The 288358-nt window shown below is 43.6% G+C and overlaps 1 protein-coding gene across 1 annotated transcript; it reads left to right on the top strand.

The window, feature by feature from the left end:
• The first annotated feature begins 105564 nt into the window (after positions 1-105564).
• On the top strand, positions 105565-249538 carry FAM135B (family with sequence similarity 135 member B). Its single transcript, XM_082257944.1, has 20 exons — positions 105565-105662; positions 108151-108230; positions 126462-126601; positions 131316-131386; positions 134366-134539; positions 140506-140632; positions 142353-142506; positions 153045-153094; positions 192908-193063; positions 194873-194946; positions 197607-197761; positions 202527-204336; positions 214500-214660; positions 225237-225328; positions 230398-230495; positions 236575-236726; positions 239690-239800; positions 243246-243359; positions 248493-249407; positions 249518-249538. The coding sequence occupies exons 1-19, from the start codon at positions 105586-105588 to the stop codon at positions 248696-248698; spliced, it is 4002 nt and encodes a 1333-aa protein (XP_082114070.1). The 5' UTR covers positions 105565-105585; the 3' UTR covers positions 248699-249407; positions 249518-249538.
• Positions 249539-288358: the final 38820 nt, after the last annotated feature.

Below are 288358 nucleotides of genomic sequence, written 5' to 3'. Positions count from 1 at the left end.
GATTGTGTTGAGCGCACTATACCTTTTTATACATTCTAATTTTATAAAATGCACCCTATATCTAATATTATTTGCATGTAAATATTTTGCACTGTTTAAAGCCGGCAGGTAAAGCTTTAGGGCTTTTCTTTTTAAATACGTTTATTAGTTCGCTTTATGACCTATTGGAAAAAGCCATCTTTTTTACAGGCCTCAATAACTCAAGATAAAATCCACATACACAAGTGAATGTCTCATCCTTTGTTTGACAGCTCAGTAGAACTAGTTTTGAAACTAACCAACAGAGGTGGGGACAAGCAATGTTTAATGTGCTGTTTCTTTAGCTAGCCCCTATTGCTCAGATAACTCTTTGTCATTGGGAGTCCTAGTCATCGTGATACTTTTTACATTTATGCCTGTAAGTTGCCCTACCTCTACAAATATCTATTGTATATATGTATTGTATATAACCTCATTGTTATTGTATCGTGTTTAGCATACCGCCCAACTTTTTGAAATGGGAATGAGGGACACTTATTAGTAAAAGTATGTAGGCATAGGACACACCTCCTGCCCCGCCCCCTTAAAGGAGAATTATACAAAAAATGGTTAGTTAGCCACTTAAGTCCCGGAGGATTTGGCTGCTCAATGACCAGGCCCTATTTTGGGATTCGGCACTGCGTGACTTTAACGGACAATTGTGCGGTCGTGCGACACTGTACCCAAATTAAATTGACGTCCTTTTTTCCCACAAACAGAGCTTTCTTTTGGTGGTATTTGATCCCCTGTGCAATTTTTATTTTTTGCGCTATAAACAAAAAAAGAGCGACAATTTTGAAAAAATAACAACATTTTTCAAATTTTTTTTATATGAAATTCTCAAAAAAAAATGTAAAAATCTAAATTTTTTTTAATTTTTGGCCAATTTGTTTTCTGCTACGTATTTTTGGTAAAAAAAATCCCAATAAGCGTATTTTGATTGGTTTGCGCAAAAGTAATTGCGTTTACTAACTACGGAAAAGATTTATGTCATTTTTATTGTTTTTTTTTTTTTAACTAGTAATGGCGGCGATCTGCGATTTTTTTTTTTTTTTGCGGGACTGTGACATTGCGGTGGACAGATCGGACCCCTGACTAACATTTTTTGACACTTTTGGGGTTACCAGTGACATTACTACAGTAATCAGTGCTATACATATGCACTGTTACTGTAAAAATGACACTGGCAGGGAAGGGGTTAACTTTACTGGTGATCAAGGGGTTAAGTGTGTCCCTAGGGGTGTGATTCTAACTGTCAGGGGGGCGTGGCTTGTGAAGTAATCACAGAGACATACGATCCTACATAGCAGGATCGCATAGCCTCTGTGCTTACATCAGGGAGAATGACAGACGGCTGTGGTTATATCAGCCGTCTGTCTTTCTCCCTCTCCTGCAGGAGATCGCAAGTGGCCGGCGGACATCGGAGCCACCGGTCACTCACACGCTGGCTAGGCAGGAAACGAGCGGGGGCAGGAGCGTGGCGGCGCACGCTCCCCCCTACAGGCTTGTGGGCGAGCGACGTAGGTCTACGTTGCTTTGCCCAGGAGAGGCTGACTGCCGCAGTAAATAGTCGTGCGGCAGTTGGCATTTTTACAAATTGCAGCAATATAGAAATTGTATGAAAGGTTTAGCACTGGGAAACACTTTTTGTAAAGCTAAAAAAAATGCATTTTATATACAACTATATTGATCAGACCAAAATGAGGGACAAATGAGGTGGAAAGAGGGACAGAGGGACTTTGTACCAAATCAGGGACAGTTGGGAGTTATGTGTTTAGTGGTTATGGACATCGGGCCTCGGCCTCTCTCTCTCCGGTACGTCAATGCTTCTTCCTATAGAGTTAATGTTGAATACAAAGTAGTACATCACCCCTGACAACACTTCATTCTATAAGAGGATCTGCAAGAACTGAGAGCGCAGAATTGTATTGGGTGATTCCCAGAGTGAACATATTTCACAGACCACATAATGAGTGTGACATATGAGGTCAGTAATAACGTCTATTAAAGGGACACTGCTGTCAAATAGGAAGAGAGAAAATGTGCTTTTCAAGCATTCGCGCATTCACATTACTACACAACACATTGATCCATTCCCACCGGTCCCTATCCCCTGAGTAATTACAGTAAGGGCCCTTTCACACGGGCGCTCCGTATATCATCCTATTTTTTTGCGGATGATATACGGACATAATGTATGTCAATGGCATTGCGGATGTCAGCGGATGACATCCGATTTTCGTCCTTTCAGTTCTGTTTCGTTTTTTGGAACGGAACAGAACCCTATTTTTCTTCCGTTTAAAAAACGGAAAGGATGCAAAATCGGATGTCAGCGGTGTCATCCGCAATCACATAGACTTACATTATGTCCATATATCATCCGCAAACGGATGGGATGATATGCGGACATACTGAGCGGATGACACAAGTGTCATCCGCTCCGTGAAAAAAAAAAAAGTGCCGGAGCGGATCGCAATACGGTTCGCTCCATATGAAAGAGCCCTAAGGAGGGTGGAAGTCAGGTGTAAATGTGTATTATACTTGCAGTGTTGGCCACCCCATAATAATATTAACGTTACCAATAAAAACAATATACAGTTTTATTTGTCAAAACATGGAAGAAATCAGTGACAGACAATGTAAAATGTTTGTTCATACAAAAATGTATCTCAAAAAAAAAAAAAAAAAAAATGATATCATGTAAATGATTGCATAAATATTAATAAAATAATAGTTATAATAATAAAGTTTACATTACAAAAACAAAACATAAAAATGGGTAAATGTACACAGTATAGACAACCTTGTAGCTAAATTCCACTATAGGATAGATAGATAGATAGATAGATAGATAGATAGATAGATAGATAGATAGATAGATAGATAGATAGATAGATAGATAGATAGATAGATAGATAGATAGATAGATAGATAGATAGATAGATAGATAGATAGATAGATAGATAGATAGATAGATAGATAGGGGATGATGGGAGGGATTGTATCAGTGGCAGAGGGATGGTGGGGGGATGGGATGGAGGGATGGGTTGGTGGTAGAGGGATGGGATCAGTGGCAAAAGGATGGTGGGGGGATGAGATCAGTGGCAGAGGGATGGTGAGGGCGATGGGATGGAGGGATGGGATCAGGGGAAGAGGGATGGTGGGGGGGTTGGGATGGAGGGATGGGATCAGGGGCAAAGGGACGGTGGGGGGATGGGATGGTGGTAGAGGGATGAGATCAGTGGCAGAGGGATGGTGAGGGCGATGGGATGGAGGGATGGGATCAGGGGCAAAGGGATGGTGAGGGTGATAGGATGGAGGGATGGGATCAGGGGCAGAGGGATGGTGGGGGGGGGTTGGGATGGAGGGATGGGATTAGGGGCAGAGGGATGGTGGGGGGATGGGATGGTGGTAGAGGGATGAGAACCGTGGCAGAGGGATGGTGAGGGTGTTGGGATGGAGGGATGGGATCAGGGGCAAAAGGATGGTGAGGGTGATAGGATGGAGGGATGGGATCAGGGGCAGAGGGATGGTGAGGGTGATGGGATGGAGGGATGGGATCAGGGGCAGAGGGATGGTGGGGGGATGGGATGGCGGTGGAGTAGGGTTGCTGCCTCATCACTTTAAACCAGGACACATATTCATTACACAGGTTCTGAGGCTAATATAATGCAAATAAGGCACTAAGTGAGTTTGAATTTCCACCAGCCACAGAACCTGTGTAATTAATGTGTGTCCTGGTTTAAAGGGATAAGGTGGCAACCCTATGGTGGAGGGATGGGATCAGGGGCGGAGAGATGGCGGGGGGGGGGGGTGGGATGGTGATAGCAGGATAGGATCAGTGGTAGAAGGATGGTGGTAGAGGGATGGGATCAGTGGCAGAGATATGGTGAAGGGGGAGGGGGTGGTTACACTGGCACTTACCTGTTCTCAGTGTCACAGTGTCAGTCGATTCCCTTCCTTTCTCAGCGCTCTCAGCCTGGATTCACAGTGCCTCCAGTAGCAGCTCTCCCGACATGGGGGCTCTGTCTTCACATTGGCTCGTGCAGGGGAGATCTCCTCCTCCTTCACTCTACTGGCTTATCAGCTGACTTTCTCCTTCACCCAACATTGATCTGTTTGGAGGAATGGGTGGAATGCTGTGCCAGTAGCAGTGAGTGCTCACTCAGGCACAGTGAGTGTATAATGTCCCAACTGACACGATGCCTGCAATTGGCGGTGGCGGCGGGTGGCCCCCACAGTGAACAACTATGTCTACGACATATTGCCCCGATCACAGCCTAGAAGCAGTGGTAGCGGGCAGTTGGCAGCGGTCGGCGGGCCCCCCCCCCACAGTGACGGAACCACATTGACACCCCCCCCCCCCCCAATTGCAACTGCTGCAACCCTGGTAGTTTTGCCAATGTGTTCTCTGATTAAATACGGTGGAGAGGCAGGGTGCACAATTATCTTGTCCAATCAGAGGGCATGTTGTATTCATTGAGAAAATTGAAAGTGTTTTCTGAATGGCGCCTGTGCTGAGCAGATGACCTCCTGTGTTCACAATGCTTGCAAATGCTGGCCAGGATTTCCAAAGTTCTAAGGAACAATGCTGGGTGTGTCCTCTGACCAAAAGGATCATTACGCTACAACCTTTGAAGTGTCTAGTGCTATGTTTTACTGGCAGCTACCTGACAGCTAAAGAATGATAAGACCAAGATTATTTGTTTGTTTCCGACCAAGATCGATCCTTTCAGCCTGCCTAGACCTCTGTTTGGATCTGACCACGCTCTTGATTGCTCCTGTCCTGTACGCTTGCTTGGACCCGACTACTCTATTGCCTGCTGTTTTAAGCCCTGCCTGGACCTAACTACTTTCTCCCCTGCAGCCCTCTGGACAGTCTCCACACCATAGTCTCTCTGTTGCAGCTACAACCTTGGTGTGGTGAGTGACCTGGCGTTAGGGTTCCTGGCCCATCTCTACCAAGAGGAGCTCTGGTGAAAACCAACCGCCACTCATAAGTACCATTTGAAGTCCTGGAAGGGATTCTGCAAGTACCACTGGCAGTCCCAGTGGGGGTTCTGCAACTACCATTAGATGTCCTGCCAGGAATTCTACAAGTACCACTAAAAATCCAGATGGGGATTCTATGAGTACCATTGAAAGTCCTCGCAGGGATTCTACGAGTACCATTGGAAGCCCTTTCAGGGATTCTCTGAGTACCATTGTAAGTTCTGGCAGGGATTGTACAAGTACCATTGGAATTCCTGGCAGGGAGTGTACAAGTACCATTGGAATTCCTGGCAGGGAGTGTACAAGTACCATTGGAAGTCCTGGCAGAGATTCTAGTATGATTGGCAGTCCTAGTGGAGATTCTGCAAGTACCATTAGAAGTTATGCTAGGATTATGTGACTACCATTGGAAGTCCTAGCAGGGATTCTATATCTTGTGCATGCTTCTCCATAATTTGCACCTGTGGACTGCTCTCCTCGATATCATCTTCATAATCCATATTTGATAGCGCTGCACTTTTTGTTATATATTTGTTATTGGGACTTTTGGTTTATTGGTCCTTTAGTGCATAGCAGCTTTCTATTATTATTTTACACAGTTGAGCAGAATTTTTATTTATTATTATTGCACAGGTGTGCCTTAGGCTGGCCACAATAAAAGGCCGCTCTAAAATGTGCAGTTTTATCACACAGCACAATGCCACAGATGTCCCAAGTTTTGAGGGAGCGTGCAATTGGCATGCTGACTGCAGGAATGTCCACCAGAGCTGTTGCCGTGAATTGAATGTTCATTTCTCTACCATAAGCCGTCTCCAAAGGTGTTTCAGAGAATTTGGCAGTACATCCAACCGGCTTCCCAACCGCAGACCCCGTGTAACCACACCAGCCCAGGACCTCCACATCCAGCATCTTCACCTCCAAGATGGTCTGATACCAGCCACCCGGACAGCTGCTGCAACAATCGGTTTGCATAACCAAAGAATTTCTGCACAAACTGTCAGAAACCGTCTCAGGGAAGCTCATCGGCATGCTCATCGTCCTCATCGGGGTCTCAATCTGACTGCAGTTTGTTGTCGTAACCGACTTGAGTGGGCAAATGCTCACATTCGATGGCATCTAGCACTTTGGAGAGGTGTTCTCTTCATGAATGAATCCCGGTTTTCTTAGATCTTTGAGTTCAGCTCATGAAAAACAGGGGGCAAAAACAAGTGTTGCGTTTCTAATTTTGTTCAGTATATATCTATTGAAGACTTGCTAGCCCATGCACCCTTCTTCCCCTCCCTCTACCTCCCCCACAACTGTTCTTTGCATCTCCATACAAAGTCAATATATTCCAACCAATCCTTATTGTCAGTCAAATTTTCTTCTACTAAACTTTTCAGTTGTTTTATCTCTTCCTTCGAAAACGTAATATCAATTATTGTGAAAAAAATAAATAAAAAAACAATGCAGGGAGCTCCGACATTAGGTGCATTATAGTGTATGGAGATCAGCATTGTTCCCCAATACAAGTCACATTTAAAGTTCTTTTTTTTAATCATTGAAAGAGTTGAAAAGAATTTGCAATCAAATTAAAGGGCTTATAGCTTTGCAAATTAGAATTTCGTTAAACATATAATCATATTGGATTCATCAGTCAATCAGACTTCGTTTGTTACAGTCATGTCCCCGATACATCTGTTGTCACTCGCTCGCTGTCGGTTTGGAAGAACAAAGTCTCATTTATAATGGGTTGCCTGGCAACCAGGCATTAGGGGTGCTTGAGGGCTGATGCAGTGTCACAACACAGTTTAAAATAATTTATTTAGAATGATCTAAAAGCAACGACGAAATACCAAGACACCAGCTTCGGCGGCTGCAGGAGGGCGTACAAGCGACACCCCCGATGTTGAATATAAAGCACCTATTTCCATGGCTTTCTGTATAACATAAATCTATGAAAAAGGGAGCAGATTCACTTGCCATTTGTATTTATGTCCATCCAGTCCTGAGGTTTACACAGCTCTGCCACAGTCCAGACCTGATTTTTCTCTGCTGCCATTCAGTAACACTTACAGGTCTTGTCTTTCCCCAAGCCTGTGATTGGACAGTGAAGGGAGAATCAGAAGACTGATGAGCTCATCTCTCTGTCACTCTGTCACTATAGGTACCATTGGAAGTCTTGGTAGGGATTTTATGAGTACCATTGGAAGTTCTTGTAGGGATTCTATAAGTACCATTGGAAGTTCTGGTAGGGATTCTTTGAGTACCATTGGAAGTTCTGGTAGGGATTCTTTGAGTACCATTGGAAGTTCTGGTGGGGATTCTATGAGTAATAATGGAAGTTTTGGTGGGGATTCTATGAGTACTATGGGAAGTGATGTTAGGGATTCTATGAGTACCACTGGAAGATCTGGTAGGGATTCTATGAGTACCATTGGAAGTTCTGGTAGGGATTCTATGAGTACCATTGGAAGTTCTGGTAAGGATTCTATGAGTACCATTGGAAGTTCTGGTAGGGATTCTATGAGTACCATTGGAAGTTCTGGTGGGGATTCTATGAGTACCATTGGAAGTTCTGGTAGGGATTCTATGAGTACCATTGGAAGTTCTGGTAAGGATTCTATGAGTACCATTGGAAGTTCTGGTAAGGATTCTATGAGTACCATTGGAAGCTCCGGTAGGAATTATATAATTACCACTGGACGTTCTGGTAGGGATTCTATGAGTACCACTGGAAGTTCTGGTAGGGATTCTATGAGTACCATTGTCAGTTCAGACAGAGATTCTATAAGTACCATTGGCAGTCCTAATGGGGATTCTGCAAGCACTATTAGAAGTCCTGCTGGGATTCTGTGAGTAGCATTGGGCTTCCTAGCAGGGATTCTATGCGTACAATTGGAAGTCCTGGCAGAGATTCTATGAGTACTCTTGGAAGTCCTGGCAGGGATTCTATGAGTACTCTTGGAAGTCCTGGCAGGGATTCTATGAGTACTCTTGGAAGTCCTGGCAGGAGTTCTACAAGTACCACTGGAAATCCAAGTGGGGATTCTGTCTGCCATTGGAAGTCCTGGCAGAGATTCTATGGGTACCATTGAAAGTTCTAGCAGGGATTCTGAAAGTCCTGGTGAGTCACCAGCTTCGGCGACTGCAGGAGGGCGCATGAGCGACATTCCCTTAGACACACTCCTAAACCTTGTGGACAGTCTTTCCAGAAGAGTTGAAGCTGTTTTATCTGCAAAGGGTGGGCCAACTCAATATTGAAACCTACGGACTAAGACCAGGATGCCATTAAAGTTAATGTGCGTGTAAATGCAGGCGTCCCAATACTTTTGGTAAAATAGTGTACATGAGTCACTCCACTTTTGAAAAAAAACATTCCCCTCTGGGTGATCTCTGTACATTACAAGGATTTTAACAAACTTTGTTGCAGATTCCAACCTTTTGTTATTCTGAAGAAATCATTGTTTGTTCCTCTGTGCTAAGTGGGTCTAATGGGAGTGGTTTCATAATTATCTATCAGCTGTGGCAGTTGCAGAGCACTAATGGGGAAAGCTGCTGGGCCTGCATCCCTTTAGACGTGTTCCTATTGGGATCTTCTCACCAAAAATGACATTTTTGCTGCAGGGGATGCCAGAAATCTGACTTGTATGTTAGTGCAGACTTCTGGGAAAATTGGTGAGCCAATCACACAAGCAGGAAATTATGTTTCTGGGGGTGTGGTCAGTATACATTCTGTGTACAGAACAGCTCCAGGCGGCCATAATAAATTTTCAGAAAATGACAACAGCTGCAGACTGAAAAGGAAAGGTGATTTTTAATAACATTCAATTACAATATGATTTGTGTTGCGTTTGTATACGCTATATTGTTTTTTCTTTATTTGCTGTTTTTTTTCCCCCCATAAATGTGGAGTTACTTTTTAAGACTGGCCATCGATTATACAATTTCCTGGTACAATTGTTCTTCCATTATGGCCAGCTTTACACCTGCCGAATACAACATGCTGCTTAATTTTTGCCCTGAGTGGCTCCATGCCCTGGTTAAGGCGGACAATAAAAGTGCAGCTCACTTGCCTGGTTTTACTGCCCCAAAGCCACACCCATTACACAGTTGTCACCAGCACTAGTGTCCCTATAAAAAGCTTTTCCCCTCCAAACCTGTTTGAGAGAGCATTCAAAATGTAGTTTTCTCCCTACCTAACCACAGACCACACCAGCTCCAGCTCGCACAACACACCATACCCCCCCCCCCCCCCCATGTGCACCAGCTCACTCACCCTGTGCTGCCCCTGGACTGACATGTGGAGGAGGCAGCGGTTGCTTCCCCCTTTAGTCTCATCGCTCAGTGTCCCCCTTCGTTGGTCGGGCTTCCCCTGTGTCTCCTCCCTCCTCCTTCGCCAATAGGATGGCTTCTCCTTTCAGCCAATCGGGAAACGGGTCTCGGGTTCAGGAGGAGAATCCGTGTGACAATAACGAATATTCATTTGCTATTGTCACACAACTGGTTGAGCTCAAGGCGCAGTGTTCTGCGCCCCGAGTCCACCCTTATTTGAAGCCTATTAGAGCCTCTGGGTCTAATCACGTGCTTCAAAAAAAAAAAAAAAAAATCCCCCATTGGAATCCATGCGTCCGGCGCCCCGCATGTAGATTACGGGGCCGGATGCATGGATAGGGGGGGGGTGGTCCGTCCGTGGTCATCCGTACACATGTCATATCGTTATTAAAAATGACCTTTCCTTTTCAAAATGCAACTTTCTATAAAATACAATATGGCAACCTGGAGGTGTTCTTTACACAGATGGTGTACATAACGCCCCCCCAGAAATGTAATTTCCACCTTCAGTGGCATCTTAAGGGCATTAAAGGGCCCCGGGCAATGCAGTGCACTGGGGCTCCACCTACACAATCACCCACGAGAATAAAAATGCAAATTATGGATAAGGCGATATTTATTGGTACAGCAGTGCCAGGCTAATGACAGCTTCCAAGTTCTGGGTGGGGTCCGGTGAAAACACACACAGACAGGAGTCAGACTAGATTTTCCTGTGTGTGCCTGTTCCCGTGGAGGTGGGCAGGCATTCCTGCAGTTGTGGGTCCCCCCTCTACGGCCCCAGTGGGGTGACAGCAGCAAAGGGCCGACAGGCGCTTGCCACCTCCTAAGTTTGGCAGCAGGATGCACACAGGAATCGGGACTAATGATTGGCTGGGGCTGGGTTGCTGGACAGGTGGGCCCCCGGGCAACTGCCCAACATGCCCATTCCATAAGATGGCTCTGTCCTGCTTGTGTGATTGGCTTACTGATTTTGCCAGAAGTCTACACTTAGTGCCGGTTCACACATATGCGATGATAGCCATCGCATGTGATTCAGAGCGCACTGCTCTGCAAATCATATGCAATGTCTGTGCATTGCGAATTCAGCCATACAGATTGTATGGCTGAATTTGCATTGCATTCAGACCAAAGTCGCACAGGACCCTTTTTTTTGGTCCGCACGAGATTCAGATCGTATGAGTGTTCACAACTATGCGATCCGATTCATGTCCGAACTGACAGTTGGCACTGCGATATGCCAACTGATCTGGGGGTGTCGTTAACCTTGTATTGACACCCCCCAGCGATTTGCATATGGCAGTGTGAACTGCCTGCAAGTTGAGTGCGATGCGGGAACCCGCAGTGGATTCACAGGGTTCCCACATCGCATCTGTGTAAACCGGCAAAACAAGTCAGATTTTGGGCATCCCCTGCAGCAAAAAAAAAAAAAAAGATTTAGGATGAGATACTTCCAAAGGGAAATCATGCTTTAAGGAATGCAGACCCTGCAACTTTCCCCATTAGAACCCTGCAATTACAGCAGCTGATTGATAACTATGAAATCACTCCCATATAGATTCACTTTGCACATGGACACAGAGAAACAAGCAGCTATTTCTTCAGAATAACAAAATGTAGGAATCCGCAACAAAGTTTGTAAAATCCCTGCAATGTACATAGATCACCTAGAGGGGAGGGGAGGGTAAAAAACCGTGGGCCTTTACAACCACTTTAAAATGCAGCACAGAGTGTAAAGCTCAATTCAGGGTACAAATGAGGACAGTGTGTTGGTCTACGCGTTTCGCAGAGTGTCCCACTTCATCAGGAGCTTTGAAAGCCTCAAATATATCCATCTAGTCCAATGGCAATATGCACTGTATGGCTGTGCTCTATGGATGCAATCCAGGAATAGGGGTGAGATATTGAGTCCCAACCGGCTTGTGGGGGGACCCTCAAGCTGCTAAAGACCTCCCCTTCCAGCCCTAAACCATCCAGAAATAGGGGAATAACGTACTGACCCAGGCTCTGTATAGTACCATCTCTACACATGTATGTGATCTCTCCACCCAGAGTAACAAGGCTGCCCATATCTTGCGGGGTTTTGGTACTCAATAGAATTGCAGCCCTCCCCAAGATGGCGACCCAAAGTCCATAGCAGGAGACAATTAGTCTTCAATGGGCAATCTAAAGAAATGGCACAGTGCTACCTTTAGTATGGAGGATATACTGCAGCCTCCACCGGCTTACAGGCTGACAACACTAAGGTCCTTGCCTCACAATAGAATTGCAGCCCTCCCCAAGATGGCAACCTGGAGTCCATAGCAGGAGACAATTAGTCTTCAATGGGTAATCTAAAGAAATGGCACAGTGCTACCTTTAGTATGGAGGATATACTGCAGCCTCCACCGGCTTACAGGCTGACAACACTAAGGTCCTTGCCTCGCAATAGAATTGCAGCCCTCCCCAAGATGGCGACCTGGAGTTCATAGCAGGAGACAATTAGTCTTCAATGGGCAATCTAAAGAAATGGCACAGTGCTACCTTTAGTATGGAGGATATACTGCAGCCTCCACCTGCCTACAGGCTAACAACACTAAGGTCCTTGCCTTGCAATACAGTAGAATTGCAGCCCTCCCCAAGATGGCGACCCGGAGTCCATAGCAGGAGACAATTAGTCTATAATGGGCTGTCTAAAGAAATGGCACAGTGCTACCTTTAGTATGGAGGATATACTGCAGCCTCCACCTGCCTACAAGCTGACAACACTAAGGTCATTGCCTCGCAGAAAGCAGTAGTGTTGTCAGTCTGCTGTGTGCTTCCTCAATTGGTCAATTACCAATGGCCATTGGTGGTTAGGATAAGTAGAAAGAAAAGAACCTAACATGAGTTCTAATCCTTCAACATTTTACATAGATTAAACAGAAACGACACAGCACAACTTCTAAAATATAACTAGCAAGCCACCCCAGGCATTGAACAATGGATATTTTTGCTGTGGCAAAGTCTAAGAATAAGTCTTTGATTCCCAGTTTTCATTTTTAGACTTCTAAAAATGATCTTGGCGGTTTCTGGTGCAGGAACCTTAATAATGATTTTATATAGAACGGTGATAGAATCTAGGACACAAGTGATGTTTAGACGTAGAGTGTGGGAATCGATATGCCGAAGCAATGGTTGACAACAGGGCTGTGATTGTAATCTGAAATGCAAAATATTTGAAAGCTTGCTGCTTTACAAGGAAACCATAGCCATTAATGCAATTTTCTACTCCAAGGGTGGCGGGACAAAGCATATAAAGCTTAAACTCTAAATAAGGCTAAACGTGTTTCACGATTTGTAAGAGGATAATTGCAAAGATCAACTGCAGTGTTTTGGTAAATGTCACCCCATAGAGCACTCTACTAGGAACATATTTAAGAATACCTGTAACATGGAAGCCATGCCCAAAACAAAAATGCATGAAAAGGGCAAAGAAAGACCCATCACCAGTCTTGCCTGTATTCTCCCTGTAGCTGATCTGTCACCATTACTGGCTTACCTTGCCTTGTTCTGCTTTGTATTCCAGAACAAAAGAGGCGCTGGGAACTTCTAGACTTGCTTGTTGGCAATCTGGATTAGCTGGTGGTTCCCGCCAAATAGCCAGGGGTTCTACTTAGCTTTTTTTTAGATAGAGTATATACATACCTGCTCTTGGAAGGTTACTTCATTTTGTGTCTTGCTTACTTCAGGTCTGAGACCTACTTCTGTCTAGGGATTATCAAACTTTTGAAAAGTTTGGTTCGACCAGAACACCCGAATTTCCGAAAGTTTGGTTCGGATTCCAGAACCCCATTGAAATCAATTGGACCCGAACTTCGGGAATAAAAAAAAACACAATTTTGAAGCCCTAAAACCTAATAAAGGCCCCTAAAAAGTGCCTAGAGTTCTGGGCCATGCCCCAGGGACTATGAATCAGGCAAAAAAAAAGTTCTTAAAAATTGTCGCTTTTGATAGAGAGCCAATTATTGAAAAAATTATTGAAAAAAAAAAATAAGATTTCTTTGGATTTAGTGTCTGTTGGGTCTAAAAAGTATACCTGTGAAGATTCAGCTCTGTAGCATGTCCAGAACCAGAAAAAAAAAAAAAAAAAATTTCTTAGAATTTCAGTAGCGCAGGGATGGTGTTACCCTCCTTTCATAAAGTGCAAATAAATGCTCTACATAAACAAAGACTTTTGAAGGACTCTGTTCTTGCTTAGTGGGATGTTTTGGATTATTTATGCAATTTATGCACTTTATAAAAGGAGGGTAACACCATCCCTGCGCTACTGAAATTCTAAGAAAGATAATCTGTTTTTTTTGTGATGAATTTTAATTTATGTATAGTTGTCACTGAGGTTTTATCAGAGTCAGGTCACCCTAAACTACGGTCACCCTGACATGGCAGAGTGGGGTCACCCTGGCATGGCAGAGTCAGGTCACCCTAAACTACGGTCACCCTGACATGACAGAGTGGGGTCACCCTGGCATGGCAGAGTCAGGTCACCCTAAACTCTGGTCACCCTGACATGGCAGAGTGGGGTCACCATGTGCTTCCTGTAAGGGGTGTGGTATTTTGCACAATAGCTGACTAGCAAGCACGTATACCTGCTGTAGATATATCAGCAGTGCAACGTGCTCACTAGACGGAACCCTGACACTTAAAAGTATCCCTACAAAAACGAGATTATTGAATCTAACTATAGTGGTATATAGTACCCTAACTACACTGCATATCTCTTTCCTTACACTAAAAGAACAGCTCCATACAGCAGAAGATAATTGCAAAATGACACTGGAGCTTTACAAGCAGCAGGAGAAACACAAATGCTACACAAATGCTTCCATTCTCTTCAAAAGCCTCTGTATTACAGTGCTAGAGGTTAGGTGGGGCTGTGTTATATACTGGGGGCGTATTCACTCCTGATTGGCCTCTGGACCCCGTAGTAACTCCAATCACGTTCCTAGCAGACTCCTGCCCCCTCATTGGCTTTTACTGATGTTTCTGGGCCAATCACGGGCTTTTAAAGCCCAGTTCCTGTCCCATTGCATTTTGGGCGGTTCTGGTGACCGAATTTCGAACTTTTAGTGCCGGTACACACTGATGCGGCTGCATGTCGGAGTGCACTGCTCCTTCATTACATGCGATCGGCTGTGCGGTGCGAGTTTAGCCATACACTTTGTATTCTAAATTCGCACCGCACCCGCAGCAAAGACGCACAGGACCCTTTTTTCCAGCTGCATCAGGATCGGATCGCACAGCGGTTCACACTTGTGCGATCCGATCCTGTGCGAACTGCAAGATCGCACTGCGATATGCGATCAAACTGGGGTTGTCGTTAAGATTGCATTGACACCCCCAGCGTATCGCATATGTCAGTGTGAACTGCCGGGGGTGCGTTTGCGATGCGGGAACAGGCTGCGAATTCGCAGCCTTCCCGCATCGCATAAGTGTGAACCGAGCCTTAACGCAAAAAGTTCGGAATTCGGCCGAATTTCGAACACCCAATGTTCGGGTCGAACCGATGGTCGACCTGAACCGTTCGATCATCCCTACTCCTGTCACAGTACTCACAGTTTTCCACCAGCAAGGGCTGGCCCAAGACATTGTGCTGCCTGGGATTAACAATGAAATGCTGCCCCCACCCCCCAAAAAAAAATCACGCCCCCCAAAAGGCCCCCACATCCATTATTTTATATAAATATAACATTTTGAAAATATTATATATACTTTTTTGTTCCTCCTTAACTCACCACCGCACGGGTCCATCAAACACCCACTGTCTGTCCTCAGTCCTCCTCTCACTCCTGTGTCTGCGTGCCCACCGCCCTAGAAGATCCAGCCTGCCCTGCTTGAGATGGTGTGCGCTGATGTCTGACGTCATTGCGCACACCTCAATCATGTGAGGGACGTTCCCCAGAGAAGATGCTCCACCTCCTCATACTCATCATTTTGCACTACGGCAGCAGTATGAGATGTGGAAATGCCACCCATAAAACACTGCAAACTGATGACACACAAAACTGCTGGGAAAAAATCTTGGGAGTCAATTTGCTGCCCCCCTCCAAGTGCTGCCTGGGTCCAATGGACCCAGTGGGACCCATGGTAGGGTCGGCCCTGCCACCGGCACTAGGTCCACCTTCCTAAATAAAGAATGTCCATGCAGAGTGCTGCTTCAATGATATACTGTAGATCTTCAAAGACAATACTTGTCACACAGCTTTCCAACTTCACATCTTCATCAATACAGTGTAGAACACTTCAGTGCCACAAACTCAAATTCCTAATGTCCAGCCAGCTTTCCAAATGCTCTTCCACAAGTACACCAGCAGTCCTCACATGGAGTCTTCTTCTTAGACAACTAACCTGGCTGCAAACCTTCCTGTAAGTCAGGGGTAGACAAGTCCCATTCACCTTGTGCCAAGGGCTCCACCCACACCCGAATATAAATGGCCCCATAGTCCACCCAATGCCCTCATCAGCAGAGTGGGCTCTCTAAAAGCATGCAAGCAGGAACGGAATGGGGATGCCTTCGGAACTGAAGCAATAGTCCCTCCGCACCGACCAGCACATGATCATCAGAAATGGGCACAGATAGTGGAAAAAATACACCCCCATAAGCTAGTAGGAGAAACTGAGCAGGAGTGTGTAATTCAGATTTTTTTTTTTTATTTAATTCTGCACTGACTGTCTTTGAAATTGGCCAGGCCCCTCTTCAAATCTCACAGATTTGGTTTGTGGACAGTTTTCTTAGTCCGGGGACTGCCCCTGGAAACTGGGGACGTCTGGTCCCCCTACCCTGGGGAGCTGTTCCTTGATGACACACCCCAAGATAGCTGCTCCTTGATGACACACCTTGAGAGAGCTGTTCTTTGATGACACACCCCCAAGGGAGCCATTCCTGGATTACACACCCCTAGGGAGCTGTTCTTTGATGACACACCCTTAGGGATCTGTTTCTTCATGACACACCCCTAGGGATCCGTTCTTTGATGACACACCCTTAGGGATCTGTTTCTTCATGACACACCCCTAGGGATCCATTCTTTGATGGCACACCCCTAGGGATCCGTTCTTTGATGGCACACCCCTAGGGATCCATTCTTTGATGGCACACCCTTAGGGATCTGTTTCTTCATGACACACCCCTAGGGATCCATTCTTTGATGGCACACCCCTAGGGATCCGTTCTTTGATGGCACACCCCTAGGGATCCATTCTTTGATGGCACACCCCTAGGGATCCGTTCTTTGATGACACACCCCTAGGGATCTGTTTCTTCATGACACACCCCTAGGGATCCGTTCTTTGATGACACACCCTTAGGGATCTGTTTCTTCATGACACACCCCTAGGGATCCATTCTTTGATGGCACACCCCTAGGGATCCGTTCTTTGATGGCACACCCCTAGGGATCCATTCTTTGATGGCACACCCCTAGGGATCCGTTCTTTGATGACACACCCCTAGGGATCTGTTTCTTCATGACACACCCCTAGGGATCCGTTCTTTGATGACAAACCCCTAGGGATCCGTTCTTTGATGACACACCCCTAGGGATCCGTTCTGTGATGGCACACCCCTAGGCATCCGTTCTTTGATGGCACACCCCTAGGGATCTGTTCTTTGATGGCACACCCCTAGGGATCCGTTCTTTGATGACACACCCCTAGGGATCCATTCTTTGATGGCACACCCCTAGGGATCTGTTCTTTGATGGCACACCCCTAGGGAGCCATTCTTTGATGACATGACCCTAGGGAGCCAATCGTTTAAGACACACTGCAAGAGAGCTGCTCCTTGATGAAACTCCCCTAGGGAGCTGTTCTTTGATAACACACCCCAGAAAGCTCTTCCTTGATGACACAACCCTAGAGAGCTGGTTCATGATGACACAACCCCAGGTAGCTGTTCCTTGACACTCTGGGATCACAGGAATCCTGTTGAATGATGCTGGGACCATTCATCCTGGAAGATCACTAGTCCTGGATCTCAGGATGGTGATTCGGTTGGGGACTTTCCCAGAGAACAAATAATGCCCCATACACACGTGCAGATTATCTGAAGACTTTTGTCTGCAGACTTACCAAAACCATATAATATGAGGTCAAACCTAAACACTTTCAATTTGTATGCAATCCGGCAGGCCCTTGCACTACATAGAAAAGGTAAGTCTGCAGACAAAAGTCTGCAGATAATCTGCACGTGTGTACGGGGCATTAGTCTTGAAAATGATGAATCCTCTTTGAAAACAATTTTCTACTGTTGTAAAATACAGACGGGTGGATGTCCAACAAACAATAACGGTGCGAATCGCACAGAAAATTCTTTAAAAATCGTCACTATTACTTTGAAATTTGTTGTGGTAATGAAGATTAAAATGCATGTTTTTAAAGTTTATGTCCGGACAGATCCAAAACCTGTGTCTGTTTTTTCTCTGCTATCCAGGGCTATGTTGGATAGACTTCTCCTCACTATCTCTTATGGTTTAACCAGACTGGAAGTGAGGGAAATTTGGCAGCAAGGACACATACAGGGGTTCAAATCTTTCCTCATGTTTCCTCGTTATTTGGGCTTTGGTCTCATTAAGGTGGACAATTTAAATGCAGTGCTGGAGTACCTAAAGTGACACTAAAGTCTCGTTTTTTTATTTTTCAAAAATAAAAAATAACAAACATGTCCTACTTACCTGCTCTGTGAAGTGGTTTTGCACAGAGCAGCCCAGATCCTCCTTTTCTCTGGCCCCTCCCCGGCACTCCTGGCTCTTCCCTGCTGCCGAGTGCCCCCACAACTATCAGCTTGCTATGGGGACACCCGAGCTGAGCTGCAGCTCTGTGTGTCCATTCAGTCATTGAGCCACTGCCTGGCCCATACACCCTCTTATCTGGTGCCCCAATGCTGCCTCAGCCAATCAGGAGGGAGAGTCCCATGCAGCCGAGTCTCTCGTGCAACATCACTGGATCGGGCTGGGCTCAGGTAAGTGTTAGGGGGGCTGGGGGGTAGTCTGCTGCACACAGAAAGTTTTTTTATCTTAATGCATAAAATGCATTAAAGTGGATGTAAACCCTCACATATACCCAGTGAAGTGAACAGCCTCTGATGATACACAGAGATGAAACAATTCTCCCTACATAAGTTTTACTTGTATATGTATAAGAAATTGCTCTCAATGGCGACCCTAGTATCGGTGCCATATCCCAAATGTATGCAAATGCAGAGAAAGGGGGTTCCCCTATAGTGGGACTTTTCAGGCACTCTAGTAAGTGTGCAATAATTATTGCACACTTACTAGAGTGCCTGAAAAGTCCCACTATAGGGGAACCCCCTTTCTCTGCTTTTACTTGTATATGTGCTGTCTTCAGCTTTTGTTTCTGTTTAGAAAGTGCATGTCCTGTTAGAATTTTCTCTTCCTGATTCACCTGTGGGAGGGAAGTTTGGTCATACACTGTGAGACAGCTGATTGGAGGAAAGGCACCCACCCCCTCTTCACATGAAGAAAACATGATGAAACACGAAGAGCTGTGCTGTGAATAGACCAGCTGTCTACTAAGCTATTTATTGCACTCATCCCCACACAAAATTCAGCCTGGCTTTATCCCAGTTGACTGAAAACTTGTCAGAAGTTAGCAAGTTGATAACAGAAGAAGGGAGCGGGACTTAGGGCTTTGAAGAGAGTTAAGAAAACATTACAGATAGTTGTGCCCAGGTCAGATTTCAAGAATCAGGTTTACATCCACTTCGAGATAAAAAAACCTTCTGCCTTTACAACCATTTCAAGGGTTCTAACCCATGCAGGGGGAGGGGTTCCAGTTGGAAAGGGGTAAACTGACTTCCAGTTTACCCAAGAATCCCTTACATTGGATCTGAAAGTTGGAAGCTCATAGAGATTATGGGTGGGAAAGAGCCTCTAATGCCTCGTACACACGCAACGATTGTTGGCCGTGAATTTTTGGCCAACGTCCGATCGGCCGATTTTCGGCTTGTTAGTATGATGCTTCCGACAACCGACTCCGACTTTTCAGCCGAACAAAATCTGGTGTGCAGGCTATAAAATTTTTGTTGGCCGTCAACAGAACGGCCGATTTTCCGTCAGTCAGTACAGATTTCGGCAGACAAAAATCTGATGAGCAAGACTGGGCATGCTCAGAGAGGAAAAAACACACGGAAAGTAAACCAGCACATGACATCACTTCTGACGTTGGTTTTTGTTGGCCGAGAAAATTTGTGTGCAGTCTAGAGCACATTTCAACCAACACAACAACACTGGAAAAAAGTCGACCGATCGGTCGGCCGATAATCGTTGCATGTGTACGAGGCATTACTCTGATTACAAGGACCTATTTCCTGAAATGATTAACCCACCTCCAAGGGAGGCTTTAAAAAGAAGAGTAAACAACCAGCAGGTGTCTGTGAGAAGTAGTGTGAGACAGGACTCACTTGGAGGACGTAACCCTGTTAAAGGACAGGCCTTACAGGCGGTGATCCAAAAGTTTGATTTTTGTACCCGAAGTTTGGACTGTTTTGTTTCCTGTCTGGTTGAAGAAAGCTGTTTTGTTTGTTTTGGGAACAATAAAGATGACTTTACTTTTACAAATGGCTGGCTGATGTCCCCAGGCTCTCCATATTACAGTGCCCTTTTGTACTGTGATTCATTTTCCTGGTCTTTCATCACGACAAAACTAGCAACCATCTGTCATTGACTTTGGTGTAACCCACTGATGCCTGCTATGGGCGCAGATTAAACCTCCCAAAGCACAAGGAGCTCATTTATTGCCCAAACTTAACCTCCTAGGCGGTAATCTCGAGCGTGACTCGGGCTTGGTTTTTCATATCAGGAGCGGTAACCCCGAGTCACGCTCGGGGTGGATTGCAGAGAGCGCAGCGGTGTTCTTTTACCTTATCCTGGCGATCCAGCGATGATCTCTCATTGCTGAGATCGCCAGCCGAGAGTCCCGCCGCTCCTCCGTCCCTCCGTCGGTCTGATCACTTCCTAGTTCCGTTCCCTGCAGCAGCAATGCTGCATGGGAGCGGAACTAGGGAGGGAAATTAAAAAAAAAAAAAAAAAAACGTTGCACAAAACACAAAACACATTTTGTATTATATATATATATATATATATATATGCATATATATATATGCATATATGCATATATATGTATATATATATGCATATATATATGCATATACATAAATGCATATATATATATATATATATATATATATATGCATATATATATATATATATACCGGTATATATATATATATATATATATATATATATATATATATATATATATATATATATATATATGCACGCACACATATATATATATATATATATATATATATATATATATATATAAAATTATATTATTGATTCAATTATAATTCATGCGTTATATATTATATATATATATATATATATATATATATATATATATATATATATACACATATATCTATAATATATAATGCATGAATTATAATCTAATCAATAATATAATTTTATTATATATATTATATATTCTATAATAAAATTATATTATTGATTCGATTATAATTCACGTGTTTGTGTTTCAAATTTATCACATCTGGGATGTCTACTAGAGTCTTGTTTTGGTCAGGTTTAAGTCAGTAATTACTAAGAATTGTAGGCCTATAATACATAACGCCAAATTTCCATGAAAACAATTGTACCGCTTTTGGTATGTAATTCCTGACATAATCATACCGCCAGGGAGGTTAATAGGTTAGAGCAATAAATTAGCTCCTTGTGCTGCTACTCCTTTGTCTCTTGAGCTTTCATACCTAGCTGGAGTTGATCCGGCCACATCTGGAGTATGTTGTCCAGTTCTGGGCACCGGTCCTCAGGAAGGATGTGCTGGAACTGGAAAGAGTCCAGGGAAGGGCAACAAAAATAATTAGGGGAATGGAGGACATCAGCTATGAGGAAAGACTACGAGCACTGAACCTATTCTCTCTGGAGAAGAGACGATTGAGGGGGGATATGATATCCATGTACAAATACTGTACTGGCAACCCTAGCATAAGAAACAAACTATTCAGAGAAAGGGAATACAATAAGACACGTGGCCACTCACTAAAACTAGAGGAAAGGCGGTTTAATCTTAAAGTACGTAGGGGGTTCTTCACAGTAAGAGCGGGAAGGATGTGGAATGCTCTTCCACAAGCAGACGTATCAGCAGGGAGCATGGATAGTTTCAAAAAACTATTAGATGGACACCTTAAAGACCACAACATACAGGGGGTATACAATGTACAACATACAGGGGTATACAATGTACAACATACAGGGGTATACAATGTACAACATACAGGGGTATACAATGTACAACATACAGGGGTATACAATGTACAACATACAGGGGTATACAATGTACGGTTAACAGCAAACACACACACACATCATAGGTTGAACTGGATGGACGGATGTCTTTTTTCAACCTCACTAACTATGTAACTTTGTAGCTAGTGGTGAAAAGAAAAAGGTGGTGGGTTGGGATCTCAATGACATTCACTGTAATTGACATCTCGCTAGCATCTGGCCTGCCTTCTGTGACCAAGGCCTGATCACCTCCGTGATGCTGCTGAAAGGCCTTACATATTCGTGGTCCATCAGAGGATCCTCCGGTGGCTCCAGTGGGTCAAACCAAACCTAGGTGTTCTAATCCTCCCCACTCTATCTAGCACTTAGGTGTGAATACAGGCGAAGGGTTTTGGCTTTAAATATTTCATGAGTATAAATTTAGCCTGACTGGTTGTAAATAGGGATGCATGCTGAATAATATGGAGTCGGCATTACAAAAGATGGTAACTGGCATGTTAAAGCCCAATGGAAGGCCAGCGACATGCTCTCATTTGCCTTTGGTAAGCTTGTCTCCTACAGACTTTTATTGCCCAGACAATTATCTCTAAACAAGAATATGTTGTTCTGACTTATTCAATCGCTTCCTCAAGTGTAATTCTGTTTTCGGAAGTATATTTAATTGCGCCTCGTCTTTTATTAAAAGACACAACTAGATGGAAGGAAAAGTCATTTCTATCTGCATTGTCTTAGATGGGAAGACTGGCGACTGTAGATAATTAGGCTGAAAGTCAGTAAAATCGTTCTGCGCTTTGATTCGGTGACAAGTGTTTGAAAACATGCTGTATTCCCGGTGGAAGCATGCTGTGCCGCACATGAAATTCTTTTTCCCTTACCATGCATGCTATGTCAATTTTTCCTTTTGCAGCCCCTCAAAGCAGTGGGTGGTACATCCTTGGGGCTTTTTCACTAGGCTTGATTTATTGTGCTATGGCCATGAAGGGGTTGGCACATAATATGTTCCTCCGTAACTATTCTATCAAAAGCAACAGCACAACTCCCCTACCCTCCCCTCATACAAGATGCTAGGTGTAATCCTGGATTCTGACCTGTCCCTTCAACCCAACATACAGTCACTGTCCAAGTCTTGCCACTGTTATCACTGTAACATTTACAAAATATGCCCCTTCTTAACCAATGAAACACCAAGCTAGTAAATCACCGTTTTGTTATCTATTGCCTTGACTCAGTGCTGTATTTTGGCCTAGGTCAACAAGGCCCAGGCCTAGGGCGGCACTTTGCAGGGGGGCAGCTAAATAGCAGTTGCAACATCTTTACACAGCAAGCGGGCAGCTGGCCGGCCCTGGAAACTAGCTAGAACTGAGAGCCTGCAAGGGACTGCCACTGTGCCACTCTGTCCTAAGCAGCAGCGGGTGCAGCATCCCTGGTGCTTCCCAGAGTCTGCACTCCTTCTCAAACCTCCTCTCCGCTCCCAGCTGGGACATCAACAGGCTGACCGAGGGCCCAAAAGACGAGGACGGGTGGGAGGTAGGTGCATCACACACACCTACCCACAGACAGGAGGGAACAAGATGGAATACAGGCAAGACTAGGGGGTCTCCCACCCCCCTCTCTCTCTCTGCCCCTCACTCTCTCTGCCCCCCTCTCTCTCTCTCTCACCCCCCCTCTCTCTCTCTCTCACCCCCTCCATCACCCATCCCCCTCTCTCTCTCCCACCCCCTCTCACCCACACACTTGTCTCTCTCTCACCCCCCCCCTCCTGTCATGATATCTCAGTGGTTCTTGCTGGGACTTGTAGTCCTTCAATTTTGGAGGGCGTCACATCCGTTAAACAGGAAGGGATTGGCAAATTTAAGTAGGGGGGGGGGCGTCCAATTTTAGTCTTGCCTAGGGCAGTACAAAACCAAAATACACCACTGCCTTGACTATTGCAATCTCCCCCATCATTGCCCCACCTCTACATAGGCATTTCCCCTTCAGTCTACCGTGGATGTTGCTGCCAGGCTCATCCAACTTACCAAAAGTTCATTGTTTGCCATCCCTCTTTGTCAATCCCTCCGTTGGCTTCTGCTTGCTCAACAAATAAAATTCTAAATTCTGCAACTCTGCCCCCAACTATATCACCAACCTCTAAACAAAATATACCCAAATGTGTCCCCTTTGCTCCTTCAAAGACATCCTGCTCTCTAGCTCCCTTCTCACATCCTCCATTGATCACCTCCAGAACCTCTCCAGAGCCTTTCCCATCCTCTGGAACTACTCTGTTCGGCTTTGCATGACTTGCCCTTTCCATTATATTGTAGGCTCTCATAAGCAGGGCCCTCATAACCTTCTTTTTTCAAATTGTACGGCCTCCCTTTATGTTGTAAAGTGCTGTGCAAACTGTTGACTCTACATTCACCGACCACTTTATTAGGTACACCTTGCTAGTACCAGGTTGGACCCCCTATTGCCTTCAGAACTGCCCTAATTCTTCCTGGCATAGATTCAACAAGGTGTTGGAAACATTACTCAAAAAATTTGGTCCATATTGACTCGATAGCATCACGCAGTTGCTACAGATTTGTATATGAATCCTATATTATAATCACTGCTGTATTTTGGCCTAGGCCGAAAAGGCCTATGCCTAGGGCGGCACTTTGCGGGGGGCGGCAAAAAAGCCGCCCCCCGCATGATAAAAAAAAAAACCTGATCCATTCTGTGAGTCTGCTTGTCTGCTCCTGCCACCTCTTTTACATACACAGTCCCAGGCTTTCAGCAGTAAAGGGGCGTACATACTTGCTATGGAGGGATGGACTGGCACCCCCATAGAGCGGCCAGCGACTGGCCAGATCGGCTGCACTTCATTCAGTGGGTGGGGGCGGAGCCTGTAGCTCCGCCCACCCTCCTCCGCACGGCATGTAAGGGATACTAACTTCTTCACGGGGCAGGTCTTTGTATGTCGAGGAGGAGGAGAGAGAGGAGGATAAGGAAACCCCCAGGCCAGGACATCCGACAGCAGGTATGAATCCCGATTTTAGGTTATCACTGCTATGGCTACAAATAATAATTCCATTTAAACTTTGCAGTACATGAACTTTCACTGCATATGAACTGTTAAATGAGTTTGCATTGGTTTCAGCGTGTGCAACCTTCTCCATGCATGCTGAAACCAATGGAAATGCATTTAACATTAAGTTCACATGCAGTGAAAGTTCATGTACTGCAAACTGCTACAAACTTTAACCAATTCTGGACCGGAAGATTTTCCCCCTTAGTGAGCGGGCCATTTTTTGTAATTCAGGACTGCCTTACTTTAACTGACATTTGTTCGGTCGTGCGACTCTGTGCCCTAAAAAAATGTATGTCCTTTTTTTCCCACAAATAGAGCTTTCTTTTGGCGGTATTTGATCACCTCTGTGATTTATATTTATTGCGCTATAAACAAAAAAAGAGCAACAATTTTTTTTCGCATTCTGCTATATCACATTCCCCCCCAAAAAAAATTAAAAATCAAACTTTCTCATCCTTTTAGGCCAATCTGTATTCTGCTACATATTTTTGGTAAAAAAAATCCCAATAAGCGTATTTTGATTGGTTTGCACAAAACATATCGTGTCTACAAACTAGGAGAAAGATTTATGTCATTTTTATTTATTTAATTTTTTTTTTACTAGTATTGGTGGCGATCTGCGATTTTTGGCCGGACTGCGACATTGCGGTGGACAGATCGGACCCCTAACTGGCATTTTGACACTTTTGGGGGGACCAGTGACATTACTACAGTAATCAGTGCTAAAAATATGCACTGTCACTGTAATAATGACACTGGCAGGGAAGGGGTTAACACAGTGGGTGATCAAAGGGTGATCAAAGGGTTAAGTGTCAGCCTAGGGGGTGTTTTTCTAACTGTATGGGGGATGGGACTTGTGAAATGACCACAGAGAACTGTGATCCTAAGTAGGAGGATCACAGACGCTCTGTGATCATTTCAGAAAGAAGAACGGTCAGCTGTGTAGTGAAGGCAGGAACGCGTGCTTACCCCCAACAGCGCTCCCACTTTACACTTTACTTTACATTGTTGCAAAGTGTCATCTCTTCAGTGTTGTCACACGAAAAGATAGAATAAAATATTTACAAAAATGTGAGGGGTGTACTCACTTTTGTGAGATACTGTGTGTAGTGTTTACTTATCTCTCTCCAAAGTCCTGAGTCCAGTGTCTTTCTGCTGCTTATTTCCTCTGTTATTAGCATGATAACTTCTGACAAGTTCTCCGACACAGGAGATAAAAGCAGCTAGAAATTTGTATCAGGGAGATAGATTAGCAGAGATCTGGTCTATTCACAGCACAGCTCTGCATGTTTCTTCCTTCCTCTGCCTATGTGGAGGGGGGGGGGGGGGTGGTGCCTTCCCTCCAATAAACTGTCACACCGTATATGTCAAGACTCCACACCCAGTGCTGGAACAGGAAGAAAAAATTCACAATGTTCACTTTCTAAACAGTTTAGAAAGCTTAAGACAGCAGATATACAAATAAAACTTATGTAGGGAGATTTGTTTCATCTCAGTGTATCATCTGAGGCTGTTCACCTCACTGGGTATATGTGAGGGTTTACTGTACATCCACTTTAAGGGATTATTGCAGCAAATTGGAACATATTTTAGAATGTTTGTTTTTTCTTCGCCTTCCTTTGGATCAATTATAGCTATAGGGTTCTGTATATGGAGGTTTTCGCTTTATTTATTATTTTATTTTTTTTCTATTGGTTGAACCCAATGGATTTTTTTCAACCTAACTACCAAAAGAAAAAATCTGGGGAGTCAGAGGGCACTTTATAAGGAATGCTATAGGGTTCCATTATAAAAAGCCCCATTCCTTCGTGAGTCAATAAACGGAGAAGAATCTGGGTGAGCCAATGATAGAGAAGGATCTGGGTGAGTAAATGGCGAAGAAGAATTTGAGTGAGCCAAGGATGCAGAGGAATCTGGGTGAGTCAATGATGGAAAAGAATCTGGGTGAGTGAATAAAAGGAGAATCATAGAGAAGGATCCGGTGAGTTAATAATTAGAAGGATCTGGTGAGTTAATGATAAGGATCTGGTGAGTTAATGATGAGAAGGATCTTGGTGTCCTAGTGGGTCATATACTTCATAAGGGAACTGTTGGGCCCATTTTTGTGGTTATTTGTATATGACCGGTGGCTTTGCAAACCTAGATATTATTATGTAAAAGTAGCAGTGACATCATCACTGTGCTATACACAGCCTGTGCAGAGAGCAGAGCAGTTAGGGGGACTCATCAGACCCTATCCACTAAAGGCTGCCTGCAGAAAACCACAGGAGGGCTCAGAGACAGTCATCCTGCATGAGGAGAAAGAATAGTAGGGACCAGTGCCGAGACAAGGTCATCCAGCGCCCAGGGTACAGATACCTTCCCCTTAGGGTTAGGGTCAGGGCGCCCCTTTCCCTGCAATAAGTTTTTGCGCCCAGGGCAGCCTCTCCTCCTGCCCACCCCTTGTCCCGGCCCTGGCAGAGACCCCTCTTTATTGCAGGAAGCTCCTACATAGATGCAAAGTTTCACACTGGATTATTGCACATATCTGGAAGAAACACATAAAGCACACTGAGATTCAAGTATAGAATAAAGTCAAGAATACTCATGACTTTGGTATTTAGACAATATTTACAGGGATCTGGGTGAGTCAATGATGGAAAAGAATCTGGGCGAGTCGATAAAAGGAGAAGAAGTTGGGTGGGCCAATCATAGAGAAGGATCTGGTGAGTTAATAATTAGAAGGATCTGGTGAGTTAATGATGAGAAGGATCTTGGTGTCCTGGTGGGTCATATACTTCATAAGGGAACTGTTGGGCCCATTTGTGTGGTTATTTGTATATGACAGGAGACGGTTCAAGACTTTAGCCATAGTAGAGGATACTAATAGAGACTGCAGACCTGAAGCATGGGTGGTTGGAAGAAATATTACAGGAGATAGAAACTTCAGACAGTCTACATGAGATTGCCAGAGATCACTGTCGTTATACACTTTACAAATTAATTAATTCTTCTAATAATTACTGTTTGGGTCTGCAAAGGACCACACAGCAGGCACCAAAGAGCCACATGTGGCCCTTGAGCCTCAGATTGGGCACCAGGGGTGAAGAGGATACTTTGTACGTTAATCATTTTTAGGGAAAATTAAATTTCTCACGTGGCACCATGATCCCCTCTCTGAATCCTCCCAGCGCCAGTCTCCCCAACGCGGAAACCATACGCATTATGCTCAGCTTGTATACAGGCAGTTGAACAATCAAAGCCATGGTAATACTTTGTGTTACCAGCTGCGGCATTCAGTCTGCTTCTTCCGAGAGAGCCATCAACCTTGCTGTAACATTGTTTTGCCATTATGTGGATTAAGCAGGCAGAGCCTTGCTCGAGAGAAGATTTATCGTGGCTGCCGTGCGTCTCCGCAAGCGTTTACCCTTGTTTGAATTAGACTCTTAACATGTACCTCCCCAAATTTCATTACCACCTTAATTGATTCTGTAATTGCTTTTCAGAGAATTGGAGGAGACTGGCTTCAGTAATTTCATTAGGGCGACGCCGCCTGAAAAGGAACGTGGATGTCATTGTCACACAATTCATATTCAACATAAGCAAGAATAATAAGGAGGACAGTGTGTACTTTCCGTCCCTGGGTTCATGGCAGGCTGGAGGAAAGGGAGCTGTTTTCTGTGAAGCGTAGCAAAGCGAGTAGCTAGACGGGCAGACAATTCCTGACCCGGTGGGCATGCATTTTAAAGCAGAATCCAATAAGCAAATCTTGTCTAAATACCAAAGTCATGAGTATTCTTGACTTTATTCTATACTTGAATCTCAGTGTGCTTTATGTGTTTCTTCCAGATATGTGCAGTAATCCAGTGTGAAACTTTGCATCTATGTAGGAGCTTCCTGCAATAAAGAGGGGTCTTTGCCAGGGGGGCAGGAGGGACGGCTGCCCTGGGCGCAATAATTTATTGCAGGGATAGGGGCGCTCTGACCCTAACCCTCAGGGAAAGGCAGGGCAAAGTTTGCCATCTGTACCCTGGGTGATGAATGACCTGGTCCCTACTATTCTTTCTCCTCATGCAGGATGACTGTCTCTGAGCCCTCCTGTGGTTTTCTGCAGGCAGTCTTTAGTGGATAGGGTCTGATGAGTCCCCCCTACTGCTCTGCTCTCGGCACAGTCTGTGTATAGCACAATGATGATATCGCTGCTACATTTTCATAATAATATCTAGGTTTTGCAAAGCCACTTGGTGCACAGTGATCAGCCATAACATTATGCCCACCAACCTAATATTGAGTAGGTCCCCCTTTTGCAGCCAAAGCAGCGGGGCATGGTCTCCACTAGACAAAGCATCTCACTGTCTCCGCCGGCTTGCCTTCTTCTCATAAATGCCTCCTGATGCCATTTCTCTAGACAAGTGATGCACACACAGCCAGCCATGCACATGATGTCAAAGAAAAGGTGATTCATCACAACAGGCCACATTCTTCCATTGCTCCGTGGTCCATTTCTGATGCTCACGTGCCAATTGCAGGTGCTTTTGGCAGTGGACACGGGTCAGCATGGACACCCTGATCGTTCTGCGGCTATGCTATCCCATATACAACAAACAAATTGGATTAGACTATACAGGCCAGGCTTCGCTCCCCATGTGCATCAATGAGCCATAGCCACCACAACCCTGTCACCGGTTTTCCTTAACAAACAAAGAACTGGGGGGCACACCCTGAACATGCATTTCTAAAGTTGGTGCAGCTATGAACCAAGCAACATGCATATTTACAGAGAATAGCGCACACATGCAAAAGAAATGACTATCAACTATAAAGGCAATCAATAAATAAAAATGGGGATTTGGTCCCACCATATGGCCATATCGTGCTCAAGCCCACTACTGCGTCAAAGTACCCCATTATCAGTGGGTCCTACACTATCCATAAAATGAAGGATGAATCCAGCCTCTCTCCCAGTAAGGAGTCAGTATCTCCAATGGTTTAGAGGCTGGATTCATCCTTCATTTTATGGATAGTGTAGGACCCACTGACAATGGGGTACTTTGACGTAGTGATTGGCTTGAGCACGATATGGCCATATGGTGGGACCAAATCCCCATTTTTATTTATTGATTGCCTTTATAGTTGATAGTCATTTCTTTTGCATGTGTGCGCTATTCACCGGTTTTCCTTCCACGGACCACTTTTGGTTGGTCCTGATCTCTGCAGACCGGGGACATCCCACAAGAGCTGCAGCTTTGGAATTGCTCTGACCCAGTTGTCCAGCCATTACACTTTGGTCCTCGTCTAAGTCCCTGAAATCCTTACATTGTCCCATTTTATCTACATGACTGCATGACATACATATCCATACATGACCACATATGTATTACTGGCAGGATCGTCAGGTGAAAATAAATTCAAATTAGCCTTTAAAAAAAGAAAAAAAAATGTAGCCGCTACATCTAGGGATGGGTAATATATATATATATATATATATATATATATATATATATATATATATATATATATATATATACACAATATATTACCAAAATATTGGCACACCTGCCTTTACACACACATGAACTTTAACCGGTTGCCGACTGCACACAGTATATGTATATTTACTGCGGCAGTCAGCCCCGGCCAGGCAGAGTGACGTAGACCTACGTCACTCGCCTGTCACTGGGATTGGAGCCAATAGCGGGCGAGCGTGCGCCCGCTGAGGCGCGCGCCCGCTGAGGCTCGTTCAGGTAGGAGTGCGGGCGTGTGACCGGCGATGTCCGCCGGTCACACTGCGATCGTCGGTACAGCGGGAGAAAGGCGGACGGCTTATGTAAACAAGCTGCCTGTCATTCTCCCCTGTGTAAAAATGAAGATCAGACGGTTCTACTATGTAGGACCGTTGATCTTTGTTTTTACACCAATAGCCATGCCCCAATACAGTTAGAATCACGCCCCTAGGACACACTTAACCCCTCCCTGTCCATTACAGTTAACCCCTTCCCTGCCAGTGTCATTTTTGCAGTAACAGTGCATATATATAGCACTGATTACTGCAGTAATGTCACTGGTAGCCCCAAGTGTCAAAAATGTCAGTCAAGGGTCCGATCTGTCCGCCGCAATGTCGCAGTACCGCAAAAAAATCGCAGATCGCTGCCATTACTCGTTAAAAAAAAAAAACTCCAAAAATTACAAAAATCTTTCCCTTTGTTAGTAATTACATTTTTTTGGGGGGGGGGGGAATTTCATATAAAAAAAAGTGAAAAATATTGTTATTTTTGCAAAATTTACGCTCTTTTTTTGTTTATAGCGCATGATCAAAAAATCTCACAGGTGATCAAATACCACCAAAAGAAAGCTCTGTTTGTGGGAAAAAAAGGACGTGAAATTCATTACAGTTTAGGTACAGTATCGCACGACCGCGCAATTGTCCGTTAAAGTCATGCAGTAAAAAAATCGCAAAAAACCCCCTGGTCAGGAAGGGGGTAAAATCTTCCGGGGCTTAAGTGGTTAAAGCGTAGTTCCACCCATTTTTTGAAGTTCCAATCACTCCCATGCCCACCTCAAATGCTGTAATAAATGGCAATTCTTTTTTTATTTTCTTATTTGTACATACCTTATATACCTTTTCTTCTGCAGCAGTTCCGGCTGCCACTGCCTAGGCGATTACGTCACCGGGCGATTTGCAAGGGCTCCTCGGATAGCAGCGTCGGGTATCCCAGGAGTCCTTGCGAATCGCCTAGTGACAAAATCTTGCGTTATTTCAGGACCGGTATTCACGCGAACGGGAGGATCGGGATGTCATGATTGACAGGTTGCTATAGAAATGGGGCGGGAACTTCGGCCGATTCCACCATTGTTATGGCAACCTGTCGGGAAGACAGAGAGCTGCTCAGTGTGCAGGAGCAAGATCTGGAGGTGCATGCTGGGTAGCCAGCTGCACCGAATCCCGGAAATCAAGAAAAGAGGGCTTCAGATGCCCACAGATGGCATGGAACCTGCCTGCTTCCCGAGATCTGGTTAGTCTTTTAAATATTTTAACACAAAGTACAGGGACTACACATAGGACATCTTTTAAATGTTGCTAAATATGTATAAAAAAGTACAGAGGAGTGTTTAAAAAAAGAAAGTATTTGGGGAGGACTGGAACTCTGCTTTAATGGCATCCCAGTCTTAGTCCGTAGGGTTCAGTATTGAGTTGGCCCACCCTTTGCAGCTAGGATTGTGTCTACAGATTAAGGCTAGGATGCCATTAAGGTTCATGTGTTTATAATGCATCTCAATACTTTTGGTAATATAGGCTGTATCTATAAATATACTGTGTGTGTGTGTGTGTGTATGTATATATATATATATAATATGTACACACAGTAATATTTAAATTTTATTTTTAACCTTGGGTTTATAATTATTTTTTAAATTTATTTTATCTGTTGAACCATTGTTCTATATGTATATACTGAGCTGCCCAGGGACTTTAGCTTGTTGTCTTGAAATTTGGCTTTCCTATAATCTAATTCTTATCAGTTCTATTTTTACCGGCACTGCTGCTCTATTGATTATGTTGTGCTGTCTGAGAACTATTTATAGTACCTGGTAGATCTAAGGTTTGGTGACCCATAGAACAGATATATATGGATACACAGCTGTGTATCAGCCTTCACTTTCCATTAGAGCTGATGGGAGTTCTAGCAGATTTTGAACTCATCTGAGCAAAGTGTTGATAATCCTAGTCTTAGAAGAAAAGCAAGGTGCACAGGCTGTCTCTCGAAAAACCGTCATCCACTGACAGTTTGCAGTTGTTGCAATAGCAATCAATTAATCAATCTGTTTATAAATCAAGTAGATGTATACTGCTTAGCATACACCGATCAGCCACCTAATATTGAGTAGGTCCCCCTTCTGCCACCAAAATAACCCTTATCCCTCGAAGCATAAACTCCACTAGACCTCTGAAGGTATGCTCTGGTATTGGGCACCAAGCCGCTGGTAGCAGATCCTGAAAGTCCTGTAAGTAGCAAGGTTAGGCCTTCATAGATTGGAATTAGTTTTCCAGCAAAAGGGGGTTCCCCTATGGTGGGACTTTTCAGGCACTCTAGTGAAAATACAATAGTATAGTATAATACAAAATTAATTTTATTGAAAAGATAAGTTCATACATATAAAAGCATGGCAAGCAGTTATGAAAATACAAAAGTTGCAGACAACGTGAGTACTGTAGAAGCAGGGACCCAACGCGTTTCGAAGTGTAATACTTCTTCCTCAGGGGTACTCTTTAGCTTACAGTGTCTCTATTAACTGCGTTTGTATGACAAATATCTTGCTTGCACAATAATAAAAGCAACCGAACTGTGGAGGTCCATGTGATAGGTTCAGATAATGGTATAAATAGTTGTAATAGTCCAATGATTCGGACAAAGTGTGGGAAGACTACCAGCAAAGCCCATTGGGTAGCTGAAGTCCAAAAAAGGGAGCCCTTGGACTGAGATAAGCAGCTTCAAAGATTCACGACCACAGCTCACAAAGATCAGTTGCATACCTTTGGGATGTGGCACCATCATCAGGGTCGCCATTGAGAGCAACCTCTAATTTTTCCAGCACATTATTATTATTATTATTATTATACAAAATTTATATAGCACCAACAGCGCTTTACAACGTGAGGGCAGACAATACAGTTACAATACAATTCAATACAAGAGGAATCAGAGGGCCCTGCTCGTTAGATCTTACAGTCTAGAAGCTCAATTGGACTGAGATCTGAAGAATTTGGAAGGAAATCAACCCCTAAAGCTCGTTGTTGTGTTCTCCAAACCATTTTTGCAGTGTGGCAGAGTGCCTTATCCACTGCCATCAGGAAATACGATTTCCATGAAGGGGTGTATTTGGTTACAAACAATATTTAGGTAGGTGGTACGTGTCAACGTAATATCCACATGCATGGCAGAACCCAAGGTTTCCCAGCAGAACATTGGCCAAAGCATCACACTGCCTCTCCAGCTCGCCTTTGTCCTATACTGCATCCTTGTGCCATCTCTTCCCCAGGAAAGTGAGGTGCACTCACCCGGCCATGTACATGATGTAAAATAAAACATGATCCATCCGACCAGTCTACCTTCTTCCACTGCTCTGTGGTCCAGTTCTGATGCTCACATGCCCATTGTAGGAGCTTTTGGCTGTGGACACGGGTCAGCATGGGCACCCTGATCAGTCTGAGGCTACACCATACACAACAAACTGAAAGCGGAGTTCCGGCCATGAAAAAAAATGTTCACTAAAAATACCCCCGGGACAGTCAGGGCTAGTACATTCCACAATGGATAGCCTCTGATCTGTCCCAGTTCGCACTTACCTGCAAGAAGAAATACTCACCTTTAAAATTTCTTCTCCAGCGTTGCCATCTCAGGTGTGGGCAGCTGAAGCCAGCGCGTCCTCTTCTGCGTCCTCTTCCGTGTCCTCTTCTCCCAGAATGCGCCTGCACCAGCCCCGCTCGTCACTTCTGGTGCGGCGCCGCATTCCTCCACAGCTTCTGGGCATGCCCAGAAGATGTTTAACAGGGAATGCGGTGCCACACCGGAAGTGACGAGCGGGGCCGGTGCCGGCGCATTGATTCCTGGGAGCGATGACGTTCAGCTCCCAGGAATCATTGCAATCCGGAAGTGACGGCGCGGGCCGTCGAGGGAGGAAGTAGAAGAAAGGTGAGTATATTTTTCTACAATAACAAGGTAAGTAAAAAAAAAAAAAATCGTAACTATCCATTTCCTTTTCAGGTGCCGAAAAGCAAGCGGATGGGCACAAAATCGATTATGTCGATTTTGTGGCCGGAACTCCGCTTTAAATGCAAATTTTTTGTGCTTTCACTACATCGACTTCAGAAATAACATGTTGACTTTCTGCCTAATACAGTGTATATCCCATCAACTTTCAGGTGGTAATATATTGGGATAATCATTGTTATTCACTTTACTTATCATTATCAGTGGAGATAAAGTTATGGCGGATCAGTGTTTATTCTTTTTTACTATGTGATTGCCTGTGTTGTAAATATATCTGCATTGGAGAAAACATTACACACACAGCTGAATAAGCAATGGAATTACCCCACTGCCCCATTGCAGTCCATGCTGGACTTTTTTATCTTTAGGTCAGCATGGGCAAAGCTAGTGCTGGGCTTTCATACTAAAAACCGTAGCATTCTCTACAAACCCGTTTTCATATTGTATCCTAGAAGCATACTGTTTTTTTTTAATTTTTTTTATGTTATTTTTTTATATGCAAGGATTTTAACCACGTGACCTCTGGAAGATTTACCTCCTCCACACCCTCATGACCAGGCTATTTTTGGCGATACAGCACTGCGTTACTTTAACTGACAATTGCACATTGCACATTGTTGTGTGACATAGTACCCAAATAAAATATAAATGTCTTTTTTTTTTTTTTTTTTTTTTTTTTACACAAATAGAGCTTTTTTTGGTGGTATTTGATCAACGCTGTTTTTTGTTTGCTTTTTTTTGCGCTATAAACAAAAAAAAAAAAAAAAAAGACAACTTTGAAATAAAAAAAAAAAAAAAAAAACAACATTTTTCACTTTCTGCTATGAAACATATCCACTAAAAAAAAAAAAAAATAGAATTTCTTCAAAAATGTAGGCCACTATGTATTCTGCTACATGTTTTTGGTAAAACAAAAATCCCAAAAGGTGTATATTGATTGGTGTACAAACTATGGGATATATTTGTGGAATTTGTATTTATTTATTTTTTTTGTACTAGTAATGGCGGTGATCAGCGACTTATAGCGGGATTGCCATCATTTTTATTCACATAAGGATTTACTATTTTCAGCACTGGTCACTTTATATGAATTTTGAAACACTGTTCTAAGGATGTAATATCCATTGTCTTTTTTCTAAGCACATAAGGATTTATCATTTGCAGCGCTGGTCACTTTATAGTATCTCACAAAAGTGAGTACACCCCTCACATTTTTGCAAATATTTTATTATATCTTTTCATGTGACAACACTGAAGAAATGACACTGCTACAATGTAAAGTAGTGAGTGTACAGCTTGTATAACAGTGTACATTTGCTGTCCCCTCAAAATAACTCAACACACAGCCATTAATGTCTAAACCGCTGGCAACAAAAGTGAGTACACCCATTAGTGAAAATGTCCAAATTGGGCCCAGTTAGCCATTTTCCCTCCCCGGGGTCATGTGACTTGTTAGTGTTACAAGGTCTCGGGTATGAATGAGGAGCAGGTGTATTAAATTTGGTGTTATCGCTCTCACTCCCTCATACTGGTCACTGGAAGTTCAACATGGCACCTCATGGCAAAGAACTCTCAGAGGATCTAAAAAAAAAAAAAATGTTGCTCTACATAAAGATGGCATAGGCTATAAGAAGTTTGCCAAGACCCTGAAACTGAGCTGCAGCATGGTGGCCAAGACCATTCAGCGGTTTAACAGGACAGGCTCCACTCAGAACAGGCCTCGCCATGGTCGACCAAAGAATTTGAGTGCACATGCTCAGCATCATATCCAGAGGTTGGTTAACAATGAGACGACTTCCAAAACAGGAATGGCTTTACAGGTATAAGCCAATAACTTTTTTTTCCCCTACTCATCTTTTCTGACTGTTTTTCACTAGTTTGAATTTGGATAGGGTCGGTGTCGGTGGCATGAGGTGATACCTGGACCCTATAGAGATTGCACAGCAAGTCCAACTCCTCCAGGATGGCGCATCAATACGTGCCATTGCCAGAAGGTTTGCTGTGTCTCCCAGCACAGTCTCAAAAGCATGGAGGAGAATCCAGGAGACAGGCAGTTACTCCAGGAGAGCTGGACTGGGCTGTAGAAGGTCCTTAACCCATCAGTAGGACCGGTATCTGCTCCTTTGTGCAAAGAGGAACAGGATGAGCACTGCCAGAGCCCTACAAAATGACCTCCAGCAGGCCACTGGTGTGAAATGTCTCTGACCAATCACAAACAGACTTCAACAGAATACTCCCTTGAATTGAACAAATCTGATTACCTTGACCTTAACCACGGTCCAATATCCTGATCTCCTGACACAACTACGCCGCTCTAAACATATCCCCCGAAAGCTGTCGGTGCCGGACACTGACAGGTCCCAAAGCATTCTAACATGAATGAAACTTTAGCTCCACTCCTGATGTTTGAAAATAATCGTATCACCATAACCAGAAGACAGATCAATAAAAACGTAATAGGAAACTCTTGCCACTGTTGGGCAATGGTTCAGTTTCTATATGTGTTCTCTACTCTTTTCAAATGAATACTTATTTTTGCACACAAATGTTATCTAATTTCGCTCTATACTATACATTTCTTTTGGATTCTGTATATCCGCATTTATCCAATAAAGATTTATTTGGAAAAAAAAGACTTCATGAGGGTGGCCTGAGGGCCCGACGTCCTCTAAAGGTCTGGAGAAGCCGAGGAGAACGTTATGCTTTCTCTAACATCCTTCAGCATGACCTGTTTGGTGGTGGGTCAGTGATAGTCTGGGGAGGCGTATCAATGGAGGGGCACACAGATCTCTACCCTGACTGCCATTAGGTATCAGGATGAAATCCTTGGACCCATTGTCAGACCCTACACTGGTGTAGTGAGTCCTTGGTTCCTCCTGGTGCATGACAATGCCCGGCCTCATGTGATGAGAGTAGGCAGCCAGTTCCTGGAGGATGAAGGAATTGATACCACTGAATGGCCCCCACACTCGCCTGACTTAAATCCAATAGAAAACCTCTGGGACATTATGTTTCGGTCCATCCGACACTGCCAGGTTGCACCTCTGTTCAGAGGCTCAGTGATGCCCTAGTCCAGATCTGAGAGGAAATACCCCAGGACACCATCCCTTGTCTCATTAGGAGCATGCCCTGATGTTGTCAGGCATGCATACAAGCACATGGAGGCCATACATAGTTACATAGTTACATAGTAGGTGAGGTTGAATAAAGACAATAGTCCATCTAGTTCAACCTGTGTAGGTGTGTGTGGCTGTAATCATCTCACATACCCCTGAATGTTCTGATCCTTGAGATGTAAGTCTAAGAGTCTTTTGAAAGCCACCATACTACCCGCAGAAACCACCTCTTGTGGTAGAGAATTCCACAATCTTGTTGCCCTAACAGTAAAGAACCCCCCGCGTTGCCTGAGGTTAAAACGCTTCTCCTCTAATCGCATTGTATGCCCTCGAGTCCTCATGCAATCCCTTCGAATGAACAGCTTTTTTTCTAAGCTGGGATCCCCATTAAGATATTTATAAATTGCTATCATGTCCCCCCTCAGACGTCTCTTCTCCAGGGAGAATAAATCGAGCGATTGTAGACGCTCTTCATAGTCAAGGTCCTCCAATCCCCTAATTAGTTTAGTTGCCCTTCTCTGGACTCTCTCCAGCTCCAACACATCCCTCCTGAGGACTGGCGACCAGAACTGGACAGAATACTCCAGATGCGGTCGGACCAGAGTTTTATAAAGTGGAAGGATTATAGTCTTATCTCTGGAATGCATGCCTTTCTTTATGCTTGCTAATATTCTGCCGGCTTTGGCAGCTGCCGCTTGACATTGCATGCTGTTGCCTAATCTATCATCAACCAAGACTCCCAGATCCTTCTCCATTTTTGATTCCCCCAAGGGCTCCCCTCCTAACGTGTATTGTGTTTTTATGTTTTTAGTCCCCAAGTGCAAAACCTTACACTTCTCCACGTTAAACCTCATTTGCCATGTCGTTGCCCACTCTGTAATTTTGTCCAGGTCATTCTGTAGGATATCTGCTTCGTGTTGTGAAGTTATTGCCCTGCCCAATTTTGTGTCATCTGCAAAAACTGATATATAACTACTGATCCCGACCTCAATGTTGTTTATGAATAAATTGAACAAGGTTGGTCCCAAGACTGAGCCTTGGGGGACCCCGCTTACTACCTCAGACCAGTCTGAGAATGCGCTGTTTATTACTACCCTTTGGACATGCCTTTTAAGCCAGTTCCGTATCCAAGAGCAAACCCTGCTATCGATACCTGCAAACCTTATTTTATAAATTAAGCGCTTGTGGGGAACTGTATCAAACGCCTTAGCGAAATCCAAGTACACCACATCCACTTGTCTCCCCCTATCTAGCTCACAGCTCACCTCCTCGTAGAATATTAATAGATTGGTTTGACAAGAACGCCCATTTGTAAACCCGTGCTGATTACTGCTGATGATGTTGTTGTCTTTAGCAAACTCTACGATATAGTCCCTTATCATCCCCTCCAGAAGTTTACATACTACTGATGTCAAACTGACAGGCCTGTAATTTCCCGGGATATGCCTCTGGCCCTTTTTGAATATTGGAATCACGTTAGCTTTCTTCCAATCCCCTGGTACATCTCCTGTCCTAATACTGTCAGCAAAGATCAGGAACAGTGGTCTCGATATAACTTTACTTAGTTCCTTGAGTACTCTCGGATGTACGCCATCCGGTCCTGGTGATTTGTTTGTGTTAAGTTTATCCAGCCTTTCCCTGATTTCCCCCTCTGTTAGCCATAGTGGCAAGTCCTGTGTATTACTACTAACCATACAGTCATGGTCAGTGTACCCCTCCGATTCCTGTGTAAAGACTGACGAGAAAAAAGCATTCAGCACGGTTGCTTTTTCAGTGTCCTCTGTAACCATCCTCCCATCATTGTTAATTATGTGTGCAATATGCTCTGCCTTAGTTTTTTTGGTGTTGATATATTTAAAGAATTTCTTTGGGTTTTTTTTACTATCCTCCGCTATTTGTCTCTCAAAGTTGATTTTAGCCATCTTGATTTCTTGTTTACTTTTCTTATTTGCCTCCTTGTATTGCTCGAAAGCCGATACAGTGCCCTCTGATTTATACTTCTTGAAGGCCAATTTTTTTTCCCCTAATAAGTTTTTTAACGCTACGGTTTAGCCAGCCAGGTTTGGCTTTGTCTCTTCTAAATTTATTTCCCATAGGAATGCACTGCAAGATGCCTTTGCCTAATATGTTCCTAAAGCATTCCCATTTTTCCTCTGTGGTCAGGGATCCCAGGGTTTGGTCCCAGTTTACCCTTTCCATCAATGAGTACAATTTTGGAAAGTTTGCCCTTCTGAAGTTTAGGGTTCTTATGTTCCCCACTTGCCTTGTTATATTGTTATTTACACTAAATGTGATCATCCTGTGATCGCTAGAGCCCAGGTTGTCCTGGACTCCTACCTCCAAGATTAGGTCTGGGTCATTAGTGATCAATAGATCCAGGACTGCGTTTTCTCTAGTTGGAGAGTCCACCAACTGTGACATGTAGTTATCCAGTAAGGTTTCCGTGAATAGACGGGCCTTCTGTGAGTGTGCAGTCCCCTCTTCCCAGTCAATGTCGGGATAATTGAAGTCCCCCAATATGATGACTGATCCCAATTTTGCCACTTTACCCATTAGTGCTAAAAATTCCAGCTCTACCTCCTCCCCTTGGTTAGGTTACTATATCATAGTAAACCCCCACAATTACTTTTCCCTTTTCTCCTTCCCTATGGAGTTCAACCCACACAGATTCTAAATCCATGCTCATCCCATCCGTAATGTCACTCCTTTCTATCACCTTTATATTGTACAAACTATTGTTTGAGTTGTTGCAATGAAATTTCAGCAAAATGGACTAGCCTGCTGCATCATTGTCTTTAAATTCAGCCCTCTGTAGGTTGATAATTTTCATTTCCCTCAAACGATGTGGCATATCAGTATATATATCCAGCATGAGATTTTTCCCCATTGAGATCTAAAGTGTTTTCAAAGTGTTCCTTTCATTTTTTTGAGCAGTGTATATTTTTTTAAAGCAGATGCCTTTAAGAATAAAATGCTAGTGCCAATTTTTTTTTTACAGCACTCAATATTAGCACAGCAGTTTATGAAGCACAACATTTCAGTAAAAAGATGAGGTTGTACCAAGTCTATACATTGTAGATATCCAGCTTGTCAAACCTTAACATATTTGTGAAACCTTACCTTGAAAACAAACCATTCAGTTTAATATAGAAGTGCAAGGCAAAACATTTGTGTGTGTGGGGGGGTTCAACTTTTTGGGGTGGGGGGGGGGGGTTATGTGCTTAGGTGTAACTTTTTCACTAAACGTTATTTTTCAATACATAAGGGGCAAAGCGTCCCTTATGTGATTTTTTTTTTTTTGCTGAAAGGTCATTTAGAACCATGATGTCTCATCTGCCCTCTGTTGAAGCTAATGGAGCACAGATCTTGTGGGTTAGTGACAGCCAGACCTAGAAGGAACATTTTACATGTTGCTTCTGGGTTCTTGGTAGGTTTACCGATCTCCTTTTCCTCTACACAGTGGCCCCTGCCATGACAGGCCTGGGTCCGCAGAGCTTGTAAAGCCACCCAATTGCTTCCATCTGACAGCCAACAGGTGGCTTGCTAAATTTGAACACATTCCTGGCAGCTGTAGAAGCCAGGAGTGTGCATAAAACACCAGCAAAAAAGGTTGAAGGTGGTTTACCTCTTCACGCCAGCCGCACACATATATGTGGCCCTGCGTAAACCACTTACCGTGCTGGCCGGCGGTTACTGGAAAGCTCCCAATGCATGCTAGCGATCAGGAGCTTTCCGGTCATGTGACTGCTGTGACAGCCAATCACAGGGGTCATATGACCCGACTGCCCACCTCCGTCTCTCGCCTTTTAAAACCCTTAAAGAGCCAGGAGGCGCTTGGCAGGAAGGGATTAAAGGTGATGGAAAATCTTCCATTGAGGACACTATTAACCATAAAATTCTGTTCGGTGGAAACACGCTTAGGAGAGATTTCCTCCTATTTCCTGTTGGGCTTAAAGGAAGGGATGTCTTCCCAGCAGGACAGAGGCACCAAAAATGTACTTGATAAGGGACTAACCCCTCCCTAATCTAAAAAAAAAAAAAACTTGTTGCTTTTATTCACTTTACAAAATTGGACGTGCCCTTCTTACAAGACTAGCAGCCTGGCCTTCATGCTGACTTGGTTTCCTCATTATGACTTTTCTTCAATTCTTTTGGGACATAAAAGTATGGAAGCCCCCAACACAGCCAGATAACTAGAATTTTAATTTCATTGGAAGGCCAGCGATGGCAACCACAATTAACTAATTAATTCTACTATGGCATGATTTAAAAAAACGTGGTCACCATTGGTTGACATGGCATCTGTAGTCTTGGTCAAGCAAGTGGGAGGCATAGAGATTAGCAGAGATTAGCAGAGGATTTGGGTCCAAGCATGACCAGAACCAAACTACTGACCTGTGAGGGTTATTGCTGGACCATGGCAACCACAATCAACTCTACTATGGCATGATTTAAAAACGTGTGGTCACCATTGGTTGACATGTTGACATGGCATCTGTAGTCTTGGTCAAGCAAGTGGGAGGCATAGAGATTAGCAGAGATTAGCAGAGGATTTGGGTCCAAGCATGACCAGAACCAAACTACTGACCTGTGAGGGTTATTGCTGGACCATGGCAACCACAATCAACTCTACTATGGCATGATTTAAAAACGTGTGGTCACCATTGGTTGACATGGCATCTGTAGTCTTGGTCAATTTAGTGGGAGGCATAGAGATTAGCAGAGATTAGCAGAGGGTTTGGGTCCAAGCATGACCAGAACCAAACTACTGACCTGTGAGGGTTATTGCTTGACCATGGCAACCACAATCAACTCTACTATGGCATAATTTAAAAACACATGGTCACCATTGGTTGACATGGCATCTGTAGTATTGGTCAAGCAAGTGGGAGGCATAGAGATTAGCAGAGGGTTTGGGTCCAAGCATGACCAGAACCAAACTACTGACCTGTGAGGGTTATTTCTGGACCATGGCAACCACAATCAACTCTACTATGGCATGATTTAAAAACGTGTGGTCACCATTGGTTGACATGGCATCTGTAGTCTTGGTCAAGCAAGTGGGAGGCATAGAGATTAGCAGAGATTAGCAGAGGATTTGGGTCCAAGCATGACCAGAACCAAACTACTGACCTGTGAGGGTTATTGCTGGACCATGGCAACCACAATCAACTCTACTATGGCATGATTTAAAAACGTGTGGTCACCATTGGTTGACATGCCATCTGTAGTCTTGGTCGAGCAAGTGGGAGGCATAGAGATTAGCAGAGGGTTTGGGTCCAAGCATGACCAGAACCAAACTACTGACCTGTGAGTGTTATTGCTGGACCATGAGCACTTGAAGAGTATACCAGCCAGATAAACAGTTGTCTCTAAAAACAGGCCTAGCTACCTATCAACTGAGCATGTGCTGCAGTTTACCTGGCTACATAGGTAGAATACTTTGGAAAAATAACAACTGCATCCCTTCTGACTCCATGATGTTGATTCCTAATGTACATATGAATTTATACAACCGCCAGCCGCCGCTATCCCATCTCATTATCGTCACTCCGCCAGTGATGCCAGGAAAGCTGTTAAATTGACATTAGAGCTCAGTCAGCTTTCTGCTTAGGGCTTCAGCTGTGCTCACTCAGTGGAAGAAACATTTGCATTACTGTGGATTACATAAGTTAGAGCTTGCTGACTGTGCAAATCGTGGTGAAACTCGTTCAGAAAATCATTGTGCCGTATGTAAAAGGTAACTCTAGCGATCATTGTTTCATTAACAAGTAAACTTTCAAGAATTGAAAGACTCTTGAATTGTGCAACAGTGCCAAGCCTTTCAGGGCCAAAATATTTCCACCAGTACTGTATATACACCGTATGGCTAAACATTTGTGGACACCTTACAATCACACCCACTTCATACAGCCAAAAGTAATTGGATGCCCCTCCAAATGGTTCAGTTTAGGGTTTTCTAGGGATGGTCAGCCAGGGTCCCACAGCACTATGGAGTGATTTTTTGGTTTCCCTTAGGTCACAGATGCCAAACACAAGGCCCGCGGGCCGAATGCGGCCCCCCAGGCCATTTCATGTGGCCCTCGCACCTCTCCTGCAGCTGCGGCACCCCCCTTGTCTCTGCCCTCACCTTGTCTCAGTAGTCGGCAGCAGAGGACAGAACTCCTTTGCCAGATCCTGTGCTTCTCTGTGCTGCTGTAGAAAGGCTTGTCTTTGCCCACCCCCTTCTCAGCAGTCTGCAGCAGAGAGGAGGGCAGAACTCCTCCTACAGATCCTGCACCTCTCTATGCAGCCACAACACCACCTTGTCTTTGCCTCCCCTGGTCTCAGCATTCAGCAGACTCTGTCAGCTGACTCCAGCCCTCCTCTGGTCCTCCTCAAGACCTTGCAATTTCTTCTTCCCAGATCCACCTGCATCTTCTTCCTGGCAGTAGCACCAGGTAAGGGTGTGCATTGTGATGTAAGGAAGGGTGGGTGACTTTTGACTTATGATGGTGGGGGGCTCTTGACATTTCATGTTAGAGGGCGTGGGGTGCTCTGGACATCTAATCTTACAGATATAACCGGCCCTTTGAGGGCAACCATAATGTTGATGTGGCCCGCGATGAAATTCAGTTTGACACCCCTGCCTTAGGTGCTTCAAGCAAGATGCCAAGTTTGCCCCAGATCAAAGATGGATGGGAGATCTCGGCATTTCAGGGGGGAAACTATGTGATATGTGGGACTCCAATGTTATGGGGAGACTTTGTCATGGGGGTCCTCTGATGTTGTGGGGGCTTTCATGTAAAGGATGGACTTTGATGTAATTGGGAGCTTTCGTGTAGATTGATGTAATTGGGGGCCTCTGACTCTGGGATTGGGGGGGGAACTCTGTGGTGATTGATGATTGGCCTCTGATGTATGGAGGGGACTTTATTGTGATGGGGGGGGGGACCTCTACTGTGATGGGGGTATCTCTAACGTGAAGGCAATTTCATCAATATGGTTGTGCATGTCTTCCCAGGCTCAGGATTCTCATGCATAACATTTCGTTTTTTTACATAAACTGGGTAGCCTTGATATTTTGCATACTTTTTTTAGGGTGCCGCAACTAAAATAATGGCTTGGAAAAACTGTTGTAGACAAAGCTTCTACAGTATTTAGGATCGCAGGTCTCTGTGTTGATTTCACAAGCCCATCGCCCCACAGTTAGAAAACACCCCCAAGGCATTCACTTAACCCTTTGCTCGCCCCTGAGTTAACCCCTTCCCTGCCAGTGTCATTATTACAGTAACAGTGCATATTTGTAACACAGATTACTGTAGTAATGTCACTGGTCCCCCCCCCCAAAAATGTCAGTTAGGTGTCCGATCTGTCTGCCGCAATGTTGCAGTCATGCTAAAAAATGCTGATCGCCGCCATTACTAGTAAAAAAAATTTTATATCAATTTTTCCCCTAGTTTGTAGACACAATCATTTTTGCGTAAACCAATTAAAATACTCTTATTGGGATTTTTTTTAACAAAAATATGTAGCAGAATACAAATTGGCCTAAAATTATGAAAAAAAAAATGATTTTTTACATTTTTTTTTTATAGGGAACATTATATAGCAGAAAGTGAAAAATATAGGTTTTTTTTTTTTTTTTTTCAGAATTGCTGCTTTTTTTTGTTTATAGCACAAAAAATAAATATCGCAGAGGTGATCAAATACCACCAAAAGAAAGCTCTATTTGTGGGAAAAAAAGGACGTCAAATTTTTTGGAGTACAGCGTCGCACGACGGCGCAATTGTCAGTTAAAATAACGCAGTGCCGAATTGCAAAAAAATTACCTTGTCATTAAGGGGTTAAAGCCTTCCAGAGCTGAAGTGGTTAAAGAACATAAATTAGGTATATAAATATTAAACATTATAACATTCATAAATGTATCCTATTTATATATGTATAATATGTATACAAAATATAATTTCTATAGCATTTATAATTTATAAACAGACTCCTCAAGTCAATTTAAAACTTATATGCTTCACTTATATTCTAGGTCCACCCTGTCCACAGGGTGACAACACAGGGTGATAGTCATAATATCATATTTTAAGTACAAGATATAAAAAACTGAAATAACATATACAGTCTCTCACAAAAGTAAGTGCACCCCTCACATTTTTGTAAATATTTTATTACATCTTTTCATGTGACAACACTGAAGAAATAACACTTTGATACAATGTAAAGTAGTACAACGGGAAACACTGGGGAAACACAGGACTTTTAGTGTCCATTGACACTACCGCGACTTGTCAGGCGACTTGTCAGCCTGACAAGTCGCAGTCCATGCAGTGCTACAGGACCCGTTCTAATAGGAGCAACACAAGTCGCTCCGACTTAGAAAAAGGGTCCTGTACTACTTTGGGGCGACCTCGGAGCGACTTGCATAGACATTCATTATATGAAGTCCGTGCAAGTCGCGCCGAAGTCGCGGTGCACGCGACTTCACAGGTCACCCCCGAAGGCGTACCGCTTCAGTGTGAACCGGCACTAACAGTGTTGACCCCCTCCAGTAAAACTCACAATAAAGATTATGTCATAAAAAAGTAACTTTATTCAGTGTAAACAGTAAACACATATAGTAAAAAAGATGTTACATACATAGTTACATAGTAGGTGGGGTTGAATAAAGACAATAGTCCATCCAGTTCAACCTGTGTAGGTGTGTGTGGCCGTAATCATCTCACATACCCCTGAATGTTCTCATCCTTGAGATGTAAGTCTAAGAGTCTTTTGGAAGCCACCATACTTCCCGTAGAAACCACCTCTTGTGGTAGAGAATTCCACAATCTTGTAGCCCTAACAGTAAAGAACCCCCCACTTTGCCTGAGGTTAAAACGCTTCTCCTCTAATCGCATTGTATGCCCTCAAGTCCTCATGCAATCCCTTCGACTGAATAGCTTTTTTTCTAAGCTGAGATTCCGTCATAGAATATATCACATAGGGGGGCGTGGCTGCCAGCGCGGAAGATGGCTGCTTGTTGAGTCAGCTCCGCACGGCCACCCAGGACAAACGCCGCTACTAGGGCCCACAAAGCTCCTACACACCCCGGACATGATCCGTGACCTGCGGGGAACCATCCGCCATGGCTAGGCGCAAGAAGGATACCGGACAGTCCGGTAAAATGACGGGATATCTCATCTCCCAAGCCTCCGGGCTCCGCCAAAATGGCGGCGGGACCACGAGCGGAGGGCAGCGCGGGAAGCCGAGCCCGACGCAGATCCCCAAGCTTCCACAGCTCCAGACTACCCCACCTCAGCGCCGCATGATTGCAAACCCGGATAGCGGACAATCTTCGGGCTCACCTTCGCCACCTTCTCCGTCATCCCGGAGCCCAGCAAAGCACAGACAGCGCAGGGACTCTCCTCCTCCAGCGCTGCACGATTCAGGTATGGAACTTACTTTTAACAATCAGGCCTCAGCGGCCTTCAGTCCCACTCCTGGAGACTCCTTTGCAGCCTGCCCTTCGGGGGGGAACCCTATCTCAGAATCCTCAATGAAGAACATGCTGTACTCCCTGCGAGCATCTATGCAGGCTGACATGCAGCAGCAAACCAGGCAGATAACTAAAGAAATCTCCTCTCTGGGCTCCAGGATAGATTTAGTGGAAAGAACTGTTAATACCCATGCTGAATCCATCAATATGGTTATAGACAGGACGAACTCTCAATCCGAGGAAATCGCATGGCTGAAAAATAAGGTCGCCGATCTAGAAGATCGGAGTCGGCGCAACAATATAAAGCTGAGAGGTGTTCCAGAATCGGTACCCCCCACACAACTTCTGCAATATGCGACGGAGCTGTTTAAAACTCTGGTCCCCACTATCCCGGACTCAGAACTTTTAATAGACAGGATTCACCGTCTACCCAAACCCTCCTTTCTAACGCATGATGTTCCCAGGGATGTTCTCATGAGGGTGCATTTTTTCCATGCTAAAGATCGCATCATGCTTGCCTCCAGACAGAACAATCGGCTACCGGATCCATATAGCGCTGTACAACTCTTGCCGGACCTGTCCAAGCACACACTGCAGGCTAGGCGCAACCTATCCACGATCACTAAGGCTCTGCGCAACCACCAGGTACAACACAAGTGGCGATACCCTGCGACCCTTCTGGTCACCCATGAAGGTTCATCTGTGGCTATTAGATCCCTGGAAGAAGGGATTTCAGCGCTCCGCAGATGGAACATACTGCCGGCGGATCAGGCTTTGCCACCCTTCTCTCCACCTTTACGCCCATTGGAAGCTGAATGGCAAGTAGCATCGCGCAAGAGATCCTCCAGGTCTCCGTCAGTGCATTCCAGCCCCAACGCACACTGAAGACCCACGTTTTTGTCCTAGGCCACGGATAGCACCTCTATCTGGCCTCCTGTTATTTCTCTAGCGGTTGGTTCCGCTCTCGGACTGCCGAGACAGTCCATTTCTTATGCTTTTTGTTTTCTTTTGCCCTCATACCTATTCCTCCTTCCCCTGCTACCTCCTCCCTGGACAGTAAGGATGATTCGCAACTGATGCATTTTTGTTCTGTTTTGTACGCCCAAAGGTCAGCTCTAAGGATCCCTATGTCTACCCATGACCATTAAGGTGATATCCATCAACGCGAACGGTCTCAATCACCCCGCAAAAAGACGCTCTCTGTGGAAGGAGGCTACCTCACGGAAAGCTGATATATTAGCTGTACAGGAAACACACTTTCAGGTTGACAATCAACCTCGCTGTACCCACAAGAACTTTCCACTGATCCTGTTTGCCTCCTGTAACGACAAGAAGCGGGGTGTGATGCTGGCGTTTAGAGACACTTTGGCGGTCACAATCCACAAGACTGTACTGGATCCTGACGGCAGGTTCATCTTCACCACCTGTGATATAAATGGCATGCCAATGACTCTGTGTGTACTCTACGCACCAAACTCGCACCAACTTCGGTTCCTGAAGAGAGTTCTCCCGCAAGTATATGATGTTAAATATGGTCATTTATTGTTGTGTGGGGACTTCAACGCTGTCGTCGACCCTGGGTTGGACACCTCGGCGTCCCCCCGGGATTGACGGCAGTCCTTGGGGCCCCTTCTTCATAAAGAGAAGCTGTACGATGTTTGGCGATGTCAACATGCAGCGGAAAGGGACTATTCCTTTTTCTCTCCTAGACACAATTCCTATTCCAGGATAGATTTGTTCTGTGTAGACTTATTTTTGCTGAATAGGGCGACTTCCTCTGAGATTGCTGACATCACCTGGTCCGACCATGCGGTGGTGGAATTGACCATAGAGGAATCCGCCAAATTCTCCCCGACACGTATCTGGAGATGTGACTCCCGGGTCTTGCAGGACGACGGGTGTCGTAATAGACTCGACAAGGAGATACATGAGTTCCTTGCCATTAACGAACCCTCTGTCTCCGACCCGTGGGTGCTGTGGGGTGCACTCAAGGCCTTCATTAGAGGGGTGTGCATCCAGCAGCAGTCGCGGCTTCGGAGGCAGAGGAGGGACAAGGTATCATCCCTAACGACTGACATTCACAATCTGGAAATGACTAACAAAGCACGACCGAACGATGCGGACTCGATGGCTTTGATTAAGCTGAGACAGGACCTTAGACTCCTACTCCTAGAACAGTCAGACAAACATCTCCAATACCTTAAACAACAACATTATTTTCAAGCTAACAAAGCGGGGAAATATATGGCCAATCAGGTTAAACACAAACAGGCTAAGTCAAGGATTGCACATCTGCTGCAACCCTCGACCAAATCGAAAATCACACACCCGCAGGCCATAGCCGACGAATTTGCCAACTTTTACGGCGCGCTGTATAACTTACAGAACGACCCTAGCGAACACCAACCGACAGCTGCGGATATTGACCAATTCCTCGCGGCCGTGTCCCTGCCATCTCTCACTACTGACCAACTGGAATCGTTGAATTCACCGATTCTACTGTCTGAGGTCCAAACCAGCATCTCCTCCTTGCCCAAGGGTAAATCACCAGGGCCGGATGGATTCTCAAATGAATTCTTCCAGCTCACGTCCCACCTCACGAGCCCCACTTTAGTTGCAGTGTTTAACAAGGCCATGGAGGTGTCTTCACTCCCACCTGACATACTAGGGGCCCACATTGTCACGCTACCCAAACCAGGGAAAGAACCTAACACCCCTGCTAACTTTCGCCCCATCTCCTTGCTTAATTCCGATGCCAAAATATACGCCCGTATACTCGCCAAACGCTTGCAAGCTATATTGCCGTCCCTGATACATAAAGACCAGATGGGATTCACGGCTGGTAGACAGACGTCGGACGCGACTAGAAGGGTCCTAGGAATCATGCATCTAGCTCATACATCCAAAACCCCGTCAGTGCTACTCACTTTGGACGCCGAAAAGGCATTTGATAGGGTCCACTGGGGGTACATGCGAGCCACGTTGTTGAAATTTGGCTTTCGGGGCCCAATACTGTCAGCTATTACAGCGCTGTATTCTTCCCCAACGGCTCGGGTATACACTGCTGGCACTCTGTCCAAACAGTTCCATATATCGAATGGTACCCGTCAGGGATGTCCTCTCTCTCCATCGATTTTTAACTTAGTCATTGAGCCCCTGGCGGAGACCATTCGATCCAACCCCTGTATAATGGGCTTCTCCCTCCCTTCCTATCATCATAAGATAAACCTTTTTGCGGACGATATTATCTTAATGCTTACCCAACCGCACACGTCCCTCCCAGCAGCTTACGATACACTTCAGGCATATAGTAAGGTATCGTACTACAAATTAAATGCATCCAAGTCCACGGTCCTCAACATGGGGGTCCCCTCCGCCTCCCAGATATCCCTCGCGAGTAATATTCCCATTCCATGGTCCTCGGATAAAATACACTACTTGGGTATAGATCTCCCAGCAAACCCTGCCAAATTGCTCTCAACAAATATGTCCAGAATACAGGCAAAGATCAATGCCGACATATCTCGCATGCGCCCCCTGTGGTTCTCATGGAGCGGCAGGGTGGCGGCGTATAAAATGTTTATCTTGCCACAACTGCTGTATTTGTTCAGAGCTCTCCCTATCCATTTCCCTATGACGCACCTCCTCAAACTATCTAGGACTTTGACGACCTACGTGTGGGAGGGTAAACACCCACGCTGTGCTTTCGCGACTCTAGTTCGGAAGAAACAATTTGGGGGGGCATCGATCCCAGACATACCGACGTACTATTGGGCCACTGTCTTGGCTCAGCTGCGACATTGGCTAAACTCTGCCGAACACCCGATTTGGGTGGACCTGGAGAGAGACATTGCACCCATTTCGGACCTCAAAGCGCTGCTTTTGAGTGATAAATGGAAGGCTTGGGACCTACGCTTACTGCCTCCTACTATGCAAGCCTCGCTGAGGGTGTGGCGTCGCTCTCCAGTCCCGCTCAATGAAAGAGACATTCTGTCCGAAACCTTATTACCGATTTCTATTCTCCGATTGCATATACCTGATCTCCCCACACGCTTACTGACTAGTTGGGGCCTTAGGTCACTTAACTCCTTCTATGATAACGGCACTTTGCTCTCAACTCCCGACCTCATTCGCAAGTATGCACTCCCACACAACTCCTTTTACCAAGTGCTCAGGGTAACGCACTTCCTACTATCTCACCCACTATGCAAAATAACCGTGGACGGGAAATTATGGGACGCACTCACAGACACGTCGGGACATTCCCCTAGACTGTCAACCTACTACAATATATTGCTGGACAATGTGACGTTTCACAAGACCACACACATGTTCAGATGGGACAGGGACCTGAATGCGACTTTCTCTATTATTGACTGGAAGGCAGCTCTCCAGGCGACTCACAAATATTCACACTGTGCCACCCATTGGGAAACGGCTCTCAAGATAACGAATCGGTGGTACTACACCCCCTTCCGACTGGCAGGCTTCTCCCCAAAATATTCCCAACTATGCTGGAGGGAGTGCTCCCAGGTGGGCACTCTGCTTCACATACTATGGTCGTGCCCCTCCCTACGCAGTTTTTGGAACCAAGTGTTCTCTTACATATCTTCTCACACGGGCTGCCTGACCTCACCGTCCCCAGCTATGGCCTTATTACATCTAGGTATAGATAAAATCCCTGTCATGTATAGACCTTGGGTGACCCATGTTCTTCTGGCGGCCAGGACGGTAGTCCTACGTAAATGGAGAACACCCGATGCCCCGAACCTGTCAGAGGTGGTTTCATTATTAAAAACGAACTATCAATTTGAAAAGGCTATCGCCATCAACCAATTGAAGTTGCAATCCTTCAACTCACAGTGGAACTTCTGGGCAACAACATTGTAGACCAGTTCTAATGTACTGACATTATTGTTCTTTACTGCATCCTTACTCCACTTACCTCACCTAACCTGTACCTTTCCCTCCCTCCTCTACCCCTCCTCCTCCCCAACCCATGGGACAGGCACTGTTCGGCTTGTACTGTTATGTTTCGTTAAGCCTGTACCATGTCACTATGTTACTGTATTTGTACGGTTGTTCATTTGCAATGTATGCATTTAATTTTCAATAAAAATCATTTACACAAAAAAAAAAAAAAAAAAAAAAAAAAAGAATATATCACATAAAAACAAGTCCAAGAGGTTTTGTAATATTGCACATCAAAATGAGTAACTCATGTTGAACACCACTCTCAAAATAAAGGGGTACCTCCCCTACAGTTCTACCATATGGCACAATGTAACCAGACTGTAAAGAGGACAGGAAACCTCTCCCGATGCGTTTCACCTTTCGGCTTCTTCAGGGGTATTTATAAAGAGGGTGGGTTACTACAAAAAAACAGAAAGAAAATAAACTAATACAAAATGTGTTTATAAATTAATTCCTATGTAATAAACACTGTATTACACATTGAAAATCATTTCAACTTACAACATTGGATTGCAACCTTAGAGGGAGTTATAGGTACTAATTTCCATTCGGTCAGGTGATCTTTCTAAGACCGAGTAGCCAAGGTGAGGTTTATAGTGCCCGAGAAAAAGAGGGGGGGGGGGATCCAGCCAGGCATCCAACCACGGCAAGAGGAGGAGAGGAAATAAAAAAAGTCCAGCCTTCACATAGACAGCCTCGTTTCAAAGGTGCTGGTCAATGGAGATAATAAAGGAGGGGAAGCGGTTAGTATGCCCACCACTTCCAAGATGTACAATACCACCAAACAGGACAGGCCCTTAGCAAACATACCTTATCTCCCCAATATAGGGGAGAAAGAGAGGAGTCAAAGTACGATTGTCTATGATCCCAGGGAAAGCTGTAAGCGATCCAATACAAAATACCTAATAAAACAGACAGAGATGGATATAAATATCCACTCCTTAATACAAGCAAAACACTCCAACTTCCACAATATACAAGTATCCAAACATGTGTTACCTCCTTGTACTGCACAAGGGCCCCAGGCACCGCATCCATAGGCCTCCTAAACGTGTACCTTTAGCTACTCTCTCTAAGCTCAGTCTTCTTATGCAGGGTAATTGGGCATGGAGTTCACCAGAACATCACAGGTTGCCACTGGAGTCCTCTTCCACTCCTCCATGATGACATCACAGATCTGGTGGATGTTAGAGGACTTGCGCTCCCCCACCTTCCGTTTGAGGATGCTCCACAGATGCTTAATAGGGTTTAGTTCTGGAGACATGCTTGGCCAGTCCATCATCTTTACCTTCAGCTTCTTTAGCAAAGCAGTGGTCGTCTTGGAGGTGTGTTTGGGGTCGTTATCATGTTGAAATACTGCCCTACGGCCCAGTCTCCGAAGGGGGGGGGGGGGTCATGCTTTGCTTCAGTATGTCACAGTACATGTTGGCATTCATGGTTCCCTCAATGAACTGTATGCCTCATATGCCTCAGACCATGACACTCCCACCACCATGCTTGACTGTAGGCAAGACACCCTCGTCTTTGTACTCCTCACCTGGTTGCCGCCACACACACTTGACACCATCTGAACCAAATATGTTTATCTTGGTCTCATCAGACCACAGGACAGGGTTCCAGTAATCCTTGTCCTTAATCTGCTTGTCTTCAGCAAACTGTTTGCGGGCTTTCTTATGCATCATCTTTAGAAGAGGCTTCTGGGACGACAGCCATGCAAACCAATTTGATGCAGTGTGTGGTGTATGGTCTGAGCACTGACAGGCTGACCCCCCACACCTTCAACCTCTGCAGCAATGCTGGCAGCACTCATACATCTATTTCCCAAAGACAACCTCTGGATATGACGCTGAGCACGTGCACTCAACTCCTTTGGTCGACCATGGCGAGGCCTGTTCTGAGTGGAACCTGTCCTGTTAAAGCGCTGTATGGTCTTGGCCACCGTGCTGCAACTCAGTTTCAGGGTCTTGGCAATCTTCTTATAGCCTAGGCCATCTTTATGTAGAGAAACAATTTTTTTTTCAGATCCTCAGAGACTTCTTTGTGGGGTGCCATGTTGAGTTTTCATGGACCAGTATGAGAGAGTGAGAGCGATAACACCAAATTTAACACACCTGCTCCCCATTCAGACCTTGCAACACTAACGAGTCACATGACACCAGAGAGGAGAAAAATGGCTAAATGGGATCAATTTGGACATTTTCACTTGGGGTGTACTCACTTTTGTTGCCAGCGCTTTAGACATTAATAGCTGTGTTTTGAGTTATTTTGAGGGGACAGTAAATTTACACTGTTATACAAGCTGTACACTCACTACTTTACATTGTAGCAAAGTGACATTTCTTCAGTGTTGTCACATGAAATAATATATTAAAATATTTACAAAAATGTGAGAGATGTATTCGCTTTTGTGAAATACTGTATAAGACCGCATTCACACTGAAGCGGCACGACTTCGGGGGCGACCTGTGAAGTTGCGTGCAGCGCGACTTGCACGGACTTCACAGAATGAATGTCTATGCAAGTCGCTCCAGGTCGCCCCGAAGTAGTACAGGAACCTTTTTCTAAGTCGGAGCGACTTGTGTCGCTCCTATTAGAACGGTTCCCGTACCACACAAAGGACCGCGACTTGTCAGGCTGACAAGTCGCCTGACAAGTCGTATTAGTGTGAATGGAGACTTAATATTAAACCTTATAATATTTATATATTTATCCTATTTAAGTTAATGATGTATTTATATTATTTATCAAAATATTACATTTATATATTAGAGACTCCTCAGTGCCCGTTCACATATGAACATTGAAGTCTATGGCGGTCGCCTCCTGGTCGCCCCAAAGAAGCTCCGGACCCTTTTTCTAAGTCGGAGCGACTTGTGTCGCTCCCATTAGAACGGCAGCTTCCCTATGGGAGGCGACCTATGGCGACCTGTGAGGCGACCAGGTCGCCTCACAGGTCGCCTCAGTGTGAACCGGGACTAAAAGTCAATTTAAAGCTTATATGTTTTACTTATATTCCAGGACTACCCTGTCCACAGGGTGACAACGCTGCTGTGCAATTTAATAAATAAGTATATATTTAAAATATAATATTTATAGTAGAAGTTATAAAGAATATAAATGACGTATATAAATATTAAACAATAAAATATTAATATATGTATCCTATGTAAATTAATTTTGTATTTAAAATATTTATCAAAATATTATATTTATAAATTAGAAAGAGATTACTCAAAGTCAATTTAATACTATTTGTCCTTCTAAGAATACCCTGTCCACAGGATGACAGCACTGCTGTGCAATTTCCTGAACAGGGTTATCTCCCTTCTACAGTGGAAAAATAATGGATTTACCAGCAGGATCAATCGGTAAAAAAGTACAAAATATAGGACCCTGATGGGTTTGGACCCTGCTAGCTCCTTATACTGAACATTGATTAACGATGATTTGGACCCCCTACTTCTGCACTGTCCTTAATTGTAGATGGCGAGTCTCCCTCCCCTACCCAAGGGATGAGTCTGGGAGAACCCACGTTGAGGAGGACCACTGATGGATATTTATGCTCTGATCCTTGATCATGCACTCTATAATATGCAGTATCATTGACTAGGAAGCATGAGTATGCATGGCATGGAGGCTGAGGAGGCAACCCCACCTTCATCCATACTCTTCCCTCTTAACTGTTCTTCTTCTTCTGTCTCTTCTTCTGTGTGTAGCACTGCCCTTGTAGGGGGTCATTGAAAATAGATTTCCCTGGGTCTCCCTCTGATTATCCTGCAGCCAGTTGCTTGGGTATTTTCTCTCAACCAGGTACCCATTCATCCACTTGTTATCCAATGACCAGTCTAGGGGTTTTGTTTTTGTTGTGTTTATTGGTAGAACTTGGATAGGAGAAGGAATTAGTTAAATACTCCAACTTTAACTATGTACAGATGAGGACAACTCTGACTTGGCTTCACTTGGTTGAACTGAAAAGGGGACCCTCTGCTTAACCATACTGCATTTCTATGGGAAGAAAAAGTCCTTTGCTTACTCTGGCAGAGGACTCAATGAACAATGAATCTTCAGGACACTAACCGGTATCCTCTTTAGCTTGCACCCGTCCACTGACTTTACTAGCTTGAAGGTAAGGCCCTTACAGAAAAGGCCCCTAGACATAGATTGGTACTCCAGGAACAGGTCCTTCCAGGTATATCCCCCTCTCAGTCAGCTCTGCAGGACATCTGGGTTTCAGCTTCTGTAACTCTGGCCCTCAGGTTAACCACCTGAGGTCGCATGGCAGCTTGTAGAGAGGACCCCGATCTCCAGCCGAAGACCCCGTGCACATGTGCTCTCTTGGTGTGTGTGTGTGTATATATATATATATATATATATATATATAAAGTCATCCAGCATGCCTTGAAGCACCTTCCTCTGCCAATAGCCTGGCTATATCTAGTACCCATGCTCCCATTTGTCAGGTTTCCTTCCACTGTCCAATATGCCCCGTGCAATTGGACCAGTGTGAAATAGGCAGACAACATGAGCAGCATCTGATCACACTGAGCAGACACTATCAATGGATCTCTGATCCCTATTAGGCAAAGGGTACCTAAATTTGCCTGACAGCCTCCCTGTTAGGCAGAAAAACCCAAAACGATGTACTCTCTAGCACCTACCTAGGAGGGTGCTACATGTGCTACCCCCTTTATCCTCTCTACCCCCCAGGCAACCCTCTACCACGCCTCCTTCCCCTATCCCATCATCTTGCGACATTAGGTCTTACCCTTTTGAACACCCTTCATAACAGAAGGATGACCCATTTAGTACTCAACCCCTATCTAGCCACTCAAATAGTCAATCATAATCACTTCGCCCCCCACCCATTTTTCCTTACTTCAGAAATGAGTCTCCAGTCTCCAACCTACTGCTGTTTATAATGAGTTCTATCTAGGTAGGCTTCGTCCTACAGATATTATTATAGGTTCCTTTTGGACATTAGGACCGACTGCTGTATAGATGTATAATTCTGCCTAACTTGACTTTGATGTATTTGTAACTTGCTACTCATTTTTTCTCGATGTACTATTCGCAGTGGCGGCTGGTGCTCAAAAATTTGGGGGGGGGGGGCGCAAAAAGAAAAATGTAATAGGTATTGCTTCGCGGCAAAAAACGCGGTAAAAAAATTGCGTGACTTTGAGGTCATGGTACAGGCATGGCACAGGTGATGGTATAGGCATGGCACATGTGATGGTATAGGCATGGCACAGGTGATGGTACAGGCATGGCACATGTGATGGTATAGGCATGGCACAGGTGATGGTACAGGCATGGCACAGGTATGGCACAGGTGATGGTATAGGCATGGCACAGGTGATGGTATAGGCATGGCACAGGTGATGGTATAGGTATGGCACAGGTGATGGTATAGGTATGGCACAGGTGATGGTATAGGCATGGCACAGGTGAGGTCACAGGTCAGCTTCAATCACTTACCTGCTCTCCTCCTGGGCTACCTGCGAGACGTCCACGGCGCTGCTCCTCTCCTCGAGTCCTCTTCTTCTGACGGCGGTGGGATTCCGGGAACCGTCCACATCGCTGCTTGTCTCGTCCTCTTCAGTCTTCTTTGACGGCGGCGGGCTCTCTGGGTCTTCCGATCGGTCTGGCGGGAAGGAGATCGGGCGGTGACGATGCGTGACTGACGCAAGCACCGGCACCGCCCCCATTGCGACGTTAGCAGGGTCAGCAATCGGATGTCCTGGATGATGATTGGTCCAGGCTGGAGACTGGACCAATCACAGCCAGGATATCACGAAAGTGGGGGTGTCCTAGCGCTATGACCTACGCCCAGGTTACGCCCCAGAAGGCAGCCAATCGGCGCCTCTGCTGGGTCGTAAACTCCCCCCCCCCCCCCCATAGCCAGCACATAGGCCGGCGAACGGGATTTTTTTTTTTTAACTTTATTGTTCTTTTTGTAATCTTTTTTTTTCTTTCCTTTTTTTAGGGGGGCGGCGCCCTGGCGCCCCCTATGCACAGGCCGCCACTGACTATTCGCATGTTAACCACTACTGGAGCGGAAGATTTTCCCCCTTAAAGACCAGGCCATTTTTTTGCGATTCAGCACTGCGTTACTTTAACGGACAATTGTACTGTCGTGCGACGCTGTACCCAAATAAAATTGATGTTCTTTTTTTCCACAAACAGAGCTTTCTTTTGTTGGTATTTGATCACCTGTGCGATTTTTATTTTTTGCGCTATAAACAAAACAAGAGCAACAATTCTGAAAAAAAAAAAAAACAATATTTTTCACATTCTGCTATATGACATTCTCCAAAAATTTAAAAATCAATTTTTTTCTATCATTTTAGGCCAATTTGTTTCCTGTTACATATTTTTGGTAAAAACAAAATCAAAATAAGCGTATTTTGATTGGTTTGCACAAAAGTTATATCGTCTACAAACTACGGGAAAGATTTATGTCATTTTTATTGTTTGTTTGTTTTTTTTTTTTTTACTAGTAATGGCGATTTTTAGCGGGACTGTGACATTGCGGCGAACAGATCGAACCCCTAACTGACATTTTTGACACTTTTAGGGGGACCAGTGACATTACTACCATAATCGGTGCTAAAAATATGCACTGTTACTGTACTAATGACACTGGCAAGGAAGGGGTTAACATTGTGGGTAATCAAGGGGTTAAATGTGAGCCTAGGGGAGTGATTCTAACTGTGGGGGGCGTGGCTTGTGAAATGACCATAGAGGCATGTGATCCTATATAGAAGGATCACAGGAGCTCTGTGATCATTCCAGAGAGAAGAACGGTCAGCTGTGTTTACAACAGCCGACCGTCCTTCTCTCACAGCGGAGAGCGATCGTGGGTGTCAGGCAGCAATTGGAGCTTGCCCCCTAGCTGCATGTGCACGACCGACGTAAGTCTACGTCGGTTCGCGCAGGAGGGCTGCACTGCCGCAGTAAAAAGGCAGCGGGCGGTCGGGAAGCGGTTAATATTGTCAATTACTCTATTATTTTCAATGAAATATTGCTGAAAAAAAAAAAAAGTACAAAGGGGACCCCAAAAACGTGTCTTCTCCAAAAAAGGGGCCACCCAGTTCCCATAGGTGAAAATATTTAGCATGGTTCTTTGTGTGGTTCTGCGGCTCAGGCCACTTAGAGGTAGGCGTTGTTAGACATACGCTACAATATAAAAGTTGATAAGCTGAGATACTCCGCTTTTTCTTGTACCCCCCTAAGACAATAAAGAAAGCAGAGAGATGATTTATGAAAGACATGATCACCGAACGGGGAATATAAATGCACAAAACGATTCTGTACCACGCTCTGTATAGGAAAAGTAATTAATTTCTTTTTTGCTACAGATCTCAAGATTAATGATGTTTATCAGGAAAGAAATTCCCTGGGAAAAAAAGAAACAAAGAGATTTGATATGTTCGGGATGCTTAGTAACCAGGTGGAGGTGACAATTAAATAATGGAAATTGAAGACTAATAGAGAAAAGTCCCAGCGGCTCCCCACATCCATATATAATCAGCAGCTACAAACAGCCACACACACCAGTCAGATGTTCTGCAGATACGAAGATTAGGGAGGAGGTGTCAGGGTTAACCACTTTACCACCGGAGGATTTTGCTGTCTTCCGTCCAGGCCACTTTTTTTGCGATTCGGCGCTGTGCGACTTTAACTGACAATTGCGCGGTCGTGCGACGCCGTACCCAAACTAAATTTACGTCCTTTTTTTCCCACAAACAGACCTTTCTTTTGGTGGTATTTGATCACCTGTGCGATTTTTTACTTTTTGCGCTATAAACAAAAAAAGAGCGTTTATTTTGAAAAAATAACAATATTTTTCACATTTTTTTATATGAAATTCCCCCCAAAAAAATGTAAAAATCTAATTTTTTTTTAAATTTTTGGCCAATTTGTTTTCTGCTACCTATGTTTAGTAAAAAAAATCGCAATAAGCGTATTTTGATTGCTTTGCACAAAAGTTATTGCGTTTACTAACTAAGGGAAAGATTTCTGTCATTTTTGGTGTTTTTTTTTTAACGCGTAATGGCGGTGATCTGCGATTTTTTTTGCGGGACTGCGACATTGCGGCGGACAGATCGGACCCTTGACTGACATTTTTGACACTTTTGGGGGTACCAGTGACATTACTGCAGTAATCAGTGCTATATATATGCACTGTTACTGTAAAAATGACACTGGCAGGGAAGGGGTTAATTTTATTGGAGAGGGAGGGGTTAATGTATGCCTGGTGCTTACTGACGTGTGTGGGGGGAGGTGACTGAGTGACACAGGGACAGATCGCAGGTTCAGCTATGCTGAACACTGCAATCTGTCACTCCCTGTCACTTAGGAGATCCGCCCGCTCTGTTTACACACAGCGGGCGGATCTCCAGACTCGATCCCCGACGATCGGGGCAGAGCAACGGCAATCGCTGCTGCTCCTCCGCTGGCCCGACTCCCGCTGTGAATGAACACAGCGGGAGCGAGCCTCCGGCGGCGCGCGAGCGCCACCCACAAGGGGCGGAGTCCAGCGACGTAGGTCTACGTCGCTGGAGGGGATCGCGGCACTTTGCCGCAGTAGCCTCCATGTGAGCGGAGGTAAAGTGGTTAAAGATAGGAATGAGGCTCGAGTTTTCATGTGCCCCACTTCACAGGTAGGTTTAAGGCATTCTCCGAGCATGTTATTTAACCATTTCTGGACCGGAAGGTTTTACCCTCTTAATGACCAGGCCAATTTTTGCGTTAATTTAATGAACAATTGCACGGTCGCGCGGCGCTGTAAAATACAATTTTCTCCCCCCCCCCCCCCCCCACAAATAGAGCTTTCTTTTGGTGGTATTTGATCACACGTGCGATTTTTAGTTTTTTTGCGCCTTAAACAAAACAAGCAACAACTCTGAAAAAAACAATATTTTTCACTTTCTGCTATATAACATTCCCAATAAAAAAAAATCAAAAACATTTTTTTTTTTTATCATTTTAGGCCAATTTGTATTCTGCTACATATTTTTGGTAGAAAAAAAAATCGCAACAAACAGAGCTTTCTTTTGGTGGTATTTGATCACCTGTGCGATTTTTATTTTTTGTGCTATAAACAAAAAAAAAAAACAGAAAATTCTGAAAAAAAAAAAAAAACTATATTTTTTCACATTCTGTTATATAAAATCCCCCCCCCCCCCCAAAAAAAAAACAAAATGTAAAAATCACACTTTTTTCATCTTTTTAGGCTAATTTGTATTCTGCTACATATTTTTGGAAAAAAAAATATCGCAACAAACTTTCTTTTGGTGGTATTTGATCACACGTGCAAGTTTTATTTTTTTGCGCTATAAACAAAAAAAGAGCGACAGTTCTGAATAGATAAAAAATATTTTTCACGTTCTGTTATATAACATTCCCAATAAAAAAAAAATTAAAAATTTAAATTTTTTTCATCATTTTAGGCCAATTTGTGTTCTGCTACATATTTTTGGTAAAAAGAAATTGCAACAAACAGAGCTTTCTTTTGGTAGTATTTGATCACCTGTGCGATTTTTTTATTTTTTGCGCTATAAACAAAAAAAGCGACAATTCTGAAAAAAAAAAGAAAAACAATATTTTTCACTTTCTGCTATATAACATTCCCAATAAAAAAATCAAAAATGTTTTTTTTTTTTTTATCATTTTAGGCCAATTTGTATTATGCTACATATTTTTGGTAGAAAAAAAATATCGCAACAAACAGAGCTTTCTTTTGGTGGTATTTGATCACCTGTGCGATTTTTATTTTTTGTGCTATAAACAAAACAAAAAAACAGACAATTCTGAAAAAAAAAAAAACAATATTTTTTCACATTCTGTTATATAAAATTCCCCCCCCCAAAAAAAAACAAAATGTAAAAATCACACTTTTTTCATCTTTTTAGGCTAATTTGTATTCTGCTACATATTTTTGGTAAAAAAAAATATAGCAACAAACAGAGCTTTCTTTTGGTGGTATTTGATCACACGTGCAAGTTTTATTTTTTTGCGCTATAAACAAAAAAAGAGCGACAGTTCTGAATAAATAAAAAATATTTTTCACGTTCTGTTATATAACATTCCCAATAAAAAAAAAAAATTAAAAATTTAAATTTTTTTCATCATTTTAGGCCAATTTATGTTCTGCTACATATTTTTGGTAAAAAGAAATCACAACAAATAGAGCTTTCTTTTGGTGGTATTTGATCACATGTGCAATTTTTTATTTTTTGCGCTATAAACAAAAAAAAAAAAAACAACAATTCTGAAAAAAAAAAACAATATTTTTTCACATTCTGTTATATAACATTCCCCCCCCTCCCCCCCCCCCAAAAAAACAAAATGTAAAAATCACATTTTTTTCATCTTTTTAGGCCAATTTGTATTCTGCTACATATTTTTGGTAAAAAGAAATCGCAACAAATAGAGCTTTCTTTTGGTGGTATTTAATCACCTGTGCGATTTTTTTATTTTTTGCGCTATAAACAAAAAAAGCAACAATTCTGAAAAAAAAAGAAAAACAATATTTTTCACTTTCTGCTATATAACATTCCCAATAAAAAAATGTAAAAATTTAAATTTTTTTCATCATTGTAGCCCAATTTGTATTCTGCTACAAATTTTTGGTGCAAAAAAAAAATACCAATAAGCGTATTTTGATTGGTTTGCACAAAAGTTATTGTGTCTACAAACTAGAGGAAAGATTTAGGTCATTTTTAATAATTTTTTCTTTTTTTTACTAGTAATGGCGGCGATCAGCGATTTTTAGCGGGACTGCGACCTTGCGGCGGACAGATCGGACCCCTAACTGACTTTTTTGACACTTTTGGGGAGACCAGTGACATTACTACAGTAATCAGTGCTAAAAAATATGCTCTGTTACTGTAATAATGACACTGGCAGGGAAGGGGTTAACTCGGGGGGCGAGCAAAGGGGTAAAGTGTATGCCTAGGGGGGTGTTTTCTAACTGTGGGGGGATGGGCTTGTGGAATCAACACAGAGACCTGTAATTCTAAATAGGAGCTCTGTGCTGATTCCTGAGAGAACAATGGTCCCTGATTTGGATCAAAGTCCCTCTGTCCCTCTTTCCTCCTCATTTGTCCCTCATTTTAGTCTGATCTATATAGTTGTATATAAAATGCACTATTTATCTTTAAAAATGTGTTTCCCAGTGCTAAACTTTTCATACAATTTCTAAATTGCTGCATTTGTAAATTTCAAAAGCCAATATAAAGAAATAGTAGTGGTAAAAAAAAGCACTCGTTGGTGTAGCTAATCTTTTTTTTTTTTTTTTGTATAGTTCTCCTTTAATAGGGCGTGTCAGTGGGTGTGTCCTATGCCTACATACTTTTGCTTATAGGCATCCCTCATTCCCTTTTAAAAACGTTGGGAGGTAGGGTTACTGTAATAATGACACTGGCAGGGAAGGGGTTAACTCAGGGGCAATGAAAGGGCTAAGTGTATGCCTAGGGGTGTTTTCTAACTGGGAGGGGGATGGGCTTGTGGAATCAACACAGAGACCTGTGATCCTAAATAGGATGAACACAGGAGCTCTGTGCTGATTCTTGAGAGAACAACGGTCTGCTGTGTTTACATTAGACAGCCGTTCTTCTCTCCACGGGGGCGATCGCGCGGGGGGGGGGGCGGCGGTAATCGGGGCCCGCCGGCCCCGGGAATCAGCTTTCCCCGCTGGCTAATGGGGGCACGAGCGCGCGCCCCCAGGAGCGCTCCCGCAAACCGCTGTACAGGTACGGCAGTTCGCGCAGCTGAGCCAGCCTACCACAGTATATCTGCGGCGGGCGGTCGCCAATTGGTTAACCCTTTCTCTGCCAGAGCCGTTTTTGCAATTGCACATATGTTAAAAAAAATAATTTTGGGCCTAAAGATTACATAACCCCCCCAAAACATTACATATTCTCTGAAAGCAGGCACCCTAAAGATTAAAATAGTTGTAGTTTTACATTTTATTCTTTATTTTTTATCTCACCCGATATTACCGCAAAGTTCTAGGAAACGCAAAATTTCAGTAAGAAAATACACGAAAGTTAACTTTTGGAGCACACAAACCCAATAAATGACCCAAACTTTGTTTTAAAACCACCTCCCTACCGGCCCATAGTACATATACGTCCTGAGTTTAAAGCTAAATACCGGTGTTATGGCAGCAGATAGCTGCCATAACCCTGGTATTTTTTTAAACTGCAGGCGATCGGCTTTCCGATAAGGGTGGTCCCAGCGGCGGATTCGCCGCGAGATCACCCTCCGGGATGGCGGAAGGGGTGCCCCCCCTCCCGCCGCGTCCCGGTCCTTTACCCGCTTACCGGACCCGCCGGCAGCGGGGAAAACGATCCGGTCCCGGATCCTCACAGACAGGATGTCGAGTGAGGGCAAGCTTGCCCTCACTCGACTCTATTGTCTTGGAGGACCGGAGCGACGGCAAACGTCGTTGCCGAGCAACCGGCTTAAAGGTCCCCTTTTTTTTTTGTCATTTTTTTTTTTTTTTTCCTTTCTATTTTTATTAGTGTACTTGTGAGATCTGAAGACTTTTTGACCCCAGATCTCACAAAAAAGAGGGCCTGTCGTGCCTATTTCTATTACAAGTAATGTTTACATTCCTATAATAAATCATTTATTTTTTTTTTAAAAAACGGTGTAAAAATAAAAAATAATAAATAAAATAAATAGCAACAAAAAAAAAAAAATTAAAGCGCCCTGTCCCCATTAGCTCGCGCGCAGAAGCGAACGCACACGGAAACCCCGCCCACATATGTAAACGGTGTTCAAATCACACATGTGAGGTATCGCCGCGATCGTTAGAGCGAGAGCAATAATTTTAGCCCTAGACCTCCTCTGTAACTCTAAGATGGCAACCTGTAGACATTTTTAAAATGTCGCCTATGGGGATTTTTAAGTACCAAAGTTCGTCGCCATTCCATGAGCGTGCGCAATTTTGAAGCATGACATGTTAGGTATCTATTTACTCGGCGTAACATTATCTTTCACATTATGGAAAAAAATTGGGCTAACTTTACTGGATTCTTATTTTTTAATTAAAAAAAGTGAATTTTTTCCAAAACAATTGCGTTTGGAAGACCACTGCGCAAATACGGTGTGATAAAAAATATTACAATAATCTCCATTTTATTCTCTAGGGTCTCTGCTAAAAAAAAAATATATAATGTTTGGGGGTTCTAAGTAGTTTTCTAGCAAAAACAACTAATTTTAGCTTATAAACACCAAATGTCAAAAATAGGCCTAATAGGCAAGTGGTTAAATATAAAAGATGAGGTTGCACTGAGTAAATAGATACCCAACAAGTCAAACCCTAAATTTGCGTGCACCCCTGAAATGGCCACAAACTCTATGACCCTATATTTTCTATAAGCAACACTTTAACCAGTTCTGGGCCGGGCCTATTTCTGACACTTGTTGTTTACAAGCTAAAATCTGTTTTTTTTTTTTGCTAGAAAACTACTTAGAACCCCCACACATTATATATTTTTTTTTAGCAGAGACCCTAGAGCAGTGATGGTGAACCTTGGCACCCCAGATGTTGGGGAACTAGATTTCCCATGATGCTCAACTACACTGCAGAGTGCATGAGCATCATGGGAAATGTAGTTCCAAAACATCTGGGGTGCCAAGGTTCACCATCACCGTCCTAGAGAAAAAAGTGTAGATTGTTGCAATATTTTTTTATCACACCGTATTTGTGCAGCGGTCTTCCAAACGCAATTCTTTATGGAAAAAAAAATCACTTTTTTTAAATTAAAAAATAAGAAAACAGTAAAGTTAGCCCAATTTTTTTCTATAATGTGAAAGATAATGTTATGCCGAGTAAAGAGATACCCAACATGTCATGCTTCAAAAAGGCTCATTGAATGGCTACAAACTTTGGTACTTTAAAATCCCCATAGGCGACACTTTAAAAATTCCTACAGGTTACCAGCTTAGAGTTACAGAGGAAGTCTAGGGCGCAAATTATTGCTCTTGCTCCAACGATCGTAGCGATACCTCACACGTGTGGTTTGAACACCGTTTACGTACAGCTGCAAGAAAAAGTATGTGAACCCTTGGATTTAATAACTGGTTGAACCTCCTTTGGCAGCAATAACTTCAACCAAACGTTTCCTGTAGTTGCAGATCAGACGTGCACAACGGTCAGGAGTAATTCTTCACCATTCCTCTTTACAGAACGGTTTCAGTTCAGCAATATTCTTGGGATGTCTGGTGTGAATCGCTTTCTTGAGGTCATGCCACAGCATTTCAATCGGGTTGAGGTCAGGACTCTGACTGGGCCACTTCAGAAGGCGTATTTTCTTCTGTTTAAGCCATTCTGTTGTTGATTTACTTCTATGCTTTGGGTCATTGTCCTGTTGCAACACCCATCTTCTGTTGAGCTTCAGCTGGTAGACAGATGGCCTTAAATTCTCCTGCAAAATGTCTTGATAAACTTGGGAATTCATTTTTCCTTTGATGATAGCAACCCGTCCAGGCCCTGATGCAGCAAAGCAGCCCCAAACCATGATGCCCCCACCACCATACTTCACAGTTGGGATGAGGTTTTGATGTTGGTGTGCTGTGCTTCTTTTTCGCCACACATAGTGTTGTGTGTTTCTTCCAAACCACTCAACTTTGGTTTCATCTGTCCACAGAATATTTTGCCAGTACTGCTGTGGAACATCCAGGCGCTCTTGTGCAAACTGTAAACGTGCAGCAATGTTTTGTTTGGACAGCAGTGGCTTCTTCTGTGGTATCCTCCCATGAAATCAATTCTTGTTTAGTGTTTTACGTATTGTAGATTCGCTAACAGGGATGTTAGCATTTGCCAGTGACTTTTGTAAGTCTTTAGCTGACACTCTAGGATTCTTCTTCACCTCATTGAGCGAGCAGTCTGTGCTGTGCTCTTGCAGTCATCTCTACAGGGCGGCCACTCCTAGGGAGAATAGCAGCAGTGCTGAACTTTCTCCATTTATAGACAATTTGTCTTACCGGGGACTGATGAACAGCAAGGCTTTTGGAGATACTTTTATAACCCTTTCCAGCTTTATGCAAGTCAACAATTATTTAATCGTAGGTCTTCTGAGAGCTCTTTTGTGCGAGGCGTCATTCACATCAGGTAATGCTTCTTGTGAAAAGCAAACCCAGAACTGGTGTGTGTTTTTTATAGGGCAGGGCAGCTGTAACCAACACCTCCAATCTCATCTCATTGATTGGACTCCAGTTGGCTGACATCTCACTCCAATTAGCTCTTGGAGATGTCATTAGTCTAGGGGTTCACATACTTTTTCCACCTGCACTGTGAATGTTTACATGGTGTGTTCAATAAAAACATGGCAACATTTCATTCTTTGTGTGTTATTAGTTTAAGCCGACTGTGATTGTCTATTGTTGTGACTTATACACCGTACACACGTTCCCGATAATCATACGATAAAAATCGCTTTCGACCTGATCGCACGATAATCTGATCGTTAGTACACAGCTTTCGACAGCCGATCACGACAGTTCATCCAACAAAATCCGAAGGGACAAACAGGAAAACTTCTGTCGTACGACAGCCTCGCGAACGACAATCGTTTCATCAGTACAGTATGTGTCCGCTAAAATCGATCGACAAAGGCCGCGCATCATCAGAAACACTAAAATAGCACGGAAAAAGCCTGGCTGCCATTGTTTTTGTTTTGCACTATCTGATACAAAGCTAAGCAACCAGGAAGCTTTTCCCGAATCGTACGAGAAAAATCATACGTTTAGTACGCATTGTTGAATTTGATGTTAGTATCATGCAACAAAATGCAAACGATAAGTCGTCCGATTATCTGAACGTGTGTACGGGGCATTAGATGATGATCAGATCACATTTTACGACCATTTTGTGCAGAAATCCATATCATTCAAAGGGTTCACATACTTTTTCTTGCAGCTGTATGTGGGCGGGACTTGCGAATGTGTTCGCTTCTGCACGCGAGCTAACGGGGATAGGGTGCTTTAATTTATTTTTCCTATTTATTTTACTTATTATTTTTTTTATTTTTAAACAGTTTTTAAAAAAAAAAAAAAAAAAAAATTGATCATTTTTATTCCTATTACAAGGAATGTAATCATCCCTTGTACTAGAAATAGGCATGACAGATCCTCTTTATTGTGAGATCTGCGTTCAAAGAGACCTCACACGTACACTAAAAAAAAAAAAAAAAATTGCTAAAAAAAAAAATTGACTCTTTAACCACTTAAGCCCCAGTGGATTTGGCTGCTGCGTGACTAACGGACAATTCCCACAAACAGAGCTTTCTTTTGGTGGTATTCAATGCGATTTTTACTTTTTGTGCTATAAACAAAAAAAGAGCGAAAATTGAAAAAAAATAACAACATTTTTTACATTTCTTTTATATGAAATTCTCAAAAAAAAAAAAAAAAAACAGTGAAAATCAAATTTTTTTGACATTTTAGGCTAATTTGTTTTCTGCTACATATTTATAAAAAATCGCAATAAGTGTATTTTGATTGGTTTGCGCAAAAGTATTGCGTTTACTAACTACGGGAAAAAACTACGTTTTTTTTTTTTTTTTTGCGGGACTGTGACATTGCGTCAGATAGATCGGCCCCCTGACTGACATTTTTGACACTTTTGGTGGGACCAGTGACATTACTACAGTAATAAGTGCTAAAAATATGCACTGTTACTGTCAAAAGGACACTGGCAGGGAAGGGGTTAACTTTATTGGTGATCAAGGGGTTGAATGTGTCCCTAGGGGGGTGATTCTTACTGTCAGGGGGCGTGGCTTGTTAAATCATCACAGAGACATGCGATCCTATATAGCAGGATCACATAGCCTCAGTGATGATCTAAGGGAGAATGACAGACGGATGTGTTTACATCAGCCGTCTGTTTTTCTCCCTCTGCTGTGGGAGATCGCGAGTGGCTGGCGGCCATCGGAGCCGCCGGTCACATGCGCTAGCTCCCCAGGGAATGAGCGGGGGTGGGAGCGCGCCAGCGGTGGGGCGCGCTCACCCCCTACAGGCGGCTGAGCGAGCGACGTACGGATACGTCACTTTTCCCTGCAGCGGCAGAGGCCGCAGTATATGTGTGGTGGGCGGGGGTAAAGTGGTTAAAGTTGCAGCAACTTCAAAGTAGTTCATGCACTACTTTGGTCCAACTTTCATGCAACTCAAGGGCCGTAGACTTCAATGTTAACCCTCAGAAGTTGCATGAAAGTCGTACCTGAATGTTATACTGTACAGTGCAACTTGTGTGCAACAGGTGTCCATTAAAACTGGTCAAACCCAAAGTTGTATCCAGGTTGCACCCATCCAAAGTTGCATTAAAGTTGCACTCCAAAGTCGGCGCAACTTTGGAGTCGTAAAAATGTGACCCGGTTCACACTACTCCGGCTTGTCAGGCAACTTGGTCGCCTGACAAGTAGCGCTCCATTCTGTGCAATTCTGTGACTTAAGTCACTCCGTCTTAGAAAAAGCTTCCTGCAATACTTCTCGGCGAAGTCGGAGCGACTTGCATTGACTTTTATTATGAGAAGTTGTTTGCAAGCCGCAAGGAAGTCGTGCTGCACGGGTGAATTCAAATTCGGGGCGACTTGAGTCGCCCTGGTGTGAACCGACTCTGTGAGTGGGACCTTATTGGGATTTTGTTTACCATAGACATGTAGCAGAATACATTTTGGCCAAAATTTATAAAGAAATTCGATTTTTTCTTGGATATGTTTAATAGAAGAAAGTAAAAATATTGTTTTTTTAAATGTTGGTCTTTTTTCATTTACATAATAACAAAAAACAAAAACAAAAAAAAAAAATGGTGACCAAATACCACCAAAATAAATCTGTATTTGTGTGAAAAAAATGATATAAATTTAATTTGTATCCAGTGTTGCATGACTGCGCAATCACCAGTTAAAGTAGCGCAGTGCTGAAACCTTCAGGAACTAAGGTGATTAAAGTACTTGTAACGCTTAAACATTTTTTACCTTAATGCAGGGGTATCAAACTCAATTTAATCGAGGGCCGCATCAGCAATATGATTGCCCTCAAAAGGGCCAGTTGTGTCTGTAAGGCTAGATGTCCAGAGCATCCCCTACCTTTACATAAGATGTCAGGAGTCTCACCACCATCAGAAGTGGAGTCCCCACCCTCCCTTACATTACAGTGCACCACCCCTACTTTTTGCTGCTGCTGGGAAGAAGCTGGAGACCTTTCTGGAAATCAGAAAGCACAGGGTCTGGAGATCTCCTGCAGCTGCAGAAGAGGTGCAAGTGCCACATAAAATGGCCAGAAGGGCCGAATTCGGCCCACGGGCCTTGTGTTTGACACATGTGCCTTAATGCATTCCTTGCAATAAAGTAAAAATTTTTTAGATATCAGCATCTTCCCCTCCCCCTTTTACTTACCTGAGCCCTCATTCGATCCAGCTCTGTACACGTCTGCAGCTCTTCTCTCTCCGCACTTCCGCTTCTCGCTGGCTTTGCTGGGGCACCGGGAGCCATTGGCTCCCAGTGCTATCAATCAAAGCCAGTGACGAGGGGGTAGGGGGCCGGGGTCAAGGATCAGAAATGAGCACGAATGAGTACCCCCATGGGAATCGGCTTCCCATGGGGGCAATGAACAGAAAGATGGAGCCAGGAGCGCTAGCGGGGGATCCGAGAAGGGGAGGTTTGGGCTTCTTTGTGCAATTTCTATTGCAGAGAGCAGGAAAGTATAAACATGTTTCTTATTTTTATTTATTTATTATTTTTTTATCATTATTTTTTTTATTTTATTTTTTTTATTATTATTATTTTTTTTTTTTTTTACCTTTACAATCTGTATATAACTATAGAAAATTCCTGACTAAAGGCAAAACTTTCTTTTTTTTCGTTTTGGACAGAATATAGAGGGTTTAGAGCCCCTGTCAATTTTTATTGCTGTCTGTGCCCCCGTTAAGGAGATTCTGCCTCTCTATTTGTTCTGTTTACCATTATCATTGAAAGTGAAAGTAAAAGTAAACCTCAAATTTTGGGTTGTCCCAAAGAAATAGAGGGGGATCTTCCAATGGGGACATTAGTTCTGGTGACCTGGGAGTTCCCAAGAAATTTTCCTAATTTGCTGAGATTTTCTCTCACTTCCTGTTTGGCTTTGGGACAGAAAATGAAGAGAAATCTCCACAATGAGACAGAGATGTAAGAAAAAAAAATCTGACAGGGGTTATAACTAGTATTCGACCAATATCGTTTTTTTAACGCCAATACCAATATTATGGTTATCGGATATCGGTATCGGCCGATATTGGCGGATATTTTCAGACATTAAACATTTTTTTTTTTTTTTAATGTCTACAGGTACTGTGGTGGAGAAATCTGAGGGTCTAAAAGACCCCAAACCCCTCCTCTGCACTTAAAAGCATTCAAAACGCTAAGTTTGGCTGTTTTGAATGCTGTAAGTTTTTTTAATTTGGCGCCGTTAGTACCTGGAAGTGATGTCATGTCATGACATCACTTCCGGGTACTCGGTGGCGCCGAATTAAAAAAAATGGAGACCCGGTCAGATGGCGGCGGTGCAGGTAGGACGGGAGACCCGGACGAGCCGCAGAAGGCGGCGGGAGGGGGGGGGACGTCCACTCGCGCTCCTTGCAATGACAGCCGAGCGGCTTCTCAGCCGCATCGGTTGTCATTACAAGACAGCCGAACGTCAGCTATGGACGCCGGTACCGGGGTGATTCCTCTAGCTGCAGGCATCACTCCGGTACAAGCACTTTCCCAAAATATCGGCGACATCGGTAAATCCAAAGGCCGATTACGATTATATCGGGGAAAGTGCATATCGGGCCTCAATATATCGGCTTTGCCGATAATCGGTGGATCTCTAGTTATAACCTTCCCTTGTTCTATCAAAAATGAAAAAAATAAAAGTTTACTATTATTTATTATTTGTAGCCGTCCCTCATAACTGAGGTCCTCCAGCCCCCTTATTACCATCGCTGCCCTTCTCTGGACTCTCTCCTTCCAACACATCCCTCCTTAGGACTGTTGACCAGAACTGGATGGCAAACTCAAGATGGGACTAAACCAGAGTTTTATCTCTTCTGTAAATCCCCTTTTTAATGCATGCTAACATGCTGCTGGCTATGCTTGCTGCAGCTTGGAATTGCATGCTATTGATGAGTCCAACATCTATGAGGACCCCCAGGTCCTGTTTCCATCTATAATTCCCTCAAAGGTTCTCCCCCTAGCGAGTAACTTGCGTTCTGATTTTCAACCCTCAAGTGCATTAGAACAAGAAAGCAGAGCAGATGATCAGAAATCCCCTCTCTTATCTCTTATTTCATTTGTGTTTGAGTTGGCACAGCGTTTATCGGACGTGGGCAGCCATAAAAACATCAAAGGTCTGCCAACAAACACACTGCAGAGTAACGATATGGGGCAAGTCCACCATTCTGCTTCTGCTTAGCCACCTGCAGTATAAACATATAAAGTACAGTATAAACATTAACCACTTAAGCCCTGGAAGATTTTACCCCCTTCCTGACCAGGGCCTATTTTGTGATTCGGCACTGCATGACTTTAACTGACAATTGCGCGGTCGCGCGACGCTGTACCTAAACGAATTTGACGTCCTTTTTTTCCCACAAACAGAGCTTTCTTTTGGTGGTATTTGATCACCTGTGCGATTTTTTGATCATGCGCTATAAACAAATAAAGAGCGTAAATTTTGCAATAATAACAATATTTTTCACATTTTTTTATATGAAATTCCCCCCCCAAAAAAATGTAAAAATCTAAATTTTTTAACATTTTTTGGCCAATTTGTTTTATGCTACATATGTTTGGTAAAAAAAATCGCAAAAAGCGTATTTTGATTGGTTTGCGCAAAAGTTATCGCGTTTACTAACAAAGGGAAAGATTTTTGTTGTTTTTTTTTTTTAACGCGTAATGGCGGCGATCTGCGATTTTTTTTGCGGGACTGCGACATTACGGCAGACAGATCGGAGCCCTGACTGACATTTTTGACACTTTTGGGGTTACCAGTGACATTACTACAGTAATCAGTGCTATAAATATGCACTGTTACTGTAAAATTACACTGGCAGTGAAGGGGTTAACTTTTTTTGAGCGGGAGGGGTTATGTGTGTCCCTAGGGGCGTGATTCTAACTGTGATTGGCTGTGGCTTGAGGTGTAGGAACAGAGATTAACGGTCCTACATAGTAGAACCGTATGATCACCATTCCTACACAGGGGAGAATGACAGGCGGCTGTGTTTACATCAGCCGCCTGCCTTTCTCCCTCTCCACCCGACGATCGCGAGTGACCGGCGGACGATCGGGTCCGCCGGTCACACGCGCGGGTTCGGGGGGTCCGTGACCGCGCGGGAGCGGGAGGGCGCCTCTGGCGATGCGCGCTCGCTCCCGAGACCCTCACAGGCTAGCGACGTAGTACTACGTCGCTAGCCTGTGAGGGGCTGACCGCCGCAGTAAATAGTTGTGCGGCGATCGGCAAGCGGTTAATACAGAGAGTAGCAGAGCTCATAATTTATTATATATATATATATATATATATATATATATATATATATATATATATATATATATATATATATATTATAATTCAAATAATAATAATATATTATAATATATAATTTTTTTATATAAATGAAAAAATGGAAGGGCTTTCCATGTAATATTCCTATTCTGGTGACAGCCACAATTTTGGGGTACAGACAGCAATTAAAACCTAAAATAATTCTAAATCCTCAGCCCTTCATTGAAAGCTCGAAAAAAAATAAAGTGCCTTAGATATACTTACATTTTTAGTTTTGACTCAAACATTCTAAATAGCGGGCCTATAATCTTATGTTGACATAAAAACATACATCCTACCTGGAGCTCATAGCTCAAATCTAGAGAACAATGAAGATTTACCCCTATAGTGGGTCCTCCTATAGGGAATCGAGTGTGGATCTCCCAAGTGACAGGCAGGGTCAGATTGCAGGATTCAGCATAGCTGAACCCTGGATCTGTCCCTGTGTCACTCAGTCCCCTCCCCCCACACACTTCAGTAAGCACCAGGCGTACATTAACCCCTTGATCACCAATAAAAATTAACCCCTTCCCTGCCAGTGTCATTTTTACAGTAACAGTGCATATGTATAGCACTGATTACTGTAGTAATGTCCCTGGTCCCCCCAAAATTGTCAAAAATGTCAGTCAAGGGTCCGATCTGTCCGCCACAATGTCGCAGTCCCGCAAAAAAAATCGCAGATCGCCGCCATTACTCGTTAAAAAAAAAAAAACACCAAAAACGACAGAAATCTTTCCCTTAGTTAGTAAACGCAATTTTGCGCAAACCAATCAAAATACGCTTATTGCGATTTTTTTTTTTACCAAAAATATGTAGCAGAAAACAAATTGGCCTAAAATGATAAAACATTTTGATTTTTACACGTTGCATGACCGCGCAATTGTCAGTTAAAGTCGCACAGTGCCGAATCGCAAAAAGTGGCCCAGATATAAGACAGCAAAATCCTCCAGTGGTAAAGTGGTTAATAAGTTCATTTTTTCGAGTATTCAATTCAAAAAGTGAAACTCATATTTTATATAGATGCGTTACACACAGAGCGAAAGATTTCAAGCATTTCTTTCTTTTAATTTTGATGATTAGGGCTTACAGCGAGTGAAAACCCAAAATTCAGCATCTCAGAAAATTAGAATATTACATAAGACTGATAAAAAAAAAGGAATTTTAATACAGAAATGTTGGCTTTCTGAAAAGTCTGTCCATGTACAGTATAGAATGCACTCAGTACTTGGTCGGGGCTCCTTTTGCATGAATTACTGCATCAATGCGGCGTGGCATGGAGGCGATCAGCCTGTGACACTGCTAAGCTGTTATGGAAGCTCAGGTTGCTTTGATAGCGGCCTTCAGCTCGTCTGCATTGTTGGGTCTGGTGTCTCTTATCTTCCTCTTGACAATACCCAACAGATTCTCTATGGGCTTTAGGTCAGGTCAGTTTGCTGGCCAATCAAGCACAGTGATCCCATGATCATGTGACCAGGTATTGGTAGATTTGGCAGTGTGGGGAGGTGCCAAGTCCTGCTAGAAAATGAAATCAGCATCTCCATAAAGTTGGTCAGCAGAGGGAAGCATGAAGAGCTCTAGAATTTCCTGGTAGAGGGCTGTGCTGACTTTGGACCTGATAAAACACAGAGGACCAACACCAGCAGATGACTTGGCTCCCCAAATCATCATATACTGTGGACTGGGAAATTTTATAAACATCCAAATAAACCATTCACCACAACTCTTTTGCTGTCTTTTACGAGTGGATGTCATGTGACGTGTCGCCGAGTGCGGAAACAGGCAGAAACATTAGATCTTGTTTTTACTATGATATGTGCAATGCTCATATGCAACTTCATGTGATCAATTTTCATTGGCGCCTCCCATACCCTCGATGAAGGAGATTGTTACTCTCTGAAACGCGTTGGGTGGAGGAAATCCCTGTTCCATCAATAATCCCACAGTTGGTGCATCACTAGTTCATTGCACACATTTTTATGTGATGTAAAATGTTCCTATGTATCTTGTGTTGATCTTGTATTTGTCAAACTTTTTTGCTAATTTTTTAACCAAAATGTCCAATAAAACATATCGTTTTTAACATATACATATACAATTGTTTTTCACTTGTGCCTTCAAAGTCCCAACATAACTGAACCAGAACTTGCAGCAGACTTGCAGAATGTTTGCAAAGACAGTTGATTTAAAGTCATGCAATGCAGACTTGCTTCAGTCGTGCAACAAACCTGTGAAGCCTGGCAAGCCTAGCAATAGCTTAGCAAGCCATTTTCAAACTTGCAGCTTAATTGCTTGCTATCAGGGTTTTTGTACGATTTTCTTATCATGGCTTTATAGAAGGGGAAGGCATGGTTGAAGTCCACCCAAGGTGACCACCTAAGCTCCCCCTATAGATACAGTCAGGGTTTTTTTTTCCCTCAGAGAATGGGTGCAGGAATTCCCCTCTCCCAAGTCACCCTTTGTCTCCACCCGCTACCCACCTCCAAGCACCATCCCTTGTCTCCACCCCTACCCACCTCCAAGCCCTCCAAGCACCGTCCCATGCTCCCACCCCCTACCCACCTCCAAGCACTGTCCCTTGTCTCCACCCGCTACCCACCTCCAAGCACCGTCCCTTGTCTCCACCCCTACCCACCTCCACGCCCTCCAACCACCATCCCTTGACCCCACCCACTACCCACCTCCAAGCACCGTCCCTTGTCTCCACCCCTACCCTCCTCCAAGCACCGTCCCTTGTGTCCACCCCCTACCCACCTCCAAGCATCGTCCTTTGTCTCCACCCCCTACCCACCTCCAAGCACCGTCCTTTGTCTCCACCCCCTACCCACCTACAAGCAGCATCCCTCTTCTCCACCCCCTACCCACGTCAAAGCACTGTCTCCTGTCTCCACCCCCTACACACCTCCAAGCACCGTCCCTTGTCTGCACCCTCTACCCACCTCCAAGCACCGTCCCTTGTCTCCACCCTCTACCCACCTCCAAGCACCGTCCTTTGTCTCCACCCTCTACCCACCTCCAAGCACCGTCCCTTGTCTCCACCCACTACCCACCTCCAAGCACCGTCCCTTGTCTCCACCCCCTACCCACCTCCAAGCAGCATCCCTCTTCTCCACCCCCTACCCACCTCCAAGTACCGTTCCAACCCCCTACCCACCTCCAAGCACCTTCTCTCTTCTCCACCCCCTACCCACCTCCAGGCAGCATCCCTCTTCTCCACCCCCTACCCACGTCAAAGTACCGTCTCTTGTCTCCACTCACTACCACCTCCAAGCACCGTCCCTTGTCTCCACCCCCTACCCACCTCCAAGCAGCATCCCTCTTCTCCATCCCCTACCCACATCCAAGCACCGTCTCTTGTCTCCACCCACTACCCACCTCCAAGCACCGTCCTTTGTCTCCACCCTCTACCCACCTCCAAGCACCGTCCCTTGTCTCCACCCTCTACCCACCTCCAAGCACAGTCCCTTGTCTCCACCCCCTACCCACCTACAAGCAGCATCCCTCTTCTCCACCGCCTACCCACCTCCAAGCACCGTCCCTTGTTCCAACCCCCTACCCACCTCCCAGTACCACCTCTTTTAGAGACAACAGAACCAAGTATCATTTTGTGGTGCTAAGTAATCTGTATGGAATTTTATAATTATAATGAGAAAAACAGTAAAATGGATCCCACACAGCCAGCAACAATAGCCTCTCAAAGCAAAAACTGATTCCCCCGCAATTATGGACACCCCCAACAATTAGGGATGATCGAACTTTTCAAAAGTTTGGTTCAGCCAGAACATCCGAACTTCCCGAAAGTTCGGCCCGGATTTCAGAACCCCATTGAAATCAATGGGACCCGAACTTCGGTAATCAAAAAGCACCATTTTGAAGCCCTAAAACCCAATAATTTCCCCTAAAAAGTGCCTAGGGTTCTGGGTCACCCCTATACAGAAGTTCAGATGTTTTGCCTGCCTCCAAAGAAAATTGTCATTTTTGATAGAGCCAATTATTGAAAAAATTAAAAAAAATTGTATCTGGGGGGTCTAAAAAGTGTACCTGTGAAGTTTCAGCTCTGTAGCATGTCCAGAACCATAAAAAAAAGATTGTTTGTATTAGGTCACTTATAGAACAGGGATATGGCTTCACTATTTTCACACCTTGCCGGTTTAGTAGCAGGTGTTTTTTTGGGCATTTTTTGGGGTCTTTGGAGGCAGGCAAAACATCTGAACTTCTGTATACAGGTATATATACACACATACTTATATGTATATATACACCTAGACATATATAGGTGTGATAGTAGCAGAAATATATGCTTGTGCTAATGAAATAATTAACACTAATATGGCTCTGCTCCTATAACACCTATATATGTGTAAGTGTAAAATACATATAAGTATGTGTGTATATATACCACTATACACAAGTTCAGATGTTTTGCCTGTCTCCAAAAACCCCAAAAAAATGCCTGCAACAACACACCTGGGCTTTTATTTTCTTTTTTGGCGCTAGCATTTTTTTGGGCATTTTTTTGGGTTCTTTGGAGGCAGGCAAAACATCTGAACTTCTGTATAGGGGTATATATATACACACACACACTTATATGTATTTTACACATACACATATATAGGTGTGATAGGAGCGTAACTATATTGGTGTTAATTATTTCATTAGCGCAAGTAGTGTTTTCTGCTCCTTTCACACCTATATATGTGCAGGTGTATATATACATACATGGGTGTGTATATATACCCCCTATACACATGTTCAGATGTCATGCCTGTCTCCAAACATGTCCTCAAAAAATCCCTATACACGCCTGCAGCCAAAAAGCAGGCTGACAGGAGAGAAGCCATATTAGTGCACCGAATGTGACTTGAGAGAAACTATCTTTTCTCTATAGTGGTCACCCTGATAAGGAAGGGTTTTGTCACCCTGCAATAGCAGTCAGTGTCAGTTCACCCTACACTACACTATGGTCCCCTGACACTTAACACTTTCCCTACAGAAACTACATTTTTGCATCTAACTAAAGTGTAAAAGAGCACCCTAACTACACTAGATATCCCTTTCCTCACACTAATAAATGCTAAATGACACTTTTAAAGTAAAATTAACAGAACTGCTTCCACTCTCTTCCATGTCCCTGTATTACAACGCTAGGAATTTGGTGGGGCTATCTTATATACTGGGGGGCGTATTCACTAATGATTGGCCTAGGGACCCCCTAGTCACTCCAATCACATTCATAGCATTCTCCTGCCCCCTCAATTGGCTTTTACTAATGGTTCTGGTCCAATCACGGGCTTTTAAAGCCCATTTCCTGAAGCATTGCATTTTGGTCGGTTCTGGTTGCCGAATTCCGAACTTTTTCAGCAAAAAGTTCTAAATTCGGCCGAACCTCGAACAGTCAATGTTCGGGTCGAACCGATGGTCGACCCGAACCGTTCGATCATCCCTACCAACAATAATAGATATCCCTCAGCAACAATAGACCCACCTCAGAAACAAGAGACCCCACCAGCAACAGTGGATCTCCCAGCAGCCAGCATTAATCGACCCTCCAGCAGCCAGTCACAATAGACTCATCCTCATCGGTAAATGGCTGTCAGCAACAATTGACCGCTAGAAACGTAAGACCCCCCCCCCAACAACAGAGACCCCTCCCTCAACAGTAGATCCGTAGATCCCTCCCAGCAACATTTTAGCAAGTAGCAATATAAGACGGGAGGGGGGGTCTTAGGGTGCTAGTGGGTCAATTGTTGCTGGGGGGGGTGCGCCAGCAACAATAGACTCCCCCATAGCAACAGAAGATCCTCCAGCAGCTGGAATCATTGGACCCTTTAGAACACCCCACTATCCCCTGCCACTGCATATATTCAGTGCTGGAGGTACGGGAACTGTGTTCCTCCATGTTCCCGCTGAAAAAAAGCCCTGTATACAATATATTAGGTGAGTGTTGGACCACAGGTGAAATAAATTAAATGGAAGCCGTGAAAAAAGAAAACAAATGCAGCCACTACAATATATTATACTTAAAAAAGAACATTTTTATGACTTCATTTGGTTCAGTCAGACAGGATTGGAAATGTGCAGAAATTTTAGCTTTGGATGGAAACAGATTTGGAAAAAAAATCTGTCACCTTCTCGATGGAGTGGGAAATTTGTTGTTGTTAACCAGTTCTGGACGGGAAGGATTTGCCCCCTTAATGACCAGGTCATTTTTTGGGATTCGGCACTGCGTTACTTTAACGAAAAATTCCGCGGTCGTGTGACACTGATCCCAAACAAAAGTGTTGTCCTTTTTTCTCTCAAACAGAGCTTTCTTTTGGTGGTATTTGATCACCTGTGCGTTTTTTATTGTTTGCGCTATAAACAAAAAAAGAGCGACATTTCTGAAAAAAAAAAAAAAACAATTTTTCCTATTATGCTATATAACATTCCCCCCCCCCCCCCCCAAAAAAAAATTAAAAATTTAAATGTTTTCATCCTTTTAGGCCAATTTGTATTCTGCTACATATTTTTGTTAAAAAAAAAAAAATCGCAATAAGCGTCTTTTAAAGGGTTTGCGCAAAAGTTATCGCGTCCACAAAATAGAAAGATTTATGTCATTTTTTTTTTTTTGCTAGTAATGGCAGTGATCTGCGATTTTTAGCGGGACTGCGACATTGCGGCGGACAGATCGGACCCCTAACTGACATTTTTGGGGGGACCAGTGACATTACTGCAGTAATCAGTGCTAAAAATATGCACTGTTACTGTAATAATTACACTGGAAGGGAAGGGGTTAAAACTGGGTGATCAAGGGGTTAAATGTGAGCCTAGGCCAGTGATGGCGAATATTGGCACCCCAGATGTTTTGGAACTACATTTCCCATGATGCTAGTAATGGCGGCGATCTGCAATTTTTAGCCGGACTGCGACATTGCGGCGAACAGATTGGACCCCTAACTGACATTTTTGACACTTTTGGGGGGACCAGTGACATTACTACAGTAATCAGTTCTTTTTTAAAAAAAACTTTTTATTGGGTTTTGCAATGAAAATAAGTACAATAACAGAAAGGGGTTTTGTAAAATACAGTAATCAGTTCTAAAAATATACACTGTTACTGTAATAATGACACTGGCAGGGAAGGGGTTAACTCAGCGGTGATCAAAGGGTTAAATGTGAGCCTAGGGGAGTGATTCTAACTGTGTGGGGGATGGGCTTGTAATATCAACTCAGAGACCTGTGATCCTAAATAGAGGGATCACAGGCGCTCTCTATTGATTCCTGAGAGTTTACAACAGCAGACCGCCGTTCTCTCTTCACGGGGAGTGATTGGATTGCGTGTGCTTGGTGGCAATCGCGGCCGCTGGCCCTGTGGATCGGCTTCCCCACTTCCTAATGGGGGTGGGTGCATTTTAACAAGTAATGGAGGTGATCTGCGATCTTTAGTGGGACCCAATAAGCGTATTTTGATTGGTTTGCGCGAAAGTTATCGCGTCTACAACCTAGGGGAAAGATTTATGTCATTTTTATTTTATTTATTTATTTTTTTTACTAGTAATGGCGACAATCTGCTATTTTTAGCGGGATTGCGACATTGCGGCGGACAGATCGGACCCCTAACTGACATTTTTGACACTTTTGGGTGGACCAGTGACATTAATACAGTAATCAGTGCTAAACATATGAACTGTTACTGTAATAATGACACTGGCAGGGAAGGGGTTAACCTAGGGGTGATCAAAGGGTTAAGTGTGAGCCTAGGCCAGTGATGGCGAACGTTGGCACCCCAGATGTGTTGGAACTACGTTTCCCATGATGCTAATAATGGCGGCGATCTGCAATTTTTAGCGGGACTGTGACATTGAGGCAGACAGATCGGACCCCTAACTGACATTTTGACACTTTTGGGGGGACCAATGACATTACTACAGTAATCAGTGCTAAAAATATGTACTGTTACTGTAATAATGACAGTGGCAGGGAAGGGGTTAACTGTATAGGTGATCAAGGGGCTAAATGTGACCCTAGGGGAGGGATTCTAACTGTAGGGGGGTGTGGCTTGTGAAATGACCATAGAGACATGTGATTCTATATAGAAGAATCACAGGCGCTCTGTGATCATTCCAGAGAGAAGAACGGTCGGCTGTGTTTACAATAGCTGACCGTTCTTCTCTCTCAGCGGGGGAGCGATCGTGGGTGCCTGGCGGCAATCCCGGCCACCGGTCCTGTGCATCGGCATCCCTGCTGGCTAGTGGGAGCGTGAGCGCGCCGGTGGCGGCGCACGCTCGCCCCCCAGCACTATGACTACGTCAGTTTGCACAGGAGAGGCTGCCTGCTGCAGTAACGGTCTTAATGTGGTTAATATACATAAATAAATATGTTGTTTGTGCAGACAGAAGTGTATAACACACAGTATATACAAGTATAAATGTTCCTGGAAATTCCCGTAAGCATCGCCAAATCTCTACGTATAATGAACCAGTTTTATATGTCTCAGTCCTATGGGAGTCAGGCTGTATTAATTAAAATGCTAATAAATGTTAAATCTCCATTCTATTCTGGTTCTCCCTGGAGGAGACGAGCATAGCAAAACGTTCTTACAATTCTATGCCCCGTGCTTTGCTTTCCGTTGGTGCGAAGCAGGGAAACGGTGACTTAAAGAGAACTGATAACGTATTCATTTATTAGGACTGCAAAACCCTAAATAACAAGAAAAGCCGGCACACGAATGCTTCCTTTTGATGCGATTTATTCCAGCATGACAGCATTATAGAACATGGCAAAATGTTAACGCGTTTCGGCCGTAGCCTTACTCAAAGCATCAACCTTAACCACTTAAGCCCCGGAAGATTTTACCCCCATTCCGACCAGGGGGTATTTTGCGATTCGGCACTGCGTGAATTTAACGGACAATTGCGCGGTCGTGCGATGCTGTACCTAAACGAATTTGGCATCCTTTTTTTTCCCACAAACAGAGCTTTCTTTTGGTGGTATTTGATCACCTGTGCGATTTTTTGATCACGCGCTATAAACAAAAAAAGAGCGTCAATTTTGCAAAAATAGCAATATTTTTCACATTTTTCCCCCCCAAAAAAATGTAAAAATCTAAATTTTTTAACATTTTCGGCCAATTTGTTTTATGCTACCTATGTTTGGTAAAAAAAATCGCAAAAAGCGTATTTTGATTGGTTTGCGCAAAAGTTATCGCGTTTACTAACAAAGTTTTTTTTGTTAGTTTTTTTTTTAACGCGTAATGGCGGCGATCTGCGATTTTTTTTGCGGTACTGCGACATTGCGGCGGACAGATCGGACCCTTGTATTGTACCCTTGGCATTTGATGCGGTTTTTAGATTTTGCATTATAAACAAAAAAGAGCGACAGTTTTGAAAAAACAATATTTTTTACTTTCTGCTATAAAACATTCCCAATAAAAAATGTGAAAATCTATTTTTTTCATCATTTTAGGCCAATTTGTATTCTGCTACAGATTTTTGGTAAAAAAAAAAAAATCCCAAAAAGTGTATTTTAATTGGTTTGCGTAAAAGTTATAGCGTTTACAAACTGCGGGATAGATTTTTGGACTTTTTATTTATTTATTTGTTTTTTATTACTAATGGTGGCGATCAGCGATTTTTAGCAAGATTGGGACATTGGGGCAGACAAATCTGACACCATGTGACACGTTTGGGGACCAGTGACACCAATACAGTGATCAGTGCTAAATAATAATCTGCAAAAAAAGACCTGAGAAGAGGAGAATCCGGGCTGCTCTGCGCAAAACCAACTTGCACAGAGGAGGTAAGCATAACATGTTTCTTATTTTTTTTAAAAAAACTATACAATCACTTTAACCACTTTACCACCGGAGGATTTTGCTGTCTTACGTCTGGGCCACTTTTTGCGATTCGGCGCTGTGCGACTTTAACTGACAATTGCGCGGCCGTGCGACGCTGTACCCAAACGAAATTTACGTCCTTTTTTTCCCACAAACAGAGCTTTCTTTTGGTGGTATTTGATCACCTGTGCAATTTTTACTTTTTGCGCTATAAACAAAAAAAGAGCGTTTATTTTGAAAAAATAACAATATTTTTCACATTTTTTTATATGAAATTCCCCCCCAAAAAATGTAAAAATCAAAATTGTTTTAAATTTTTGGCCAATTTGTTTTCCTGCTACCTATGTTTGGTAAAAAAAATCACAATAAGCGTATTTTGATTGGTTTGCGCAAAAGTTATTGCGTTTACTAACTAAGGGATAGATTTTTGTCATTTTTGGTGTTTTTTTTTTTTTAACGAGTAATGGCGGCGATCTGCGATTTTTTTTGCGGGACTGCGACATTGCGGCGGACAGATCGGACCCTTGACTGACATTTTTGACACTTTTGGTGGTACCAGTGACATTTCTACAGTAATCAGTGCTATATATATGCACTGTTACTGTAAAAATGACACTGGCAGGGAAGGGGTTAATTTTATTGGAGAGGGAGGGGTTAATGTATGCCTGGTGCTTACTGACGTGTGTGGGGGGAGGTGACTGAGTGACACAGGGACAGATCGCATGTTCAGCTATGCTGAACCCTGCAATCTGTCACTGTTTGTCACTTAGGAGATCCACCCGCTCTGTTTACACAAGCGGGCGGATCTCCAAACTCGATTCCCCAATGATCGGGGAAGAGCAGCGGCGATCTCCGCCGCTCCTCCCCTGGCCCGACTCCCGCTGTGACTGAAAACAGCAGGAGCGAGCCTCCGGCGCCGTGCGAGCGCCGCCTACAAGGGGAGGAGTCCAGCGACGTAGGTCTACGTCCTGATCTCTCCCCCCATCCCATGAGGCAGTGGTGATGGGGGGGATAGGGATGACATCGGTAGCGGTGGTGATGGGGATAGGGATGACATCATTGGCAGTGGACATTGTCATTCCTATCCCCACCACCACTGCCACTGATGTTATTCCTATCCTTACCACCACTGCCACTGATGTCACCCCTATCCTCATCATTCCCACTGATATCATCCCTATCCTCAACACCGTCACTAATGTTATCCCTATCCCCACCACTGATGTTATCGCTATCCCCACCACCACCGCCACTGATGTCATCCCTATCTCCATTACCGCCACTGATGTCATCCCTATCTCCACCACTGCCACTGATGTCACCCCTATCCGCACCACCACTGCCACTGATGTCACCCCTATCCCCCACCACCACTGATGTCACCCCTATACCCACCACCACTGCCACTGATGCCATCCCAATTCCCACTGCTACTGATGTCATCCCTATCCCCACCACCACTGCTACTGATGTCATCCCTATCCCCACTACCACCACCACTACTGATGTCATCCCTATCCCACCACTACTGATGTCATCCCTATCCCACCACCACCACTACTGATGTCATCCCTATCCCCACTACCACCACCACTACTGATGTCATCCCTATCCCACCACCACCGCTACTGATGTCATCCCTATCCCCACTACCACCACCACTACTGATGTCATCCCTATCCCACCACCACCACTACTGATGTCATCCCTATCCCCACTACCACCACCACTACTGATGTCATCCCTATCCCCACTACCACCACCACTACTGATGTCATCCCTATCCCCACTACCACCACTCCTACTGATGTCATCCATATACCACCACCACCATACGAAACTACATACATATTTTGGGGGCGTCTGTCAACAAAAACCTTGATTTTACTACACGTGTAATATATGACCCTGCACACTGGAATGAGAGCAATAATTATAGGATCATTATTCATGGTAACTCTGAACTGATGACATTTATGATCTTTAATAGCTTTGCCTATAGAAAATATAGGGTACTGAAATGTGTTGCTATTTTCGTGCATTCATAGTCTTAAGGTTTGATATGTTGGGTATTTATTTACTTGACACAAACTCATCTTTTATATTTTACCCAAAAATTGGGTAATATATTTTGAATGTACCCTAAAATTACCTGTTATCTCTTAGACTGGGTTCACACCAAATGCGGACTGCATCTAAATAGCAACCCGTCCATGCAAACAGATTGCGGAGTGTATGTTAGGTTAACGACACCCCGCAATCAGTTTTCAAAACGCAGTGCAATTTGCAGAATCGGATAGCATGGGTGTGCAGGCTAAATATAACTAAAAAACATAGAGAAACCGGTAGTTGTTCATCATTGGTCATTTTGTTTAAAAAAAAAAATGGGCTGCTCAGCCTAAAATGCCCGGGCCTATTTTTTGTCCCAGTCCGGGCCTGATACCTGAGGATATGAAATTGCCCTTAAAGTGGAGTTCCGGCCTATTTTGCAAATTTAGTGATTCCTGGAGTGCTCGCTATGCTGATCAACAGTTGGGCATTTTCAATTTTTTTTGGGGGTCCCTTACCTTATTTTCAGGGCATTTCTGATTGTACTTTCTCCTTCTTCCCCCTCTGTGGCCACGGCCACCGACATCACTTCCACCTTTGCATTGCATCCTGGGAGCTGTTTGTCATCACTCCCAGGAGGCTGGAATCAGGAAGAACTCCCAGAACACTCCCTGGAATCAGGAAGAAGGACACAACAGATTACACTGCGGCTTCAGATGCCCACATCCAAGATGGCCGCGCCCAGACAGTGTTTTTAAAAGTAAGATTTTGACTAAAATCCAATACTGTACACCTTGTAAGTATGAGAATAGCGGTTCTGTACAGGGCAATGGATTAGTATTATAGGAGTATTTTTAGTTAAAGAAGGTATTTGAGGCCGGAACTCCGCTTTAATACTCACTTCCTTCTACAAGACCCATCTCCGCCCAAAAGTAGAAAAAAAAAAGTTTTAGGTGAAGTTCCGCTTTGGCAACTGAAATATTATATAACACTTTTTGGGTTAATAACCGCGAGGAGTTTCCACCACACCCTTAAGTACACAAAATATTAATTACCGGGTAAAACACAGAACAACGCAAAAATAGATAGGACTTTAGGTGGTTGGTCTCTCAAAAAACACACAAAAAAACATGTTTTATAAAATCAATGACTTTAGTCCATAAACATTTGAAAATAGGGTAAATATATATAAATATATAGGGTAAATATATATATATCTATATATATATAGATATATATATATATATAATCACCTGATATTTGCAGTCATTGAGCATAATCCCCACAAATATATTTAGACATTGACATTGACTACCCAACACATATAAAATGACACCGAATATAACACTATATCAATTTGGTCCAGTAGAGTGTTAATGGATTACATACAAAGCTAGTCCCAACAAGTTTCGTCCGGACAGGGCTTCCACAGGGGAACCATGGGAGATATGTTCTATGAATCCACGTCAATGAGGTTCAGGCCCATCCAAAACAATTGAAAATTTAATGTCTATCCCTATACAGGGAACAACCCTTGTCAGCAGAAATCAGTCTGTTTAACAGGTTCCGGACTGCCTGCCGCACATTTACTGCAGCAGGCTGGCCCTCCTGCGCAAACTGGCGTAGCACTATGTCGGTCGCACGCTTGATGCTGAATGGATGCCGATGCACTGGACCGGCGGCCACGATTCCCACCGGGCACCCGCGATCGCTTCCCGCTGAGAGAGAAGGACGGTCGGCTGTTGTAAACACAGCTGACCGTTCTTCTCTCTGAAATTATCACAGAGTGCCTGGGATCCTTCTATATAGGATCACAGGTCTCTATGGTCCTTTCACAAGCCCCTCCCCCCACAGTTAGTAATCACTCCCCTAGGCTCACATTTAACCCTTTGATCACCCACAGTGTTAACCCCTTCCCTGCCAGTGCCATTATTACAGTAACAGTGCATATTATTTAGCACCGATTACTGTAGTAATGTCACTGGTCCCCCTAAAGTGTCAAAAATGTCAGTTAGGGGTCCGATCTGTCCGCCGCAATATCACAGTCCTGCTAAAAATCGCAGATCGCCACCATCACTAGTAAAAAAAACTAAAAAAATAAAAATGACATAAATCTTTCCCGTAGTTTGTAGACATGATAACTTTTGCGCAAACCAATCAAAATACACTCATTGCAATTTTTTTTACCAATAAATATGCAGCAGAATACAAATTGGCCTAAAAGGATAAAAAAATTTATTTATTTATTTATTTTTTGGGAGTTATATGGCAAGATTTGAGAAATATTTTTGTTTCTTTTTCAGAATAGTAGCTCTTTTTTTGTTTATAGCGCAAAAAATAAAAATCGCACAGGTGATCAAATACCACCAAAAGAAAGCTCTATTTGTGGGGAAAAAAAAAAGACATCAATTTTATTTCGGTACGGTGTCGCATGACCACGCAATTTTCAGTTAAAATAATGCAGTGCCGAATCGCAAAAAATGGCCTGGTCATTAAGGGGGAAAATCTTCTGGGGCTGAAATGGTTATAGATAATCTGCAGGGTACACCATGGCAATGAATGCTGAATCATCAACTTGCTGCAGCAGTCATGGACCTAGTTTTTTAATTATTATTACTTAATTTTATTTGGGTACAGTGTCGCACGACCGCGCAATTTTTCCGTTAAAGTAACGCAGTGGCGAATCACAAAAAATGGCCTGGTCATTAACCACTTGCCGACTGCCGCCCCACTATATACGGCGGCAGTCAGCCCCTCACAGGCAAAGTGACATAGGGGTACGTCACTAGCCTGTGAGGCTCTGGGGAGCGAGCGCGCGCCGCCGGATGCGTGCTCCCGCTCGCTCATGGACCCCCCCGCGCCCGCCGGGCACTCGCGATCGTCCGTTACACCGGGAGAAAGTAAATGTAAACAAAGCCGCCTGTCATTCTCCCCTGTGTAAGAATAGTGATCACACGGTTCTGCTATGTAGGACCGTTGATCTCTGTTCTTACACCTCAAGCCACATCCAATCACAGTTAGAAGCACCTCCCTCTGAAAAAAGTTAACCCCTTCCCTGCCAGTGTCATTTTTACAGTAACAGTGCATATTTTTAGCACTGATCACTGTAGTAATGTCACTGGTACCCCCAAAAGTGTCAAAAATGTCAGTCAAGGGTCTGATCTGTCCGCCGCAATGTCGCAGTCCCCCCAAAAAAAATTGCAGATCGCCGCCATTACGCGTTAAAAAAAAAAAATGACAATCTTTCCCTTAGTTAGTAAATGCAATAACTTTTGCGCAAACCAATCAAAATACGCTTTTTGCGATTTTTTTTACCAAACATATGTAGCAGAAAACAAATTGGCCTAAAATGTTAAAAAATTTAGATTTTTACATTTTTTGGGGGGGAATTTCATATAAAAAAATGTGAAAAATAGTTATTTTTGCAAAATTGTCGCTCTTTTTTTGTTTATAGCGCACAGGTGATCAAATACCACCAAAAGAAAGCTCTGTTTGTGGGAAAAAAGGACGTCAAATTTGTTTAGGTACAGCGTCGCATTACCGCGCAATTGTCCGTCAAAGTCACGCAGTGCCGAATCGCAAAATAGGCCCTGGTCAGGAAAAGGGTAAAATCTTCCGGGGCTTAAGTTGTTAAGGGAGAAAATCTTCCAGGGCTGAAATGGTTATAGATAATCTGCAGGGTACATCATGGCAATGAATGCTGAATCATCAACTTGCTGCAGCAGTCATGGACCTAGTTTTTTAATTATTATTACTTAATTTTATTTGGGTACAGTGTCGCACGACCAAGCAATTTTTCCGTTAAAGTAATGTAGTGCCGAAATTGCAAAAAATGGCCTGGTCATTAAGGGCGCAAATCCTGTCCAGAAGTGGTTAAAGCAACACTACGGAGCCTAAAAAGACACTTATGCTGGTGTTGGCAAAAGGTTTTTAAGTCCCACAGAATACCACTACATTAAACCAGTCCAGGGTCCAAAATATTACATGGACTGCTTGTATTTCCTGGAACTTTAGGCCTTTTCTGCCTATAAAGCTGGCTGTAATGTAGATTGATGCGAGCGGTGAATACCAACTAAAACATTACCATATGCTGTATATTAAAGTTCTAAATATACTGCCATCGCATCTAAGCAAACTGCAGCTGGATAATAGACCTGAACATGAGGATAAAAGACATAATGATCAGAAAATAGGTAGCGGCGTCTGTAGGTGTTATGAGTCACTTGTTTTCATCCAAGAGAACATTACTTTTATAAATGCGGGCTGCAATGAACCACTGTGGGGGCTCCAGATTGGTTCCACTAAAAAAACATATCCAGGTGGCAAGAATTACTGTAAAAGTAAATATTGGTTCCAATTATCGTGTGCTAAATTGGGAATTATGTTTTTTTTTTTATTCTCCTATGCATACAGACATACATTGCAGAAATACAATTCGTGTCTAACACACACAATTGCAAAATTTTAAAAAGGTTAGATCAGTGCTTTTTTTTCAGAAAATAGGTGCAGGAACTCCCCCTTTCCGAGTCAGCCCTTTTCTCCGCCCCCCCCCCTACCCACCTCCGAGCACCATTCCTTGGTTACACCCCCTACCCACCTCTGAGCACCATTCCTTGGTTACACCCCCTACCCACCTCCGAGCACCATTCCTTGGTTACACCCCCTACCCACCTCTGAGCACCATTCCTTGGTTACACCCCCTACCCACCTCCGAGCACCATTCCTTGGTTACACCCCCTACCCACCTCTGAGCACCATTCCTTGGTTACACCCCCTACCCACCTCTGAGCACCATTCCTTGGTTACACCCCCTACCCACCTCTGAGCACCATTCCTTGGTTACACCCCCTACCCACCTCCGAGCACCATTCCTTGGTTACACCCCCTACCCACCTCTGAGCACCATTCCTTGGTTACACCCCCTACCCACCTCTGAGCACCATTCCTTGGTTACACCCCCTACCCACCTCCGAGCACCATTCCTTGGTTACACCCCCTACCCACCACCCAGAATCCCAGAATACAGAACCAAGTACTGTATCCTTTTCAATCAATGATAACATGAAAAGCAGAGAGATAGATCTCCTGCAGCCAGTAACATTAGTCCCCTCCCCCGCCAGCAATAATAGATCCCCTTAGCAACAATGGACCACCTGCAACAAACCCCCCCAGCAACAATAGACTCCCGGCAGCAACAACAGATCTCCCCACAGCCAGCATCAATAGACTCTCCGTCAGCCAGCAACAATATCCCCCCCCCCTCAGTAGATCTCTCCCAGCAACAACTGACCCCCCATCAATATAAGACCCACCCGCAGCAACAGTAGGTCCCCCACCAGCCACAATAGACCTCCCTAGCAACAATAGACCCCCATGCAAAAATATATTCCCTCCAGCTAGAATAGATTCCCCAGCAGCCAGCATCAATAGACCCTACAGCACACCCCAGCACCCAGTGCCATTACATACATTGAGTGATGGAGGTGCCGGAACTGCGTTCCCCCGCATTCCTGCTGAAAAAAAGCCCTGGGTTAGATACACCCAAACACAAATATCCAGGTAATTAAAAATCGATGACTCAGCAATTGCATCATCATTATTATAACATTCTCAACTAAAACTTTGTAATGAATTCATATCAGAAAAGGAAATTATTTATTACCTTGCATACCAGATCTTCAAAAACTAATGTAAAAATTCAAAAACTCCAATGCAAAAAACCCAAAATTAACGGAATGTGTTGTAGCATGCTAATGTAGCCACCCTGCCTTAAAGAGGAACGTCACTCCCCACCTACCTTTTCTCCTCTGCAGGAGAATTAAAAATACATACTCACCTTCCCAGCAGATCCAACATTGTCCTGTTGTGATGCGCTGTTCAGCTGCCTGTGTCCATTGCCGCCATTTTGGTCCTCCCCAGCCAGCTGCCTCTTCCAGCTCAAGCATGGTTCCCCAAGCGGAAGCTCTGCCCCAGTCCATTCTGTGAATGATCTCCTGCAGCCTCCTGCGATATGGGATGAGGGTCTCCCAGGGGGCTGCTGAGGCAGGACACATAATTTGGGTTGAAGCCAAAAGGGCAGTGGGGGGGCAGGGTCATCAGAACAAGAAATGGAAAAGCTCTAAAAAAAAAGAAGTACTATTATTAGCACACCATGTGCAAGCTCTCAGCACACAACCACGGGCCTCCATGGATGCATATAATGGCATTCTTGCTAAGGCAGGAGTGACTCTTTATATTTAGCCTTAGCTCAGATTGATAGTTCTGTATGCACTTGGTTTCACCTAAACCGATTGCTATTGTTTGCACCTGCCTGCTGCTTGGAAATGCCCTCGGCATTAGAGCTAAATAATCCAAAAATGATAGGTTGTGAATATTTTTGTCTCCCTGTCTAACCAATGGTTGGGAATGGTGCAGGCTGGGAGAGGATATAAATATTTGGGCGTGACCTTGGGAAGCTCTATTTCCCCTGGGCTCCTGCCTGGGGGAGGGTGTTTTCTAGATGTATTGTCCTCCTAGGTCTGTTGCCACTACCCTGCTGAAAGTGACTTTTCCAAGCAGGAGTGAGCCTATCCTGGGAAGAAGCACCAGGGTGAAACTTTCGCTGGAGGTTCTTGAAAGAATGGAATTCGGTTTCACTTTACAGGAAGTCTGGTGTCTCTCCTAAGAAGTTTACTACTACTTTACCCACTCTCCAGCCAGGCATTCAAGTTCACAGAATGCCAGCTTGGCTTAACTCATTAATGCTGCCTCCCAGTTGCCTTTTGAATGGGTTTTGCCTGGGCTTCTTCATTATGTCATTCACTGGTTCCCACAGTGTCACAAGAGCACCCTCAGCGCACAACCTGAGGTCACAATGGACGCATATCTGCAACGGCAGGACTTAAAGCCCATTTTATTTCTGCTACATACATATACGTTACGCGGATAGCAAGATGTAAACATTCTTTACAAGCGAAAGCTGAAAGTTTAAATTTCTGCTCAACTACTAGAGTCTGATGTCCCCTAAAGGTTTTCTGTGCCCTTACCCTCACTCCTTCAGAGTTGTCCAATTATCCATCTTCAAGCAAAAGATCAACAGGGTCAGTGAGTGCTTTGGGGCAGCTGTGGAACTGTTTAACCTTTGCAAGGCTAGAAGTGCCCAATGCAACCAGCGGCTCATTCTGGGGTGAGTGCTATACTAATATACAAAACTGATACAGAAAAATATATGACATTTTATTTTCTCCTAAAAAATAGAGTTATTAAATATTTTTAAAGATAATTTGGTTCATATCATACCTAGGTGCATTAAGGCATTGTTACTATAAATACATGTGCCGGCCTCACCAGTGGGACCACACTAGAAGGCTTACCCTGCCTGACAGTGCAGGAGCCAGCTACCCCTTTCCTGAATTATATGGACAGCACATTAAAGTCCCCTGCCTCATTCCCCTTTTTGGATCAGACTGAGTGGGATTTGTGACCTTGTCCATGTCACCATCAGATGTATATAAAACACTTGAGCGAAATATTATGATATAAGGCCACTATAAAACGCTTAAAGCGGAGTACGTGATCATTTACCCTGATTGGTGCAAATAGGATTACAATGTATTCCATATGTCAGTTATCCTGAGGATGTATCTATATCTCTGAGGAATGCTAAAATATGCAAACTCTACAGTGGAGGCTATACCCGAACTATCAAATTTGACTTACTGATCCGTCGTTTCACCCTGCCAATCTTGGCTCTACACACAGTGGGAAATACCGGTCTTGTCTGGTCTCTCTGGCCCTGACAAAGCCTTATGCGAAACGTGTTAGCTTGCTGGGACCCCTGGACCGTGTTTCATCTGAGACCCGTTCAACATCTGTTCTAAGTATTGGCATTCCCTCTAGGGAATGTATTTCTGCACTTGTGGTTTTTTTAATCATTGTTTGTGTTTCTGCTTGGGACTTTTTTGTCCCTGATGTATATGTTTTAAAATGTATTCAATAAATATGCATTTTATATAAATTGGTGTGGTTCATGATCCTCCTCCTCTCAACTGGCCTAGAAAGCCCCATCTTTTCTTTTCTGTTTTTGTATATTATTAGGGGTATTGGCCACTAACATGGTATTTTGTTTATATCAAATGTTGAAAGTGAGACATTTTGAAATGTCATGCCAAATATTGGCACATTTTGGATTTCATGAGAGCTACACATTCCAAAAAAGTTGGGACAGGTAGCAATAAGAGGCCGGAAAAGTTAAATGTACATATAAGGAACAGCTGGAGGACCAATTTGTAACTTATTAGGTCAATTGGCAACATGATTGGGTATAAAAAGAGCCTCTCAGAGTGGCAGTGTCTCTCAGAAGTCAAGATGGGCAGAGGATCACCAATTCCCCCAATGCTGCGGCGAAAAATAGTGGAGCAATATCAGAAAGGAGTTTCTCAGAGAAAAATTGCAAAGAGTTTGAAGTTATTATAATATACAGTGCATAATATCATCCAAAGATTCAGAGAATCTGGAACAATCTCTGTGCGCAAGTGTCAAGGCCGGAAAACCATACTGGATGGCGGTGATCTTCAGGCCCTTAGACGGCACTGCATCACATACAGTAATGCTACTGTAATGGAAATCACAACATGGGCTCAGGAATACTTCCAGAAAACATTGTCGGTGAACACAATCCACCGTGCCATTCACCGTTGCCGACTAAAACTCTATAGGCCAAAAAAAGAAGCCAAATCTAAACATGATCCAGAAGCACAGGCGTTTTCTCTGGGCCAAGGCTCATTTAAATGGACTGTGGCAAAGTGGAAAACTGTTCTGTGGTCAGACGAATCAAAATTTGAAGTTCTTTTTGGAAAACTGGGACGCCATGTCATCCGGACTAAAGAGGACAAGGACAACCCAAGTTGTTATCAGCGCTCAGTTCAGAAGCCTGCATCTCTGATAGTATGGGGTTGCATGAGTGCGTGTGGCATGGGCAGCTTACACATCTGGAAAGGCACCATCAATGCTGAAAGGTATATCTAAGCTCTAGAACAACATATCCTCCCATCCAGACGTCGTCTCCTTCAGGGAAGACCTTGCATTTTCCAACATGACAATGCCAGACCACATACTGCATCAATTACAACATCATGGCTGCATAGAAGAAGGACCCGGGTACTGAAATGGCCAGCCTGCAGTCCAGATCTTTCACCCATAGAAAACATTTGGCGTATCATAAAGAGGAAGATGGGACAAAGAAGACCTAACACAGTTGAGCAACAAGAAGCCTGTATTAGACAAGAATGGGACAAAATTCCTATTCCTAAACTTGGGCAACTTGTCTCCTCAGACGTTTGCAGACTGTTATAAAAAGAAGAGGGGAGGCCACACAGTGGTAAACATGGCCTTGTCCCAACTTTTTTGAGATGTGTTGATGCCATGAAATTTAAATTAACTTATTTTTCCCTTAAAATTATACATTTTCTCAGTTTAAACATTTGATATGTCATCTATGTTGTATTCTGAATAAAATATTGAAATTTGAAACTTCCACATCATTGCATTCTGTTTTTATTCACAATTTGTACAGCGTCCCAACTTTTTTGGAATCGGGTTTGTATATATACTTTATATATGCTGTATAAAACCAACATACATACATACATACACACATATATATATATATATATATATATATATATATATATATATATATATATACAGTATATATATATATATACAGTATATATAGGTATGTTAATTTTAGAATATCTCTGAACATCCAGGATGTTTATCATTTACTACAACATTCAGGAAAGTGTCAGCATTATGACGCACCCCAGCAAATAACTATGATCTGCAGCACCATTTCTGCTGCGTTGAGTAACCGCATTCTAACATGTGATTTCCTACAGTAACCTCAGATGGCAGAAAGCGCCAATAACACTTTGTGCTGCAGAACAGCAGGCGATGTGCTAGGGGTATAATCACAATTGTCTCAATGTACTTTTGTTTCTGCAGAACAACCCAACATTAGTTCCAATGGTGCTTTTGTAGTTTTAGAAGTCTTCCATCAAAGCGATCCAGCCGATAAATATTTTTTTTTAATTGAAAAATATAAAAGTGTAGAATTTAGAGAGTAACATTTTACTTGAAAGAGCCTGTGAAGTGAATGATTTGTTTTAGTAACTTTTCTTATGTCCTTCTTGATTAGGTAAAAAAAAAAACCGGGCTTCATTACCTACACCAGTCTTTCTCAACCTGGGCTCTATGGAACCCTAGAGTTCCTTCAGAGGTTGCTAGGGGTTCCTTGGGCAAGGGGAAATTGGAGCTACCCTGATAAGTGCCCACTGAAACCAATGATCATTTTAACTATCTGTAGGAGGGAAGTTATTTCCACTGACTACAAATTTAGGACGCATTCTTCCCACTGACCACCAATGTAAGGAGCATTCTTTTTCTGGCCATCACACTAATGTCCAGTGAGCTGGAGATGCAGTAACTTTTAACGTAGGTTCCCTGAGACCAGAATCTTATTTCAAGGGTTCCTTTATAAAAAGTAGAGATAGACCGATATGTTTTTTTCAGGGCCGATACTCATACCAATATTTTGGTCACAATGTATCGGTATCGGCCAATATGGGCCGATATTTTGTACATTTAAAGTTTTGAAAAATAAAGACAATTTTTGACACAAATCTGGTACTGAACATGTTAATTTTTGTTTAATGCTTAATGGCTGGCTTGCTGGCACCCTGTGGTGGGTGGCTGGCTTGCTGGCACCCTGTGGTGGCTGGCTGGCACCCTGTGGTGGGTGGCTGGCTGTCTGGCACATTGTGGTGGGTGGCTGGCACCCTGTGGTGGGTGGCTGGCTGGCACCCTGTGGTGGGTGGCTGGCTGGTACAGTGCCTGTGGCTGACTGGTACAGGGCCTGTGGATGGCTGCCTATCTGGCACCCTGTCTGTGGGTGGATGGCTGTCTGTCACCCTGTGGTGGTGGGTGGGTGGCTGGCACAGTGGCTGTGGGTGGCTGGCTGGTACAGGGCCTTTGGGTGGCTGGCTGGCTGGTACAGTGCCTGTGGTTGGCTGGCTATCTGGCACCCTGTCTGTGGGTGGGTGGCTGGCTGGCACCCTGTGGTGGGTGGGTAGCTGGCACAGGGGCTGTGGGTGGCTGGCTGGTACAGGGCCTGTGGGTGGCTGGCTGGCTGGTGCAGTGCCAGTGGCTGGCTGGTACAGGGCCTGTGGGTGGCTGGCTGGCTGGTACAGAGCCTGTGGGTGGCTGGCTGGCTCGCTCGAACAGTGCCCCCTTTCAATGCAGACAGACCAGCGTGCCCCCTTTCAATGCAGACAGACCAGCGTGCCCCCTTTCAATGCAGACAGACCACCTTGCCCCCTTTCAATGCAGACAGACCAGTGTGCCCCCTTTCAATGCAGACAGACCAGCTTGCCCCCTTTCAATGCAGAATGACCAGTATGCCCCCTTTCAATGCAGACAGACCAGCGTGCCCCCTTTCAATGCAGAGAGACCAGCGTGCCCCCTTTCAATGCAGAACAAGCATGCAATCAGTGAAGTGTAAAGATTCGTGATACAGTTCTTGTTTCAGATCAGTGCCTTTTTAAGTAAAGAAAAGAAAATATAACAGCCAAAAAAAAATAAAAAATGCACTTCCCTAAATCAGAGTCATCTCCCTTCCTTTCTGCTTACAGGTTTCCTTTTAGAGTTGCTGTCAGGATCACACCAGTCGCCTGTGGACCATCTGCCTGGTTGTGACTCCCATCCTGCACCCATTGACTCCCACAATACCCTTCTCTCTGCCCACCACCCTAGGGTCGGGGGGGGGGGGTGCCATGGCACAGGGATTCTCAGTGCTCAGAGGAAGAACCCTCCCTCCTCTCTCCGTGTTTTTGTGTGCACTCAATAGGCTCCATGTCTAATTATTGGTGGGGATGCCATAGAGCGGCTCATCTGTCCCCTTCAGTCAGTGGATGAATCGCTACGACTTGGTGCCCAGGAGAAGGCTTGCAATGGGCTGCGGAGCTCAGCATGCCTAGCCGGGGAGGGCTCCAGCAATGGAGCTCTGGGGGATCGCCGGCTGCTCCCTGGTGGTTCTGTTAATAGTGGCTGCGCTGCTGTCCAACGGCGTGGTGCTGATCTGCTTCCTGAGCTGTTCCGACCATGCGCGCCGCTGCCCTCCTCTCTGACGGCGGGCGGGAAGGTGACGTCGGGACGGTGCGTGACTAACGCACGCACCGCCCCCACGCGACGTCACCCGGGATGTCCTCTATGATTGGTCCAGGCTGGAGTCTGGACCATTTACAGCCAGGACAGCACTACAGTGGGGAGTGTTGGGGAGCATTGCTCTGCGCCCTGATGACACCCAGAAGGCCGCCAATCTGCGCCTCTGCGTGGCAGCACGTGGGGTGCAAAACCCCACCCCCCCATAGACCGTAGTAGGTCCGGCGCCCCTAGTGGGTGTAAGATTCTGGTACCTCTAGTACTCTTATTTACTACTTTCTTTTCAATGCGTCCCACCTTTCCCTTTAGGTGGTACGCATATACCTTTAAGAGCGATGAGGTCACTGCTGAGCGCCGCAGAGCGTCTATTTCAACCGCCGGCGGTCTCACTCACATCGTTCATTCAACCTGCTTTGCTGTCCACATGCTTGCTAGTGTGTCTCGCTGTCGGAACCTCCAGTTGCTTTCCTTTGCCTTGAACAGACCGGAACCTCGCTCCTGATCCCTGTATCTCGCTACCGGATCACTCCTCATTACCGGACCCCGCTACTAACCTACTCTCTAGTGATAAGTACCCCGCAGGGGAAACCTCCATAAAACCTACTTACACTATATCTATTGCTCACTAAAGACTGTCACTCTCTATGCAATACTAAACCTATCATCTGCACTGTTATTTAGATTGCTAGCTCTTGAGCCTACTAACATCTATCCTTGCACTGGGTTAGTCTCTCCTGTATGTCATCTGCTATCCTACCACCTACTACCATACATGATTGCTAACCTATCTGCATCCTACCTGTTACCATCTATACTCTCCTGAACATTTCTCTCGAGTGCTTGCCATCTACTGTCACTGTTCATACCTGTCCCTTCAGCACATCACCACTATACTGCTATATACATCTATCACTCCAGGAACATCTTATTGAGTGTGTATATTTGTATGCTGAATCAGGCAGGCCACAGTGATGAGTCTTGGGAGTTGGAATTGGTATTTCAACACATCTCTACATGACTGCTGAGTGGAGATTTCTGCAGCTGCAAATCCATCTTGTTACAAAAACGCAGGAGCGTTACAGTGGGCTGCAAATGTAATTTTTTTTTATTTCTTTTTTTTTCTTTTGCACAGATTGGGGTGGGGGGGGGGGGCGGCGCCCCTGTGCCCTCTATCAACAGGCCGCCACTGGTGCTACATATGTGCCTAGATCAAATTTCATGAATCGGGTTTACATCCACTTTACCTACACAGATCCCTTTCACACCAAAAACTATTTATGATTTGCCAATCTTCAAGGCCCCTTCCCTCCTTATCTCCACCCTTTTTATACACCACTGTCTAATAATATCAGGCATGCGTGGCAATGGTGAGAAATGGTGGTCCTACCTGCCGTCAGAAGGAACTTGTTAAGTAACAGTGCGAGATTTGTGGCAAGGAGCCGTAGACTAAAGCTTAGGGCAGGGGTATTGACCTAAAAATCAAAACTCCCCCATACCTGGATGAAGAGGGTATTATAATATCTTAGCTCCCATTGGCTGAATGGGAAGATGGAGGAGCAAAGAAAAGTTGAGCATGTGTTGCTGGGGAGAGCAGCACTTAAGTGTACTTGTTGCTCTGCACTGCATGGAACAAAGCATACATTAAAACAAATTTATCGTGATCCGCCATCAAAATGTCTCTATCCACTGCTAAAGATATGTTTGGTATCGAGATGTTAATAACGCTTAATTATTAATTATACATATGTTCTAACTCTCACAATGTGTTTGACAGCTTTAGAATTAATAATCCTTCTACTATTGTCATTTAGATGACACAAACTAAAAAAAATGTTTTTTACCCCGTCGTTTAATTTACTAAATAATAGATTCTATTTCAATGTCAGAAAGCTTGTATTTACCATATTAGTAAATTATTTCATATTAAAGATTTTTTTTTTTTGTTCCCTTTAAAGCTGAACTTCAGGATATGCAACTATTGTCTAAATACAAGAGTCATGTGTATTCTTCCTCGAGTCCAACATGAAATAAATCCTGATCTTTTCCTCCCCCCCTCCATGTAATTTTATGCAGGTAGAGAGTAGAGGGTGGGGCCTGCTGGGTCCCTCCCACGGCTCTGCTCTCTGCATTCTATGTACAACACAATGATGATGTCACTGCTGCTTTTATCCGAGCTGGCAAAGGCATTTGGTGCTTACAGCTGGTTTAAGCTCACTTGTGGCTATTGAGGAATGTATCAAAATAAAAGCCATGATTAAGGCCTCAATGGCCGAAACGCGTAGGCCATGTCACTATTGTTTGTTTCTTAGTTTCTTGCAAATAAATGGATACTGTTTAATTGATCTTCACTTTTTCCTTTTTTCCTCCCTTTTTTCCTTTTTCCTTTGGACGTTTCCTCTTTTGTGGTCTACAGCAATAGTTCTTATGCTCAGTCTTCAAGTACCCCCAACGGGGCATGTTTTTGGGGTTTCCTTTACTTTGCACAGCTGCTTTAAATCAATATCAATGACATGGTATTGATAAGAGCTATTTTATCTATAGGAAAGTTTCCAAAACATGGCCCATTGGGGTACTTAAGGACCGAGGTTGAGAACCACTGGTCTACAGAGACCTTGGGGCAGAACACCAGTGATCCGTATTAAGTGAATTGAAGAGTGGAGGTAGAAGCGCTGCTTTTTTGCTCATATCTAAATAAAAGTCTCAAGGCATTCTGATGGGAAAAGCTATGGGACATCTAGGTGCCCAAGCTTGTCGCACAACCTGCCCCTTGAAGAGTCCTAGGAGCCCACTGTTATACTGACCAATAGGAATGTGCAGGAGTTAGGAAGGGGCAGGCAAGTTTTGTCACCATTGGGAGGTGCAGAAGGTTGATTAGGGGCAGGGTGTCACGAACAGGGGTCAGGCTCGAACACCAGTAGCTAAAGCAGTGGAAGCTCACACAGGAACCAGCAGGATAGGAACACAGGCAGGTCACCCTGGCAGATGACGCATGCTCATCTGAGGTGCGGAATCTAAGTACTAACTCGTGTTCACCAGAGCTCCTGATGGTGGAGATGGGTTTTGCTGCGTTAGCACAAGGTCGCGGTCCTCAGGATTGCCCCACCAGGAGATGAGCAAGCCAGGGTCCAGTAGCAGATATAGCAGGTAGGGATCAAGCAGGAGCAAAGTCAAGGAGTAGCCAAAGGTCGGTAACGAGTAGTTGCAGGTTGGGATTAAGCAGAAGCGTAGACAAGGAACAAGCCAAATGTCGATAACGAATCATAGCGAAAAGGCGGATGTCAGCAGGAGAGACAAGCGAGATATTGGCTGGAGAAGGCACAATATTCTGGCAACCAGGAAGTGCAGAGACATGGCTAAAATCAGGAAGTTCATGGGCGGAGCAAAGGGTTCAAGGTCCAAGTCAATTAGGATTCACGGCAGGATCATTCAAGGATTTGTCCAGGGAACTGTCTAGGGAACTGTCTAGCATTCCAGGTGGCTCAGCATGTTGAGTCATTGCCAGACACAGCAGAGGTCCCAGGTTCAAATTTGGGTCCTGGCACAAGGCATTTTAAGGTTTCCACAGCTATATACCCTCTTATGCATTCTGGGAACACCATGTCCAAGCTCATGAAACTGCAAGCTAGTATCTTCCAACTTTATATACCAAGGTCTCATTGTAATCCCTTAATGCAGCCTAATTGCTTGAACTTAAAGTGATATTAAACTTATCATTTTTTAAGTACTTTTAGCAGCTAATTTAATCACCTACTGCGCATGCAGCTTCTTTATAATTTATTCTTTGCCCATATTCCAGTTTCTGGTGCCATAACCACTGCCCTGGGTTTCCTACTTAAGAGTGGTTTCTTTCTCTTGCAGCGTCCTATGATGCCACCCTTGCATGCAGAGACTAGAGTTGTGTCTCCCTACACTGTGTGCATCAATAGAAACACACAGCCATGTTGCCTAGGAAGATCAGACACGCCCCTGCTCCTCCATACTCCTCCCCCCTCCTTTCTCCAAGTTATCAGACAGACTAGCAGACTGTCCAATGTTAACCCTTTTCTATGAAGACCAGAAGTTCAGGGATGTAACACTGGGAGAGCAGGAGCTAGCAGCATTGAAAGTTGTAAAAATAGTTTACTGGAGAATGTTTGTTCTTTGTGCCCAAAGTAAGCTAAAACACTGAGGTTTTAAATTGATTGTAAAGTCTTGAGTTTTTTTTAAATAGCAAACATGTTATACTTACCTCCTCTGTCCAGTGGATTCGCAAAGAGTGGCCCCCATCCTCCTCTTCTCTTTGCATCTTATGGCCCCTACCTCCTGTTGAGTGCCCCCACAGCAAGCAGCTTGCTATGGGGGCACACGAGCCAAGCTGCAGCTCCGTGTGTCTATTCAGACACGGAGCTGCCATTTGGCCCTGCCCCCCTCTCTCCTGATTGGCTAGCTGACTTTGATTGACAACTGCGGGAGCCAATAGTGCTGTGTCTCAGTCAATCAGGAGGGTGAGTCCCGGGCGGCCGAGGGACTCGTGGACATGACTGGAAAGAGATTGGGCTCAGGTAAGTATTGGGGGGGCTGCTACATGCAGAAGACTTTTTATCTTAATACATTGAATGCATTGAGATAAAAAACCTTTTGGCTTTACAACTACTTTAATATTGCTTTAATGAATTTGAAGTGATACTAAACACGCACTGTTTAATTTAAATTGTCCCTTCTATTTCTGTATGAGGATTAAAAATATTTTAATAAAAAAAAAAAAAAAAACATCCAACATCCTTTTTTCTAATTGATATACAGCTGTCACATGACCCAGCTCTTTCCCAGCCTGTCTGCAGGGAAACATAGGCAGGAGGAGCTTTTAGTCCTCTGCTTCTGGTCACAAGTTCAAAATAAAAAAAGAAACAGCCTTTGGAATACAGAGTAAAAATAAATAAATAATATCAACATTTTTAAATTGTCATACAAATATATATTTAAAATCAAATCTTTACTATTTTTTGTGAATAACATGGCGTGTGCGGATTTCTGCCAGTCGCAGGCTGTGTCACGCCCCTCCAGCCTGTGTCTTAGAATAACAGGGAGGTGAAGCCTCCTTTAATCGATATGTAATATCCCACCCCCCATTGTGTTTAGCTGGTTAGTGGGATTAGAGGAGGAGGTAGGGAGTGGGCTGTCATTTACCACTGTGTATACGCCCACATGTGTGACTCTATAGTCACATGGGCTGCTCAGATGTGATAGTGAGGAACTGCCCAGCATAGAAACTCACTGAAAACTGAGCATGTGCAGAGTTGACACCACGGCTGCAAAATCCCTAGCTGCATTAAATAGAAGGGGGCGATAGAGAGCAGTTATTTTTTATTTTTTTTTTGCAGAATACAGGAGATGAATCTCATAGTGAGTATGAGCAGTGTGTAATTCACCATTTATTGATTGTTTTTTATGATGTGGGTTTAGTGACACTTTAATGTATTTTTTTCAGCAAGACTAACCATGTTGTAAGCTCTAACGAGCAGGGCCCTCTGATTCCTCCTTTTTTGAATTGTACTGTAACTGTATTGTCTTCCCCCACACTGTAAAGCGCTGCGCAAACTGTTGGCGCTATATAAATCCTGTATAATAATAATAATAATATTAATGTTGCTATGTTATTTCTTATGCTCACCCATGAGTCATCAGAGGGAAATTACACCTTGTTTCCATCCTTTCTCCAATCTGCAGCAGGTATTTCATTCTACTGCTGTAGGTCTGATGGAGAAAGGTTGCACAGTTAAAGGGTAACTCCACTTTCGTGGAGAAAAAAATAGCACATAAAAAAAACAATATATCATATACAAATGTGACACAAATCATATTGTAATTGAATGTTATTAAAAATGACCTTTCCTATTCAATCTGCAGCTGTTGTAATTTTCTGAAAATGCAATGCAATATGGCCGCCTGGAGCTGTTCTGTACACAGAATGTATACTGACCACACCCCCAGAAACATCATTTCCTGCTTGTGTGATTGGCTCACCAATTTTCCCAGAAGTCTGCACTAAGATACAAGTCAGATTTCTGGCATCCCCTGCAACAAAAATGTCATTTTTGGTGAGATACTCCCAATAGGAACACATCTAAAGCAGGCATGTCCAACCTGCGGCCCGGAACCGCAGGCAATGTGGCCCACTGCCCCCTGACATTTTTTTTTTCTGCCTGGGAGGAAGGAAGTCGAGTCGGGGGCACGGCCACAGAGGCTGCCTCGGAGGGGATCATCCACTAGTTGTGTTAAATTAGTGCTGGGGGGTGGGCTTTAGCACGGAAGGGCAAAGCGGCGTTTTATTACTTATATACCTTAACTATAGTATACATTTTATAGGCGGCCCGAGAACATTTCTCTACACTCAATGTGGCCCAGAGAAGCCAAAAGGTTGGACACCAATGGTCTAAAGGGATGCAGGCCCAGCAGATTTCCTCATTAGAGCCCTGCAGCTGCCACAGCTGATAGATAATTATGAAACCACTCCTATTAGACCCACTCAGCACAGAGGAACAAACAATGATTTCTTCAGAATAACAAAAGGAAGGAATCTGCAACAAAGTTTGTTAAAGACCTTGTAATGTACAGAGATCACCCAGAGGGGAATGTTTTTTTTCTCAACAAAAGTGGAGTTACACTTTAACCACTTGCCGACTGCCGCACGACTATTTATGTCGGCAGTCAGCCCCTCACAGGCAAAGCGACGTAGGGCTACGTCGTTAGCATGTAAGGGTTTTGGGAGCGAGCGCGCGCCGCTGGATGCTCCCGCTCGGTCACGGACCCCCCTCCCCGCGCGTGTCCCTGGGGGACCCGATGTCCGCCGGGCACTCGCGATCGTCTGTGACAGAGGGAGAAAGGCAGGCGGCTAATGTAAACAAAGCCGCCTGTCAGTCTCCCCTGTGTAAGAATGGTGATCAAACGGTTCTTCTATGTAGGACCGTTGATCACAGTTCTTACACATCAAGCCACAGCCAATCACAGTTAGAAACACGCCCCTAGGACACACTTAACCCCTCCCTCTCCAATACAGTTAACCCCTTCCCTGCCAGTGTCATTATTACAGTAACAGTGCATATGTATAGCACTGATTACTGTAGTAATGTCACTGGTAACCCCAAAAGTGTCAAAAAATGTCAGTCAAGGGTCCGATCTGTCCGCCGCAATGTCGCAGTCCCGCAAAAAAAATCGCATATCGCCGCCATTACTCGTTAAAAAAAAAACAAAACAAAAAAAATGACAAAAATCTTTCCCTTTGTTAGTAAACGCAATAACTTTTTCGCAAACCAATCAAAATACGCTTATTGTGATTTTTTTTTTACCAAACATATGTAGCAGAAAACAAATTGGCCGAAAATTTTAAAAAAGTTTGATTTTTACATTTTTTGGGGGGGGAATTTCATATAAAAAAAAGTGAAAAATATTGTTATTTTTGCAAAATTGACGCTCTTTTTTTGTTTATAGCGCATGATCAAAAAATCGCACAGGTGATCAAATACCACCAAAAGAAAGCTCTGTTTGTGGGAAAAAAAGGACATAAAATTTGTTTAGGTACAGCGTCGCACGACCACGCAATTGTCCGTTCAATTCACGCAGTGCCGAATCGCAAAATAGGCCCTGGTCAGGAAGGGGGTAAAATCTTCCGGGGCTTAAGTGGTTAAGAATAATTGGCAAAAAGTTACAATCTGAGAAGCACAGTGAAAGCCCTGCTTGGTCTCGGTGCAAAACAACCATTCGGTGTTTATGGAACACTTTAGGTGTCATTTCTGCCTTTTTCGCAGTAGCAGTGACTCACGGGCAGCGTTATCAGATCACTAAATGCTTTTACCTGCCAAGAGTTTTATACGCCTGATAATGTCTTATGTATTATCAGAGACGAGAGTGCATTATGTTTGTTTTTCCCTGTCTAGGTGATGAGCTGATAATACCATGTCTGAAGTACAAGCAACCTTAGAGTTCTCGGTGGAGCTTCATAAATTCCATAATGTGGACTTATTCCAGAGGGGGTGAGTAAATCATTCAATATGGATATATGCAGGAAGGGTACTTTTATAAGTGTTGGATAGAATGTTGGCCAGATTGAATAAACTCTCTACAAAATTAGGGAACTTTAATTCAATTCAATATTTGTGGACAGTTGTTTCAGGGACAAGTTGCTTGTTTTGGTGACATCTGTAAATTTTTGGATTCCACATGTAGCACCCTCCTGGATAGGTGCAAGGAAAAAGCATTGCATGCTCCATCTGCTTATCAGGGGAGCCTGATCTACTAGTTTTGCCTGTTGCATGTTCCTAGGTGTGATTCACTGGGTCTGAGGGAGTGTCCCCACTGTATCCAATAGGGGAGCACGTTGGACAGTGGAGGAAACCCAGCCAGTGACACACAGGCTTTTGTGAGAGTCCCAGTGGGAAGGCACAATTGCAGAGCATCCTAGGATTGCTCATAAAAGCCAGGGGGACATGTGACAGGGCGTCTTTGGCGGGAAGCAGAGTCCCAGGAGGAGGCTGACGGCTGTCTCTCTTCCTGCTGTATAAAGAAAGTGGCCATAGGCAGTTAGCCTAGTGAACCAAGTGTGGAGCTGACAGTGGAGCTGCTGGCAGAGTCTTCTGGGACAAACAGTGTCCGTGAGTACCAGGGGGCTTGCCAAGGGGTCTGCCCAGGAAGGGGGACCACTCCAGGAAGAGTCCAGGGCAGCCTTTCCCAATGGGCACACCCGGCGGGTGCCCCACTTGCCAAGAGGCCCCCGCACACAGGGTGGCAATGATCTGTCCCCCCCAGGCCAGATTAGTTTACCTGGTGGTCTAGGCCCCAACCCCCCCCCCCCCCCCCAGACCAGTTTGTCCCCTGGGAACGGGTGCTGGCTGCTTTGCTGTGTCTCTGAGTCTCTGCTGCACTGGTTGCTAATAAGGCCAGTCGACTGGCATCTAGCAACCAGTGACGTCCTGAGGAGAGGGGACCCAGCATGCGCCCTATCGATAATTTGTATTTTTATTCTCGTGGGTGATTGTATAGGCAGGGCCCCCAGTGCACTGAATTGCCCGGAGGCCTATAAGGCTCCTAAGATGGCACTAGGAGAGTCAGAGGATAAAGGATCAGCTCACACAGTGTGTCAGAGTAAAGGGGGTGCCGAGTAGAACCCTGAAGAGTATGGGTAAAGGGGGCACCAAGCAGGGCCCTGAAGAGTGATTCACTTTACAGTTCGCTTAATTACTACCGCATTCAGCTACAGCTAGAAGTCCCAAAATTGTGCATAGTTTATTCAGTTGGAGTATCCCACTCATCCCTTCTCCTATCCCAGTTCTCAATAAAACAACAAAAACCCAAACCCCTGGACTGTTTTCTGACTGAGCCAAGCACTTAGAATACATTAAATTACCAAGTTGTTGCTATGGGTAACCCAGGGGAATCTGTAACCAGCAGCTCCCATGGGAGTGGTGCTACACACATGAACAAAAAAAAAACACTGTAAAGTCACACAAGTTATAAACGCTTCTCACTGTCAGCACAGGGCCACTGATGGGGGGGGGGGGGCACCAGTCCTCCTGTAGGGGGCCCAGGCACACAGGGGGGCCCCCAACGGCACGGGGAATCTGTGCGGATGGGCGGATGGGCAAATACAGAAGGAAGCCCTGTGGAGCACTCTGCAGCAGCTGAAAGCCAGTTTCTCCCCCTCCTGCCAGCTTTCACCTGCTGTAGGGAGAGACACAGACACAGGGCATCGTTCCTGTAATTGCTTCTCCAACACCGATCCCCCTCCCTGTTCTGCCTGCGGGACTGCGACATTGTGGTGGACAGATAAGACACCTAACTGACATTTTTGACACTTTTGGGGGTACCAGTGACATTACTACAGTAATCAGTGCTAAAAATATGCACTGTTACTGTAATAATGAAACTGGCAGGGAAGGGGTTAACCTAGGGGTGATCGAAGGGTTAAGTGTGATCCTAGGGGGTGTTTTCTAACTGTGGGGGGGGGAGGAACTTGTGAAATAATCATAGACACCTGTGTTCCTATATAGAAGGATCCCAGGCGCTCTGTGATCATTTCAGAGAGATGAACGAAAATGAAGCCCCTGCAGTGTCGCCCACTCTGCAACAGGGCGACCGACATGTCCGGCCATCCTGCTTCCTTGTTCGCTTCCTCTGGCCATCTGATTGGCCGGAGGCGTGATTACATCACACCCGCACATGTGCGCGGGAGCCGCCATTCACGGCATAGGGCTCTGAAGGAACGGCACGGGTGGCCATTCCTTCAGAGCTCATGCACCGATGATGTCATTGGCTGCATGCACTGTAAATATCTCCTAAGCGGTGCAAGTTTAGGAGATGTTTATAGCACCTATAGGTAAGCCTTAATATAGGCTTACCTATAGGTAAATGTCAACAAAGTGGGTTTACAGCCACTTTAATGTGACTATTCTAAATGTCTTATGATAAAAAAACAAACAAACAAAAGAAACAAAAAAAACAGCAATTGTATTTTTCTTCTTTTAGGTACTATCACGTAAGGGCTTCTTTAAAAGTGTCATCTAGGACACCACACAAAGTGACGGCAACGCTTATGGGACAAACAGGTAAGGAGAGATATCACTACATCTTCTTGTTTGATTTGAATCACAATGCTTATAAAGGGAAATTAAGTGTGGCGTCTTGTAGAAGGGTATTTCATAACGTGACTGTGACATTACTCACCGTCACTGGAAGTGAAAGACAGATACCTAATGGACACTGAGAATGTGATTTGGATTGCTTCAAGTGGGTTCTGTGTTTACACTTATGATAATGTGTATTGTACTTCAATGTCAGAGACAGACAATCTGTCTGTGTATTGAGGTGTGATGGGGATTCTGTTAAGCCTGTCTGCCCCATTGTTAATTGTTAATGAACTCACATATTGTTTCTGTCCAGATGGCTAGATAATTAGTTCAGGTTAATTCTATTTCTGTATCCAATTTCATCTGCAAATGATAATGTAATCAGGCAACCCCTGACCTGATGGGGTAATGTATTTAGGAGGGGTAGGTCCATGCTGTATATAAATTATGTGTGACTGTTCAATAAAGAGAAGGTTCAAGTACAAGCTAAGTTGTCGGCTAGCTTTGTATGGGGCGGCTGGAATATTTGATATCTATGTTCAAGACTGAAGGAAGCCGTATACTGATGGAAGTCCACAAACACAGTGTGAGTCGCGGTTCCATTACAGTGACCTACTCGTAGATCCTCTGCACTCTTATCTAGGTGGATGGTAAAACTTCCCACCATATGTAACTCATCACTTTGTTCTTTGTACAGCCAATGGAATAAAAAGTTAATTTGCCAAATATCTACAGCGACCCAAACTACACAAGTCCAGTTTTTCTTGCCTTTCACGATAAGTGTAACCTCCCATGCTTTTGATTGACAACTTGACTTAGTTGCCCACCTACCTGCATGTTCATTTTTGAATTGATCCCTGTATACCGGTGGGGCCACTTGGACATGAAGTATTACTTATAGCAGCTTGGTCATTTTGTAAGTAGGGTCTTCTTCACATCTCCTTCAGCTTGTAGTTTATTCCATTATGGAAGATCACATTTGATAGACAGGGATATTTTGTATTTTTTTTTTTTTCTTTTTGCTTGCTGACATCCACCGCTCCATAGGGCTGCATGGAGCATCCGATCCGGTCCGTCTGAAATACTGACAGACGGATCGGATTGGAAAGCCCGTGTGAAAGGGGCCTTACTGGATGATAATGGTAAAGCACTGTGGCCGCACAGCCATTCTGCTATTAGCTAAGTATTTTTTCTGAATGTAAACAAAGGGGCGGGGATGGCGGTTGACAGTTTATTCCAAGCATCAACTACAATATTTAAGCACTTGCCGACTGCCTAACTATTTACGTCGGCAGTCAGCCCCTCACATTGCTAGCCTGTGAGGCTCTAGGGAGTTCCCTCACTTTGGAGGGATTTCTTCTCCCTTCCTGTTTTGGCTATTGAAGGTAAAGGGATATCTAAAAATGGGACACAGATGACAAAAATAAAACTGGCATCAGGTGTAACCCTCCCTTACTCTTACTCTATGAAAAAAAAAAAATGTTTTTCTTCATTTCTGCTTCAACATTCAACCACTTAAGCCCCGGAAGATTTTACCCCCTTCCTGACCAGAGCCTATTTTGCGATTCGGCACTGCGGGATTTTAACGGACAATTGCGTGGTTGTGCGACACTGTACCTAAATGAATTTGACATCCTTTTTTTCCCACAAACAGAGCTTTCTTTTGGTGGTATTTGATCACCTGTGCGATTTTTACTTTTTGCGCTATAAACAAAAAAACAGCATCAATTTTGTAAAAATAACAATATTTTTCACATTTTTTATATGAAATCCCCCCCCCCCCCCAAAAAAGTAAAAATCAAAATTTTTTAACATTTTGGGCCAATTTTTTTTTTACCATATGTTTGGTAAAAAAAAAAATCGCAAAAAGCGTATTTTGATTGGTTTGCGCAAAAGTTATCGCGTTTACTAACAAAGGGAAAGATTTTTGTTGTTTTTTTTTTTTGCGGGACTGCGACATTGCGGCGGACAGATCGGACCCTTGACTGACATTTTTGACACTTTTGGGGTTACCAGTGACATTTCTACAGTAATCAGTGCTATACATATGCACTGTTACTGTAAAATTACACTGGCAGTGAAGGGGTTAACTTTTTTTGAGAGGGAGGGGTTATGTGTATCCCTAGGGGCGTGATTCTAACTGTGATTGGCTGTGGCTTGAGGTGTAGGAACAGTGATCAACGGTCCTACATAGTAGAATCGTATGATCACCATTCCTACACAGGGGAGAATGACAGGTGGCTTGTTTACATCAGCCGCCTGCCTTTCTCCCTCTCCCCCCGACCATCGCGAGTGACCGGCGGACATCGGGTCCGTTGGGCACTCGCGCGGGGGGATCCGTGAAGACGCGGGAGCGCACCTCCGGCGGCGCGCGCTCGCTCCCTAGACCCTCACAGGCTAACGACGTATCCCTACGTCGCTCTGCCTGTGAGGGGCTGACCGCCGACGTAAATAGTCGTGCGGCGGTCGGCAAGTGGTTAAATAACAGTAACATACACAAAAATAATAAGTCACAGATGGATTTATGTGTATAGCCATAGTTTTTTTTCTTTTTTGCTCTTTATGTAAAAAAAAAAAAAAAAACAATAAAATACATGCAGTCAAAAAGAAAACAAATGATTTTGCAAATATTTCTTAAAAGTTTTTTTGAGTAAATTTTAAATAAGCAGAAAATATAGTAAAATAAGCTAATTTTGACAATATGTTGACAAAAACAAAATCTTTAATTGTACAACAAATTCAGTTTTGTTGAAATCACTCTGCTTTTCATTAATGTTGGGTATTAATGTATTCAGGATCATGATTTTTTCATTAGGAAATAGGTTGTTGATGTAGGAAGGGACAAACAAGAAGTCCTGCTTGCACAGTTGGATTCTCTAAGGATTGCTTCATAAAGCTGTTAGTTAAATAAAGTGCACACTCTCAATGATAGCAATATGTTTATGGAGCTGCTGGATGCTGGCCAGGAACTGATGGAAGATTATCTATGTGTGAGGGTGAGATTTAATCAGTTTATGCTTCACTTGAGCAATCAGAAAACCAAGTTCCAAAATGCTTCTGTTGTCTTGCTGCCTGTGAAATGAAATGAACGACACATTTACTTTATGTTGGCCAGTACGGTGTTCAATAGCTCAGTATATAACCTGCAATTCTTCTAGGACAAATGCTGTTCAGCAATTTCCAACTCATCACTTAATTTTCATGTCTGCTAATAGACCTTCGCACTGCAAAGGACTAGGTTCAGCTTCTCACGGGGATATCTAAAATAGTTGGTTTGATGAGGTATTTCAGGGGAACTTTATTGGCACTTTACCACCGGAGGATTTTGCTGTCTTACGTCCAGGCCACTTTTTGCGATTCGGCACTGTGTGACTTTAACGGACAATTGCGTGGTCGTGCGACGCCGTACCCAAACAAAATGTACGTCCTTTTTTTTCCCACAAATAGAGCTTTCTTTTGGTGGTATTTGATCACCTGTGCGATTTTTACTTTTTGCGCTGTAAACAAAAAAAGAGCGTTTATTTTGAAAAAATAACAATATTTTTCACATTTTTTTATATAAATTCCCCCCCAAAAAAATGTAAAAATCACATTTTTTTTAAATTTTTGGCCAATTTGTTTTATGCTACCTATGTTTGGTAAAAAAAATCACAATAAGTGTATTTTGATTGGTTTGCGCAAAAGTTATTGCGTTTACTAACAAAGGGAAAGATTTCTGTAATTTTTGGCGTTTTTTTTTTTAACGCGTAATGGCGGCGATCTGCGATTTTTTTGCGGGACTGCGACATTGGGGCGGACAGATCGGACCCTTGACTGACATTTTTGACACTTTTGGGGGTACCAGTGACATTACTGCAGTAATCAGTGCTATATATATGCACTGTTACTGTAAAAATGACACTGGCAGGGAAGGGGTTAATTTTATTGGAGAGGGAGGGGTTAATGTATGCCTGGTGCTTACTAACGTGTGGGGGGGGGGGGGGTGATTGTGTGACACAGGGACAGATCGAGGGTTCAACTATGCTGAACCCTGCAATCTGACCCTGCCTGTCACTTAGGAGATCCTTTGTTTACACAAGCAGGCGGATCTCCACACTCAATTCCCCGACGATCGGGGAAGAGCAGCGGCGATCGCCGCTGCTCCCCCCCTGGCCCGACTCCCGCTGTGACTGAATACAGCGGGAGCGAGCCTCTGGCAGCGCATGCGCCGCCGAGAAAGGGGAGTGTCTGACGACGTAGGTCTACGTCGTCAGACGATAACGAACCACTTTGCCGCAATAGGCTCAACGTGAGCAGACGGCAAGTGGTTAAACTGAACTTCGGTCACCCTAAAAAAATACAAATTTAAATATAATGTGGGTGCCCCCTCTTCGTTTGTTCAGGATGTAATGCTTGTTTTGTCTAGGTCAGTCTTTCTCAACCTTTTTACCTCAGAGGACCTCTTGAAATCATTTTCAGGTCTCAGGGAACCCTTGCAAAAAACAATTAATTGTTGGTCAGCAAGAAAAATGGCCCTTGCATTGGTGGTCAGTAGAAAGAATGCCTCCCTTACAATTGCGGTCAGAATGCCACCCATACAGACATCTAAAAAGATCATTGGTGTTATTCAGCTGGCTCTGACAATTGGCATTGACCCAAGAACTATGCAGGCAGCATCAGATAGGAGGTTAACCATTCACAGTTCAAGGTACCCCTAGCAACCTCTGGAGGAACCCTGGAGTTTTATGGAAGCCTGGTTGAGAATGGCTGGTCTAGGGGCTGTATAATAGAAAGGAATATATACCTTATTTCTTGGTCCTACATGTAAAGGTAGGTGGGTGGGGTGGTCATCACATCATCTATGTCCCCCTCCTCATTGGGTGCTAAGCAAGGGTCACATGTAAGGCCTACCCAAGGGTGGGTTCTTCTGGGCTTTGCTAGGCGCTTTGTACGGTTACTGCCATACACAGGGGGTACCTTTATTTGAGCCACACTCATGACCCATAGATGACAAACATGAACATACTCTAGTAAACTCTCCTGATGTCATATACACCAACAAGGTCACTGATGTATTTAGGAGGGACACACAGAGCCAATGAGCTCTCCATCTGTCCAGCGTATCGCCGCTACCTCACTCCCAGGAGCAGTATGGAGTGCACCTAGCGTGGTCTCCATGCATGCACTTAACTTAACTCTTTCTCTTCCATACCTGTGTACAGGGTGGGGTTTCCAGCGGTGCATATCTGCTCCCATTGCTATGGGAGACAGATCACAGCCAAAGGAGTGCCAGCAAGATCTCCCTCGCTGCAAGAAGCTATCTCCCCTGCCACATGTACAAGCTGAAAACGGAGCTCCACTCAAAAGGAAAAGTCCCGCTTTAAAGTCTCCGCTCCCACTCCTGATTCTAAAATTGAGTTTTTGGGGAGGAGGGGGGGGGGGCATTTATCTGATTTTGACAGGTCCGACCGCCCAGGTGATTGAAAGCGGACGTTCTCCTTCCCCCCTCCCTCCTGCAGTCTTGTGACAGGTCCCAGAAGACTTCAGGACCATTCAGTGTGCAGCACCGCTCGCACATGCACAGTGGGCACCTGGCTGTGAAGTGCAAGGGAAAGAGGACACGGTGAAAATGGCTGGGCTGAGCAAACCGCTGGATCATTGGACAGGTGAGCGTTTGTTTATTAAAATTCAGCAGCAATAGCTTTTGTAGCTGCTGACTTTTAAGTTTTAGAAAAGGAGACTGGAGCTCCTCCTTAATGAAATACTGCTAGAGAAACCTTCATTACCCTTGGTAACCACTTGCTTGCATCTTCACACTGTGTCTTTCCTCCCATACAGACAGTGTGTGTGCATGTCTCCCCTCTCTCTTTCTTGGATTTGGGCCCTTGTCCTTTTTATAGCACACAGAACCAGAAGGTTGAGCCCAAGAAAAACCCGCCAAGAAAAACCCAGGAGTGCAGTAAACCCCTAACTTCCCACTGGGGCAGCAAAGATCAGGATCTGCCTACATACAGGCTTTCCCTCAGTTCTGGTAGTAACAACTGCTTTCCACAAAGCCTATGCTGCTCTCCGGTTATGTCTTTTTTATTCTTGCCAACTTTACTGTATTATCTACTGTATAATGCAAGACCCCTGGTACTGCCTCATATATAATGACATTAGGGGCTGGTCCATATTCAAGGGAGGATACAAAGAAGACCTCAGTCGTGGGTTGGAGGAAGAAAAATATTCCTCTCAGTTGCATTACTCTCTTAGACCAGGGATCCCAAAACTTTCTACTCAAAGTCTCCGGTCCTTCAGATTTTGGGGGGCAAGCCTGTGGCCAGTGTGTAGTAGAAAATGCCCCAATGTCAGTGGGGGTAAACAATGCCCCATCATTGGTATTAGTGACAGGAAAAGATCCCCAATAATATCAGGGGAAGGAATAGTGGCCCATCATTGGTGTCAATGGCAGGAATTTTGTCCCATTGTTGGCGTCAGTGGGAGGTATAGTGTCCTGTATCAGTGGGAGGAATAATGCACCAATGGACGGACAAAGGCAAGCAAAGGGCTACATCTGGCACCCGGGCCGCAGTTTGTTGACCATTGTCCTAGACTAAACAAGTATTATATTTTAAATATATTGGGGAAAGGGGGAAGCTAGGGGTTCATTTGTTAACTTTGCAAATATGTCTACAAAAAATCATGTCATAAAAGCTTACAGTTAATGAGAATGTGTAGTAAATAATCTGCAGCAGTTTAGTAAAGTCCAGTGGCTAGGTCATAAGCTGCAGAGCTGGGCCTGCTGAACTCTAGACGAGAGCAGCATTCTCTCTATAGCAGTCCTACATGAAAAAGTATAAATTATTGCATTAAATGTGAAAAAACATATGAAAATATAATATAACTGGTATCAAAGCAAATTCCACAATACCTTCAACAGTGGTATACAAACATAAATAGTGCAGCACAACCAAATCGGTGAAATAAATGTTCATAAATCTAAAAAAGTCCAAAGGTAAAATTCATAACAAAAAGTTCAATCAGCAACATATGTAAAGTAATGAGAATACTCTTCATAAAATACCACCCACCCAGTGTGTTAAAGGCCTCCACCAAAATAGGGAACGACCACTCACCTCCAGATTATGACCAATGAGCCAACAGTAGGTGAAATGCGCTTTACTCTTTCAAGGGTTAAACTTCTATGGCACCCTCTAGCTAGTGTGTTAGTGTATACAGGTTTAGTTGTTAGTGTGGACAAATTGGCTTGGCTGAGAGCCAGGCCTAGGTTGTGAATCTGGGTCAGGGAACAGTGACTCATGCATGACTCATCCTGACAGCTCTTCTGGTGCCTCCCCCTGTTCTCTGGAACATTGGAGACTGTTCTAGACATTGTGGGTGGAAAGTAGGAGAGGCTGTTAGGAATATTTATGAGGACCTTAGCCAGTCCCCACTAAAAGGGCTGCAGGGGGTAAGCCTCCTTATAAATATGCATGAGTCATGCCAGCAGGGGAGTCGGGTGGAAGATGGAGTGCTGAGGAGGCTGTTGGTGGCTCTTGAAGGCCCCTCTAGTCTTCTGAGGGGGTGTGACTTCAGGCCTGGGGCTCAGACGCCTGAAGATTCCCCTTAAAACACACAGAAGAAACCATTCCTGGAGACACAGGAGCAAGGAGAGAACAGCAGGAGGAGGTCAGCACATTTGGGAGATCTCCTGAGAGTCAACCGGGTGGGCAGGTGAGTGTCAGTCTGGAGGACTGTGGAGAAAGTGTCAGTCTGGAGGATTGTGAGAGAGGTTAGACTGGAGGGCTAGTGAAAAGGGCTGCTGCAGCCAAGAGGGCTGGCAGGGCCTGACGAGGAGATGCTAAAAGCAGTGACCACACAGAGGAAGTGTTAGGAAAGTGTAAGCTGTGTCACCACATCTGTCCTTCAAATATAGGGGCTGCGAGTCCCTGCCTGTAATGGGCCTTTGCCACAAAAACTACTACAAGGTGACATAGTTGGGTTCTGCAAGCAAGTGTGTGCTGGAGGGATATGAGGAGCTGTATATAGAGACTGTATATACTAAGAGTTGTCTCTGAAGTTTCTTTAAAGTCAAGTGGGCATCCCATAATCTCCCATCCCTATCCAAGGTATTAATCTTAATAAAACAAAAAAAAATAAAACAAAGTCACAGACTGTTCTCTGACTCTGGAGTGACTGTGGAAATTCAGTGTGCCTGGATGTGCAGGGTGGGGGATCCCAGTATATTTCACAGACGGTCCCCAAAAAATAAAAGCCTTGCCATAGTGTAAAAAATTCTTAAAACTTTGTTTTAGATATAAAATATCACACTTATGACAAGGAGAGCATATAATCGCATTAAAATCAAAATCAAGCCGGCCGTCAATTTGCCGTCTTAGGCGTTTCGTCATAAGATGACGTCGTCCAGTGCCCCTGGACGAAGTCATCTTATGACGAAAGATGTAGGTAGGAGCGACATGCTGACGTCACCGCACTTCTCAGATCCAAGAAGAGTGGGTAGCCGTGAATAGCCGGCCGGCTTGATTTTGATTCCAATGTGATTATATGCTCTCCTTGTCATAAATGTAATATTTTATATCTAAAATAAAGTTTTAAGGATTTTTTTTCACTATGGCGAGTCTTTTATATTTTAGGGGCCATCTGTGATATTGATACCTGGATAGGGATTCTACATGCCCTAAGAGAATCCTGGGACGTTTAAAGGCCCTGGCTGGGATAAGAGCCACAAGTGTCACTGTTCTGTTCTCACTACACGTATGCCCCAGGCGTGTGCAGCTCAACATACAGCTAAACCTTTAATCCTATAATAACCAGTCCTTTTGTAAGTTAAGGCTTTATTCCAGTGAAAGAATGGTGGTCACATGAAATAGGTTACAAGTCAGATGGATATGCAAATAGGATTGTTATGTCAGATTGGACTGATCAGATAGGATTGAGAATGTGGTGAAACTGTAAATAAACAGATAAACATACAATCAGTGTACAAACATAAACAATATATGCACTGAGTATATAATTGACAGTTCATAGGCATACCAGCGATGCTTCAAAGGGGGGTTCAGGAATCTCCCACAACAACCTCAGATGCTGACTGCTCCTTCATGAGGTAAATCTAAAATGGAGATTTTCACAGAGAGGGGTGGAACTAATATCCAGCAATAGAGAGCAAGAGATACCATAAAGTACTGTCCAACAATTGTATTTGTCACAGTGGCATCTTGTGGACAATATTGGTATTACAACTTCCACTAACATTAATTATTTCTAAGCTGGAGGCATGACAGTCACTGACCTTCCATTTTAGAAGGTCTGTGCAATCTGGTAAGCGACCATTTTGCCTATGGCGGAGGGGACTGTCACTGGATCATACAGTTAAAGGTGACGGATGGTGCGGATGCAATCACAGAACTTTGTTATCCACTTTTGGTAATATATTTTTCCTATTGGTGTCTGACTCAATACTTCTTAGCGCAATTCTTTGTATGAATCTTTTGTTTTGGGACTGTGCTATATCTTGCAATCGAGGTTGCGGCTGTTTTTGATGTTTTATGTTATGTTACAACAATAGCGCAGTTTTATATGGTTATATGGTTGAGGTTAGAAGTTGATTGGTTTCTCTGCAGAAGTGAGACTGATTTTGCATTCTCCAGCTTTAGTAAATAAACCCCAAAGTGACTTTAATAAGATGGGGGAAATCAGCAACATAGACAATTAAAAAAGAATAGAAGAAAAAAAAAACATTATTTCATGGGAAAAAGATAGCAATTTGTATGACACACATAGCTTTAGCAAACTCCATCCAGTCATTCAGTTAGGGACTACATCTACTAAATGGCTAACACTGACCAAGCTGAAATTGGAAATTGTGCATCAAAATGAGTTTTGATGAAATCAGGTTCATTTTTCTACAACATCATATTTGTGGTTATAATTGTAATTTGATGCAAAAAAAAATATAATAAAAAAAAAAAAATGAAAAGAAAAATAAACTTTATTTGTTAACAACTTTGCCAGACCTTGCAGCAGAAACATAATTTTAGTGTTACCACAGTTGTGACAAATTGCAGAATTCAATTTTTGCATTGTATCCACAGTGGCCCTAATTGTTTATTACACTAACTTAAAATGATTGTAAACCCTCACATATACCCAGTGAAGTGACTGGCCTCAGGTGATACAAAGAGATGAAACAAATCCTCCAACATAAGTTGTACCTGTTAATCTGCAGTCTTATTTCCTCTACAGCCATTCGAAGTCCAGAATTTACAGAGCAGGTCAGAGTTCAGAGGGCTAAGTGTAATCTGATACCTGAGTGGAGGGAAAAGACACACTTCCGTCTTATAGGGAAACATGTACTGCTGAGGCTATCAATCACCTGCTGTATGCTGAAGGGGGGGGGGGTCATCTCTCTGGATTGCTTTTTGTGTCAGCATAGACTGTCAGAAGTGACTCATGTAGATATTAAAGGAATAAAACAGCCATAGGTGTTTGAAGCCTATTGCATTAGAGTGTGAACCCCAGGGTTCAAACACAAATGCATGCGTGAGTGATATATATATATATATATATATATGCCAAACTGTGGGAAATGCCCCCCAATACCACAGATTGAAGCGGGGTGTTATATACCTTTTTCCAGATATACTGCGATTCTCTAGAGGCTTTTGTCACAGGGTAATTTAAAAACATGACAGGCAGAGGAAGAGGCAGGCCCTTACGCAGGGGTGGTAGGGGTAGGGCAGGAGCAGTAGGCTGGAGCCAAAGTGTGAAGTTTCAGAAGGTGCGTTCGATTACGTCAAAGGACGCACCAGACTTGGTTGAGTGGCTCACTCAGCCTTCCTCTTCTGCACCCTCCTCATCCTCTCTATGTGCACCCTCTCCACTCTCTGCTGTGTGCACCCCCAAAGACACCACCCCCCACATCACCACCACCACCATATACCCTCCGCTTGAGTCACTGGAATTATTTTCCAATCCATCACAAGACTTTTCCGATGCGCAGCCATTCTTGGCATCAGATCAGGAAGAGGAGGTAGCAACAGCCGGCATTTAGTAGTCTGATGACAGTACCCAGATCAGCCCAAGGAGGTTGGTCCCCGCTGTTGCTGCCTACTCCGAGATAGCAAATGTTAGTGGTGTGGAAGGTGACGTTGATGATGATGTGTCTGTGGACGTCACGTGGGTGCCCACAAGAGAGGAAGAGGAGGGGAATTCAGAGGGAAAGATGGACCAGCAAATAGGGAGGAGAAGCAGGCGGAAGTTACATTGCACAGGAGGGACAAAGCAGACTGCAAATGGATCAGGAGCGAGCCATCAACAGTCACATCTGGCGCTCCCAGGACGCCGGCACATAGCTCCGCAGTGTGGGCTTTTTTTAATGTGTCCAGTGCTGACAATAGTGTTGCCATCTGCAGCCTTTGCAGTCAACGCATAAGTCGCGGTAAGCCCAACACTCACCTAGGGACGACCACATTACGAAGGCACCTGGACTCCCATCACCGAGCCCAGTGGGAGCAACGGCGTCAGAACCCACAAAGCCACACTCCAGGCTCTCACCGTCCAGCCTCTTCTCCTTCTCCTCTCTCCTCACAATTGTCCTCCACTCCACCTTCCATTATGCCGTCCTCACGTTGTTCTGGAAAAAGGCAGGCTTCCGTGGCCCAAATGTTGGAGCGTAAAAAAAATGATGACGCCGGATAACCGTCTTGCCCAACGGTTTACCGCTGGCTTGTCGGCACTAATACCCCGCCAACTATTGCCATATCAACTGGTAGACTCGGAGGCCTTTCGGAAATGTGTGGCCATTGGAACACCACAATGGAAGGTCCCAGGAAGGAAATATTTCTCGCAGAAGGGCATGCCAGAGCTGTATGGCCATGTTCAGCGGCAAGTGAACATATCTCTGGCACACAGTTTCGGTGCCAAGATACATCTGACCACAGACACATGGTCTAGCAAACACAGGCAGGGAAGGTATATAACTTTTACTGCCCACTGGGTGAACCTTCTGACGGCCGTCAAGCATGTAACCTGTGGCACCCATGTAGATTTGGTTTTATCGCAACGGATTGCATGCAGGCCTGCCTCTTCTTCTCCTCCTCCTACTCCATCCTCCCTCTCCTCCTCGGCTGACTCCTCCTTTTACGCTGCTACCGTCTCTTCCGCTGTGCTGCCCAAGATCCCCAGAACCTATTCCACGTGCCAGGTGAGATGTTGCCATGCTGTGCTGCGTCTGTTGTGCCTGGAAGCCAAGAGCCACACTGGTCCTGCACTCCTTTCAGCTTTGCTTTCACAGGCAGATCAGTGGCTGACACCGCTCAGTTTGACAGTTGGTAAAGTGGTGTGCGACAACTGTGCCAATCTGCTGAGCGTAAAAAAAATGCAGGCCTGCCTCTTCTTCTCCTCCTCCTACTCCATCCTCCCTCTCCTCCTCGGCTGACTCCTCCTTTTACGCTGCTACCGTCTCTTCCGCTGTGCCGCCCAAGATCCCCAGAACCTATTCCACGTGCCAGGTGAGATGTTGCCATGCTGTGCTGCGTCTGTTGTGCCTGGAAGCCAAGAGCCACACTGGTCCTGCACTCCTTTCAGCTTTGCTTTCACAGGCAGATCAGTGGCTGACACCGCTCAGTTTGACAGTTGGTAAAGTGGTGTGCGACAACTGTGCCAATCTGCTGAGTGCGCTGAAACAGGGCAAATTTACACACGTGCCATGCATGGCACATGTCCTGAACTTAGTCGTGCAGCGATTCGTTGCCAAATATGCTGGGGTCCAGGACGTCTTGCAGCAGGCCAGGAAAATCTCGGGCAATTTCAGAAGATCTTACACAGCCATGGCTCGCCTTGCTGAGATTCAGCGGCAACACAACCTGCCCGTCAGGCATCTCATTTGTGACTGCCCAACGCGATGGAACACAACCTTTTATATGCTTGATAGGCTGCTTCAGCAGAAACGTGCAGTTAACGACTACTTGTACGAACTCTGTGGCAGGACAGGTTCTGGGGAGCTCGTTTTTTTTTCACCGCGCCAGTGGCTGCTCGAGACTTCTGCGGCCATTTGATGAGATCACCAAACTGGTCAGTCGCGGCCAGGGCGCCATCAGTGACATCGTACCTTACGCCTCCTTTCTGGAGTGTGCATTGCGTCATGTCATTGATCAAGCCGTCGAGGAGCAGGAGCAGGAAGATGAGGAAGTCGCAATGTTGGATGAATTCCCAGGGGGTGCTACTCCATCTGAGACAAGTCAACAACAGGAGTCTGAAGAGGAGTCAGAGGAGGATGGTGCTGGGGCGGATGAGGAGGAGCAAGAAGAGCATGCTTTAAACCTTTCTGGGATCCCTGGTGTTGTCCGTGGATGGGGGGAGGAGAACAAGGACGACATTATCCTGGATGATGAGCTGGAGCCAGGCAACTACACTGCTTCCAGTTTAGTGCAAATGGGGGCCTTCATGCTCCATTGTTTTAAGAAGGACCCTTGTATAAAAAGCATAAAGGGCAACGACCAGTACTGGGTGGCAACGTACTTAGACCCCCGGTACAAAAAAATGGTGGAAATGTTACCACCATCACAGAGGGCGGTCAGAATGCAGCACTTCCAGGCCTTGCTTCGAGAAATGCTGCATTCTGCTTTTGCGTGCGCTGGCAGAGGAATTTCCACTCACAGCAATCCAAAAGAAAAAGAAGAGGGCGTTTTGAAGATGTATTGGTCACTTCAGATATGAGATCATTCTTTCAGCCGACCCATCGACAGCTGTACTCCGGATCCAGCATCAGGGAACGCCTAGACTGACAGGTGTCCGACTACATCGGGTTAATGGCTGATGTGGACGATCTGAGGAGTGATGAAACCCTGGACTACTGGGTGTGCAGGCTTGACCTCTAGCCAGAGCTTGCACAATTTGCAATGGAACTGTTGGCTTGCCCCCCGTCCAGTGTCCTGTCCGAAAGGACGTTCAGCGCAGCAGGGGGGATCGTGACCAATAAGTGCACTCGCCTAGCTCATGACAGTGTTGACTACCTCACATTTATAAAAAATTAATGAGGCATGGATCTCAGAGGAATTCAACACATGTGACCAGTAGACCATGTTTGATTAAAATTCCTCATGACAGGCCACAAATATCTGCCAGACCGCCATCCACCCACAACAATTCATGGTCCTTGTCTTCAGTAAATACAGCGGCATAAAAGGCATTTCATGTCCATTGAATGCCTAATTTTTGGGGCCTTTCATGGCCGACAATTATTTTTCCTGTCAATGCCTAATGTACCTCCAGCCACAGAATACAACGTTCTTAGCTGTCAGGTGAACGCATGTGGGCTAATTTTTGGGGCCTGTAATGGCTGGGCGACACTTACTTCTGTATCCTGTAAATGCCTAATGTACCTCCAGCCACAGAATACAACGTTCTTAGCTGTCAGGTAAACACATGTGGGCTAATTTTTGGGGCCTGGAATGGCCGGCACTTACTTCTTTATCCTGTGAATGCCTAATTTTTCAGACTGGAATTGAAAATCAATGGGTCTGTAAACGTTCCGCCAAATTGTGGAATGGATGCGGAACCATTTTACAGACGTGTGAATGGACCCTGTATGTATTTGACATGTATTTACTGGCTGCTGTCAGTTCTAGCTGATTTTGAAAAAAAAAAAAATTTTTTTTGCTGAAAAAAAATAATAAAAAACTTTTCCAATTGCAATACTTCTGTTATGACATTGTCCATGTTGTGGGACTATTTGTGCACAGCTAGTAAGTATTTTGTGGCTGCAAATATGACCTAAAGGTTTTTAATTTCGCCTGCCATTAAAGTCAATGGGGCCCGCCGCGAATGTTTGAGAAAGTTTGCGGATAACGTTCGCGAACCGCCCCGGCCGATGTTCGTCCATCACTAATGCACGGGAGTTCCATCATCTCGGCATCCAAGACATGTTGAGATTGTACATTGAATTGTACATCATTGAACCCAATGTACAATAAAAAGAAAAAACTTCAAGCAGGCAATGAAGAAGCTTTTAATGTCATATAATGATAAATAATATTGCCAAAGCAGTGAGTCCATAGATTCAATTTAAAAAATTGCATTGGTCCATATATAGTAAACAGCTGCAAGTGTTAAAGAGGTTTGGGTGATATTGCAAAGTAAAGCAAAACTAAAGAAAATTCCCAACTCATCTTATCAGCCAACCTGCTACCAACCAAATTATCCTGTCTAACAGTTTGCATGAAAACAGGAGTTTAGTTTGCACACATTTGCAAATACATGCGTAAGCTGCAGAGACACTCCACAGCACCCCAGTATTATCTGCAGTCCTAACTCTGTACATTTTTGAGAGTCTCCATATGCATTATAATGGATTGGCAGAGGGCAGATGAGCCTGGAGGGAGCCCACCCCCTCCTTAAAGGCACAGTGATGCACTGGACACCCAGCATATAGCACTATGGCAGCACAGGTGTCCAGTATGTCTCCTCCCCAATATTCCACCAGTACAAACAAATGGCCACAGCCCTCACCTATAACTGGCCTTCGTAGCAAGGAGCACATGGCAGGGCGACGCATGTAAAACAAAACCAAAGAAAATTCCCAGCTCAACTTACCAACCAGTCTGCGACCAGTTGCCACCTGCCCAGGATTCACCCGGGGGAATCCAGGTTTTGAATCATGTCTCTGGGTTTCAGTCCACCTGAAACCCAGACACATTGTTCAGACAGGAATGTGGCGCGAAACAGGACTTGACAGGAGGGGGCACTATGTGGGCTGCAATACTATTCTCTTTGAAGTGCCCAAAGGTGTCCCAGGTCTGTTGCTATCATATAGTGCATACTAAAAAAAAAAAAAAAAAAATACTGTGCGCCGCTATAGTGTTTGGGTTTGGCTTGAAGAAAAGTGGCAACCCTAAAGCAGCCTGAATTATCCTGTGTAACAGTTTTCTTTAAAACTGGGGTGTCCCGTGAAATGGCTCTGCAGCTTACACATGTATTTACAAATGTGTGCAAACTAAACCCCTGCTTTTAATGCAACATGTTAGACAGGATAATTTGGTAATTTGCAGGCTGGTTGGTCAGTTGAGCCGGGAATTTTCCTTTGATTTTGTTTTACGTGCTTTGCCCTTCCATGTGCTTCTTGCTGCAAAGGCCAGTTATAGGTGGGGGCAGTGGCCATTTGCTTATAATATTGCAAAGAAAACGTGCGATTCGTTTCATTACAAAACAAAATTTGTATCCAAATCTCCGAATCTCAATAGTAATGAATTTTAACTAATTCGAAATAATGAAACAATGTAAATCATTCACATTCATTTGTTTCATTCGGATGACATGATGCAATGGTTTGGGCCTTTTGTTAATGTTGCAACATAATAAATATATCAAATTAATTTGGATCCATTTTTTTTTATTTTGCTTTAACATTTTCCATTATTATAAATATGCGCTGCATATGAAGAGGAAACATATTGAAATAAATATAGTAAGTTATAAAAGTGAAATAAGATGATCATTCCTACTTATTGTGTTTGGGTTGGATGGAGGTGGATTCCTCAGAATCTTCATAATAAATGAATCTGAAATTCATCTATTCGTTACTTTCGGATTCACGTAACTCCAGACGATATAATCCAATCAGCTCATTCCATTTCTCTTTGTGGGTTGGAACAGCAGGGATGACTCAAAATGAATAGGTAATCTCTCAAAACAATGAATTAACATGTTACCTGTCCTGGAGTCCAGCGATGTCAGCACCGCATGTTTCCATCAGCTGTCGGGTGCTGCCGCCGCCATTGCCGGTAAGGGAACCCAGCCGTGAAGCCTTGCGGCTTCACGGCTGGGTCCCTACTGCGCATGCACGAAGCGTGCTGCGCTCGGTAATTGGCCAGGAAGCAGAGGGAGGAGTAGGGGACCGAACCTGTGATGATCCTGTGACGAACCTCACCGCCGCGAGGTCCGACGGAAGTGGGGACAGGGTTCCTGTCAAAAACAGGTACCCGCGCCCTCCTCCCCCCTGAAAGGTGCCAATTGTGGCACCAGAGGGGGGGGGGGGGAACGAATAAGCGGAAGTTCCACTAACAAATATAGTCAATCTTCCAAAATAACTTCCAAAAATACGACTCTATACGAATATAAGAAATAAATCCGAATATACGAAACTAATTCTGAAAACGAATCTAACATAACAAATATGACTAAACAAATTGATTTACTTAACCGCTTGCCGACCGCCGCACGACTATTTACTGCGGCGGTCAGCCCCTCACAGGCAGAGCGACGTAGTACTACGTCGCTAGCCTGTGAGGGTCTAGGGAGTGAACGCGCGCCCCCTGAGGCACGCTCCCGCTCCCGCGCGGTCACAGAGGGAGAAAGGCAGGCGGCTAATGTAAACAAGCTGCCTGTCATTCTCCCCTGTGTATGAATGGTGATCATACGGTTCTACTATGTAGGACCGTTGATCACTGTTCATACACCTCAAGCCACAGCCAATCACAGTTAGAATCACTAGGGACACACATAAGCCCTCCCTCTCAAAAAAAGTTAACCCCTTCACTGCCAGTGTAATTTTACAGTAACAGTGCATATGTATAGCACTGATTACTGCAGTAATGTCACTGGTAACCCCAAAAGTGTCAAAAATGTCAGTCAAGGGTCCGATCTGTCCACCGCAATGTCACAGTACCGCAAAAAAAATCGCAGATCGCCGCCATTACGCGTTTAAAAAAAAACAACAAAAATGACAAAAATCTTTCCCTTAGTTAGTAAACGCAATAACTTTTGCGCAAACCAATCAAAATAGGCTTTTTGCGATTTTGTTTTACCAAACATATGTAGCATAACACAAATTGGCTGAATATGTTAAAAAATTTAGATTTTTAAATTTTTTTGGGGGGAATTTCATATAAAAAAATGTGAAAAATATTGTTATTTTTGCAAAATTGACGCTCTTTTTTTGTTTATAGTGCATGATCAAAAAATTGCACAGGTGATCAAATACCACCAAAAGAAAGCTCTGTTTGTGGGAAAAAAAGGACGTCAAATTTGTTTATGTACAGCGTCGCACGACCGTGCAATTGTCCGTTCAATTCACGCAGTGCCGAATCGCAAAATAGGCCCTGGTCAGGAAGGGGGTAAAATCTTCCGGGGCTTAAGTGGTTAACAAATTAATTCGAAACAACATAAATTTTTCCGTTGTGCTGCACATCTCTATTACAAAAATATAATTAATTTCTCTTGCTGTTACAGATGACCCTGGAACGTATTCTCCATGTGTGTATGATAATATCGTGTACAGTCGGATCCTCCAAATCCTCTATAGGAATGAAGATATCGATATTAATGATGTCATGGTGTTCAAAGCCCACCTTTTTCTGGATGGAGAACGGGTTTGTAGTTGGTGTTACTGTTATGTATTGTATTACTATAGGTTTTAATCCCCTACCTGTCTCCCAGGTATTTGGGACTAAGGGGGATGGGATTTCCTGTCACGCCCAATGCAGCAATGACAGGCTGGGAGGTGGAGTCACAGAATGTGGTGGACCCTCTGTATCACTACAACCGTGGCCAAAATATTAGAGAATGATACAAATATTCACAAAGTCTGCTGCCTGGGGCACTGATATGTGGCACTGATGGGTGGCACTGTTTTTGACAGGTACCCTTCCCCTCTTCCAGGAGATGGCACCGTGGTGCTGTCCCTCGGAAGTTTGGCCCCCTCCTCCTTCCCTCTGCTGCCGAGCCAATCCGAATGCGCAGAGCGCTTCACGCATGCACATTAGGGATCCGCCTATGAAGCTGCAAGGCTTCACTGTCGGGTTCCCTCACCGGCAATGGCGGCGGCAGCACCCGACAGCCGATGGAAACATCTGCTGCGGTGCCGACATCGCTGGACTCCAGGACAGGTAAGTCGCCTAATATTAAAAGTCAGCAGCTACAGTATGTATAGCTGCTGACTTTTAATTTTTGGAGGGGGTGGAGGGGAGGCTGGAACACCGCTTTAACTTTTTCCCATCCGTGCTACAGCCTATATACGGCTGCAGCGTGGACTTGAATTTTCACAGCGGCCATTCACCACGTGATCGGACCATCCAATGAGAGATGATCTCATATGTAAACATATGAGATCATCTCTCATCGCCGGCGCTCCTTCCTCACACGGAGCCTGCAGTGTGAGGAAGGAGGGGGAGCCTTACAGCGCCAGGGACACACAGGAATGTAATCAGGGCACTGATCACCAGTGCCCTGATTACTAAAGGTAAAAAGCATACATAAATTGCCCCCCATCAGTGCCCACAGTGCCCGCCATCAGTGCCCCCCATCAATGCCCACAATCAGTGCCCATAGTGCTGTCAGTCAGTGCCCATCAGTGCCTGCTCATCTAGGCACTGATGAGCACTGACTGGCAGCACTATGGGCACTGAGTGTGGGCACTGATGGTGCTGCCCATCAATGCTCATCAGTGCCGCCCATCAGTGCTCATCAGTGCCATCCGCCAGTGCCCATCAGTGCCGCCTATCAGTGCCGCCCGTCAGTGCCGCCTCTCAGTGCCCAGCGGTGCCACCTCTTAGTGCCCAGCAGTGCCGCCTATCAGTGCTCATCAGTGCCGCCTATCAGTGCTCATCAGTGCAGCCTATCAGTGCCGCCTATCAGTGCTCATCAGTACGGCATATTAGTACCTCCTCATCAGTGCCCATAAGTGCCACCTCATCAGTGCCCATAAGTGCCGCCTCATCAGCGCCCTTCAGTGAAGGAGAAAACTTTATTTTCAAAATTTACTCGCAGAAAATAAGAAAAACTTTTTTTTTTTCAAAATTTTCTGTCTTTTTTCTTTTTTTTTTGTAAAAAATGAAAAACCCAGAGATGATTAAATACCACCAAAAGAAAGCTCTGTTTGTGTGAAAAAAATGATAAAAATTTCATATGGGTACAGTGTAGCATGACCGCGCAATTGTCATTCAAAGTGTGAGAGCGCTGAAAGCTAAAAATTGGTCTGGATGGGAAGGGTGTTTAAGTGCACAGAAGGCAAGTGGTTAAGTGTGCTCCTAAATTTGCTTGCTAACTGTGGGGTGGGGGAGGGCTCTGTGAAAGAGAGATCGGCAGACCGACAGAGATCGGTGATTCAGCTTAACTGAGGCACACGATCTCACTGTACCTAACTGACAGGAGAGCCGCCTGCTTTGTTTACATAGGCAAGCGGCTCTCCTGTCAGTTTCCCCGAAGAGTGCGAGAGGCCGGCGGCAATCGAGCCCGCTCCTCCCACGGTCAGGGTCCAGCTGTGTCTAATCACGCGCGCGCGCTGCCTAGGCCGCGTGCACATAATCACATACATGTACATGATTATGCGCAGCTGAGCTGCCCTGCCGCAGTAAATCTGCGCGGGGCGGTTGGCAAGTGGTTAAACTCTGCTGACTTCCATCCAATCATGTTCAAGCAAAAAAAAAAAAAAATATATATATATATATATATATATATATATATATATATATATATATATATATTTTACATTTTCCATGCACAGGATTGGGTATTCTTTACTAAGTTAAATTTCACCACATTCACTATGCTTGGTCACTAAGCTCTGGGGAAAATCCCACTGCATGGTAAGCAACTGATCTTTGGTAAATCATTACCATTGACTCCAAAGCATTTTGTCCAAAATTTGGGAAAAAATAAAATTCTCGATTGTAGTCAATACTCGTCAGCAGTGGTGGAACACACTGTGAATAGGAGTGTTCCACTTTGCTGAGAAAGGTAGACAACTTTTTTAAAGGGTTACTGTTTGGTTTTTTAAGTAATTTCATAATTTATATATTTTTAATTTTATTTTATTTATTTTATTTTAACCTCTTCTGGACGCATATGTACTGCGCTAGGGTGGCCCTCCTGTGCGAAATCACGTAACTGTACGTGATTTCATGCAATGGGTCTGGGGCGCACACGTGTGCCGCCAGCGGCCCACTCACGCTGTGATTGGACACAGTGGGAGCCAATCAGTGTGTCCGGCAGACCTGATGTTCGCTGGCACCTCGTGATTGTTGGGGAAAGAGGCAGATCGGGGGTCTGCCTATGTAAACAAGGCAGATCGCCATTCTGTGAGAGGGGAAGATGGAGATCTTGTGTTTCTGCTAAACAGGAACATGGATCTCTGTCTTCCCCCCCCCCAGTCAAAGTTGAAACTATCGATGGTCCCTGCTGATACCACTGCTTGTGGAAGAGGATTCCACATCCCTACCGCTCTGACAGTAAAGAACCCTTTACGCGGTTTAAGGTTAAACCACTTTTCTTCTAGTTTAAGTGTCTTATTGAATTCCCTTTATCTGAAAAGTTTGTTCCCTATGCTAAGGGAACACATTTAACCCTTGGATCGCTCCTGATGTTAACCTCTTCCCTGCCAGTGTCATTAGTATAGTGACAGTGCATATTTTTAGCACTGATCACTGTATTAGTGTCATTGATGTTCCCCAAAAAAGTGCCAAAAGTGTAAGTTAGTGTCAGATTCAGCCGCCGCAATGTGGCAGTCCTGCTAAATTTCGCTGATTGCCTTCATTGCTAGTTATAAATAAATAAATAAATAAACATTCCATAAAAATATCCCATAGTTTGTAAACACTATAACTTTTGTGCAAACCAATCAATATACAATTTTTTTTTTTTTAACCAAAAACATGTAGCAGAGTATATAGTGGCCTAAATTGATGAAAAAAATTGATTTTATTTACATTTTTTTTATTGGCTGTGTTTTTTAGCAGAAAGTAAAAAATATTGTTTTTATTTCAAAATTATCGCACTTTTTTTTGTCATTTTATAGCGCAAAAAATAAAAACCACAGAGGTAATCAAATACCACCAAACGAAAGCTCTATTTGTGAAAAAAAAATTAATCAAATTTATTTGGGTCCAGCGTCGCACGCTCGCGCAATGATCAGTTAACCACTTCTGGACCGGAAGATTTTCCCCCTTAAAGACCAGGCCATATTTTTTGCAGTTCGGCACTGCGTTATTTAATGGACAATTGCGCGGTCGTGTGACGCTGTACCCAAATAATATTGATGTCCTTTTTTTCGCACAAATAGAGCTTTCTTTTGGTGGTATTTGATTACCTGTGTGATTTTTATTTTTTGCGCTATAAACAAAAAAAAAAAAAAATATGTTTCCCTTTCTGCTATATAACATTCTCAAAAAAAAAAAAAAAAATGTAAAAATCACATTTTTTTTGACATTTTAGGCCAATTTGTTTTCTGCTACATATATTTGGTAAAAAAAATCGCAATAAGTGTATATTGATTGGTTTGCACAAAAGTCGCTTATCGCGGTATCGCGTCTACTAACTACGGGAAAGATTTATGTCATTTTTATTTATTTTATTTTTTTGCTAGTAATGGCGGCGATCTGCGATTTTTAGCGGGACTGCAAAATTGTGGTGGACAGATCGGACCCCTAACTGACATGTTTGACACTTTTGGGGGGACCAGTGACATCACTACAGTAATCAGTGCTAAAAATATGCATTCTTACTGTAATAAGGACACTGGCAGGGAAGGGGTTAACACTGTGGGTGATCAAGGGGTTAAAATGTGAGCCTAGCGGAGTGATTCTAACTGTATGGGGCGTGGCTTGTGAAATGACCATAGAGATGTGATCCTATATAGAAGGATCACAGGGGCTCTATTATCATTCCAGAGAGAAGAATGGTCAGCTGTGTTTACAACAGCCGACCGTCCTTCTCTCTCAGCCGGGAGCGATTGCGGGTGTCAGACGGCAATCGGAGCCGCCTGCCCCATGCATCGGAGTCCCCGCTGCCGAGTGGGGTGGGAGCGCGCCGCCTAGCTGCAGGAACACGACCAACATAGGTTTATGCCGTTTCGTGCAGGAGGGCCGCACTGCTGCAGTAAATCGGCGGTTGGCGGGCGGTCGGGAATGGGTTAAAGCAACGCAGTGGCGTATCGCAAACAATGGCCTGGTCATGAAGGAGAGTAAACCTTCCGGGGCTGGTTTTTTTAAACTCAGATTTTAAAACTTTTTGTTTTTAGTAATGATATGAAATCTTTATTTTTGCATTGCCTTATGGAATGCATCCATTCATCTTGGTTGTGTTTTTCAGGTAGAAGATGCTCTCAGCGAAGTGGATTTCCAATTGAAGTTAGACCTTCATTTTACAGACAGCGAGCAGCAGTGAGTACTGCAATGCCTCCTGGGTAAACTATGGTAATAAACATATTATTATTAGACATGGTGTCAGGGACACAGCATTTCTGGCAGGAACAATGGGTATTTTTTGAAAATGTACCTAGGCTGAAAAAAAATGAAAAAATAAAACAAAGGCCGCCATCACATCTAAGGACCGGTAAGCTGCAATATTAACAATTTTTGTTCTTGGATTTCGATTTTTTTTTTTAGAATGTTAGTTAACACTAATTGGTTTATATTACATATATCTATTGCCAGTCCTTTCTTTCTAGTTGTGGATAAAGTAAGGAAAGGTTCAAATCCCTGCCAGCTTATTTTTTGCACACCATTAGGGAAATGTTCCTTCAGTTGCTGCACCAGCGATACAACAGGAACTGGTGTCCCCACTGGACTGTTTTCATTCACTTCTTGATCTGAGGACAACTCTAAAATGTTGGATTTCTCTTTAGGGACAATTGTCTTAAGTACAAATAGAGGGTGAATCTTCCCAATGAAGACACAGGCAGCAAAAATTAGTAAAAACTTGACAGAAGATCTAACCCTTCCCTACTCTATCCAAAACTAAAAGAAAATGGTTTTGCTTAGAGATAAACTTTAAGTAAGGGAATGCTATAACCTTTGTCAGCTTTTTTTATTGTCTGTTTCAATGCTGCAGATTTTCCAAGACATCCTGTCTCCTAAAAAGTTATCCCCAGAACAGAAAGTGAAGGGAAATCTCTTGGAGCCTTAGACAACAATAAAACCTGACTGGGGTTCTTACCTTTCCCAATGCTATCCTATCTAAAAAAAACGTTTAAGTATAGATGCCCTTTCCTTTCCTTTCCTTCTTCCTTGTTCATGTATCTCTATTCTATATAAAAAAAAAGTATTGATAATAGTGTGCTATAGTGATTCTATTGTGTGCAGAGTGTCAGTGTAGTGTGAATATAGTGATAATGCAGCATCAGTTTAGTGTGATCTTGCAGTTTTACTGTAATGTCAGTGTAATTTGTCAGGGCAGTTTTACTGCAGTATATTGAAGTGTGTCAGTGTAGTATGTCAGGGCAGTATAATGAAGCACGTCAGTGCAGTTTTACTGCAGTATATTGTAGTGCATCAGTGCAGTTTTACTGCAGTTTATTGAAGTGCATCAGGGCAGTTTTACTGCAGTATATTGAAGTGCATAGATAAACAATAACTTTATCCATTTTCTTTGACTCTTTCTTTCCTTGCTCCATTGTTTTCTTCATTCCTTTCTTTCTTCCTTCTTTCCTTTCCCCCCTTCCTTCCTTCCAATTCTTTCCTTTCCTTTCTCACTTTATTTCTTTCTTGTTCATGTATCCCTATTCTATTAAAATAAAAATTAAGTTTATATAAAAATGATCTTAATTAATTTTCTTTGATTATTTTCCTTGTTCCTTTCTTTTCTTTCCTTCCTTCCTTCCTTCCTTCCTTCCTTCCTTCCTTCCTTCCTTCCTTCCTTCCTTCCTTCCTTCCTTCCTTCCTTCCTTCCTTCCTTCCTTCCTTCCCTCTTTCCTTTCCTTTCCTTTCCTTTCCTTTCCTTTCCTTCCTCACTTTATTTCTTTCTTCTTTTTTCCTTTCTTGTCCATGTTTCCCTATTCTATTAAAATAAAAATTAAGTATAGATAATCAGTGACTTCATCCATTTTCTTTGATTCTTTTTTTCCTTGTTCCTTTCTTTTCTTCCTTCCTTCATTCCTTCCTTCCCTCTTTTCCTTTTCCTGTCCTTTCCTTTCTCACTTTATTTCTTTCTTCTTTTTTCTTTCTTGTTCACGTCGTATTCTATTAAGATAAAAATTAACTTCATTTTCTTTGATATTTTTCCTTGTTCCTTTCCTTTCCTTACCTTTCCTTTCTCCCTTTTCCTTTCCTTTCTCCCTTTTCCATTTCCTTTCCTTTACCTTTCCTTTCCATTCCTTTACATTCCTTTCCTTTCCATTCCATTCCTTTCCTTTTTCCCTTTTCCTTTCCTTTCCTTTTTCCCTTTTCCTTTCCTTTCCTTTCTTTACCTTTCCTTTCCTTTGCTTTCCCTTGCTTTCCTTTCCTTTCTCCCTTTTCTTTTCCTTTCCTTTCTCCCTTTTCCTTTCCTTTCTCCATTTTCCTTTTCCTTTCCTTTCTCCCTTTTCCTTTCCTTTACCTTTCCTTTCCATTCCTTTCCATTCCTTTCCTTTCCTTACCTTTCCTTTCTCCCTTTTCCTTTCCTTTCTCCCTTTTCCTTTCCTTTCTCCCTTTCTTCCTTTTCCTTTCCTTTCTCCCTTTTCCTTTCCTTTACATTTTCTTTCCATTCCTTTCCATTCCTTTCCTTTTTCCCTTTTCCTTTCCTTTTCTTTCCTTACCTTTCCTTTCCTTTGCTTTCCCTTCCTTTCTCCCTTTTCTTTTCCTTTCTCCCTTTTCTTTTCCTTTCTCCCTTTTCCTTTCCTTTCTCCCTTTTCCTTTCCTTTCCTTTCCATTCCTTTCCTTTCCTTTCCTTTCCTTTCCTTTCCTTTCCTTTCCTTTCCTTTCCTTTCCATTCCTTTCCTTTCCTTTCCTTTCCTTTCCTTTCCTTTCCTTTCCTTTCCTTTCCTTTCCTTTCCTTTCCTTTCCTTTCCTTTCCTTTCCTTTTTCCCCTTTCCTTTCCTTTCCTTCTTTCCTTTCTATTCTATTAAAATAAAAATTAAGTATAGATAAACATTAACTTCAGCCATTATCTTTGATCCTTCCTTTCTTTTCTACCTTCATCCCTTATTCCCTTCCTCCTGCCCCCCCCCCCCCTTTCATCATTTCTTTCTTTCTTGGGTGCCAGAGGATCTTGTCCAGGCGCGGCAGTCATCTCCCTTGCCTCCTGTAGATAGATCCATAACACGCACATAGTTCTGCTCCTGCTTTTGCTGAGCATTTTGTCAGGTTTCTTCTGATAAAATCCTGGAATCTCTAACAAGAAAAAACAACACGAGCATCGCTAACAAGTGTAAACATTTCTTCCAGGCTGAAAGACATCTCCGCCGTCCCCCTGATCAGCAGCCGCACTTTAGGTCTTCATTTTCATCCACGAAGAGGTTTGCACCACCATGTTCCTGTCATGTTCGACTATTTCCACTTGTCGGTGATCTCCGTAACGGTGCACGCTTCACTGCTAGCCTTACATCAGCCATTTACCAGGTACAGTACCAGACACAGCAGATGCCTGCCTCTCATGCCTGCACGGCCTTGTAAGCAATCGCTTGTCCTTCCGTACAAAACTGGAGTGCAATGAAAATAATCCAAGAGAGGGAAACTCTTTTTCTCTAGACTGACCTCCTTCCGCATCAGCAACAATGCCATCTCATGTACTCATCCTCTGGAAAAGAAAAGCCATGCCAATCAAACCAGCAAAAGTCATTAAAGACTTAGTCCACCATTTGACCATGTTTCACCGATATTTATTGTGAAGCAATAAAGTAGAACTATAGGCAAAAATTTTTTGTTTCATTTTGCATAGAGTAAGTGTAGGTTATAACTAGTGATCGACCGATATTGTTTTTTTTTTTTGCCGATACAGATATTTTGGTCATCGCATATCAGTATCGGCAGATATTGGCCAATATTTTCGTACATTAAAAAAACATTTTTTTTTTTTTTTATTACAGGTACTCTTGTGGGGGGGATCTGGACTTAAAAGTATTCAAAATGCCAAGTTTGGCTGTTTTGAATGCTGTCTTTTTTTTTTTTAATTTGGCGCGGAGTACCCGGAAGTGATGTCATGACATCACTTCCGGGTTTTTACATGGAGACCCGATCAGAGCCGAATGCGGCTTTGATCGGGTCTTCTCTTCGGCGGTCATGCAGGCTGGTTGCCCGGGTCTCCTAATGGGACGGGAGACCCGGGCGAGCCACGGAAGGAGGCGGGAGGGGGAGGACCTCCCTTCCTGCTCCTTGTAATGACAGCCGAGTGGCTTTTCAGCCACATCAGTTGTCATTACAAGACAGCCGACCGTTGGCTATGGACGTCGGTAGCGGGGTGATGCCTCTAGCTGCAGGCATCACTCTGGTACAAGCACTTTCCCGAAATATCGGCAATTTTGGTAACCTCAGGGGCCGATTCCAATATATTGGGGAAAGTGCATATCGGCCCCTGATATATCGGCTTTGCCGATAATCGGTCGATCCCTAGGTATAACCCCTGTAAGGTTTATTTTTGCCATTGTTGTCCCATTGGGGAAATGTACCTTTACTTTCTGTCCCATTGCCAAACAGGAAGTGGAAGGAAAGCTCTGCAAATTGAGGGAATCTCTAACTCTCGTAACTCTCTAATTACATATTTTCTATTATATTTTGGTAATAAGCCCCCCCCCCCCCCATCACGTCTGGGAAGCCAACAAGGAAAGGCAGATGCTCCCATGCCACTGCACTAAATTGTGGCCTCATCATACAGACTGGCTCCCTTAGCCATTGTTTACAAAACAAAGAAAGCTTGCAGGGAAAATGTTGTTTCTTTAGAAATGTCAGTTTTGCTGCAGCGGGTTCTATACACATTACAGATGTGCCACTTTACAGGCAGACTAATGTGACTCCCCCCAGGCACTATATTTAAATGTATTTTTCATTTTTATTCTTTCACTTTAAGCATCATTAAATCACTGCTCATTTAAAAATGATCTTTTTAAAAAACTTGTTTTGCATTGATACATGTCCCCCAGGGTATTACCCGGACCCCCATACCCTTCATATGCCCAATTACTTCATATGCCCATCCGATCTTTTGCGATGTTCGAACGTTCTGGCATTAACCGAACCGGGAGGTGTTCGGCCCATCTCTATTTACTAACCAGACCTAATGTTGTTAGTGCCTTTCTTGAATAGTCAGAGGATTTTTCTGAAGTCCTTACTGACTCCACAACTCCCCACCTTTTACCATAGTTACATAGTTAGTCAGGTTAATAAAATATACAAGTCTTTACAATCCCATATACACAATCTTATGCTCACAGGTGATCCAGATGAAGGTAAAAAAAAAAAAAACCCCAGCAAAGCATGATGCAATTTGTACCAGCAAGGGAAAAAATTCCTTCCTGACCCCCAGAGAGGCAATTGGATATTCCCTGGATCAACCTATCTATAAATGTTAGTACCCAGTTTACTATTATCAGAGTGTATGAAGTGAAGAAGCAGCCTTTCCTGAGCTATAGCTCCTTGTCTGGAACCTGACCGCATGCTCCTCTCTCTACCACACACTCACCAGAAGCACGCCAAAATGATGTGGGGTTCCATATTTAACCTCCCTGGCGGTAATCCCAAGCGTGACTCGGGGTGGATTTTTTAGTCCAGGATCGGTATCTCAGAGTCACGCTCGGGGTAGATGTGCAGAAAGCGCAGCGGTGTCTCTTACCTTCTCCTGGCGATCCAGCGATGATCTCCCATTGCTGTGACCGCCAGCCGAGAGTCCCGCCGCTCGTCCGTCGGTCTGATGACTTCCTAGTTCCGTTCCCTGCAGCAGCAATGCTGCATGGGAGCGGAACTAGGGAGGGAAATTCAAAACGTTGCACAAAACACAAACACATAACACATTTTATATATATATATATATATATACACACACACACACACACACACATATATATATATATATATATATATATATATATATGTATATATGAGTATATATATATATATATATATATATATACCTATATACACACGTATGTATATATATATATATATATATATATATATATATATATATATATATATAAAATTATATTATTGATTAGATTATAATTCATGCGTTTGTGTTTCAAATTTATCACATCTGGGATGTCTACTAGACTCTTGTTTTGGTCAGGTTTAAGTCAGTAATTACTAAGAATTGTAGGCCTATAATACATAACGCCAAATTTCCATGAAAAAAATTGTACCGCTTTTGGTATGTAATTCCTGACATAATCATACCGCCAGGGAGGTTAAATGGCTCCCTCACTCAAGATGGCTGCCAAAGTCTTTTTAAACTTTGGTGCCCAATTAGACTACCTTCCTCTCTCAAGACACTGTACAGAACCTCTAAGGCGGTGATGGCGAACCTTGGCACCCCAGATGTTTTGGAACTACATTTCCCATGATGCTCAACTACACTACAGAGTGCATGAGCATCATGGGATATGTAGTTCCAAAACATCTGGGGTGCCAATGTTCGCCATCACTTCTCTAAGGGTTCATTTCCCTTATGAGACTCCCCTTCCTATGCAATAATGGCACTAGGCCTTCTACAGGTGGAAAGGCTAACTGCACCTGCCTACAGACACGTTACATTTTTTTTTCTGGAGCTAGACCTCAGAGCCAATAAAATTAGTAATTTTGACAAACTGACAGGTAGACCTGATGAGAAAGCCTTTGTGAAAATACCCTAAAGCAGACACCGAGCTAGGATATAACAAACCCGGCCTAATGCTATTCAATCCAAGAAAAACCTGCCAGGAGTTAAAGGATACAGGATATGTATAACAACATCCCAGGAGAGAAATAACTGCCATTCAGGACTCTTTAGACAAAGTCACATTGTTTCTGTACATACTGTACAATACCTCACAGCCCAAGGGTGGTAGCATTCCCTCAATGTACTTGGTGCCAAGATAATCACATTCAGAGCTACCAGACAGAAATCACTATGGCTAAATATAAAATGCACAAGAGTTTCTTCTACATCCTCTACATCGCACGTAATAGCTTTAATGTCTTATTAATGAATTATTCAAATTAATCTGGATCATATACAGTATCTCACAAAAGTGAGTACACCCCTCACATTTGTACACGTGTCTTTGTACTCCTCACCTGGTTGCCGCGACACAGGCTTTACACCATCTGAACCAAATAAGTTTATCTTGGTCTCATCAGACCACAGGACATGGTTCCATTAATCCATGTCCTTAGTCTGCTTGTCTTCAGCAAACTGTTTGCAGGCTTTCTTGTGCACCATCTTTAGAAGAGGCTTCCGACAGCCAAGGAGACCAATTTGATGCAGTGTGTGGCGTTTGGTCTGAGCACTGAAAGGCTGACCCCCCACTCCTTTAACCTCTGCAGCAATGCTGGCAGCACATATACATCTATTTCCCAAAGACAACCTCTGGATATGACGCTGAGCATGTGCTCTCAACTTCTTTGGTCAACCATGGCGAGGCCTGTTCTGAGTGGAACCTGTCCTGTTAAACTGCTGCATGGTCTTAGCCACCGTGCTGCAGCTCAGTTTCAGGGTATTGGCAATCTTCTTAAAGCCTAGGCCATCTTTATGTAGCGCAACAATTCTTTTTTGTCAGATCCTCAGAGAGTTATTTACCATGAGGTGCCATGTTAAACTTCCAGTGACCAGTATGAGAGAGTGAGAGTGATAACACCAAATTTAACACACCTCCTCCCCATTCACACCTGAGACCTTGTAACACTAATGAGTCCCATGACACCGGGGAGGAAAAATGGCTACTTGGGCCCAATTTGGACATTTTCACTTAGGGGTGTACTCACTTTTGTTGCCAGCGGTTTAGACATTAATGGCTAGAATTTTCAGGGCCCAGGTGCAAGAAATCATGAAGCCCCCCCCCCCCAAAAAGCATGATTTTGACACAGTAGGGGCGATGGTAGGGAGGGGGGGTGGGATCAGTAGGGGCGATGGTAGGGAGGGGGGGTGGCATCAGTGGCAGTGATGGGGGGTGGGATCAGTGGGGGTGATGGAAGGGGGGTGGGATCAGTAGGGGCGATAGTAGGGAGGGGTTGGTAGGGAGGGATCAGTGGTGGTGATGGTGGGGAGGGGCTGGGATCAGTGGCGGCGATGGTGGAAGGGGGGTGGGATCAGTGGCGGGTAATGGGGGAGGGGTCAGTGGATGTGATGGTGGTGGGATCAGTAAAGGCAATGGGGATGGAATCAGTGGCGGCGATGGTAAGGAGGGGGTGGAATCAGTGGCGGCGATGGTAAGGAGGGGCTGGGATCAGTGGCGGTGGTGGGGGTGGGATTAGTGGCAGTGATGGGGGTTGGATAAGTGGCAATGATGGGGTGGGATAAGTGGCGGCGATGGGGGTGGGGCTGGGATAAGTGGTGGCGATGGTGGTGGGGGGTGGGATCAGTGATAGTGGTGAGGGGGGGGAGATCAGTGATTGTGGTGAGGGAGGGGGGAATCAGTGATGGTAGTGAGGGGGGGAGGGTGAGATCAGTGAGGGGGGGGTCAGTGAGTGAGGAGGGGTGGGATTAGTGGTGGTGCCATCCTCCACCACCTCTGCCTCTTATTGATCCCATCCCCCCACCACCAAGGATCTCTGTTTTAGAAGTGATGGGGGGGATAGGGATGAAATCTGTAGCGTGGGATCAGTAAGAGGCAGCAATGGTGGGTTGGGATCAGTGGTGGAGGTTGGCAATTTGTCACTGACCCTTACATAGCTGCCCGTCAGTCGATTACCCTCAGTGGTCATGAAAAGGGCCTCCTCCAGTCCAGGGATGCCTGTGAGTCACATACCAGAGTCTCCTCGCAGAAAGGAGAGCTCCATCCCCTTCTGGTCGGCTGACTCTCCTTCAGCATCTGTCAAACTCTGCCTCTCTACTCTCTATGGGTTGGCTGGCTGGCTCTCTCATTCATCTTAGCAGCCGGCCACAACATCCTCTTCCCCACAAACCCCCCCCCCCCCCGCACGGCGCAACAATCTGATTCTGACTGACTCGGACAGGAGTGAGTGAGTGAGGCACTTGCTCACGGCAGTAGCACATCCAAAACTGGCAGGCGCCAACGGGCCCCCCCACAGTGGCGGAACTCCAGGGCCCAGCCGCCAGCGTGACTTCTGCGACCCTGATAGTTCCGCCACTGGGCTGTGTGTTGAGTTATTTTGAGAGGACAGCAAATTTACACTGTTATACAAGCTGTACACTCACTACTTTACATTGTAGCAAAGTGTCATTTCTTCAGTGTTTCACATGAAAAGATATAATAAAATATTTACAAAAATGAGAGGGGTGTACTCACTTTTGTGAGATATTGTATTTCACAATTATGAAAAAAATCGTATTGGCCAATGTGAACCAGATTCCAGCAAAAAAGGATATAATGGACACAAAAAAGGTCCACTTTAACTGTCTGTGATCTTCAGCTCCCAATGTTCATATTGTCTTCTAGTTTTGTTCGTCCAATAAGAGGCTCCTGGTTGGGAAAAAGTAACCAAGAATTGGCGACGGATCTGACAAGCGTTTCTCTTGAAAATCTGGTTTTTGGTGCTGCGTACTGCAAACCACCTTCTCCAGAGGTAGGAATTTGTTTAGCTGTCTTCGCTTTGGTGCACTCAGAAATTCTGATACGGATTGAAATTAACCCGGTATGCCGAACACGGGGACAACAAAACCCTAGAAGTTCTCCTCAGCCGAAACCTGATAAGAGAGCTGAGATTTGTATAAGGGATATACAGTAATTGTGGGAAAAAAACATTAATAATTGTGTCACATTATAAAATATAATTCTATTTATTAATATTATTACCACTAACATTTTTATTCACAGAACTGCTCCCTTGTAGTATTCTGACAATGCTGACATTTCTTCTGCTACCTGTTCTTGGTTCATGCATGTTTTTGCTAAGATCAGTGGCACATTGGGGTTGATTTACTAAAACTAGAGAGAGCAAAATCTGGGGCAGCTCTGCATTAAACCCAAACAGCTTCAAGTTTTTTTTTTTTTTTGTCAAAGCTTAACCACTTGCCGACTGCTGTCAGTATATTTACTGTGGCGGTCAGCCCCTCACAGGCAAAGTGACGTAGGTCTACATCGCTCGCCTGTGAGGCTCTAGGGGGCGAGCGTGCGCCGCCGGAGGCGCGCTCCCGCCCCGCTCGCTCATGGACACCCCCACATGTGTGACCAGCGGACCCGCCGGTCACTTGCGATCGTCCGTTGCAGAGGGAGAAAGGCAGGCGGCTAATGTAAACAAAGCCGCCTGTCATTCTCCCTGTGTAAGAATGGAGATCATACGATCCTGCTATGTAGGATCGTATATCTCTGTTACACAAACAGCCACATCCAATTAGAATCACGCCCCTAGGGACACACTTAACCCCTCCTTTCTCCAATAAAGTTAACCCCTTCCCTGCCAGTGTCATTTTTACAGTAACAGTGCATATTTATAGCACTGATTACTGCAGTAATGTCACTGGTAACCCCAAAAGTGTCAAAAATGTCAGTCAAGGGTCCGATCTGTCTGCCGCAATGTCGCAGTCCCGCAAAAAAAAAAAATTGCAGATCGCCGCCATTACTCGTTAAAATAAAAAAAAACAACAAAAATGACAAAAATCTTTGCCTTAGTTAGTAAACGCAATACATTTTGCGCAAACCAATCAAAATACGCTTTTTGCGATTTTTTTTTTTACCAAACATATGTAGCAGAAAACAAATTGGCCAAAAATGTTAAAAAATTTAGATTTTTACATTTTTTGGGGGGGGGGGGGAATTTCATATAAAAAAATGTGAAAAATATTGTTATTTTTGTAAAATTGACGCTCTTTTTTTGTTTATAGCGCATGATCAAAAAATCGCACAGGTGATCAAATACCACCAAAAGAAAGCTCTGTTTGTGGGAAAAAAAGGACGTCAAATTTGTTTAGGTACAGCGTCGCATGACCGCGCAATTGTCTGTTAAAGTCAAACAGTGCCGAATCGCAAAATAGGCCCTGGTCAGGAAGGGGGTAAAATCTTCCGGGGCTTAAGTGGTTAATTGAACAAGCTGAAGTTAGAAGCTGATTGGCTACCTTGCAGAGCTGCACCAGATTTTGCAGTCTCCAGTTTTAGTAAATCAAGCCCATATTGTCACAGTTGTCAGATACTACAGAGACAGATTTAGCTAGGGGGCTCCACCAACATATTGCTATGGGGCCCATAAATCATGGTTATGCCCTTGGTTTTAACCCTTCCATACTCAATCCAAAACTAACAGGTACTTATATACAGCTGCATTCAATTGATTGATCTCTTCCTTGCAGGGAACTTGCTATGTGCCATCAGATACGTGCATACAACATGCCTACAAGTGGCACAGGGATCTTTGCCAGCTGCTGCTGTCTTCATACAGTGGGCTCTCCTCCTACTATGCCACCCTTCTAAAGGAAGTCCCAGGTTTATCCCAAGTTGCCATAGGTAAGTGGTTTACTGTTTGATACATAAGTAGTACTAAAGCTTATGAATCCTAATGAGCAGACCAAACTGGTGTGGTTTGACTGGAACAATTGTCATCAAGTATATGCTTGTCATTAATTACTAATGTGCCAAAGAAAAATCAATAAGCTCCTTCAGTAAATTGGTGAAGAGGACCGAAGGATCTGGTCTGGTGGGCTGAGGGGAAACGAACCTGGAAAGATCTTTTCTAAGACTGACTATATTTAATACTATCTGGGAATAGGATGGCTTTATTCCTTTGAAGTAATTTCGGATGCACACTTATGTGGGATGGGTTCCTGTTTCTCCTGAACCCTGGAACCTTCTAGTTATCTATAGGACTTTTTCCAGCGCCTTTATGCGTCCTGCTCTATATATACCTGTGCTGGCACTAATTTTATGCTCCTGTATATTGAAATGGAAATAGATCACCCCTTTGTATTTTTGATCATTCCAAATCCATGTTAACTAACGACTTTCCCATGGTGTAGCTGACCGCTTCTTCTCTTGCCGATATTTATTTGCACAAATATACATACACCGTACAATGTGATTGAACCAATCGAGATTAAATTTAATGATTTTCCATATATATTAAGAATATTCTGAAACAGCTGGAGCCTGAGGAAGCACTCACAGCGAAACGCGTAGTTCTAGCAACTATCTGTATTTTCATACAGTCCCATTGTGGGGTTGTTGAAGTTTATGTATTCTATTCTTTGTACAATACATGTATATATAATTGTAATAAATATGTATGTTCATCTGTTTTTAATACATATGAAATAAAAATCTTTTTATGAATTTTTAAATACGGACTGAATCTGGAAAAAGTTATTGTATTAGCGGCACATTTAAATCCCCTCGGGTTCCACTTCTGTTCATTTGTGACAGATCTGGAAACCCCCTCTTCCTTTTCTATACAAATTTCGACAACGGGGAAGGTGCCAATTAACTACTAAGGATTAGTAAAGCCAATCTCTCCCCCTTCACAACCACGAAGGATCCCTTACCTCTTCAGTTATGGTCCAAGCTCAGTCCTTTACAGCACCATTGGCTTATTGTCTTCACTTTTGACAGGACCTAATGAGATATATACTATCCATTGTCGGGGCAATGATATCACTGGGGGTGGGGGTTCTCTTCCCATAAATCCATCTGCCCTAAATATTAAAAATATTCACACTAGGTCTCACTCACTCACTCACCAGATGTCAACTTGTAAAGGATAGGGGTGCCTGGACCTCAGAGTGGTAAGAAGGCTCACTTAGTAAATGACTAAGGGGTCCAAAGGACCCACTAACTATGTATTCTGATAGTAAATATCATCAATACTTGTGACTTTGTATGGTCTCTTGGTTTTAGAGAAAATACAGAGACTATCCTCGCTAACTGCTAACTATTGCTAACTGTCAGGCTTGGGTTCTCTACAAACCCAACTTCATCCAAACCCAAAAGTTAGCTGTAATTGTATGAGCTGTGGGGAGGAGATTCACTTCCCCACAGCTGATACACAAAGGGGCAGGGTTGCTTGTGACATCATTGACCTAATATGGCCGTATAAGGTTAAAAAATAGAGTCTTTACCCATTCATTTGAATAGGCTACCCAACACAACGGACCAAACATTGTGAACAAAGCATTTTTGACCACACACCACAACACAACGATGAACAAACAATATAATAGTGCTGCGCAATAAATATCTGTAAAATACTCAGTGATAAATATAGTAATAAAAATTATACATCTAGTGTACAAATATTGATAAAAAGTGGACATATATAAATGTACTCAAACAAATAAATAATCTAATCATAAATGTGTGCAAAAATAAATAACGCGATAATCCATAAATCAAAATCAGTGTATAAAAGCCAAAAAAGTGCGAAGTGCAATAAGTGTCTGAAAAGTCTTCAATAAATTAGTCCCAGTGATAATATATATATAAATATGTACCAAAATATTTGTGATAATAATAATAATTAATGAGTAAATATAACAGTCTTGTGAGAAGTGCAAACAGCCAAAATCTTCTATAAGTGCTCAGGCCACCTGGATGTGGCTGGTGCTTCCCAAGAGGAGTGAGTGACCAGAGTGTCACAGATCGATATTAACCGTGCACCCCCTTGTGAGTGGGTGCTCACCTCAAATAAGATTGAATCAAGCATAAATGCAGGGGATCTTTAGGGATGGCCCATCTGGGTGGTTTCACTTCAGAAGCTCAAATCAAGTCAATGCATCTTAGCTCAATAGCCAGCGTAACATGTAGATAGAAAAAGCTTGCAATAGTGCTTATATCTTTAAAACTTTATTCAAATAAAAAAGTAATATATTGCACTCACATATATCGGTGCATTCATGCACCTTTAACCACTTTAGCACTAGCCACTGTGCTGCTACTGCGGCACAGTGGCTCGTTATCGTCTAGCGTCGTAGACCTACGTCGCTAGACTCCTCCCCTATAGGCGGCGCTCGCGCGCCGCCGGAGGCGCGCTCCCACTGTTTTCATTCACAGCGGGAGTCGGGCCAGGGGAGGAGCGGCGGCGATCGCCGCTGCTCTGCCCCGATCGTCGGGGAATCCAGTTTGGAGATCCGCCCGCCTGTGTAAACAGAGCTGGCGGATCTCCTAAGTGACAGGGAGTGACAGATCGGAGTGTTCAGCATAGCTGAACATCCGATCTGTCCCTGGCTCACCTCCCCCCCCCCACACGTCAGTAAGCACCAGGCATACATTAACCCCTCCCTCTCCAATAAAATTAACCCCTTCCCTGCCAGTGTCATTTTTACAGTAACAGTGCATATTTATAGCACTGATTACTGCAGTAATGTCACTGGTACCCCCAAAAGTGTCAAAAATGTCAGTCAAGGGTCCGATCTGTCCGCCGCAATGTCGCAGTCCCGCAAAAAAAATCGCAGATCGCCGCCATTACGCGTTAAAAAAAAAAACAACAAAAATGACATAAATCTTTCCCTTAGTTAGTAAACGCAATAACTTTTGCGCAAACCAATCAAAATACACTTATTGCGATTTTTTTTACCAAAAATGGGTAGCAGAAAACAAATTGGCCAAAAATTTAAAAAAAAATTGGTTTTTACATCTTTTTTTGGGGGGAATTTCATATAAAAAAATGTTAAAAATATTGTTATTTTTTCAAAATAAACACTTTTTTTTTGTTTATAGCGCAAAAAGTAAAAATCGCACAGGTGATCAAACACCACCAAAAGAAAGCTCTGTTTGTGGGAAAAAAAGGACGTAAATTTCGTTTGGGTACGACGTCGCATGACTGCGCAATTGTCAGTTAAAGTCGCACAGCGCCGAATTGCAAAAAGTAGCCCAGACGTAAGACAGCAAAATGCTCTAGTGGTAAAGTGGTTAAACCGCCATGTAAATACAGCCGATGTACATATAGGTAGTGATGTCGCGAACCTAAAATTTGCCGTTCGCGAACGCGAACATCGTTAAATGTTCGCGAACCGGCGAACCGGGCGAACCGCCATAGAGTTCAATAGGCAGGCGAATTTTAAAACACACAGGGACTCTTTCTGGCCACAATAGTGATGGAAAAGTTGTTTCAAGGGGACTAACACCTGGACTGTGGCATGCCGGAGGGGGATCCATGGCAAAACTCCCATGGAAAATTACGTAGTTGACGCAGAGTCAGGTTTTGATCCATAAAGGGTATAAATCACCTAACAATCCTAAATTGTTTGGAATAACGTGCTTTAAAACATCCAGTGTGTGAATACGATCAGGTATAATGTTTTATCGGTCAAGTAGTGTAAGGGTTACGCCCGCTTCACAGTGACAGACCAAACTCTGACAGACCAAACTCCCCGTTTAACAACAGTCAGTCAGTCCATTTGCACAACCGCAAACTCCCCATTTGCACAAGGTTGGATACCAAGCTAGCCATGTCCCGTTCCTTGTCCTCACTGACATCATTGAAGGTCTCTTCCTCCACCCAGCCACGTACAACACCAAGGGTCCCCGAAAGGTGAGAACAAGCCCCCTGGGACGCCTGCTGTGGCTGGTATTCCACCTCCTCAAAGCCACCTTCCTCCTCTGACTTCTCTTCTTCAGACTCCTCTCTGCGTTGCCACAGGTCCAGCAATTGACAACGACAAGGCTGCTTCTGGTGGTGATGAGGAGTGGACCACAACTCTTCCTCTTCATGCTCATCTACAGCCTGATCCAGTACTCTTCGCAGGGCACGCTCCAGAAAAAACGCATATGGGATGAGGTCGATGATGTTGCCTTGGGTTCGACTGACCACCAGGGTTGTCACCTCCGCAAAAGGACGCATGAGCCTACAGCCATTGTTCATGAGCATTCAGTAACGCGGCCAAAAAATACCCAGCTCCGCAGAAAGAATGAAAGAAAATGAATGTTTCTTCTATGAAAAATTATCCTGCGGATCGCTTTTGGTCTGTTCACAATGAAGCAACGACCTTATCATCTGGGGTGTGCCAACACACTCCTAGAGGTGATCGCTTCATTGTGATACGCAAGCCCCTTCACCACGACAAGGTAACGATCATGAAGGGGAATTGACACATGTATGTGCCTTTTTTTTTGTTTTTTTGCAGCCACAGAGGCCAGAAAAATTAGGCATGTACACATGCATGAAAAAGCAGGTATTGTTGCAGCCGCTGCTGTAGCAGCGGCCTGAAAAATTGAGGTTTTCAAGGCAGAAAGTGCACTAAAACATTGCGGCTTGATCCGTAGTTGGTGGCGGAGACGTCACGTATTTCATCCGGCATGCAGAGAATGATTAAAGACAGCAGCGTGTGGACCATTTTTAGGCCAAGGCATCTCAGTCATCACCAGGCCTTTTTTAGTCAAATGCATCCCCCACTGTCAGTCCCTTCGGGATCCATGCCTCATTCATCTTAATAAACGTAAGGTAATCAAGACTTTTTTGACCTAGGCGACTTCTCTTCTCAGTGACAATACCTCCTGCTGCGCTGAAGGTCCTTTCTGACAGCACACTTGAAGCGGGGCAGGCCAGAAGTTCAATGGCAAATTGGGATAGCTCAGGCCACAGGTCAAGCCTGCACACCCAGTAGTCAAGGGGTTCATCGCTCCTCAGAGTGTCGATATCTGCAGTTAAGGCAAGGTAGTCTGCTACCTGTCGGTCGAGTCGTTCTCTGAGGGTGGACCCCGAAGGGCTGTGGCGATGCATAGGACTAAAAAAGCTCCGCATGTCCTCCATCAACAAGACGTCTGTAAAGCGTCCTGTCCTTGCCGGCGTGGTTGTGGTGGTAGGAGGAGGATTACTTTCACCTCTTCCCCTGTTGGATTCCCGTTGTGCTGTGACATCACCCTTATATGCTGTGTAAAGCATACTTTTCAACTTATTTTGTAGCTGCTGCATCCTTTGCGACTGCCGGTAATTGGGTAACATATCAGAGACTTTCTGCTTATACCGGGGGTCTAGTAGCGTGGCCACCCAGTACAGGTCGTTCTCCTTCAGCCTTTTTATACGAGGGTCCCTCAACAGGCATGACAGCATGAAAGACCCCATTTGCACAAGGTTGGATGCCGTGCTACTCATGTCCAATTCCTCGTCCTCACTGATGTCATTGAATGTGTGTTCTTCCCCCCAGCCACGTACAACACCACGGGTACCAGATAGGTGACAACGAGCACCCTGGGATGCCTGCTGTGGTTGGTGTTCCTCCTCCTCAAAGCCACATTCCTCCTCTGACTCCTCTTCCTCACACTCCTCTTCCAGTGTTGCCGCAGGTCCAGCAAGCGATGGTAAGGCTGTTTCTGGTGGTGGTGATGGTGACCACAACTCTTCCTCTTCCTCTTCATGCTCATCTACGGCCTGATCCAGCACTCTTCGCAGGGCACGCTCCAGGAAAAAAACATATGGGATGGTGCCTTCGGTGCGACTCACTAGGTTTGTCACCTCCTCAAAAGGACGCATGAGCCTACAGGCATTGCGCATGAGCGTCCAGTAATGTGGCAAAAAAATACCCAGCTCCGCAGAGGCTGTCCTAGCACCCCGGTCATACAAATACTCGTTGACCGCTTTTTCTTGTTGGAGCAGGCGGTCGAACATTAGCAGTGTTGAATTCCAACGTGTCGGGCTGTCGCAAATCAAGCGCCTCACTGGCATGTTGTTTCGCCGCTGAATATCTGCAAAGTGCGCCGTGGCCGTGTAGGAACGCCTGAAATGGCCACACACCTTCCTGGCCTGCTTGAGGACGTCCTGTAAGCCTGGGTACTTCTGCACAAAACGTTGCACAATCAGATTCAACACATGTGCCATGCACGGCACATGTGTCAACTTGCCCAAATTCAATGCCGCCAAAAAATTGCTGCCGTTGTCACACACCACTTTGCCGATCTCCAGTTGGTGCGGGGTCAGCCACTGATCCACCTGTGCGTTCAGGGCGGACAGTAGTGCTGGTCCGGTGTGACTCTCTGCTTTCAGGCAAGTCAACCCCAAGACAGCGTGACACTGTCGTATCCGGCATGTGGAATAGCCCCTGGGGAGCTGGGGGGGTGCAGTTGGTGTGGAGCAAGATGCAACAGCAGAAGAGGACTCAGCCGAGGAGGTTAGCAAAGAGGATGGAGTAGGAGGAGTAGAGGAGGTGGCAGCAGGCCTGCCTGCAAGTCGTGGCGGTGTCACCAACTCCTCTGCAGCAGAGCCACGCATTCCATGCTTGGCAGCCGCCAGCAGGTTTACCCAATGCGCAGTGTAAGTTATATACCTGCCCTGACCGTGCTTTGCAGACCAGCTATCAGTGGTCAGATGGACCCTTGCCCCAACACTGTGTGCCAGACGTGACATTATTTCCTTTTCCCCAATAGAGTACAGGTTGGGGATTGCCTTTTGTGAAAAATAATTTCGGCCGGGTACCTTCCACTGCGGTGTCCCAATAGCGACAAATTTTTTGAAGGCCTCAGACTCCACCGGCTTGTATGGTAAAAGCTGGCGGGCTAAGAGTTCCGACAAGCCAGCTGTCAGACGCCGGGCAAGGGGGTGACTCTGTGAGATTGGCTTCTTACGCTCAAACATTTCCTTGACAGACACCTGACTGTGGGCAGGTGAGCAGGAACTGCTGAAGGTGAGAGGCGGAGGGGCGGGTTGTTGATAGGGGGCATGGAGGACAGCAGTGGTTGACGTGGCTGAAGATGCTGGACCAGGAGGAGGATGGTGGCTTTCAGTTTGTGTGCTGCTTTTACTCATGTGTTGATCCCATAGGCATTTGTGATGTGAGATCATGTGCCTTCGCAAAGCAGTTGTACCTAGGTGGGTGTTGGACTTCCCACGACTCAGTTTCTTTTGGCACAGGTTACAAATGGCATCGCTGATATCAGAGGCAGACACACAAAAAAATGCCACACTGCTGAGCTTTGCAAGGACGGCATTCTGGTGGTGGCAACAGCTTGCGTTGATTGGCGTGCTGTCTGGCTGACCCCGGGTGCCGAATCTACATGCTGTCTGACTGCGCCACTAGCTCCTTGCGATGACCTCCTCCCCCTGCTTCCAACTCGTCTCCTCCTCCTCTCTGTCTCCCCATCTGAACTTTCCCCCTCTTCTTCTGCTCTTCGAGCAGGCACCCAGGTGACATCCACAGACACATTGTCATCATCAGCCGCTTCACTTGACAACTCAGCAAAGGCAGCAGCAGCAGGTACAACATCATCATCATCATCACAATGTACGTCCATGTGTATAATGCTGCCTGCCTGAGACATATCCCCGTTATCTACATCCTCTGGCACTAATAGTTGCGCATCACTTATTTCTTCCAACTGATGTGAAAATAACTCCTCTGACGGATCAAGTGAAGCGGCTGTGGTGCTAGTGTTGGTGGTGGTGCCGGCGGGCTGGCGAGTGGTAAATTGAGAGGTGCCCGAAGCTGAGCTGGAGGAGGATGGTGCATTAAGGTTCCGAGCGGAAGCTGTAGATGATTGGGTGTCCTGTGTAAGCCAGTCAACTATGGCCTCAGAATTTTTTGAGTTCAGGGTCTGTGGTGGCCTCTGAACACTGGGCATTATTCTAGGGCCTAAGGAAATCACAGCACCACGACCACGACGGCCCTTGTGGGGTGGCCTGCCTCTGTCTGTCTTTTTTTTTTTAATGTGTTGTGTACTATGAGTGCAAGGTGCTGTGACACCCTATAGGAGTGTTGGGCAGTGGGTACAGTACACTCTGTGGACCTGACAGTCACTGGCACCCAGGCAACTGCAATTAAAAAATATACATATTTTTTTTTACTTTGCAAGCTGCTGTGCCACCTTATATATCAGTGGTGGGTGGGCAGTGGCACAGTACACTCTCTGTGGACCTGACAGCAGTCACTGGCACCCAGGCAACTGCAATTAAAAAATATATATATATTTTTTTACTTTGCAAGCTGCTGTGCCACCTTATATATCAGTGGTGGGTGGGCAGTGGCACAGTACACTCTCTGTGGACCTGACAGCAGTCACTGGCACCCAGGCAACTGCAATTAAAAAATATATATATTTTTTTTTACTTTGCAAGCTGCTGTGCCACCTTATATATCAGTGGTGGGTGGGCAGTGGCACAGTACACTCTCTGTGGACCTGACAGCAGTCACTGGCACCCAGGCAACTGCAATTAAAAAATATATATATTTTATTTTACTTTGCAAGCTGCTGTGCCACCTTATATATCAGTGGTGGGTGGGCACACAGTGGCACTGCAGTGGGCACAGTACACTCTGTGGACCTGACAGTCACTGGCAGCCCAGGCAACTGCAATAATAAAAAATATATTTTTTTTTTTCCAATTTGCAACAAGATGCTGTGCCACCGTATATATATCAGTGGTGGGCAGTGCACTGCAGTGGGTACAGTGCACTCTGTGGACCTGACACAGCACTCACTGCAATTATGACAGAGGAAAAAAAAAATATTTTTTAAAATGCAAGGTACTGTGCCTGTGCCACCCGAAATGAGTGTGGTGTGCACACAGTACAGTCTGTGGTAGGTCTGTGGCCTCTCACACACAGCGGGCAGGCAACTGCAGTGTACAATAGATATATATATATATATAAAGAAAAAACTCTATTACCTTACCAGCCCTTAAAAGGGCTTTTGGGGACACTAGATATATATATATATATGTATATATATAAATAAAAAAAAAATCCTCAATTACCAGCCCTTAAAAGGGCTTTTGGGGACGCTAGATATATATAAAATTACACAAATACCAGCCCTTAGAAGGGCTTTTTGGGGTGCTGTCCTTACAGCAGTAGTGGACCAAGAACACTGCAAGACCAGGAACACTGACTAACTGTCCCTAGCTTAACAGCAGCAGCAGCAGCAGCAGCAGCAGCAGCTCTCCCTACTCTCACTAACACACACTGCTTCAGAATGATCTAAGATGGATGCTGCCCTTGCTTATTTATAGGAGGTGGGAGGGTGTGGGAGGGAGGTATGCTGATTGGCTGGAAATGTGCCTGCTGACTGTAAAGTTCAGGGTCAAAGTTTGCCTCAATGATGTATTATGGGGGGCGGACCGAACATCGCATATGTTCGCCCGCAGCGGCGAACGCGAACATGCTAAGTTCGCCGGGAACTGTCCGCCGGCGAACAGTTCTATACATCTTTACATATAGGTACCGTGGTGGTGTATTTGTACACTAGATATATAATTTTTATTACTATATTTATCACTGAGTATTTTACAGATATTTATTGCGCAGCACTATTATATTGTTTGTTCATTATTTACACTTTTATGAGAAGCGAGGTGTCTGCAGCACTTAATATCTGATTTAGGGAGGTTGCTCGTAGGAACTTTTGTTTGCTTTGTTACACAACGTTGAACAAATTGCACCAATGAATTTAAAGTGAGTTGCTGGGTGCTATCACATTGTGATATTGTAATTGGCCATTAGACACCATCCTAAAGGAACTATTAAGTTGTGCTACATAGATATAAAAGTGTATCGATGTACCGGCGTCCTAAAGTTCATATATCATTGGAAACAATTGGTTGAGGCACGGAGGACTTTCATGGTACCGCAAAGACTTACAACTCCATAATTTTGTTAAAAAATATACATTTATTGGCTTATACACATGTTAAAAAAACATACAACCACCCATGGGACGGGGGGATATAAACAACACATATAGTGGTGAATTAGCCAACAAAAGGCACCTTAGGCCATTGGGAATGGACTAAACCAAAAAACATTTTAAATACTGAAAATTCCTCTAGATTCAAATAGAATGTTTGTGTGGCTCGTCATACAGAGGGACCACTTCTCCAATTATACTCTACAGGTTTCACGGAAAATCCGCTTCATCAGGAGTGCTATTCAGGAGGAATTGATCTATATGAAAATACAGATAATAAACAACACATAACATATATAATATAATATAAATCCACCAATATAAACAGTTAAATGGTCTTTGCGGTACCATGAAAGTCCTCAGTGCCTCAACTAATTTTTTCAAATGCTTTACCAGCCTAAAGGAGCTTACTGGTCAATCACTGATGTCTCTTTTTTTCTTAGAGGAATTGATGCCTGAAAAAACGTTGTCCCAACTCTGCAGCCAACTGCAGGTAAGTCATCACCACAGAGCTTCTCTAGGGTGTTCCCCGATTGAGAGTTGACTTGTGAGTTTTGTTGTTTAATTCCAATAATTTTTTATTGGGTTTTTGTAAGCAGAACAAATTGAAACATCGTACAGGATTACAAAATGAACATAAGGGAACAACAGTACCACGGTCATGTAGCGAGATATGACATGAGGAATACAAAGGGGGGTAAAAACCAAAACAAAACACACCAACAGAGCTTATAATCATACAATCATATATCCAGAAAAAACTGTGTGGGGTTACTTAGGAACATTTCAGGCCATCTAGATAGGAATGTATTGGGACTAGAGCAGCCCCCCCCCCCCCCCCCCGCTGTGAGCTTTGTTGTTGAGTGTGAGTGTACACCTGTGTGTGTAAGGCCCCAATTCTTTAAGGCCCATTCAGATTATTTGCATGGGCTGCTAATGGCCTACAATGCAGCAAAAATCAGAAACGCACCATTTTTTTCGGAAGCAGAAAATCGCAACACACAGAATGTATGTTATGGTGAGTTGTCCTGAGCTACAAGGCAGCTGTATGGGGGTTGTATTGTATTGGTGCTTTGGGGTGCCCTCCAAAATGAATGGCAATGCAATGCATCACGGCACATGCATTGCAATAGCTCTGAATAGACCCTCAACTATATACTATATATTGTTTGCCCATACCGTTGTTAGTATTAAAGGGTAACTCCACTTGTGTGGGGTCTAAAAAAAAAAAAAGAGTAAATAAAGAAAAAACAATATAGCGTATACAAATGTGACACAAATCATATTGTGATTGAATGTTATAAAAAAACGAATGTTATAAAAAAACGACCTTTCCTTTTCACACTTTTCACGCCCTTTGATCGCTTCTGGGTTAATCCCTTCCCTGCCAGTGTTATTAGTACAGTAACAGTGCATATTTTTAGCACTGATTACTGTAGTAATGTCACTGGTCCCCCCAAAAGTGTCAAAAATGTGACTTAGGGGTCTGATCTGTCCACCCGCAAAAATGGCTGATCGCCTCCATTACTAGTAAAAAATAAATAAATAAATACAAATGACAAATCTTTCTCCTAGTTTGTAGACGCAATGCGCAAACCAATCAATATAGACTTAGTGGGATTTTTTTTTTAACAACAGAATACTAATTGGCCTAAAATAATGAAAAAATTAGATTTTTAATTTTTTTCTTTTTGGGAATGTTATTTAGAGCCGGTTCACATTAGCGCGACACGACTCCTTACTACTTCGGGAGGCGACTTGTCAGTCCCGTGCACCACGACTTCGGAGCGACTTGCAGGGACTTCACATAATGGAAGTCTATGCAAGTCACTCCGAGGTCGCCCCGAAGTAGTACAGGACCCTTGTTCTAAGTCGGAGCGACTTGTGTCGCTCCTATTAGAACGGGTCCTGTAGCGGTCAATGGACCGCGAGGGAGCGCGACTTGTCAGGCTGACAAGTCGCCTGACAAGTTGTGCTAATGTGAACCGAGTCTTAGCAGAAAGAGAAAAATATTATTATTATTATTTTTTTTTTTTCAGAACTGTCGCTCTTTTTTTGTTTATAGAGCAAAAAATACAAATCGCACAGGTGATCAAATACCACTAAAAGAAAGCTCTATTCATGGGGAAAAAAAGGACATCAATTTTATTTGGGTACAGTGTCGCACGACCGCGTAATTGACAGTTAAAGTAACGCAGTGCCGAATCGCAAAAAGTGGCCTGGTCGTTAAGGGGGAAAATCTTCCGATCCAGAAGTGGTCAAAGTGTAACTAAAGGCAAAACTTTTTCTTTAAAGTTTTGGACATAGTGGAGAGGGATTAGGACCCCTGTCATTTTTTATTACTGTCTGTGTCCCGGTTAAGGAGATTCATCCTCTCTATTTGTCCTGTTTACCATTATCATTGACAGTGAAAGAAAATCCCACATTTTGGGTTGTCCCCAGAAAAGTAAGTAGCTTCCAATGGGGACACTAGTTCTGGTGACCTGGGGGGGGGGGGGGGGTCAAGGAATTTGCAAGGACTTGCTGCCTTGCTGAAAGAAAGGTATATTTTGAAATCCCGAGGTACCCTTTTTTAAGTTCAGTAAATTATGGGACCCCTGGCTGCAGGTACCGGGTTTAGCTCCAGTAGCGCTTGTCTCTCTGCAAATCCTGCAAGGTTTATAACACTGCTATGAATAGGCTCTTGTAAGCAGATCAAAGATGGTTGCAGTGATCACCATCTTGTGAAGGACATGGTTGGGAATGTCAAACATATAGTAGGCTGTTAGCAGTAGGTTTGTTCTTAGTTTAGAACTGTTCAGTGGCATTGCTTTAGGCATGCATCTACTGATTCCCAATATATATCTTGCTATTAGCAGAAAGAAAACTATTTTCATTATACACTCACCGGCCACTTTATTAGGTACACCTTGCTAGTACCGGGTCGGATCCCCTTTTGCCTTCAGAACTGCCTTCATGCTTCATGGCATAAAATCTACAAGTTGTTGGAAACATTCCTCAGAGATTTTGCTCCATAGTGACATGATAGCACCACGCAGTTGCTGCAGATTTGTTGGCTGCCCATCCATAATGCAAGTCTTCTTGCAAGTCTTCTGTTCAACCACATCTCAAAGGTGCTCTATTGGATTAGATGTGGTGAGTGTGGAGGCCATTGGAGTACAGTGACCGGATCTGGTGAGTGTGGAGGCCATTGGAGGACAGTGACCGGATCTGGTGAGTGTGGAGGCCATTGGAGTACAGTGACCTCATTGTCATGGTGAAGAAACCAGTGGTGAGATGATTGGAGCTTTGTGACATGGTGCATTATCCTGCTGGAAGGAGCCATCAGAAGATGGGGACACTGTAGTCATAAAGGGATGGACATGGTCAGCAACAATACTCAGGTAGGCCGTGGTGTTTAAACGATGCTACATTGGTACTAAGGGGCCCAAAAAGTGCCAAGAAAATATCCCCACACCCATTACACCACCACTGCCAGCCCAAACCTTTGATACAAGGCAGGATGGATCCATGCGCCATATTCTGACCCTACCATCTGAATGTCACAGCTGAAATCGAGACTCCTCAGACCAGGCAACGTTTTTCCAATCTTCTATTGTACAATTTTGGTGGACCTGTGTGAATTGTAGCCTCAGTTTCCTGTCCTTAGCTGACAGGAGTGGCACCCGGTGTGATCTGCTGCTGCTGTAGCCCAACTACTTTAAGTTTGGATGTGTTGTGCATTCACAGATGGTATTCTGCATACCCTGGTTGTAACGAGTGTTTATTTGAGTTACAGTTGCCTTTCTATCTCCTTGAACCAGTCTGCCCATTCTCCTCTGACATCAACAAGGCATTTTCCTCCACACAACTGCCGCTCATTGGACATTTTCTCTTTTTCGGACCATTCTCTGTAAACCCCAGAGATGGTTGTGTGTGAAAATCCCAGTAGACCATGCCATACAATCCCAACAACCATGCCACATTCAAAGTCAGTTCAATTCCCTTTCTTCCCCATTCTGATGCTCGGTTTGAACTTCAGCAAGTTGTCTTCACCACCTCTAGATGTCTAAATGCACTGAGTTGCTGCCATGTGATTAGCTGATTAGTGATTTGTGTGACCAAGCAATTGAACAGGTGTACCTAATAAATTGCCCAGTGAGTGTATATGTAGTGTATACTATTCAAGCACAACGTGTCTCATTTATGTATGCAAATCGTCAGGACTAGTGTTGAGCGAACACGGACTGTATTATTCGTGTTCGTACCGAATAATTGGATTTTTTTTACCCGAACACGGACACGGACACTTTACTGTATGTTCGGGTAAAAATCCGTGTTCGGTCGTTTTATTTCCGGGTTTTGCATGCTTTGGCGCTCTTTTCATGGCGGGCTTTCAACAGCCAATCAACAATCGTTTAACTGGTGTGCCTTAAGCCATCCCAGCCATGCCTGCAAATGTCTTAGTAGCTGTGATTGGCCGTCTGAAGCATGTGACCAAGTCTTTATAAGTTCGAGGCAGCCGCCGCAGCAGCGTCATTCTGCTGCTTAGCTAAGGGACAGAGCACACATCAATGTGCTGGCTGCTGATTAGGGAAAGATAGGCAGGAAAAAACCATTTGTGTCCGGATAGAATTGAGGGACAGGTCGGAGTGTTTAGGCAGGGCGAGTTGTAGGCATTTTAGGGATAGAGTCTGCTGAATTATAGGGTCAGTGTCTTCTACAAACTACAATCGATATTGCTGTGTGGGGGGTGGGGTGAATCTGCACTCAATCCTGATCTACGATCTCTTCTCAATCCTGTTAGGGACAGAGTCTGCTGAATTTTAGGGAAACTGTGTTCTACAAACTACAATCGATATTGCTGTGTGGTGTGGGATTGGAGATAGGCAGGTGTCAGTGATCCACATCCATTTTTCTGTGTGTGAGCTGCAGTGAACACAATCTTTTTGGGCTGCAGTGAACACAATCTTTTTGGGCTGCAGTGAACACAATCTTTTTGGGCTGCAGTGAACACAATCTTTTTGGGCTGCAGTGAACACAATCTTTTTGGGCTGCAGTGAACACAATCTTTTTGGGCTGCAGTGAACACAATCTTTTTGGGGTGCAGTGAACAAAATCTTTTTGGGGTGCAGTGAACACAATCCTTTTTGGTGTGCAGTGAACACAATCTTTGTGGGGTGCAGTGAACAAAATCCTTTGTGGGGTGCAGTGAACACAATCTTTTTGGGGTGCAGTGAACAAAATCCTTTTTGGGGTGCAGTGAACAACATCCTTTTTGGGGTGCAGTGAACACAATCTTTTTGGGGTGCAGTGAACAAAATCCTTTGTGGGGTGCAGTGAACACAATCTTTTTGGGGTGCAGTGAACACAATCTTTTTGGGGTGGAGTGAACAACATCCTTTTTGGGGTGCAGTGAACAAAATCCTTTTTGGGGTGCAGTGAACAAAATCATTTTTGGGGTGCAGTGAACACAATCTTTTTGGGGTGCAGTGAACACAATCTTTGTGGGGTGCAGTGAACACAATCTTTTTGGGGTGGAGTGAACAACATCCTTTTTGGGGTGCAGTGAACAACATCCTTTTTGGGGTGCAGTGAACACAATCTTTTTGGGGTGCAGTGAACACAATCTTTGTGGGGTACAGTGAACAGAATCTTTGTGGGGTGCAGTGAACACAATCTTTGGGGGGTACAGTGAACACAATCTTTTTGGGGTGCAGTGAACACAATCTTTGTGGGGTGCAGTGAACACAATCTTTTTGGGGTGGAGTGAACAAAATCATTTTTGGGGTGCAGTGAACAACATCCTTTTTGGGGTGCAGTGATCAAAATCCTTTTTGGGGTGCAGTGAACACAATCTTTTTGGGGTGCAGTGAACAAAATCCTTTGTGGGGTGCAGTGAACAGAATCTTTGTGGGGTGCAGTGAACACAATCTTTGGGGGGGTACAGTGAACACAATCTTTTTGGGGTGCAGTGAACACAATCTTTGTGGGGTACAGTGAACAGAATCTTTGTGGGGTGCAGTGAACACAATCTTTGGGGGGTACAGTGAACACAATCTTTTTGGGGTGCAGTGAACACAATCTTTGGGGGGTACAGTGAACACAATCTTTTTGGGGTGCAGTGAACACAATCTTTGTGGGGTGCAGTGAACACAATCTTTGGGGGGGTACAGTGAACACAATCTTTTTGGGGTGCAGTGAACAACATCCTTTTAGGGTGCAGTGAACACAATCTTTGTGGGGTGCAGTGAACAACATCCTTTTAGGGTGCAGTGAACACAATCTTTGTGGGGTACAGTGAACAGAATCTTTGTGGGGTGCAGTGAACACAATCTTTGGGGGGTACAGTGAACACAATCTTTGTGAGGTGCAGTGAACACAATCTTTGTGGGGTGCAGTGAACACAATCATTGTGGGGTGCAGTGAACTCAATCTTTGTGGGGTACAGTGAACACAATCTCATACTTCTGAAGATTTGAGGGTGCTGCCTGTTCCATACTCCCCCTACTCCTCATCTAGCCTTTTAGGGGTACGAACAATAGTAATTGGGGCCTAGTGTGGTTGTGTACGTGTGATATACATACACTTTTTTTGGATCATATTTTCTATTCCGCTATTTAATCAAAAACCTTTGGGGATCAGTTAAATTGGGGGATAGTCTGTGTTGGTACGTGTGAGAGAGATCCACCTTTCCAAGTTGTTGGGGTTCATCTCATACTTCTGAAGGTTTGAGGGTGCTGCCTGTTCCATACTCCCCCTACTCCTAGCCTTTTAGGGGTACAAACAATAGTAATTGGGGCCTAGTGTGGTTGTGTACGTGTGATATACATACACTTTTTTTGGATCATATTTTCTATTCCGCTATTTAATCAAAAACCTTTGGGGATCAGTTAAATTGGGGGATAGTCTGTGTTGGTACGTGTGAGAGAGATCCACCTTTCCAAGTTGTTGGGGTTCATCTCATACTTCTGAAGGTTTGAGGGTGCTGCCTGTTCCATACCCCCCCTACTCCTCATCTAGCCTTTTAGGGGTACAAACAATAGTAATTGGGGCCTAGTGTGGTTGTGTACGTGTGATATACATACACTTTTTTTGGATCATATTTTCTATTCCGCTATTTAATCAAAAACCTTTGGGGATCAGTTAAATTGGGGGATAGTCTGTGTTGGTACGTGTGAGAGAGATCCACCTTTCCAAGTTGTTGGGGTTCATCTCATACTTCTGAAGGTTTGAGGGTGCTGCCTGTTCCATACCCCCCCTACTCCTCATCTAGCCTTTTAGGGGTACAAACAATAGTAATTGGGGCCTAGTGTGGTTGTGTACGTGTGATATACATACACTTTTTTTGGATCATATTTTCTATTCCGCTATTTAATCAAAAACCTTTGGGGATCAGTTAAATTGGGGGATAGTCTGTGTTGGTACGTGTGAGAGAGATCCACCTTTCCAAGTTGTTGGGGTTCATCTCATACTTCTGAAGGTTTGAGGGTGCTGCCTGTTCCATACTCCCCCTACTCCTCATCTAGCCTTTTAGGGGTACAAACAATAGTAATTGGGGCCTAGTGTGGTTGTGTACGTGTGATATACATGCACTTTTTTTGGATCATATTTTCTATTCCGCTATTTAATCAAAAACCTTTGGGGATCAGTTAAATTGGGGGATAGTCTGTGTTGGTACGTGTGAGAGAGATCCACCTTTCCAAGTTGTTGGGGTTCATCTCATACTTCTGAAGGTTTGAGGGTGCTGCCTGTTCCATACTCCCCCTACTCCTAGCCTTTTAGGGGTACAAACAATAGTAATTGGGGCCCAGTGTGGTTGTGTACGTGTGATATACATACACTTTTTTTGGATCATATTTTCTATTCCGCTATTTAATCAAAAACCTTTGGGGATCAGTTAAATTGGGGGATAGTCTGTGTTGGTACGTGTGAGAGAGATCCACCTTTCCAAGTTGTTGGGGTTCATCTCATACTTCTGAAGGTTTGAGGGTGCTGCCTGTTCCATACCCCCCCTACTCCTCATCTAGCCTTTTAGGGGTACAAACAATAGTAATTGGGGCCTAGTGTGGTTGTGTACGTGTGATATACATACACTTTTTTTTGGATCATATTTTCTATTCCGCTATTTAATCAAAAACCTTTGGGGATCAGTTAAATTGGGGGATAGTCTGTGTTGGTACGTGTGAGAGAGATCCACCTTTCCAAGTTGTTGGGGTTCATCTCATACTTCTGAAGGTTTGAGGGTGCTGCCTGTTCCATACTCCCCCTACTCCTCATCTAGCCTTTTAGGGGTACAAACAATAGTAATTGGGGCCCAGTGTGGTTGTGTACGTGTGATATACATACACTTTTTTTGGATCATATTTTCTATTCCGCTATTTAATCAAAAACCTTTGGGGATCAGTTAAATTGGGGGATAGTCTGTGTTGGTAGGTGTGAGAGAGATCCACCTTTCCAAGTTGTTGGGGTTCATCTCATACTTCTGAAGGTTTGAGGGTGCTGCCTGTTCCATACTCCCCCTACTCCTAGCCTTTTAGGGGTACAAACAATAGTAATTGGGGCCTAGTGTGGTTGTGTACGTGTGATATACATACACTTTTTTTGGATCATATTTTCTATTCCGCTATTTAATCAAAAACCTTTGGGGATCAGTTAAATTGGGGGATAGTCTGTGTTGGTACGTGTGAGAGAGATCCACCTTTCCAAGTTTTTGGGGTTCATCTCATACTTCTGAAGATTTGAGGGTGCTGCCTGTTCCATACCCCCCCTACTCCGCATCTAGCCTTTTAGGGGTACAAACAATAGTAATTGGGGCCTAGTGTGGTTGTGTACGTGTGATATACATACACTTTTTTTGGATCATATTTTCTATTCCGCTATTTAATCAAAAACCTTTGGGGATCAGTTAAATTGGGGGATAGTCTGTGTTGGTACGTGTGAGAGAGATCCACCTTTCCAAGTTGTTGGGGTTCATCTCATACTTCTGAAGGTTTGAGGGTGCTGCCTGTTCCATACCCCCCCTACTCCTCATCTAGCCTTTTAGGGGTACAAACAATAGTAATTGGGGCCTAGTGTGGTTGTGTACGTGTGATATACATACACTTTTTTTGGATCATATTTTCTATTCCGCTATTTAATCAAAAACCTTTGGGGATCAGTTAAATTGGGGGATAGTCTGTGTTGGTACGTGTGAGAGAGATCCACCTTTCCAAGTTGTTGGGGTTCATCTCATACTTCTGAAGGTTTGAGGGTGCTGCCTGTTCCATACTCCCCCTACTCCTCATCTAGCCTTTTAGGGGTACAAACAATAGTAATTGGGGCCTAGTGTGGTTGTGTACGTGTGATATACATACACTTTTTTTGGATCATATTTTCTATTCCGCTATTTAATCAAAAACCTTTGGGGATCAGTTAAATTGGGGGATAGTCTGTGTTGGTACGTGTGAGAGAGATCCACCTTTCCAAGTTGTTGGGGTTCATCTCATACTTCTGAAGGTTTGAGGGTGCTGCCTGTTCCATACTCCCCCTACTCCTAGCCTTTTAGGGGTACAAATAATAGTAATTGGGGCCTAGTGTGGTTGTGTACGTGTGATATACATACACTTTTTTTGGATCATATTTTCTATTCCGCTATTTAATCAAAAACCTTTGGGGATCAGTTAAATTGGGGGATAGTCTGTGTTGGTACGTGTGAGAGAGATCCACCTTTCCAAGTTGTTGGGGTTCATCTCATACTTCTGAAGGTTTGAGGGTGCTGCCTGTTCCATACCCCCCCTACTCCTCATCTAGCCTTTTAGGGGTACAAACAATAGTAATTGGGGCCTAGTGTGGTTGTGTACGTGTGATATACATACACTTTTTTTGGATCATATTTTCTATTCCGCTATTTAATCAAAAACCTTTGGGGATCAGTTAAATTGGGGGATAGTCTGTGTTGGTACGTGTGAGAGAGATCCACCTTTCCAAGTTGTTGGGGTTCATCTCATACTTCTGAAGGTTTGAGGGTGCTGCCTGTTCCATACTCCCCCTACTCCTCATCTAGCCTTTTAGGGGTACAAACAATAGTAATTGGGGCCCAGTGTGGTTGTGTACGTGTGATATACATACACTTTTTTTGGATCATATTTTCTATTCCGCTATTTAATCAAAAACCTTTGGGGATCAGTTAAATTGGGGGATAGTCTGTGTTGGTACGTGTGAGAGAGATCCACCTTTCCAAGTTGTTGGGGTTCATCTCATACTTCTGAAGGTTTGAGGGTGCTGCCTGTTCCATACCCCCCCTACTCCTCATCTAGCCTTTTAGGGGTACAAACAATAGTAATTGGGGCCTAGTGTGGTTGTGTACGTGTGATATACATACACTTTTTTTGGATCATATTTTCTATTCCGCTATTTAATCAAAAACCTTTGGGGATCAGTTAAATTGGGGGATAGTCTGTGTTGGTACGTGTGAGAGAGATCCACCTTTCCAAGTTGTTGGGGTTCATCTCATACTTCTGAAGGTTTGAGGGTGCTGCCTGTTCCATACCCCCCCTACTCCTCATCTAGCCTTTTAGGGGTACAAACAATAGTAATTGGGGCCTAGTGTGGTTGTGTACGTGTGATATACATACACTTTTTTTGGATCATATTTTCTATTCCGCTATTTAATCAAAAACCTTTGGGGATCAGTTAAATTGGGGGATAGTCTGTGTTGGTACGTGTGAGAGAGATCCACCTTTCCAAGTTGTTGGGGTTCATCTCATACTTCTGAAGGTTTGAGGGTGCTGCCTGTTCCATACTCCCCCTACTCCTCATCTAGCCTTTTAGGGGTACAAACAATAGTAATTGGGGCCTAGTGTGGTTGTGTACGTGTGATATACATACACTTTTTTTGGATCATATTTTCTATTCCGCTATTTAATCAAAAACCTTTGGGGATCAGTTAAATTGGGGGATAGTCTGTGTTGGTACGTGTGAGAGAGATCCACCTTTCCAAGTTGTTGGGGTTCATCTCATACTTCTGAAGGTTTGAGGGTGCTGCCTGTTCCATACTCCCCCTACTCCTCATCTAGCCTTTTAGGGGTACAAACAATAGTAATTGGGGCCTAGTGTGGTTGTGTACGTGTGATATACATACACTTTTTTTGGATCATATTTTCTATTCCGCTATTTAATCAAAAACCTTTGGGGATCAGTTAAATTGGGGGATAGTCTGTGTTGGTACGTGTGAGAGAGATCCACCTTTCCAAGTTGTTGGGGTTCATCTCATACTTCTGAAGGTTTGAGGGTGCTGCCTGTTCCATACCCCCCCTACTCCTCATCTAGCCTTTTAGGGGTACAAACAATAGTAATTGGGGCCTAGTGTGGTTGTGTACGTGTGATATACATACACTTTTTTTGGATCATATTTTCTATTCCGCTATTTAATCAAAAACCTTTGGGGATCAGTTAAATTGGGGGATAGTCTGTGTTGGTACGTGTGAGAGAGATCCACCTTTCCAAGTTTTTGGGGTTCATCTCATACTTCTGAAGATTTGAGGGTGCTGCCTGTTCCATACTCCTCCTCCTACTGCTCAACCATCCTTTTAGGGGTACAAACAATAGTAGTTGGGGCCTAGTGTGGTGGTGTACGTGCGAGATACATACACTTTCTTTTTGATCATATTTTCTATTCCGCTATTCAATTAAAACCTTTGGGGATCAATTCAATTGCGAGATAGTCTGTGTCGGTACGTGTGAGATCCACCTTTCCAAGTTGTTGGGGTTCATCTCATACTTCTGAAGATTTGAGGGTGCTGCCTGTTCCATACTCCTGCTCCTACTGCTCAACCATCCTTTTAGGGGTACAAACAATAGTAATTGGGGCCTAGTGTGGTTGTGTACGTGCGAGATACATACACTTTTTTTGATCATATTTCCTATTCCGCTATTCAATAAAAACCTTTGAGGATCAATTGAATTGCGGGATAGTCTGTGTCGGTACGTGTGAGATCCACCTTTCCAAGTTTTTGGGGTTCATCTCATACTTCTGAAGATTTGAGGGTGCTGCCTGTTCCATACTCCTCCTCCTACTCCTCATCCATCCTTTTAGGGGTACAAACAATAGTAATTGGGGCCTAGTGTGGTTGTGTACGTGCGAGATACATACACTTTTTTTGATCATATTTCCTATTCCGCTATTCAATAAAAACCTTTGAGGATCAATTGAATTGCGGGATAGTCTGTGTCGGTACGTGTGAGATCCACCTTTCCAAGTTTTTGGGGTTCATCTCATACTTCTGAAGATTTGAGGGTGCTGTCTGTTCCATACTCCTCCTACTCCTCATCCATCCTTTTAGGGGTAGAAACAATAGTAATTGGGGCCTAGTGTGGTTTTGTACGTGCGAGATACATACACTTTTTTGGATCATATTTCCTATTCCGCTATTCAATAAAAACCTTTCTAGGGCAAGATCTTAAATTACAGAAATATGAGGAGACCGTCAAATAAGGGCCGTGGCCTGGGTCGTGGTGCTGCTGGTAGAGCTCCTGTTGCAAGGAGAGGACGTGGTCGATCTGTGCCAGCTACACGCACAAGTGAAACACCTTCCTCAAGTGTGAGTAGGCGACAGAACCTGCATCAGTATTTGGTAGGGCATCAAACGCCCCTAGAAGTGATGAGGCCAGAACAAGTTGAGGCGATAGTAGATTGGTTTGCTGCTGACAGTGCCTCCAGTTCCTTCACATTGTCTCCCACCCAGTCTACTGCAGAAAGGTCAGAGTTGGCACCTGCAGCCAATGTCCAACCGTCTTTCACCTCACCCCCTTGCAAATCAGGCCAGCAGTCTGAGCCCCAAGCCATACAGCAGTCTCTTATTCTTTTTGAGGACTCTGTCAGCAGGGTTTCCCAGGGCCATCCACCTAGCCCTGCCCCAGAAGTGGAAGAGATTGAGTGCAGCGATGCCCAACCACTTATTTCTCAAGATGAGTACATGCAAGGATCATCGCAGCACGTCTCCGATGATGACGAAACGCAGGTGCCAACTGCTGCGGCGTTCAGCATTGTGGAGACCGACAAGGAGGGCAGGGGTGAAGACTGGGTGGAAGATGATGTGGAGGACGATGAGGTCCTCGACCCCACATGGAATGAACGTCATGCAGGTGACCTGAGTAGTTTGGAGGAAGAGGCGGTGGTCGCACAGAGCCACCAGCACAGCAGAAGAGGGAGCAGGGTGCAGAAGCGGAGCGGCCGTGCCCTAGACACTACGCCCGCTACTGCCCAACGCAGCAAGGGAACGAGCGCACCAAAGTCAGCTCAAAGGAGTTCTCTAGCGTGGAAGTTCTTTAGAAAATGTGCTGATGACAGGACACGAGTGGTTTGCACCCTGTGCAATCAGAGCTTGAAGCGAGGCATAAACCTTCTCAACCTGAGCACAACCTGCATGATCAGGCATCTAAGTGCAAAGCACGAGCTGCAGTGGAGTACACACCTTCAAAACCAAGAAACGTCTCTGGCTCATCCTGCTTCCTCTTCTGCTGCAGTCTCGGCCGCTCCAGCCACATCTGTAGTGATACCGGCACCTGCCACCCCGCAAACAGACGATCTGTCAGCAACACCACCACCTGGGTCACCAACAACCATCTCCACAATGTCCCGTGGAAGCGTTCAGCTTTCCATCTCCCAAACACTTGAGAGGAAGAGGAAGTACCCCCCTACCCACCCGCGATCCCTGGCCCTGAATGCCAGCATTTCAAAATTATTGGCCTTTGAAATGCTGTCATTCCGTCTGGTGGAGACGCACAGTTTTAAAAACCTTATGTCGGTGGCTGTCCCACAGTACGTCGTGCCCAGCCGCCACTACTTTTCCAGGCAAGCCATCCCTTCCCTGCACAACCAAGTGGGGGAAAATATCAGGTGTGCACTGCGCAACGCCATCTGTGCCAAGGTCCACCTAACTACGGATACGTGGACCAGTAAGCACGGTCAGGGGCGTTATATCTCCCTAACGGCACACTGGGTAAATGCAGTGGCGGATGGGCCTGAGGCGGATAGCAATTTGGCGCATGTCCTTCCACCACCGAGGATTGCAGGGCGCTTCAGTTTGCCTCCTGTTCCTAACTCCTCCTACTCCGCTTCCTCATCCTCTACCGCCTCCTCATCCGGACAGCGTAACACCTTCACCACCAACTTCAGCACGGCCAGGGGTAAACGACAGCAGGCAGTTTTACAACTTGCCTGTTTGGGGGACAAACCACACACCGCGCAGGAGTTGTGGAGGAGCATGGAACAGCAGACAAATGAGTGGTTGCTGCCAGCGAGCCTCAAGCCCGGCCTGGTGGTGTGCGATAACGGGCGAAATCTCATAGCAGCTCTGGGCCTAGCCGGTTTGACGCACATCCCTTGCCTGGCGCATGTGCTGAATTTGGTGGTGCAGAGGTTCCTTAAAAACTACCCCGATATGTCAGAGCTGCTGCAGAAAGTGCGGGCCGTTTGTGCGCACTTTCGGCGTTCTCACCCTGCTGCTGCTCGCCTGGCAGCGCTGCAGCGTAACTTCGGCCTTCCCGCTCACCGCCTCATATGTGACGTGCCCACAAGGTGGAACTCCACCTTGCACATGCTGGAAAGACTGTGCGAGCAGCAGCAGGCCATAGTGGAGTTTCAGCTGCAGCACGCACGCGTGAGTCGCTCTGCGGAACAGCACCACTTCACCACCAATAACTGGGCCTCCATGCGAGACCTGTGTGCCTTGTTGCGCTGTTTTGAGTACTCCACCAACATGGCCATTGGCAATGACGCCGTTCTCAGCTTAACTATCCCACTTCTATGCCTCCTTGAAAAAACAATTCGGGCGATGATGGAAGAGGATGTGGCACAGGATGAGGAGGAGGAGGAGGATGAAGAGGTAACATTTCCAAGGCTTTCAGGGCAGTCATTCGCAAGGGGCTCCGAGGGTGGGTTCCTGCACACGCAAACGCCAGGGACGCAATTGTCCAGCAGGGGTACAGTTCTGGAGGATGAGGAGGATGAGGAGGAGGAGGAGCTGGAGGAGGAGATGGAACCATGTTCACAGCAGGGTGGCACCCAGGCCAGCTCATGGCCATCACTGGTGCGTGGCTGGGGGGATACAGAGGACACGGACGATACACCTCCCACAGAGGACAGCCTTTCGTTGCCTCTGGGCAGCCTGGCACACATGAGCGATTACATGCTGCAGTGTCTCCACAACGACCGCCGAGTTGCCCACATTCTAACTTGTGCTGATTACTGGGTGGCCACGCTGCTGGATCCCCGTTACAAGGACAACGTACCGTCCTTAATTCACTCACTGGAGCGCGATCGCAAGATGCGCGAGTACAAGCGCACGCTGGTAGACGCCATGCTGCTGGCATTCCCATCTGACAGCGGGGCCACAGTGGAAGCACAAGGCAGAGGAGGAGGAGGAGGAGGTCGCCAACGCAACCAGGGCACCGCCAGCACCTCAGAAGGCAGGGTTAGCATGGCCGAAATGTGGAAAAGCTTTGTCAGCACGCCACAACAAACAGCAGCACCAGCAGCTCAGATGGAACGTCTTAGCAGGAGGCAGCATTTTACCAACATGGTGGAGCAGTATGTGTGCACACGCCTACATGTAGTGAATGACGGGTCTGCCCCCTTCAACTTCTGGGTCTCCAAATTGGGCACATGGCCTGAGCTTGCCCTTTACGCCTTGGAGGTGCTGGCGTGCCCTGCAGCCAGTGTATTATCTGAACGGGTATTTAGCACGGCTGGGGGCGTTATAACAGACAAGCGCAGCCGCCTGTCCAGAGACAATGTGGACAAGCTCACGTTCATTAAAATGAACCAGGCATGGATCCCACGGGACTTTTCCGTACCTTATGCAGAATAGCAATGGATACCGACCTTACCCACCCATTGTTCCATTTTTGCTCTTTCTCACTCTTTTGGGGTGTACCCTCATTTAAAATTTTTGAAAAGAAGCAGTGTTGGCTACCTCGTCCTCCTCCTCAGGGCCAGATTAATGTAGGGGCTATTGGAGCTGCAGCTCCAGGCCCCTACCTTTTATATAGGCCCCGGGTTGGCCATATTCACTGTTACCGCTCTTCTGTCACTTGTAAACACAGAAGTCTGGCTTCTATGCTCGCTTCCCCAGGCAGCACCCTCAGAACCTCCCCACACAGCGTGAAGGCCGGACAAGGAGGGACAGTTGGCGATGCATGGATGTGTTTATGGGCTTCAGAGACAGCATCCCATGTTGAATTAGGCATGCATGGCTGCACCCTTCCTCCTCTGGGTGCATGGCAAGGCACGGCCCTTAAGGCCCTTCAAAATCCTCAGCACCAAGCCCATGATGCTGTTAATCCGGCCCTGGTCCTCCTCCACCGCCGCTTCCACCTACACCGCCCATAGGTGTGCGCAGCCTATTGCATTAAGGTGTGCACCCCAAAGTTGAAATACACATGCATGTGTTTGCCAGCAGGGAGAGTAATGTATCGGGGCCATGTACCTGTAGGCAAGGAGAAATAGAGCAGAGCAGGTCCCAGGGAGATCTTTCCCATCTCCTCACTGGCAATGCTATGTGCCCTAGGTGATTAGGGTGTGCCCAGGCACACCCAGCACACCCTGTGCGCACGCCTATGTCACCGCCACATCCACCACCACCTCAACCTCCCTCCTACTCCATATGGGCCTCGTCCTTCAGAGATGAAGAAGAACATTGTTTTATTTTTCTGTTTTTTTTTGTTGTTTTAAGTTATTTCCCTATCCACATTTGTTTGCAGAGCACTTGCCATGCTCTTAATTACGTTTTGCTGCCATTTGCAGCACTCTAGCCCTTTCCTTTGGTGTTTTAGAGCCATTTTAGTGCCTTAAAGTTCGGGTCCCCATTGACTTCAATGGGGTTCGGTGTCCGGGAAAAGTTCGGTAAAAGTCCGGGACACGGACCCGGACTTTTTTTTAAAGTTCGGCCGAACCCGTCGAACACGGACATCTAGGTGTCCGCTCAACCCTAGTCAGGACCTTTTTTTTCTCAGTGAATTGGTGAAGGAACTCCCCCCTTCTGAGTTACCCCTGGTCTCTCTGAGCACCGTTCATTGGCTTCACCCAGTGCCCACCTCCCAGGAGCACCTCTTTTAGCAAATAAAGAGCCAAGTATCATTTTGTGCAATCATTAATAATCATATGGTAAAAAATTGTGGCATGAAAACAACTAAACATGCATCAAAAAAATCTATTATATGAAAGTGATATAATGAAACAGATGCAAAATCCAGTATTAGGTGAACACAAAAAAGTCCTTTCAATAAAAAAATTCCTTTTTAATATTAAGCAAAATGGTCCATAAAATGCATAAGTAACGTTGATTGATGAAATCCACCACCAATCACCCACACTTAGCATACGCTTCTCACCAGATAGCATAGACCATACATTATAATGGTCATAAAAGCACAAAATTACCCGGCATCTGAGATAGGCAATGGCTGCTCAGCATTAGCTACAAATGGATCGGGAAAAAAAAAAAATGAACACACATAGTGAAGCCTGCTAACATTTAAGTCCTTTTATTTCAAATATATAAAAAGTACCTTCGATGAGTTGCAAACAGGCACAAACGAGTAAAAATCCAGCAGACTGTCAGCTCTTGAGAAAGAAACACCATGAGTGACGGCTAAACAAACATGATGTCTTCAGTAACAGCCAATCCCAACGTGTTTCGTCATCTGTGACGTCTTCCCAGGGGCAGGCCGAACGTAAGATACCATTTTTTAGACACACTTCAAAGCCTACATTCGGTCAACGCATTTCGTAGATAGTTCTACTTTGTCCACATCAGCAGTGAAAAGGCTGCAAGACATCCATGTAATTCCACTGATCTGATCTCAGTATAGTAGTATTAGCAGATTCAGACATGGACATGGGCATGTAGTGACTTACTCAGGAACCATAGACAGGCCTTACATCCTTTTCACCATGTCTGTGTGCATCCCCACACCTGGAAGAAGCACATAAACATTCAGTCTTTAAGCACTCATAGGGTCACATACAAGCTTCACCTGATAACCTCCCTTGCAGAACCAGGTTCTTTGCATAGACAGGCCTTAGAAGAAGGAGACTCCAGTTCATTGAGTTTTCAATATTTTACTTAGCAAACTTCATATAGTGCAATACAGAGGTCTTAATACTTCCTGGGGGCAGTTGTCCATCTCCTTCCCTTCAGCTGGTTAAACTTGTTCCTTTACCACTCCTCAGGGGCGTAGCAAGTATTCATCAGATGGGGAATACCTCTGACTGGTGAGGCTACATTGCAAGTGAATAGGTCTCAACCAGTCCAACGGGGGCCGATACAGCCGGAGGCTGCCTTCTCCTCTTTCCGACTAACCTCATACTTTTTGCCCACGAACACAGCCTTAAAAACCTAAAGAAGGGGCCCCACCTAGTGGCCAACCATGGCAGTGATCTGCAACCTTCCTACATAGTGATGACAATTAGTTTATGACATCATACACTGGTAACAGCAATCCAAGGCTATGCTTATTTACACAGGGAAAAAGCTATTTGGTTACGTCTGTGTGGGACATAAGCAGTATTAAACCCAAAACCAAAAATGTTGCAGCTTACCAATTGTTAGATGTGGTAGCTGCATTTTTTTTTTCTTTTTTAGGCTTTCTTTTGGTGACTTGGCCAGTAACACACCTCCTGTATTAGAGTGCCCCCACTGAGGGGAGTGTTAGATGTACTAGCTAATTAGGATACACTAACAAATTGAATCTGAACTCCAGATAGCACTTTATATGCAGTTACAATAAAAAACAAAAACAGCTGGCGCACAATGGGTAATGAAGTTTCACCAAGGGCTTCACAAGTAGCACTATACACAACGACCAAAAAGGTTGTCAGTAAATTAAAGAAATAATAGATAAGTCCATATATAAATCCAATTATGAAAAGTCCATAAAAGGTCCATAAAATGGGGAGTCCGTAAAAAATTCCAAGGGGTACTCTTGAGGCAGCTTAAGTGACAAGTTAGAAGAATGCTTGGAGCCAACTGGGGAAGAAACACAAGCGCCACTCTGAGTGCAGTAACTTGAGGTTTATTTGCTAAAATCAATGGAACAAAGGGTACTCACAATATAGATAAAATAAAGGGCTCATGATAATCATTCCGGTCGGATCAGGATGGCTCGAGCGGTGACGATTCCCAAGCTGTGATCTCGGCCTGAAGAAGGAGCACATGCTCCGAGAAAGCGTCGCCGGCGCCCTGACGTCATCACGCTACCGGAAGTGACGACAGTGTGGCTTCTGTGTGTCCCCGGAACCAGGAAGAGCGACTAGCTACCGCTCACAGCTTGGCAATCGTCACCGCTCGAGCCATCCTGATCCGACCGGAATGATTATCATGAGCCCTTTATTTTATCTATATTGTGAGTACCCTTTGTTCCATTGATTTTAGCAAATAAACCTCAAGTTACTGCACTCAGAGTGGCGCTTGTGTTTCTTCCCCTATATGCAGTTACAGCAAACAGTTTTTTTTTCTTTAGGGAAACCTAAAAAATCTAAAAAGAAATAAAACATTTAATAATTCTAAAATAAAATAAAGTACAGCACTTAGAATAAAAATGATGTATATCAAAGCTATATATGCACTAATCCAAAAGAAAAAATGGTGTCATTAAAAGTTGAATTCAATAATCCCAACAAAAATTTTCCAAAGGAAAGATGAATGATGAAGTCACTATTCCTCTGCACTTTTCAACAATCCGTGATATAAACGCATATAAATAAATGTAGATATCCACCACGTGAAGAAAATCAACACTGTGATGAGGTGTTACGGAAAGCCAAAGTTTCTTTGATAGTTGCTTTCAGCTTGTCAGCATTGTTGGGTCTGGTGTCTTTCATCTTCCTCCTGACAATACCCCACAGATTCTCTATGGGGTTTAGGTCAGGTGAGTTTGCTGGCCAATCAAGCACAATAAAACTATGATCATTAAACCAGCTATTGGTAATTTTGGTAGTGTGGGCAGGTGCCAAGTCCTGCCACCATTTATGGACTCACCAGAGGCACATTATATACTGTATATGCCTGTCACAATCCTCCCAGTATTATCTGGTCCCACAGAAGTGACAGGAGCTCACCACACCTCAATGTCCTCTCAGGGTCTGAAAGGGGATCGCCTATCACTCTTAGCGGTGACTAGAGATAGCAGGTGATCCTCTTACAGACCCTGAGAGAACACCGAGGTGCAGTGAGCTTCTGTCACTTCTGCTCCCGGGATAAAAAAAACATCTAAACTGCTCACATGACCAGACCCCCAAACTCTGGTGTTTTATTGGTACAGTGGTATGCCAGAATCGACTGCATGGAGGCCTAAGGGGAGCAGATAATACAGAGAGGATTGTGACAGGCATATAAATAATGTGCCTTTGGTGATGTGCAAAGTCGTGAAACAACTGGTGGATGGCATCACAGCAAACTTCTATATAACGTTATTACAAATCTGGAAATACTACATTTTATATTCTTGTGTTGAATTTATGTCCTTGGATGCCATCCTAGGAAGTGCCAAGTTTGTTACCTGCCCTAATCATTTGCTTTTTTTGGGATTAGGACATTCCAAGGTTTTTCAAATTAAATAAGAATTGTGAGTGCTTGCTACAAGTAAAAAAAGCCACTTTACCCGGCGCTGTTTTTCTACGGTTTTAATTCATCAGAGATCAGCTATCTCCTAGCTTCTGAGGGCGCATTACAGATTTGAATAATAAAGCGCTCAGAAAAATATTGGCTGCTGGATTTTTGTAGCGCTCACCACCGAAAGGTGGTGATGTAACCCAGGTTCCTTTTCTGGATCAGTGTAACAGCAGCCAGGGACACAGCAACAGTCACTCCTCTGGCTCAATGAACAGTCTGGGGGTTGCCTTCTTCAAGTATTAATTGAGGAATAAACTTGGATCGAGCATAGGGAGCTGTGGGATACGTCTTTAGCACTGCACAGTAATAGAGGATACTCTTCACCGTGTCACTACTCCTTGGACAGTCCCTTTGGTAATGACCCAGAAAATAAAAGAAGAAAACTGTGAGACCATCAGCGATATCCACGGCCAGGCAAGCACTAGTACTGATACACAAGAGATAGCAGGAGCCACAGTCAGCAGGATCCTACACCCAGGTCTGTATTCTTGGATGCTTCCTTACAAACATTTTTTCAGTGAATTATCCAAACCAGATCCTCAGTGGAATCCCTTGATTTTTTCCAGAGCCTTTCAGCATTCAGGCCCCCCAGCTCAAGGCCGTCTTAAATGTTGATTGGACCCTGGGCAAACTTTTTCTTGGGCCCACCCAAATTCATTTATCAACTATTTGCCGGCAGTGGGGGCTCAAGAGGCAGCTACTTTGGGCCCCACAACAATGACTAGGCACGGGGCAGCTGCCCCTTTTGCCCTGTGTTAAAGACTGCCCTGCCCCAGCTTCAGCATAGCTGGGACCTAGATGAGCTTGGGTAGAATCTCAGCTGGGCTGCCTGGAAGGGCAGCAGCCCTTGGGGCTGATAACCTATTCTGGACAAAAACAGAGCAACTCCAAACCACAGACTATTTATGCACTCCCCCAGCCACCTCCTGGACACCCTTCCCCAGAGATTGGCTGAGACATTGTACATATTCAGGTTGCTGATTTGCCTTTCAAGCCCACTACATTATGGAATCCTCCAGAAGGCAGAGGGAAACAATTAAACACGCAGCCAGTGGAGCCCAGAACAGCCCAAAACACAAACTGCTCCACTAATTACAGTGGAGCCAAAAAAAAACAATCTACCTAATTCTCGAGAAACTTAGGAAGGTGCTACACTGCTGTAATGTAAAGACTTGTCTAAACAATTCATTTATTTAGTATCCAGAAAGGGAGGCCCTACATGGGGGTCTCTACTTTGCACATAGTTGTTGGTAGATCTAATGGAGATCATACAGGCAGATTGTAATGCATAAAGTCAGCTTTAGGAACATGTGGACTCTCCAAAATTTGTTTAGCGCATAGCTGTTTGTCGAAATTGCAGCGGGTACAGATTGGATGCAAAGTTTTCTCATACAATGCTGATATCTTCCCTTAACTGCAGGATCAGAGATGCTTCAGCAATACTTTGCAACACACTCAGCACTGCCATCGATTAGCATTCCTCTCCATTATCCTGCTAAAGATAACCACATAACTAATAGCACAATTAACCCTTTTTCTATTAATTAAATGCAAATAGACCCAGGCTATGTTTTTCCCATCGTGAATGATCTCCTTGCTGGAGCCAGGAAAGCGTTTAGTACTTTTCTGCTCTCCCGGGGAAAAGAGAGCATTTAATCACAAAGAATTCCAAGGGCTGCACAAATCAATCTTTCATGATACTGAACATACAAGGGGAAGAAGATACACTGTATCGCTAAAGCCTCGTACACACGCAACGAATTTCCGCCGACCGGTCATCCGTCTTTTGTCCATAGTGGTGTCTGTTGGTTGGAATGTGCTCTAGACTGCACACAAATTTTCCCGCACGACAGAATTCTACTTCAGAAGTGATGTCATGTGTTGGATTGCTTTGTATGTGTTCTTTCATCTCTGAGCATGCCTAGTTTTGCTCATCAGATTTTTCCCCATCGAAATCTGTACTAATGAGATGAAAATCGGACGTGTTTTGATGGTCGACAAAAATGTTATAGCCTTCACACCAGGATTTTTTCGGCCAAAAAGTCGGAGTCGTTTGTCGGAAGCATCATACTAGCAAGCCGAAAATCGGCCAATCGGTCGTCAGATGAAAACTCCTAGCCGAATTTCCACTCGTGTGTACGGGCCTTACTATCACATCCATGTGAGCCTGATGGACTTCTAAAACCATGGCTATTATAATGGAGTTGGACCCCCTTTGAGACGATAACAGTCTTCTCTCTTCTGAGAATACTTTACAAAAGATTTTGGAGTGTGTCTTTGGAAATGTGTGCCCATTTAGTGAAAAAAACAAACGTGTAACGTCAGGACCGGGCTTTTCAATTTTTCCAACAGTTTGTTTAGTAGGAATGACGCCAACGCTCTGTGTGGACCATTCAGATTCCTCCACATCAGGCTAGTCAAACTATGTCTCTATGGACCTGGTTTTGTTCACAGGGGCACAGCCATGCTGGAACAGAGAAAAGTCTTCTCCAAACTGTTACCACAAGGTTGAGTTGTTGGACATCCTATTCCCATACCATGGCCATTAATATTGAGTTCCCCCACCCTCCCATGCAAAAACCATGGCCATTAATATGGAGTTGCCCCCTTTGTGGTCTTAACAGCCTCCACTCTTCTGAGATTTTGGAGGGTGTCTGTGAGAATGTCTGCCCGTTGGATGAGAAATACCTGGCTCACAATTGGATCTATAATTAATTCCAAAGGAGTGCAGTAGGGTTGAGGTCAGGGCTTTTTGTAGGACACTTGAGTTCCTCAACAGCAAACTGGTTAAAACATGTCTTTATGGAGATGACTTTGTGCAAAGGGGCACAATCATGTTGAAACAGAAAATGGCTGTCACCAAATTGTTGCCAAAATTTGGAAGTGCTAATGTTGGGAAAAAAAACATGGCCAGCAGACCAAAAACAAAATTTTCAAAAATTGTCTGAGATCTCAATAACCCATCAACACTTCAGAGACTCACGGGTCTCCTTTTTTAACCACTTGCCTACAGTGCACTTTCACCCCCTTCCTGCCCAGGCCAATTTTCAGCTTTCAGCGCTCTTACACTTTGAATGACAATTGCGTGGTCATGCTACACTGTACCCATATGACATTTTTATCATTTTTTTCACTGATGAGGAGGTACTAATATGCCGCACTGATAGGCGGCACTGATGAGCACTGATAGGCGGCACTGATGAGCACTGATAGGTGGCACTGCTGGGCATTGAGAGGTGGCACTGATGGGCACTGAGGGGTGGCACTGATGGGCACTGAGAGGCGGCACTGACGGGCGGCACTGATGGGCACTGAGAGGCGGCACTGATGGGTGACACTGATGGACACTGATGGGTGGCACTGATGAGCACTGATGCACCATCAGTGCCTAGATGAGCAGGCACTGATGGGCACTGACTGGCAGCACTATGGGCACTGATTGTGGGCACTGATGGCGGGCCCTGATTACATTTCTCTGTGTCCCCTATGAGGAGGAGCCGCTGATCGGCTCTCCTCGGCTCACACACTGGCAGTGTGAGCCTAAGAGAGCCGAATAATGGCACTTCCTCATTTACATGTGACCGGCTGTGATTGGACACAGCCGATCACATGGGTAAAGAGTCATGTCATTGACTCTTTACCGAGATCGGGATCGCGCCGTGTCCTAGGAACACGGCGCGGTCACGATCGCCGTTCCGTGCGCCCCCGGGGGCGCGTGAGAGAGGCTGTTCTGGTGCGCCATCATATGATGGTGTCCCAGGATAATAGCTACACCGCTCCGCCGTCATTTGACGGCGGTCGGCAAGCGGTTAAGGTACTAATGGACGGGAAGACGTGGCCCACAATTCGTTTTCAAATTCATTCATAAAATGATTGATAGGGTTGTGGTCAGGACTCTATGCAGTTTCTGCGCACAAAGTCATCAAGTCAGTTCTTTATGGAGCTGGCTTTGCACACAGTGGCACAATAATGCAAGAACAGAAGTTCAAACTGAAAACCGCACGGTTGGAAGCACACAGTTGTCAGAAATGTCTTTGTATACTGTAGGATTAACTGTATTCTTCACTGGAAATTGAATTGAATAACTTGGAGTGGTGTCAACATACTTTTGGCCATAAAGTGGCCATAATAGAATTCCTTTCACTGGAACAACAAGAGATTTAAAGAACACAGCTACTGTTTGTATTTGTATCTAAACTGGACATGACACAACCGGGGTCGTAGAAAGTTAGACTGGATTCACAATTTTCAACTGCAAGCATTGCGCAAATCTGAATATCAAGGACAATGGCCTAAAAAACGCAGCTTCTACAGGAGATTTATGTTTTGCCTGTAGAAGCAGCTCAATGTTATCCTAGGTGTCTATGCACATTGGGACAATCAGAAGCATATTTTAAAGCGTAACTCCACTATTTTGTTGAGAAAAAAACATTCCCCTCTGGGTAATCTCTGTACATTACAAGGATTGTAACAAACTTTGTTGCAGATTCCTAACTTTTGTTACTCTGAAGAAATCATTGTTTGTTCCTCTGTGCTGAGTGGGTCTAATGGGAGTGGTTTCATAATTATCTATCATCTGTCGCAGCTGCAGGGCTCTAATGAGGAAATCTGCTGGGCCTGCATCCCTTTAGACGTGTTCCTATTAGGAGTATCTCACCAAAAATGACATTTTTGTTGCAGGGGATGCCAGAAATCTGACATGTATCTTAGTGCAGGAAAATTGGTGAGCCAATCACACAAGCATGAAATGATGTTTCTGTGCTGAGTGGGTCAAATGGGAGTGGTTTCATAATTATCTATCAGCTGCATCAAAATAAAAATTGAGTCCCAAATTTAATAATCAAGTTCATCAATCAAAAAAAGTCCATATAAAATAGTCCAAAAGGCAGGAATCCAAGTAAGTACCCATATAAATTGACGTACAAGGTATCTCACAGTTTATAAAGGTTCCTCCCAATATTTAGATCCGTGGGGAAAACATGTAAAGAAAATAATGAATATATCATGATGTAGAAAGTTCAAATTTCAATGCAACACGAACATGGGGAGGTGCACCCGTGATGGAAACACCCCGCGTGCAGTGCAAACTCACCAGATATTAGAGATAAAACACTTTTGATCTCCAATGCTGTTTCCACCCACAAATTTCACATGGATAGGCAGGCATTAGCAACACACCATCAATCAGCGAGATAATCCATCCCATTCATAAGGATAACTCTACACTCATTCCTCTCCAGGAGGTGACAGATCAGTGCATTGTAAAAAAAATAAATTGATTGTAATCACAAAGTTGATACACCAGTAAAATAATAGTAGCCAATCACATCTAAAAACGCCGCTCCGAGCAGCAATTGCAGCGACGTGACGTCACGTGTGGGGCTCCGCCCAATATGTTTCAAGCCAATGCTCTTCTTCTGGGGCCACCTTTGTTGCAGATTCAGACCTTTTGTTATTCTGAATAAATCACTGTTTGTTCCTCTGTGCCTCTGTGCTGAGTGGGTCAAATCTCTGTACATTACAAGGATTGTAACAAACTTTGTTGCAGATTCCTAACTTTTGTTATTCTGAAGAAATCATTGTTGGTTCCTCTGTGCTGAGTGGGTCAAATGGGAGTGGTTTCATATTTATCTATCAGCTGTGGCAGTTGCAGGGCTCTAATGAGGAAAGCTGCTAGGCCTGCATCCCTTTAGACGTGTTCCTATTGGGGATATCTCACCAAAAATGACATTTATGTTGCAGGGGATGCCAGAAATCTGACTTGTATCTTTGGCAGACTTCTGGGAAAATGAATGAGCCAATCACACAAGCAGGAAATTATGTTTCTGGGGGTGTGGTCATTATACATTCTGTGTACAGAACAGCTCCAGGCGGCCATATTGCATTGCATTTTCAGAAAATTACAACAGCTGCAGAATGAAAAGGAAGGATCATTTTTAATAACATTTAATCACAATATGATTTGTGTTGCAATTGCTTACGCTATATTGTTTTTTCTTTATTTGCTAATTTTTTTTCCCCACGAAAGTGAAGTTACCCTTTAAGCTCAATGTTTGAAGGCAAAAAAAAAACCCCTTCTAGTTTGCTTCTGTGATTAGAGTTTTCTGGTAGGAAACATGCTAAGTACTCCTAAATGCACCTAAACATGTATATAAAAATGTTTTTTTTTTCTGCCAAGGGAACTGCCGTTTTTTTTACGCCCAGTGTGCATGGAGTCTAAGGCATGTTATGCGTCTTAGCTTGTTGTGGTGCCATTTATTTTAAATCGGACCTCAACACACTAAAGTAACACAGCTCCAACACATACCACCGTGTGTTGTGGTACCCTGTGTTGTCAAAAAAGATGCATGAGGTTTAATGTTGTTAAATGTAAAGTTCTGCACTTGGGGGCTAAGAATATGCATTAATCATACATACTAGGGGGAGAACAACTGAGGGAATACATGGTGGAGAAGGATCTGGGGGTCTTGGTAAATCATAAGACTAATAATAGTAAGGATAAGCATCATATGGGGAAAGATTAGAGGAACTGAATTTATTCACTCTTGAGAAAAGGAGATGATCAACATGTACAAATACATAAGGGGGGATATAGTTAGTCAAGTTGAAAAAAGACACAAGTCCATCTGGCTCAACCAATAAAAAAAAAAAACAGTAATGAAAACCCAACCATACAATCCCATATATACAATCCTATACCCGCAGTTGATCCAGAGGAAGGCAAAAAAATCCAATTTGCTACAGCAGGGGAAAAAAATTCCTTCCTGATCCCCCGAGAGGCACTCAGATATTCTCTGGATCAATTTGACCTATAAATATTAGCACCTATTTATATTGTGTACACCCAGGAAAGAATTCAGGACTTTTTTAAAGCAATCTAGTGATCTGGCCAGAACCACCTCTGGAGGGAGTCTTTTCCACATTTTCACAGCTCTTACGGTGAAGAAACCTTTCCTTATTTGGAGATGAAATCTCTTTTCCTCTAGACGTAAAGAGTGCCCCCTTGTCCTCTGTGTTGACCTTAAAGTGAACAACTCAACACCAAGTTCACTATATGAACCCCTTATGTTGATCATATCCCCCCTTAATCTCCTCTTCTCAAGAGAGAATAAATTAAATTCCTCGAATCTTTTCTCATAGCTGAGCTCCTCCATGCCTCTTATCAGTTTGGTTGCCCTTCTCTGCACTTTCTCCAGTTCCCCGATATTCAATTCAGGAGTGCACTACATACAGAGTGCAGAGTTCAGGAGTGTGCTACATGCATAGTTCAAGAGTGTGCTACATGCAGAGTTCAGGAGTGCGCTACGCACAGAGTGCAGAGTGCAGGGGTGCACTACATACAGGGAGCGAAGCTTAGGGGTGTGCTACGTACAGAGCACAATTCAGGAGTGCACTACATACAGAGTGCAGAGTTCAGGAGTGTGCTACATACAGAGTGCAGAGTACAGGGGTGCGCTACGTACAGAGAGCACATTTCAGGAGTACGCTACGTACAGAGTGCAGAGTTCAGGAGTGCACTATATACACTACATACAGAGTGCAGAGTTCAGGAGTACACTACGTACAGAGTGCAGAGTTCAGGAGTGCACTATATACACTACATACAGAGTGCAGAGTTCAGGAGTACACTATGTGCAGAGTTCAGGAGTGTGTTATGTACAGAGTTCAGAGTTCAGGGGTTCACTACATACAGAGAGCGAAGCTTAGGGGTGTGCTACGTACATAGAGCACAGAGTTCAGGGGTGTGCTACATACAGAGTACAGAGTTCAGGGGTGCGCTACATACAGAGTGCAGAGTTCGGGGGTACGCTACGTACAGAGGGCAGAGTTCAGGAGTGCACTATATACACTACATACAGAGTGCAGAGTTCAGGAGTACACTACGTACAGAGTGCAGAGTTCAGGAGTGTGTTATGTACAGAGTTCAGGGGTTCACTACATACAGAGAGCAGAGCTTAGGGGTGTGCTACATACAGAGAGCAGAGTTCAGAGGTGTGCCATGTACAGAGTGCAGAGTTCAGGGGTGTGCTGTGTACAGAGTGCAGAGTTCAGGGGTGCACTACATACAGAGAGCGAAGCTTAGGGGTGTGCTACGTACAGAGAGCACAGAGTTCAGGAGTGTGCTACATACAGAGTGCAGAGTTCAGGGGTGCGCTACATACAGAGTGCAGAGTTCGGGGGTACGATACATACAGGGAGCAGAGTTTAGGGGTGTGCTAACTACAGAGTCCAGAGTTAAGGAGTGCGCTGTGTAAAGTGCACACAACTCTCTCTCCTACCTGGCCCAGCACTAGCACCTCCCTATGTAGGCATCTTGCCTTGCAGAGAGATTGTTTGCTCTCTCTCTTTGGAGATATGTCCCCACTGTACCCCGCCATGAGCATGTGAAGAGATCTGTTATATTCAGAAGCCGCTGAGCAAAGCTGTCCCTTGTAAACACAAGGCTCCTGTCTACAAGTGACAGCAGGTAGCAGGAGCAGAGGATGAGAGCCCGAGATTGTGGATTGGAGGGTCACATGACAAGGCTTGTCGGGCTGAGTTTGGCCCTTGGGCCTTGTGTTTGACATATGTGCTCTACAGCTTTTGGCTCCTAGCCAGTACCGCTTGTAGTCCTATGGAGAGATTTTTACATAGTTACATAGTAGGTGAGGTTGAATAAAGACAACAGTCCATCCAGTTCAACCTGTGTAGGTGTGTATGGCCCTAATCATCTCTCATACCCCTGAATGTTCTCCTCCTTGAGATGTACATCTAAGAGTCTTTTGAAAGCCACCATACTTCCCGCAGAAACCACCTCTTGTGGTACAGAATTCCGCAATCTTGTAGCCCTCACAGTAAAGAACCCCCCACGTTGCCTGAGGTTAAAACAATTCTCCTCTAATCGCATTGTATGCCCTCGAGTCCTCATGCAATTCTTTCGACTGAATAGCTTTTTTTCTATGCTGAGATCACCATTGAGATATTTATAAATTGCTATCATGTCCCCTCTCAGGCGTCTCTTCTCCAGGGAGAATAAATCAAGCGATTGCAGACACTCTTCATAATTAAGGTCCTCCAATCCCCTAATTAGTTTAGTTGCCCTTCTCTGGACTCTCTCCAGCTCCAACACATCCCTCCTGAGGACCGGCGACCAGAACTGGACAGAATACTCCAGATGCGGTCGGACCAGAGTTTTATAAAGTGGAAGGATTATAGTCTTATCTCTGGAATACATCCCTTTCTTTATGCATGCTAATATTCTTCCGGCTTTGGCAGCTGCCGCTTGACATTGCATGCTGTTGCTTAGACTATCCTCTACCAAGACTCCCAGATCTTTCTCCATTTATGATTCCCCCAAAGGATTTAAATTTGTGTCTCCATCTGTGGCCACTCAGTGTCAGAATCAAGTATGTCTAAATCATTATGAACTGGTGGGAGCTTCTCCAGTTCTTCTTCTTTCATGGGCTATGTTCTCTAGTAAACTGTTGTAAATATGCGGCGGGCTTTGGTAACTGGTTAAGGGGGTAAAACCTTCTGGCCCAGAACTGGTTAACAAACTACATACCGAAGCAAGCTATCGAAAACAATAATACGTCTGGCAACCACCGAATGTCTGGAATGTTCTCTGGACGGCAGGCCAACTTGCATGCTAGTAGCACCCACCTAACAGAAGCTGCATAGCAGCACAGCCCGGGGCAAGGAGTCATACAGCAATTGTTTCTTCTTTAGCGTGCTGCACATCTTGCTTGTTTCAGCGAGTGTGCTCCGGCAGGGTCATCTCTGAGCCTTTATACCTTCTACATAATTGAATAAGTCACAGCAACTAACACAATCCGCGATGCACACAGCAGCTTGAAAGGCTAATTAGATCACTGCGCCGTTTGATCCAAGGTTTTTTTCTGCTGCACATCAGCTGCTGTCTCCAGCCGCCTCTGATGCCGAACATCTTAAAGTGTTTGCTGGCTGCGGAGTGGAGCAGCTCGGAGGCCCCCGTACAACTTCAATAGTCTTTACCCAGCTGGACTGGTTTCCCGCTGACACGCTTATCGCTAATTCCAGCAACACAGCTTCTTTTCTCTTTATAGAGCTCTGCCGTTTCCGATGTTCACATGTGCCGATCAAGGGGAAAAATCATAAAATGACAGCTATGGCGTTACCGGTGACACCGGCTTGCCATTTACTTGCAAGGCTTGTCATTTTGTTGGCATGGCTTTAGAGCTTCCAATATCGTTTTGGCAGATTTGACTAGACGTGTGTAGTTCCTTTTTGTTCTGAATCAAAATTCGGGCAAACTTTTTTCGGTATTCAGAAATTCAAATGTATGAATTTACAAATTTACAATAGTAACGAGACGAGATTAACTAACAATTAACAAATAATTAACAAAATTAAAGTCGAAGCTGAAATAAGAAAATAAAATAAGGCGGAAATTTGAATTCCAAGACAAGAATAAAATTAAAATAGAGTAGAAAATAAAGGAATAGAATAGAAAAGATTATAAAAGAATAGCAAAGAAAGGGAAAAAAAAAAAAAAGGAAAAGAATGGAATAGAATAGAAGTTAAATATAGTATGAAAAAAAAAAAAAAGAATGATATATATATATATATATATATATATATATAGATAGATCTATCTATCTATCTATCTATCTATCTATCTATCTATCTATCTATCTATCTATCTATCTATCTATCTATCTATCTATCTATCTATCTAGAGATAGATATGTATATAGATAGATAGATATATATAGATATATTCATATCTATATCTATCTATATCTATCTATCTATATATATCTACATATATATATATATATATATATATATATATATATATATATATATATATATATATATATATATATATATATATATATATATATGTAGATATGAATATATATCTATGTGTGTATATATATATATATATATATATATATAGATATAGATATGAATATGTATACATATCTATATATATAATATATATATATATATATATATATATATATATATATATATATATATATATATATATATATATATATATATATATATATATATGAATATCTATATATATATATAGTTGAATATAATAGAGAATAGTATGACATTTATATATATATATATATATATATATATATATATATAATAGAATAGAACGCTGGATCAGTGGCGTACCTAGAGCATTTGGCACCCGGGGCGGATCCTATATCTGGCACCCCCCCCCCCCACACTTTAAAATGTAAAAACACCCGCAAAAAATTGTAATGTCTCCAAGAATATTTATTGCACAAATTTCCCAGCCCCCCTATCACAGTGCCCTTTGCAGTCTGCCCCCCCCCCCCTGTCTCTCTAATCACAGTTCCCCCTTTTGCACTCTCTGCCTCCCTACCTTTGGCATAGACAGATAGCTAATACTATTATCAATGTGTTTAAGTTTGAGTAGGAGATTGGAGACATGCTAAAGGAGATAGTCAGAGACTGAGGACATGATGCAAGAGATGGTAAGAGACTACGGACCTAAAACAAAAGAAATCAGATACTGAGGACATGATACAAGAGATGGTCAGAGACTGAGGACATGATACAAGAGATGGTCAGAGACTGAGGACATGATACAAGAGATGGTCAGAGACTACGGACCTAATACAAGAGAAATCTGATACTGAGGATATGATACAAGAGATGGTCAGAGACTACGGACGGGATACTAGAGATGGTCAGAGACTGCAGAAAATACACAGGAGATGGTCAGAGACTGAGGACATGATACAGGAGATGATCAGAGACTGTGGACATGATCCAAGAGATGGTTGGTCAGAGACTGAGGACATGATCCAAGAGATGGTCAGAGACTGAGGACATGATCCAAGAGATGGTCAGAGACTGAGGACATGATCCAAGAGATGGTCAGAGACTGAGGACATGATCCAAGAGATGGTCAGAGACTGAGGACATGATCCAAGAGATGGTCAGAGACTGAGAAGAGCATTAGGGGGGCCGGAGAGCACAGGGCAAGCAGAGAGCACTGGAGGAGCTGAAGGGCGCGGGGGGGGGGGGGGGGGACTGGAGAGAATTAAGAGGGGTTTGAAAAGCATTGTAGGGGGGTTGGAAGGCGCAGGGGTGGAACTCACTGAGGGGGGAGGCAGAGAGCACAGGGGGGTGGAGAGCACTGGGGGAGCCAGAGAGCATAGGGGGGAGATGAAAAGCACTGCGGGGAGCTGAAGAGCACTGGGGGGCTAAGGAGCGCTGGGGGGCAAGAGCACTGAGGGGTTAAGAGCACTGAGGGTGTTAAGAGCAAGGGGGGTGTTAAGAGCAAGGGGGGTGTTAAGAGCAAGGGGGGTGTTAAGAGCAAGGGGGGTGTTAAGAGCAAGGGGGGTGTTAAAAGCAAGGGGGGTGTTAAAAGCAAGGGGGGTGTTAAGAGCAAGGGGGGTGTTAAGAGCAGGGGGGTGTTTAGAGCAGGGGGGTGTTTAGAGCAGGGGGGTGTTTAGAGCAGGGGGTGTTAAGAGAAGGGGGGGTGTTAAGAGAAGGGGGGGTGTTAAGAGCAGGGGGGGGTGTTAAGAGCAAGGGGGGTGTTAAGAGCAAGGGGGGTGTTAAAAGCAAGGGGGTTGTTAAAAGCAAGGGGGGTGTTAAAAGCAAGGGGGGTGTTAAGAGCAAGGGGGTGTTTAGAGCAGGGGGGTGTTTAGAGAAGGGGGGGTGTTAAGAGAAGGGGGGGTGTTAAGAGAAGGGGGGGTGTTAAGAGCAGGGGGGGGTGTTAAGAGCAGGGGGGGTGTTAAGAGCAGGGGGGGTGTTAAGAGCAGGGGGGGTGTTAAGAGCAGGGGGGTGTTAAGAGCAGGGGGGTGTTTAGAGCAGGGGGGGGTGTTTAGAACAGGGGGGGTGTTAAGAGCAGGGGGTGTTAAGAGAAGGGGGTGTTAAGAGAAGGGGGTGTTAAGAGCAGGGGGGTGTTAAGAGCAGGGGGGTGTTAAGAGCAGGGGGGTGTTTAGAACAGGGGGGGTGTTAAGAGCAGGGGGGGTGTTAAGAGCAGGGGGGGTGTTAAGAGCGGGGGGGGGGGGGTGTTAAGAGCAGGGGGGGTGTTAAGAGCAGGGGGGGGGTGTTAAGAGCAGGGGGGGTGTTTAGAGCAGGGGGGGGTGTTTAGAACAGGGGGGGTGTTAAGAACAGGGGGGGTATTAAGAGCAGGGGGGGTGTTAAGAGCAGGGGGGGGTGTTAAGAGCAGGGGGGGTGTTAAGAGCAGGGGGGGTGTTAAGAGCAGGGGGGGTGTTTAGAGCAGGGGGGGTGTTTAGAGCAGGGGGGGTGTTAAGAGAAGGGGGTGTTAAGAGCAGGGGGGGTGTTAAGAGCAGGGGGGGTGTTAAGAGCAGGGGGGGTGTTAAGAGCAGGGGGGGTGTTAAGAGCAGGGGGGGTGTTAAGAGCAGGGGGGGTGTTTAGAGCAGGGGGGGTGTTAAGAGAAGGGGGTGTTAAGAGCAGGGGGGGTGTTTAGAGCAGGGGGGGTGTTAAGAGAAGGGGGTGTTAAGAGCAAGGGGAGGGGGGGGGCTGGAGAGCACTAGGGGGCCAGCAAGTTGTATAGGAGAGGGGATGGGACAGCTGCATATAGATGATTTGATCTTTACATATTCCTCCTGCTGCCGCTAACTGACTGCAGGAGGGAGAGGAGAATCTGCCATTCAACGGCAGCAGGAGAAATACGGAAAGATGAATCCTTCTATATCCAGCTGTCCCATCTCCTCTCCAGTCCAGACAGTCACACAGACACACAGGAGGAGGCTGCTCAGTGCTCACCTTCTTCCCGCCGGCCGCCGCCCCCGCGAGCAGCGCGGACTTTAGAAACTGCAGCTCCTTCACACTGACATATTCCGAGCAGCCTGACACCCCCCCAGTGCGTGGCACCCGGGGCGGCCCGCCCCCCCGCCCCCCCCGTAGGTACGCCACTGCGCTGGATAGAATTTAGGAAAACTAGGAAATATGCAGAAAATTGGGCGGAACAGGTAAGGAGGAAGGGGGAACGGGAGTCAAGAGATGGAGTAAAGGGGGGAGCGACTGGCACAATCGGGAAAGGGGAGAGGGAGGGGAGGAAAATGGGGGAAATGGGAAGATTGTATGCTTAGCTTATGTGGTCTATTTTTGGCAATTTTTATATATGGAAAATCCAAAAAGTTTAAATATAAAAAAAAATATATATATATATATATATATATATATATATATATATATATATATATATATAAATAGAATAGAAAATAATAGAATGGAAATAGAATACAAAATAAAAGAGTAGAATAGAATAAAAGAAAAGAATAGAATAGAAACATTGTCTGAAATTCAAATATAGAATAGAATAGAAAATAATAGAATATAATACAAAAGAAAAAAATAGAGCAAAACAGAACAAAGCAGAGTAGAAAATAAAATAATAGAATAAAATAGAATAGTAAGTAAAGAAATATAATGGGAAATAATAGAATAGATTAGAATAGAATAGAACAGAAAAAAATAGAATAGAATACAAAATAATAGAGTAGAATAGACAAATAGAATAGAACCATCTCTAAATTTTGAATAGAATAGATTAGCATAGAAAATATTAGACTAGAAAATAAGGGAATAGAATAAAATAGAAAAAAAAAATAGAATGTAATAAAATAATAAAGAAAGAATATAACCGTCTTCTACAATTCAAATTTCGAATAGAAACAACTCGAAATCGAATGCCAAATCGAATTGAATCAGAAAAAGAATAAACAAAACAAAACAAATTCTGAAAATGAATTTAATTAAAAATTATTTAAATAAATAATTGAAACTAAACTATTTTTTTCATTCTGCACATGTGTAAGATTGACAGACAGATTTCAAGCATTTCAAAGAAAAAAAAAATGGCTTCTTACCTTTCCAGGGAACTGCTACCCAGTCAGACATGGTGTTCTCCCTGTGGCTACACAGGCTTCAGAATTGTACTGTGAGTCCCGCACCATGTGTGTTACATTCAAAGGGGGTGTTCATCCAAACTGCAAATCGCTGGATACAAATTTTTAGCAAGTAGATGAGAGATCTTTGCTTAACCTGGATAGCCTAGGTTTGGCAGCTCTATGAAAAATGCACCCCCCCCCCCCCACCACCACCACCCCAAGGAATAGGGGTCACCTGACCTGATAAGTCTACAAATTGAGCAAGAAGGAGCACCAAACATGTGTTGAGGGTACATAAATGGAATTTGCTGATTCCACAAATGGCCAAATGACAACAAACACGTTTTAGGAGCCAAACAATCTTCCTTCATCAGGGTTATGCACGAGGCATGCGGCTCTGATTGCTGCCTGCCACCCGCGATCGCTCCCTGCTGGGAGAGAAGAACGGTCAACTGTTGTAAACACATCTGACCGTTCTTCTCCCTGGAAAGATCACAGAGCTCCTGTGATCCTTCTATATAGGATCACAGGTCTCTGTGATCATTTCAAAAGCCCCACCCCCATACAGTTAGAAACACCCCCTAGGTACATATTTAACCCCTTGATCACCCACCGTGTTAACCCTTTCCCTGCCAGTGTCATTAGTACAGTAACAGTGCATATTTTTAGCACTGATTACTGTAGTAATGTCACTGGTCCCCCCAAAAGTGTCAAAAATGTCAGTTAGAGATCCGATCTGTCCGCCACAATGTCGCAGTCCCACTAAGAAATCGCAGATCGCCGCCATTACTAGTAAAAAAAAAAAATATAAAAATGACATAAATATTGCCTGTAGTTAGTAGACGCGATACCGTTTGCGCATTATTTTGATTTTTTTTTTTTACCACAAATATGTAGTAGACAACAAATTGGCCTAAAAAGTTAAGAAAAATTTATTTATTTATTTTTTTTTTTTGGGGGGGGGGGGAATGTTTTATATAGCAGAATGTGAAAAATATTGTTTTTTTTTTTTTTTTTCAGAATTGTCGCTCATTTTTTGTTTATAGCGCAAGAAATAAAAATCGCAGAGGTGATCAAATACCACCAAAAGAAAGCTCTATTTGTGGGAAAAAAATGAACATCAATTTTATTTAGGAAAGCATCGCACAACCGCGCAATTGTCCGTTAAAGTAACGCAGTGCCGAATTGCAAAAAATGGCCTGGTCATTAAGGGGGGGGGGGGGAACCTTCCGGTCCAGAAATGGTTAAAGCGTGTTATAGAGCACAGTGCTGTGTAGTTTGGCCCCTTCTATCACCAAACATACCTGGCTGATCCTGCCTTGCTATGTCCCCCCTGTAAACTGACCACGGTATACCATCGCTGCTGAGCCCTGACACCGTGGTCAGTCCATGTGCCTCCATCATCCGCAGCCTTCCTGTCCTCCTCTGTCCTCTCTCTCCCCCTCCCTCCCTGTCTGCTCCTGTATCAGTGCCCCCCCCCCCCCTCCCCTCCTGCTGCTGTAGTTTCATTTAAAGTTTCATATCCTGTCTATAGTCTGTTTAATATTCTTGTGTACCCCTGTGTCTGTGTTTTATGAAAATAAGCCGTTCTTTACCAGTTTTCAGAGCACCGATTGCCACTCACGTGACCCGCTGGCTCTCTCCTCTTCCTGTCTGACAGCTGCCTGCAGCGGGCTGGGCCAAGGATTCCCCCGCTGATGTCAATCCGCATGGGAGGAGGAAAGGCTGAAAGGAGGAGAGAGACGGTGGGTCACCTCTCAGCCTTTCCTCCTCCCCTCCGGATTGATGTCAGCGGGGAATCGTCAGCCCCGCCCGCTGCAGGCAGCTGTCAGACGGGAAGAGGAGAGAGCCAGTGGGTCATGTGAGTGGCGATCGGCGCTCTAAAAACTGGTAAAGAGCGGCTTATTTTTTTTAAAACACATACACAGATACAGGGGCACGGGAACACAGGATTATAAAACAGACCAGATGGGATCGTATAAAGTGGCTTAGCAACCACTTTAAAGGGGAAATTGAGATTCCAGGGGGGGGGGGCACTTGCCTCCTGCCCCTCCTTGTGGATGCCAATGGGGAGTAGGCAGCTATATAATGTCCAGCATATGTCACTGACTATATATTGTCCTGCATACGTCACTGACTGCAGAGTATGGTCTGATCAATGTCTTATTAGTACTGGTCCGTTCAGCTTCAAAGCAGATGCCAAGCTAGCAGCTACGTGTAAGGCAGAAATAATTAGAGCTATAAATGCGTAGAAGTGGAAATACCTTTAGGCATTTAAAAGCACATTGTGTCTTTAACCAGCACTATGGATAACCCCTGGAATGCGCTATACATGCCCCAACAATTAATTATTGTGTGCACAATGGCAGACGCTGAAGAGTTAGAAGCAAAACTATCTTATTACATTTAATTATGATTTAATGAACTTTTGAAGTAATGAAGTAATTAGGAAGCTGATGGCATATTTAATCACTAATGTAATTCACAGAACAGGTAAATATCTTCTCCATTCTCCCTTATGTCTATACTAGCATCAGGATTTCCAGAGTGAATTGAGGAATTAGATTGGTCTTGGATTTAGCAGCTGATGGTAATACAGCACCATCTAGTGGCCAGTGAAGGGCAAGGTTATGAGTGTGAAATTTGTGCTAAAAGCAGGTCTGATAAATAAACAGTAACTTCAAAATGTATTATTATTATTAATAATAATGACAATAATAATACAAATAACAAAAATCCCTTGTGGTAATATAGAACAGTTTAGTAGCGACTACAAGGCAAAGTCATGATTATAAACTGTGTATAAGTTGGTCTGATAGTAAACAGTACCTGAAAAATGTATAATCAATATTATTGTTATTAATAATAACCATAATTATTATTATTATTATTATTATTATTATTATTATTATTATTATTATTATTATTATCATTGTATTATTAAACTTGTTTACCTGAAAAATGTATAATCAATATTATTGTTATTAATAATAATGATAATTTTTATTATTATTATTATTATTATTATTATAGTAATATTAAACCCGTTTGGTAATACACCACCATCTAGTGGCCACTAAAGGACAACGTCATGAGTGTGTACTGTGTGTTAAAGTAGGCCTGATAGTAAAAAGTAACTGCAAATATAGTATTATTAATTTTAATAACAACAATAATAAAATGAATAATAAAAATAACAAAAATTCCTTGTGGTAATATAGAACAATTTAGTAGCAACTGCAGGGCAAAGTCATGGTTATAAACTGTGTAATAAAGTTGGTCTGATAGTAAACAGTACCTGAAAAATGTATACTCAATATTATTGTTATTAATAATAATCATAATTGTTATTATGATTATTATTATTGTTATTATTGTTGTATTATTAAACCCGTTTACCTGAAAAATGTATAATCAATATTATTGTTATTACTAATAATGATAATTGTTGTTATTATTATTATTATTATTATTATTAATATTGTAATATTAAACCCGTTTCGTAACACACCACCATCTAGTGGCCACTGAAGGGCAATGTCATGAGTGTGTGTGTACTGTGTGTTAAAGTAGGTCTGATAGTAAACAGTAACTGCAAAAAAAGTATTATTAATTTTAATAACAACAATAATAATATTAATAATAATTATAATAATAACAACAATAATAAAATTAATAATAATAATAATAATAATAATAATAAACATCACTTTTGGATATACAAAACCATTTAGTGGCAACTACAGGGCAGGGTCATGAGTGTGCACTCTGTGTTCAAGTAGCGCTAATTGCATACAGTAACTGCAAAAATTTTTTTAATTTTACTGTAATAAAAACAAAAACTAATAATAATAATTGAACTAACCCTTTTGGGAAAACATGAAAATACAGTCAGTCATTGATCACTATACTATGCCCACATCCTGTGGTAAAATGTATCGAAAGTTGAGGGAAAGGGAGATGGGGCTACCATATGTTCACCGGGTATGTGGGAACAAAAACCCGTGTGATACTCCCAAAGACAAGGGGGGGGGGAAATTATGGACTTTATAGGGCTAGTATATAAGTGGTAAGCAACAACGAGATATGAAATCTATATTATTTTATTGAAATAGAAAAGGTGCATATTTAAAAAAAACATGTACAAAAATACAAAGACACATTGTATAGACATATCAAAATTGGACAAAAACTCATCCATGTAGCAACATGTAAGGATGTAGAATTTAATGGTTTGACGCGTTTCGCCTGATTGATACAGTCAGCTTCATCAGGAACCAATGGATACTAGGCAACAGAGGCCTCTGAACTAACCCTTTTGGTAATACAAAACCATTTGATGGCAACTGCAGGGCCAGGTAATGAGTGCACTGTGTGTTAAAGTTGGTCTGATAGTACACAGTAACAGTAAAATGTATTATCACTATTATTGTTAATACTATTAATATAATTAATAATATAATAGTTATTATACAGTAAACCCCCCTCCATTGCGGGGGTTACGTTCCGGACCCAGCCGCGAAAAGTGAAATTCCGCGAAATAGAAAAACCCTATTAAAATGCATTGTAGGCATGTTTATTTTACTGTCACTCTATGTGTAGAAGCATTTTAAGGTCTTTATAAAAAAAGTTATAGCCGAATAAACAGCAGGGGATAGTCCGGTCAGGGTCATGGTATACAGCACCATTAGTTCTTACCGGCAGTAGGGGGAAGGCTCTTAGAAGGTAAAACAGTTCTGATGAAGACAGAGGAATAACAGAATTTTTTTTTTTTTTTTTTTTGTCTCCTGGCAGTTGTTGGAGAACCCAGACAGAATAACTGAGCAGATCAGCAAGGACCTGGCTTGGCTTTGTTCCCAAATTTTGGTCATATGGTCTAAATTCCTGGAAATAGTGACACGTCACCCAAATGTGACAACCTACCTCATGCAAGAACACCACACCCTAAGGGTAAGTTACTTTTGTCATTGCCATCCTTTTGTAGGCTGCATGTAAACCCCAAGTGGGATAATTAGAACCCAAGGTATTTCACGCTGGGGGGGTTTCCTCTAGTCTCTGTCCTGAAAAATTTCAAGGTCAAGTAACCACATATAAGGATTTCTGAGGTGCCAATCATTAGTTTTAACACACCTAAAAAAAAGTATTTTTTATTAGGTAAATATTATGTAAAACTGTCCATATTAATATTCTAAAATTCTATTTTATTTAGTAATGATAACATTCAAATTTAAAAAGATATTGTGCAATAAAATGTATCCAAATAACTAATCCCCTTGTTATATAATCCAGCTGTTTATTGTGTCCAGCCTAAGGCACACCTGTGCAATAATCATGCTGTCTAATCAGCATCTTGATATGCCACACCTGTGAGGTGGATGGATTATCTCGGCAAAGGAGAAGTGATCACTAACACAGATTTAGACAGAATTGGGAACAATATTTGATAAAAATAGGCCTTTTGTGTACATAGAAAAAGTCTTCGATCTTTGAGTTCAGCTCATGAAAAATGGGGGCAAAATCAAAAGTGTTGTGTTTATAATTTTGTTCAGTGTATATTGACAGTGGACTTAGCCATATTTTACCCTTTCCCCTGAAAAGTGTTGGATTTAGAAAAATTTTAAAACTCAACTCCAGGCCCCCAAGCAGTTCATTTGTACACTTACCTTCTCCAGATGTCTTCAGACATGCTTCGGTCTTCATGGGCTTAGGGGGGTCCTCATTGTTACTGGGATAAAATTTATGAAATTTCTTTCCTTTATGAAATTATGTCAATGCTGTTCCCCTTATCAATGCAATAAGAGTGCAGGGCACTGTGGTAAACCCTATTGGGGGGGCACTAAAGTGGCCCTGCACTCACAGTATGCCCTCTGTCAATCAACCTGGTAGACTGAGGTCATCCTGCATTGGAGGAGAGGTACTATGGGGGACAGCTTTGGGTTACTGGTTAGTATTACAGCCAGAGCTGTTTTTGTTTTTTGTTTTTTTAAACCACCGTTGGGTAATATACAGTTTTTAGACCAATATGTTAATTACCATATCCAAATAATAATGCAATTTTGTAAAACTGACATGTGGCCTTATGATTCATGTGAAAACAACTAACAGGTCCATTTTAAAGCACAGAAAGAGTATTTTAATAAAATCGGAATACAGTTTAATAAAATGTTTATTTCATTATTTAACAATTATTTTTATTTTTAATATAATTATTTATTGTATTAATAAAAGTACATATATATATATATATATATATATATATATATATATATATATATATATATATATATATAGATATATATATATATATATACTGTATATGTACATATATATACTGTATGTGTATATATATATATATATATATATATATATATATATATATATACTGTATGTGTATATATATTTTTTTTTTATTAAATATAAAAAATATTAAATATTATTATTTTTAACAATTATTTTTTAATATAATCATTTATTGTATTAATAAAAGTACATATATATATATATATATATATATATATATATATATATATATATATATATATATATATATATATATATATATATATATATATAGATATATACTGTATGTGTGTATATATATATATATATATATATATATATATATATATATATATGTATATATATTTTTTTTATTTTTTTTTGTAATTGGATAACTGCTATAATATCACTATGCATAGGCTAGTACTGCTTCCACTTTGTCATTGTGCTGTTTAATTTATCTTGTGTCTCGTACTGTAGGTCAGGAGATTTTCAGAAGCCTTTTTCTACACCGAATATGAAAAACCAGCTGCTGTCACATTTCAAGAAAATCTGTGAGTTTATGTGATTATTTTTTTTATCTGCACTGCTGACAGTATGTTAGATTATTTCCGGTAATTACTGAACTTTATACATTAAAATCATAACCCTAGCCAAAATAAATAAATAAATAAAAAATGAATAGCCCATTACAAGGTTAAAAAACAAAACTAAAAAAAAAAAAAAAAAAAACAATGCTGTAATACTCACCTTCTTTCTAGAGCTTTTCCCCACAACAATAATTATTTTCCACCATTAGATGTCCTCAGCCAGCATCCTTCAACCCACTTCCTTTCAGCCCAGGATGTCATAAATCCACCCTCTGGGGGTGTGTCCTGGGTTGGGACTACTACTGTACCCAATGGCACTCGCATGTGCACTACAACATGGGGGTTATGAAGGGATTACCTTTAGTTGCACATAGCAAAATGATTAGAAGCTCCAGAGATATAGGAAGCTGAAGTTATATACAGATTTCCACTTTCCCATTCCACGCTTTACCACTTCTGGACGGGAAGGATTTGCCCCCTTAATGACCAGGCCATTTTTTGGGATTCAGCACTGCGTCACTTTAACAGACAATTGCGCAGTCATGCGACCCTGTACCCAAATAAAATGTATTTCCTTGTTTTCCCCACTAATACAGCTTTCTTTACAATTCTGGGGGAAAAAAATATTTTTCACTTTCTAACACCCCCCCCCCCCCCCAAATAAAAAAAATAAATAAATAAAATGAATTTTTTTTTTATAATTTAAGCCAATTTGTATTCTGCTGCATATTTTTGGTAAAATAAATCCCAATGAGTGTATTTTGATTGGTTTACACAATAGTTATTGCTTCTACAAACTAGGGGAAAGATTTATGTCATTTTTTGTTATTTTATTTTTTTTACTAGTAATGGCGGCGATCTGCGATTTTTAGCGGGACTGCGACATTGCGGCGGACAGATCGGACCCCTAACTGACACTTTTGACACTTTTAAGGGGACCAGTGACATTACTACAGTAATCAGTGCTAAAAATATGTTACTGTAATAATGACACTGGCAGGGAAGGGGTTAACACCAGGGGCGATCAAAGGGTTAAATGTGAGCCTAGGGGAGTGTTTTCTAACTGTGAGGGGGATGGGCTTATCGGATCAATACAAAGACTTGTGTTCCTAAATAGGAGCCCTGTGATGATAACTGACAGAACAGAACAGCGGTCTGCTGTGTTTACAATGGTAGACCGCCGTTTTGTCTTTCCGGGGAGTGATCGCGGGTGCCCGGCTGCAATCGCGGCTGCCGGCCCCGTAGAGCAGCTTCCCCTCTTGCGAATCGCCACGTGATTAATTAGAATTAGAACAATTTTGAATAGAATAGAAAAGAGTAGAATATAATAAAAAATAAGAGAAAATGAAATAAAATAATAGAATAGAAAAACAATAGAATAGAATAGAAAGAATATAACCAACCTCCAAAAGTTCAGATTTTGAATAGAATAAATCCGATTTTGTATAGAATTCGAAATTAAATTTGAATTTGAATCTATTAGAATTTTCAGAATTTCCGGTCAAATTGAGTTTAAATCGACCAAAGTCGGAAAATTCAGACTCGAATAAATGAAATAAATTCCAAAAATAAACAAAACAAATTTGACTAAATTAATTTATATATTTTCTTTATTGAGCAATACATTTAGTATTTATCTATAAATATTTTATTAAATTTCTTTACATACATGACAAATAAAAATGACATTTTGGGTCACCAGCATGTATATTACACTTCAACTATTTTTCTTTTCATTTCCCCTTTCTTTTTCCTTCCCTTCCTTCGTCTCCCTACACCCCCCCCCCCCAAAAAAAAAAAAAAAAATATATATATATATATACAGTATATTGTGTTGGTGATTAAATTAAGGGGTGTATCTCAGGGTAGAAACCGTGTTCCACCCTATATAATATGAAAGAAAACCTTAAGAAATTGGTGAATTATACACTAATATAGTTTTATTTAAGGGTGTGTATATATATATATATGTATATGTGTATATATATATATATATATATATATATATATATATATATATATATATATATATATGCCAAGTAATAAAGAATCAAAACTAAGCAACTTTTTTTGCTCTGCACATGTCTAGTACGGACAAATGAAACAAATTCCAGAAACAAACTAAAAACAAATTTAACTAAATTAATTTATGTAAATAACAAATCAAAACTAAGCAAATTATTTTGTTCTGCACATGTCTAGTACGGACCACTACACTGGCAGGGGGATCATGGCTGCTATGTTCAGGATATAAACATACACTTGGGGTAAGCATCAAAAAAGCAAGAAAAGAAGAACACCCCCACCAGTGTTATATGTATTATTAAAAAGCTTAATCTGCATTTAAATTTGGATAAAATAAAATAAATAAACACATATGAAAATAAAAAAATAAATATTTTCATTGCATATATCACCCTCTTAGAGTTACCAGAATGCAATATTTTTAATTATGGTGGGCCAATAACGTTGGAAGTATTGGAATATATTTTGGATATTTACATGAAATATCCAAACACACACCACATTCTAATTTCCTAAATAAATGCATTTTTTTCTACCCGTGCCAAAGATGTCCATTTCATTTTTACCACTCTGATGAACATTTTCTCACCTGCTTCCAGGATTTTGAGTCACGGTAACTTGGCATCGGTAGTAAGGAGCTCGGAGTACCTCACCAGCATGCCTCCTCTCCCCGTTGAATGCCTAGACATAGATGGAGACTGGAGTTCTATTCCCATCATCTTCGAAGACCGATATGTGGAACATCCCAGGATAGGTGGGTAAACTGAATTCTGACTGGAAATACCGTCACGTACCTGGTGGAGATTGAGCTGTAGAAGAGGCTTATTTTGCACCTCTTGTCCAACACCTGGTAGTGATGACAGGAGGTGTGAGGACAGAGTGGCATGAGGGTCGGTATAGCAGGCAGTGCCAGCTTGAGGTTTGCAGGAAGCAGATGACCGTGGATCACCAGGCAGAAACCAGGAGCTGGAAAATGGTAACACTTGATCAGAAAGCAGGAGGGTAGCCAGGACACAAGCCAAATGGTCATCAACAGCCAGGCAGTGAGGGACAGGAACATCAGGCAGAGGCAGAGTCAGGATACAGGCTGGGGTCAGTACACAGCCGGGCAGTGAGGGACAGGAATATCAGGCAGAGGCAGAGTCAGGATACAGGCTGGGGTCAGTACACAGCCGGGCAGTGAGGGACAGGAATATCAGGCAGAGGCAGAGTCAGGATACAGGCTGGGGTCAGTACACAGCCGGGCAGTGAGGGACAGGAATATCAGGCAGAGGCAGAGTCAGGATACAGGCTGGGGTCAGTATACAGCCGGGCAGTGAGGGACAGGAATATCAGGCAGAGGCAGAGTCAGGATACAGGCTGGGGTCAGTACACAGCCTGGCAGTGAGGGGCAGGAACATCAGGCAGAGTCAGGATACAGGCTGGGGTCAGTACACAGCCAGGCAGTGAGGGACAGGAACATCAGGCAGAGGCAGAGTCAGGATACAGGCTGGGGTCAGTACACAGCCTGGCAGTGAAGGACAGGAACATCAGGCAGAGGCAGTATAAAGGCTGGGGTCAGTACACAGCTGGGCAGTGAGGTACAGGAACATCAGGCAGAGGCAGAGTCAATATACGGGCTGTGGTCGGTACACAGCTGGGCAGTGAGGTACAGGAACATCAGGCAGAGGCAGGATACAGGCTGGGGTTGGTACACAGTCGGGCAGCGAGGCACAGGAGCACAACACAATAGCAGAGTCAGAGTACAAGCCGAGGTCACAATAGCCATGCAGGAATCCAGAGATTGGTCAAGGGCAATCGGGGTCGTGCATGGGTAAGCAGATATAGCAGGTCAAGGCGAATGTTATCCAATTTCAGCCTCTTAGATTTGGGTGGGCATCATGTGACGTCCTCCCTGATCGCGCCTCGCGCGCGCGGCCGTGAAGCAGCATTGCGGCGCGATCTGTCAGCCGATGACTTATCAGTGTACCGACTCTCTGCCAATCACAGCAGGTCACATGACAGTTGTAAGCAATGGATGGCTTCCTTTCATGCCATCCATTGTGTACAATTGTGTTGCTAGCTGTGATTGGTCAGGGTGATCACATGATACAAACAGAGACAATCACAGCCCATCTGTTCTCTGTGATAAGCTCAGGCCAATCACAGCTAATTAAAACAAAACAAATTGAATTAATTTGTTTAATTCAGTAAAATACAAAAATACACTGCTATAAGCAATCATATCTGTAAAAAAGAGTAATACAATGTTACTATATTTAACATTATATTGCTTTGGTCACAGTGTGTAAAAAAAAATAAAAAATAAAAATAATAAAAATGTAAAAAATAGAAAATAAATTGACAAAAAAATTATTAAAGTATTTCTTTTTTTTTTTTTGTTTTTTGTTTTTTACATACTGTCATCAGCCACTGCCATACCAGTTATATAAGGATGCTGTACTACACTAGTGACAGTATGTAAAAAAAAAAAAAAAACATTTTTTTTTTTTACTCCTTCATTTTCCAAAAATGTTGACAAAAAATTACAATTTAAAAAAACTCGCCATGCCTCTTACTGAATACCTTGGACTGTCTATTTTCCAAAAAGGGGTAATTTGGGGGATATTTGTACTGTCCTCATTTTTTCAGGTTTTCAAAAATGAGATCAGTACACCAAGGCTGATCAGTTTTCAGTCAGATATATATACCATAGTTTTTGGACTCTATAACTTCCGTACAGACTAAATAATATACTCTGATTTGGGTTATTTTCACCAAAGAAATGTAGCAGAATACACTTTGGCCTACATTTATGAACAACAATTATTTATTTGCAAAATTTAAAGAAACACACGTTTTTTTTTTTTTTTTTTCAAAATTTTCAGACTTTTCTGTTTAGCAAAAAAATAAAAAAAAACAATGGTGATTAAATACCACTGATGGACAAAGACGGGCAGCACTGATGGGCAGCACAGATGAGCAGGCACTGATGGGCACTAACTGGCATCATTAATAGGCACTTTTTGAGGTCACTGTGGGCACTGATTGGGGTCACTAATTGGTGTCACTGATTGGGGTCACTGATTGGTGTTACTGATGGGCATTGCTTGGTGTCACTGATGGGCACTGTTTTTTTTTTACTGTACTTTACTGTAATCAGGGCACTGATGATCAGTGGCCTGATTACCTGTCCTGGACTTCCCTTTGAGGAGAAGCCACTGATCTACTCTCCTCGCCACACACTCTGACAGTATGAGGCAAATTGTGCCGATAAACGGCACTTCCTCATTTACGTGATTGGACACAGCTGATCACATGGGTAAAGAGCCAAGTCATTAGCTCTTTACCAAGATCAGGGTCACCCTGTGTCCTAGTAACATGACGATGCCGCGATCGCCGTGCTGCGCGCCCCCACAGGTGCGCTAGAGCAGCCGTTCTGGGACGCTGTCATATGACGTCCTCCCAGAACTAAATCCGCACCGCTCCGCTTCGCCGTCATTTGACAGTGGGCAGGCAGCAAGTAGTTAAAATAGAAATGAAATGCAAAACATTTGTATAAATATAAAAAAACATTATAAATACCTTTTTTTTTCTTTTTTTTTTATAGGTGATATCATTCCTTTTGTTCTCAGCTGCATAGGAGTTGGGGGGAGGAGAAGCAGCACACTGTGTGAATGGCTGGACAGTGGGGGTGTGTCAGAACAAGTATGATCATTGGGGGAGAGCACACTGAGTTCCCAGCATAGCTAGAGAACTGACCACGGTGTGCTCTCTTGCTTAGTGTGGTCAGTTTTTTTAACCACTTGCCGAATGCCGCACGACTATTTACTGCGGCAGTCAGCCCCGTACAGGGAAAGTGACGTAGTACTACGTCCCTCGCCCGAGAGCCTCTAGGGACGAGCGCGCCCTCCCGCCCCCGCTTGTTCCCTAACATGTCCACGCGTGTGACTGGCGGACCCGATGTCTGCCGGTCACTCGCGATCTCCCCGTGGAGAGGGAGAAAGGCAGGCGGCTGATGTAAACGAAGCCGCCTGTCATTCTCCCTGATCTAACTGCAGAGATCATACGATCCTGCTATGTAGGATCGTATGTCTCTGTGGTTACATCACAAGCCATGCCCCTTTACAGTTAGAAGAACGCCCCTAGGGACACACTTAACCCCTGCATCACCAATAAAGTTAACCCCTTCCCTGCCACTGTCATTTTTACAGTAACAGTGCATATGTTTAGCACTGATTACTGTAGTAATGTCACTGGTACCCTCAAAAGTGTCAAAAATGTCAGTCAGGGGTCCGATCTGTCTGCCGTAATGTCGCAGTCCCGCAAAAAAAAAATCGCAGATCGCCGCCATTACTCGTTAAAAAAAAAAAAACAACAAAAATGACAAAAATCTTTCCCTTAGTTAGTAAACGCAATAACATTTGCGCAAACCAATCAAAATACACTTTTTGCGATTTTTTTTTTACCAAAAATATGTAGCAGAAAACAAATTGGCCTAAAATGTTAAAAAATTTAGATTTTTACATTTTTTTGGGGGGTTCGCTCTTTTTTTGTTTATAGCGCAAAAAGTAAAAATCGCACAGGTGATCAAATACCACCAAAAGAAAGCTCTGTTTGTGGGAAAAAAAGGACGACAATTTCATTTGGGTACAGCGTCGCACGACCGCGCAATGGTCCGTTAAAGTCACACAGTGCCGAATCGCAAAATAGGGCCTGGTCAGGAAGGGGGTAAGATCTTCCGGGCCTTAAGTGGTTTAAAGGAAAGCAGAGGGACTGGCAGGAACACCAGAGATTTCACATAAAGGAAGCAATACAAAGAGAGCAGGATACTTTCTCATACAAGTGCATGGTACAGCAGGCACATATCAGGAATATGAAGTGTTGGGGTAACAAATGCTTTAAAGCGGAGTTCCGGGCACAAAATCGACCTAATCAATTTTGTGCCCATCCGCTGGATAATCTTCACCTGAAAAGGAATTGGATAGTTGGGTATATATTTTTTTTTTACTCACCTTGTAATTGTAGATAGAAAATACTCACCTATTCTCCACTTCCTCCCTCTGTGCCGCAGCTCCGCCGTCACTTCCTGGCTTGCAATGATTCCTGGGAGCTGAACGTCATCGCTCCCAGGAATCAATGCGACGCACCGGCCCCACTCGTCACTTCCGGGGCGACGCCGCATTCCCTGCTAAACAGCTTCTGGGCATGCCCAGAAGCTGTGGAGGAATGCGGCACCGCACCGGAAGTGACGAGAGGGGCCGGTGAAGGCGCATTCTGGGAGAAGAAGACACGGAAGAGGACGCAGAAGAGGATCGCGCCGGCTTCAGCTGCCCACAACAGAGATGGCAACGCTGGAGAAGAAATTTTATAAGTGAGTATTTCTTCTTGCAGGTAAGTGCGAACCGGGACAGATCAGAGGCTAGCCATTGTGGAATGTACTAGCCCTGACTGTCCCGGGGGTATGTTTATTGAAAAAACGTTTTCGTGCCCGGAACTCCGCTTTAATGTGATGTTCTTCTGTTTCTTTTGTTTTACAGCTGAAGAAAAGAAATATAAATCTCAGACCATCTTAGGCAGTAGCAATATAAGTGACCATTTCATCCAGACCACAACGGTGTATGAAAATGCTTCTTTTGAGGAAGCCAGTCAATCCGTCCACATGCCAGAAGACATCGTCCCAACCAGGAGCCCAGTACACAGCTACCAGGAAGCTTTTCAGAAAGCGGAAAGCGTTTCTAAGGTTCTGCAGCTAAGGGCTGCAATCGACCTACAAGAACCAAAGCCAGAGGAACCTGAAGTATCTCATGAGGCTCCAGCAGAACATAAATCAACAGGCATTACGTATATTGAAGTAAAACCTAGCCCGGTCAACCAGTACAGAGGAGAACCTGTGTTAATCGTCAACGCTTCTTTTCCTAACCATGGCTCAGCAACAGAAGTAGAGTTGAACCTCATAGAAGACAGTCCTGGGTTGCCTGGGTTGACTAAAGAGAGTTCGGAATCGGAAAGCATAGCAATGCATGATACAGGAGACTTTAAAGATAGTGAAAGTCTTAATAAAAAGAGATCACATCAAGGTGTGCACATACTGTCTAAAAGTAATAGTACAGAACTAATAGGTAAATCATTGAAGAAGACGCTTGTAGCCAATTCTTTTCCTAGTGACAAACTTGACAATTTGTCGTTGTGCTCTGATGTGATCAAGCGGTCATCATCTTTGATATCTGACTCGGGAATAGAGAGTGAGCCAAGCTCTGTAGCTTGGTGCGATACCCGCTCTAGGACAGTAGACCCAGGGAGCGATAAGCAACTTTTACAGCAGCTATCTGGAAAGTATGATATGCACCGAAACTCACTGGAGGGAGTACAGACAGAGAGTAACACGAGCTTACCAAGTGGTATTCAAGCTTCATTGACTTCAATTAACTCCTTGCCATTTGAAGAGGAGGAAAGAGAGGTAGAACTTTCAAAGCTAACTAAATCTGTTTCTGCACCACAAATCAGTAGCCCCGAGGAAACAGCAATTGAATTGACTGTGGTAAAAGCTGAGACTGAGGAGGACAACCAAGACAATGTTTTGGCCAAAGCCAATGATGCTGCTAGGACTGAATGTGTAATGACTACAGTAATGTGCAGCGAGGGATATTCTCACAGTGGAACTGATGAGTCTTCATATGCCAAACCCATCGTTGATCGTTCCATGTCAAATTCCAACAGCAGTTTAGAGAATTTGTTCTCAGAGACTGATAAAGTCATGTTAGACGATGATGACGTCTATGGACGATCTTTGATGTGCAACTTAAATATTCAAGAGGATGAATGTTTTTCAGACTGTCTGAGCCAAAGGCCTGGGGAGCTGAACTCAACAGCATTTTCATTAGAAATGTTGATAGAGGACGACACATCACAAACTAATTTCTCCAATGTGCCCCAAACTAAAGAGGCCATGGAAGAATATCCGTATTTGCAAGAGATTGAACTCACTGAAGATTCCAGTAGTGAACAATTGCTTGATAATTACTCTGGCTCAGATCAGGAATTGTTAGACCCATACCCTAAGCCTAAAGTGAGCAAAAACGTGTGCACTTCTCTGTCACAATTAAGCTCAAGTTCAACCACGGTGTTGGCCCCAGATGGCAGGCGAGATGTGGATATGGTTAACCTTTCTGTTTCTTGTACGGCAACATGCTTGCCTTTTTCTTCAATGCAAAAGGACACTCCTGTTATTCCTGGCTTTTCAACCAAACAAGTGCTATTTCCAATAACAAGGCAACCGCTGGGATCTTTTGGGGTTATTTCAGGGAATTCTTCAGATAATGATGAAGAAGTTAATGAGCGAATGCTTAGGTAAGATAACATTCCAGTTCCCACATTGCATGTTGCTTACTATCAGTAATATGATTCTGTGTATATTAAAAGGCTCCAAGTTTGCTGCTTTGCCTTCCAGTTCAGTCCACTTGGTTCCTAATTATTTCTACACCAGAAAAGTTTATTTTATTAGTGAAAAAGAAGTGTAAACCCACTCTAGGGCTGTAAATTTAAAATGGAACTGCTAACAGAATAGAGCAGGGGTCCTCAAACTACGGCCTGCGGGCCGCATGTGGCCCGCCAGGGTCCTGAACCCGGCCTGCCGGCCGGGATCGGCATAGGGCTGACTACCTGTCACTCACTGAAGCTCTAATATGCTTCAGGAAAGGGTGGACCCGGGGCGCAGAGCACTGTGCCCTAGCCCACCCATTTGTGTGACAATAGCAGATTAAAATTAGCTATTGTCACATGGATCCTCCTCCTGGCAGACCCGCTTCCTGATTGGCCGAAAGGTGAACCCATGCCATTGGCTGAGGAGGAGGCGGGAGGACTCGAGGAGACGCCGCCGCTGCAGCTAAGTGCACTGACTGGTCTCTCTGCACGCTGGTCACTCTGGCATTGAAAGAGGGCACGCTGTGATCACTCTGGCATTGAAAGGGGGCATGCTGTGGTCACTCTGGCATTGAAAGAGGGCACACTGTGGTCACTCTGGCATTGAAAGAGGGCACGCTGTGGTCACTCTGGCATTAAAAGGGGGCACGCTGTGGTCACTCTGGCATTGAAAGGGGGCACGCTGTGGTCACTCTGGCATTGAAAGGGGGCACGCTGTGGTCACTCTGGCATTGAAAGAGGGCACACTGTGGTCACTCTGGCATTGAAAGAGGGCACGCTGTGGTCACTCTGGCATTAAAAGGGGGCACGCTGTGGTCACTCTGGCATTGAAAGGGGGGCACGCTGTGGTCACTCTGGCATTGAAAGGGGGAACGCTGTGCTTATATATATATATATATATATATATATATATATATATATATATATATATATATATATATATATATATATATATATATATATATATATATATATATATATATAAATAAAACAATAACTATTGTATTGTTTTTCCTGGTTTTTTTGTGCACTACAAATAAAATATGCGCATTGGAATTCGTTCATATTTTTTTTCAAACTATAGTCCGGCCCCCAACAGTGTCTGAAGGACCATGAACTGGCCCCCTGTTTAAAAAGTTTGAGGACCCCTGGAAAAGAGCTACAATTTGCATGAATCCACTTGTAGGTTCTAGATGTTCTACCACATGGGACATGTTGCATCTTTTAGTATTTCTACCCTCAGTCTTTATGTGCCATGTGTGACCTCTGATCTTTTTACTATAATACTTAAACCAAAAAGTCAACATAGATAGAAAGGAGTGGCACAAGACAGTTGGGATAGGAGGGCAAAGGCATCTACAGGCATACCCCACTTTTAAGTACACAATGGGACCAGAGCATGTATGTAAAACGAAAATGTACTTAAAGTGAAGCAATACTTTTTTTCATTTCTCAATGCATGTAAATACACTAGCTCCATAGGAAATCTTGGTCAGCTTGACATTGCATTGCTCCCAAACCATGTTGACAAGGACACCAAGCTTGGGGAGCATGTTAAGGGGATCCAGGACTATGACATAGTAGATTACCTAGGCAAGCTGGCCAGCCACAAACATGATATGTTGTAGTCCTGGGTCCCCTCTCGGTGCTCCCTAAGTTTGGTATCCCTGTCACTTATGGTTTGGGAGCAGTGCCATGTCAAGCTGACCAAGATTTCCTATAGACGCCAATGTTAAAAACCGGGAGTAGTGTCATGCCAAGCTGAACAAGCTGTGTCCTTACTCGCGAGTGTACTTAAAGTGAGTGTACTTAAAGCGGGGTATGCCTGTATGTACTACAATTGCCTCTAGCTAATACATTTTGGTCTAAAAATGTAAAATTTGGTGTAAAAATTTAATAAAAAATAACATCTCCCAAACACTGAAAAAAACTGTGCAGGTGACACTTATGCAATTGCGCACACGATTGACAAATCTAATAAAATATGTATTATAATATATAATGTATAGTATATATATTAGAACGACCCATCTAAAAGCAAGAAGCTTAAGAATATAGAAGAAAAAAGTGGACCACGCTCTTAAAATATAATACCATAAAAAACACCAAAAAAATGTAAAAGGGAAATTTGTGCATAAAAGTTGATGGAAACTTCGCCTTGATAGACACCCGTGTCTGTGGGATAGTCCTGTCCTCCACCGACATCCACATGCCACATTTTACTTACCAGTGAAAATTAACCCCCATTACAGGTAGTCAAAAAAGGCTTTGGATCAAGGATAAACCATTGTCCTAATGAATAAGGTTTCCACTTAGAATTTGCACAGATCGGAACCACCAATTAAATAGTGATGTTATCTGGATAGGTATGTTGGGGAGATAAGAAGCCTCTCATGTTGTAGTATGTTAAAAACCATTTATTATAAAAACAATAGTGTGTAGCAAAGTGTCATTTCATCAGTATTGTCACATGAAAAGATATAATAAAATATTTACAAAAATGTGAGGGGTGTACTCACTTTTGTGAGATACTGTAAGTCTAATACCCAAGTATGATATGGATTTAGAGTCCCAGAAATATTGAAATTGTTTTCTGAGAGAGTTCAGCATACCCTTGCTCATGTTAATTGGGAGGATGGAACATTTGGTTATATTTACTTTATAGTAAGATACTTGACCATATCTGTCTACTTTGTTTTGAATTTCCTTTAAAGCGGTGGGTACTTTAGTGAGTGTATGTAGGACATCATCTGCAAATATATATAAAAAATAACCGCACTAAGCACAAATGTAAAAAGTGAATAAACCAATATGAATGATAACAATGTAAATTATAAATGTGGAAAGCTGCAGCTGTAGTGGGAAACACCAAAGAGTAAATACAAAAGAAAAGCCACGCTAAATTGACACAATGATACTAAAATCAAACTGAAAATATTGTAATAACAGTAAACTGTGCTTCAAATTATGCCATAATGTCCAATTAAATAAATCATGACAGTGAATCAATCTAATCATAAATAATGTCCATATAGATAAAGAAAAGTAAAATGAAAAGTCCAAAAATGGGTGCCAGGTGCAAGAAAGGGATCCTTCACCATATACTGTGACTTCCTCCACAATCAGTGCTGCATGCTAAGGGCATGCTAAACGCTTACCAGAGGGAAGATAAAGACTAGGGATGATCGAACTTTTGAAACCCGAACTTCTCAAAAGTTCGGCCCGGATTTCAGAACCCCATTGAAATCAATGGGACCCGAACTTTGGTAATCAAAAAACACCATTTTGAAGCCCTAAAACCCAATAAATGCCCCTAAAAAGTGCCTAGGGTTCTGGGTCATGCCCCAGGGACCATTAATCACACAAAAAAAAAGTTCTAAAAAATTGTCATTTTTGATAGAGAGCCAATTATTGAAAAAATTAAAAAAAAAATGAGATTTTTTTATTTTGACTTTGGATTTAGTGTCTGGGGGGTGTAAAAAGTGTACCTGAGAAGTTTCAGCTCTGTAGCATGTCCAGAACCAGAAAAAAAAGGTAGTTTGTATTAAAATTAATATGGAACAGGGATATGGCTCCGCTATTTTCACACCTTGCTGGTTTAGTAGCAAGCGTTTTTTTTGGGCATTTTTTGGGGGTTATTGGAGGCAGGCATAACATCAGAACTTCTGTGTAGGGGTATATATACACACACACTTATATGTATATATACCCATACACATATATAGGTGTGAAAGTAGCAGAACACTATACTTGCGCTAATGAAATAATTAACACCAATATGGCTACGCTCCTATCACACCTATATATGTGTAAGTGTAAAATACATATAAGTTTGTGTGTATATATACCCCTATACAGAAGTTCAGATGTTTTGCCTGCTTCCAAAGACCCCAAAAATGCCCAAAAAAATGCCTGCTGCAAAAACACACCTGGGCGTTTTTTTGGGCATTTTTTTGGGTTCTTTGGAGGCAGGCAAAACATCTGAAATTCTGTATAGGGGTATACATACACACATACTTATATGTATTTTACACTTACACATATATAGGTGTGATAGGAGCGGAGCCATATTGGTGTTAATTATTTCATTAGCGCAAGTATAGTGTTCTGCTACTTTCACACCTATATATGTGCAGGTGTATATATATACAGACATGTGTGTGTATATATACCCCTATACATAAGTTCAGATGTCATGCCTGACTCCAAACTTGTCCTCAAAAAATCCCTATAAACGCCTGCAGCAAAAAGCAGGCTGACCGGTGAGAAGCCATATCGCTGCTCTGTAAGTGACCTAAGAGAAACAATGTTTTCTCTATAGCGGTCACCCTGACATGGAAGGGTTTGGTCACCCTGCCATAGCAGTCAGAGTCAGTTCACCCTACACTACACTATGGTCACCCTGGCACTTAACACTTTCCCTACAGAAACTAAATTTTGCATCTAACTAAAGTAGAAAATAGCACCCTAACTACACTAGATATCCCTTTCCTCACACTAATAAATGCTAAATGACACTTTTGAAGCAGAAGTAACAGAACTGCTTCCACTCTCTTCCATGTCCCTGTATTACAATGCTAGGAATTTGCCGGGGCTATCTTATATACTGGGGGGCGTATTCACTAATAATTGGCCTATGGACCCCCTAGTCACTCCAATCACATTCCTAGCATTCTCCTGCCCCCTCAAATGGCTTTTACTAATGGTTCTGGTCCATTAACGGGCTTTTAAAGCCCATTTCCTGTCCCATTGCATTTTGGTCGGTTCTGGTTGCCGAATTCCGAACTTTTTCAGCAAAAAGTTGGGAATTCGGCCGAACCTCGAACAGCCAATGTTTGGGTCGAACCGATGGGCGACCCGAACCATTCGATCATCCCTAATAAAGACAAGCATCCGATATGTAATAGGAGCTCCAACGGGATCCTGTAGATGGCGTGATGCCTCTCTCTAACACGTCTAGCAGGGAGCCGCAATCATAGACAAGCCACCGCACTAAACAGTCCGACACTCCCAAACGGAATATAAAAGAAAGGGACCACAGATAGTGTAGTACATAGGGGAACGCTTTATTAAATAAGGTAAAACACTCACATGTAAAAGGAATAATAGCGCTATTGTCGAGAGATTCCAACAGAACACAGCCGCCCGACTTCCGGGTATCACGTGGTGACGTCAGCACGCCTTCCCGAAGTAGGAAATAGACAATTTAATTTGTTTAGCTTTTAATTGGTTTGCCAGTAGTTTCCCCTCTCTATTCCCTTGAGAATAATAAGAGGCTTTTAGTCTATGTAGGTATTCTTCATGCTTCTGAAGCATAATCAACCTCAGTTCCTGTCTGCACTGTGTTAATTTGATAAGAGTGGAAAGGTTCACAGTCAATTTATGTTGGGTTTCAAGGGATTGTATCTGTAATAACAATTTTGTGATAGCTTGTTGTTAAAGTTTTTTGTCCCTTGCAGCTAATTGTATTAGTATGCTCCTGACATATGCTTTGTGGGCAAAACATATTGTGGGTGTTTTAACATCTGGTGTACAGTTGTTAGAAAATAATTCTTTAAGGTGGCTTAGTAGGCATTCTCTGTAAGTACGATTTGTTAAAATGCAAGCATTATTGTGCCATAAGCATGTTGGGACGGACTTGTGGCCCTCTATTAAAGTTAAAGAAACGGTGCATGGTCAGACCATGTGATGGACATAATGTCAGCAACAATGGCTTTGTGGATTTGAGTAGAGTCAATGAGTATGAAATCTATTCTCAAATTTGAGTTGTGAGGTGCCAAGTAATGTGTGTAATCTTTCTCTGTGGAGTGCAGGCATCTCCAAGGGTCATATAGATTAGCTTCTTTCAAATAGGATTTTAGAGTAGGACCCCCACGTGAAGAACTGTCAGAGGAATCCAAATTAGGATGTAGTACCATATTGAAGTCCCCTGCTTTAAACAAGGGGCTGGTGCGTACTTTCTCTATTTTTTTAATCAGCTTTCATAGAAATTTAGTTTTCCCAGAGTTGGGGGCGTATAAGTTTACTATAGTGTATTTAGTATTGTTAATCTCACAAACCAGTAAAATAAAACATCCCTTGGGGTCTGAAATGGTTTCACTTACAGAGAACGCTACTGAAGATGAAATGGCAATTAGTACCCCGTTTTTCTTTAGTGGACTATTGGCACTGAATATATGTGGATAGTGTTTGTGAGTGCATTTTGGAGCCTTCCTCAAACAGAAATGAGTCTCCTGAATGCACAACACCTCAGCATGAAGCTTGTTAGCCTCATACCACATCCGCTTATGTGGGCTGTTAAGCCCATGAGCATTAAGTGATACAATCTTAACAGTCATCTTGAAAATTGAAGAAATGATAATGGGAGGCATCTAATGGCGCTTTTCCACTGCATGGAACCGAACGTTTCGGCTCGCTTTTGTGCTTTTCCACTGCTGGTACAGCATGGTATGGTGTAGGAACGGTTCGGTACGGTACGGCGGCGCTTTTCCACTGCATGGAACCGAACGGTACGGCTCTCAAAAACAGTACCACCTCGATTGTGGTTCCAAGAGGTACCATACCCGGTACCATATCCCACAATCCTTTGCATGCAGTCACTACTAGCCACTGATTGGTCAGAGAATCGTTGTTATCCCACCCACTTAACTTTAGTACTACTTTAGTGGAAAAGCAAACCATACCGTACCGTACCGAACTGTTCCAACACCGTACCATGTGGTAACAGCAGTGGAAAAGCAAACAGGGCCAAGCAGGGCCGAGTAGAGGCGAGCCGGTACTTGCAATGGAAAAGTGCCATAAGATGTCACAGGTGTATTTATAAGTATCTTAACCGGTTGCCGACCGCCGCACGACTATATACTGCGGCGGTCAGCCCCGGCCAGGCAGAGTGACGTATCGGTACGTCACTCGCCTGTCACTGACTTGCGAGCCTATCGCGGGCGGGCGCGCGCCCGCCGAGGCGCACGCCCGCCGCGGCTCGTTCACAGGCAAGTCAGTGCGTGTGACCGGCGGACTCGATGTCCGCCAGTCACACTGCGATCGCTCCTGTGAAGGGAGAAAGACAGAGCAGCTTGTGTAAACAAGCTGCCTGTCAGTTCTCCCTGTGTAAAAGTGAAGATCTGTCCGTTCTACTATGTAGAACGGTTGATCTTTGCTTTTACACCAATAGGAATGTCCCTACACAGTTAGAATCACGCCCCTAGGACACACTTAACCCCTCCCTGTCCAATAAAGTTAACCCCTTCCCTGCCAGTGTAATTTTTGCAGTAACAGTGCATATGTATAGCACTGATTACTGCAGTAATGTCACTGGTAACCCCAAAAGTGTCAAAAATGTCAGTCAAGGGTCCGATCTGTCCGCCGCAATGTCGCAGTACCGAAAAAAAAATCGCAGATCGCCGCCATTACGCGTTAAAAAAAAAAACACCAAAAATGACAAAAATATTTCCCTTTGTTAGTAAACGCGATAACTTTTGCGCAAACCAATCAAAATACGCTTTTTGCGATTTTTTTTACCAAACATAGGTAGCATAAAACAAATTGGCCGAAAAATGTTAAAAAATTTAGATTTTTACTTTTTTTTTGGGGGAATTTCATATAAAAAAATGTGAAAAATATTGTTATTTTTGCAAAATTTACGCTCTTTTTTTGTTTATAGCGCGTGATCAAAAAATCGCACAGGTAATCAAATACCACCAAAAGAAAGCTCTGTTTGTGGGAAAAAAAGGACGTCAAATTAGTTTAGGTACAGCGTCGCACGACCGCGCAATTGTCCGTTAAAGTCACGCAGTAAAAAATCGCAAAAAAAACCCTGGTCCTTTAGCAGCCAAATCCTCCGGGGCTTAAGTGGTTAAGAGTCTATCAGGTGATGATCCATAGATAGTCCGTCTCAGCAGTAATACAGACATTTCCTCCGCTTTGTCCCTATTCGGGTGGTAGTAGGTGCAGCTGACCCAGATATGTGGAACAGTCTGTACTGTAAAGGAGGCATATAGAGGAAACAAAAAATTTACAAAAAACAACCAAACATTGATAGTAAATATCGTAGAATGCATATGAACAATCTATTATCAGGAAAATTCCTCTTAAACTAAAACAGTAGCTTCCGCTACCTCCTGGATTGGAGGGAAAAACCTAAAGATTCCAGGGAGATCAAACTACCAACGGCTGTAACTTTCTCCAGCGGATTCACAGTTTTTGAGCATAAGGTGCAAAGGAAAGTAAAAAAAAAGTATAACTAAACAAATTAAAAATCACATTCTTGAAGCCCAAAAACTTCCTGGAGATTTAGTATACAAACCCGTTATAGGTAAGCATCTTCAGCAGTCAGAAAGGTTACGCTCTCCTCGTGGGGAGGTCCCGGTGTGCGCTTTCGGGTGTTTCTCCTTGGCTGGATATAGATTCCAGGACTCCAGCAGGCGGAGACCCTCTTGGAGTGACATTATGCTGTGTTGTCGATTGCCTTTGGTGATTAACAGCTTGGTGGGGAACCGCCACTTGTAGATGATCTGGTGGCTATGAAAAATGTTGGTGATAAAAACTAGCTCTTTGTGGGCTTGTAAGGTATATTGTAATCGGCAAATAGCTTTATGCCTGCATAGGGATGAGGCAGTGGCGTCTTTTTGCGAGAAATGCAGCATTTTCTCCTTTGTGTTGAAAAAATGAATCCATACAATGACATATCTTGGGATGTATTCCGATAGTGGGGAGGTTTAGGCAGCCTATGTGCCCTATCTATGATAGCTTCCTGAGGAGTTATATCAGGTAAAAAGGTGGTGATCGTTTGCTGTACATATCTCTTCAAATCACCGGAACAGACAGTTTCTGCGATACCTCTCAGCTTGAGGTTGTTCCTCCTTGATCTATTCTCTAAATCAGCGATTTTTTTGTTGTTGTTGGTGCACCAAATCCCCAGTCTCACCATGAGCATCCACCAGCTTTTCAGACAATCTTATTTTTATTATTTTTACAAATTCAAAGATACAAAAATTAAATCATCATAATTACATATAAAAAAAAAACTAAGAACGTTATCTAGCAAGAGCTCATTCAAGTAAATACGACACTAAAGGCCCGTACACACGTGCAGATTGTCGGCCGAAACTGTTTGGCCGCCGAACGATCGGCCGATTTTGGGCTTGTTAGTATGATGCTTCCGACAGCCGTCAGCGCACTTTCGGCCGGACAGAATCTGTCGTGCAAGCATTAAAATTTATGTATGCCGACACCAGAACGGCCGATTGTTCGCCAGTCAGTACAGAATTCGGCCGACAGACAGCAGATTTGCAAGACTGGGCATGCTCAGAAAAGAAAAAAGACAAGGAAAGTTAACCATCACATGACATCACTTCTGCAGTCGGCTGTTGTTGGCCGACAAAATTTGTGTGCAGTCTTTTGCAAAACAGACACGACAGCCCTCGGACAAAAGACGGCCGATCGTTCGGCCTACGATCGGTACGTGTGTACGGGGCTTTAGGTATAATTTCAGGACAAGGCATAATCGGGAAAATCACCATTACCTCTTATAAATAATAAAGGGCCCAAGCATCCAATGCAAACAAAGCTAATCTCGCATCCTCATCTAAAAAAGAGAAAGAGATAAAAGAGAAAAAAAAAAGCGAGGAAGAGAGAAAAAATGGGGGAGGGTAAAGCATAGGAGAAATATAAGGGTAAAAAAGGAAAGAAGAAAAAGTATATATAGAATCTCTCTCCATCCAACTCCCAAACCCCAGACCCCCGGGTACTCATCTTAGGGAGTTAGGAAATAGGAAATATAGTCCAAGCGGCCCATGCCATGGTATGTTTAGCCTACTGTGCTGTGCTCAAAATAACAAAGAATGTCACATTTTCCAGCTTTGGTGGAACCTGGCAATATGAACAGTAAGGTAACTTGAGGAATATTAGGGATTAAAGTCACAGCTTAACCTAATTCACTAGTTGGTGAGCAGTCTCAACGTCTTTACTATATCAACCTATTATGCTGTTTGACGTTCATCCTTTCATCATTTTTGTAAATTTCAGGTAGGTCCATTTAAGTGCTATATCTTGCAGTTCCTTCCCTACATACTGTTTATAAATCTTTTCTCTAGTTTTCATCAGGCTAAAGAAAAATTCATAGAAGACCTGAAAGTTGAAGGTTTCATGTACAGTGACCTCTCCATATTGGCCTCAGACCTTCCTTATTTCCCACCAGAAGAAGAGCACCTGGAAGATGGCATCCATCTTGTGATCTGTGTGCATGGGCTGGATGGTAATATTCGTCTCAGTTTTTTTTTTTTTAATTTCATGCACTTTCAAACTACACTTTTATTTATTGATTATGAGGAATAATTACATCACAGTTTGTGATCTTAGAACAGAGGTAAATGAATACAATTTGATGGCACCTTAACCACTTTACCACCGGAGGATTTTGCTGTCTGACGTCCAGGCCACTTTTTGCGATTCGGCGCTGTGCGACTTTAACTGACAATTGCGCGGTCGTGCGATGCCGTACCCAAACGAAATTTATGTCCTTTTTTTCAAACAGAGCTTTCTTTTGGTGGTATTTGATCACCTGTGCGATTTTTACTTTTTGCGCTATAATCAAAAAAAGAGCATTTATTTTGAAAAAATAACAATATTTTTCAAATTTTTTTATATGAAATTCCCATAAAAAAATGTAAAAACAAAAATTTTTTAAATTTTTGGCCAATTTGTTTTCTGCTACCTATGTTTGGTAAAAAAAATCACAATAAGCATATTTTGATTGGTTTGCGCAAAAGTTATTGCGTTTACTAACTAAGGGAAAGATTTCTGTCATTTTTGGTGTTTTTTTTTTAACGCTTAATGGCGGCGATCTGCGATTTTTTTTGCGGGACCTCGACATTGCGGCGGACAGATCGGACCCTTGACTGACATTTTTGACACTTTTGGGGGTACCAGTGACATTACTACGGTAATCAGTGCTATACATATGCACTGTTACTGTAAAAATGACACTGGCAGGGAAGGGGTTAATTTTATTGGAGAGGGAGGGGTTAATGTATGCCTGGTGCTTACTAACATGTGGGGGGGGAGGTGACTGAGTGAGTGACACAGGGACAGATCGGATGTTCAGCTATGCTGAACCCTGCAATCTGTCCCTGCCTGTCACTTAGGAGATCCGCCCGCTCTGTTTACACAAGCGGGCGGATCTCCAAACTAGATTCCCCGACGATCGGGGAACAGCAGCGGCGACCGCCGCTGCTCCTCCCCTGGCCCGACTCCCGCTGTGACTGAACACAGCGGGAGCGAGCCTCCGGCGGCGCGCGCGCGCCGCCCACAAGGGGCGGAGTCCAGCGACGTAGGTCTACGTCGCTGGACGATAACGAGCCACATTGCTGCAGTAGCAGCAATGTAAGCGGAGTTAAAGTGGTTAAGAATCCCATTTTCTGTGTCCATAAGTAAATAAAAACATGTTCCCTCCCCTTTACCCTTGGGGTTTTCAATTTGCAATATTTTGGCACAACTTATATCCTAAAATATTACATACACAATTTTATTTAGTACTAAGAACATGTATTTAATAAAAAAAAGGAGCAAAGCTAAGACCTAAGTCAAGTCCTACCCACTCAGCGCTTATGGTAAACACAATATTGCAAGCAGTGATGATACCACTATTGGATGAATGAAATAAATATATAAGAATAAAACAGCTGCTGCTATACAGAAATAAACATATAAAAGGTGCATATATAAAACACTGGGTCCTATGTATACACTAGCAGCGCTAATAAGCTCCTCTACAGGCGACCTAGGATATATCCAAAGATAATCAAAATAAATATATATTGCACATCAAAACGTGAAATAACCACTAATATCTTTTCACTTATAACATAGAGTGCAGTGCAGAGTCCCAATAATAGTGTCCTCCTCAAATTCTTATACCCGGCAGATGCACAGAAACCTCCACCACACCTCTGTGATTCCCCTAAGTAATAAGAACGTACCCTTGATAATAAGGTCTAGCACTTTGGATAATATGTAGGCTTCTTCCACCTCAATCTGGCTGCACAGACCCCGGTCCTGGAACAGGCTGTGAATGATAATCACATCTCCTCCAGATAGCTCCTCATATCCATGGCCACATAAAATCAAAAAAGGGGACCCATAGTGTAATATGTAACACACAGGCATTTATTTTAAGGACAAAAAAATATTGCACTCACATTAAATGAAAAGAAGCACAGCATGTAATCAATTTTACCAGCGCGTCCCGCTGCTCCCCACGTTAGAACCGCACATACACTTTTGCCGAAAGGCTGGATTTCCTTCGCACCGGACTTCCGGGTTCCGGGACGTGATGTCGGCGTGACGTAGGATGCTAGTTGGTTGCCTAGGTAGCCGTGTGCTCACGCCCTGACGTGTTTCGTCATCGTGGACTTCAACAAATATATTTATTTTGATTATCTTTGGATATATCCTAGGGCGCCTGGAGAGGAGCTTATTAGCTCTGCTAGTGTATACATAGGATCCAGTGTTTTATATATGCACCTTTTATAAGAACATGTATTTATTTAAGAATTAACGGGTGTGGCGCATGGTATATCCATCATTAGAGATGGGCTCAGGCCTGTTCTGGATCTTAGTCCCAACCCACCTGCCCGATCCCACCAGGAAGCCGACACTGCACACCGCTAATCACAGGCATTGAGACAGTCTGCAGCTGCACAGATCAGAAAATGTCTCACTGCCGGTAATTAGTGGCGTGCAGCTTTGGCTTCCTGGCGGGATCGGGCAGGTGGATTAGGACTAGGTTCCTGAACATGCCTGAGCCCATCTCTACCCATCATACCAAAACTGCTAGTACTAATAGAATAGAAGTGAATGAATTGGTTTATCCAGAGAAAGCTTCATTCAAGATTGGGCAGGTTTACCGGTCCCCAGGTTCTCACAGATCTTTCCGGAGTTAAATAGTAACACGTTTTATTCCTTAACTGTTAAATATACACTATATGGCCAAGCATTTATGGACTTCTGACCATCACACTTATATGAGATTATTAGAGATCCCTTTCCTAAACAACAGGGATTCATTTGAATTTGATCTTCTCTTTGTAGTGATAAGAACCTCCAATCTTCTGGAAAGGCTTTCCATAAGATTTTGGAGTGTGTCTGTTAGATTGTGTGTCCATTTAGCCAAAAAAAAATTTGTGAGGTCAGGTAGTGATGTTGAATGAGAGGACCTGGCCCGCAATCAGGGTTCCAAGTCATCTCAAAAGTGATCAGTAGGGTTAAGATCAGAGCTCTGTGTAGGACACTCAAGCTCCTCTGCATCAAACTGGCCATACCACCCATAAAAGCGAATCAGCCGCTGGGACCACTTTTATGTGAAAGAAGACCGCCCGCCCTGTAAAAAAATACCAGGGTTATGGCAGCCATCTGCTGCCAGAACCCCAGTATTTCATGTCAAAGTAGTGACATAAAACTGAGGTGGGCGGTCCGTAAGTGGTTAATAGTATGCACAAAAGAAACCTTTTCCTGGCTCCCCCATCTCTACAATTAAGCCCTACAGGATGAAACGCGTTGTGGTCTCTGGGCAGGGACCGCTGCTGTGGTTACTTGTGGAATAAACTTGTGAACATCCTGATGCCCTCAGTGTAGTGAGCCGAGGATTGTGCTTCATTTTGTGTTGATGGGGACAAGGGCCTCTTTCCCAAAACCCTGTCAACGGTTGTTAACCTCCTTAGCAGTATTCCCGAGTGTGGCTCGGGGTTAATTTTCAGTACCAAAAGCGGTAACCCCCGAGCCACACTCGGGATTACCCCAGAATCGCACTCACCTTCCCTGCGATTCCCCCGCCGTCCTCCAGCCATCCTCCCGCTGTCCTCCAGCCATCCTCCCGCTGTGTGCTCGGCCAATGCCGGCTCCTGTCTTCCGGTTCCCTTCCCTGCGAGCGTTGCGACACACGCAAATTAAAAAATGTAAATACACAAATGAGATGATAGAAAGCTGTGATCCTAACGGATTGCATTGTATCATCCCATTTCACCACAGGATTTCACCTGGTGACTTTTCCAGTGCCCTGCCTGTGCTTTTCCAGTTCTTTGTGCCTGGAAAATTGAGAACGGCCATGGCGCCCAAAAAGCGTTCTTTTTGCGCAAAAGCGCTTTTAGACGAACTGGAAAACAGCAACAGCGAAACTGAGTTACTTGAAGAACTGAGCGATAGCGATTCGTGGGAAAATTCGTCATCAGGTACGGAAAGTGATGACAGTGACGATTCTGATGTCTCTTTCTGGCACATCGCTTGTGGAATTTGGGAAGAATATCAAATGATTCTTCAGAATTTCCAACGGAGCGATGTGCCAGAAAGAGACATCAGAATCGTCGCTGTCGTCACTTTCTGTACCTGATGAAGAATTTTCCCAGGAATCGCTATCGCTCAGTTCTTCAAGTAACTCTGTTTCGCTGTTGCTGTTTTCCAGTTCGTCTAAAAGCGCCTTTGCGCAAAAAGAACGCTTTTTGGACGCCATGGTCGTTCTCTATTTTCCAGGCACAAAGCACTGGAAAAGCACAGGCAGGGCACTGGAAAAGTCACCAGGTGAAATCCTGTGGTGAAATGGGAGGATACAGTGTAATCCGTTAGGATCACAGCTTTGTATCATCTCATTTGGTGTATTTACATTTTTGAAATTGCCGCCGGTTCCTCCCCCCTGCGTCACAATGCTTGCAGGTAAGGGAACCAGAAGACAGGTGCCGGCATTGGCCGAGCACACAGCGGGAGGACAGCGGGAGGACGGCGGGGGAGGACAGCGGGGGAGGACAGTGGGAGGACGGCGATGGATCGCAGGGGAAGGTGAGTTTTAAAATATAAAACAACAGATTTCCATGCAAAACAATGTACAGCTTTTAGCACAGAAACCCATCCTGACATAATCAGACCGCCAGGGAGGTTAAAGGAGTTGTAAAGTCAGAAGATTTTTTATCTTAATGCATTCTATGCGGTAAGATAAAAAACCTTCTGAGTGTAGCAGCCCTAATACTTATCTGAGCCCATCTCTTCCCAGCGATCTCCACGAGTCCCCTCTCTCCTGATTGGCTGAGACACAGCCGCAGGAGCCAATTTCAATCAAAGTCAGTTAGCCAATCAGGAGAGAGGGGGGGCGGGTCCGAACAGCAGCTTCTTGTCTGAATGGACACACAGAGCTGCAGCTCACCTCGGCTGCCCCCATAGCAAGCTTCTTGCTGTGGGGGCACTCGGCAGGAGGGAGGGGCCATTAGCAACAACGAGAGACCCGAGAAGAGGAGGATCTGGGCTGCTCTGTGCAAAACCAACCATTTTTTTGCGATACGGCACTGCGTTGCTTTAACTTACAATAGCGCAGTCGCTGTAACAAATAAAAAATTGATGTCTTTTTTTTCCCCCACAAATAGAGCTTTCTTTTGGTGATATTTGATCACCTCTGTGTTTTTTTTTTATTTTTGCTCTATAAATAAAAAAAAGAACCACACTTTTAAAAAAAATAAAAAAACAATATTTTCTACTTTTTGCTAAAAAACATACCCCAAATTTTTTTTAAAAAATCTAATTTTTTCATCAATTTGGGCCAATATGTATTCTGCTACATATTTTTGGTATAAAAATTCCTAATAAGTGTATATTGATTGGTTTGCGCAAAAGTTATCGTGTCTACAAACTATGGGATACAATTATGGACTTTTATAATAATGGACAGCGATTTTTAGCGGGACTGCAACATTGAGGCTGACAAATCTTATGCTAGGTGACACTTTGTGGGGACCAGTGACACCAATGCAGTGATCAGTGCTAGAAAAATGTGCACGGTTACTGTATAAATGACACTGGCAGGGAAGGGGTTAACATCAGGCGTGATCAAGGGGGTTAAGTGTGCTCCTAAGGAGTGCTTTCTAACTGTGGGGGGAGTGGATACACTAGAGGAAAAGAGAGATTTGTGTTTCAGCTGGCCTGAAAACGAGAAAAGAGAACAAAACTGTACAATTTTTTCCATTCTGCACATTGCTGCTGTTTCAGCAGAAAATGAGCAAAACGCTTGTAAAATGCTCTAGTCACGTTTTCAGGCATTTCTATTGAAGTCTATGGGGCCAAAAATGCCAGTAATCTGCAAAAAGAAGCTCATGTACTTTTTTGAGCAACAGGTATTTTGCTTCAGGTGACAGAACACTCGTGTGTGTGAACAGGGGCCATTGAAATGAATAAAATTTTGCTTGTTGGGCGTTAATTGAGCTTCACACATGAGCGGTTTTCAAGCTGAAAATCGCTCAGGTGTGAACGGAGCCTAAGTGATTTGTGGTTGATGTAGAAACAAAATGGCTTTAACCACTTCTGGACTGGAAGGATTTTCCCCCTAATGACCAGGCCCTATTTTGCGATTTGGCACTGCGTTTCTTTAACAGACAATTACGCGGCCGTGCGACGCTGTACCCAAATAAATTCGATGTCCCTTTTTCCCCCACAAACAGAGCTTTCTTTTGGTGGCATTTGATCACCTGTGCAATTTTTATTTTTTGCGCATTAATAAAAAAAAAGAGCGACAATTCTAAAAAAAAATATAGATATATTTTTCACTTTCTGCTATATAACATTCCAAAAAAAAATTTAAAATCAAAATTTTTTAATATTTTAGGCCAATTTGTTTTCTGCTACATATTTTTGGTAAAAAAAAAAATCACAATAAGCGTATTTTGATTGGTTTACGCAAAAGTTATTGCGTTTACTAACTACGGGAAAGATTTATGTCATTTTTATTGTTTTTTTTTTTTCTTACTAGTAATGGCGGCGATCTGCGATATTTACTGCGACATTGCGGCGGACAGATCGGACCCCTGACTGACATTTTTTAAACTTTTGGGGGGACCAGTGACATTACTACAGTAATCAGTGCTAGAAATATGCACTGTTACTGTAATAATGCCACTGGCAGGGAAGGGGTGATCAAGGGGTTAAATGTGAGCCTAGGGGAGTGAGTCTAACTGTGGGGGGGCGTGGCTAGCAAAATGATCACAGAGACCTGTGATCCTATATAGAAGGATCACAGGCGCTCTGTGATCATTCCAGAGAGAAGGACGGCCAGCTGTGTTTACAACGGCTGTCCGTTCTTCTCTCTCAGCGGGGAGCGATCGCGGGTGTCAGGCTGCAATCGGAGCTCCCTGCCCCATGCATCGGCTTCCCTGCTGACGAGTGGGGGCGGGAGCGCGCCGGCAGCGGCATGCGCTCGCCCCCTAGCTGCCTGCGCCCGACCGACGTATACCTAAGGTGGGCGGTCGTAAAGTGGTTAAGCCCCTGTTCACATTGGGGCGATTTGACATGCGACTTGACATGTCCAATTGCATGCCAAATCGCAACCTATTGCTGGCAACAGCGCGGCGACTGTGTGACGCCGACTTTACAGCGCCGCACTGATTTCAAAAAGTAGTTCCTGCACTACTTTTGGTGACTTCGGGGGCGATTTCAATAGACATCTGTGGATAAACCCACACAGATGTCTTTCAAATCACGCTCAAACTCGCAATGAAATGCGTGTTTGAAACCTGTGCTAGTTCAAACCCGTCTCCAATGTGAATGTGGGCTAAAGGATAACTAAACCCCAGAAAAGCAACGCAATATACAGTACTTTTCACCTTTCACGTTGCATCTTTTCACAAGTACAGAAAATAGCTGCTGGTCTTGCCAGAACTATGAGCTGCACAGAGGAATATCTTCCTTCCTAGCTCTCTTCTGGAATTTACCTGTAGCACTGCCCCCTTGAGGACTGCTGAATTCTTCATCTTTTTGGGTCCCTCTGGGTTACCGTTAGCAACTGCATGCCCAAACTTAGCAATTTACTTTCCGGCTCAGTCAATAATCAGTCTAGGGGTTGTAGTTGTTTTATTTTAAAAAGGGATGGGAGAAGGGATAGAGTGGGATACTCCGGAATTGAACTATTCACAGTTGATGAGGACTCCTGCTTGAGGATGCAGCAAAGCTGCCAATTCATCTTGCCACTAGATGAATCTAAGGTAAAGTCTCTGTCATGAAACTTGATTGAGCAACTATCTTCAGGGTACTGGCCTACAGGGGAGGACTGGGCCAGGAGGCAGGGGGGCAATTGCCCCCTGGGCCACTCTGATGCCCCTTAAAAAGGCTGCACTGCTTCTGCCACAAACATGTCTAAAGCCCCCCCCCCCCCCAGCATTGATGGTGTAAACTGTGGTCAGTTCCGACCGAGCTGTCTCAGCTTCCCCCAACCGCCCCCTGCTGGCCAGGTCGGGAACCTGGACTCAGCCGTTAACTAGAGAGTATTTGAAGCAGGGCTTCAGCTTGGAATGGAGGTCAGGAGGAGGACGGGAAGAAGGAGAGTGGGAGGGGGGCCGAGTCGCTGCACCATGGGCTTCTGGTTTGTACTTGCCCCCTGGGCCAAAAGTTGTCAGTCTGCCCCTGCTCGCCTAGCACCCCCCTTTCATTCCACCAGCTGACACCCGTCCTCTGACTACTCTACTCCGGGGTGGCCCCCTCACAGGTCAGGCCCGTAGACACGATCCCCTGTACTCATGATACAGTTTTTCCAGGTTCTCCAGTGTCTCAGCCCCTCTAGTCAGCTCTCCTGGACCTCTGGGTTCAGCTCCTTCCTTCTGGCTCACCAGGCCGACTGTCTGTGACCACATGCCACCAATGCAGAGGAGGAGGCAGCCGCCATCCTCCCTCCGGTATTCTGCTCACCAGCCAAAGACCCCGCAGCACATGTGCTCCTGGCTTTTATACCACACCCCAGAATGCACTGAGACAGCCAGTCTGTGACAATCACTGAGGCTGTATCAAAGCCTGTGTACCCATTGGTCAGGTTTTCTCCACTGTCCAACATGCCTCCCTATTGGACCAGCGTGGAAACACTCCCCTAGACCAGATGAATCACACACTGAGCACCATGAGCAGACCTAACTCCAAGATCCTGATATCTGTTAAGCAGAAAGCAATATAGATTTGCCTGCTGCTCCTCTGATAGGCAGACAGAGCCAAAACCATACTCTCTCACTAGCACCTACCTAGGAGGGTGCTACATACCAATTGCCCTGCCTACCATGTAATGCAAGGTTTCTCAACCTGGGTTCCATGGAACCCAAGGGTTCCTCCAGACAGTGGCATCTTAAGAGCATTATAGGCCACCGGGCAATGCAGTGCACTGGGGCCCCGCCTACACAATCACCCACGAGAATAAAATTGCAAATTATTGATAAGGCGATATTTATTGGTACAGCAGTGCCAGGCTAAAGACAGCTTTCAATTTCGGCGGCTGGGTCCGGTGAACATACACACGGACGGGAGTCAGACTCAACTGTCCTCTGTGTGCCTGTTCCCATGGAGGCAGACAGGCATTCCTGCAGTTATGGGCACCCCCTCTACGGCCCAAGTGGCCTGACAGCAGCGCAGGGCCAACAGACGCTTGCCACCTGCTAAATTCGGCAGCGGAATGCACACGGGAATTGGGATTAATGCTTGGCTGGGGCTGGGTTGCTGGGCAGGTGGGGCCCCCCAGGCAAGTGGGGCCCCTGGGCAACTACCCAGCGTGCCCATTCGGTAAGATGGCCCTGCCTCCAGAGGTTGCTAGGGGTTCCTTGAGCAATGGGCAATTTCTGCCTCTCAGATAAGTTCCCACTGACACCATTCATCGTTTTATCTATCTGTAAGGGGGTAATTCTTCCCAATGTCCACAAGTGTAAGGAGCATTCTTCCCACTGATCACACTAATATATCATGAGTTGCAGATATAGCATTTTTAGCAGGGGTTCCCTGACACCAGAAATGCATTTCAAGGGTTCCTCTATGATGAAAAGGCTGAGAAAGATTGATGTAATAAGATGAAGAGATACAGACATGTTTGTAGTCCATATCAGGTTACACTGAGAACTATGGATCCCTCCACAGAGCCGGTGCTAGACTGTTTTGCACCCTAGGCAAGACCAGCTCTTTGCACCCACCCCAAAAAAAAAAACTGTACACATCCCCCCTTCCTGTACATAATGCCTCCCTTTCCCCCTTTTAACTCCACTCTCCCCATCCTGTATACACTGCCCCCTTTAATCCTACACCCCCCCTTCCTGCCCTTCTTTAATGCTACACCCACTTTCCTGCACACACTGCCCCCTTTAACCCTACACCCCCCTCATATACACACTGCCCCCCTTTAATCCTATACCCCCCTCATATACACACTGCCCCCCTTTAATCCTATACCCCCCTCATATACACACTGCCCCCCTTTAATCCTATACCCCCTTCATTTACACACTGCTCCCCCTTTTAACCCTACACCCCCTTCATATACACACTGCCCCCTTTAACCCTACACATCCCTTCATATGCAAAGTGCCCCCCATTTAACCCTACACACCCCTTCCTGCACACACTGCCCCCCTTTAACCCTACACCCCTTCCTGCACACACTGCCCCCCTTTAACCCTGCACACCCCTTCATATACAAAGTGCCCCCCTTTCTAGAGGTGACCTCCCCTGGGGATGAGGAGGTGACAGGAGAGGAATGGGGCACTGGCCATGGCTGCGCCCGAGGGGTGGCAGTGCGCCCTAGGCGGCCACCTAGTTTGCCTAGTGGTAGCACCGGCCCTGTCCCTCCATTGCTACATTAGAGGAGTGACATAGCTACCCAGGGACAGGAAGAGTGCTATTTATAGGATTACCAGGTAAAACTAATGCAAAATAAGCTTGAAAAGAAAACAAATGCAGCCACCACATCAAGAACTAGTACTAGTGTATTATTTTACATTTTGATTTTGGGTTTAGATACTGTACACTTCAACAAAATGCTAATTTTTTAATAAATATTGCAGGTAACAGCGCAGATCTGCGATTAGTCAAAACGTTTCTTGAGTTGGGTCTACCAAGGGCAAATCTGGACTTCCTAATGTCCGAAAAAAATCAGGTGTGTATGGATGTTTGTTTATATCTTGTATTTTAGTACAATTAGTATATTTAATATGTAATGCAGTGTAATATGACCCATGAATATTGTGGGTTTTTTTGTGTATTTTTGAGATTTATGGTTATCGGACAAAAGCAAAAATGATAAAAAAAATACATATTTGCAAAAATATGTTTGCATTAGGGTGACAGGAACCCCTAAACCACTGCTTTGCTCTGCTGGCAGACTGTACCGCTTCCACTATCTAACTCTCCTCTCCTGAAATACTCTGGACTGATGGAGGACTCTGCTCCTTCCTCTATCTATCTAACTCTCATCTCCTGAAATACTCTGCCCTGCTGGATGACTCTGCTCTTTCCTCTATCTAACTCACCTCTCCTGAAATACTCTGCACTGATGGAGGATTCTGCTCCTTCCTCTATCTAACTCCCCTCTCCTGAAATACTCTGCACTGATGGAGGATTCTGCTCCTTCCTCTATCTAACTCCCCTCTCCTGAAATACTCTGCACTGACGGAGGATTCTGCTCCTTCCTCTATCTAACTCTCCTCTCCTGAAATACTCTGCACTGACGGAGGATTCTGCTCCTTCCTCTATCTAACTCTCCTCTCCTGAGATACTCTGCCCTTCCTCTATCTAACTCTCCTCTCCTGAGATACTCTGCCCTTACACTATCTAACTCTCCTATCCTGAGATACTCTGCCCTTCCTCTATCTAACTCTCCTATCCTGAGATACTCTGCCCCTTCCTCTATCTAACTCTCCTCTCCTGAGATACTCTGCACTGCTGGAGGACTCTGCTCCATCTTCTATCTAACTCTCCTCTCCTGAAATACTCTTCACTGCTGGAGGACTCTTCTCCTTCCTCTAACTCTCCTCTCCTGAAATATTCTGCACTGCTGGAGGACTCTGCTCCTTCCTCTATCTAACTCTCATCTCCTGAAATACTCTGCCCTGCTGGATGACTCTGCCCCTTCCTCTATCTAACTCTCCTCTCCTGAGATACTCTGCCCTTCCTCTATCTAACTCTCCTCTCCTGAGATACTCTGCCCATTCCTCTATCTAACTCTCCTCTCCTGAGATACTCTACTCTGCTGGAGGACTCTTCTCCTTCTTCTATCTAACTCTCCTCTCCTGAAATACTCTGCACTGCTGGATGACTCTTCTCCTTCCTCGAACTCTCCTCTTCTGAAATTCTCTGCTCTGCTGGAGGACTCTGCTCCCTCCTCTATCTAACTCTCCTCTCTTAAAATACTCTGCACTGCTGGAATACTTTGCTCCTTCCTCTATCTAACTCTCCTCCTTTATCTAAAGCTGGTCATACATTGAAAGAAAAAAAAATGATCTGATTTCCCCAACCACACATTTAAGGTGGATGGGAGAATTACTTCTGCTAAGATTGTGCGTTCTAATTACTGGGGTACTTCCCCATCATTTGAAGACATTGGTCAGTGTTGCCAGCGATTAAAAAGATTAGAAATTGGACTTGAACTGGTGTTACATCTTGATATATTGGATTATTAATTGGAGGTGGATTTGAGCTCGCTTGATGCATTTTCATGGCTGATACTAGTAAAATTGTGCAGTTTTATAGTGACAGTTCACACCCCAGGCAGGTTGTGCGTATGTTTCTCAAAAAGTGGAAAGATCTGGGTCCTGGAGTTGGGAGACTTTATAGACACTTAGGAGGGAAGAAGCCTCCAATCCTGGGTTCATTGTTTGCCAGTAGCGAGGATGCTGATTGTGTAGGTGTGTATAGCCCCTATGAATTGAGTATGTGCAATAATTCAGCGCTCTACCCTCACCAGGGGTCAATGTGGCTGCAAGGGAGCGACCAGGAGTGCAGTCTTGCCCAATAGAGTGTTGTCAGGAGGAACAGTCAAGGGCCTACATTTGAAGCCAGAGCAATGGTGCTGCAAGGGCAAAACAGGAGGCTGATATGAAATGCTTGTGTTTTTAGGAATGCTGAAAACCCCTCCTTGAAAAACCATGTGTTTTGTGAAGCTTTCTTTTAATAACTTATACGAGGTATGCTGTAAAAATAAGAATTGGCGAGTGGTAATTTGGTGAATTCTTGGAAAAGCTACCTTGAGCTACCCAAAATATATATAACATGCACAATCATGCCTACCGCTAGCATTGATGGTCAGTCGCTATAGCTGGCTTTGAGTTCTTCACCTATAGCATCTCCCTTTCCCAAAAGGGCAAGCAGGCCTACCAGTATTCAGTTCCCCCCAGGTCTTATACAAAATGCTATAGTGCATGACTACCACACCGGGGCAGACATGAGCTAATCACAGAAAATAGGTACTTGCAATTGGTAGACAGGTAGAGTGGTCCAATGGCAGTCTGGGTTTGAGGCAGGCAATGCTCAGAGAGTAATCAGGAACAAATCTGTGGTCAAAAGGCAGGCTCAGAGTTCAGAGAGTAGTCCAAAGTCCAATCTGAGGTCAATAACAAGGTAATCCAAACAAGCTGGCAGGACGGGGGATCAGGCAAGAGTTAAGGACAAGGCACAGGAACAAGGCAGGCAAACAGGGAGCTTGAAGCACGTGTTGCAAAAACTATCACATGCATGACACTAATAATGGCGCTTTTCCACTGCATGGAACCGAACGGTTCGGCTCGCTTTTGCGCTTTTCCACTGCATGGTACTTCATGGTACGGTACGGCGGCGCTTTTACACTACATGGAACCGAACAGTACGGCTCGCTTAAACAGTACCACCTTGGTTGTGGTTCCAAGAGGGCCGTACCGATACCATATCCCAAAATCCTTTGCATGCAGCCTTGACTGTTTGTCACTACTAGCCACTGATTGGTCAGAGAATCATTGTTATCCAACCCACTTTACTTTAGTGGAAAAGCAAACTGTACCGTACCGTACCGAACCGAACCGTTCCAACACCGTACCATGCGTTACCATGCAGTGGAAAACCAAACCGAGCCAAGCAGGGCCGAGTGGAGCAAAGCCGGGACTTGCAATGGAAAAGTGCCATTAGTGCTTGGCAGGCCTAAAACAAGTTTAGTCTCCACCTAGAGGCTGTGTCTACATCAATCATCCTCTAGGTCAAAGATATCCAAACTGTGGCCTTCCAGATGCTGCAGAACTACAAGTCCCATGAGGCATAGCAAGACTGACAGCCACAAGCATGACACCCAGAGGCAGAGGCATGATGGGACTTGTAGTTTTGCAACAGCTGGAGGGCCACAGTTTGGATATCCCTACTCTAGGTGGGTCTAGGAATGTCAGACAGAGAGAATATTGTTCAGCCAAAACCAGGATGCTGGAATGAGACCAGCAGCTTCCATGGAACAGGAGCCCTACGTGCTGACACAAAGCATGGACCCAGGTTTGGAGACTTATTACCTCCCAGGTCGCTAGGAAGTCTCTGGGCTCCAGGACCCAAACCAGGTTTTTCCCAATCTCTGAGGAAATTGAAAATTTAGTTTCCACCATAAATTCCCTGGGTCAGCTGATTCAATATAATTTCTGCGCTGACGACACCAAAATCGATCTCTCCATCCCTCAGCTCACTCCTTCAGTCTCCTCCCGCATCTCTAATTTACTAACCGACAAATCAGTTTCGATGTCACACCACTTCCTCAAACTCAACCTGTCCAAAACCAAGCTCATAATATTTACTCCTCCACATGCCCCTTCCATTGACTTCTCTGTCAAGAGCAATTTCACAATCATCAACCCATCCCCGCATGCCAGGGTGCTAGGTGTTATCCTGGACTCTAATGGTGATTTTCCACTGCATGGACCCGAACGGTTCGGCTCGCTTGGTACTGCATGGTACGGTGTTGGAACGGTTCGGTACGGAACAGTACGGCTGGCTTAAAAAGTACCACCTTGATTGTGGTTCCAAGAGGGATGTACCGGTACCATATCCCACAATCCTTTGCATGCAGCCTTGACTGTTTGTCACTACTAGCCCCTGATTGGTCAGAGAATCATTGTTATCCCACCCACTTTACGTTAGTGGAAAAGCAAACCGTATCAAACCGTACCGAACTGTTCCAACATGCGGTACCATGCAGTGGAAAACCAAACAGAGCCAAGCAGGGCCGAGTGGAGCCGGGCCGGTACTTGCAGTGGAAAAGTGCCATAAACTCTCCTTTCGGGACACTCCAATCCCTTTCCAAAGTTTGTGGCCTCAACCTCTGCAACATCTCGAAAATATGCCCCTTCCTAACCAATGAAACCACAAAGCTCCTAATTCACTCCCTGGTTATCTCTCACCTTGACTACTGCAACTCCCACCTCATTGGCTTACCTTTACATAGGCAATCCCCCCTTCATTCCACCATGAATGCTGCTGCCAGACTCATCCACCTTACAAACCGCTTAGTGTCTGCTACCCCTCTCTGTCAATCCCTCCATTGGCTGCCACTCACCCAACAAATTAAATTCAAAATACTAACAATAACTTACAAAGCCATCCACAACTCGGCCCCCAGCCACATCACTAGCCTAGTCTCAAAATATCCACCAACTCATCCTCTTTGTTCCTCCCAAGACCTCCTGCACTCTAGTTCTTCCCATTCTCGCCTCCAGGACTTCTCCAGAGCCTCTCTCCTCCTTTGGAATTTCCTACCCCAATCTGTCTGACTATCTGCAACTCTATCGACTTTTAGGCGATGCCTAAAAACTTCTCTCTTCAGAGAAGCCCTTCCTGCCCTCGCCTAACAACTGTTTTTTTATTTTCTTCATAAGCTAATCCCCCCCCCCCCCCCCCGGTATTACCTTTTGTATCACTTGACCCTCTTTTCTAGATTGTAAGCTCTAATGAGCAGAGCCTTCTGATTCCTCCTGTATTGAATTGTATTGTAACTGTACTGTTTGTCCTAACATTGTAAAGCTCTCGCAAACTGTTGGCGCTATATAAATCCTGTTTAATAATAATAATAATAATAATAATAATAATAATAATAATAATAATATATTAGCATCTTAGAGCCCTTAGAACTTGCCTGACTGTTACTGTCACTGTATATACCTCACACACTGTTCCCCTCCTCTGTTGTAGACTCAGTTATTATGGTGTTTTTCTTTCCTCTTTTAGAATGACACATTTGCCGACTTTGATGCGATGACTGACAGGCTGATTGATGAGATTATCCAGCACATACAGCTATATAACCTCTCAATCTCCAGGATAAGGTGAGAGAAGACATCATAATGTTCCAGAGATTCAGAAGTTATTGATCTGAAGTACAAACTAAAATGTGAACTTTGTGTGCTTTTGGATGAATGATTTCAGTCCCCCTCCCTTCTACATGGGCACATGTCCAGATGGCGTGCATAAAACCGCCAATATCTAGTTGACATTTTGGGACAAGTTAGAAATTGTAATGTACCTGTTTTAAATGGCTCATGCTAGGTGAAGTCAAAATAGTAAAATATTTTATTGGTATTAATCTACACTATATTACCAAAAGTAATGGGACGCCGGCCTTTACACGCACATGAACTTTAATGGCATCCCAGTCTTAGTCCGTAGGGTTCAATATTGAGTTGGCCCACCCTTTGCAGCTATAACAGCTTCAACTCTTCTGGGAAGGCTGTCCACAAGAACTAGGGGTGTGTCTATAGGAATGTTTAACCATTCTTCCAGAAGCGCATTCGTAAGGTCAGGCACTGATGTGGACAAAAAGACCTGGCTCAAAGTCTCCACTCTAATAAATCCCAAAGGTATTTTATTGGGTTGAGGTCAGGACTCTATGCAGACCAGTCAAGTTCCTCCACCCCAAACTCGCTCATCCATGTCTTTATGGACCTTGCTTTGTGCACTGGTGCGCAGTCATGTTGGAAAAGGAAGGGGCCATCCCCAAACTGTTCCCGCAAAGTTGGGAGCATCAAATTGTCCAAAATGTCTTGGTGTTCTAGTCCAAGTCATTTGGTGGAGGGGGGGGGGGGGGGAGTTATGGTGTTGGGTTTTTTTTTGAGGGGTTGGACTTGGCCCCTTAGTTCCAGTGAAAGGGAACTCTTAAGGCGTCAGAAGACATTTTGGACAATTTCATGCTTTCATCTTTGTGGGAACAGTTTGGGGATGGCCCCTTCCTATTCCAACATGACTGCACATCAGTGCATAAACAAGGTCCATAAAGACATGAATGAGTGAGTTTGGGGGTACCCGATAGAACACCTTTGGGGGGAAATAGAGCAGAGACTGCGAGCCAGGCCTTCTCGTCCACATCAGTGCCTGACCTCACAAATGCCTGTCTGGAAGAATAGGCAAACATTCCCATAGACTAATGCCTCGTACACACGCAACGATTATCGGCCGACCGATCGTCCGACCTTTGTCCAAGTTGTGTTTTGTTGGTTGGAATGTGCCTAGACTGCACACAAATTTTCTCGGCCAACAAAAATCTACTTCAGAAGTGATGTCATGTGATGGTTTACTTTCCGTGTGTTTTTTCTTCTCTGAGCATGCCCAGTCTTGCTCATCAGATTTTTGTCTGCCGAAATCTGTACTGACTGACGGAAAATCGACCGTTGTGTTGACAGCCAACAAAAATTTTATAGCCTGCACACCAGATTTTTTTCGGCCGAAAAGTCGGAGTCGGTTGTCGAAAGCATCATACTAACAAGCTGAAAATCCGCAGATCGGACGTTGGCCGAAAATTCACGGCCAATAATCGATATGTGTGTACGAGGCATAACTCCTAAGCTATGTGGACAGCCTTCCCAGAAGAGTTGAAGCTGTTATAGCTGCAAAGGGTGGGCCAACTCAATATTGAACCCTACAGACTAAGACTGGAATGCCATTAAAGTTCATGTGTGTGTAAAGGCAGGCGTCCCAATACTTTTGGTAATATAGTGTATCTCTGTATGAGATAACAATGGTAAAGTGAGGATTTAAAAAATTATTTTGGGTCATCTTCCAAGATGGTGGTTATGCCTTAATTTTCTGTCTTGTGCATTTTCTTTTCTTGTATACATATACTGTAGGTGCCCACTAGTTAGTTTATTCTGAGTTAGGACCGAAAGTGGTGTCCCAAGGTTAGAATTTGTAAGGGATACATTAAGAGAACTGTACTGAGAGAAGGCAGTGTGGAGGGATGGGTTTGGAAGGTATGAAGCTGAGGATATTTATATATAATTTCTTCTTCTAATAAAATAAAGGATTAAAATTGTGTTTTTTCAGCATACAGTTGGTGGACATACTTAACCCTGTATAAGGGCCACTGGAGGCTCTCCTAGTTTTTGTTAAACTCAGATAATTGTGGATTCAGCCAGATAGGGTTGTTTGGTGATCTGTTTAATTGCAGATAATAAATATGAATGTCTGCATGTCTAAAGCTGGCCATACACCCATAGAAATGTGTTAGAATGTTTTTGTTTTAAGAATGTTTGTTCGATTTTCTGAAGGTTATTTCGGGTTTATTTTCTGATCAGATCAACATTAATTTTTAACTGTAGGGATGAGAAATCAATTATTAAACACATAAAACATACACAACCTAATGTTAGGCCCCTTTCACACGGGATGGATCTGTTTTCACGGACTCTGCCTGCTCAGCGGGGGGATCACTCTGTTGTTCACACACTGGCCGGATGTCAGGCTGAGCCCGTGTTCTTGCCCCCACCGCCGATGTACTGCTAGCTGGGTTTCTGGCCAGTCAACGTCGCCAGCAGGTGTCCGTGCCATCACATGGATGGATGCTAGATGTGACAGGTCTCCAGGTGGACCAACGGTACACAGACCGATAGAGGAAACACTTGCGCCGGGCAGCTGAAGCGTTGGCAGTATGGGAAATGACGTCACTCCACCACGCTGGCAAGAGACAGTGAGGACGAGCCTACGACTCTTACAGTGGAAGAGCCAACGGTCCCGTCACCATGACTCTTGCCGGTAGAGTGACGTCATCTCCCGTGCCGCCACCGCTTCAGCTGCCTGGCGCAAGTGTTTCCTGTATCGGTCTGTGTACCGTTGGTCCACCTGGAGCCCTGTCACATCAAGCATCCATCCATCCTTGTGACGGCACGAACACCTGCTGGCGACGTGACACTGGCCAGAAACCCAGCTAGCAGTACATCGGCGGTGGGGGCAAGTACACGGGCTCAGCCCGACATCCGACCAGTGTGTGTTTTTAACTTCTGTTGATTTTATGCAATAAACTGTGTAGTTTTTCCCACCACTATGCCGTTTACCATCAGGTGTTTGTGACTGATTTCATTAATACAATTATTACCAGAAGTGCTCCCTAACTTTCAGCCTTCTCACTCAAAATTTGGAATATCGGCCGGGGCCGATGCAGATACAGTATATCGGCAAAAGTCAATATCAGCCCTTGAATCGGCCGATCCCTAATATATATATATATATATATATATATATATATATATATATATATTTATATATGATATGTAAATATAAATATATATATATATATATATATATATATATATATATATATATAATAAATAAATATATATAATATTGTTCACTTTCTGCTATATATTCCCTGTAATAAAAAAATTAAATTCCCATGTTGCAAATCCCCTGATCAACTCTATGCGAAGGAGATGTGTTGCACTGCATGAGGCAAATGGTGGTCACACCAGATACTGACTGGATTTCGGACCCTCCCATACCCCCCCCCCCCCCCAATACAGTAAAACTGCACATTTTAGAGTGTCCTTTTATTGTGGCCAGCCTAAGGCAAACCTGTGCAGTATTTATGCTGTCCAATCAGTATCTTGATATGCCACACCTGTGAGGTGGATGGATTATCTCAGCAAAGGAGAAGCGCTCACTAACACAGATCTAGACAGATTTGTGAACAATATTTGAGAGAAATCGGCCTTTTGTGTACATAGAAAAAGTCTTAGATCTTTGAGTTCCACTCATAAAAAATTGGGGCAAAAACAAAAGTGTTGCGTTTTATAATTTTGTTCAGTGTAGTTCCAATATTCTTTATTAAATTTTTGAAAAACTATATAATGGGGCAACTAGCTGTAATTTGCTTTGGTGCAGACATCGGTAACCAAGAAAATGCGCATAACATAATCTCACGGGTGACAAAAATGTAATAATGATGTTGATAAAATCATAGACATACAATTACCAACACCAGTTAGAGGTAAAGTTGCTACATCTTGTTGGAGGAGGGGAGTTAGGAAGGGGTGATTGAGAGGGGGAAAGGGGGAAATAGAGTTGGTATTTTGAAGGACTAGGTGGAAGGAAAGGAGGTTTAACCAGTTAGATGAGGTAGGCAACAAATATCAAATATACACTCACCGGCCACTTTATTAGGTGCACCTTGCTAGTACCGGATTGGACCCCCTTTTGCCTTCAGAACTGTCTTCATTCTTCATGGCATAGATTCAACAAGGTGTTGGAAATATTCATCAGAGATTTTGGCCCATATTGACATGATAGCATTGCGCAGTTGCAGCAGATTTGTCGGTTGCACATCCGTGATGCAAATCTCTATTGGATGAGATGTGGTGAGTGTGGAGGCCATTGGAGTACAGTGACCTCATTGTCATGGTGAAGAAACCAGTGGTGAGATGATTGGAGCTTTGTGACACGGTGCATTATCCTGCTGGAAGGAGCCATCAGAAGATGGGGACACTGTAGTCATAAAGGGATGGACACTGTCAGCAACAATACTCAGGTAGGCCGTGGCATTTCAGCAATGCTTAATTGGTACTAAGGGGCCCAAAGTGTGCCAAGAAAATATCCCCCACACCAATACACCACCGCCGCCAGCCTGAACCGTTGATACAAGGCAGGATGGATCCATGCTTTCATGTTCTTTATGCCAAATTCTGATCCTACCATCTGATTGTTGCAGCTGAAATTGAGACTCATCAGACCAGGCAACATTTTTCTAATCTTCTTTTGTCCAATTTTGGTGAGCCTGTGTAAATTGTAGCCTCAGTTTCCTGTTCTTAGCAGCCAGGAGTGGCACTCGGTGTGGTCTTCTGCTGCTGTAGACCCTCTGCTTCAAGGTTCGATGTGTTCTGTGTTCAGTGATGGTATTCTGCATACCTTGGTTGTAACAATTTACTGTAAAAACGAATTGAAAAGGATTAAGAGATGTGCATGGAAGCCAGCAAGCCCCCAGTCTGATGTACTCACCCTCCAGTCTGCCACCAACCAAGTAGACGTCTCTCATGATATAAATAAAGAACAGGGGTTTAGTTGCCACGCATTTGCAAACGCATGTGCAAGCTGCAGAGCCACGACACGGCACCCTGTTTTATCTGCAGTCCTAACACTTTTAAATTTGAGTGTCTCCACACTGGGAGCACATGGCTGCTAATGGAGGGATAGGAGGCAGGTGGGAGGGAGCAGCCCAAACTTCCCCCAACCCACCCCCATCCATTACTGGTCTGGTATCTCAAAACTCTAATAGCGATGTTCTTGTGATGGTACAAACTGAAAATGACCAGCTGAGAAGCATACACCTCCAATCCCCTTGGCGGATGCAGCGTAAAACACAGATTGGGACTTTATATGAGGCCATTGGCCTGTATAGCACAGTGCCTCCATCCCTAATTTCATAAAATATTTGGGACTTTACATGAGACAAGCAGGTCATGCTATGGTCTCCATTCCTGTATATGAAAAAACTGGGGTCAAATTAGACTGCATCCACCAAAAACGCACGAAAATCGCACAATTTACTGTTGCCTTTCTATCATCTCAATCCAGTCTGCACATTCTGACCTCTGACATCAAGGCATTTTCCTCCACACAACTGCCGTCTACTGGATATTTCTTTTTTTTTTTCCGGACCATTCTTTGTAAACCCGAGAGATGGTTGTGCCTGAAAATTTCAGAAGATCAGCAATTTTTGAAATACTCCAGTCCATCTGGCACCAACAACCATGCCACAGTCAAAGTCACTTAAATCCCCTTTTTTTCCCCAATTCTGATGCTCAGTTTGAACTTCAGCAAGTTGTCTTTACTATATCTAGATGCCTAAATGCATTGAGTTGCTGCCATGTGATTGGCTGATTAGTAATTTGTGTTACCAAGCAATAAATAGGTGTACCTAATAAAGTGACTAGTGAGTGTATAAACAAACAGAACAACCAGATCAGTGATATCCAGTCAATAGTAAGAAAACGAGGTGTGTACACGTCAGCCACTAAACAGGGAACTGAAGTTCCTCTTCAAATACCACTGGTAGGGGTTACATCAATTTAAATATAAATGTACAGTATGAAAACGTTTGGGAAATTAAACCTTTTTGTACCTGTGTGATTTGTCCCTATGCAGTTTCATTGGGCATTCGCTGGGAAACATCATCATCCGATCAGTGCTCACCCGCCCTCGCTTCCGATATTACCTGAACAAGTTACACACCTTCCTTTCCCTTTCCGGACCCCACCTGGGAACTCTGTATAGTAACAGCACTTTGGTCAGTACAGGTGAGTTTTTGGGGTGTTATGAATTGGCAAAAGGGTATATTTTCGGAAGGTGCAAGAACCTATTTTATGGCCCTCAGGCTAACATGCTCCGACATTATACTGTAAATACTGTATAAACATGTATGAAAAATATGTATACATAAAAATAACCTATGAAAAATAACTGTAAGGGAGAGATGGTCCTATATAAATAGACAGCGATCAATCTACTATAGGAATATAAGAAAGGCGAATCAAAGTATAGCTAAAAGGATACAGAAAATGGAACAACACAAATGAACCCCATTGAATGTCATTTTAATTAAAGAGAGTTTAGAATCCAAAAAGTGGACCTTTCAGAGACCCAACAAACTGTATAAAACAAGCTCTTTCTGAAAAGCTCGACCTTATCGTAAAAAGTGCAGTCCGGCAACGCTCTATAACTGTATTTGACCTTTGTAGATGTATCGGATCTCTGTAGATGTATGGGGATCTGTAGCTGTATAAGGCACAGTAGATGTATTAGACCTCTGTAGATGTATGGCCCTTTGAAGTTGTATGGGGCTATTTAGATGGGTTGCACCTCTTTGGATGTATGGGGCTCTGTAGCTATATAAGGCACAGTAGATGTAATAGACCTCTGTAGATATATGGCCATTTGAAGTTGTATGGGGCAACTTAAGATGGGTTGTTCTTTTTGGAAAAAAAAAAAAAAAAAAGATGGGTTGCACCTCTTTAGATGTATGGGGCTTTGTAGCTGTATAAGGCACAGTAGATGTATTAGACCTCTGTGGATGTATTAGACCTCTGTGGATGCATAGCCCTTTGAAGTTGTATGGGGCTCTTTAGATGGGTTGCATCTGTGGATGTATTAGACCTCTGTAGATGTATGGCCCTTCTAAGTTGTAGGGGGCTCTTTAGTAGGGATGATCGAACTTTTGAATTGTTCGGTTCGACCAGAACACCCGAATTTCCCGAAAGTTCGGTTCGGATTCCCGGACCCCATTGAAATCAATGGGACCCAAACTTCGGGAATCAAAAAACACCATTTTGAAGCCCTAAAACCTAATAAATGCCCCTAAAAAGTGCATAGGGTTCTGGATCATGCCCCAGGGACTATGAATCAGGCGAAAAAACGTTCTTAAAAATTTTAGTTTTTGATAGAGAGCCAATTATTGAAAAAGAAAAAAATGAGATTTCTTTGAATTTAGTGTCTGGGGGGTCTAAAAGATGTACCTGTGAAGTTTCAGCTCTGCAGCATGTCCAGAACCAGAATTCTAGCATGCCAAACCTTCAAAAATTACTTTTTTGCTTAACCGCGCCTTTCTTTTGCTCCTAATAAAGCAGATGTGTGTGACGCCTTTTGCAGTGGACTTAACGCTTACAACAAGAACAGGCGTTAACTTGTCACTGAGGCTTTAAGTCCACTGCAAAAGGCTTTGCTACTCTGCGTCACACACATCTGCTTTATTTAGCGACAACTTTGGGTCACATAGCAGTGTGCGTCTTGCAGGTGATTTTCACATCGCACACTTGATAAAGCCTCAGTGACAAGTTAATGCCTGTTCTTGTTGTAAGCGTTATCAACTTTATCAACTGTGTGATGTGAAAATCACCTGCAAGACGCACACTGCTATGCGACCCAAAGTTGTCGCTAAATAAAGCAGATGTGTGTGACGCAGAGTAGCAAAGCCTTTTGCAGTGGACTTAACGCTTACAACAAGAACAAGCCATTAAGTTGTCACTGAGGCTTTGGCAACTCTGCGTGGTGAAAATCACCTGCAAGACGCACACTGCTATGCGACCCAAAGTTGTTGCTAAATACAGCAGATGTGTGTATCGCAGAGATGTATTTTGCACAATAGCTGACTAGCAAGCACGTATACCTGCTGTAGATATATCAGCAGCGCAACGTGCTCACTAGACAGAACCCTGACACGTAAAGCTATCCCTACAAAAACTAGATTATTGAATCTAACTATAGTGGTATATAGTACCCTAACTACACTGCATATCCCTTTCCTCACACTAAAAGAACAGCTCCATGCAGCAGAAGATAATATCTAACTGACACTGTCCCTTTAATTTTTTTTTTTTTCTAACTCAAACAGCACAATCGCTGTATTTCTAACTACACTGACAATCTTTCTGTAAGCTGACTGCTCTTCTGCTGATATGGAGCTTTACAAGCAATCGGCTATGCAGCAACCATTGTTTAACACAGCAGGAGAAACACAAATGTATCCAGTCTCTTCCAAAGTCTCTGTATTACAGTGCTAGAGGTTAGGCGGGGCTATGTTAAATACTGGGGGGCGTATTCACTCCTGATTGCCCTCTGGTCCCCATAGTCACTCCAATTACGTTCCTAGCAGACTCCTGCCCCCTCATTGGCTTTTACTGGCGTTTCTGGGCCAATCACGGGCTTTTGAAGCCCACTTCCTGTCCCATTGCATTTTGGGCGGTTCGGGTGACCCGAATTCCGAACTTTTACCACAAAAAAGTTCGGCCGAATTTCGAACACCCAATGTTCGGGTCGAACCAATGGTCGACCCGAACCGTTCTATCATCCCTACTCTTTAGATGGGTTGCACCTCTTTAGATGTATGGGGCTCTTTAGCTTTATAAGGCACAGTAGATGTATTAGACCTCTGTGGCCCTTTGAAGTTGTAGGGGGCTCTTTAGATGGGTTGGACCTCTATAAGTGTATGGGGCTCTGTAGATGTATGGACCGCTGTAGAGGTATGGGACTCTATAGATATATTGGGCCACTGTAGCTGTATGGGGCTCTGTAGATAGATTGGGTTCTGTAGATGTATGGGGTTCTGTAGATGTATTGGGCCTCTGTAGATGTTTGGGCTTCTCTAGATGTATTAGACCTTGGTAGATGTATGGGCCTCTGTAAATGTGTTGGGCCTCTGAAAAACCTTCTTCGGACTGTTTAACTATATAACTATGTATCATCATATTCTTTATTTCCTTCCCAGGTTTGTGGCTGATGCAAAAGCTAAAAAAGTCCGGCTCTCTGCTACAGCTGACGTTCAGGGACAACGCTGATCTGCGGAAATCTTTCCTGTATCAGCTCAGCCAGAAACCAGGTTTGTAAACTTAGCTAAGAAACAAAAATAGAAAAAAAACAGGACACTTCTGGCACCAATATCTTAACGTGATATATATCTTAAAACAAACAGTAAATCTTTTTTTTTTTTTTAAAAGTTTTTTTTTCTAAAAAACAATGTAATAAATAAAAAGATTTGTCTGAATATATTTATGACATCCTAACCAGGTGCCATCTACCTGTCAACAAACGTATTCAAGTATACAATATCACATTTATTTCATGTGATGTATCTTGTAATGTCAGATAGGTTCATTTGATGGGTTATCCAATTCTCTACGCGTTTCTTAGACCAATGATCTGCTTTCTCAGAAAATATGGAGGAGAGATCATATTCTGTGTGTACCTTCAGCATCTAGATGAAGTAAAAACAATATCACTTTATATAGGGAGCTCACTTTTATACAAGGGAAGACTGCCCCCTAAAGGACCCATGCTGTTATCTACTGTATATGTTCTTAAAGCTAATATACAACATGATCCAAGCTTTTGGTCCATATTATCTACCTATCTCTTAAAGAAGAATACCAGGTATTGATATTTTTATAGCTTGCACCAATGTACCTATATATATATATATATATATATATATATATATATATATATATATATATATATATATATATATATATAATATATATATATATATATATATATATATATATATATATATATATATAATATATATATATATATATATATATATATATTATATAATATATATATATATATATATATATATATATATATATATATATATATATATATATATACAATACTTGTGGGGTCCCTCTAGTCACTGAAGAGGACTGTAATGGATATTGCTAGTACAGTGATCTCCATTAGCTTCTTGTTCCCATGTTAAGCAGCTGCTCTGCTGCATTGTGAACACAGGAGGTTGGCTGTTGAACATGAGGCCATTCAAAGAAACAAACGAAAAAGTAAGCACACCCAGTCTAGTGATGTGACTCCATGATATATCTTCTAAATATACTGTCATGCCATGTAATGGAAATTGAACATCATATAGTATCAGGAACTGAAAACTAAATTAGGTGGAAGATGACTTGACAAAGAGTCAGAGACCTTGAAACACGTTGTCATGGAGATACAGTGAAACTTCCCTTCACCCGAAAGTGTCCTGGTACTGTGGTTGCTGACATCAGTTCCAGTTCCTTGCACAAGGCTCACCTTGGCTGCAGGGGCTGTTCCGCCCTCATCTTCTGGCGTGTTCAGCCCAAGGTTTTCTTCTTCCCACTTAATTGGCCGCAATTAACTACTATGAATGGCAACACAGTCATAATGGTCCACAGTAGAGTGAAGAAAGGAAACAAGCCACAATGAGAAGGAAGTTGGGAGGAGGAACTGCAATAACCAACAAAAAATGTGGGACTCTAAATTATGCCACCAAGAAACCATCAAGAAAACATAAAAAAAGTTTGGCAAAAACACCAAAAGTTTTTATTAAGTAAACAATATCATAAAAAGACAAAAATGACGAGAAAATATATACAGTGCCTTGCGAAAGTATTCGCCCCCTTGAACTTTTCAACCTTTTGCCACATTTCAGGCTTCAAACATAAAGATATAAAACTGTAATTTTTTGTGAAGAATCAACAACAAGTGGGACACAATCATGAAGTGGAACAAAATTTATTGGATATTTCAAACTTTGTTAACAAATAAAAAACTGAAAAATTGGGAGTGCAAAATTATTCAGCCCCTTTACTTTCAGTGCAGCAAACTCTCTCCAGAAGTTCAGTGAGGATCTCTGAATGATCCAGTGTTGACCTAAATGACTAATGATGATAAATAGAATCCACCTGTGTGTAATCAAGTCTCCGTATAAATGCACCTGCACTGTGATAGTCTCAGAGGTCCGTTTAAAGCGCAGAGAGCATCATGAAGAACAAGGAACACATCAGGCAGGTCCGAGATACTGTTGTGGAGAAGGTTAAAGCTGGATTTGGATACAAAAAGATTTCCCAAGCTTTAAACATCCAAAGGAGCACTGTGCAAGCGATAATATTGAAATGGAAGGAGTATCAGACCACTGCAAATCTACGAAGACCTGGCCGTCCCTCTAAACTTTCAGCTCATACAAGGAGAAGACTGATCAGAGATGCAGCTAAGAGGCCCATGATCACTCTGGATGAACTGCAGAGATCTACAGCTGAGGTGGGAGACTCTGTCCATAGGACAACAATCAGTCGTATACTGCACAAATCTGGCCTTTATGGAAGAGTGGCAAGAAGAAAGCCATTTCTTAAAGATATCCATAAAAAGTGTAGTTTAAAGTTTGCCACACGCCACCTGGGAGACACCAAACATGTGGAAGAAGGTCCTCTGGTCAGATGAAACCAAAATCGAACTTTTTGTCAACAATGCAAAACGTTATGTTTGGAGTAAAAGCAACACAGCTCATCACCCTGAACACACCATCCCCACTGTCAAACATGGTGGTGGCAGCATCATGGTTTGGGCCTGCTTTTCTTCAGCAGGGACAGGGAAGATGGTTAAAATTGATGGGAAGATGGATGGAGCCAAATACAGGACCATTCTGGAAGAAAACCTGATGGAGTCTGCAAAAGACCTGAGACTGGGACGGAGATTTGTCTTCCAACAAGACAATGATCCAAAACATAAAGCAAAAATCTACAATGGAATGGTTCACAAAGAAACATATCCAGGTGTTAGAATGGCCAAGTCAAAGTCCAGACCTGAATCCAATCGAGAATCTGTGGAAAGAACTGAAAACTGCTGTTCACAAACACTCTCCATCCAACCTCACTGAGCTCGAGCTGTTTTGCAAGGAGGAATGGGCAAAAATTTCAGTCTCTCGATGTGCAAAACTGATAGAGACATACCCCAAGCGACTACAGCTGTAATCGCAGCAAAAGGTGGCGCTACAAAGTATTAACTTAAGGGGGCTTAATAATTTTGCATGCCCAATTTTTCAGTTTTTTATTTGTTAAAAAAGTTTGAAATATCCAATAAATTTCGTTCCACTTCATGATTGTGTCCCACTTGTTGATTCTTCACAAAAAATCACAGTTTTATATCTTTATGTTTGAAGCCTGAAATGTGGCAAAAGGTCGCAAAGTTCAAGGGGGCCGAATATTTTCGCAAGGCACTGTATATATAGGAAATACAGAGTATATTATAAATAGACAATATATCAATACATGTCCTTACAAGGTAATGGCTACACGCTTTTGTGGATAACCTGCTTCCTCAGGACTAGGACATACTAAGCTCTGCGCAAACTGTACCCTTTCTTTTTTTTTTTTTTTCCATAACTACCCTTTCTTTTTTCTGCTCCCATCATTCTTATTGGATTGTGTGGACTACATGCACTCCACTATTTTTGCCATTTATATATAAATATTCTAAAGACCCTGAACTATGCATCTTTTTGTCTACAGGTCTTCAGTACTTTAAAAATGTTGTTTTGGTGGCATCTCCCCAAGATCGGTATGTTCCGTTTCACTCAGCAAGGATTGAAATGTGCAAAAACGCTATTAAGGACAAGCATACAGGTACTATAGCTTATAATGCACAATGAGTTTAATTATAAAATGCTTGGAAATATAGTATATGTTATACTTTGCTAATCATTTATGATTTCAGCCTAAGGCTCGGTTCACACTGGGGTGGCACAACTCTGTACTACTTCGGGGGCGACTTGTGCATTCCCATGCACCACGACTTCGGAGCGACTTGCACGGACTTCACATAATGGAAGTCTATGCAAGTCGCTCCGAGGTCGCCCCGAAGTAGTACAGGACCCTTTTTCTAAGTCAGAGCGACTTGTGTCGCTCCTTTTAGAACGGGTCCTGTAGCAGTCAATGGACCGCGAGGGAGCGCGACTTGTCAGGCTGACAAGTCGCCTGACAAGTCACGGCAGCGTGAATGGAGTCTAAAGCACAACTACAGTTTTGTTTTGTTTTTTTAATTAGTAGCATTAAACAATGTAAAGAGCAGCTTTTGCTGTAATACCTTACCTTCTGGTGCTTTCCCCCATAGTATTGCTACTTGGAGGTTCATATCATTTAATTTTCTTGGCCTAATGACACATAGCATCATTTGATCCACTTCCTGTGAGCCCAGGGTGTCGTGGAAACAACCCCTAGAGCAGTGATTGTGAATCTTGGCACCCCAGATGTTTTGGAACTACCCATGATGCACTCTGCACTCTGCAGTGTAGTTGGGCATGATGGGAAATATAGTTCCAATACATCTGGGGTGCCAAGGTTTGCCATCACCGCCCGAGAGGGTGCATCATCATTTCAGCCTGGGCTCACAATACAATACTGCCAAGAGTGGCACTGCCATCATAAGCACTACAGTCTCCGCAGTACTGAAGGCTGCTTCAGCTGGATAAAAGGAAGAGGATCCAGGGATGCCACCTAACCAGCTAGAAGATCCAGCACTTCCAGATATAGGAACCCTGTGGCCAACTCCTCTTTCTTTCATGTGACAGCGCTTGTGATTGGCCATTGGTTGTTCAGGCATCCAGCGCTGTCACATGAAGGCCGAGAGAGAGAGTCCTCAGCACTGTGTGAGCTCTGAGGATCTCAGGGCTCTCTTTGTTGGGTTTGCACTGTTGCTGTGCTCATTAACCGCTTGCCGACCGCCGCAAGTAGATATACTGTGGCGGTCAGCCCCTCACAGGCAAAGTGACGTTTATAGTAGGCTCTGGGGAGCGAGCGCGCGCCGCCGGAGGCGCGCTCCCGCGCGGTCACGGACCCCCCCCCCCGCGCATGTGACCGGCGGACCCGATGTCCGCTGGTCACTCTGCGATCGTCGGGGGTGAGGGAGAAAGTCAGGCGGCTAGTGTAAACAAGCCGCCTGTCATTCTCCCCTGTGTAGGAACACTGATCATACGGTTCTACTATGTAGGACCGTTGATCATTGTTCCTACAGCTCAAGCCACAGCCAATCACAGTTAGAATCACGCCCCTAGGGACACACACAGCCCCTCCCTCTCAAATAAAGTTAACCCCTTCACTACCAGTGTATTTTTACAGTAACAGTGCATATGTATAGCACTGATTACTGCAGTAATGTCACTGGTAACCCCAAAAGTGTCAAAAATGTCAGTCAAGGGTCCGATCTGTCCGCCGCAATGTCGCAGTACCGCAAAAAAAATCACAGATCGCCGCCATTACGCGTTAAAAAAAAAACAACAAAAATTACAAAAATCTTTCCCTTTGTTAGTAAACTTTTGCGCAAACCAATCAAAATACGCTTTTTGCGATTTTTTTTTACCAAACATATGTAACCTAAATCAAATTGTCCGAAAATGTTACAAAATTTAGATTTTTACATTTTTTTGGGGGGGAATTTCATATAAAAAAATGTGAAAAATATTGTTATTTTTGCAAAATTGACGCTCTTTTTTTGTTTATAGCGCATGATCAAAAAATCACACAGGTAATCAAATACCACCAAAAGAAAGCTCTGTTTGTGGGAAAAAAAGGACGTCAAATTCGTTTAGGTACGGCGTCGCATGTACGCGCAATTGTCCGTTAAAGTCACGCAGTGCCGAATCGCAAAATACCCCCTGCTCAGGAAGGGGGAAAAATCTTCTGGGGCTTAAGTGGTTAATAGGGAAGAGAGAATCTGCCCAGGTTAAATTCACGTACAGTTTTGCACATTGTTCTGGAAAGTTGCAAACTTTGTAGCTATCCCAATTAAAGTTTATGGGAGGGGAGGGTCAAACCTTGTTATTCTAATCTGGCTATTTGTAGGGCTATTAAGCACATTATTGTCAAACAATAGGCATGGGACAACCGACACTGCTAAGGGGGAAGAGAGCAGAGTGCAACAACATGGTGTAGAATACTCTGTAATAGTGATCAACCGATATAGGTTTTTCGTTGCCGATACCGATATTTTGGCCAATGCGTATCGGCCGATATACGCCGATATTTTTGTACATTTAAAAAAATGTTTTTTTCTTTTTCTTTTTTTTCTTGACAGGTACTCTTGTGGAGGGATCTGGGGGTCTAAAATACCCCAAAACCCCTCCTCTGCACTTAAAGTGGAGTTCCGGCCTCAAAAACCTTTTATAAGTAAAAATACCCCTATAATACTAATCCATCGCCCTTTACAGAACCGCTATTCTCATACTTACAAGGTGTACGGTATTGGATTTTAGTCAAAATCTTACTTTTAAAAACGCTGTCTGAGCGCGGCCATCTTGGATGTGGGCATCTGAAGCCGCAGTGTAATCTGCTGTGTCCTTCTTCCTGATTCCAGGGAGTGTTCTGGGAGTTCTTCCTGATTCCAGCCTCCTGGGAGTGATGACAAACAGCTCCCAGGATGCAATGCAAAGGGGGAAGTGATGTTGGTGGCCGTGGCCACAGAGGGGGATGAAGGAGGAAGTACAATCAAAAATGCCCTGAAAATAAGGTAAGGGACCCCTGAAAAAAAATTGAAAATGCCCAATTGTTGATCAGCATAGTGAGCACTCCAGGAATCACTAAAGTTGCAAAATAGGCCGGAACTCCACTTTAAAAGCATTCAAAGCGCCAAGCTTGGCTGTTTTGAATGCTGTAATTTTTTTTAAAATCTGGCGCCAGTACCCGAAAGTGATGTCATGACATCACTTCCTGGTTTTTGCATTGAGACCTGATCAGAGTGTGTGTGGTTTTGATCAGGTCTGCTTCGGCGGCCGTGCAGGCTGGTTGCCCAGGTCTCCCGGTGGGATGGGAGACCCGTGCAAGCCGCAGAAGGCGGCGGGGACATCCCCTCCCGCTCCTTGTAATGACAGCCGAGCGGCTTCTCAGCCACATCGGTTGTCATTACAAGACAGCCGACCCTCGGCTATGGACGGCAGGCATCACTCCCATACATGCACTTTCCCAAAATATCGGCAATATCGGTAACCTCTGGGGCCGATTGTGATATATCGGGGAAAATGCCTAACGGCCCTCGATATATCGGCTTTGCCGGAAATCGGTCAGTCCCTACTCTGTAATACTGAAATAAAAAATGCAGTAAAGTATTGCACTCATCAATGTCGCTTTTGTGCAGTAAGCGTGAAGGCAAAACTCATCCACTCCTAACATGGTTTCCTTGTGGCCACTGGCAACATAGGAGTTTGGGCCCAGTGCTTGAGATGCATCAGGTGACCCTGTCTAACAATTCACAATAAAACAGGTTTTAGCCTGCGGTCACTCTGGATATGATTTAACGTAGTGCGATTTAAAGTCCGACTTCAACACAACTTCAGCACTGCTTCAGTGAGATTTCTATTATTACTGTTAAGACACTGCCATAGAAACACATTAGATGTTGTGTTGGGTACGATTTGTAAATCATATGTCATGCCTGAAGTCATACTGGTGTAACCAAGGGCTTAGTTGCACTCAGTGCTTTAAGTGGCCCAAAAGAGGTGCCGGTACTCTATTATAGCCTATAAATTTTGTCGCCCCCCCCCACCCCACATCAGGGTCCCCACAGAGCACCCCTCCCTGGCCTGGGCTGGGACTCTGGAGCAGGGGGACTCACTGGTGGTGACTGGTCTGGCTCTGGAGTGGGAAATATTCTTGGCGGGGGCGATTGAGGGCGCAGATGTCCAAAATGAGCTTACTGGTACGCTAAGGCGCACGGAGAGGTGGCAGTATGCTCAAGAGCCATATTTGGAAGTGGCGGTACTGAGTACCAGTGCATACCGGCCCACTTAAAGCACTGGTTGTACTCATTTACAAATATATGTGGACAATCATGCACCCGGAACGGAGGCCTCGGCCCACCGGGCATATGCCCGGTCTGCCCTATGGCCAGTCCGGCCCTGTATGTGGTAGCTGCAGTGCTTACGCCAAGGTTCCTCTGTATACTGTAGTTTAAACTCTGTATATTTTAGAGTCTCCAAGTTAGAGTAGTGGATAAATTAAAGTGATATTAAAGTCTCATTTTTTAGGGTTTAAAAAACAAACATGTTATACTTACCTCCTTTGTGTAATGGCTTTGCACAGAGCAGCCCAGATCCTCCTCTTTTAGGGTCCCTCCCCGATACTCCTGGCCCCTCCCTCCTGCCCAGTGCCCCCACAGCAAGAAGCCTCCTCTTTCTCCTCATTTGCTCAGCCAAAACTGTTATACAACATTACTGGATCAAGATGGGGCTCAGGTAAGTATTAGGGGGATTGAAGTAGGCAGCTGCACACAGAAGGTTTTTTATCTTAATGCATAGAATGCTTTAAGATTAAAAAAAAAAAAACTTTAGACTTTAAAACCACTTTAAGGGCAGGTTTGCATAGAGGAAGCCTACTCATCTTTAAAGGATCTGACCACCACCATGCACATCACTGGTTACTAGATGCTGTTGTTAGGAGACACTCTTCTTCCACAGCCCCTGGGAGGACATGGAAGGACTGCTGTAAACCCAAACTTTGATATGATTATAGAATTACTATCCATGCCTTCAAATTACAGGCTCTTCGTTCTGACCAGGAAAAATGGCCATGTCCTTGCATTGTAGGTTGTTGCGTATTTCTGCTGCCAACCTTTGAACTTTTGGACAAAAGTTTACAATTTGCGAATCCTGGGGATTTGCTGCAACCCATGAAAAGGCAAATCCAAGCCTTATCCCTATTTATAAAACATCCATGGCCCGGCATACAAATTATCACTGGCTTAATGCAACTTCAATACTTTTCTTCCAGGTCCCATCTACACCGAAATGATAAACAACCTTCTACAGCCGGTGATAGACTCGAAGGACTGCACTTTGATCAGGCACAATGTTTTTCATGCCCTCCCAAACACAGCCAACACTCTAATTGGACGAGCCGCTCACATCGCTGTGCTGGACTCTGAGCTTTTTTTGGAAAAGTTTTTCCTTGTGGCCGGCCTGAGCTACTTCAAATAGCGCTGGATTCTGAAAGTAGGGATTGTCCGTTATACTTGTAAACCAAAAAGTCATCGGAACGAGAAATGTCTATATAACCATATAACAGGAATATCAGCAAAAAAGGGTCTTTCTCCCATCAGTAATTTGAATATATATATTTTTTTTCTTCTGGAGAACACTTCTGTAGCAGTGTATATAAGTAATATGATTATTTTATAACCTTGACTCTAATGGCCTCAATCAAGCCAATGTTTTCTGTCCAAATGAATTTTTTGCCCAGCTACACCATTATTTTACTGTACAATGACGTAAATGCCACAATAACTATTTCAGCTTTGTCATTATGCATTGATTAGTCTATTATTTTCTAAACCTCATGGCAATTTGCCTGATTGTGTATACAGGTGGTTTCCTTACAGAGCTGTTCAAAAATAAGCAGGTATTTGACCCAGGTAGGTGGAGAAGGAAGGGTCGCAAAATTAACATCAATAGAGCCTTCAAATAACCCATCCAGACACAATTTTGAATGTGGAATATTTTAGGCACAGCTTTATAAATAAAATAAATGTTGGGCTAGGGTCGTCCAATGCCCAAGGAGAAGATGGGAAATGACCTTCCTTCCCTCAAACTCCCTTCCCAATACAGAGCACTTCTCTCAACCTCTCCCCCAGTACAGAGCTTTTCCCTAAATCCTTTCACACTACAAAGCTCGTTTTCCATCCCCCCAGTGCAGAGCTCTTCCTTTACCCCTCCCACCCACACAACAATGCCTCTCAATACAGGGCCTTTCTATTATCACTATCAACTACAAAGCTCTTCCCCATCCCTCTTCCCCAGTACAGAGCTCTTCCCTCACCCTCTTCCCCAGCAGCACTACAAAGACCCAACCCCCCCTATACAGAGACCTTCCTTCATGACCTTCAACTACAAAGCTCTTCCCCCATCCCTCTTCCCCAGTACAGAGCTCTTCCCTCACCCTCTTTCCCAGCAGCACTACAAAGACCCCCCTATACAGAGACCTTCCTTCATGACCTTCAACTACAAAGCTCTTCCCCATCCCTCTTCCCCAGTACAGAGCTCTTCCCTCCCCCTCTCCCCCCCACCAACACTATAAAGACCCATTCCCATAAAGAGACCTTTCTTCATCACCCTCAACTATAAATCTCTTCCTCCATCCCTCTCCCCCAGTACCGAGCTCTTCCCTCCCCCTCCCCCCCAGCAGCACTACAAAGACACCCCCCCTATACAGAGACCTTCCTTCGTGACCTTCAACTACAAAGCTCTTTCCCCATCCCTCCCCTAAGCACAGAGCTCTTCCCTCTCCCTCTCCCCCCACCAACACTACAAAGCCCCCTCCCATAAAGAGACCTTCCTTCATCACCCTCAACTATAAATTTCTTCCCCCATCCCTCTCCCCAGTACCGAGCTCCTCTCTCCCTCCCTCCCTCCCCCCCAGCAGCACTACAAAGACCCCCCCCCCCCATACAGAGACCTTCATTCGTGGCCTTCAACTACAAAGCTCTTCCCCCGACCCTCACCAGCACAGAGCACTTCCCTTGCCCCCCCCCCCCCACTAAAAACTCTTCCACCATCCACCCAGTACAGATCTCCCCCCTGTCCCTGCAGTACAGAGCTCTTCCACCAACCTCCTAGCTGCTCACCCAGTCCTCAGTGCAGGAGACGCCGTCGTCACAAAGAAGGGCTCTGCTGTCATGCTACAGGGCAGGAAGTGTTCTGTTGTATGAGCCCAGGAGAGTCACGCTGTCAGCTGTTGTAAACACAGAAGCCAGCAGAGGGAGTCAGCTTCTGTGTTACACCAAGTCACAGCATTAACCACAAGGGCAGTGTCGGAGGGCAGTGCTGGAGGCACAGGAAGAAGTTCCCAGCGAGCCTCCTCCACATAGCAACACCATGCCTGGGAAACATGCTCCATCTCTCCCCCCCCCCCCCTATGCTGGTACTGATAGCAAGTAGGAAACAATTAGCATACCAATAGCAAGAAACCAGTATATACAATTAATAAAGAGGGTCGTGAACAGTGCCACCCAATAAACAGTCATAAAACATTGCGATCAACCATTTGTTTTGCACACCAGGTTCTGCTGGAGCTGTGATTAAATGCCCAAAGCAATGAACATTCCACATTACTAGATACCCTTGCTCACCAATTAGAAAGCCCTAGTGCTCCTACACTACCATAATCATCAACTCTTATTTACAAGGTGGAGGTAACTTCTGCCAAAACTGGATGTCTTTCCTAATAAATTATCTTTCTAACTCTTCCCACTGCTCTGGATTTCATGTCCAATTGTTACCCCCTAAACCCCTGCCTTCCTTTTCCCTTCTTACCCACCCATCCTGTCATGTGCCTTTTCTTCTGCATACACGGGCAACCATAAAATTACAGTTACAATAAAACCCTTTACAAGTTGTGCAAAAAATACATACATTACATTCTTCACACCGACCATCAACATTGGCCCCAGAAGTCTTGGAAACTTCTATGCCAACATGGACTTTTCAAAGTCAGTGCAGAGACACCCTCCCCACCACTCATCTTAACATGCAATGCCAAGTGCTTGACCCATTGAGATGCCATGCAGTGTCTGAGAGAACGTGTCTATGCTTAAACTTTCAGAAAGTTGGTATTACTATCGAAATTTTGGGGACTCTATTGGGCTGGTGTGAGCAAATAAAATGATGTGCTGACGTGATACATTCAGCTTTTTATACTTTTTTTTTTAATCTAATAGAAGGTTTATTTTAAAATATAATTGACAAATTATGTTTTCTCCAATATAAAAAATTCAAGACAGATCTTTAAAAAAATAAAACAGAATTTTTTTCTACCTAAGCCACCATGGGTTGAGTAAATCCAGAAAAAAACTTAAATAATGTATATTGAGATGTTATGTATTGAGTTAAGATTCTTGTTAAAAATTAATAAAAATGATTGAAATTAAAGTAAATCCAGAAATAGGATAACTAAAGTTTTAGTAGCAGTAAGTGTATCTTAAAATACTTTTTGGCAATTAAACTTGCAGGGAAAAATTGTGTATACTTGTTTTGCTTTTTTTGTTCCCTTTAAACATGTTTGGTCCCCTACTGCTTGATAGTCTTATTTTTTCCCTATTTACTATAATATTTTTTTTTTTTGGTATCACATTCGCTTCATATTTTATATAGTATCTGGTAAGTAAAGCCTATTTTGTAAATTTTTGTTTACAACACAAAAAAATTAGATAAAACAATACAGCAGCAATCTATTTCAGGGCTATGGATAGAATCACAAACGAAAACCAAAAATCTTAAATAGATTATTTGTCCATTAAAAAAAAAACAAAAAACTGTTGGAGGCAAAGATTTAAGTAGTTAAGTGCATAACATTACAACTACACTGCATATACATTCATTTGTAAATACATTATTTCGTGTATAAAGCTGTCATATTTAAAGTTTCAAATAAATAGCTCTGAAAATATTTTTGTAAAAGCATTTTCAGAATATGTTCATAATTTTATTTAAATGATTATACAGTATTCTTTATATCAACTTATATCATTTTATTCTTTGTAGAGGCTTAGACACCATCAGTGAAACACGGGTATATTTTTGTCTACATTTGAATCCATGCATTTTTTTATGTTTTTTTTCCATTATTTAATAATAATAATTATTATTATTATTATTATTATTATTATTATTAATGAAAAAATAATAATAATCATAATGTATTATTATTAATGAAAAAAATAATAATAATAATATGCATTCCTGTTATTGTTATTATTATTTTAATATTTTAATTCTTTTGTGAAATGGAGCAAAAAAAAATACATAGAATAGACCTATGGTATATAGTAATTTTTCTAGGGTGTAAATAATATTGGATGCTACCAGCAATGAGAGGTATTTTTTTACAGTACATACATCACCAAAACTCACTTTAACATTCTAGCAATAACGGCTCAGTAATTAATTAAAATAGTATGGTATATATCCTCTGCTTGAAAAGGCACTATCTGATGTAAATTGTGTAAATGAGGCTGGTCTGGGTTTGCCTCAACTATAACATTGTACAAAATGTAATGTATATCTGTCCGAATGTTATAAAATGTCATCATTTAAATCATTTTTAATGTATGTTTGTGATACCAACGCTGAACACATTCTAATCATCATATTATAGTATTAACCAGATATATTTCAATATATAAAATATGTTTGTATTCATTTAGTCCTGTATAGCTGCTTCTAAAATATTTTACTTTCCCTGGATATTTTAAAAGATGGGGTAACAAAGTAGTTACTGTTTTCATGGAATATGTTGTTTTTTTGCAATAGAAACCTTTTTAGCATCATGCAACCAATTAAAGTTAAAGTGAAGCTGACCTGGCCTAAAAATGTTTCAATCAACGACATTTGCATGTAACACTTGCTATGTCAGGTTCATATCAAACATATATATATATATATATATATATATAAATATATATATATATATATATATATATATATATATATATATTATATATATATATATATATTTATACACACATGTACACACAAAATATATATATATATATATATATATATATATATATATATATATATAGATTTTTTTTTTTATTTATTTTAAGTAGTTACTTAAAAAGTTGTCTGGGCTCACACAGAACTACACAACAAATAATCCCTGATGTCATGTTCCTCTTAAAATGTCTCCTTCAAAATATATTTGAAATTTGACAACTTTGTGCACAGTTGGGTTCCCAAGAACCCTAGTCTTGATATAAGTTCTATGTGCAACCATTCTCAATCAGGGTTCCTCCAGAGGTTATTAGGGGTCCCATGAGCTGTGGCTGATTGACCTCTCATTTGATGGTGCCTGTATAGTTTTGGGTCCATCACCACTTGGAAGAGCCAGCAATGATCTTTTTAGCTGTCTGTAAGGGGGGCATTCTTCCCACTGGCCACCAACGTATGAGGAACATTCTTCCCATTTGCCACTAATGTAAGAGGAATATTATTCACAATGGCCACTAATGTAAGAGTAACATTCTTCCCACTGGCCACCAGTGTAAGAGGAACATTCTTCTCACTGGCCACAAATGTAAGAGGAACATTCTTCCCATTTGCCACCAATGTAAGAGGAACATCCTTCCCACTAGCCACCAATCTAAAACGGACAGTCATTCCAGTGGCCAACAGTGTAAGAGGGACATTGTTCCCAATGGCCCACAATGTAAGAGGAACATCCTTCCCACTAGCCACCAGTCTAAAGCCAACATTTTTCCCACTGGCCACCAGTGTAAGAGGAACATTCTTCCCACTGGCCACCAGTCTAAAATGAACATTCTTCCCAGTGGCCACCAGTGTAAGAGAAACATTCTTCCAAATGGCCACGATGTAAGAGGAACATTCTTCCCAATGGCCCCCATGTAAAAGGAACATTCTTCCCAATGGCCTCCAATGTAAGAGGAACATTATTCCCACTGGCCACCAGTCTAAAGTGAACATTTTTCCTACTGGACACCAGTGTAGGAGGAACATTCTTCTCACTGGCCACCAATGTAGGAGGAAGATTCTTTCCAGTGGCCACCAATGTAAAAGGAACATCCTTCCCACCAGCCACCAATCTAAAATGGACATTTATCCCAGTGACCACCAGTGTGAGACGAACATTCTTCCTAATGGCCACCAATGTAAGAGGAACATTCTTCCCAATGCCCCCCATGTAAGAGAAACATTCTTCCCACTGGCCACCAGTCTAAAATGAACATTTTTCCTAGTAACCACCAGTGTAAGAGGAACATTCTTCTCACTGGCCACCAATGTAAGAGGAACATTCTCTCCAGTGGCCACCAATGTAAGAGGAACATCCTTCCCACTAGCCACCCGTCTAAAACAGACATTCTTCCCAGTGGCCACCAGTGTAAGAGGAACATTCTTTCTAATGGCCACCAATGTGAGAGGAACATTCTTCCCAATAGCCTCCATGTAAAAGGAACGTTCTTCCCAATGGCCACCAATGTAAGAGGAACATTCTTCCCACTGGCCACCAGTGAAAGAGGAACATTTTTCTCACTGACCACCAATGTAAGAGGAAGATTCTTCCCAGTGGCCACCAATGTAAGAGGAACATCCTTCCCACCAGCCACCAATCTAAAATGGACATTCTTCCCAGTGACCACTAGTGCAAGAAGACCATTCTTCCCAATGGCCAACAAAGTAAGAGGAACATTCTTCCCAATGGCCCCCATGTAAAAGGAACATTCTTCCCAATGGCCACCAATGTAAGAGAAACATTCTTCCCACTGGCCGTCAGTCTAAAATGAACATTTTTCCCACTGGCCACCAGTGCAAGAGGAACATTTTTCTCACTAGCCACCAATGTAAGAGGAAGATTCTTTCCAGTGGCCACCAATGTAAGAGGAACATCCTTCCCACCAGCCACCAATCTAAAATGGACATTCTTCCCAGTGACCACCAGTGCGAGAGGAACATTCTTCCTAATGGCCACCAATGTAAGAGGAACATTCTTCCCAATGCCCCCCATGTAAGAGAAACATTCTTCCCACTGGCCACCAGTCTAAAATGAACATTTTTCCTACTAACCACCAGTGTAAGAGGAACATTCTTCTCACTGGCCACCAATGTAAGAGGAACATTCTCTCCAGTGGCCACCAATGTAAGAGGAACATCCTTCCCACTAGCCACCCGTCTAAAACAGACATTCTTCCCAGTGGCCACCAGTGTAAGAGGAACATTCTTTCTAATGGCCACCAATGTGAGAGGAACATTCTTCCCAATAGCCTCCATGTAAAAGGAACGTTCTTCCCAATGGCCACCAATGTAAGAGGAACATTCTTCCCACTGGCCACCAGTGAAAGAGGAACATTTTTCTCACTGACCACCAATGTAAGAGGAAGATTCTTCCCAGTGGCCACCAATGTAAGAGGAACATCCTTCCCACCAGCCATCAATCTAAAATGGACATTCTTCCCAGTGACCACTAGTGCAAGAAGAACATTCTTCCCAATGGCCAACAAAGTAAGAGGAACATTCTTCCCAATGGCCCCCATGTAAAAGGAACATTCTTCCCAATGGCCACCAATGTAAGAGAAACATTCTTCCCACTGGCCGCCAGTCTAAAATGAACATTTTTCCCACTGGCCACCAGTGAAAGAGGAACATTTTTCTCACTGACCACCAATGTAAAAGGAAGATTCTTCCCAGTGGCCACCAATGTAAGAGGAACATCCTTCCCACCAGCCATCAATCTAAAATGGACATTCTTCCCAGTGACCACTAGTGCAAGAAGAACATTCTTCCCAATGGCCAACAAAGTAAGAGGAACATTCTTCCCAATGGCCCCCATGTAAAAGGAACATTCTTCCCAATGGCCACCAATGTAAGAGAAACATTCTTCCCACTGGCCGCCAGTCTAAAATGAACATTTTTCCCACTGGCCACCAGTGTAAGAGGAACATTTTTCTCACTAGCCACCAATGTAAGAGGAACATTCTTCCCAGTGACCACCAATGTAAGAGGAACATCCTTCCCACCAGCCACCAGTCTAAACAGACATTCTTCCCAGTGGCCACCAGTGTAGGACAAACATTCTTTCTAATGGCCACCAATGTAAGAGGAACATTCTTCCCAATGGCCTCCATGTAAAAGGAACATTCTTCCCAATGGCCTCCATGTAAAAGGAACATTCTTCCCAAGGGCCACCAATGTAAGAGGACCATTCTTCCCAATGGCCACCAATGTAAGAAGACCATTCTTCCCACTGGCCACCAGTGTAAGAGGAACATTCTTCCCAGTGGCCACAAGTGTAAGAGTAACATACTTCCCAGTGGCCACCAGTGTAAGAGGAAAATTCTCCCCACTGGCCACAATTGTAAGAGTAACATACTTCCCAGTGGCCACAAGTGTAAGAGGAAAATTCTCCCCACTGGCCACAAGTGTAAGAGTAACATACTTCCCAGTGGCCACCAGTGTAAAAGGAACATTCTTCCCAATAGCCACCAATGTAAGGGGCAATATTCCTCTAACGTCCAATAAAATGGTTTCTGCGGGGACTTTCTGAGATCTGAATTTTTTTTCAAGGTTTCCTCCTTATTAAAAAGGTAGAGAAAGGCAGTTCTAGTGTGACCGGATATTAAGTTACTTCATACATTCTAGAAAAAAAACTAAAATATCCACACATGTAAAACAGAAAATATAATTGATAAAATTAAGCTATTCCATTTCTGATCTGGATGCACAGAAACCATTCTGGAGCCTCTTTGTAATGGTTGGAAATTGATTGCTGCTTTTTTGCTCTTCAGAATTATAAAATAAAGCATGATGAATGGATTTTGCCACTTCCATTCTTTAGTTCTTCACACTTGGCGTCCCTATTTTTATTTATTTTTTAATAATTTCCACATATGAAATTGAAATTTCCTGCATATTTAAAGTGGAGAAGTTGCAATGTCATTAGTATGCCACTTAAAAAAATGGGACACATATATTATCTAATGCAAAATTCCTCTTCTGCTTTAAACGTTTTTGTTAGCTGACAATATGAAGGGCTTAGGGCTCTTCCACACTGGCAGCCAGGAGGTAGTAAAAGTAGGTAGCCCCCTCCTCCCTCGGCCACCAACATGAATTCTAACATTACAGCTTGACAGGGCTGTACACATGCCACAACCATGAAGATTTTCTTTGTGGCCGTAGCAGTTTTTAGCTCAGGCTGCAGGATTAGACGAGTGGCTTTGCCTGTCAAACTTACCCATTGAGATTAATGGGTCCTCACCCCCAACCATAAGTCTTGTTCCTTCCCCACAACCTGCAATTGGACAATAAAAGGAGAAGCAGCAGACTGATGAGCACATCTCTCTGACACTCTGCTCTCTCCTCCTCTCAGCATGCACCCTTGCACTGCAGCACAACTGACTGACTCGTTGTGCTGTTTCTCTCTCTGTCTGATCGCAGTTTGCGCTGTGCAGGTATCTCAGTCTGAGCTGTTCAGGGATTGCTAGAAGCTGAAACTAAGTTCAATTTTAGATGCATACACTGCTGGCCTTCATTAAAAGTTACTTTTTTTAGAATCCTTGCTCTTGCTCTGGCGATCGTGGCAATAACTCACTTGTGTGGTTCGAACACCGTTTTCATTTGTGGGCACGACTTACGTATGCGCTTTCTTTCGTGCACAAGCTCAGGGCGACAAGGGCGCTTTAAATTTGTTTTTTTCCCCTATTTATTTTATTATTATAATTTTTTATTTTTAGCGGTGGCCGCTGGTCACCCGAGATTGTTCGGAGAAATGACAGAACAGCGGGCATGTAAACAAGGCAGACCGTTGTTCTTTCAGAATACAAAAGAGAGAGATCTTGTGTTCCTACAAATCAGGAACATGGATCTGTCTCTTCCTGTAGTCAGTCTAACCCCCACACAGTAAGAACACACTCCCTAGGAACACACTAAACTCTTTAATCACCCCTGATGTTAACCCCATTTCCTGCCAGTGTCATTTATACAGTGACAGTGCATTTTTATTTAGCACTGATCACTGTATTAGCGTCACTGGTCCCCAAAAAGTGTCACTGAGTGTCAGATTTGTACGCCGCAATGTCGCAGTCCCGCTAAAATCGCTGATCGCCGCCATTACTATTAAAGAACAATAAATAAAAAAATCAATAAATCTATCCGATAGTTTGCAGACGCTATAACTTTTGAGCAAACCAATCAATATACACTTCTTTTTTTTTTTAATGTGTAGCAGAATACATATTAGCCTAAATTGATGAAGAAATCTAAATTTTTTTACTTTTTTTATTGGATATGTTTTATAGCAGAAAGTAAAAAATATTGTTTTTTTTTTCAGAATTGTCCCTTTTTTTTGTTGCTAGTTTAAAAAAATAACAATCGCACAGGTGATCGAATACCACCAAAAGAAAGCTTTATTTGTAGGAAAAAAAGGACATCAATTTTATTTGGGTGCAGCATCGCACGACCGCACAATTTCAGTTAATCAACGCAGAGCCGTATCACAAAAAAATGGCCTGGTCAGCAAGGGGGTAAAACGCTCCGGGGCTGAAGTGCAGGGCTACTGATAAAGCAGCTAGCCCTGTTGTACTGGGCCCAAGGCTCATCAGCTAAATGGGGGGGGGGGGGGGTCCAGGGCAACTTTATTCATTTCTGCCTAAATTAATAAATAGATTTTTCCAGACCGCACCCCCACTCCTGCTTACCAGGACTTAAATTATATTTGTCTGGGCCCCCATCAGGTCAACAGAGGGGCCCAAGAGGTGGGACTCTTTTTTTTTTTTTTTTTCAGGGCATAGGAGGATAAAGTCAGTGGCACTGTTTCACTATACCCCCAGGGGGGGTGGGGGTGTAGGCGGGGTTGGGAGGGCCCCATCAGTAAGGGTGTACGGGGCCCTATAATTTCTAACAGCACCCCTGCTGAAGTGGTTAATGTAAAGCCTTAAAAACAAGCAAAAAAAAAACATAAAAATATATTCGTCTCTAAATCACATATATGTTTGCGCATACAAAACAACAAGCTTTTGATACTGACGTTATTTTATTTTGCAGTAAATACATATCCCACTGTCCATTTTTAGACACAACTAACCAGATGCTATAGATGCTATGTTTATGATTTTAAAATCATAAACATTTTTGTAAATTGCAATATTAAGTCTCGTATATTCATTTTTTTTTTTTTTTTACCTTTGGCCAGCATGAGTTTTTATGTTGCTCACAGGAGAGTGATTAGGTTATCATAACCTGAGGCATTTAAACTTAAAAATGTCAGTGGAAAAAGAAACGCTCACATAATCTTTTCTGTTATGGACTATTTAAGTCTCAAGGAGAAAATAAGCTTCTGATTGCAGTGCCTAGAGTGTCTCTCAATGGTAAATGTCAACAGAGACCCGAACTCGTACTGAACATGTTTTTTAAGTAAATATCATGTAAAGTACAAGGTTAAAATAACAAAATAACAGCATCAAGTCAAATGGTTTCTCAAGGGCTTTCAAAGTTTTTATATATATATATATATATATATATATGTGTATATGTGTGTGTATATATATATATATATATATATATATATATATATATATATATATATATATATATATATATATACAATTATTTATATATATATATATATATATATATATAGATTTGTGTATGTGTATATGTGTGTGTATATATATATATATATATATATATATATATATATATATATATATATATATACTGTATGTACAGTATATATATACTATACATGCATACATATATGCACATACAGTATATATATATATATATATATATATATATATATATATATATATATATATATACATATATGCATATACAGTACACACATATATATATATATATATATATATATATATATATATATATATATATATGTATATATGTGTGCATGTATATATATATATATATATATATATATATATGTATATATATATATATATATACATATATATATATATATATATATATATATATATATATATATATATATATATATATGTATATATATATATATATATATATATATATATATATATATATATATATAGATTTGTGTATGTGTATATGTGTGTGTATATATATATATATATACTGTATGTACAGTATATATATACTATACATGCATACATATATGCACATACAGTATATATATATATATATATATATATATATATATATATATATACATATATGCATATACAGTATGTGTATATATACATATATGCATATACAGTACACACACACATATATATATATATGTGTGTGTATATATGTGTGCATGTATATATATATATATATATATATATATATATATATATATATATATATATATATATATATATATATATATATGTGTGTGTGTATATATATATATATATATATATATATATATATATATATATAAAAATGTATAAATCAGTGCAAATTGTTGTGAAGTTATGTAATACAAAATATAAACTTTATCCCTGTAGCTTCTACAATATAATGAATGTAATGCGTACAGTCACTGTGACAGCTTGTTACTGACTGGTTACTAGTAGCATATATAAAGTATAATTGCTTGGAATTATTATCAGGTCATCATTGCTAATATGGTAACACTATTTTTATACATACGCTTTATGGTGTTTGTGGTTGTGGCTTATTCAGTGTAAAAAAAAAAAAAAAAAAAGAGGAAAATAATAATATTAAAATTTTATTGTTGATAACTGTGTGAAATTTTTGTGTGTTGCATTCAATGTTCTCATTTCCCAAAACTCATGGAGAAAATCAGGAGCTGCCAAATTTTACCATTTTGGCAAAATGTATTTGTGTCAATGGGGAAGTCAAAGTTACGGTGGCTTTGTTAGATGAAACGATAGTAACATAGAGGAGTGTTTCTCAACTCCTGCCCTCAGGGCACACTAACAGGCCAGGTTTGCAAGAAAACTAAAATACATCACCGGTGGTATCATTTGCTGCTCAGTGATTGCAGTATTCTAATCTGCATCTCCCCAAGTTAATACTTAACCGCTTGCCGACCAGCCGCCGCAGATGTACTGCGGCAGGTCGGCTCTCCCAGACAAAACCGGCGCTTGCCTGGGAGGAGCTAGGGGGCGCTCCCGCTTGTCAGCGGGGAAGCCAGTGCAGGTGTCAGGCAGCTCCGATGGCCGCCTGATACCGGCGATCTCCCTCCGCTGACAGAGAAGGACGGATGGCTGATGTAAACACAGCCGTCAGTTCTTCTCCCTGAAGTGATCACAGACTTCATGTGATCCTGCTATATATCTCTGTGATGACTTAACAAGCCACGCCCTCCTCAAAGTTAGAATCACGCCCCTAGGGTCACATTTAACCCCTTGATCACCAATACTGTTAACCCCTTCCCTGCCAGTGTCATTATTACAGTAACAGTGCATATTTTTAGCACTGATTACTGTAGCAATGTCTCTGGTCCCCCCAAAAGTGTCAAAAATGTCAGTTGGGGTCCGATCATTACTAGTAAAAAAAACAAAAACAATAAAAATGACATAAATCTTTCCCGTAGTTAGTAAACGCAATAACGTTTGCGCAAACCAATAAAAATACGCTTATTGCAATTTTTTTTTTACCAAAAATATGTAGCAGAAAAGAAATTGGCCTAAAATGTTAAAAAATTTTGATTTTTACATTTTTTTTTGAGAATTTCATATGAAACAATGTGAAAAATATTGTTTTTTTTTTTCAAAATTGTTGCTATTTTTTTTGTTTATAGCGCAAAAAAAAAAAAAATATAGCACAGGTGATCAAATAGCACCAAAAGAAAGCTCTATTTGTGGGAAAAAAAGGAAGTCAATTTAGTTTGGGTACAGAGCCGCATGACCGCGCAATTGTCCGTTAAAGTCAAGCAGTGCCGAATCACAAAATGGGGCCTGGCCATTAAGCAGCCAAATCCTCCGGTCTGAAAGTGGTTACAATCTGGCCAGTTAGTGTGCCCTGAGAACCGGAGTTGAGAAACACTGACATAGAGTGATGGCAAAAAAAGAAGATAGGGTCCTAGGAGGCTACTTCAAAACTTGATATATATTGATACTGTATATATATATATATGGAAGAAAAAAGAGAAATATGGGGGTATTCCACAATAATGCGGGGTTCTTCACTCCAAAAATGAATACATGAAAAAGAAATTAGAGAAACAGAAACACTGAGTAGTATTCCACAAGAATGTGGGGCTCAGTGTTTCTCTAATTTCTTTTTCATATTGATATATATATATATATATTTACAGTATCTCACAAAAGTGAGTACACCCCTCACATTTTTGTAAATATTTTATTATACTGTAACTTTTCATGTGACAACACTGAAGAAATGACACTTTGCTACAATGTAAAGTAGTGAGTGTACAGCTTGTATAACAGTGTATATTTCCTGTCCCCTCAAAATAACTCAACACACAGCCATTAATGTCTAAACCGCTGGCAACAAACATGAGTACACCCCTAAGTAAAAATGTTCAAATTGAGTCCAAAGTGTCAATATTTTGTGTGGTCACCATTATTTTCCAGCACTGCCTTAACCCTCTTGGGCATGGAGTTCACCAGAGCTTCACAGGTTGCCACTGGAGTCCTCTTCCACTCCTCCATGATAACATCACAGAGCTGGTAGATGTTAGAGACCTTGCGCTCATCCACCTTCCGTTTGAGGATGCCCCCCAGATGCTCAATAGGGTTTAGGTCTGGAGACATGCTTGGCCAGTCCATCACCTTTAGCCTCATATTTGTTAGCAAGGCAGTGGTTGCCTCTGGAGGTGTGTTTGGGGTCGTTATCATGTTGGAATACTGCCCTGTGGCCCAGTCTCCAAAGGGTGGGGATCATGATCTCCTTCAGTATGTCACAGTACATGTTGGCATTCATGGTTTCCTCAATGAACTGTAGCTCCCCAGTGCCGGCAGCACTCATGCAGACCCAGACCATGACACTCCCACCACCATGCTTAACTGTAGGCAAGGCACACTTGTCTTTGTACTCCTCACCTGGTTGCCGCCACACACGCTTGACACCATCTGAACCAAATAGGTTTATCTTGGTCTCATCAGACCCCAGGACATGGTTCCAGTAATCCATGTCCTTATAAAAAAAATGGTGCAGTGCTAAAATCAGCAAAAAAAGTCCATAAAAGATGAACCGTCCATATGAAGAAATTATTAAAATCAATATAAATAGTTCAGTGAGATAGCCTTCACCAACACCCGATCACACAGCTCCTTACCAGCGCAGACCCCCCACTACAGAGATCTACATTGGCATGATGGTAATAGCACTCGGCCACAGATACACAATGTTAGTGAAGATCCAGATGCAGGCTCATAGAGAAATAATCAGCATTCAGCCGTATCCTAATTCCTCTTAAGAACCATAGGCAGCCATATCAGCAGCCATATTTTGTGGAAAGACGATAGAAACCTCTCATAGTGTAACCGTGCAATATTTTTATTAGAAAAAATATATGTAGCCACTCACATTAAGTACTGGTGATCCCGAGGTGTGTTAGTCAGTGTGGCATTTGAAAAGCAGGGGAAAGCCACCAGATCCCAGCAAGTGTTAGCATGGTGCGAGCGTCCCAGGCTCTTCCTCCCTACCAGTTTCGTCACAGAATTACATCATCAGGATGACTATGTAGATCTCTGTAGTGGGGGGTCTGCATTTTCTGGTAAGGAGCTGTGTGATCAGGTGTTGGTGAAAGCTATCTCACTGAACTATTTATATTGATTCTCATAATTTCTTCATATGGACTTTGTTTGCTTATTTTAGCGCTGCATCATTTTTTAGATTTTGTATCTTATTGTTGATTGACAATATTTTGCTAGCTGCTATTTATAATCCATTTTTTTGCCGACACACAACAATCCATGTCCTTAGCCTGCTTGTCTTCAGCAAACTGTTTGCAGGATTTCTTGTGCATCATCTTTAGAAGAGGCTTTTTTTCTGAGACGACAGCCATGCAGACCAATTTGATGTCATGTGTGGCCTGAGCACTGACAGACTGACCCCACCGCTTCAACCTCTGCAGCAATGCTGGCAGAACTTATATGTCTATTTTCCTAAGACAACCTCTGGATATGATGCTGTATGGTCTTGGCCACCATGCTGCAGCTGAGTTTCAGGGTCTTGGCAATCTTCTTATAGCCTAGGCCATCTTTGTGTAGAGCAACAATTCTTTTTTCAGATCCTCAGAGAGTTCTTTGCCATGAGGTGCCATGTTGAACTTCCAGTGACCAGTATGAGAGAGTGATAACACCAAATCTAACACACCTGCTCCCCATTCACACCTGACACCTTGTAACACTAATGACACACATGACACCGGAAGGGAAAATGGCTAATTGTGCTCAATTTGGACATTTTCACTTAGGGGTGTACTCACTTTTGTTGCCAGTGTTTTAGACATTAATGGCTGTGTGTTGAGTTATTTTGAGGGGACAGCAAAGTTACACTGTTATACAAGTTGTACACTCACTACTTTACATTGTAGCAAAGTGTCATTTCTTCACATGAAAAGATAGAATAAAATATTTACAAAAGTGTGCGGGGTGTACTCACCATTATGAAATACTGTACATATACAAGGTGGTATCAAAAAGTTTTGAGACTAGCTCTGTTTACAAATGCTTTATTTATCTACCTTTACACACTGTCACCTTCAAAATTGTCCTCTTGCACAGCAAAACAGTGATCCCAGCGTTCCTGCCACTTCTTGAATGTGTCCATGAAGTCTTCTGGAAGTGTCAAGCACCTTCTGCCATTTGGGCTGGATTTGTTATCTATAGATGGCACTGTACTTGGGCTTCAGTCTAAATTGAAAAAGGGGTGATATTTGATGCTAGTTTAACCTTTGATCCACATGTACAAAACGTTGTCAGAGCATCTTTTTTCCAGTTGAGAAACATTACTCGGATGCGTCCTATGCTATCATACACTGTAGCTGAAAAGCTGATCTATATATTTGTGTTCTTCCGACTTGCTGCAATGCTCTACTCGCTGATGTACCTAAATCTCCTATTTGTTTCAAACGTTTTATTGAACATATAAAATGCAAAAAGTACAGAGTACAACAGTAAACTGGGCACTTTGGCAAGCAATATCAATAAAGCAATCAAGTATGACATATGCCAGTCTCTGGAACTGAGAGACAGAGATACACAGATCATGAATTATATCACCTGGGACTTAAGGGGGAGCAATCCTATTAGTTTGGTGTGGTCTCAAACCGGTGGTGGTGGATTCCAGGTGTGCATGTGACATAGGCTTGAATGTTGTTATATCAGGCTATTCGAGTCTACGGTACGTATGTGGTGAAGAACCTATAGCTTTCGGATCTTAGCTATCTCTCCTGTCTATTTCCCAATTGTTATTCATGGTAATGGGTGGAGAAGAAAGCTAAGCTATAGGGAGTATAAATATGTTAGTCATGTGTATTTAGGAGAGTTCCAGAGTCACTTGAGGATCACATTATGTGAGAATAAAGGTGATTAGTGTCAGGTGCTTTAGTCGCCTGTGTGTATGGTGGATGTTTTTTGAGCTTTGCTAAATCTACTATTAATCGCTTTCAATATGTTCAAAATTCTGCAGCCAAAATCCTGACTAAATCTGGTGCAAGTGATCATATTACACCTATCCTGGAGTCCTTGTACTGGCTACCCGTCCGGTTCTACATAGACTTTAAGATCCTCTTGCTCACCATAAGGCTCTTCATGGCTTGCCACCCCATAATCTCTCCAAACTTTTTTCAACATACTCCACCCCTTGTAACCTCCGCTCTTCAAATTTTGGTTTGCTGTGTGTCCCCTCTACTCACCTTCACTGAATGGGAGACAGTGCCTTCTCCTGCTATGCTCCAAATCTCTGGAATTCACTTCCTAAGAACATCAGAGAGTCTTCTTCTCTAAACTCATTCAAATCAATTCTAAAAACGTTTTTTCTTTAGACAAGTTTTCATTTAATTGTCCCTTTTTCCTTTTATGCACACTTGTATAAAGTACTCGAAACCCATACTTGAGTAAAAGTACAAGTGCTCGATCAAAAAGTGACTTGAGTAGAAGTGGAAGTGCTCGATCAAAAAGTGACTTGAGTAGAATTTCTAAAGTATTCAACATTTTTTGTACTTAAGTATTGCAAGTAGTTTTTTTTTTAACTTTTGCTACTCAAGTACTGAAAGTAAAAGTACAAGTACTGTGTTATGTAGTTATTAAAGAAAGAAGTCAAAAGTTTGAACATCATATTGTTTTTTATTATTTCAAATGATTAACCTAAAGGACAATCACAATTCCTTTGGCTGTAACTTTTTGTAAACAAAAACAGATAAAGTATGTCCCTCCCTTTGCCCTTTAAAGCATCCCTCCTTCTCTTTCCTGCATGTTTTTTCTCCACAGCTTATTGGTGCGCAAAATCATATATAAACCAATGTGATATACAACAATATATTCCAATAATGAAATAAAGGAAGAGTGTATGAAATCAAATTCAATAAAAAGTCCATATATATAATGCCATAATTCCATAGTACCATATATATGTGACAAAACAAGATGAATATATTTTCAAAGGTGCAGGAATTAAACAGGTGCTATTCCAAATAATAGGTGCAGACTCCTCCCACCTTGTGGATTTCCCCCTTACCCGGCGGATGAAGGTAAGTGCAAAATAATATCCAAATAGACTCTTCCAGTGAAACAAAACTGCAAAACCTGTGCTCTCAACTTCCAGTGAAAAAAAGCAAAATCAGCCTCTTACCAGAAAAAAGGTCTATGTACGCTTGTGACTCTCCTTGGTTGGGGGAGGTTCTCTTCCCCTTAACAGCAGATATGTAGACCATTTTATTTATACATACAGTAGCATTTATTTTCGTATGTGCTGATTTACACATGACGTTATACACATTTTTTTGAACTTCATGAAACCTGCCATTCTTGCAGTGGTCATTTTTATAATTGTAACGAGTAACTATGCAGCACAAAAAAAAAATATCGGAGTAGAAGTATTGAAATCATCGAAAAAATGTAGTGAAGTAAAAGTGGAAGTAGGAGAAAAAAATTCTACTCCAGGAAAGTACAGATACCGCCTTTCGGTACTTAAGTACAGTAGTGAAGTAGTTCTACTTAGTTACTATACATCTCTGCTTTTATGTTATGTTATCCTATGTATTTCTTGTGTTTTCCTTGTAAAGCGCTTTTAGAAGCCACCTTTAAAGGTGCTATATATAAAATAAAGTTTATTAATATTATCTCAACAATAGTGTGTGAAATGTGAAGTATGATCGTGTTGTTTCCCATAGGAAACTCACTTTGAGGAGAGCTCGGTGACAGGGAGCACTGTTGTCGTGGAGCATCCAGTTTACTCTTTGTTCTAACTTGCTGTTCATGATGAAATAGCAGATGTGGTAACGCACGTGGTCAGGATTGCACCAGTTGCACAGCTCCCGATGTATTCCGGAACGATTTCTTTGAGCACAATGACTTATGAAGATCGGTGCTCCCTGTGACTGTGCGTGAAGCCTTGTGCTGCCATCTGTTGGCGGGTTACAAAACTAATCTCTAAACTTTTTGATACTACCTCGAAGATCTATGTTTGTCCCAAACATGTTTTTATTCACTTACTGTTGACTCACTCATCACCTTTACTCGGAGTCTATTCCAAGTATCAATTTCTCTTTCAGTAAAAAATTACTTTCCAAGATTAGTTTTGAACTTTCCTCCCTGTGTTCTTGATCTTGGCTCGATGTTGACTTTCAAAGACATGGTGGGCTTTGATTTGTTATTGATGGTTAAGAAAGCACCTTTCAACTATCTCAGATCTGCTTGGTAATACACTTTAGCAACCTCGCTCCAGGCACCCAACTATTCTGCCCCCCCCCCCCCCCCCAGCTTCAGTGTTGACTTTCTTCATGGCTTATGCCAGTCACAGGTGAACAATATCCCCCATCTCCCTCCTACTAAACCATCCCACTTTTCTGAGTGAAACACAACAAAAGTAAGAGGAAGAGATTCTGTAGGTTTTGCTGTGAACAATAAATCTTACTGCGGTATTCTTACTTTAGGTGTGCAGTCGCTATCCTCGGCCTGTCCCGTAAAATGACTCTACATTATTTTAATTTTTCACAGGAAGAAAAATACAGACAGATAAAAAGTAAAGTAAAAAGTGTTAAGTCCCACTAATGATCGCATACACAGAAAAGGGTAAAAATAAAAACAACAAAATGAAACAAACAACTGTAGCACCCTCCTAGATGGGTTCTAGGCAGGGGAGTAGCAGCTAAAACAGTCTGCTTCATCTGCTTATCAGGGAAGCCTGATCAGTAGTTAGGCCTGTTACATGTGTCCAGGGTGTGTACCCACTGTATCCAATAGGGTAGCATGTTGGACAGTGGAGGGAACCCAGCCAGTGACACACAGGTTTTTGTAGCTATCCCAGTTGATTGGCACAAACAGTGGTGCATCCTGGGATATGTTATAAGAGGCAAGGGCACATGTGACAGGGTGGTCTTTGGGTGGGAAGCCAGGTCCCAGGAGGAGGGTGACGGTTGTCTCTCCTCCTGTCTGATGTGGAAGGTGGTCATAGGCGGTCGATCTAGTGAACCAGGAGTGTGGCGCTGAGCCAGGAGGTCCAGGAAAGCTGACAAGTGGAGTTGGAGGCAGAGCAACCTTGGGAAAAACAGTGTCCGTGAGTATCGGGAAGCTTTCCAGGGGGTCTGCCCAGGAAGGGGACCACTCCAGTGAAGTGTCAGTGGACAGGAGTTCAGCACACACAGCAAGTAAGAAATGGGGTGACAAGTTAGACCCCGAAGAGTAACCTAAACAGGATCATACTTTCTGTCTTTACTTCAGTAGCAAGGTGAAGCAGCGGCCTTGCCACACACATTGCAGCTAGTGTCCTCAGAATTGTGCATAGTTCATAGTTGGAATATCCCACTCATCCCTTCTACCCCAGTTCTAAATAAAATACAAAAAAAAACAACATCCCTGGATTGATTATTGACTGAGCCAATTAAATGCTATTTGTCTGCTACCAGTTGCTAAGGGTAACCCAGGGGAATCCAGAAAGTGCAATTCTCAGCAGTCCTCTAGGGGGCAGTGTTACACAACATACTGTACATAAATACATTCCCCTAAAACATACCCCTCCAAGAAAGAAAAAGAAAAAAGTGTTGGGGGAAAAATGCCCCTCTGTTGGTGGTGTCAGTCTGAGGAGGACTGCTTTGGCATCTATGTCAGTAGAATGAAAAAGGAGAGCTTGGAGGTGGGCTCTGTGGGGTGCATGGGACTAAATGCATCCAGTAGGGGGAGGGGATCCAAGGGAGGATGGGGGGTTGAAGGACTCTAATAGGGGAAGAGGTTAGGGTCTTGTGGGGGGTTCTAAGGAGGAGAGGAGAAGTCTACGGCTGAGTTGTCCCTACACCCTCTGTGTACTAACTCAGTTCAGATCTCCTTCTCAGTGCCAAACCCATTGGTAATGAAAGCAGTTTCTCCTTCTACCCATTCCAGGTCATGTGATATGTCACATGACAACGGGAGACAGGAAGAAGAGCAGTCTGCCCTCATTCACTAGTGGGGCAGAGCTTAGACGAGGTGTGTTCTCAGCGGCTGTCTGCTCTCTTCTGCCCACAGTAGGCAGCTATTGAAGCAAGGGGAAAGCAGAATCCTCCCTCCAGCAGCTATCAAGGCCCCTTCTCCTTCTGACAGGAGGGTCAATGCAGTCCTATCAGTAGGGCATGGAAAAATGATGCAGCCAAAACTCTTGGTGCTCCCCCTCCTCCATACACTTTCGAAAATTGTACCCGGGGCATGTACCCCTTTTACCCCTAGGTGAACCCTGCTTCCTACCATTCTATTTGTATTCTCAATTCACACTGCCTTCATTCGTTAAACATCAAGTTGCTCAATACTGCCTGCCTGCTCATTTAGCTGAAACCATTACATACTGTCACATAACGCTATTAAAAGTGAAGAGTTTTGTGAGCTTTGCACAGTTGTATACAACAATGCACATGGCTGAAATCTCAAATCCTTGTAAACTCCAGTAGGCAGTGTATTATCCTGCATAATACATAAGAATTCTCCGGAAGGGAATGATTCATTTTTCTTTTCTGTTCTTTTAATCCATTTATCAAGATACTTTACTGATGGGCAAACCTAAAATCCTCTTCACCAACCATTCACCTGATTTGGCCCCAGACAAAAAAAAAAAAAATATCCAGGACAACCAGAGGAAAATGTTCTCTACCCACTTGCCAACCAAGCACTTTCTAGCACTTTTTGTTTACAAGTTTAAATCAGTGTTTATGTGCTAGAATATTACTTAAAGCCCCCAAACATTATATATATATATATATATATATATATATATATATATATATATATATATATATATATATATATATATATATATATATATATTTTGCCTAGGGAATAAAATGGTGATTGTTGCAATATTTAATGTCACAGCGTATTGGCACAGTAGTTTTTCTAATGCAATTTTTTGGGAAATAATGCACTTTAATTAATTTTAATGCAGAATAAAAAAAAACACAATATATCACCCATTTTGTGTTAAAATATAAACATGATGTTTCACTGAGCAAATAGTATAGATCGACCGATTATCGAGGGCCGATATGCACTTTCCCCGTCATATCGGAATCGGCCCCTGAGGTTACCGATATTGCCGATATTTCGAGAAAGTGCTTGTACCGGAGTGATGTATGCAGCTAGAGGCATCACCCCGGTACCGGCGTCCATAGCTGACGGTCGGCTGTCTTATAATGACAACCGATGCGGCTGAGAAGCCGCTCGGATGTCATTACAAGGAGCGTGAGGGGACCCCCCCCTCCCGCTGGCCTTCCACGGCTCGCCCCGGTCTCCTGTCCCACCGGGAGACCCAGGCAACCATCCTGCACGGCCGCCGAAGAGAAGACCCAATCAAAGCCACATTTGGCTCTGATCAGGTCTCCGTGTAAAATGACATCACTTCAGGGTACTCAGCGCCAAATTCAAAAAATGACAGCATTCAAAACAGCCAAACTTGGCATTTTTAATGCTTTTAAGTGCAGATGAGGGGTTTGGGGTCTTTTAGACCCCCAGATCCCTCCACAAGAGTACCTGTAAAAAAAAAAAAAAAAAAAAAATTAATGTACGAAAATATCGGCCAATATCGGCCGATACCAATATGCGATGACCAAAATATCGGTATCGGCAATAAAAAAATTATACGGGTCGATCACTAGTAAATAGATACCTAACCTGTCATGCTTTAAGATTGTGCACACTCATAGAATGGCAACAAAGTATGATACTTAAAAATCTCCATAGAAATATTTTTACAGGTAACCTGTTTAGAGTTACAGAGAAGGTCTAACATTCGCGGCAATACCTAACAAGTGTGGCACTCTACACATGCATGCGAGACTTACATAGGCCTTTATGCACGCGTTCATTAAACAAGACTCCAAATCTCTCTTCTACTTTTAAAAGCAAAAGATCAAAAAAAAAAGTGTTTTTTTGCTTTAAAAAATAAAAAAAAATGTTTACTTCCGCCCTAGACCAGAAGTGGCATCATGACGTGCTTTGGTCCTCCAAGACCATAGAGGCGATCAGAGATGATCTGGTCTCTGGTAACCTCTATGGCCAGCCGCGTGAACCATCAGATAATATCTCGAGCGAGCCGGTAAAAACAGTGTTAGGATTCATTTTAGTCAGGATCCACTCACTCTCATGTCCAACCTGGGGTACTTACTACAATTACTCGGGAATACGCACCGCACCACGGCACACACCAAAGGCATTGGCAAATCAAATTTGAAGCTTTATTCATTGTTTTCAAACTTATATGTGAAAGCAACTGGGCAGGTATACCGCCTTTAACCAATAAAAATAATACATGTTTACAAAAGGAGTATACATTTTAGCATACTCATAAGTCATGCATAACTCATCTAAAATATATATATATATACACACATATAAACATATACATACAGTTGTAAACACATAAACACATACATACATATATTATATACACAATTATGTAAAATAATAATAGTAGTAATTTACATTAAAAATATATTGGGTAAATATACTGCTCAAAAAAGTTAAAGGATCACTTTTTATTTAGAGCATAGCATCAAGTCAAGTAAAACTCTTGGGATATTGACCTGGTCAGATAAGTAGAAGAGGGGGTTGTTAACCAGTATCAGCTGCTTTTGTGTTATTGAAATTAACAACCCGTGCACTGGATTGGCAACAATGAGACGACCTCCAAAACAGGAATGGTTTTCCAGGTGGAGGCCACTGACATTTTTTCTCCCTACTCATCTTTTCTGATTGTTTTTCTAGCTTTGACTAGTTTTGCATTTGGCTAGGGTCAGTGTCACTACTGATAGCTCGAGGCCATACCTGGACCCTGTAGAGGTTGCACAGGCAGCCCAACTCCTCCAGGATGGCACATCAATACGTGCCATTGCCAGAAGGTTTGCTGTGTCTCCCAGCACAGTCTCATGAGCATGGAGGAGATTCCAGGAGACAGGCAGTTACTCTAGGAGAACTGGGCAGAGCTGTAGAAGGTCCTTAACCCACCAGCTAGGCCGTTATCTGCTCATTTGTGCAAGGAGGAACAGGATGAGCACTGCCAGAGCCCTACAAAATGACCTCCAGTAGGCCACTGGTGTGAATGTCTCTGACCAAACAATCAGAAACAGACTTCATGAGGGTGGCCAGAGGGCCCAACCTCCTCTAGTGTGCCCTGTGCTCACTGCCCGGCACTGTGGAGCTCGATTGGCATTTGCCATTGAACACCAGAATTGGCAGGCCCACCACTGGCACCCTGTGCTTTTTACAGATGAGAGCATGTTCACCCTGAGCACATGTGACAGACGTGAAAGGGTCTGGAGAAGCCGTGGAGAAAATTATGCTGCCTGTAACATTGTTCAGCTTGACCAGTTTGGTGGTGGGTCAGTAATGGTCTGGGGAGGTATATCCATGGAAGGACGCACAGACTTCTTCAGGCTAGACAATGGCACCCTGACTGCCAGTAGGTATCGGGATGAAATCCTTGGACCCATTGTCAGACCTTACACTTGTGCAGTGGGTCCTGGGTTCCTCCTGGTGCACGACAAAGCCCGGCCTCATGTGGTGAGAGTATGCAGCCACTTCCTGGAGGATGAAGGAATTGATACCATTGAATGACCCCCACGCTCATCTGACCTAAATCCAATAGAGCACCTCTAGGACATTATGTTTCGATCTATCCAATGCAGCCAGGTTGCACCTTGGTCTGTTCAGGAGCTCAGTGATGCCCTTGTCCAGATCTGGGGGGAAATACCCCAGGACACCATCCATCGTCTCATTAGGAGCATGCCCCGACGTTGTCAGGCATGCATACAAAATACTGAGTACTATTTTTAGTTGCCACAATGAGATTTCAGCAAAATGGACTAGCCTGCTGCGTAATTTTTACACTTTGATGTTCGGGGTGTCTTTGAATTCAGCCCTCTGTAGGATGATAATTTTAATTTCCATCAAACCATGTGACATCCTTTCATTCCTAACAAATTACCCAGTCCATATCAGTATAGATATCCAACATGATATATGAATAAGTGGGGTTTCACAAAGATGTCCCTAGGGGGACCCTCCAGATGCTGGGCAGTAAGAGCTCTATGAAAAATCCTGTCAGTCACCGGCTCTCTTCTCTGCCCCCTCCTCGCTCACTGATGCATTGGGTTGTGGAGGGGGCAGGAGTGGCCGACTCAGGATCTCAGCGGCTCACTGAGAGGCTGAGCCGACTGCCGGTCCAGGCATGTGGGCGGATCCCGGTCCCAGTGTCGTGATCTTGTCCAAGCCTGCCCCAGCTCTGTGATGTCAGTGGACTTTAGTCTGCTGTCTGCTGAAAACAGGTCACAGGAGTGCAGGATGAACTGCACTCTGGTGATCCACAGGAGAAGTACAGCCAAACGTACCTTGGCTGCACTTCTACTTTAAGGGAAGACCCTGTGCCAAAAAAAAAACATTGTGAGTTCCCCCCAAAATCTATACTATACCCCTTTTCTGCTGCCAGCTTTATACCTCAAATTGGGGGAAAAGTGTAATATTATTGTAGCACCCTCCTAGGTAGGTGCTAGTGGGAAAGTATTGTTTGAGCTCTGTCTGCTTACCAGAAGAGCTGCAGGTAAATCTATATTTTTCTCTGCCTACCAGAGAGCAGGATCGGTTAGTGAGGTCTGCTCATTGTGCTCAGAGTGCAACTCATTCTGTCTAGAGAGTGTTTCACGCTTTTCCAATAGGGAGGCATGTTGGACAGTGGGAGGAAGCCTAACAAATGGGTGCATGGGCTTTTGATACAGTCCTGGCGATTGGCAGAGGGAAAGTTGCTTCAGTGCATATTGGGATACTGTATAAAAGCCAGGAGCACATGTGCTCGAGGCCTTTTGTTGAGGAATGGAGTCCCGGAGGGAGGGGGGCTGCTGCCTCCTTCTCTGTAGAGGTGCCATGCAGCCTCAGGGTGTCGTCTTGAGGTCCGGAAGAGTAGCAGTGAGGAGCTCAACCCAGAGGTCCAGGGAATCTGCCTGAGAGGGGAGACACTGGAGAATCTGTCTCTGCAGTACAGTGAGTACAGAAACTCATGTCAAGGGGCCTGACCTGAGGGGGGCCACCCCTGCTCCTAGGATAGTCAGTGGGCGTGTGTCAGAGGGAAGAGGATGCTAGAGAGAGAGAGTATCTTGAAGATAGATTATCGTCCATCAATTCATGTTGTTAGAGAGTAAAGAAAACAAAAGACTTAATCCCATCCACACTAGCGGCAGTGTGGAGTAACAGCCTGGCTGTTTCATATCTTTTCAAGCAGAGTTTTAAAGATAGAAGTCCTTAAACCTTGTGAATAGTTTAATTGGAGTATCTCACTATCCCCTTCTCCTATCCCACATTATCAATAAACAACAAAACAAACAACACCCCTAGACTGTTCATTTAAGTGTCGCGTCATTGGGAACAAGCAGAGATTCAGAGACTGTTGGTAACAGGGGAGGATTGGGCCAGGGGGCAGGGGAGCAATTGTCCTCTTGGCTGTTCTAATGCTGCATAAAAAGGCTGCACTGCTTACAACCCCCCCCCCCCCTTAGCATGGATGGTGTAAACTGTGTCTGAGCAGAGATCGGTTCCATGCCCCACTGACAGTGCCATCTTAAGAGCATTAAAAGGCCCCAGGCAATGCATTGCACTGGGGCCCTGCCTACACAATCACCAACGAGAATAAAAATGCAAATTATCGATAAGGTGATATTTATTGGTACAGCAGTGGCAGGGTAATGACAGCTTCCAACTTCGGCTAGGTCCAGTGAACACACACGTGGAGGCGGACAGGCATTCCTGCAGTTGTGGGCTCCCCACAATGGCCCAAGTGGCCTGACAGCATCACAGGGCCGTCAGGCACTTGCCACCTGCTAAGTTCCACGGCAGGATGCACACGGGAATCGGGACTAATGCTTGGCTGGGGCTGGGTCCCTGGGCAACTGCCCAGCATGCCCATTCCATAAGATGGCCCTGCCCACTGGAGCCCCAACCAAGCTGTCCCAGCTCCCCCCAACTGCCCCCTGCTGGCCAGGTCAGGAACCCAGTTCCAGCCAATAAGTAGAGAGTACCTGGAGCAGAGCTTCAGCCCGGAATGGGGGTCAGGAGGAGAATGGAAAGAGGGGGAGTGGGAGGAGGGCCGAGTCGCTACACCATGGGCCTCGGGTTTGTACTTCCCCCCTGTGCCAAAAGTTGCCAGTCAGCCCTTGGTTGGTAACCAGGGGAGCCCGTGAAGCCCAAATCCAGCAGTTCCTGCGGGGGCAGTGCTACATTATATTTATGGTTGTCCTATTTGTAGCATCAACCAACTGAAGGTCATATTAGAATGATCCAGGTCAAATCCTGCTTTGTTTTAATTAGTTTGTTCATCTTTAAAAATTCAGGACCCCGGGCACCTTTAAAATGCGGTAAATCATTCCATTCGTTTATGCATTTCTTATACCCTACTTTTCCCTATTTAAATATGATATAATGAGCTCACATTTCACATCCCAGTACAGCTCAGTCTACGTACCAAATACATGAATTGACGTTCATCGCTGTTTTCTTACTTAATTGGATGTTTTGGAGGGATTTATGCATCCTCCGGTGGCACTGTTTTTTTTTTTTTTTCTTATGCTGTGAGAGATGTCAGTACGCTGTGACACAGATAGGATAAAGCATCTCTCTTCTGCTCAAATTATTCCCTTTAACATTTTCTTATAAAGTCGGTGTTAAGCTCTCCGAAATGAAAGCTGTAAGAGACCAGCTGAAGTGGCCCTTTATCTGTGGGAAAAAAAAAAAATTGAAAAGGAAAATTCAAGACTCTGGAGAAAAGAAAGGAAAAAAAATACAAAAAAAAGCTCTTTTCACAGTTTGAAAATAGAAGACCTGAAAAGGTAAAGGAAGCAAAGTAGGGTTGGCATTTGTTCTTGAGGATGTTCGCGGCTCAGTGGGGAGGATGCTTTTCCGTTCACTTTTAAACTTCTTACGAGTGATCAAAGAATGACTTTGTGTTCCATAATTTATGAGACAAAGGTGACACACTGCACTATTTTTAAACATCTCCGACTTTGATCTAAACACACAGCGTGGGCCCTAATGACAAGTCTGCCTGTTTACATCGGGGCTTGAGAATATGCTGCGCCATTACTTAAAACAATAAACCTGGATGTGCATTGGCGGAGTAAAAAAAAAAAAGTGTCATTGGAGTCGTCGAACATAACTATAGTGTGCCATGCCTAAGCCTGACATCTACTACACATGGCGGGGTACGCTGCCATGTTGCCTTCCTGACAACACTTTGGAAGAGGAGATTAGGACGTATGGGCAAAAAATCTTTCAAGCTAAAAGGACATAAAACCCATAAAATCATTCAGAGAATTCACAAAGATGACCTCAGCAACCTCATCCTGCACAGGACTGTCACAATGATTAAAGTAGAGATTATTGTAAAAGTGAACATATTTTTCATGTAAAATGCATGCATGTTAAGTAATGTGTAAGCGTAACAGTTACTCCTATCCCCTGCACTTTGTACTTTATTTATGACCCCTGCACTCTGTACATTACCTACTTTTGACCCCTGCACTCTGTCCATTACCTACTCCTGACTCCTGCACTCTGTACATTACCTACTTCTGACCTCTGCACTCTGTCCATTACCTACTCCTGACCCCTGCACTCTGTACATTACCTACTCCTGACTCCTGCACTCTGTTCATTACCTACTTCTGACTCCTGCACTCTGTCCATTACCTACTCCTGACTCCTGCACTCTGTACATTACCTACTTCTGACCCCTGCACTCTGTCCATTACCTACTTCTGACTCCTGCACTCTGTACATTACCTACTTCTGACCCCTGCACTCTGTCCATTACCTACTTCTGACTCCTGCACTATGGGCATTGCCTGCTCCTGACCCCTGCACTCTGTGCATTATCTACTTCTGACTCCTGCACTCTGTACATTGCCTACTCCTGATCCCTGCACTCTGTGCATTGCCTTCTCCTGACCCCAGCACTCTGTACAATACCTACTTCTGACTCCTGCACTCTGTGCATTGCCTAATCCTGACCCTTGCATTCTGTGTGTTATGTACTCCTATTCCCCATACTCTGTGTGTTGCTCCTGAGCCCTGCACTCTGGGCAATACTTACTCCTGAGCCCTGCAATCTGTGAATTACTTACTCCTGACCCTACACTCTTGACCCATGGCAAAAGAGACTCAGGTTTTAGAGTATTTAACCATATGCTTTAAAGTAGTTGTAAAGGCAGAGGTTTTTATTTTATGTTAATGCATTCTATGCATTAAGATAAAAAGCCATCCCTGATACTTATCTGAGCCCCATTTAGATCCAACGATGCTGCAGGGGTGTCTCAGGTGCCTGGGACTCCTTTCCTCATTGGCTGAGACAGCAGCACAGCACCATTGGCTCCCACTGCTGTCAATAAAAGTCAGTCAGCCAATGAGGAGAGAAAGGGGGCGAGGCTGCAAACCAATCAAAATATGCTTATTGCGATTTTTTTTTTCTACCAAAAATATGTAGCAGAAAACAAATCGGCCTAAAATGTAAAAAAAAATAGATTTTTACATTATTTTTTTTGGGAATGTTATTTAGTAGAAAGTGAAAAATATTGTTTTTTATTTTTTTCAGAATTGTCGCTCTTTTTTTGTTTATAGCGCAAAAAATAAAAATCGCACAGGTGATCAAATACCACCAAAAGAAAGCTCTATTTGTAGGAAAAAAAGGACATCCATTTTATTTGGGTACAGTGTCGCACGACCGTGCAATTGTCCGTTAAAGTAATGCAGTGGCGAATCACAAAAAATGGCCTGGTCATTAAGGGGGCAAAACCTTCCGGTCCAGAAGTGGTTAAAGCATATGATAAAATGTCCAAAGCGATACCTACAAAATTGGCTAAGAGATAAAATAAAGTCCCAGGTAATATGTGTACAGATCATTTGACCAAATTCATATATATACATTCTATATTCTCTGTCTCTTCATTCACTGCACCATTTCAGTAAAAGAGGTCAACGCGTTTCATAGATGATGTTCACTTCTTCAGGAATAATGTGAAAGGTGTTGATGATATTCAGTATTCTTTACAAAGATCTTTTGTAAATAATACAAATGAATAAACAGATTAAACATATCTCTGTCAGTTAGATACTAATCTACATGCACCACACAATAAATAGCCATAGCTTAACCATGTGAAGGTCAACCAGGTATGTGACTGGTCGGCAAGTGGTTAATTCAAAAACGATAATAATAATAATGTTAAAGAGTGATAGTAAAATATATTTTATATACATTTTGTATCATACTCTTGACTGCTATAAGTCCCCTTTTATTCAAAATAGCCTAATAATGGAAAAAATATTTTATTGCTTTTCTGCAATACACCATCAATCCAGAGCTGTTCACTGCATGAATTCTTTTCTGCCACTAGATGTCCCCAGGCTTCTGGGATTGATAATTGCCGGCATTGTTCAACCCACTGTCATGGACGTGCTTCTTGGGGTGGTGACACCACACATCATGGGCTCAGAGTAATACTGCACTGAGCAATGTACCTTTGTCTTGATGTCAGCCTCCTGTCATCCTCTGGTACAGCAGCAGGGCTGGGACAAGGGGTGGGAAGAAGGGGGGGGGCTGCCCTGGGCACTGTGGTATAATGTGAAGTGGGGGGGCACCACAAGGAGGTTGGGGGAGGGGATAAGTGTTGGAAGGGGGTATTTGGGGGCTGCAGAGCAGTGGCGGCCCGCCCATAGGGGTCGCAGGGGCACCGCCCCCCCAAACACAAGCAATAGAGAAAAAAGATTAAATAAAACAAAAAAAAGTATATTTTTCGCCCACTAGGGGTGCCGGACTTAGTGCTGGGTATGGGGGGGTGGGGTTTTTGACCCCACCTTCACCTTACAGAGGCGCCGATTGTCGCTCTTCTGGGAGTCATCGGGGCGCAGAGCAATGCGCCCCGACACACCCCACTTTGCTGATGTCTGGGCTTTGATTGGTCCAGACTCCAGCCTGGACCAATCACAGGAGGACATTGACCTAGTGACGTGACGCGTGTGGGCGGTGCACCGCCCCGGCGTCACGATCACCTTCCATTCCCGCCCGCCGGCTCAGAGAGGAGAGCGAGAGCCGCCCAGCCGTGTGTGAGGAGGCGGAGTTTGGATTCGGAAGGAAGTTCGTTCCCGGGCCCGGCCGTTCGCAGAGAGTACTCCGTCCGCAGGTAACGGTAAGTGATACCTGGGGGGGCCCGCATCGCACTGCATCGGGGGAGGGCCTGCATCGCACCGCACTGGGGGGGGGGCCCGCACCGCACCGGGGGTGGCCAGCATCGCACCGCACCGGGGGGGGGGGGCCACACCACACCGCATCGCACTCCTATGGTATGTCTGCAGCCTACTCCGCACAGGCTGTGTGATGATGTGCATGAAAGAAAATAATCGCAGCTCCGCACAAAATCGCCGTCCATTAATAGAAGTCAGGTGATGGAAGCCGAGGATTTCATTGTTCTCCATTATCAGCATTTACCAGCAGCTGGGAGGACATGATGTACCAGAACCTGCTTCCTCCTCTACATCCTCCACCATACATCTATAGCTCTGTATCTCATGCAGTCATATTCATCCTTTACATCTCTGTATCTTATGCAGTCATGGTCATCCTTTACATCTCTGTATCTCATGCAGTCATATTCATCCTTTACATCTCTGTATCTCATGCAGTCAAATTCATCCTTTACATCTCTGTATCTCATGCAGTCATATTCATCCTTTACATCTCTGTATCTCATGCAGTCATGGTCATCCTTTATATTACATCTCTGTATATCATACAGGCATATTCATCCTTTACATCTCTGTATCTCATGCAGTCATGGTCATCCTTTACATTCCATGTCATGTTCCTCCTCTGCTGATCTGTTATATGGCCACCTCTAATCTCCAGTCATGGTCGTCCTTTACATTTCTGTTTCTCATGCAGCCATGGCCATCCTTTATTGTCACATCTCTGTATCTCATGAAGTCATGGTCATCCTTTATATTATATCTCAGTATCTCATGCAGTCATGTATGCACTGCACATGTATGCACATATCTGCACATGTATGTATCTCTGTATTGCATCGCTGCACATGTATCTCTGCACATCTCTGTACATACATACACATACACATGCATCTCTGCACAGGTATCTCTGCACATTTCTGTACATACATGCACATACACATGCATCTCTGCACACCTATCTCTGCACATGTATCTCTGCACATGTATCTCTGCACATCTCTGTACATACATACACATACACATGCATCTCTGCACAGGTATCTCTGCACATCTCTGTACATACATGCACATACACATGCATCTCTGCACATGTATCTCTGCATTGCACATCTCTGCACATGTATGTATCTCTGTTTTGCATCTCTGCACATGTATCTCTGCACATCTCTGCATATACATACACATGCATCTCTGCACATGTATCTCTGCATTGCACATCTCTGCAGAGATGTGCAATGCAGAGATACATGTGCAGAGATGCATGTGTATATGTATGTATGTGCAGAGATGTGCAGAGATACGTGTGCAGAGATGCAATACAGAGATACATACATGTGCAGAGATGTGCATACATGTGCAGAGATGTGCAATGCAGAGATGTGCATACATGTACAGAGATGCAATGCAGAGATACATGTGCAGAGATGCATGTGTATGTGTATGTATGTGCATAGATACATGTGCAGAGATGCAATACAGAGATACATACATGTGCAGAGATGTGCAATGCAGAAATGTGCATACATGTGCAGAGATGTGCAATGCAGAGATGTGCATACATGCATACATACAGAGATACAATGCATTGCAATACACTGTGCATTGATGGCCTGATGGGTGACATGCTGGTCAGTGGTCACTGTGCATTGATGGGGACATGCTGGACACTGTGCATTGATGGGGACATGCTGGACACTGTGCATTGATGGGGGACACGCTGGTCAATCTTGAACCAACCTAATGATTGTTTGTTAAGTCACGCAATTTTTTACCGCGTTTTTTGCCACGAAGCAATACATTTTTCTTTTTGCGCCCCCCCTCAAAACTTTGGAGCACCAGCCACCACTGCTGCAGAGGGTAAGTATTATTCTAGGAGGAGAAATTTGAGGGGGGGGTCTAATGGCACTTTTCCACTGCGAGTACCGGCTCGGCTCCACTCGGCACTGCTTGGCCCAGTTCGGCTCAGTTTGCTTTTTCACTGCGTGGTACGAGTCGGCACCTTTCGGCACTGTATAGGCTCTACTCGGCTCGGTTTGCTTTTCCACTAAAGTAGTAAGTGGGTGGGATTACAACGACTCTGACCAATCAGTGGCTAGTAGTGACAAACAATCAAGGCTGCATGCGAAGGATTGTGGGATATGGTATAGGTACGGCCCGCTTGGAACCCCAACCGAGGTGGTACTGTTTAAGCGAGCCGTACCGAGCCGTACCATGTAGTGGAAAAGCGCCGCTGTACCAAACCATTTGAAAACGTACAATGCAGTACCATGCAGTGGAAAAGTGCCAAAGTGAGCCATACTGAGCCGTACCATGCAGTGGAAAAGCCCCTTAAGAGTGGTGATTTATGGGGATTTGTGATGGGAGGGGGATGGGGGAAGATTTGTGCTAGGTGGGGGGTTTAAAGGGGAAACATGTGCTGGGAGGGGGAGATTTGAAGTGGGGGGGGGGGATAAGATGTGTACCAGTAAGGGGAATTAAGGGGTAGAGGATTTGTGCTAAAAGGGGTGAATTTATTTTTTTTGGAGGGGGCGTTTGAGCTGTTCTGGGAGGGGGGATTTTAGCAGGGGGTTGGATTTGTACCGGAAGGAAGGGGAATTATGCTTAGGGAGTAAGCATGCAGATTAGTGCTCAGTGTTTTTGTGGGGAGATTTTTGCTGACACATAACGCTCTTACATATTGAGGGGGGGGGGGCTTTTGGCATGTTTGCCCTGGGCTCTAGATGATCTTGTCTCGGCACTGTACAGCAGCACTTAGATTGGGAATGGGAGGTGGCCAGCCTTAGGAGCCAATCAGGTTCTAATGCTGAGCTCATGTGTTGAGAGGAAACATATCATATAGTTCTGCAGTTAGTAGAGCCCTTGGCCCTGCTTCTACACAATGGACATGATTCCTTCTCTGCACCACGCTGGCATGGCTCCGTTTAATGCATCTGAAATGTATTTAGCTCATTTAAATTGAAAGTTCTGTTAGACTTGAAAGAGGAACTGAACTCTGGAAGTTTTGACCAAAAAATGTCAGGCTGAGGACAAAAAAAATGGCTACTAGTCATCAGTGGTCCCCCTACTGCTGATCTGTCAGGAAGCTATTCAAGTTAATGCTCATTTTGTGCAGCTAATGCTCGTTTTTGCTCAATTAATGCTCATTCCCATTCTCGTGCACATGTACCAGCACACAAACAAGCTCAGGCCAATACCCAGTGTGCACTGACACGTAGGCACATTGTCCACTCGCATTAGTACCAATTAGCAAATTTAAAGGAAATCCTGGTGCATGCTAATCGCTGGATGTTCTTCAACTTTCCCGTGATCCATGTTCCTGCTGATCTTCCCTTGCTGACTGGAGTCGTTCCTGACCTTGTTCTGTGGATTCTGGATACTGACCTTGGCTTCCCTCTGACTATTCTCTGCCTGCTTCTCTGGTACTAACCTAGGCCTGCTCCTGGACTTTGCTCTGTCTGCTTCCCTGGTAGTGACCTTGACCTGCACCTGGGCTTTGCTATGCCTGCTTTTCTAATACTGACCTTGTCCTGCTTCGGGACTTTGCTCTGCCTGCTTCTCTGGTACTGACCTCGGCCTACTACTGGACCTTGCTCTTCCTGCTTCTATGAAACTGGCCTTGTCCTGCTCCTGAACATTGCTCTGCCTGCTTCCCTAGTACTGACCTCGACCATGCTCCTGGACTTTTCTCTGCCTGCTTCCCTGGTACTGACCTCAGCCTGCTCCTGAACTTTGCTCTGCCTGCTTTCCTAATACTGACCTTGGCCTGCTTTGGGACTTTGCTCTGCCAGCTTCTCTGGTACTGACCTCATCTTGCTACTGGATCTTGCTCTGCCTGCTTCTATGATACTGGACTCATCCTGCTCCTGGACATTACTCTGCCTGCTTCCCTAGTACTGACCTCGGCCTTGCTCCTGGACTTTACTCTGCCTGCTTTCCTGGTACTAACCTCAGCCTGCACCTGGACTTTTCGCTGCCTGCTTCCCTGGTACTAACCTCGGCCTGCTCTTGGACTTTGCTCTGCCTGCTTACCTGGTACTGACCTCGGCCTGCTCCTGGACTTTTCTCTGCCTGCTTCCCTGGTACTGACCTCAACCTTCTCCTGGACTTTGCTCTGCCTCCTTCCCTGGTACTGACCTCGACCATGCTCCTGGACTTTACTCTGCCTGCTTCCCTGGTACTGACCTCAACCTTCTTCTGGACTTTGCTTTGCCTGCTTCCCTGGTACTGGCCTCGACCATGCTCCTGGACTTTACTCTGCCTGCTTCCCTGGTACTGACCTCAGCCTGCTCCTGAACTTTGCTCTGCCTGGTTTCCTAATACTGACCTTGGCCTGCTTTGGGACTTTGCTCTGCCAGCTTCTCTGGTACTGACTTCGTCTTGCTACTGGACCTTGCTCTGCCTGCTTCTATGATACTGGACTCATCCTGCTCCTGGACATTACTCTGCCTGCTTCCCTAGTACTGACCTCGGTCTTGCTCCTGGACTTTACTCTGCCTGCTTTCCTGGTACTAACCTCAGCCTGCTCCTGGACTTTGCTCTGCTTGCTTACCTGGTACTGACCTCGGCCTGATGATCCTGGACTTTTCTCTGCCTGCTTCCCTGGTACTGACCTCAACCTTATCCTGGACTTTGCTCTGCCTGCTTCCCTGGTACTGACCTTGACCATGCTCCTGGACTTTACTCTGCCTGCTTCCCTGGTACTGACCTCATCCTGCTCCTGAACTTTGCTCTGCCTGCTTTCCTAATACTGACCTTGGCCTGCTTTGGGACTTTGCTCTGCCAGCTTCTCTGGTACTGACCTCATCTTGCTACTGGACCTTGCTCTGCCTGCTTTTATGATACTGGACTCATCCTGCTCCTGGACTTTACTCTGCCTGCTTCCCTAGTACTGACCTTGGCCTTGCTCCTGGACTTTACTCTGCCTGCTTTCCTGGTACTAACCTCAGCCTGCTCCTGGATTTTGCTCTGCCTGCTTCCCTGGTACTGACCTCAGCCTGCACCTGCACTTTTCTCTGCCTGCTTCTCTGGTACTAACCTTGGCCTGCTCTTGGACTTTGCTCTGCCTGCTTACCTGGTACTTACCTCGGCCTGCTCCTGGACTTTTCTCTGCCTGCTTCCCTGGTACTGACCTCAGCCTTCTCCTGGACTTTTCTCTGCCTGCTTCCCTGGTACTGACCTCGGCCTGCTCCTGGACTTTTCTCTGCCTGCTTCTCTGGTACTAACTTCGGACCGCTCCTGGACTTTACTCTGCCTGCTTCCCTGGTACTGACCTCAGACTTTTCCTGGACTTTACTCTGCCTGCTTCTCTGGTACTGACCTCGACCTTCTCCTGGACTTTGCTCTGCCTGCTTCTCTGGTACTGACCTCGGCCTGCTCCTGAACCTTGCTCTGCTTGCCCTTGCGCTACTTCCTGTCCACGCTGCTGACTCTCCATGTATGACCCTTGACTACATCTCTACTCACGGCAATAACCTGCTACCAAACTACCGGCACCCATACTTCTTTCAGACTTGTACCTCTCACCACATTCTGGGATGCTTGGACCAGAGCTGCAAGGGAAGCACTCTCATCAACTCAGCCTCCATCCAAGGTACGTGACATGATCCTTCATTATTATTAACTTACCTTGCCTTGTTCTGCACTGGCTCTGATTAGCTCGGGTGGGGGTGCAGCCTTACTGGTGTTTTTTTTAATTTTTTCCTTTTTCCTTTTTACATTTAATCCTCAAATACTTATTTGACTTTTTCAGCACCACGGAGAGCAATTGCTGGTCGATTAATGAAAGGACCTGTAGGTCAGCCTATGCCAAACATGTAGCAGATCAGTGCTGTATCTTGGCCTAGGCCAACAAGGCCCAGGCCTAGGGCAGCACTTTGCAGGGGGGGCAGCAAAAAGCTGCACCCTGCATGAAAAAAAAACAGCCTCCTCCCGGCACGAAAAGGGTCCCCACCGGCTTGCGCTACACGTTTTGTATAGTGCCAGTCTTATGTGGTGAATTGGGCCTGAGGGCAGGGTCCAAGAGGCAAATCAGTCTGGTACCCCCATAAAGCGGTCACACTGCTACCTACCAGTATAATAATACCCGTCGTGGGAGGACATTCAGACAGACCGCAGGCCGCCAACCACACATAATACAACTGGCCCGATGGCCGCCAATGCTAATAAGTGTGGCACTGCAGCCAAATGCTCCACCTACTCTCCTCTACCCCAGGGCACTGATGGGCACTCATATGCTGCACTGATGGGCACTAATATGCTGCTCTGATGGCCACTGATGAGGCAGCAATGGTGGGTACTGATAAACTGCACTGATGGGCACTAATGAGGCTGCACTGATGAGGCTGAACTTATGGGAACTGATGAGGCTGCACTGATAGACTGTGGTTGTGGTCTGTGGTTTACAGCGGACAGGGTGGGTCATAAACAGGAAGGGGTGTGGCCTTTACAGGAAGGGGTGGGTCATATTTAAATTAGGGGGTGCACAAGTTTAGTCAGGCCTAGGGCAGCACAAAACCTAAATACGCCACTGTAGCAGATGCTACCTCCTAGTGACCGGGATACTCCAGAATTGGAATTGCCCCTTCCAGTAGGCTTTTTTAATCCTCAGAATTCTGCAAGTACCTTCCAGAAAGTTCAGGTATAAGAGGTTCTAGCCTCCTATCAACATCATAAGGGGAACTCCTTAACTCAATATAGAGGTCTTGCTATTCTCAGAAGCTCCAGGCACCATAAAAGAGGCATGATGTGCCACCAATCGGTTGGACTGCTTCAACTAAAGGTATACCCTAGAGCTTTACTCCTCCACATTACCCTCCCTTGTACAGGTCAACTACTAGATATGTGCAATAAAATCTGTTTTGATTAATTATGGCTTAATTTGTTACCTAAATAATTTTGTTTTAATCATATTCATTATGTTAGAATGATTCATTTTCGTAACGATTTGTTATTTCGGTAGACTATATACTGTATATTCATTGTTCTGAATCGATTGGTATTTTCAGAAAATCTGTTATTCTTTCATTATTTCGGAGGATTGCCTATATTCGTTTTAACGTGTTCATTTGTTATTTCGGGAGATTAGTTATTCATATATAATGAAAATATTCAAAATGATTCTTTTTTTTCAGACGCAACAAAATTAACCTCATGCCGACCAGCTGCCATAGTTTACTCTATCCCACGAAACTAGGTACCTGTACACCACTAGCGGGGGCGCGAGCGCCGCTGGAGGTGTACGCGCACGCCAATTTGCCACAGGGGAAGCTAATCAGCGCAGTGCTGAATCGCAAAAAATGGCCTGGTCATTAAGGGGGCAAATCCTTCCGGTCCAGAAGTGCTGTTAGGCCCCAAGTTGTTTGAATCTAAGAATTGCATTAGACTGTAGAACTGACAATTACAAATGTACTTTAAATCACAAAACGACTTTATTTAAGACTGCCGCACTACTCTCATCCAAATAAAATGAATGAATCTGAATGATTACGTATTCATTTGTATGTTATTAGGTTGAATTAATTTCCCCATTCCCAAATGACCTTGTTTGTTGGGCCGTGCACATACATATGAAAGAATGGTCTCTCAACCGCAATACATTATTATTAGAATATTCACGCTGTGCTCACTAGAATAAAAACGGATGGATCCAAATTAATTTGGATCGTGCGTTATGTCGCCTTATTTTGGATGCTTCAAACATTAACAAAAGGAGCAAACGATCGCATCATGTCACCCAAATTAAACAAATTAATACAAATAAATTTTTTTGTTTTCATTATAATTTATTTCAGATTAGTTGAAATTTATAACTATTGTGATTCACGCTAATTTTTTTTGATTCGTAATGAAATGAATCGCACGTGTCTATTACCTACCTTCTCACAGTCTCACTTTCTCTTCATCCCAGCACATTACAGACACAGAGGGGTGGATTTACTAAAATTGGAGAGTGAAAAATCTGATGCAGCTCTGCATAGAAACCAATCAGCTTCAGGTTTTTTATTTATTTTTTGTTAAAGATGAATTAACCGCTTCCCAACCACCCGCCGCTTTTTTACTGCGGCAGGGTGGCTCTCCTGCGCAAACCGACTAGACCTACGTCGGTCACGCGTGGGAAGCTAGGGGGCGAGCGTGCACCACCGGCGGCACGCTCCCGCCCCCACTCGGCATCGGGGAAGCCGATGCATGGGTCAGTCGGATTGCCGCCTGACACCCGCGATTGTTCCCCGCAGAGAGAAAAGAACGGTCGGCT

This window comes from Pelophylax lessonae, assembly GCF_965119305.1.
Source record: "Pelophylax lessonae genome assembly, chromosome: 5".
In the NCBI taxonomy this organism is placed as follows: Eukaryota; Metazoa; Chordata; class Amphibia; order Anura; family Ranidae; genus Pelophylax; species Pelophylax lessonae.
Note: the sequence above shows the minus strand (reverse complement) of the source record. Positions and strands in the feature narration are given on the sequence as shown.

Excerpts from the sequence above, each read along its gene's own strand:
- FAM135B (XM_082257944.1), top strand. The coding sequence starts at position 105,586 with ATGTCTGAAGTACAAGCAACCTTAGAGTTCTCGGTGGAGCTTCATAAA. Across the intron at positions 108,231-126,461 it reads AACGCTTATGGGACAAACAG|ATGACCCTGGAACGTATTCT; the intron begins GTAAGGAGAGAT and ends TTGCTGTTACAG. Across the intron at positions 153,095-192,907 it reads AACTCTGCAGCCAACTGCAG|TTGTTGGAGAACCCAGACAG; the intron begins GTAAGTCATCAC and ends GTCTCCTGGCAG.